This window comes from Dendrobates tinctorius, unplaced genomic scaffold (assembly GCF_039654945.1).
Source record: "Dendrobates tinctorius isolate UK_male_01 unplaced genomic scaffold, ASM3965494v1 ptg000117l, whole genome shotgun sequence".
In the NCBI taxonomy this organism is placed as follows: domain Eukaryota; kingdom Metazoa; phylum Chordata; class Amphibia; order Anura; family Dendrobatidae; genus Dendrobates; species Dendrobates tinctorius.
In genome coordinates, this window is record NW_027361785.1 from 6,729,608 (window position 1) to 7,017,965 (window position 288,358).

Here is a 288,358-nt window from a genome sequence, read left to right on the forward strand (position 1 = left end):
CTCCACCGCTGCCTTCTCCCCAGCATTTGGACGCATTTTTCCTCCCAAATTTGGTGGGAGTGGGGGGGGGGGGGTAAGCAAGTCTTATGGGCCTAAAAATACGTTACTTTTGAGCCGCTGAAATAAGGAGGCTTTGTAGAAAAATGGTTGAGATTCCTAAATTTCACAGGATATTTGTGTTCAAATTTTGAAAATTTTGCAATGTTCAAACTTTTAATTTTTATGCCCTTAAATAAGATTTCCCTAATGTCTGCTTTACATCTGCACAATTTTTGAAACATAATATTTTTTGTTAGGAGATATAATGGTTAAAAGTTGACCAGCAATTTCTCATTTTTCCAACAAAATTTACAAACCATTTTTTAGGGGCCACATCACATTTGAACTGCCTATATGACAGAAAATACCTAAGAGACACCGTTCTAAAAACTGCACCCCTCAAGGTGTTTAGAGCCACGTTCAAGAAGTTTATTAACTCTAGACCCCTCAAGGAACTTATCTAGATGTGTGGTGAGTACCTTGAACCCCCCAGATGCTTCATAGAAGTTTATAACGTTGAGCCCAAATATTTTTATTTTCATAAGAATTTGTTTCCAAAATTTGTTGTGCCATTTCTTCTGAATACGCAGATACCACATATGTGGGGGGAAAGTACTGTTTGGGTGCATGGCAGGGCTCAAAAAGAATGAAGTGACGTTTTGGAACGCAGATTTTGATGAAATGTTCTGCAGGTGTTATGTCGTGTTTGGAGAGCCTTGATGTGCCTAAACAGTGGAAACTCCCCAAAGGTGACCCCATTTTGGAAACTGGACCCCTTTATCTAGATGTGTGAACGCCCAGGTGCTTTCATTGAGTATTGAAAATAAAAAAAATCACATTTTTCCTACAAAAATGTTTTAGCCCCAATTTTTTTACAGGGTTAACAGGAGAAAATGGACCCCAAAATTTGTTGTGCAGTTCTCCTGAGTACATCAATACACCATATGTGTCCGAACACTACTTTTGAGGCACAGTGCAAAGCTCTGAAGGGAAGAAGCACCATATTGGAGTTCAGATTTTGCTGGACTGGTTTGAGGGTGTCATGTCAAATTGGTGGAGCCCCTGAAGTGCCACAATAGCAGAACCCCACATAAGTGACCCCATTTTACAAACTACACCTCTCAATGAATTCAACTAGGGGGCAGTGATTATATAGACACCACAGGTGTGTAACATAATTTTATATCATTGGGCAGTGAATTAAAAATACTTACATTTTTATAACCAAAATGTTGTTTTAGCCCCAGATATTACATTTTTAAATTGGAAAATGGGTAAAAATGGCACCAAAATTGGTCCCACAATTTCTTTTATAATGCCTGGAGAAATACCCTATATATGGTTGTCCAGTACTGCTTAGCCATTCGACGAGACACAGGAGGGAAGGAGCGTTATTTGCCTCCCTTAGCGCAGATTAGGGTTTCTCTGAGACTGTAAGTGTGAAAAACCTGTTTTTAGCCATCCAGGGTATGGAGCACCGTAGGGCATGTCTGTTCCTGCCAAGTGCCGCGCATGCACCCCCCACATGACAGTTTTTTTCAGTCAAGATGGGGTGCAGAGTGTACATTAATAAGAAAAAAATGAACTGTTTTGAATTTACCAAATGGGTCTAAATATTTTCCTTACCCACTGTACGTAGCTGTATGCTTTATGGCTATTAGACAGATTGAACATATGCAGGGATTGCCTGCTTGTCAGGGAATCCCCACGTGTTCAAGCTGTCTACAATGGCAAATCATGCTGCCACAGAGACGCGAACATAATATACGAGCACGACTGAGATACTCGGATAACACCGAAGCATGTTCGAATAAGACGCTATCCAAGCACTTTCGCCCATGACTACATGTAAGGCTATGTTCACACGTGGCTTTTTTTTGCATTTTCACGGCGGTTTTAACCACGCGATTTTGCAGCGAAAACGCGAAAAATATGCATCCCATGCATTCCTATGGGATTCCGCAATGCTGTGCTAATGCTGCGTTTTTTACTGCGGCGGAATCGCTTTGCGGTAAAAAACGCATCATGCTCATCAATTTAGCGGAATCGCGCCGATCCCGCACCCATAGGAATGCATTGTTCTGCTTACTTTCCGCATGTGGCTGTGCACACCATGCGAAAAGTAACCAGAACATTTGTGGATGGTACCCACGGTCCGGAGGAGAGGAGACAGTCCTCCGGGCTTTGGATACCATATCCCTGTAAAAAATAGAATTTAAAATAAAAAATATTGTTATTCTCACTTTCCGACGTCCCGCGCAGCCTTCCCGCCTCTCTCCATGCTCCCGGTCCCAGTAATCCTTTGCGAGCGATGATGTCCGTTCTCACGGGATCGCGAAGTCTCGCGGTCATTCGCGCGACGTCATCGCGAATGACCGCGAGACGTCGAGATCCCGCGAGAACGGAATTCATTGCGGTAATTCTTGCAAAGGATTACTGGGACCGGGAGCGTTGAGAGAGGCGGGAAGGCTGCGCGGGACGCCGGAAGGTAAGAATAACAATATTTTTTTATTATTATTTTTTACATTCTATCTTTTACTATTGATGCCGCATAGGCAGCCTCAGTAGTAAAAAGTTGGTCACAGTTGTCAAACACTATGTTTGACGAGTGTGACCAACCTGTCAATCAGTTCTCCAAGCAATGCTATAGATCGCTTGGAAAACGCTAGCAATTCTGCAAGCTAATAATGCTTGCAAAATGCTAGTTTTTCCGTGGGAAAATCGCGGGAATTTAAAATGCGATTTTCCCGCGGAATGGAATTCGGAATTCTCGCGGTAATTTCCGTGAGAGTTTCGCTACGTGTGAACGTAGCCTAAAGCATAGCAAAGCAAGAGCTTTGCTATGCCTTACGAACTGTCAGCACTGCACTGACAGACAATCTTGCTACATCATGCTCTGAGTATGATCTAGCAACTTTGCTAGCTCTAGTGACCCGGATGTCGTCATGACGACATCAGTCACCGTGACAATGATTAGCCCCTCATGATGACGTCTCAGGGGCGCCAATTGGAGAGCAGTGGGGCTCCCTCACTCTGCTTGCCTGCTAAATACTGCGATCAATATCGATCACAGTATTTAGGGGGTTAAATTACCAGGAGTGGTGCCGGCTCCGCTCCTGCACTGAGTGCTGGGTATCAACTGACAGAATCGGCTGACACTCGGCGGTGATTGTGCGCCATTCAACAGCTGACCATGCCGTATGGATGCGTCCAATGTTGGGAAGGGGTTAAATGCACAAAAGTTTCATAGTTCTAATTATTAAATCCAGTGGACATCTATATCCTCTCAGGGGCACATGTTTCTATCCTTGGTTGTAATTTCAAAATGAATATACAGTCCTCAGCATAAATGAGTCACCTCAACAAATTTGTTAGAAAGCCTTTAATTTCCTTTCAGTGTCAACATTTTCTATGGGATACCATACTATAAATACTGTCACACTTGTGGGTCATTAATTGCAAACAAAATTAGTTATTTTGCACACCCCAAAAAAGTAATTTTCCTAACAAATTAATGTAAAACCATCTTGGAAAAATGAGTACATCCCAATGGAAGTCTAAGGGTACGTGCACACGCTGCGGAATCCGCTGCGGATTAATCCGCACGGATTTTGCAAAAACCGCAGATAATCCGCAGGTCCAAAGACCTGCGGATTATCTGCGGTTTTGCCTGCGGTTTGGTCCTGCGGATTCACTATCTCCACAATGGTGGAGATAGGAACCCGCAGCGGTTTCCGCAGAAAGAATTGACATGCAATTCTTTCTGCGGATTCAAAACCGCAGCAAATCCGCGCGGTTTTTTCCGCAGCATCGGCACAGCGTTTTTTTTTTTGCCATTCAAATGAATGGTACTGTACACCGCAGCTAAAACTGCTGCGTGTCCGCAGCGGCCAAAACCGCTGCGGAAACGCAGCGGAATCCGCAGCGTGTGCACACAGCCTTAGGTGCAAGGCTCGATTACAAAATTCTATCACAGGTAAGTCTAATTATTAATTAGACAGTTGTCCAGCAGACAGTTGGATAAAAGGGCGTTACTTAAAGAAAACCCCTTCCTTCCCCTTTCAACAATGGCACCACGTAGAAGAGAAATGTCACACAAGAGACCTGAGAAAGATAATTATTTATTTACACAAGAAAGGTGAAGGCTACAACATCAGCAAAGCTTTTCTAATTAGTCAGAATACTGTAGCAAAAGTGATGCAAAAAATTTTTTCAGCCAAGATGGGGGGCAGAGTGTACATTAATGAGAAAAAAATGAAATTTTTTGAATTTAAAAATGGCTGCAATGAAACAGAGTGAAAAATTTAAAGGGGTCTGAATACTTTCCGTACCCACTGTATATTTGATCATTCTTATTGTTATCAAATAGTCAAGATAATGAATGGACGTGCTTACCTTCTACAAGCATTCACTTTGGTTGGGAAATTTTGTCACAAATCAATCTTTATTAAACATGTATTTTCCAGCTTCCTGTTTAGATTTTGGTTAATTAACCAGTTTGTTCCATTATGCTTACGGTCTGTTTCCATTAACCAACTCATTAAATTCATCATGGTTATAGATTTACCACATTTTGTACATTATTTGTGTTAGGAATATAATTTTTCCATTATGCTTTTTTTGCTTAGCGCATGTTTGCAATATCGTGGACGCTTGCACGTCACCCCGTTAATATTGCTTACTCCTTTTTCCCTTTATATGTGTCATTGGGATTGTGCATCACACATATAGGATTTTTTCAGTTCATGGATACTTACCCTTTAATATACATAAACCACTATTTCACTCACTATTCTCCATTATATACACATATTCCTTTATTTTTTTATTTTTAATTTTTATTTATTCGCAATCATTTATTTGAATAATCCTGTTCTTCATAAATGATAGTCCTTTTCTTTTCTGCCTGGCAATCAGTCAACCAATTCTCTATTTCGACATGTTTATCAGTCCTCTTTTAGCATCTCACCCTTCAAGTCCATTATACGTAGTTACAGATTTACTATATACTCACATAATGACTTTGTTGGGAGTACAGTTTTTTGTTGTTGTTTTTGTTTGATTTTTTCTTTTTTTTTATAATTCATTGCTGCATTTGTAGCGCATGCGTAGAATATCATTGTGGTCCTTGAATTAAGTGTGCGCATACTTCACCGCATTAATACCTTTTTCATTTTTGACAATAAGATTCTTTATTGTGCATGCTGGGTATGCTTCAGTTATTGTAAGCGCTGTGCATTGACCTTGCATGCGCTCACTCTTCTTTTCTCTAACCTGTGAACGCTAGAGTCCGCATTACACATACGGGACTCCACTTCATTCATGGAAGTTCTATATACTTACAGCGCAAGCGCGGTCTTTTCCTGTATCATGCTACTGCGCATGTGGGATGCCAGTTAGGTCATGGAAGCAACATGCCTGTACTGCGCACGCGCGCAGTCTTTTCCTGTTATTCCATCTCCATGACAGCATCGGTGGTTACGGCGCCCAGGTTTCTGTCTATAGCGCATGCGCGACTACTGCTTCCGCTTCCGGACGCTGTCTCTCAGGATGGACACACTAACTCATGTCTGAGCAATCTATGTCTACTTATTGTGCATATAAAAGATACACAATTGGACATTGAGTCTACTTTCACTTCCCCTGAGGAAGCCACGCTGCAAGGTGACGATACGCGTGGGGCCCTCTTTCCCCGTACCATTATGCTAGCAGCAGGTCTTATTTCTGCCTTGATCTTTTTATGATGTGATTCACCTTCCAGACTGGTGTGTTGTCCTCTGACTCCTTATTATTTGGGTCAGAGCACTTTCTTGCACTTTCCATTTTGTCTCGTGAGGGCACTCTTTATTCCTTGGGGTATTGTTATTTCATCATTGTATTTGCCCCTACAGTGCAAACTTTTCATTGCCTATAGGTTTATAATTTATTATTTTTCAGCTCATACATATTCCTTGATCCCTATGGTTTCATTTGTTGGGTCATTATGTATTGTCATCTGGTCAGCTGTTTATGAGACACAAAAGGTTTGTTGCTTATTTAATGCTTTTCATTCCATCTATTATTATTTTTTTGCTTGTATATTTGATTCTGACCTTGGTCTTGTTATCTTACATCTCAGAGTGGGTCATGATCACCAGCTTTACATTCTATTCTAATTAAGATGTATGATACCTCAACATCAGGTATTAATATGTGTTTAGATCTCAACATTAACTGCATTTGCAATTAACATATTTGAGGTGTTAATCTGTGTTTGGATTTTTATATCACGTGCATTTTTCTGCTAGCATATTGGAGGAGGTTAGCTTTAGGTCCTTACACGGATCCTGAGTGGTTTTTCTTTTGGCTGTGTTTTGGCCTTTTTAATTGTTTTTAATTCATTGTCTTTGCTGTGTGTTTATTTGCATTAATAAAAAATGTTATATTTTTTTAATTATTGTGGTTATCATTGTGTGGTTGATTATGGCATACACACTTCTTCTACTTAGTTTCATGCTTGTTTAATTTGGTGTGTGATCAGTGATCCCCTTTAATATTTGGTAGTGCTCTCAAGTTCTCATTTTCCAATTTATGACCCCATAAAGTCAGAAGATCATGCCTTCTGGTTGCATGCTCAGCCCTGATCTCTGCACCTACTGTGCAGTATAGAGCAGAGTTTGAGTGTCATTCCAAACACTTCCAGGTTTAATTGTATTGCAGTCAGTGGGAAAAGAGAGGGATACAGCAGAGCAAAGTGTGATTAAACCTTCATCTTTCATCCCAATGCAGTCAGTGCGGAAAGAGAGGGATACAGCTGAGCTGACAGCACTGTGAGAGGTGAGTTGCAGCTACCTAGGTGTTTTTAACCATACTTAGCTCAGCGCTACTCCCCTCCCCCCATACTGACTGAAAGTGAAATCACAAATAGCTCTGCTGTACTCTAAACAGTAGCTGTAGAGATCAGGGCTATGTATTATTACATGTCTCACAGGACAAAGCATGTTCTGACCTTCTAGGATTGTTTCCTTTTTTCCAACTATTTGACCCATCCTGCTTATGATTGGACAAAGTCATGCAGCGTAAAAAGTATACACCCCCAGAGTAAAATCTCGGCTAATGCTCCCTTGGACTTATCATTAAATTTATATAACCTAAAGTTTACAAGCTAATATCTCCGCAATGAAAAAGAGAAATTAAAAATGTATATTTTATTCAGCAAATGTGTGCAGCCACTATTCCATGATGTGGCCAGTTTAACATGCTAAATCTGGTGAAAGATCCTCTTTAAAAGACAACAAACTGCAATTTGATGAGTCTGCTCTTGTTGCTCTTCTGCACAGGGAAATATGACCTTTGTGCATACTGTGACTTAAGGGCCCTTTACACATAGTGATATCATTAGCGATATCGCTAAAGCGTCACCGATTTTTGTGACGCAACAGCGATATTGCTAGCGATATCGCTATGTGTGATACTTACCTCCGACCGGCTCCCCCGCTGTCTGTCGCTGATCGCGCGAGATTGTGCAGCTCCATTTCTCGTCGGGCGCGTCCTGCTGGCGCCGACGAGCGTCACGTGGACGCGGGCGGGAGGACGTCAGGATTGCCGCGTCTGAAAGGTAAGTAATGACCGCTGTATCGCTGCTGCATCGCTGTGAGATCTGCCTGTGTGGCAGCTCACTAGCGACCATTTAGCGATGCACCAGCGATCCTGACCGCGTCATATCGTGGTCGGGATCGCTGGTGCATCGCTAAATGTAAAGGGGCCTTTACTCATAAAATGGAAATGATCCCCAATTGTTTCTGCTGTATCATAATATTCCACCCCATAGTATATAACTTACTTGATCTGAGCCTCATCCTGTTACCAGTGTTTGTCCTCACTGTGCCTGTATCATGCGATGAGCTGATTGAACATAAAGATGAAAGCAAACCACAGCTAAACATCACAAAGAGAGAAATTTGACTTAATATGTTACCTTAAACGTAGCAGATGCATGCATAATATTCTTCTTTTATTATTTTCTGTACTTAAAGGCTGCTTATATTAAAAATAGGAAAGTTCCTGGCTTTCTTGATAATGTGAAGACACATCTGGTCCAATTTTAAAATATTTTTATATACTGCAAAAGATTCACCATTGAACCTGAAACGTGGAAAATTAGCTCCAAATCCTGTTTCGTTCCTTGCCAAAAAAATAAGTTATAATTTAACAATATCCAATTAGTAAAACCCTGTGATTTCTATAATAGGATTTTTCACATAGTTAAGCTAGTTTCACACTAGCGTTCGGCAGAGCTGCGTAGTTCCTCCGTGAAGCTCCGCCCACTGCCGCACCTCCTCCGGTCAGCTCCGCCTACATCTACATGCGGCCTGCGTACATATTACCTATCTTTAACATTGGGTACGCAGGCAGTGCGGATGTATACGGATGCGTCCGCATGCATCGTTTTGACGATGCAGCGACTGCAACAAATTGCAACACGTTGCGTTCGACGTGGGTCGCTGCCTTGTCAAAACGACGCATGAGGATGTATCCGCATACATCCGCACGGCCTGCGTACCCAATGTTAAAGATAGAGTACATAGGCCTCATGCAGACATAGGCGGAGCTGACCGGAGGAGGTGTGGCGGTGGGCGGGGCTTCACGGAGGAACTACGCAGCCCTCCACAGCTCTGCCAAATGCTAGTGTGAAACTAGCCTTACATAGGTTGAAAAAAGACCCTTGCGGTTAATTTTATATAGACAAAACAATTTGTCCTTTATTATTAGTTTCAGGGAACATTTACACTCACTTGTTATTAAGGTTAATTGAGCATGTAGTGGAACAGCACAAAGCTGATCCAAACACCTTGCAGTTTGCAGGCATTGAACAGGTTAATTGTCCAGTGAGAGGTGGAAATCATAATAAGTACCTCTTACAAAGAGAAGCAGAATGGATCATTAAAATAAATGCCAATGGCCCATTGGGGCTAAATGACAGGTCTGATTTGTCTGTTTTTTGTTTTTTTTAATTTATGTTATGTCTTTATGTCAGCTGATTGCATTATGACTTCTACCACATGTACACCTGGTGTAAGGGAGGTGATTGTTTGTCTCAGTATGTTTGAACCCGCAGAAGTGCTGGGATAGGGGCGAAACGACTGTTGTCCTCCCTCACTTCCCTGCTCCCCCTGCATGTTAAAGGATTGTCCTGCCACATGAAACAAAGGACATTAACCTTTTTTTAAGAAGCAATTGTGAGTGCGGTTTCCTTTTTTCAATATTGAATACACTTGGACTTCATGCACCAACTAGCTCACTATCGGGTGGTACACTCTACATTAAGGACAGATTCAGACTGCAGTCAACAGTTTGGTGCCGTTTCTTCTGCTTTTCCACTTTTTGCTTTATGCCACATGGGAACATACCTTTAATGCTGGTTTTCCGTATTAACTTAATTAGAGGAAAGCACAGCATTGAAATCCATATTTGAAATATGTTTTTTACCTAATTTAACTTATCACAGCTTGCTGTACGCACAGTTATAGGTAAACATTCCTAGAAATGTGCATTTTTCACAAAATCATGACCAAGGCATACTGCAGCAGCTCACTACTTCTACTTATTTAACTAATGTTATATTACAACTTCTGCCACATATATGTGCAGACAAAAAGGCAATAGGCAAATAGCTGAATCAATAAAATCAATCATTCATATAATTTCATAAAATTGTAACAAGGAAATTGCTAAAAAATACACCAGGTACACACAGAAATAAGTTAAAAAATGATCATGAGTTGTGTCTAATTTAACTATAATTATATAAATGTGTTGCACTCCATGATGGAGTTGGTTGATTCTATTCACTTTATAATTTGATAATAACAACTATTTATTTATTTTGTTAAAATATTATTGATTCATAGGAGTATTTATTTATATTGGTGTGATGCTGTTGAGGTCAAACTCTCTAGTATAAGATATTCAAGATAATTTGCACCACATTTATTGATATACTTTTTTGCCCAATATAGTCTGATCTCGGCACCTGGCCAGCGCATGCGCGGTTAGGGACAACCCACGGCTTCCAAGTATGCTCAATGAAGGTGACGCATAGCGAATTCCGCTTGCTTTCCATGAGCAGTAACTTAGGAAACCTCATTTATAATGGGAGAAGTCCTTGGTAATCACGCATGCGCAATTACAAAGCCGGGTGGACCGACATGAGTTACAGCTGTAACCAGTACTATTTATAGACGGGCCTTCTAATGACACACATATACGCCCCCTGTTGAGGAAGCCAGCACGGTGAAACGGCGCTGTTGGGGTAGCCGGGCACATGAGTGAAAGAGCCACAGAAGTATATTGATGTAAGTTGCAAATAATCCTGAGTCTTCTTTTGCACTGTGCATTGTTCCACTTTAGATTAGTTTCCTCTGCTCCCAGCCACTACGGCAGGTGTATTTTGCAGGGAGTATAATGAAGTTGTCATTGACATCTAGCACTATGCACTTCATGTTGTGTAAAAGGGGATCATATAGAGTGGAAGAGTTATAGTGATTGCATTCATGCAGGTCATTAATAATCTTGACCCCCTTTTTTGTACTGTGCATTGTTCTATTAAAGATTAGTTTCTTTGCTCCCGGCCACTACAGCAGATATTTTATACAGGGAGTATAACGAAGCTTATAACAACAGTCTAGGAAGCGCTGATTTTTCTATCATGGAGTGCAACACATTTATATAATTATAGTTAAATTAGACACAACTCATGATCATTTTTTAACTTATTTCTGTGTGTGTACCTGGTGTATTTTTCTGAACAATTTCCTTGTTACAATTTTATGAAATTATATGAATATATGATTGATTTTATTGATTCAGCTATTTGCCTATTGCCTTTTTGTCAGCACATATAGGTGGCAGAAGTTGTAATATAATGTATTGAATGAAGGTGGCTATTATTTTGGGACTAATTTTGCTATGTATATATTATTTAACTAATGGTTGAAGTCACCAACACAGATCATTTAACCCAGACAAAGGCAAAGGGCCATCCGCAGGCCACAATGGCCTTTTGACAGTTCCTATCCGGCACCCAGACTGAGCTGAAGTGCTAGAAACTGTTGCTCATAGGCCACGAGATGCAAGCACCCCCTGCCAATGTGTCTCAATTTCACCGGTATCTACATTTCATCGGTATCTACTTACCTGGGATGTAGATACTGGTGAACACAATGGTGGATAAGGGTGCCATCTGCTCTGCCTTCCACCATTCCTCCTGTGCATCTTAGACTCAGTGAAGCAGGTTTGATGACATTACCAGATCATGCCTAATGTGTGGAGTCTTATTCCACACAGTGCACAGACCAGAGTAGAGCAGCGGGGGAACGCAGCCAGGTGAGAAGTTCCCTTTTTTTAATTGTCAGTCAGTTCAATGTGTTGCGAACTATGGAGGATATCATATTGTGCTTGTGTAGACTGTGGGGTTCATCAGACTGTGTGTCAGGGCAATCATACTGTGTTTGGGGGCCATGATACTGTATGTGCTGTGGGGGTACCATAATGTGTGTGAAGGGATTATGATACTGTCTTGCGGCATCATACTAGTTAGAGGCCATAATAATGTGTGTGGATGGCTTGTGCAAGCCGCATGGGGACCCAAAAGATAAGGAGTTCTGTCACAGGGTTACCGCGACAGTGTGGAGCCACAGGATTGCAGCGTCTGATTGCTCTTACTCCAGCGCTGAGAAGAAGCACTTCTCTGTCATTTTAAATGTGTTTATTTCTTCTGACAGAACAGGGGTTAATCGTCCATGTTGGGAATCCCTGTACTTACAGCTGTGCTCGGTTAGCCACTCCTTTTCCCTTTATGATCTGGGCTCTGTTACTATTCCTCGTCAGAACTAGCATTTGCTGCATGGCTAACGAGCTAGCATTTGCTGCATGGCTAACGGTGGGAGAAGAGCACATATGAGAAGCAGAGTTGAAGAAGTTATTAGTGACTGTTGCTTGGTTTGTATATGTGGTAATTCCTTATCCTCTGCTTTTGTTTATTCCCCTACCTCCATGCCCCGGTGCATTCCTCTGTTACACGTGAGTGAATATTTTGTATGCCTGGAGTTTTATGTTAACCCTTGTCCGTGTTACCTGGTTTGTTAGGTTGGTGTACTGCCATGCACAGTGGCGCCCCCTCTTCCCTGGGTGGGTGAGGAGAACAGACGGAGGGCTAACGTAGGAGATAAGGCAAGGGCGGAGGCCCCGGCATCTTTGCCATCTGAAGTATCCCGAGGAGCATGGCGAGCTAGTGCGTCCCCTAGTGTTAGGGACAGGGAAGGAGCCCCTGGTCCCGGGTCACCCGACAGCTGTGTCGTGACAGGTTCCCTTGCACCTCCAAATGAGATGGATGTAAGGTGCCAGACAGCCGTAGTAGTGAATGAGTTGCAGCTCTATTTTGCCTTTGCACGTTAAAGAGAATTTGTGTCCCCAATTAAATGTGCTCTGATGTGTGGGACATGTTGCACTCACTTGTAGGCAGAAGGCCTCAGCTGTCTCCAGGTCTTCAGTTTCAGGAGACACTGCACATGGATCAAGGGACACCCAGTTTATTTCATCACAAAGATCTTTACGCAACATTTCATATACAACATATTACAACTCGTAGTACCGAGCACAACATGTTCCATTCCTCGTATCCACAGCATAATACACCTCCATATTTTCTTTCCGTTTTACCTGGACTATCTACTCCATAGTACGTACGAGGTCCATTACTTCTCCCTCACGCATCTCCACGTCAATCTTCCTCTGTATGGAAGGGGTTAAAGTGCTTGCCATAACACTAGAATTGAGCCTTGAGCTCCAGGTTTGCAGGAGTATATTTGCCCAGGAAATAATAGTAAGGCCTGTACAGCCCAGAACACAGTGTACTTTCCTTGCTGTCCAGCTCTTGCTTCCTACAGGAATTTGACCTTGGCTTTATCTCAATATCAGGAAGTTCCCCACTGCCTTCTATCTAGCCCCTCCAGCTGTGGGCTAGTCTCGAACATTAACTCTTACCTTTCCCTAACGTCACTGTATCTACTGTAAACTACATTGCAATTCACATAATATCACATAACTACACAATATATACCAAAAACTGCAGGACATAGTTTACACTACAATACCACATGATTCAAGTCTTCAGGGGTAGGAACGGGATAGTACAGTTCAACACCTTTCCATGGAATTGTACATTATGATGAGCCATTGAAATGTAAAGGGCCCATATACTGTTCTTGCACAAGGGCTTTTTTTCTGCCCGTGTCTGCCCCTGAATCATACAATTTGGTGGGATCTACCGTATTTATCAAGGTACATGGGCTGAATAAAACAAGCAGTATGATTTACTTTTTATAAGCTTTACAAAAAGCAGTAAATTATATGATTTTGATTAGCTGCTACAAGTTACAATAATTGAAACATGTATTATAAGTAGCAGTTATTCTACATACTTACCGTACTTTCAGACTATAAAATGCACCTGTCATGCTGGCTTCTGACTCTGATCACATTGGAGAGTCTGATGTGCAGTCTTAGACGTTCCTGTTGCTCAGCCTGAGTTTGGGTGTCGGCGGTGGTTTGTTCTCTGATATTCAGCTTTGCAGGAGTTAACTTTTTGTTTAGTTTCAATTGAAGGCTGAGGCTGCTGGGAACGCCTCATCCCTTTAAGTATGGCTCAGAATGTTCCTGGTTGCCAACTATAGCATTTGCATGTCTCTTGCGCACCGGTCCTGTGTTGGAGTAGCTGTTGATACTCAATCCTTATTAAGGAGTTTGTTAAAGTATACTTTGTTGTTCATTCATTTCCCTATTTGTATTGTGTTCCCCTCACACGCATATTGTGTCATCCTGATAGTTTGCTTTGTGGTGCAGTTTTTTTTATTCCCTGTCGGTCTTTATCTGTGGTTTCCATTACGGTTCACCTCCTGGGGAAGGAGTTGGGGGTTTAGCTCAGGGCTGGACAGGAGATAGGGACAGGTCGGTGACTCAGGCCTCCCTACCATCAAGGGTACCCCTGAGTTAAGGAAATACAGGGCTCCCCCTAGTCTGAGGGGCAGTTCAGGGGCTCAGGTTCCTCATCTCCTGTTTTCCCATTGCTTCCCTTGACATTATAGTCTGCCCAAAAACTTTTCCTTTCATGGACCCCATTATTTCCCTGACTAGACAGTTGGAGGCTCTGTCTATCCAGGTTACAGGGCATAAAGGGGCTGTTCAGCAACAGGTCTTGTCAGCATCTGCAGTGCAGTCAGAGGCATCGACCAGGGCATCTGACCAAAATTGGCCTTTCCAGAGAGGTTTGCAGGAGATCGCAGTAAGTTTGTGAATGGGTCACCGAGGAGGAAAAACCTAAAACAAGCTAAGCCCCAGAAAAACCAGAGAGGTTGGTAACTATGCAGATTGCAGATCCCTGATCATAACCACACAACTAGCAGCAGCCGTGGAGCATACCTACCATGAACCTAGAAGCCTCGTCACGGCTGGAGGACTAAATAAGCCTAAAGCAAGAAAAGGGGAAAACTAACTGCCCCAGAGCAGACCCCAAAGGAATAGACAGCCCCCACACATGTATTGATGGTGAAACAAGATGAAAACACAAACACAGGCAGGAAAATAGGCTGAGCAACGATGGGGCCCAAACTAAATAGAAAGGAGAGGAAAGGAAAGACACTGACTGCAATCTGCCCAAAACCCTACAAAATAATGTCCAACACTTCTGATAACAAAATTAACCCTGAAGTCACTAGACTTCTCCCACTACATCAGCACTCTGAAATTTACTGAGACAGAGCAAAAAGAGGCCAATCTAATAAGGGACAAAAAGCAAATTGGCAAATACCGATAAATAAGAGTGGAAATTCAGCACAGCCCCAGCCGGGGCTTGCTGACCACACAAAAAACTGAATAGAACAACAAAATCAAGTGTGAACATTAGCAGAAAAACTTAGCTTGAGCTGACTGGAACAGAGCTGAGAACCAAGACCTGTTAAGCAGAAGGAATCACCAGCACCAGAGTAGGGCGTCGGCTGTCTTAAATCCAATCTGAGATTCCTGAGGTCCAATCGTCATCCTCATTATCAGGTGGCAGATCTCTACTGATTAAATCAGCCTCACTACCTCCTGTTATCACCAGAGGGAGCCTGGAAGGAGAACTCACAACTGGTAGACCAGAAAATGAACTCACAACAGTTTGCTTTCCGTGAATCCTGCAAGCTATATTTCCATCTGCGTCCTCTTTCTTCTGGGGTGAGGCTCAGTGTGTGGGTATAGTGGTCTCATTGTTAAGTGTGGACCGTGGGCTTTTTCTCTACCCTCCGATTCCCCTGTTTTTGAATCGGTGGAATTGTTTTTTCAGCACTCGGTCTAATCTATGACGATCCAGGTAAACTGGCTTGTCTGAGTCCAAGATTCGTTCTCTTGTTCAGGGGAATCGGCCTGGTTGGAAATGAGCAATAAACACCAACCCTGAGTAAAGGAAGGAACTACAGAGAGGAGTTCCTGGCAGCTCAGGGGAGCTCTGGTGTAATAGCTTCAGGCGTAAGCTGAATTCAGGTGTCGAGCTTCAGGGGTGAAGCTGAACTTTGATGTCGTACTCTGTTGCTGGGAGGAATAGCAACAGAGCAAAACTAAGTGGTGTTTTTCCCTGTTTGTTACTTTCCTTGTGTGTGTATTAGTGCAGTGGTAGGATTAATTTCTGCACCATCCAATTCACTAGAAAGGGATAGGTGCAGGGCGAGCGGGGGATTTGAGGTATCCAGCTCGTCGCCAGGTGTGGAACCTGCCTAGGGATCGTCAGGAGTGTAGGGACACTGACTCAGGGGAGTGCAGGAGGTCTCCACGTCCCCGTTCCCTATTGCAGGGCCCTCCATTGTAACTGTTTCCCCGGTGTTTCCCTTAACTCTGTTTAAATTCGCCCTGCTGGAGGCGGTGTACCCAGTGTCACGGGTGTTATAGAAATTTGCCCGTCTGGAGGCGGTGTATCCAGTCACACGTGACATCACATTATCACCAACCACAGTGTAATGACCCTAATGGCCACCGGGGGCAAAACTAACTTTAAGCAAACAGCTTAAAGGGAAAAAAAAGGTTACTTTTGCAAAATCTGTCATAATCCAACCTGGATCATGACATTATTAATCTTCTGCAATATTAATAAATTGCGTTATCAGCATGGACTTATGGTCGGCTCTGGTTTTTGCTTATTTTGTTGACCTTCACTTTGTTCAGACACGTCGATTTGGCCTTATGTTTTGGATCATTGTCATGTTGGTATGTCCAAGTACGTCCCATGCGCAGCTTCCGGGCTGATGATTGCAAATTTGTCTCCAGTATTTGCTGATAACATGCTGCATTCATCTTTCCTTCAACTTTGACCAAGTTTCCTGTGCCTTTGTAGCTCACACATCCCCAAATCATCAAAATCCACCTCTGTACTTTACAGTAGAAATGGTGTTCCTTTCATCATGGGCCTTGTTGACCTCTCTCCAAATGTAACATTTATGATTGTGGCCAAAAAGTTCAATTTTGGTCTCATCACTCCAAATTACTTTGTTCCAGAAGTTTTGAGGCTTGTCTCTGTGCTGTTTTGCGTATTGTAGGAGAGATACTTTGTGGCATTTGCGCAGTATTGGTTTTCTTCTGGGGATTGGACCATGCAGCCCATTTACAGTGCCTTGCAAAAGTATTCGGCCCCCTGGAACTTTTCAACCTTTTTCCACATATCATGCTTCAAACAACAAGTGGGACACATTTGTGAAGTTGAACGAAATTTATTGGTTATTTTAAATTTTTGTGGAAATACAAAAACTGAAAAGTGGGGCGTGCAATATTATTCGGCCCCTTTACTTTCAGAGCAGCAAGCTCACTCCAGAATTTCATAGTGGATCTCTGAATGATCCAATGTTGTCCTAAATGACTAATGATGATAAATATAATCCCCCTGTGTGTAATCAAATCTCCGTATAAATGCACCTGCTCTGTGATAGTCTCAGGGCTCTGTTTGAAGCACAGAGAGCATTATGAAGACCAAGGAACACAACAGGCAGGTCCATGATACTGTTGTGGAGAAGTTTAAAGCCAGATTTGGATGCAAAATGATTTCCCAAACTTTAAACATCCCAAGGAGCACTGTGAAAGGATCATGTTGAAATGGAAGGAGTATCATACCACTGCAAATCTACCCGGCCGTCCCTCTAATCTTTCATCTCAAACAAGGAGAAGACTGATCAGAGATGCAGCCAAGAGGCCCATGATCACTCTGGATGAACTGCAGAGATCTACAGCTGAGGTGGGACAGTCTGTCCATAAGACAACAATCACTGCACAAATCCTTTATGGAAGAGTGGCAAGAAGAAAGCCATTTCTCAAAGATAACCATAAAGAGTGTCATTTAAAGGGAATCTGTCACCCCTTTTTTCAAATATGAGCTGCCGGCACCGACATGAGAGGATTATCTACAGCATTCTGTAATGCTGTAGATAAGCCCCCGATGTAACCTGAAAGCGAAGAAAAAAGAGTTAGATTATACTCACCGGGGAAAGCGGTCCGGTCCGATGGATGTCGCGGTCCGGTACCTCCCATCTTCCTGCAGGCGCCGGGAGAGGTCTGGCGCCTGCACACTGCAGTATTCTGCTCTGCCCTCAACAGGGCAGAGCAGTGCGCTGCGCCGGAGCCACGACAGGAAGGAAAGAAGAGGACGGCATCGTAACAATATGGGAGGCACCGGATCGGACCGCGACACCCATCGGACCGGACCGCCCCCCGGTGAGTATAATCTAACTCTTTTTTCTTATCTTTCAGGTTGCATCGGGGGCTTATCTACACCATTACTGAATGCTGTAGATAAGCCCCTGATGATGGTGCCGGCAGCTCATATTCGAAAAAAGGGGTGACAGATTCCCTTTAAAGTTTGCAACAAGCCACCTGGGAGACACACCAAACATGTGGAAGAAGGTAATCTGGTCAAATGAAAACCAAAATCAAACTTTTTGGCAACAATGCCAAACGATGTTTGGCGTAAAGGCAACACAGCTCATCACCCTGAACACACATCCCCACTGTCAAACATGGTGGTGGCAGCATCATGGTTTGGTCCTGCTTTTCTTCAGCAGGGACAGGGAAGATGATTAAAATTGATGGGAAGATACAGTAGGTGGAGCCAAATACAGGACCATTCTTGAAGAAAACCTGTTGGAGTCTGCAAAAGACCTGAGACTGGGATGGAGATTTGTCTTCCAACAAGACAATGATCCCAAACATAAAGCAAAATCTACAATAGAATGGTTCACAAATAAACATCCATGTGGTAGAATAGCCAAGTCAAAGTCCAGACCTGAATCCAATTGAGAATCAGTGGAAAGAGCTGAAAACTGCTGTTCACAAACGATCTCCATCAAACCTCACTGAGCTCGAGCTGCTTGCCAAGGAAGAATGGGCAAGAATTTCAGTCTCTCGATGTACAAAACTGATAGAGACATACCCCAAGCGACTTGCAGCTTTAATCGCTTCAAAAGGTGGAGCAACAAAGTATTAAGTTAAAGGGGCAGAATAATATTGCACGACCAACTTTTCAGTTTTTGTATTTTCACAAAAATTTTAAATGACCAATAAATTTCGTTCAACTTTACAATTGTGTCCCACTTGTTGATTCTTCACCAAAAATTTAGATTTGGTATATTTATGCTTGAAGCATGATATGTGGGAAAAGGTTGAAAAGTTCCAGGGGGTCAAATACTTTTGCAAGGCACTATATCTTCAAGTGCCTCTTTATTGTGCATCTTGAAACAGCCCCACCACTAGTTTTCAGAGAGTCTAGTATTTCAGCTGGTGTTATTTGTGGGTTTTTCTTTGCATCTCAAGCTATTTTCCTGGCAGATGTGGACGAAGTTTTTGTTGGTCTACCTGACCGTGGTTTTGTTTTTACAGAGCCCCTGATTTTCCATTTGTTAATCACAGTTTGAATGCTGCTGACTGGCATTATCAATTCCTTGGATATCTTTTTGTATCCCTTTCCTGTTTTATACAGTTCAACTACCTTTTCCTGTAGATCCATTGACAATTCTTTTGCTTTTCCCATGATTCACAATCCAGAAATGTCAGTGGCTGGATGAAAGATGCAAGAGTCTGTCTGGATCCCAGAAACTCACTCAGCTTTTATGCACACACACTGATTACAAGCAAACAGGTCACAGGTGAGGATGTTACCTTTAGTAGCCATTCAAACCCATTTGTGTCAAGTTCTGCACATGTTATCAGACCAAAATCATGAACTTTTGATCAGGGTAATTTGGATGTTTTGGGTTGTCATTATGATTTAAAAAGAGAAAACACAATAATTCAACAAGAAATGACTTCACTCAACCACTTTCCATGAGTGGAGAAAAAGTTTTGGTGTTATCATTCTTATTTTCTGAAAAAAGGCCAAGAAAGCAAAAAATTATGCCAGGGTATGTCAACGTTTGAGCACAACTGTCTATTGTTTAATGGCAAAACAGATAGTTAGAGTTTAAGAAAGCCCCAGTAGCCAGTGTGAGAATTGCAACATTTATTTATTTTTATTGCAGATTGTGATGCAGAAAAAAACATTGCCAAAAATGAAAACAACAATAATAAAAAAAATACATTTAACACAAAATTCTCATAGGTCATTTTCTGATGACAGCTTCCTTTTAAACTCAAAGGGAACATTTGCCCCCAAGGGAAGAAATAACATAAAATAATGGTGATCTTGTGCCATCTTCTCAGCATCACCTATTAAGCCAGTGCTTGGGTGCAGTAGGCAGGTAGCAGATTGAATGTGATGGTTGCAAGGAAGTAAACAGAGGATAGCAGGGAGCACCAAAGTGGCAGGATAAATAGTTAATCATTGGTTCTTGCGTTTATTTTTTTATGCTATTTCCTTCATTTTGTCATTTTTTTTTGAGAGCTACATTTACACCATATCCGTTCTACTGTTTATTGTTGGTAGAAAGGAAATAATTGGTAAATTTGTTTAAAAATATTCATATCTATTGAATTGAGGTTATTAAAACTGTAAATGTGACCATCATTTGGTCAAACCAAAAAGGCCATTAGTTGAACACAGTGAACCATGGCAAGGGAGAAAATAAGTTTCGGTCAGCACAATCATTTTTGCCTACAAATATATTATGTGATCTACTCACATTATACTAAAAATGTATGTAAAATTTTAAAATGTAGATGAACACACACATATTTTAATTTAATAGATTAAAACAAATATTTAATGGATAAAATCAATTATTTCAGTCAAAGATCTACAGACGCAAGTGTTTCTCGTTCCATAGTTACAGTGGGGCAAAAAAGTATTTAGTCAGTCAGAAATAGTGCAAGTTCCACCACTTAAAAAGATGAGAGGCGTCTGTAATTTACATCATAGGTAGACCTCAACTATGGGAGACAAACTGAGAAAAAAAAATCCAGAAAATCACATTGTCTGTTTTTTTTTTCATTTTATTTGCATATTATGGTGGAAAATAAGTATTTGGTCAGAAACAAGCAATCAAGATTTCTGGCTCTCACAGACCTGTAACTTCTTCTTTAAGAGTCTCCTCTTTCCTCCGCTCATTACCTGTAGTAATGGCACCTGTTTAAACTTGTTATCAGTATAAAAAGACACCTGTGCACACCCTCAAACAGTCTGACTCCAAACTCCACTATGGTGAAGACCAAAGAGCTGTCAAAGGACACCAGAAACAAAATTGTAGCCCTGCACCAGGCTGGGAAGACTGAATCTGCAATAGCCAACCAGCTTGGAGTGAAGAAATCAACTGTGGGAGCAATAATTAGAAAATGGAAGACATACAAGGCCACTGATAATCTCCCTCGATCTGGTGCTCCACACAAAATCCCACCCCGTGGGGTCAGAATAATCACAAGAACGGTGAGCAAAAATCCCAGAACCACGCGGGGGGACCTAGTGAATGAACTGCAGAGAGCTGGGACCAATGTAACAAGGCCTACCATAAGTAACACACTACGCCACCATGGACTCAGATCCTGCAGTGCCAGACGTGTCCCACTGCTTAAGCCTGTACATATCCGGGCCCGTCTGAAGTTTGCTAGAGAGCATTTGGATGATCCAGAGGAGTTTTGGGAGAATGTCCTATGGTCTGATGAAACCAAACTGGAGCTGTTTGGTAGAAACACAACTTGTCGTGTTTGGAGGAAAAAGAATACTGAGTTGCATCCATCAAACACCATACCTACTGTAAAGCATGGTGGTGGAAACATCATGCTTTGGGGCTGTTTCTCTGCAAAGGGGCCAGGACGACTGATCCGGGTACATGAAAAAATGAATGGGGCCATGTATCATGAGATTTTGAGTGCAAACCTCCTTCCATCAGCAAGGGCATTGAAGATGAAACATGGCTGGGTCTTTCAACATGACAATGATCCAAAGCACACCGCCAGGGCAACGAAGGAGTGGCTTCGTAAGAAGCATTTCAAGGTCCTGGAGTGGCCTAGCCAGTCTCCAGATCTCAACCCTATAGAAAACCTTTGGAGGGAGTTGAAAGTCCGTGTTGCCAAGCGAAAAGCCAAAAACATCACTGCTCTAGAGGAGATCTGCATGGAGGAATGGGCCAACATACCAACAACAGTGTGTGGCAACCTTGTGAAGACTTACAGAAAACGTTTGACCTCTGTCATTGCCAACAAAGGATATATCACAAAGTATTGAGATGAAATTTTGTTTCTGACCAAATACTTATTTTCCACCATAATATGCAAATAAAATGAAAAAAAAACAGACAATGTGATTTTCTGAATTTTTTTTCTCAGTTTGTCTCCCATAGTTGAGGTCTACCTATGATGTAAATTACAGACGCCTCTCATCTTTTTAAGTGGTGGAACTTGCACTATTGCTGACTGACTAAATACTTTTTTGCCCCACTGTAATTTTAAAATGCAATGATCTGTAGAAGGAATGTGTAGCTCAAAGAGGTAGTCTGAGTTTGGCTTGAAAGTCTGCAGTTACTCTATGTGACAGCAGGCAAGTGAAACCTCACATCATACGTAGTGTGCAATGTTAGGATTCTCTGCCGCTGGTGAGAATGGACAGTCGTGTGACTGCAAGTTTGTGATATGCATATGTCTGGCCACATCTCAACTAGACGTGCGCGGCCTTGCTCAATTCATTTGTATTGGCCATCCACATCTAGTTGAAATGTGGCTAGGACTGGGTATATCACATACTTGTGGTCATATGACCACCTGGTATCGGTGCCAGCACCTCAGTATCTTGACAACGTGCACTGAGTGCAATGTAAGGATTTGCATGTCTGCAGCCACATAGAGTGACTGCAGACTTTCATGCCAAACCTGGAAATCTCTTTAAAGGCAGCACTTGAATCAAGCCACTATATTTTCCAATGTCCACCTTCTAAAAATATATGGTAAGGTCTCTCAAAACAGATGGTGCTCTCCACATTTCTGTCTGCTTGTACTGGTGCATTTTTATACCACAGAAAATGGTTTCTGATACAAGAATAGGAAAATATATGTGATCAGTCTAATGACGATAGTGCTGAAAAAAACTAACACAATGGAATAGAGAAGGTAAGTATAGCTAAAAAATGGCTGGATCTGGATTAAGATTAGCAAAAACTCTTTGTGCCATCTTTGTGACCACCACCCCTAACTGAATCTCTTTGAGCAACCACAGATAGGAGATGTAGCTGCATGTCCCTGGGGCTCTATTCACTAGAATCAATGGGAGAGAGTGACTCCTTTAGATTTTAAAAGTGAGAACTAACCATCAGGCCTTTATAGGATCACTGACCCACCAAAGAGGGTGGTTGATGGACATCCCTGGATCCCTAATGTGGTGGAGGTCCCAGAGTATCTGACCCCTTGAGCTCCTCCTATAATTCGGATCTGAAGGTAACTGGCACTGTTATGGAGACACTATGCTAACTTAAAAGCTTGCTACAGCACACTGACTGTTTTACAGAATGCGAGATACTGTCTGTGTGGATTCACAGTTTTACTGAAACTAGTTCTAAAATACCTCATGTAAGAATGACATAAGCGTTGGTTGAGTTAACAGAATGCCACCCAAAATTATTGATTTTTTTAATAAACCTGAGTTAATCAATACCACAGTACAGTAATCTTTCAGTGCTGGGAGTAGGTTATATAGACGCGATGGAACAAATTTCTCCTCTTGAGACCCCTCTGTCTATATCAGAAGGAGACACTATTACTCCGGTAGACTCGTCTAAACCAGTAAATTGACCGGCATGTAATCCTACATTCCCTCTAAAAGACAGCTTTGAATGGATAATGTGTGATCGGCTATTGAATACATTCATGGCGTCAACTGCATGAGACAACCCCATCAAGTTGTATGTATTTATATCAACAGTTTTCCACAGGCTTGATTAAGCTTGGCACCAATCTCTGGTAAAACTCTGATAAAATGGAAAATAGTATGTGGATATAACAACAGAATCCTGTGCCGTATGTAACAGCGTAGCAGTACATAATAAATTCAAGAGCAGGATGCCAAGAATCTAGTAGTATAATAATTTCAATGGGTGACAAATAGTCATTGACACATTTGTAATAAAATAACAACAGTTCATGATCAATACCAAACATGTTGTAATTTATCATATTATTTTCTTAGCTGTCATTGTATGTAGGATGAAAAGTTATTTTAGGTTTAGGCACTGTAATAAACTTTTGAAAGATTTTTCATTTTTGGGTTCAGGTATTTTTTTGGAAAGAGTATCAAACTCAGTTATCCTATTTCTGGTGTCGAAAACATTGCATCTCTGACAGAAAGCTGATGGACTTCATTAAAAGTCAGTGGTCTTTCGGTATTCTGTCATGAACAGAAGCCACTTGTGTCATCAGATAGGTTTTCTAAGCACTGGATTTGATCATATTTTATATGAATGAGCTTCTATATCCACATGATGCCACTAACTGTAATATCCTGATTAGTGGCAAAACATGAAGCTTTAGGGCCTCAATGCAATTCAAAATCTCCAGTAGGGTCCATAACTATCTCCAGTCTTTAAGGGTCTTCCCATATGGCCAAAGCAAACTTTTTGGCCACTCTAGGCTCCAGGGCTTGGGTGCAACTGCAGTCATAATAGTTATGCCTCTTATCCCGGTTGAAAACCATTAGCTGGACTCCTGATCATAAGTCCTGCGATTGGACTGTCCAAGCTGAAACCTTTGGGCTCCTATTATTATTATTCAATAATGAAAGTAGAGGCCTAATCACATGACCAGAAATAAAATTACCTATAGTTATAAATAACTGAAAAAATTATTCAGAAATGTGTAGTTAAAGCCTAGATGAAAAAATAGTCATTATACTTGAAAATTCACAATATTTAGCTTGAGTTCCAACTGAAATAACCTATATAAATGTAAGTGGATTCTTTACGAAGTGTAACTTCTTGGTTCATCAGAAACTAGAAATTCAAGAAAAAATGTCCTTCTGAGTTTAGGTTTAATTTAAAGAAATTAAGTATTAAATATTGTTATTCAGTGGTCACTGTCCTCACATGTTCCCACTCTCCAATTTTATAATGTTATTCAGTGGTCACTGTCCTCACATGTTCCCATTCTCCAATTCCATAATGTTGTTCAGTGATCACTGTCCTCATTTGTTCCCACTCTCCAATACAGGTATTTATATTCTTTTGTCTTCTACAAAGTGAGATATGCTTCCTGATGCTACATATCATGGCATAAATGTCCTTTCTTGACCTACTGTAATGCCTAGCCAAGACTATGCATGGTGGCGGAGCACCATCATCAAAGGGAAGATCTTTCCTTCTACATTCATTCATAATGGTCCATCATAAGTCCAATGTCTCTTCATAAACTTTCATTGTTAGGCACTGTAGGTGTTGTGATAGTTGGAGTAGATTGTGCCCATTCCACAATGTCTGTGCAAAGAGATTCCACTGCGTCCAATCTCTCAATCTGCACCAACTTAGTGAGCAGGTCTGGGATGCTGTACCCAGCTGTACTGATCCGGTCAAAAAGCTGAAGTCCATCTGTCATTCCACCAATTTCATCTCTCTTCAAACCAAAACTCTCAGCTAGGTGGCGCCATGTTTTTACTATTGCCTTTTCTGTATTATAAGTAGAACTAAGCATCCTGCTAGTCTTCTCCAGACAGTCAAACGGCAGTTCTGTAGGACTCAGTCCTGAAAGATAACATGAATATCATCAGTAGCATTCTAAAGACCCTATGGTAACATATTAGGCCGCTCCCACTTCCCAACAAGCCACACCTTACATCAATGAAGCCACACCCAGGTTGAATGCATCAGAAAACTGTCTAAAACACACAATAAATGTGATGGAAGACTTAGAAATCACTTTTTGTCTTCTATATGCTGCCATTTTTATTCAAAATACGATCTGACTGAAGCTCTGGATAATCAAATCTGGATTTCTTTTTGGATAATAGATTCATCTTGATAAATGCTAAAGCTTGCACACTCAAACGTGGTCAAGCACACCTCAATAGTCATTAAAAGTATAAATAATCAGGGGGTCCGTATGTCTTATAGGGTTCCTTCAATCACTACTGTATATAGCATTATATGTTGCAATTCATATAAATAGACATGAAGGGGCAGAGTCATCAAAAGTTTTATGCCACTTTTGTGGTGTAAAAGCTTGAAAAGTTGCCAATTTTTCCACAATGTAGAGATACTCAAAAATCAGCTTTTGTTTTCTCACGTCACTTTGGATCAGCTCCACCAAAATGGTAAGAGATGGGGCAGAGTCGTGGCAGACTGGGCCTGGTCATGCCTTCTGTCCAACTCATGAAAAGTGGTGGCGTTTATTATGCCAGAAATGTTATTCCAATCACTGAATAGAGTAACATTTCAGATGCAGCGCATGTCACTTACTAAAGGCAACAAATTCAAGTCAGTTGCGCCTCTTAAAAAATTCAGCACTTCTTCTACTCATTGAAAACTGGTGGAGAGCACGCTCACCAGTCTTAGGCTAGTTTCACACTTGCTTTTTTTTGCAGCGCGTTTTTCCCGCAAAAAAACGCATTGAAAAAACGCATACAAAAGCATACAACTGCTGCGTTTTTTTCAAGCATTTTTATGAGCATGCATGAAAAAAACGCAGCGTTTTTATGCGTTTGTATGCGTTTTTAGTGCGTTTTTACCGCGTTTGCATTTTTTTCCAACATTAGGTGGCCCCTCACACTAACCCAAACCATGACTTTAATAACCCTAACCCTGACCCTAACCCTAACCCTAACCCTGACCCTAACCCTAACCCTGACCCTAACCCTTAACCAAACCATACTTAACCCTAACCCAAACCCTAAACCCTAACTAACCCTAACCCTAACCCTAACCCTGACCCTAACCCTTAACCAAACCATACTTAACCCTAACCCAAACCCTAAACCCTAACTAACCCTAACCCTGACCTTAACCCTGACCCTAACCCTAACCCTGACCCTAACCCTGACCCTAACCCTAACCCTAACCCTGACCTTAACCCTTAACCAAACCATACTTAACCCTAACCCTGACCCTAACCCTTAACCAAACCATACTTAACCCTAACCCTGACCCTAACCCCAACCCTAACCCTGACCCTGACCCTAACCCTAACCCTAAACCCCCTTAACTAACCCTAACTCTAACCCAAACCCCTAAATTCCATGGTTAACAAAAAAAAACGCATGTGCAAAAAAACGCATACATGAGCATGCCAGTGCGCACGTATGCGCATCCATAGGCTATAATGGCCATTTTTAGCGCAAAACGTGCGCATACGTGCGCATGCGCTTTTTTGCAGGGCCAAAAAATGCAACATGCTGCGTCTGGAAAATACAAACGCACACCCCAAAAAAACGCAGCGCATGAAAATCGCATACATGCGCTTACCAGCGCGCAGGTATGCGCACCCATGTTAAATATAGGGGAAAAAACGCATGCGCACGTATGCGTTTTTTTACAGCGCAAAAAAACGCAAATGTGAAACCAGCCTTAATGCATCGGTCCCATAAAGAACAAGTATGTGAGTTCTGCCAGAGCTGCTTTTTGTGTTCAATCATAAAGGGAATCCTGATAGATGTATTCCCCCTCCAAAAAGTTCACTTCACATATTCTAATAAGGGAGGGAAGTATTTCTGGGTTTCTTCCTGTTGTGCACCTGATAAAAGCTACATGACTTTATAATGCTATGTAATACTATTTACTTACCCTCTGCAACATTGCATACGTTTGCATAAAGGTCTAGAATCTTTTTCCTACGACTTTGAATCTGTAGAGACAAGAAACAATGCTGTAAATATTAACCCCTTCGTGACCGGGCCAATTTTTAAAATTCTGACCAATGTCACTTTATGTGGTCATAACTCTGGAATGCTTCAACAAATCCCAGTGATTTTGAGAATGTTTGTTTTTTCGTGGCACATTATAATTTATGATAGTGGTAAATTTAGATTGATGTGTTTTGTGTTTATTTATAAAAAAATATCAGAAACTTGACAAAAATGTAAAAAAATTGCAATTTTCAAACTTTGATTATCCCTTTAATCCAGATAGTCATACCACACAAAAACATGAATAAATAACATTTCCCTCATGTCGGCTTTACATCAGCATCAGCACCATTTTTAAAATGCTAATTTATTTTGTTAGGCTTTTAGGAGGTTTAAAAGTGTAGCAGTAATTTTTAATTTTGTCAAGGAAAGTTACAAAATGTATTATTTTGAGGGACCTATCCAAGTTTGAAGTGACTTTAGGGGTGCTATATATTGGAAAACCCCAAACGTGATACCATTTTAAAAACAGTACCCCCTGACATATTGAAAACTGCTGTCGGGAAGTTTATTAACCCTTCAGGTGATTTTCAGGAATTAATGCAAAGTGGTATAGCCGGAATGAAAAAGTGTTTGTTTACCTCCTAAATGTCACTAACTTCTGAACTGGCCGCCATAGCCGGGAGACTCAAAGGCCGCTATTTGGCTATGACAAACACCAGGACCACATAATCATGATCTCGGTGTGTCAATTAGATTAAAGTGCAAGCCCCCACAATCTATTAACCATTTATTTGATGTAGTCACTTGACAGCAGCAACTAAGGGGTTAAACAGATATGGATGGTGCCAACACCGATCATTTGTGATACAGCAAGTTGTCAGATATAGTGTACAGCTGACAGCTGCTGGATTGTCACCTGTGTGGGGATGATATTCCCTTATATCTCAGGTCAGTAAATATACATATTGGCTGTCATGAAGGGGATAAGGAATATTAAGGAACCGTGAAATCACTTGTTGTCTTGGTAATGAAGCCTAAATTATGCTACTGTTACTTTGATTTTAATTAGAATGTCATGACCTTGGAGGAGATAATCTGTACATATTTCTGCATCAGCACATTTTACCCATGTAACATAATTCAAAAATTGGTTCTACATGTACCAGTCCAAGGTAAGCTGTGCTGAGCCATACCATTACTTTTCATCTCAAATGATTGGGGTAAAGTCAGCTATAAAAAAGTCTTATCTACTAAATGTATGGCTATAACTTTATGACATGCTCTTTAGCTTAGCATAATGTGTATATTTGTGTCTTTGATCCCAAACAACCTCTATTCTCTTCCACAAAGGAATGCCCATATAGAATGAATGAAAGGACACATGCTGAGGATAAAAGCAAGACTAACCCTCGAATTGCTCCAATTTGACATGCACCCGATCCGCACAAGCTTTTAGCTCCACTCAATAAGGTGAATCCAGGGGGCGGACATATCATTGGCGCATTCTGTGTGGCCACACAGGGGCCCAAAAGGTAAGGGGGCCCATTTCTACCATCAAAGAAGGTGCAATTTTGCATTTTTAGAAGCTCTTGGGCTGCAAAGGGCTCATATATTGTTCTTGCCTTTTTCTCTGTCTGTGCCCCCCAGTGAATGAATCCCATGTGTGACTATCAGATGTAGTTTCTGCACAGAATCCACATCAAGGATGTAGACACTTGGTCAAAATTGTTGGTACCCCTCGTTTAATGACAGAAAAACCCACAATGGTCACAGAAATAACTTGAATCTGACAAAAGTAATAATAAATCAAAAATCTATGAAAATGAACAAATGAAAGTCAGACATTGTTTTTCAGCCATGCTTCCACAGAATTTAAAAAAAGTAAAACTCATGAAAAAGGCCTGGACAGAAAAGATGGTACCCTAAACTTAATATTTTGTTGCACAACCTTTTGAGGCAATCACTGCAATCAAATGATTCCTGTAACTGTCAATGAGACTTCTGCACCTCTCCACAGTATTTTTGCCCACTACTCAAGAGCAAACTGCTCCAGTTGTCTCGTGTTTGTAGGTTGCCTTTTCCAGACGGCATGTTTCAGCTCTTTCCAAAGATGCTCAATAGGATTTAGGTCAGGGCTCATAGAAGGCCACTTCAGAATAGTCCAATGTTTTCCTCTTAGCCATTCTTGGGTGTTTTTAGCTGGGTGTTTTGAGTCATTATCCTGTTGCAAGACCCATGAGCTGCGACTGAGACCAAGCTTTCTGACACTGGGCAGCACATTTCTCTCTAGAATCCCTTGATAGTCTTGAGATTTCATTTTACCCCACACAGATTCTAGATACCCTGTGTGCAGATGCAGCAAAGCAGCCCCAGAACATAACGGAGCCTCCTCCATGTTTCACAGTAGTGACAATGATCTTTTCTTGATATGCTTCATTTCTCCATCTGTGAACATAGAGCTGATATGCCTTGCCAAAAAGTTCCATTTTTGTCTCATCTGTCCATAGGACATTCTCCCAGAAGCTTTGTGGCTTGTCAACATGTAGTTTGGCAAATTCCATTCTGGCTTTTTTATGATTTTTTTTAAAACAATGGTGTCCTCCTTTGGTAATCTCTCCCATGAAGTCCACTTTGGCTCATACAACGACGGATGGTGCGATCTGACACTGATGTTCCTTGAGCTCGAAGTTCACGTTTAGGGTATGTGCACACGCTGCGGATTCTACTGCGGATCCGCAGCGGATTTGGCCTCTGCGGATCCGCAGCAGTTCCGCAGAGAGTGTACAATACCATGTAAGTCTATGCGATTTACAATCCGCAGTGCACATGCTGTGGTTTTTTCACTGCAGAAAAGCTGCGATTTTAAATCCGCAGAAAGCATTGACATGTCAATTCTTTCTGTGGATTCCGCTGCGGTTTGACACCTATTCCATTGTCCGGGTGTCAAACCGCAGGGGAAAACCGCTGGACAAACCGCAGGTAAAACCGCAGGTCAATTTACCTGCGGATCCACACAGAAAAATCCACTGGTGAATCCACAGCGTGTGCACATAGCCTTAATCTGTTTATAAGTTTTTCTAGGCTCTTTTGCTAACATTTGTATTATCCATCGCTTTGAGTTGTCATCAATTTTCCTCTTGCGACCACGTCCAGGGAGGTTGGCTAGAGTCCCATGGAGCTTAAATTTCTGAATAATATGTGCAACTGTAGTCACAGGAACATCAAGCTGCTTGGAGATGGTCTTATAACTTTTACCTTTAACATGTTTGTCTATAATTTTCTTTCTAATCTCCTGAGACAACTCTTTCCTTTGCTTCCTCTGGTCCATGTTAAGTGTGATACACACCATGTCACCAAACAGCACAGTGAGTATCTGTAGCCCTCTATACAGACCCACTCACTGATTCCAAGATTGTAGACACCTGTAATGCTAATTAGTGGACACACCTTGAAATAAACATGTCCTTGTGGTCACATTATTTTCAGGGCTACCATCATTTCTGTCTAGACCTAGTTCATGAGTTTTATTTAGAAAAAAAAATTCTGTGGAAGCATGGTTGAAAAGCAATGTCTGACTTTCATTTGTTCATTTTCATAGATTTTTGATTTATTACTTTTGTCAGATTCAAGTTATTTCTGTGACCATTGTGGGTTTTTCTGTCATCAAACGAGGGGTACCAACAATTTTGACCACGTGTGTAATTTTTATTTGAACAATGCATCTGCGGAAATCCAAACCATGTATTCTACTCTATGGTGCAGATTCCCATTGAAATCAATTGTAGGACATTTGATTGTAAAATTCATGTATTGTGAACATGACTTTATGGAAAATAACTGATAGAATTTGGAAAAATTGCAGACCAAATTTAAAAGCAAAGATTACATTAATTTTGGGTATAAAATGCCCCTTCTAGCTGGTAGCAGTCACCAATAGAAGAAGCTCAGGTGACTATCATATGAAGTCTGTATAATCCATCTTCAGTACGCTCACCCTTGTGGAGACTGCAAGCACCCTTATTTCATTCCCTTACTCCATGGCATGAAGTAAAGCTTGGCTTGAAACTTCAGCCCATATAAAGATTTAGACTTGGATTCTTCAAGACTGGCATTTTGTATACCCGTCTTGTTGAAGTGTATGCTGTAGTAAGATATACCAGTTTCATTAATAGTGGTGTGCCTTCTGCAAGATGTACTAGAGTCGGAGACTGAAGAATATTTCTTACATAATATACACCCTTTTTTGCCTAAGTTATGTCAAATTTGTTGCCTGCGCTCATCCACACTCATCAAAGTGTAGTAATCGCAGGTACGTGGGATGCAGTGACGAGACGGGAGACGGGATGAACCTTAAGATGTAACTTAAAGGCTGGTGTGAAGCGGCGGCAGCCGCGGACTAGAGTCGGGCGGTGGCTGCCGTGGGCGGGAGCGGACCGGCCACACCCACGGGGTGGAGTCTGGCATCGGCTGCCGCGGACGGGAGCGGTCGGGACGCACCCATGGGGTGGAGTCGAGCGGTGGTGACAGCAGACAGGCCACACCTGTGGGACGGACCAGGGCGGTGTCTCTCCGTTGGACGGCTCGGTGCCGTCTCCCTTCTGTTAGAGGTGAGTCTCCCTTCAGTCTCTCCCGTCGCTGCTCTGCTCTCCTTGCCCTGGTTCTGGCTCTCGTTCTGGCTCTCTGGCGCCCTCTAGCTTCCTCGCTTCTCCTCTCCTGCTGCGTCGACTGACTCCTGCTGGCGTCCCCAGCCCATTTTATAGTAGCTCCTCCCCCAACCTTTCTAGAAGTCTCTGCGGTCCGTCCCCCAATTTTGTCCCCCGGAAACAGTCTCCCTAGGAACCTTGGTGACGGCCCCCTTGGTTCCGGCCTGGATACACAGCGGGGACTCCTCCTACATAAGGTCTGCCCACTTTTCAAAAAGTTGGCGGAGCTGTCTGTGACTGATTTAAAACCACCAAAAGTTGGAAATACAGTGTGTCCGTAAAGTCATGGTGCACTTTTATAGTTTACATTTTGGCGCCCTTTCTCTGGCCAAATCATATCAGACCTGTTCATGCAATTGTTCTTTACCGTAATTGAAAGGTTGCAGCAAAGTGGTTCATGCAAAATAGCAAAGTAATGCGTGTATACTGTATGTAAAAGTTATTTAATCAAAGCATTTCCAGCCACGGTGTGAAAAAGCTGTAAAAATGTTGCTGTATACCACCGTTGTATATTATTATATAAAGAGAATTCTTGTAAGAATTTATATACATTAGGAGGGTTTGACAACAGAGAGGGCTCATAGAGTTCATATCCTTGGGCTTCCAACACATCGGCGACCTGACTCCATCCCACACTTTTCCTGACAGCCATTTACTAATCCTATCCAGGCACACGTATGGCTATTTTGAAGTTTAAAGGGAGCTGGTGTATCTTATAGTTCAAAGGAAAATGCCATAGGAATGTGTGACCACCTCTATGTGGCTACTGGAGGTAAAGTGGGGTTGAGGTCCCAGAATTGTGTTTAGGGGCCTTCTCACATTTTAAAATTTTCAAATGCATTGGGCTGTATTAAGGTGGGTGATTTACGAATCCAAGGGAAAAATTGGCAGAATTTTCAAGGTCATTAGGAATTAGAAATAAATATCTGATCAGTGGTAAAGCTACAACCATAGTAGCCATAGAGGCTGTTACATGGTCCATGGTCTCATGCAGCCGGGGTCACTTAACACCATTATAACAGTATGCTCAATACATAGGTACAGCTAAATATAATAAGGGTGCAGGGATCCAAAAGCTCTGTGCTCCACCATTCACTCTATGACCTCTACTAGACTAGGCCACTGTGATGCAATGACTGCATCATGCCTGCATGCACCAAGCTGCCATCAGCTTAGGCCAGTAGAGCCTTGCTTCACTTGTTGCATGAATGGGTTTTGATGAGCATTAGTTTAATTAACTTAAGAGGCCCTATTTCCTTGTGGGCAGGCACTAATTGGAAATCATAATGGGTTGGTGAACCAATCCTGTCTGGGACAACAATGGAAGGGAGAAGTGTTATGCAGTGGGACACTATGGAACATTCCTACTTAGTAGAGGTATTTTTGGGGCATAAAGGGCACTATCACTGTATGGGGCTGAGGAGATTGTGCATTAGTATAGTGTGAGGAAAGGACTATATTACAGCGTGGAGCACGGTCTGACAATTTTATTTTTAAGTACATTATCTCTGCGGCACTATTAATTTTATGTGCACAGTCTGTGAGGCAGTATCATTTTTGGAGGCACTACCTGTGTGGCACTGATGTTTCAGCAATAAAACTCTACTGAAAAGGGCAGCAGGATGGTAGGTTTGTGTAGAAAGTAGGGAAAGTGTTAGGAAAGAGCTAAAATTATCATGGTAGTCTGGGAAAGGCCTGGGTCACACTTGCAACTGCAATGCGAGACACTTGCCCATTAATGCCCGGCACTGCCACCATTACTCGGGACCGGAGAGCTCAGCTGCATAGAAATACTGTACACGCAGCCGCACACTCCGGTCCCGAGTGTCGGCGGCAGTGCTGGGTATTGAGGCGAATTTCTCGCATTGCAGTTGCGAGTGTGACCCCGGCCTAAGATGGAGAGAGGTAAAAAAAATGTAAAAAAACCCCTCTATCAGTATGTAGCTGTTTGTTACGTTTCGTTATATTTCTAAAGCTGTAAAGACAAAGTCAGACTTGGCTTATCTGTGTTTTTATTTTTTTAACACGACTTGTCAAAAAAGTGTGTACTTGCCTAAATTTCATATGGAATTGGTAAATGTTAATTCTTGGGTGAGAACATCCAAAAAAATTTGCTATGGGGTCTATTTTTTTCAGTTACCTCCCTGTCTCTGATCCTTATCTTCCTAATCTTTTTGATATTCAATATACTGTACAACAAGGTTTGTCGGCTTGTTCACTATGTTCACTTAGTTTTGCTCATCCACAACGTGTTTGATCCCTGAGCTTAAACGGTATATTACTGTTTCAACACAAGTGCTGGAGTGGTGTTACTAATCTAAGTTCCCTGACCTTAGTATTATACTTACCAGTCACCGTCTTCATCTCTTCCCAGTGTCAATATGGTCCTGCGCCGCTATCTTGTGATCGCAACTTCTCATTGATCGGAAGCCAGAGGTAATGGTCACAAGATCTCAATGTAAGTCTATGAAAGCCCTGTTGTGGCTTACATTGAGTTGTGACTTCTGGGTCGCCCAGCAAACACTGGAGCTATCCAGCAGGTCACAACTTGTAGAAAACCGACCGGAGTGGCGGTGATAAAAGATGAAGACAGCAGCTGGTACGTATGAGAACTGAGTGTAGGGAACTTAGATTAGCAACACCACTCCAGCGTCGCAATCAAATAAATGCTGGAGTGGTGCGTTAATCTAACAATAAACTGCAATAGGGATGTATCAGAAGGTAATAATAAAACCAGGGTTATAAAGTTTTACAATATCATGTTTACTTTGAGAACTAAGAATTCTATTGATTTTATATAGATATTGTTATTAAGGGCAGTAAGTGGTTAATAAGGACAAATACTGAATGATTGCCCTGGTTACTCAAACTCTACGGGTGATTCACTAAAGAGAAGTAGGTAGTAAGCAGTTCAGATTCGCCGTGTTGATATATTATCAATACAGGAATCTCTCGAGAACATTATGGAATATGCTTTGGGAATCTTAAAATATTAAAGTTGCCGATATAATGTGTCTAAGGCTACATTCACACATCCATTGTACATGCCTGTGTGCTGTCCATTTTTTTAAATGGACAGCACAAAGACTCATAGAGTTTCATTGATCCGTACACACATCCTTTTTGAAAATGGATCCAATTTGTCGAATCCATGAGGCTCGTAGAATCTTCTATTCTCATCCCTTGTATGGATCAGACTTGCCCATTAACCACTTCTTGAATGATGTACTGGTACTTCCAATGCCGGATCGCCTGGTATGATGTAGGCACAGGAGCAGATGCTGCACTATTTCAGGCAGATGCTGGCTGTGCTACGTAGATAGCATTAACCCCTAAACGAAAGGCTGTGCGCCGCTTGCTGTTGTTAACCCTTTAAATGGCGCAGTCAATCTCTGACAAAGGCAATTAAACCACATAGTCACGAAAGGGTGTTTACTGTTCGTCGTGCTCACTGCCCCACCACAATGTAATTGCGGGGTGCCAGTGGGTTGTCATGACAGCTAGGAGCCTGCGGCAAAGCCCTGTGCTTGTCATTAGGATGGTCCTATAAAGATCAGCCTGACCTGTACAGTAACATCCGTAAAAAGAAGAAAAAATTGAAAAGCCAGAATTATGGGGGGTTTTTGGGTGCCACAACTCCGAGAAAAAAATCCAACTTCTACACAAATCTACCATCATGCTGCCCCTCTTAACAGTGTCCCACTGCTGATAGGTTGTCAATAGATTAGTGCCGGACAACCTGTCATGTTGTGTATCTACAAAAAATGCTATGTACCTGCAGATATGGCATTAATCTGCAAATTAATAGCATTCTAAATCTGTGCGGCCATTATACTGAAAGCCCCACTACCCAGGAAATTAACTTTATTTGTCCTGGCAGGCTCCAGCTTTCAGTCATAGAGGCGCTGCCGGCTTGGCTTTAGTCACTGCTCAGTACATAGCGAGCAGTTGCTTTATCAAGGCCCCAACACTGATGCAATACTGAGCAGTCTGTCAGTCAGTTCTAGAGCGTGGTTACAGCCACCGCTCACTGTGTACTGAGCGGTGGCTGAAACTTGCTGGCCACGCCTCTCTGACTGAAAGCAAGAGGATGCCGGAAAGAATAAAGTTAATTTCATCTTTAGACATCACAGGTTGCCTTTAAGTTGACATCTTATTTATTTCTGGTTTATTTATTTCTTATTATAGATCAATATAACTTCTGAACTCAGTAAACAAAGATAGAAGCTCTTTGAGGCTGTTTAAAGGAAATTTGTCATCAGAAAATTACCTATAATGTAAATCATGTATTTTTTTAATTTTGGACAATGATTTTTCCACCATACCACAATCTTTATAAAAATATAAATTAGAAATCTTGCAATTTTCACTCTGGTCACCAGGGCTTTTTTAGACTATAACTTTCTATGGTTTCAGGAAACAATGCAAATACATTGGCTACAGTAAACAGACTCTAAACATTTCTTTCTTCATTATGAAAAGAAGGGGAGCAGGTGTGACATTGCCTATTGTGATTGTGGATATTGTACCATCAGCTGTGTATAGAGGTGTTACCTGTCATTAAACTCCTGCCCTTGATAATATAAAGCCTTCTGAAAACTGTTCCTGAAAGGACAGTAAGGGTCCTGTTTCACTTAGTGACATACCAGCAATTCCGACAACGATACGACCTGTAAGGATCGCTGGTGCTTCGCTAAATGGTCGCTAGTAAGCTGCCAAACAGGCAGATCTCTTCAGCGACGCAGCAACGATCCGGCGATCCATGTAACGACCTCGCCGGCCATTGGTACCTTGTCACACAGCAGCTTTTCAAATGATTCCCGCCTGCGTCCTGAGTTCTGCGTCGCCAACAAGGTTGCTCGTTGGCGTCAAACACGGCGATGCACGCTGGCCAGCGGGACGCTGACAATGAAAAACTGAAGGAGATCAATTTCCGAAACGCGCGTCGGGGCACGTTCTAGCACTCTTTTCATAGCGTATTCAGGCTTACACGTATATTTAATATTATTTTTCTACACAGCACTTGTTATTTTGTGGTAATGTCACATTAATAATTTTATGTGGTCTTATATGTGCACTAATTTCACTATGATATATTAAGCACCATATATATATTTTCTATTTTTCACGTTGTTTTGTATGTTATTTTATGATTTTTTACCTGGTTTATTAACTAAGCCTTATTATGGATAGGATTCTTTCCTTTTTTCCATATTTAAATCGCTATAGTAATTGTGTATTTTATGCACTATATGTCATGCCAATATTGCAATAAAGGCATTTTATTAATAAATATTGTGTTTATATTTTTTATTTATTATTTAATATTTTTTATATAAATTTTTTTTTAACTATATACATATTTTTTTATTGTCTCTCCCTACGGGATTTTGTTCCAACCATCTGTGAGTTATATCTCTTTTATGTACACCGGATGGACTGCCATCCTTTTTTCTTTGAGGGGATCGGTTCAAACATATTTTGTGAATGTATACATGATTTTATTAACTCACGTTATTTATTTCAAATTTGATAGGTTTGAATTTTGATTTTCTCTATTTTATTTTCTGCATGTCACATGTAGCGAGATCCCTGGCGAGGCCGCTGTTGCGTTACAAAATCAGTGACGCTTCAGTGATCTCGCTATGTGAGAAGGGGGCTTAAGTATAAAGGCCCCTTCTCTCATAGTGAGATTGTTAGCGAGATCGCTGAAGCGTCACCGATTTTGTGACGCGCCAGCGATCTCGTTACGTGTGACACTTAGCAGCGACCAGGCCCCCACTGCGATGTCACTGATCGTGCTCGAATGTCCTGGGCCATTTTTTGATCGCTGATGTCTCGCTGGCCAGCGCGCATTGCTGTGTTTGACACCAACGAGCGACCTCAGCGACTCAGAAATCATGGATGCAGTTGGGAGTCATCAGAATCGCTGTTGCGTGACAAGGTCCCAATGACCGCCGAGGTCGTTATACGGATCGCTGGATCGTTGCTGCGTCGATGGGTAAATCTGACTGTTTGGTAGCTTACTAGCGACCATTTAGCGACGCGCCAGCGATCCTTACCAGGTTGTATTGTTGTTAGGATCGCTGGTGCGTCGCTAAGTGTATCTGTACCCTAAGACTAAAACATCCCCGGGTGGCCAGTGTGAAGATTGCAAGATTACGAAAATAGCTTTTTTACTATAGATGTTGATATGAAAAAAAAATTGTCAAAATGTTGAAAACAATATATAACGCAAAAACCTCACTTAAAAATAGGTCATTTTCTGCTGGCACAATCCCATTAATGTTTTGAAGTGTTAAACATTTCATTATGCAGTATATATATATGGGTCTTCAGCAGAATCTATAGTGAGTAATCAGATTGTTAGTTAGGTTGATGAAAGCTACATTTTCTATTCTGGTACTATATCTGTACAGACGGCAAAGTGTAGCTATGGTTTACAAAGTGCTCAGAAGCAAGCGACATCAGTCAGTGGCAGCCAAAGTTAACAAACTAAACAGAGGGTAAGACTCACGTGAGTAAAGTACAGTCTTGCCTCTATATAAGTCCATGGTAAGACATCCTCAGGAATACATGGTGCAATTCTGGTCACTGACTTTTAGAAAGGACATATAAAAGTATTTAGGTTTAGGCATTCAATTGTTTCTAATGTATTCAGCTGTTTTAGAACTCATGTATAAATTTTAATATCAGTATTTGTAATAGTCACGCAATTTCAGAATTCCTTGATTTTTTTTTTTTAAATTTAAAGAATAAAGGTCTCCTCGTGCTTTTCTAATTGTCTATAGTGTTATAAATTCTTTTGTTTCTGGAGTCTGGATTACTAGGCCGAAATGTGACATAAACTTTTGGCAAGCAATGAGATTCTAGGGTAATAAAAAAATTATACTCAATTAAAAACCTTCAAATCACACTACGATTCTTCTGGTGCCGAAATAAATATGTCTCTTTTATCTACCAACAGGATTGCAGGAACATGGTTCTTCTTTAAACTAATCATAAACACATCTGACACTGCCCCTCTCCCAGGTTGCCAACATCAGCCCTTAGCATCCCCAGAAATGGCGCATCCTTTATTTGAAATAAACACTCCATCCCCTCTTTTACCAAAGCCTATTACCCCACTTACCACCACCACATGGCAAGTGGGAAAAGCGAGGCTAAGTGGCAGATTTGGCGCATCTTATGGATGTGCCATGTCTTAGGCAGCTGAGGGCTGATGTTGGTAGCCTGGGAGCATGGGCAATATCCCTGGTCCCTTCACACGCTATTATTGAGAACTACAGCTGTGTGTTTAGCCTTTGTTGGTTTGAATTTATAGGTGTACCCCAAGTCATTTTTTTTGGGGTGCCCCTGTAAAATAACCAGTAAAGGCTAAGCAAACAGCTGTGAGCTGTTATTAATATCCTGGGAACCTTTTGTGATATGGTCCTTTTTCCCAGATTATTAACATCAGCCCCCAGCCATGGACTTTCCCTATGCTAGTTGAGAAAATTACTCAGGAGTCCTTCACATTTTTCTTAGTTTAATTCTTAATTTTACACTCGATATACACAGCGGGGGCTGAATACAACTCCCATCATTGTCGCCTGGTCGCGCTAATCTCAGGGAGACCAAGCGACAATGAGGAGAGCTGTCTTCAGCACCCGGAGCCTGGGATCAGTAACTATACTGCTTTTCCCAGACACCCATACGTGTCACTCGGGCACACGGACAGCACACAGATGCTACACGGATGTGACATACGGACAGCAAATGGTCACGCGGATGTCACATACGTACATACGGATTGCACATGGACACGGATCTCACAAGTACTGTTTTTTTCCAGTACAGGAATCACCAGGACAAGTTAAGGGGGCCTAACACATTGTACTAACAGACTTTTCAATCATCTTAGCAATTTGTGATCAGATTGTTTGTTTTTTTCAGAAAATTTTAATGCAAAGGACTTGGCACTCATTTAGCAGAAATAGAATGAGATTTATTTTTATGCAATCCTTACATAGGAAGAGGCGCCTTCTCCATAGCATTAAACAGCCATTAACAGTACTTCTTTCATGTTTATGTTAGACACCAGTGCAGTCCTTCTATCTGTGGAAGGTTAAAATTTTCAACAGAAATGTCATACATAAATTTGGATTTCTTAAAAATAATTTTCGTTCTATATCTGTAAGACAAGTGCCAACCTCTTTGCTTTATACTGGAAGGGAAAAAACTTTACTTGTGCACCATCTAATGAGAAGTGCATGTTCTGTACATATGGACTTTTTACAGGACGCTGGCTCAAACTGATGATGTCGCTTTCAGAGGTAACGTCATCCTTCTGTGACTGAAAAGCGTGATGCGCCATGTATTCCATAATGCCCTCAGCTTCCTCCTTAATAATACCCCTGCCAGAGACAAATAAGACCAATTGTGGCCTGAATTTGGTAGTACTATTGCCTGGACGTATGGTGCCAGTTCTTCTAGTTCCACATTCTTAGACTTGGCATGATTTTTTTCTGTTTACACCACCCCATCCAATACCACTGCCACTTTCTCTTACCATTCATATTGTAGGACATTATAATTAAAGGGAATCTATCAGCAAGTTTTTGATACATAATCTGAAGACAGCATGCTTTAGGGGTTAAAACACAGATTTCAGCAATGCCTCTCTTATGAGCTCCATGGTTTTGCAATGATTGTTTTAGTACCAGGATCTTGTGGTTGCTTGGACATAACAGTGCAGCAGACTCTTCCCCCTTCTATGATAAGCTCGCTGTCTATATCTATGTACATAAAGAGCCTGGCTGGGCTAACATTCTTAACTCTACTTCATGTTAAATCGAAAAACTTCGATTGTGTCATTATGGCTGCACCCAGTAAACTAAATGATACATTGTTGGATTCAGGGTCTCTTTCCCTACATCATGCTGCTCTAGGATGATGCAGCAGAAACCTGATGACAGATTCCCTTTAACTTTTGACAATCTTTTCAATGCCAGTTTGAACCATTGTCAAAAGGGATGTAACAAGGAAAGTATAGAAAACAAAATACCGCAGTAGGCCACAGTATAAATAGGTGTACTGTCAAACTGCAATAGTAAAACAGTTGTGCAAAAAGTTGTGCAAAAAGTAGACATGCACAGTTAAATGTCTATATTTTATTACATTTTTTATTTTTACATCGTTAAAAAAATTAAACCCACTTCCCAAATATGACGTGATCACAAATGCTAGGTACTGTAGGTACATGTCCAAAATGCCAGCTTCTGCAACAGTGCGATGTATTGGTGGATTGTACAGATATGAAATTTAACTAGTAAAATATGTGCAAAATAAATTGCACATGTTTTACTAGTTAAATTTCACACATGCATAATCCACCAGTACAGAAAATTCCCCAAAATCCAATATTTGCCAAACTCCATTCCTTACAGACCCCCCCTCCCAGATCATGTTTCCTGGATTTCCATAGTGTTGCACAGATGAGAGAATTCCTGACGACTTGATGAAACTTCCATCACCTGTGCTATTCTAAGGGAATGCTGAAAACTTAACTTGTGAGGGGTCATGAGGACTGGAGTTTGGGAAACATTCGTCTACCTCAACCACACATTCTGAGTTACAAAGTTGCAGTTAAATAATTGAATTTTGGGGAATTCTCTTTTTTTCTCTCTCTTCACAAAAAATATTGCCCAATAAATGCAAAAATTTTGTGCAGTCACTTGTGTCCAACAAGCTCTCCGACTGACACTGATTTCAGATTTTTTTCCTGAAAAAAATAATGTGCTACCTTACTTCTGCTTTCTAGTGCATTTTGAATGAAGAAAACAATGTGTAATTGCAAGTCAAATGTTGTAAGACAAATGCCAGCTAAACCATATAATTGATCAATCACAATGAGTCTGGCACTGTTGCTAGGACCTCTATTATCTCTGTCTCGCTGTCAATTGAATCTTTATATTTATTGCAGACTACTATTCTCACTGCTGCAATTGTACAACAGACACTGGATGTAGTATTTGTACAATGTTTTATTGGTTTCTCGTTGTATCTGTTTTGCTGATCTGTTAGCATCACGTTCTCTCACTATTCTAAAATCAACCCAAAATGTCTGCTACATTTCCTGCTTAGAATTTTATACAGGCTATGACAGAACCTCCTGTTTGGCTGTGCTATACTATGTAACGTTATAGCTACCAGTCATTAGGGGGATGTCTGCGCTGTCATGAACATGTTAGCTTTATGTGGCTGATGCAATCTTCTGCAATGTGAAAAAAATTGACTCTCATTTTTCTATGCAATTTGCGCAAATCAAATAAAAAAATGTTCAAATACACCAGTAATGTAACATTTTATACAATTTGACTCAAATTTAAATTGCATTGAATAGATTCACACATCTCTACATGGCAGCCATCACCACTATTGAAAGAGGGCAGGAGGAGGCGAGGAGCTGTTTTTTCTGCTATCTGGTGTGTTAGTACACCAGTCCTGTTCCTTATAATATGCAGCCTGAAACAGGATATTATACCGACAGATCTACTTGCAGAACATATCCATGTAAATGAGCTGTCTCCTTAGCACACCTCTTTCCATGTGCCCCATTAGAACAAAGGACATCACAAAGGGGGATCCTTTGCAAAACCAAACTTATATTACCTAGCAGGGCTAGGAATGGCCATTTAATATGCTATAGTTCCCCGACAGTAAAATATGCATCTGACTACAAGTTCCAGAAAAGCCAGACGTGTTGAGACATCCCTCATAACTCAGGTTTTATACGTTTTGAAAGTATACCATCACTACAACAATATATTGTTTTCTCTACATGCCATTTATTTTAAGCTTTTAGGTGTAGGTTTAGTAAGAAAAAACATTCAAAAAAAAATATTTAAGGGCCAGCGTCTAACTTTGAAACACTGGCTTCTTTTTCTAGTAGCTAGCTGATTTCAAAAGTGCAGTACAAATAACTAATTGTTATAATAAGAATTTACTTTGCTTAGGAAAACATGGCAGGCATGTATGCTGGGTTTTATGCGTGTTATGGGTTTGGGTACCATCCAATTGCAATGCACCAACAAAGGGTAATTTGTTCTGAGTAGTCTTGGTAAAAACTGTCAGACTTAAAATATGATAAATGGGGTAGTCTATTATTCTGTGGTTGAGATACTTCTATCCAAAATAAGAGCCAACAATGCCATTGCTCACAGCATGTATAAAAAGGGCAGTTGATTTAAAACTATTTGCCCAGATGTAGAGTGCAAATAACACGGGAAGTATGAAAGAAATTTCTAGCAATGCACATCATCAGGGCTATATTCAGAGATAATTTTGCCTTAAGCATTAAATACTGTACACGCCCCAAAAGACTATCCCGCTGCGGTCTTTTCACCGTTCCCATGCGCGTTCACTGCATTTTGCAGGGAAACAGCTGTGACATTGTCCATGTGGTCTTGAAAGTGAAAAAACTGTTTCCCTACAAAATGTAGTGATTATGCAGAGGAAAAGTGAAAAGCTGTAGTGGGCTTTCACAGTCCTGCCGCTGCATGTGATTGCAACCTTAAAATCACAATTATATTTGACAATTAGAATAGTTTGTCTATTTCTGAGCAATTTTTTGAGAGCTGAATAAGCAATTGTAATAATTGTAATAATAATTGACCAATTTAAGAGAAGGGTTAAATGTAGCAGTCGATGCACATCTAAGATCTGACTACTTTCTGATAACATTTCTCCTTGTGGAGAGAGACATGCCAAGCCTGGTATGCCAATGTGAGATTTTTAAGACTTGCAATGTTACTGTGGGAAATTAGATATGCAAATTGTATCTTCAGATAGGAAGGGGACTATAAGGCCGGGATCACACTAACCGACGCAAATTACGGTCAGTATTTTACATGCGTAATACGGATGAATGGCCCCTAAACAGTGCTCCGTATGTCATCCGTAAGCAAGGTGTGGTCGCGCATATAAGCATCCGTATGTAATCCATATGGCATCCGTATGGCGAGATTTTCTCGCAGGCTTGCAAAATGGACATATAATGGAGCCCTATGACAGGGTTTCTAACACAAACCAAAGAATAGATATAGACACATAGAATGCATATATATAGATATATATATATATGCATATATATATGTATTCTATGTGTATATATCTATTCTTTCTTTCTTTATTAAACCTGTCAGTGTGAGTTTACTGTATAGCGCACTGAATTGCCGGCTTTGCTAAAAGACACCGGGTGCGTATTTCTCGCAAGTCACACGTGTGGTCCGTGTGTAATCCGTATTTTTTGCGCACCCATAGACTTGCATTGGCGTACTACGGCCGTAGTACGCTGACAATCGCAGCATGCTGCGATTGGCACGGACCATAGAATACGGATGAGAAATATATGGCTGGTGCGAGGGACCCCATAGAGAATCATTGGTCCGTGTCTAATGTGTGCTTTTAGCGCTTCTCACTCGGCCGTATTCTTCGCCAGTGTGACCCCGGCCTAACTCTACTGCTACTTATTGGAAGTAGAAATTCTAAAAGTCAATATCGACTCTTTAATGAGCCTTGGCAAATGACTTAGGTTAAAAGCCAAACCAGAATCTCAGTTTGTTGACACCGTGTTCTGTGGTGCTGCCCCTCATCAGTGCAAAGTGTGAAATCTGGTTTGGCTGAGTGACAGGCGTCTGACCGGGATCAAAGGGGTGATGTTTCTCCCTGTGGAGAGTAACATGACAAGCAAGGGGGTGAGAAAAAAAATCACTGGCAGAAAATGTTCAGACAGGTCTCACCACAACCTGCTGCCCTAGGCACTGAACCTCCATTTTATGCACATTATTGCACATGGAAGAAATATTGAGCTCATTGCACTGCTTTATAATGTTGCAAGACTCCACAGCTAGACCATCACTCATCTACTATAATGTACCCTTTCCACTGTGGATAGATAATGCAATGGATTTTGCTATTGATGAAGCCCGTAGATACACACATTGATAGCAAAGTATCCAAAAAATGTTATTGCTAATGGGTATCATGCTCCCACTTTACCATAAAGGCTCATGCATATGTTGGCACACAGATGTATATGAACTGAATAAAAATGTTATATGTCTCTATATACAAGATATATAGAGATTTAAAAGGACTACTACAGACTTATGACTGCTGTATTATTGCTCCGAATATAAAATAACATTATTTAATCCATATGGTAACTGCTACAAAAATAACAGAATATAACAAAATCAAAAACTTGTATGTACCCTGAAATGATATAATTAAAAACTAATCACATTACAAAACTCTATCACTAAGAATGAAAAATTAATTATATTGTAAATATAAACTGAGAGCAGTATATATAAAATGTTTTTGTATAGTACATCTACTCAACAAGTTCTTTGCTTTGATCATTTTCCTTGATATGATCATAGACAAATATGCCTTTAAAGGAATGCGATCCATGTGAAGTCGTGCTATGAGTACATAATGAATCAGTCCGAATCACCACGTCCCTCCAAATAGGGAGGGGTCAAAGGTGATCGGAAGAAGCGCAAAATAATGGTAATAGAGAAAATTACTTGACAATCTTTATTGTTACAAAAAATGAACATAAAAAATATGATAAAAAAGATGCCTCTAATGCAAAAGACGCATCAGGCTAAGGACCCTGTTAAACATCTATGGCTGAGATAATGATTAATCTAAACAATAAAATGCATCCTACAGAAATAGGGGTAGTAGTATTGATTGCACATGCTCATGAAATAACCATCTCAAAATGGGGATTGATCAATTATCAATTATAAAGTGCAAGTGAGGGTATGTATAACAAATATAAGCAGACAATTTACTACTATAAAATCTTGACGTATGGTTTGGGAGCTAAATACTGATTACCCCTTGTGAGATATAGCGCCCTGTTTGGCATCAAAATTCAAACAAGTGGGAGGACTGAGGACCATACCAGCCTAATGCATCAGATGGACTTTATCAGGGAGTGAAATGTACTCAGACCAACACGGACTATGGCTTATGGTAAGCATAGGCAAGAGCCCTAAATATGTAACTTACTCAGGTAAGATGCAGGGTCTGTGTTGTGTCCTGAAGAAGTGTGGACGAAACGCGTGTCCGGGTTGCACTTTATTATGACCCACTAACTTCAGGTTATCTGAGTTTACTACTTTAACTATGATACTAGAGGTGGTGCAATCTAACAGTAATTCATAGACATATCATTTTGCATGATATTCTGGTGTGATCATTTCGGCATCATGTAGTGCACAATTGATGCTTCCAGTATTGAATCTCCTTAGGTCCTGTGCTTTCTCACATCCTTAAATATAAGAGTGCTCCTCTAGCAGACTGCCCGCCTGCCCGTCTTGACAAACCCTTTGGCCTATATATTATGGTTCTTGGCAGTGCAAGTTTGGAACAATGACTAAATAAACTCCAGATAATAACATATGCTGATCTTTTTCATATGTGAAAGGATTCTTACCCCAGTCAGTTTATTATTTGCAGTTGATTTATCCCTTGCCAAGTGAACTAAGGATAGGAGACAGAGTTCGGGTGTCCCTTGTTTGTCAAGTGCTGCTTCTTCGTCGCTATCCATGCTGCGGCTCAGAAGATGTTCATTTTCAGAGGAGGCATCATTTTCACTGGGCAAAGATGATAAAACAATTTACTTTTACATTCTGCATATCCCGAAATCACCTATCGCTTCATACAAGGAAATGTGAATTAGAGAAGAGGCAACAGGTATCATTCTAGAAAATGGAGGCATGTTCTTACTGCTAAGTTGGGGAGCAAACTTTGAGAAAGTACTTTTATCTTTTAATGAAATCTATGATAGATATAATAGATAGATAGATTAAAAAATCTCACGGTGCGAGCCTCCTGGATCAACAATCCCATAACTGGTTAGATATATAAAGATAAGAGGCAGAACTCCATTAATAGACAAAAAATGTGGTGTTTACTAGCCCATGTGGCAATGTTTCAGTTCTATCACAGAACCTTTCTCTTGCTAGAGGACCAGGAACGTCGTTTTGGCCGTCAACAACATTTTGGTCCTTGGTCCTCAAGCAAGAGAAAGGTTCTGTGATAGAACTGAAACATTGCCACATGGGCTAGTAAGCTCCACACTTTTTGCCTATTAATGGAGTTCTGTCTCTTCTTATCTTTAGATAGATAGATAGATAGATAGATAGGTAGATAAGGACATAATCCTCTCACCTTTTTTCAGTTTTTGTCTGTGTTTCCGAGAGTTTTTCAAATTCATCTTTTTCGGCATAAATTACAACATTTTCAGCTGCAAAACATTATTCAATGCTAGGTTATAGTACAAATTCAGTTGTTTTATGACTAAGGCTAGTTTCACACTTGCTTTTTTTTGCAGCGCGTTTTTCCCGCAAAAAAACGCATTGAAAAAACGCATACATAAGCATACAACTGCTGCGTTTTTTTCAAGCATTTTTATGAGCATGCATGAAAAAAACGCAGCGTTTTTATGCGTTTGTATGCGTTTTTAGCGCGTTTTTACCGCGTTTGCGTTTTTTTCCAACATTTTTAGGTGGCCCCTCACACTACCCAAACCATGACTTTACTAACCCTAACCCTGACCCTAACCCTAACCCTAACCCTGACCCTAACCCTTAACCAAATCATACTTAACCCTAACCCAAACCCTAAACCCTAACTAACCCTAACCCTAACCCTAACCCTGACCCTAACCCTAACCCTGACCCTAACCCTGACCCTAACCCTAACCCTAACCCTAACCCTGACCCTAACCCTAACCCTGACCCTAACCCTTAACAAAACCATACTTAACCCTAACCCTGACCCTGACCCTAACCCTAACCCTGACCCTAACCCTAACCCTAACCCTGACCCTAACCCTAACCCTAACCCTAACCCTGACCCTAACCCTTAACAAAACCATACTTAACCCTAATCCTGACCCTAACCCTGACCCTAATCCTTAACAAAACCATACTTAACCCTAACCCTGACCCTAACCCTAACCCTGACCCTAACCCTAACCCTAACCCTGACCCTAACCCTAACCCTAACCCTGACCCTAACCCCTAACAAAACCATACTTAACCCTAATCCTGACCCTAACCCTGACCCTAACCCTTAACCAAACCATACTAAACCCTAACCCTGACCCAAAACCCAACCCTAACCCTGACCCTGACCCTAACCCTAACCCTAAACCCCCTTAACTAACCCTAACTCTAACTCAAACCCCTAAATTCCATGGTTAAAAAAAAAAACGCATATGCAAAAAAACGCTTACATGAGCATGCCAGTGCGCATATATGCGCATCCATAGGCTATAATGGCCATTTTTAGCGCAAAACGTGCGCATATGTGCGCATGCGCTTTTTTGCAGGGCCAAAAAATGCAACATGATGCGTCTGGAAAATCCAATCGCACACCCCAAAAAAACGCAGCGCATGAAAATCGCATACATGCGCTTACAAGCGCGCAGGTATGCGCACCCATGTTAAATATAGGGGAAAAAACGCATGCGCAGGTTAGCGTTTTTTTCCAGCGCTAAAAAACGCAAATGTGAAACCAGCCTTAATCACTCAATAACTCATGAACCCTATTACACATTTGGCTAGAAGTACTGGCCATATTTATGTGAGTATTCATAATTTTGGTATGCAGTTTCCAATATGGCAAATAGGTCAAACAATTATTATGTTTTCCAGGAATAGAATGGCAACCTAGCCAAATGTAACTTACAGGCAAAATTTATTATGGACAAACTGGAAATCCAGAAACAATCACTAAAATTGAACACGTCAGCGGATTTTGCTAAAAATGATAATTACAGCCATAATAACCTACACAGCTCCTTCACCTTATTAAATTTAGATATTATGTAATATTATCATCTCATTTTAACTGGTTGGTTTCCATAATGTGCAGCATCCCAAATAGCTATCCTTCTTGTGAATATTATAGAATCCATTTTTTACTTATAGGCTCTATCTACCTGCAAGAACACTATTTTTAAATTATTGTTCTTAAAGTGGTTGTCCACTTAGCCTCAGACGTTTTTAATTGCAACAGGATCTTACCCCTCCATAGTGATGTAGACTTCAGTCTAAGAGAGGACTGGCGCTAGGACCTGGCAATGAGAATCGCCTTATCGTGGCTGCCAGGTATACATAACTTGGCCAATTTATGCACTAAGCATTCTCAATTTTTCATATTTCTAGTGCAGTAATGCAATTCAATTTTCATATTTCATGTTTGCATGCTATAGCACTACAGAGTGCTGCCTTAGTTGTTTGATTTTATATGAGTTGGCGACTCTAGGTAAGCACCTGTTCAGACCCAATCTATGTTTGGATGTGACAGTTTTTTTTTATATTGAAGCCACGTCATGTCTCTGTGGCTGAAACCTATAGTTCCTTCCTTCTGGGCTTTCTTTGAGTGCACCGGGAAGCTTCTGAACACTATTGGCTTGCAGACTAAACCTCATATCTGCAGGTTAATAGCGTTTTTCACATGACAGGTTCCCTGTAATGCTAATATAAATATGGTGGGTTAGCGATGAGTGAAAGACAGATGGAAACGAATATGGCTGCAGGGTCAGACTATACCAGGGTTGTTTGCTGTTTGTTACCATGGTGACAAATAAGCCTGTACGGGAGCTGTCAAAAAATGAGAGAAAATCATACAATTGTGACCGCGGCTGTTTAGACTTTGAATGAAATGGTTGCTTCTAAATCTATTCATGCTAAAAGACATTTTATTTTAGGAATCTGTAAAAGTTATCGATGAAGTGTTTTTTAATGCTTGTACACATACTGTACTAACCTGGAACTTCCTTTTTTTCTTCTTCTGGAATGTCTTGAGCTTCTACATTCTTGGAATGTATTGTACAGCACGCTGATGGACAGACAGAGTGATCATTAGAAATCTAAGAAATGGTACATCTAAGTGTTTGTTGCTTTGCTTATATGTCCGGAACATGAGATAGTATGGTAACACTGTATAGTATAAAATAATGTAAAAGTGTGGAGCATAACATCCATAAGTATACTACTATTACGTTCTTTAAGGGACAAGTTTCCTTATCACCCTTTGTACCAGTCACTACTAATATGTACAAATCTGTAACTCAAGATACATAACTCACTTATAATGCACATAGCTTACAAGCACCTACGTACACTCCATGTTTGTTATTTATCAGGCACTGTTCACATCTGTGCTGGATGCTCCTCCACTGCAGATTTATGGGGAAAATAAGGCTGCATACAGCACTACTTTTCCTTACAAATTGCAGGATATATCTGAGGAACTCAATGGATCCATTTACAAGTCCATGGGATATTTTAATATGCAAATTGCCTCTTCAGAGAGAAAGAGGACTTGAACTCTATAGCGCCACCTGTTGGTAGTAGCGATCCTACAAGTCACAAACAACCCTTTAACGAGTCTTGTAATATGACTTAGGATAAAAGCCAAATCAGAATCTCAATTTGCAGACACGGTGTTTCAGGCTATTGGCCCTCGTCAGTGCAAAGTATGAGAACTGATTTGGCTAGGTGGCGCTATAGAGTTCAAGTCCTCCTCTCTGAAGAGGCAATTTGCATATTAAATTTCCCACGGCGAATAAGCCTCCTTACCTTGACAAGCCAGAGCGGGTATGTCATTCTCCACAAGGAGAAACCTTATCCCTTAGACCTGGGATATTTTAAGCACAGCAATGCATCCAGCAGAGCGTTGGGGTTTCCATTATAAACAAGCAACAATGTAGATGTGAATAGAGACTAAAATATACCTGGTGATACATCAGTTTTAGGGTTTATATGTACCTTAAAATTCAACTGTACCCAGAGATATCCACTGTAACCAAAAATTATAATATACTAGTGACACAACTATAGTACTTCTCCAACTATGCATTTTCTTCTAATTCATATAAATTATTTAATGCTCCTACCTCGAGATGAAGGCTTGGTCTTCACAATGTAGAACATGATAATGAGGACAATAGCAATGGCCATGATGAATATGGTTGACATTGCGATAATAAGTGCAGTTGCCAAATGTCCCTGTCCTTGGATGTCAACTAAAAGATAAGAAATTTTTTTTTTTATTACACATGGTAGAGTGGATGCATCTTTGAGATGTTAAACTATGATGATCAATGATCAAAAATAAAGGAAGGTATCAAAATCTATTCTATGTATCTATCAGCTATCTATCTATCTATCTATCTATCTATTATGTATCTATCTATTTATCTAGAGTAAAAAAAAAGTTAAAACAGCACTCTATGTAGCAATTATAAGGTGCTCTTTATTGGCCCATGTGGTGACGTTTCGGTCCTGGATGCAGACCTTTCTCTATTATCTCTCCCATATCTAGCTATCTATCTATTATCTATCTCTATCTATCTATCTCATATCGATGTATCTATCTATCTATCTATCTATCTATCTATCTATCATCTATCTATCTATTATGTATCTATCTATATATCTCATATCCATGTATCTATCTATCTATCATCTACTGTATCTATGTATCTATCTACTTATCCCATATCTATCTATCTATCTATCTATCTATCTATCTATTTATCTATCTATCTATCTATATATTCCATATCTATCTATCTATCTATCCATCTATCCATTTATCTATCATCTATCTAGCTAATATCTATCTATCTATCTATCTATCTATCTATCTATCATGTATCTATATATCTCATATCCATGTATCTATCTATCATCTATCTATGTATCTATCTATCTACTTATCCCATATCTATCTATATATTCCATATCTATCTATCTATCTATCTACAGTATCTTATGTTGGGGTCTGGTTTGGTTTGGCCGAACATAAAAAAAAGTTGGGTTCGGGTACTAGAACAGTACCCAAACCCAAACCTTGACTCCATTCAGATGAATGGGGCGGACCAAACATCCATTGCTTGCCACGTTGTCATCTGCATGACAGCACGGCAAACACTTCATCTGATTGGCGGTAAACATTATTACTAGCAGTCAGAGACCTGTGGTTCCCATGCTTTCAGATGATAGAGAGAGCCAACAGCTGTGACCGGCACTAAAAACTTTACCTCTGGTCACAGAGGTGTCGGTTGATGAGAGAGTACTACTCCCATCAGCTTATGTCTGCTGCCGCTAATAACAGCGAGAGAAGGTGCTGCTGATGGGAGTATACATCAGCCGGTGCCTGTGCTATAAATAAATAAATAGAAAAAAATATGTGGAATCTTTCTATTTTTGATAACTACTGTAGCATGGTAAAACTGACAAAATAAATTTTCTCACGGTGAACTGCAGTGAACTCACTGAGCTCAGCACTGAATCGCGAGACTTTTTCTCACGGTGCTAGCAGTCATCTCACTGAGGTCACCGCAGTCCACCGGCCCGACTCACACTGTAGTAAGCTGGGAACGCAGTATCGGTGACCTGCGGTAACCTTGATGCTTTTGACGCTAATCACTGACAATGCTCTCACAGCAGCTCATTCTCCCATGGTTTTCAGCCAGGAAGGTTGCATCTTGGTGACATCAACCCCACTTGCCACCGCCATAGGGCAAGCGGGAATAGCCAGGCAAAGTGCTAGAATTGGTGCATCTAAAATATATGCACCTTTTCTGGGGTGGTGCAGCCTGCTATTCTTAGACTGAGGGGGCCAATATCCATGGCCCTTTACTAGCCTGTGAATACAAGCCGGCAGCTGTTTGCTTTAACTTGGCTGGTTGTCAAAAACGGTGGTGACCCCATGCCATTTTTTTAAATTATTTATTTAATTTAAAAAACTGGCATGTTTATAACCAATAACCAGCCATGACAAAGCTGATGGGTGGGGGTTGCAGCCTGCAGCTATCAGTTTTGCCATGCTGGTTATCAAAAATAGAAAAACCCCATGTTATTTTTTTTTATTATAGCGCAGGCACTGGCTGATGAATACTCCCATCAGCCACGCTTGCTCTTGCTGTTATTAGCAGCAGCAGACGTAGACTGATGGGAGTGAACCGACGCTTCTGTGACTGGAGGTAAACTTTTTAACGATCTTACTTATGATGCAGATGACAGCGTGGGAAACACCTGATGTTTGGGATGCCGAACCCAAACGGTAACATGGACTTCCTGGAGAAGTCTGTGTTTGGGGTCTGTGCCCGAATAGTAGGTGCTCGGTACGGACTCCAAACTTTACTGTTCATGTTCGCACATCACTAATAGGGACTAGAAAAGGATCTGAATAATGGAGGATGATTGAGATGCCACATGTAAAGGAAAATGATGAAGAGTAATGACATAATGGACTTACTGTGGCTCCATTTAATACTTTAATATGGACCCCTTGGTCAATTCCTTGTCACAGCAACAGGAGAGTGTGCTGGTCTTGCGACTAACACCCACTGATTATTACTAACCACTAGTGCTGTAGTGATTTAGGGAGGTGTATCTCTATGCCATATGTGCACCATCTGTATGTAATACTCTGCTGTGAGTTAATAAGACAATATGGTGCACAACCAGCTAAATAATGTAATATGTGACTCATTTTTATTTCTCTTATCCTACCTTTATGGGCATGTTGAAAGGGAGAGGTAGTGCTAGAGTCCATAACTCTTGTGGAACTCCCAGGTAAATAGGTTTGAGTACCTGAAAAAAAATCGTAAAAGTATTTAAAAGATTTTTCTCACCAACAAATACAGCACATAATCATAGTGTAGTAATTAATATGTCACAAATTATCTTCTATTGACTTATAGAACTAATGTAGGATGTTCAGACATCTTGACTGCCAAGAGTAGGGTTCACATTCCTGTAACACAAACTAATATACAACTACTGGGTTCTAGAAGATGAGAGTAAATTGTTCCATAGATTCATTTTTAAAGTCAACGTCAACTAAAAGAAATCCAAAGTTAATCTGATTGTAGTTGGCGGTGTCTTTTTTTCCTATACAGTGATGAATTCTCTCCATGTATAAAGGTAGATTTTGGATAATGCCCAAAATAAGCACAAGACTTATTATTGAGTCTCTTCACAAATGTGTCATTAGCGATTGTCATCCACATAAAGGGTATCTATAAAACAATGAAATGCAGACACAGCATTCAACATACCTATAAAATCCCAAGAAAAGCCATAACGTGCCAAAACAGAATGTGTAGCGGCAATTAGCACTCTCCATTCACAAAGTAACAATGGTATAATAGCCTACAACATGTTCACAACACGGGATGACACAAACAAGTGGCAACACATCATTTGAATATAGACTTTAGGTTTACTTATTTGCAAACCAGAGCTGATGTCAACATTGTCTGAGGAGGTAGTAGGACAGGTTGTATGAAATGTGTGTCTGACATGCTGTGCTTTGTGTATCTCTGATACATTTTTGAATCATCAAACTGCAATATGGTCTTAAATACTAAATATTAGCCAAATGGAACTCCAGTAAACAAGTAAGGCTCTGTTCACACTGCCTATTCAATCCTTTTTGGCAGAAACTAAAATACAGAACAGTGCCTAATGGAGTTTTACTTGTAGACCAAAGAGATGCCTCCATCAGGTTATGGTAGTCTCTTATAAAGTCTAACATTAAATGATGGAATGCAGTGGGGGGAAATTAAGATCATATAATGGCTCTTTATGAATCTCCTGTTTGCCTTTCTATTCAATTTTGCTAAAAAATCTGATTATTTCTTTTTAAGATTTGGGCTACAAGCACAGGTAACACGTGCCTATATTATGTTGCTCTAAAGGTGTTCCGGAAAAAAAAGTCCAATCTATGATAGATAAAATAACAAAATAAACTATACTTGACTTTTCTTTTCCCTGGAGATCCAGTGCAGTGATCACTTTATTGTATTACTACAACCATGGCTCCTATCACTGAGCTATTCCCCCAATATATCCATACACTTTGACATGTGGTTCGGCAAAGCAGTAAAGAGAGGGGAGTAAGACAAAAAGAACTGGGCAATGAAATTCAGCATGTCGGATCCTTCATTCCCGAGACTCAGGTGGCCCCCATAAACATAAGGCACTTGGCCCCTGAAACTGTCAGGTTGAGCACAACCTGCCCTACTTTTGTATGGGCCCCTAAATTATGGCCATATGCATAATAACTGAGGCCATTTTTATATATTTGCTGTGCTGAGAGGAAACTAATTTTCTGGAATAAGAAAATGCTTTTAAAGGCTGCCAGTCCTGTAATTGTCCCCGTTGTATTTATTTTGGAGTGGGGGAACATAGCAGTTGGCAAAACAATTATTAAAATATGCAAAAAAAAATATAAAGGGTGGTTTCACATTTGCGTTTAAGGCCACAGTGTCGGCCTGCGCATGGCCGCCGCTAAGCCCTGCCCCTGCCGTGCCTCCGCCAGTAGCTCCACCTATGGGCGCATGAAGCTGCATGCGTCATGCATCCCCTATCTTTAGCACTGGGGATGCAGGCCGTGCGCAGGTATGCGTTTGGCGGTGCATGCATCCTTTTGACGCTGCACCAAGCGCACCAAATTGCAACAGGTTGCGTTTGGCACTGGTCGGCGCAGCGTCAAAAGGACGCATGCCTGCGCACGGCCTGCGTCCCCAGTGGTAATGATAGGGGAAGCATGATGCATGCAGCAACATGCGCCCATAGGCGGAGCTACTGGCGGAGGCACGGCAGGGGGTGGGGCTTAGCGGCGGCTGTGCGCAGGCAGACGCTGCGGCCTTAAACGCAAATGTGAAACCACCCTAAGAAGAAATAAGTCCCAAATATAAGCATAGAAACTGTCTAAAGCAATGATACTGTGATGGAAAACACATTCTCTGTACAAAGGAGAAAAACTCAATTTTCACCAGACATGGGGATTTACATTGCTCACAGGTTACATGAAAGCTGTATTGTGTTAAGCAGGTGCCATCCAATATGTGATCATGCTGTTGATGAGATCAGCGGGAAGACAGAGTCATCACGAGTGGTCGTGTAATGTAATGTATGTTTGATCTCAGCTGGAACGCCAGTGAACTGCATTGAAAAGCCTGTTAAAAGTGATAGCAAGTCAAAGCATGCTGGTAATATGAGAATCAGACAAAACATCAATTCATTTGAGCCTGATAATTAAAGGAAATACGAGGAGATAGTGATGGCTTGCTGTGGCCTGAACGACTTGGTTGGCAATTTTAGATTTCTGAGACTTGGCATGGTATAACCTAGTAACATTTTTGTGGAGAGTGCAATGACGGCTGAAAGCCAAAGATTTCGTATACCTGGCTGGCTTATAAAATGTGAAAACAATGAGCTAATCAGTCAGAGAGATGATACTCTGGCCATTGGGGGGAGGAATGACCATAGCTGACCAAGGAGTACCAACATAAATAAGGGAGTTATACCCCCCGTTACAGTATTACCTAAGAGTAAGAGGGGACATCGAGGACTATTTTATTTTTTTACTAGTTGCTATCTACCTGCCTGTTGTTCCATGTGCCGATCTCTTCCGACACAGAGCCTTCACTCCTAGAGACGATTCTGCTGCTTCACATCAACAGATCAGTTCTTCCTTTTCCAAGTTGCTCTGATCTCTTATCCCAACGCTGTAAAAGCATAAAATGGTGCTCTTTGGCCCGACTTTATTTTTTATACTGGCTTTGATAGCCCCCCCGATTGGCCGCACTACAACCATGTGATGCCATAGCTACAGGTCATTAAGGGGTATCCCACATGACAGCGCAAAATGTCAGTAGCCCATTCGCTGATGCTTCAGCAGTGTGTGAAATGGCACCAAGCTTTTTTTTTTGCGATCCCCGCTAATCGAATCGCAAAGTGTCCGAATTCACGGGGACCTGCGAATTTCAAGACATGCGACTCAAAATTGATTCGCTGTGGACTGATCCGATCACTTGTAGCTACAACATATCAAAGATTATTTCAAAGTTTATTCCATTAAATGAAATACAATACTATTAATATATACTAAAACTACCAAAATACAGCAAAATATATATACTTTTATAGCAGCAAAATAATATATAGTAAATGAAAAAGAATAATAATTTGTGGATATTTAACTACACATTGCTGTGCCAGACGCCTCTGTTTTCATAATTTGGTTTAGATTAGGTTGCATAATGTGTTTTTCCTAAAGAAAACCGATTTTCCTCTACAATTTGTTTTTATAAGTTTGTATAAAATGTTTTTATTGAGAAATTCCCAGCTGGATTTCTGCTTAAACATGGTCAATATGCAGTAAAATAAGTCTTTTTATGGAGGATACATCACCTTCTGCTTTTATTACACAAGGCTGTAGGTAATGCCAATGAAAATTAAAAGATTAAAATACAGTGGGGGAAATAAGTGTTTGATTCCTTGCTGATTTTGAAAGCTTGCCCACTGATAAAGACATGAACAGTCTATAATTTTAAGGGTAGGTTAATTTAAACATTGAGAGACAGAATATCAAAAATAAAATCCAGAAAATCACATTTGCAGTGAGGAATAAGTATTTGATCCCTACCAACCACTAAGAGTTCTGGCTCCTACAGACCAGTTCCATGCTCCTAATCAACTTGCTATCTGCATTAAAGACAGCTGACTTACATAGTCACCTTTATAAAAGACTCCTTCCCACAGACTCTAATAATCAGTCAGACTCTAACCCTTACAACATGGGCAGGACCAAAGAGCTTTATAAGGATGTAACTGACAAGATCATAGCCCTGTACTTTGGGGCTCCAAAACCATAAGTAAGACGCTGGGTGTGAAGGAGACAACTGTTGGTTCAATAGTAAGAAAATGGAAGAAATACAAAATGACTGTCAATCAACATCGATCCGGGGCAACATGCAAAATCTCACCTTGTGGGGTATCCTTCATTATGAGGAAGGTGAGAGATCAGCCTACAACTACACGGGGGGAACTTATTAATGATCTCAAGGCAGCTGGGACCACAGTCACCAAGAAAACCACTGGTAACACATTACGCCGTAAAGGTTTAAAATCCTGCAGCGCCCGCAAGGTCCCCCTGCTCAAGAAGACACATGTGCATGCCCATCTGAAGTTTGTCAATGAACATCTGGATGATTCTGTGAGTGATTGGGAGAAGGTGCTGTGGTCAGATGAGACAAAAATTGAGGTCTTCGGCACTAGCTCAACTCGCCATGTTTGGAGGAAGAGAAATGCTGCAAGTGACCCAATGAACACCGTCCCCACTGTCAAGCAAGGAGGTGGAAATATTGTTTTGGGGGTGTTTCTCTGCTAAGGGCACAGAACTACTTCACCGCATCAATGGGAGAATGGATGGAGCCATGTGCCATAAAATCCTGAGTGATAACCTCTTTCCCGCCGCCAAGACATTAAAAATGGGTCGTGGCTGGGTCTTCTAGCAAGACAATGACCCAAAACATGCAGCGAAGGCAACAAAGGAGTGGCTCAAAAAGAAGCACATTAAGGTCATGGAGTGGCCAAGCCAGTCTCCAGACCTTAATCCCATAGAAAACTTACAGTTAGGTCCATATATATTTGGACAGAGACAACATTTTTCTAATTTTAGTTCTAGACATTACCACAATTAATTTTAAACAAAACAATTCAGATGCAGTTGAAGTTCAGACTTTCAGCTTTCATTTGAGGGTATGCACATTAAAACTGGATGAAGGGTTTAGGAGTTTCAGCTCCTTAACATGTGCCACCCTGTTTTTAAAGGGACTAAAAGTAATTGGACAGATTAAATGATTGTAAATAAAATGTTCATTTCTAGTACTTGGTTGAAAACCCTTTGTAGGCAATGACTGCCTGAAGTCTTGAACTCATGGACATCACTAGACGCTTTGTTTCCTCCTTTTTGATGCTCTGCCAGGCCTTCACTGTGGTGGTTTTCAGTTGCTGTTTGTTTGTAGGCCTTTCTGTCTGAAGTTTAGTCTTTAACAAGTGAAATGCATGCTCAATTGGGTTGAGATCAGGTGACTGACTTGGCCATTCAAGAATATTCCACTTCTTTGCTTTAATAAACTCCTGGGTTGCTTCGGCTTTATGCTTTGGGTCATTGTCCATCTGTAGTATGAAACGACGACCAATCAGTTTGGCTGCATTTGGCTGGATCTGAGCACAAAGTATGGCTCTGAATACCTCAGAATTCATTTGGCTGCTTCTGTCCTGTGTCACATCATCAATAAACACTAGTGACCCAGTGCCACTGGCAGCCATGCATGCCCCAGCCATCACACTGCCTCCGCTGTATTTTACAGATGATGTGGTATGCTTTGGATCATGAGATGTACCATGCCTTCACCATACTTTTCTCTTTCCATCATTCTGGTAGAGGTTGATCTTGGTTTCATCTGTCCAAAGAATGTTCTTCCAGAACTGTGCTGGCTTTTTTAGATGTTTTTTAGCAAAGTCCAGTCTAGCCTTTTTATTCTTGATGCTTAAGAGTGGCTTGCACCGTGCAGTGAACCCTCTGTATTTACTTTCATGCAGTCTTCTCTTTATGGTAGATTGGATATTGACACGCCTACCTCCTGGAGAGTGTTGTTCACTTGGTTGGCTGTTGTGAAGGGGTTTTTCTTCACCATGGAGATTATTCTGCGATCATCCACCACTGTTGTCTTCCGTGGGCACCCAGGTCTTTTTGCATTGATGAGTTCATCAGTGCTTTCTTTCTCAGGATGTACCAAACTGTAGATTTTGCTACTCCTAATGTTGTAGCAATTTCTTGAATGGGTTTTTTCTGTTTTTGCAGCTTAGGGCCCCGTCACACATAGCAACTCACCAGCGATCCCGACAATGATATCAACTTGTCAGGATCGCTGGTGTGTCACTATATGATCGCTGGTGAGCTGACAAACAGGCAGCTTCACCAGCAATCAGCACCAGCGACACCGAGCGCGTGGCATCGCTGTGTACGTTAGTTACCAGTGCGCTGATGCAGGGAGCTGGTAACTAAGGTACACATCGGGTTTCTAAGTGACGCGTGCTGCTTAGAAACCCTGCACTTTCCTTAGTTACCAGCGCGCTGATCGCTGGTCTCCTGCCTGTCACACACAGCGATGCGTGCTGGACAGCGGGAGACCACCGATCAAAAAAATGTCCTGGCTATTCCAGGATGATCAGCGATAACCGGAAGGGGGGCTGGTCGCTGGTTAGTGTCACATACAGCAATCTCGCTGGTGAGATCGCTGTTGTGTCACAAAAATTGTGACTCAGCAGCGATCTCACTAGCGAGATCGCTATGTGTGACGGGGCTTTAAAGATGGCTTGTTTCACCTGCATGGAGAGCTCCTTTGACCCTGTGTTTCCTTCACAGCAAAACCTTCCAAATGCAAGCACCACACCTTAAATCAACTCCAGGCCTTTTATCTGCTTAGTTGAGAATGACATAACAAAGGGATTGCCCACACCTGTCCATGAAATAGCCTTGGAGTCAATTGTCCAATTACTTTTGGTCCCTTTAAAAACAGGGTGGCACATATTAAGGAGCTGAAACTCCTAAACCCTTCATCCAATTTTAATGTGGATACCCTCAAATGAAAGCTGAAAGTCTGAATGTCAACTGCATCTGAATTGTTTTGTTTAAAATTCATTGTGGTAATGTCTAGAACCAAAATTAGAAAAATGTTGTCTCTGTCCAAATATATATGGACCTAACTGTATGGAGGGAGTTGAAGCTCCGAGTTGCCAAGCGACAGCCTCAAAATCTTAATGATTTAGAGATGATCTGAAAGAGGAGTGTACCAAAATTCCTCCTGACATTTGCGCAAAGCTCATCATCAACTACAAAAAACGTCTGACTGCTGTGCTTGCCAACAAGGATTTTGCCACTAAGTATTAAGTCTTGTTTGCCAGAGGTATCCAATACTTATTTTGCACTGCAAAATGCAAATACATTTATATAATTTATACAATGTGATTTTCTGTATTTTGTTTTTGATATTCTATCTCTCAATGTGTAAATTAACCTACCCATAAAATTATATTCTGTTCATGTCTTTGTCAGTGGGCAAACTTACAAAATCAGCAATTGATCAAATACTTATTTCTCCCACTGTATGTATGTGTTTGGCATATGTTTATAGAAGTGGATAAAAATATATGAATCTATAATTATATCAAAATTAGACCGGTGCAGGAAATAAAAAGAAGAAAAAGATATACAATAATAATTTAAAGTACATTTTCACTTATTGTATCACGTACAGTAATATACAGTGGATATAAAAGTCTACACATCCCTGTTAAAATGCTAGGTTTTTGGTATGTAAAAAAATAAACAAAAAATAATCACTTCTGATCTTTTCCCAGCTTTAATGCCACCCATAATCTGTACAAATCCATTGGGAAAAATACTAGAATGATTTTGAGGGGGAAATAAAAATTATTACACAAAAATAATGTGGCTGCATAAGTGTGAACACTCTCTTATATTTGGGGATGTGGTTGTTTTCAGAATTATCCAATCACATTTAAACTCATGTTAAATAGTACATGAAAGATATATATCTTTGTACCGTGTTAGCCAGTAGATACAAAAAATATTTGGAATTGAGAGTCCTCGGTGGTTGATACCTTTTAATGGCTAACTGAAAAGATGGTATCAAAGTGCAAACTTTAGAGACTACTCAGGTCTCTTCATCAGATTAGTATTGCCTGATGAAGAGACTTGAGTAGTCTCGAAAGCTTGCAATTTGTTACCATCTTTTCAGTTAGCCATTAAAAGGTATCAACCACTGAGGACTCTCAATTCTAAATATTGTTAAATAGTAGTCAGTACACAGATACACAGCTGCCATCATTTACGGTGATTCTAATTAACACCATATAGCTTAACTGTTCTAGCAGGATTTTCCTGACAATTTCTTAGTTGCATTTTACAGCAACAGCCATGGTCCGTAAAAAGCTTACATCACTGCAAAGGAATCTCGTTGTTGAAAATTATTAGTCAGGGGAACGGTTCAAAAAAATCCCAATGCATTAGATATACTATGGAACATTGTGAAGACAGTCACCAAGTAGTGGCTTAAATTTGGTAAGACAGTAATATTACCTAGAGCTGGACATCATTAACAATTTAATGAAAAGAAAAGAACATTTTTTCTGGGAGGCTGTGTAGATGTTTACAGCAACATTAAAGAAGCTGCAGGAATTTCTGACAGGTACTGCTTAAGTACTACATTGTGTGTTGCAGCAGTGATCTTGGCCGGGATCACCCAACTGTGTGTGATGCTATTAACTCCATGGAGTTTCTATCATCACACACAGTTGGATGATCACAGCCTCCAGTGCATAGTCTTACTTTTTTTCTTTTTTTTTTTTTTCCACCACAGTGAACAAAGTCAGAACCCGTTGGCGCTCGATGAAGGACCGCTTCAACAGGGATATCCGTCAGGAGAATAAGGTTCGCAGTGGTGCTGCGGCAAGGACCGGCACGAAGTACAGATACCATCGTGCCTTGGCATTTTTAAGACCGGTCCTTGCCTCCCGAACGTAAGTATTTTCTAGTTGTATTGTGTTTTATTCTGTGCTTTTCTATTCCACAGGAGTTGGCGATTGTTAATTTATGGTAGTAATTTCTTTCTTTTCTTTTCACAGCACCTGGAGCAGCACCCTGCAACCTGGGCCCGAAGCGGTCCTTCATCAAGCTGCCCCGGACCCCTCCCAGCCATCCATCAGCGAGGAAGCACCTTGCAGGTCTGCACCACAGTCATCTGGAGACCAGGAAGCTGGTCGCTCAGGTGTTCCCCTGTCCCAGGTCTCTGCCACTGGTTTTGCGGGCACTTCCCGCCAGCAGCGGCAGAGGACCTCGGACAGGCCTCTCATGCCCGAGTTCGTTGAATTGAGCTCGGTCTTTCAGAGTAGCCTCAAGGCACTCTCCGATAGACTTGAGAGTGGTTTCCTCCTTTTGGACCAACGGTACAAGTCTATCGAGGGTCGCCTTGAGCGCCTGGAAGTCGACCTCGCCAGACCAGCGCATCATTTTTACACCCAAATAGCTCGGGACACGGCGGAACACCTTACCCCTGACCTCCAGTTGACTGTCATGCAGGCCTGCAACAATGCTTTTATGCAGGCTATGCAGCAGAGTAGGATTATGCAGCAGTCAGCGGTGGCATTTCCACCGGTGCCACCCCTGACTCGTTTTACAGCATTACCTACTTCTGCTGCATATCACTGCACAGCCACCACACTTCCAAGCCTCGCCGGACACCAATATACCGCCCCAAGTCCGAGTGCAGCTGGACACTTACCCGCCAACACCATGCCAAGCGCTGCTCCTGCCTGGCCCACCACTGCTGCCGCCACCACCACTGGATGGCCCGTCGTCACCACCCCTGCCTGTAACGCCGCCACCACCACCACCAGCGGGATGACCACCCCGGTATGGACCGCCACAGCCACCACGCCTGCATGGACCGCCACCACCACCAGCACCACCACCTCGGAGCAGCATCAGCTGGGGGACCCGCATTCAATATTTACGGCCCCTGCCAGGACATCCACCACCACCAGCATGCCACAGCAGGTACAAGATCCTGGCAGGCGGTCCACAAGCGCCAGGCGGTCCCCCAGCTCCAGCCAGTCCACAGCCTCCAGGCGTTCCAGAGGCTCAAGGCGGTCCAGAGGCTCAAGGCGGTCCAGAGGCTCAAGGCGGTCCCCGGGGTCTAGCCAGTCCTCAGGCTCAAGCGAGGACAGCAGCAAGACGACGGGCCACCGTCATAAAAAAACAAAGAGGAGGACTCTTACCCTCCCTCCTCCCTCACCTCCCACTTCACAACTTTCCTTGCCTCGGCTCCCTTCCCCCACTTCTTTGGTTCCTCCTTCCCCTAGAACCCCTTACTCCACCCAAAGCCGTTCCTCATTCCTCCACACCCCCCAGTTTCCAACAACTAATAAGTAAAATAAATGTTAAATTTATATTTCAAAATAATGTTTGGTTATTGTGTCTTTCGCCGCCTGCACACACTGCGCCGTACACTATATATATATTTATATATATATATATTTATTTATATATATATATATATTTTTTATGGTGGTTTCCCTTTCTTCACTTTAACCTGGGCAGGTGAGTAGTGGAGTTTATTAAGACACAGTACACTAGGTATAAAAAAACATGTATTTTATTTTTAACAAACAACAAAACTATTAAACCATTTGATCCTGCCATGCTACACGACCAACATCGGATAAAAAGTAGTCCGCAAATTGGTCCCTCATTTGGGCAACTTCGACTGAGGACCGAAGAGGGTGCTGAGTAAAATCTGGCAAAGGGTTGGCAGCAGGCTCATCCATGTCAAAGTTCGGCCGCTCCTTTGCCATAACAAAATTGTGCAGAACCACGCATGCCTTCACCACCTCATCCACTGTTTCCATTTTGAGATTGATGGCGGTGCTGAGAATTCGCCATCTGGCCACTAGAATGCCAAAGGCGCACTCTACAGTCCTGCGAGCCCTCGTAAGCCTGTAGTTGAAAATTTTCTTGCGGTGGTCCAAGTCACGGCTGGAGTACGGCTTCAGCAGGTTTGGGCACATCTGAAATGCCTCATCCCCAACCACTACAAATGGCAGTGGTGGAGTTTGGGTTTGGGGAAGAGGCCGTGCCAGTGGAAAATTGAAATGGTTGCCGTACAACCTCCAGCCCATATCAGAGTTCTTAAAAGTCTGTGAATCGTTGCCCCGTCCGAATGCCCCTATGTCCACCGCCACAAACCGGCAGTCTGCATCCGCAATGGCCATTAGGACTGTGGAAAAGTACTTCTTGTAGTTGTAGTACTCGGAGCCACTTCTTGCGGGTTTTGTGATGCGGATGTGCTTCCTGTCCACCGCTCCTAGGCAGTTCGGGAAATTGCAGACTGCCCAGAATTTCTCCGATATTTGAAGCCACTTTTCGGCAGTGGGCAATGGCAGAAACTCCGGACACAGAACATCCCACAGAGCCCTGCAGGTGTCGGCAACAATCCCGGATAAAGTAGAGATTCCCAGCCGGTACTGGAAATGCAGGGATGAAAGACTCTCTCCAGTTGCCAGGAACCTGCCAAACATAAAAAGAAAAAATAATTATATTTCTGTCTTGGGTATTAATAAAAACACTGAAAATAAAAAAGTACATGGCCTAACTATTTTGCATGTTTTTTTAATACAACATAGCAAAAAAACATTTTATAAAGGCTTGGGATTAGTACATGCCAGAAGAAAAACCATTATGCAAAAAAGCAATTTCCCAAAAATAATGTTAAAATTCAATAGCCAAAAAAAAACCTAATTTTTTGGACCAAAAAAAAAAAAAAAAAAAAAGGGAAAAAGCCAAAAAAATTATGCAAACATAACAACATACATACCGTAAGGTGACAAGGAGCCTTTCTTCGGGAGGAATGGCACGCCGGAGCTGAGTGTCCCTTCTCCGGATGTTTCCTTCAACCATACCCAGCAAGTCAAGGAAGCTTTCCTGGGACATCCGTGTATAGTCAGCAAATTTCTCCGGGTTTTCCTGTAGCTCGCTGTACAGCGTGTGATATGCTCCACGGCTTGCCCGGAGTTCGATGATTGGATGCCTCCAAAACCGACGCCGCTGCCGTCTCTGCTGTCTCTCCCTCTCCCTTTCTTGCTGGCAACAAAAGGCATACGCCTGAGACAGCGCAATGTCAAGATCCAGCTTGAAGCGGAAATTATCCAGACGCAGGTCCATCTTGACACCGGAAACAGCAGCAAAATCTGATGAATTCAGCAGTACAGGGTCTATAAAACATTCCAATGACACACGCCCACTGGTGACCCATTGGTGGTCAAGGATTTTTCTATTGTGAAATGTCACACCTAAAAACGCATGCGCATAAAAAACGCAACCGCATGCAAAAACGCATGTAAAACACAAGTAACACTGCGTTATTTTGACGCATCAGCGTGCGCATGAAGAAAAAAAAACGCACATTTGTTTTGCGTTTTTCTTTGCGTTTTTTATGCGCACGATGCGCTGCGCAAAAAAACGCTAATGTGAAACTAGCCTAAGGCTCTTCTCCCACGATTGCTCAGTTTGGCTGGGCAGCCGGGTCTAGGAAGACTTCTGGTGGTCCCAAACTTCTTCCATTTAAGGATTATGGAGGCCACTGTGCTCTTAGGAACCTTGAGTACTGCAGAAATTCTATTGTAACCTTGGCTAGATGTGTGCCTTGGCACAATTCTGTTTCTGAGCTCCTTTGCCAGTTCCTTTGACCTCATGATTCTCATTTGGTCTGATATGCACTGTGAGCTGTGAGGTCTTATACAGACAGGTGTCTGCCTTTACAAATCAAGTCCTATCAGTTTAACTAAACACAGATGGACTCCAATGAAGGAGTAGAACCATCTCAAGGACGATCATAAGGAAATGGACAACATGTGACTTAAATATGAGTGTCTGAGCAAAAGGGTCTGAATACTTATGACCATTTGATATTTCAATTTTTCCTTTTTAATAAATTTGCAAAAATTTCTACATTTCTGTTTTTTTCAGTCAAGATAGGATGCAGAGTGTACATTAATGAGAAAAAAAAAAGAACTTTTTTGAATTTACCAAATGGCTACAATGAAACAAAGTGAAAAATTGAAAGGGATCTGAATGCTTTTCTTTTGAAAGTCTTATACAGTCATATGTAAAAGTTTGGGCACCCCTATTAATGTTAACCTTTTTTCTTTATAACAATTTTGGTTTTTGCAACAGCTATTTCAGTTTCATATATCTAATAACTGATGGACTCAGTTATATTTCTGGATTCAAATGAGGTTTATTGTACTAACAGAAAATGTGCAATCTGCATTTAAACAAAATTTGACCGGTGCAAAAGTATGGGCATCCTTATCATTTTCTTGATTTGAACACTCCTAACTACTTTTTACTGACTTCCTGAAGCACTAAATTGGTTTTGTAACCTCATTGAGCTTTGAACTTCATAGCCAGGTGTATCAAATCATGAGAAAAGGTATTTATGGTGGCCACTTGCAAGTAGTTCTCCTATTTGATTCTCCTATGAAGAGTGGCATCATGGGCTCCTCAAAACAACTCTCAAATGATCTGAAAACAAAGATTACTCAACATAGCTTTTCAGGGGAAGGATACAAAAAGTTGTCTCAGAGATTTAACCTGTCAGTTTCCACTGTGAGGAACATAGTAAGGAAATGGAAGAACACAGGTACAGTTCTTGTTAAGCCCAGAAGTGGCAGGCCAAGAAAAATATCAGAAAGGCAGAGAAGAAGAATGGTGAGAACAGTCAAGGACAATCCACAGACCACCTCCAAAGACCTGCAGCATCATCTTGCTGCAGATGGTGTCACTGTGAATCGGTCAACAATACAGCGCACTTTGCACAAGGAGAAGCTGTATGGGAGAGTGATGCGAAAGAAGCCGTTTCTGCAAGCACGCCACAAACAGAGTCGCCTGAGGTATGCAAAAGCACATTTGGACAAGCCAGTTACATTTTGGAAGAAGGTCCTGTGGACTGATGAAACAAGGATTGAGTTGTTTGGTCATACAAAAAGGCGTTATGCATGCGCTGTATTGTTGACCGATGCACAGTGACACCATCTGCAGCAAGATGATGCTGCAGGTCTTTGGAGGTGGTCTGTGGATTGCCCTTGACTGTTCTCACCATTCTTCTTCTCTGCCTTTCTGATATTTTTCTTGGCCTGCCACTTCTGGGCTTAACAAGAACTGTACCTGTGTTCTTCCATTTTCTTACTATGTTCCTCACAGTGGAAACTGACAGGATAAATCTCTGAGACAACTTTTTGTATCCTTCCCCTGAAAAGCTATGTTGAATAATCTTTGTTTTCAGATCATTTGAGAGTTGTTTTGAGGAGCCCATGATGCCACTCTTCATAGGAGAATCAAATAGGAGAACTACTTGCAAGTGGCCACTTTAAATACCTTTTCTCATGATTTGATACACCTGGCTATGAAGTTCAAAGCTCAATGAGGTTACAAAACCAATTTAGTGCTTCAGGAAGTCAGTAAAAAGTAGTTAGGAGTGTTGAAATCAAGAAAACGATAAGGGTGCCCATACTTTTGCACCGGTCAAATTTTGTTTAAATGCAGATTGCACATTTTCTGTTAGTACAATAAACCTCATTTGAATCCAGAAATATAACTGAGTCCATCAGTTATTAGATATATGAAACTGAAATAGCTGTTGCAAAAACCAAAATTGTTATAAAGAAAAAAGGTTAACATTAATAGGGGTGCCCAAACTTTTACATATGACTGTATTTGTGTAGTAACAAACAAAAAGAGAGATGGATTGTCAGGAGGGGAAGGTGTGTGTGTGTGGGGGGGGAGCACAGTGTGTTACAGCCTGGTAGCTCTTAATAGTGATTCCATGGACACTTTGCCACTCCATCTACCAAACCCCAAAGGTTGCCCTGACCTTCACCATTTACCTTCTGTATAGGGAACTGGACTTACCCTGGGCTTCTTGGGTTACGTCTACAGAGTATCTGCTGGCTGGTGAAGTGGGCTGACAGATGATAAACTGGAAGCTACGTCAATATAAAGAGGTCCAGAACACAAGCAGAAATGTCTTGCAGAAGAATGATTAAAATACAGGCCAAGGTCAAACAGCAAGAATCAACTAATCAGGGCATAGGCTGAAAATCACATGTAAACCAGCTCAAGCAGAGCTTATAACTTGCAAAGGATATATGGATTTAGGACAACAAATAGGTATCAGTCCTCTCCAGGACAAATAGCTGGAAACTAATAACCGGACACAAAAGTTAACCTTTAGCCCCCTACCTTGCTTGTAAGCATAAGTTCCAGCAAATACACAGAACTATCATGTTGTCAGCCTGCACTCACCAGATTGAAGGCATGGCTCTGCCTGGAGATAGAAGGGGCACACAATGAGACAGATGTCATATACATAGATACGAGTATCTATATAATGTAGTGCAGCAGGGTTTGTTCATTGTGACAGATAGTGACCACAGGAAAAGTTCACAGCAAACGTGTTTAATGTCCACATTCACACAGTGTAAAGCACATGGTATCCTCTAGATCGCAGCCGGGAAACAAAACAGTCCATGGGGTCCGGTTGCCAAGGGTGACTGCACCACCGTATCACGCTGCCAAGAGTTTGCTCTGCTGGCTCTGTGTTAAAATACACAGGCTGCGTTTCTGCAGATCCGTCTGCTCCACAAGTTGCAAACTCTAAACCCTGGCTGCAGGGTTTTTTAAACTGGAATCTGTGGCCATGGGCCACTTGCAAGACCCGGCCTGGAGGAATTGGACCGCCCCACTACCTTCCTGTAGTCTGTTTCAAAAATAAAAGTCCATAATGAGTATTCCAGAACAATGCCTTGGCCAAATAGCTTGACCAGGCACCCCGTAGAATGTAAGTCCGCAAGGACAGGGTCCCCTCTGTACCAGTCTGTCATTGTACATTTGTTTACTGTTAAAGATATCTATAACTTTGTATGTAACCCCCTTCTCATGTACAGGACATGGAATTAATGGCGCTATATAAATAAATTATAATAATAATAATAACCAGGTCCATGTTTACTTTTATTTTGCCTTGTGACTCACAGGCGTTCTGCTGTGAACACAAGGCACTCCAGCCGGTCTAATAGGACTCCGTCTGTATCCTGAGGGATACATATTGACTCTCACATATGATCTCCCCTCCCTGCCTCACAATATTTATAGATTATTCTAAGTAAAGGAAAGGTCTTCTCAAAGAAATAGACTTTTTACCGTAGATACCCAAATTAATTAAATTACTATTACTGGAAATCTTATTCTGAAATAAAAACAGGACAATTGAGACTGAAAAGGTGTGAACAAAAATATGCAACAAGGGCCAAAAACAAATACTTCTGCTAAAAAATTAGAGGGAACAGATTGCACTGTGTATTTGAGGAGACATTTGGCCCCTGAGCAGCATTTAAATACCATCACAATGTGGTCTGGCATCTATCCATGGCTTGGTCAATAACGTACATAAGGCTTTCAGTATTCATTGTTGGCACCCACTGGTAATAGCAAGCATTTGCCCAAACCACAATACTCATTCTTTAGGAAAACAGTAGTAAATTAATCAGTAACAATTGTGTAATGAGGCAAGGGAGCAAGAAAAAGGATCATCAATAATTAAAGGCGCAAGGTCCTGACAATCTGTATCAGGGGTCTGACGGGGTATTTGTAGCTATCTATGCATATTCCATATAACAGGTTTATTTGAAACAAATAGGACATTATGTTTTTTACTGACACGATGTTTAAATCCTAAGAGTTATAGCAAAGTTGTATGAGCAGGGAATTGCTGTGACAACATGTCATCGTATGCCTTTTGATTTTCTATCAAACTAACTAAACTGTGTATTCTTGCCCCATTGAATGTAATCATCTCACAGTATCAAATTAACAATGAATTTCAAAGCAAGGAGTAAAATAAATTAGTGATCAAAGCAAGCGGAGAAAGATATTAAGAAACCATAATAAGGTCCACATGAAACATGTGTAATACATGAGGATGGAACAAGCAGAGGAAATATCGTACTGGTGTATTACTTGTACTATAGCAACATCTGCACATCCAGATTCTACAGACCTGACAGTCTGATCCCATCATGAGTGAAGAAAGAATTGTGGAAAATTACTTAATATTTTAACAATTTCTGAGTTTCTACTCAGAAAAAAAGCTACAAATCTTTACAGCATTTCTATTTTTCTCCCCCTTCTGCACCAGATGAAAGCAATTGACCAGAAAAGAGGAAATGAAAGTCTAGAAAGAACAGAAAACACATGCCTACAAGAAAGACATCGGCCGGGACTAGGCCTTACAATTTAAGATGCAGGATTAGTGACGAAAAGCTTTCTCCATATGATCGGATTAAATTCTCTTTTGTCTACTTTTCTCAGCCACATATTTCTGTGAACAAGATCTACCTCTTAATAAGACGTTCATTCAGCCTAACTACAAAATAACCTTCAAGAACAATTATATGGTATTGAACAGTGGCGTAACTAGAGTCTGATGGGCCCCAGTACAAGATTTGGACTTTGGTAACCCCCATCCTGGTACTGTGCGTTTATACCGCATATAGATAGATAGATAGATAGATAGATAGATAGATAGATAGATAGATAGATAGATAGATAGATAGAGAGATACAGTGCTGTGGAAATTAATTGGGACAAAGCATTTTTTTAACTAAAATCGTAAGTTGGTTACCAGTCAGTGATTCAAACCAGTTTTAACTGCTTTGAACAGGCACTCACACCTGTTCAAAGCAGTTAAAACTGGTTTGAATCACTGCCTGGTAACCAACTTACGATTTTACTTAAAAAAATGCTTTGTCCCAATTAATTTGCACAGCACTGTAGATATATATATATATATATATATATATATATATATATACATACACAGTGGGTACTTAAAGTATTCAGACCCCTTAACATTTTTCACTCTTTGTTTAATTGCAGCCATTTGGTAAATTCAAAAAAGTTCATTTTTTTCTCATTAATGTACACTCTGCACCCCATTTTGACTGAAAATAACAGAAATGTAGAAATTTTTGCAAATTTATTAAAAAAGAAAAACTGAAATATCATATGGTTATAAGTATTCAGACCCTTTGCTCAGTATTGAGTAGAAGCACCCTTTTGAGCTTGTACAGCCATGAGTCTTCTTGGGAATGATGCAACAAGTTTTTCATACCTGGATTTGGGGATCCTCTGCTATTCTTCCTTGCATTCTTCCTCTCCATTTCCATCAGGTTGGTTGGTGAACGTTGGTGGACAGCCATTTTCAGGCCTCCCCAGAGATGCTCAAATGGGTTTAGGTCAGGGCTCTGGCTGGGCCAGTCAAGAACGGTCACAGAGTTGTTCTGAAGCCACTCCTTTGTTATTTTAATTGTGTACTTAGGATCATTGTCTTGCTGGAAGGTTGAACCTTTGGTCAAGTCTGAGGTCCAGAGCACTCTGGAAGAGGTTTTCATCCAGAATATCTCTGTACTTGGCCGCATTCATGTTTCCTTTTATTGCAACCAGTCATCCTGTCCCTGTTTTTTTAGCAAACACTATGCAGGCTTTCATGTGTCTGGAACTGAGGAGAGGCTTCCGTCAGGCCACTCTGCCATAAAGGCCCGACTGGTGGAGGGCTGCTGAGATAGTTGACTTTGTGGAACTTTCTCCCTACTGCATCTGTGGAGCTCAGCCACAGTGATCTTGGGGTTCTTCTTTACATCTCTCACCAAGGCTCTTCTCCCACGATTGCTCAGTTTGGCTGGATGGCCAGGTCTAGGAAGATTTCTGGTGGTCCCAAACTTCTTCCATCTAAGGATTATGGAGGCCACTGTGCCCTTAGGAACCTTGAGTACTGCAGAAATTCTTTTGTAACCTTGGCCAGATGTGTGCCTTGCCACAATTTTGTCTCTGAGCTCCTTGGCCAGTTCCTTTGACCTCATGATTCTCATTTGGTCTGACATGGACTGTGAGCTGTGAGGTCTTATATAGACAGTTGTGTGCCTTTACAAATCAAGTCCTATCAGTTTAATTAAACACAGATGGACTCCAATGAAGGAGTAGAACCATCTTAAGGAGGATCACAAGGAAATGGACAGCATGTGACTTAAATATGAGTGTCTGAGCAAGGGTCTGATTCTTATGACCATGTGATATTTCGGTTTCTCTTTTTTAATAAATTTGCAAAAATTTCTACATTTCAGTTTTTTTCAGTGAAGATGGGGTGCAGAGAGTACAGTAATGAGAAAAAATGAACTTTTTTGAATTTACCAAATGACTGCAATGAAACAAAGAGTGAAACATTTTAAGGGGTCTGAATACTTTCCATACCCACTTACCCACTGTATTTGCATCCTGCATCTTAGTATATATGATGCTTATCCTGGTTGATATGTCCTTCATCTTGGTATATATTTCACCTTCCTGGCCCCATCCTGGTATATATCCCCCATCCTGGTGTATGTCCCTTATTCTGGGCCCCATCCTGATATATATTCTCTATTTTGGTTTATGACTCTTATCCTGGGCCCCTTCCTGGTATATATATCCTCCATCCTGGTATATGTTCATTATTCTGGGCCCATCCTGATATATATAGCCTCCATTTTGGTATATGACTCTTATCCTGGGCCCCTTCATGGTATATATATCCCGCATCCTTGTATATGTGCCCCGTTCTGCCACTCTTCTTTAATGTATAGAAAAAAAATTAACCATTATACTATAGTATAATGCATCCAATAGTCCTCCATCTACGGTAAAGCTTGTAGTCCTCCATAAAGTATAATGCACCTCATAGTCACCCATAAAGTATAATGTACAGTCCACAGTCATTCATAAAGTATAATGCATAGAACATTTTCATCTATATAGTAGTATTGATACCTCCCATCTGATCCCCCGCCACACGACATGCTCTTGTGAATGTGGCAGCTGACTTCAGCGTGCAAGCAACGGGAGCACATGACGTCATTGCCATGTGCATGACGTCACCTGCCAGCCTCTGACTGTCCGGTAACGTGTATTGCTGCACATGGGCCTGATAGGTTTGTGTGCCACAATACACTTCATCTGAATGTGCATCAGAGGAAACCCAAAGAGAACATACAAACTCCTTGCAAATGTTGTCCTTTATGGGATATGATCCCTGGACCCCAGCTCTGCAAAGCTAAAGTGCTAACCGCTGAAACACTGTGCTGTTCAAAGAAGAGAAATACATGATTTGAAGACAACATTTAATACACCTGAGGGACACAATGAGTATCATATGATGCTTTTGAATAGCACAGCAACAGTGCTAACCACTGAGCCACCAAACTAGGAAAGTTGTTTGCAGTTTTGGGCATCAATTGATAGGTAGGAAACAGCAGATCTGGAGCAGTAAAGAGGAAGAATGGTCAAGGTGATTAAGAGAATGGATGGACTGCAGTACAGCAAGATTATAAAACTATTATTCAGTATGGTGATCTGTCCAATAATCTTTCACTCAAGGAGTTTTTCAGATTTTCTTGCAATCAGGAAAAGCACTTTCTCTGTTCTAATATAGTTAGCAGCTGCCTCTTGTGGTTTTTGCCTTCTAGAAACCACTGGAGCCATAGGCGGAGGAGGACGTGACTTGGGGATGGGTGGACCTTTACTCCTGCAGCTTTTTTGGTATAATGGTGTAGATTTTAAGCAAGAGTGATGTTGCTTTCAGAGTAAGAAGCACAGTATGTCTGTGCCAGGTGGGTTCCTGTGAGGAGGGTGGGGCTTATATAGAACAGGAAATCTGTGTCTCTCCCTCTTTGATGCACAGGATGAACAGGAGGAAGCATTTTCCGCCCTCCCGCCCTGTTTATAATCATTGTCCCAAAACGTTTTAATTATTGCTTGTATGATGAATGCTTTATTGTATTTTTGAAATTACCATTGTATATTTTGTTCCAGGTTCAATTTTATCATGGCTATAAAGAGTTAACAGCATTAACCTTCTAAGCCCAAGGGAAGGGCCATCCTTCAGTCATGGTTCCCTAGAGGTTTCCTCCACAGGGGTTTTTCCTCTCCTGAGCGCTGTAGGATGACTCTTTGTGAGTCGGAGGTTTTCCAAGTTAGTCCCCTTAATGCTTTTACAGGGACTTCTAGTTTATAGGTTTACTAAAGTGATTTATTAAAAAAAAAAAAAAAAAGAGGTGTGAAATGTGAATTTATAACCCGTCAAAGCTTTGCGGTTTAGGAGTCAGGTGGAAATTGCAGACAAGTTAAGGTGGACTCATTTTAACTAATAGAGGATGTAAAACCTCATGGTGGTGAACAGGCTCGGCTTTGGTGGCCAGCCTCAAGGACGTTGTAATGGTAACGTCAATCAGGGGCGGGCACAGTGGTTAAGCACAGGAGTGAGGATAATAGGGTCATTGGTGCCCTGAAAGTTTACTGGCTCTGCTTGAATGGCAAGCCAGTGCGTGCCGCCCCTTTATGGCTGTCTGTCCTGGTTCTGTATGTCAGACAGCTGGGGATATCACAGTACTTGTGAATCCCAATGTACTTGCACTTCACCTGACTCCTACTGTGATTATTTAAATCACAGGATTAAAACAAAGCTGTGGCCATTTTGACAACCAAAATAATGTGTTATGTATTTATTCTAGTGCCTAGGCTTACTGTAGTTATGGTGGTTTTAAGATGGAGTAGGGGTCCGTCCCATATCCATAAGTCATCTGAATCACCGTGGTAAGGTTTTGGGCTGAACATGATGGGCCTGTCTGCTATACCTTTCTAAGTGTGTTACTATGTTACAGTGAGAAACTGTAGGTTGCAAAAATTCTCTAATAAATAATAAAAATAAAGGTAGTAACCCTGACCAAAATTAATGTCCCAGAAGCACCAATCAAACGCAAAACCAAGAAAAAAGAAAGTGCGAGGACTGAAGTAAATGGATGAATAAATGATCTAGAAAATTTATTGAATAATTATTAAAAGAAAATAAATATCCAACATGACAAACACATAAAAGAAGGGGTTTGGGTGAATCAATGAGGATAAATTACACCCAAAGGAACAAAGCAATGCAAAGTGACACCTGAACAATAAATTAGTTACACCTTAGTGATTTTCACAATATTAATAGATACCAAGTAAAGGATGGTTCCAGAAGAAAAGTTGCATAAATATAATAAGGTGCAGTTAATAGTAAAAAAAAGATATTGTTAATTCAAATGTATAAAGGGTAAAAAAGGTACATGACAAGCAAAAGGGTACCAATGTTTTGAATTTTTGACTTTCAAGCTCTATATCTCAACATCCACTAATGCTTCGAACGTGAGACTAAGATCATTTTATAGGCAATCGTCTTGGCTATATTATACTTACATTTGACTTGCAACTGTTTGGCATATGATTAGTTTTGCAGATTCTTGTAGTGTCATTGCATTGTTACTGTTTTGCCCCTAAAAATCTAAATTTTATTTTTTATTATTCCCCCTTTGGCTTTCAAAACTTCCTGAATCCTTCTGTGCATGCTCTTGATCACATTCAAACATGTCTCAACTGAAATCTGATCCCAGATCTTTTCTACACATTCCGAAAGTTGGTACATACTGGTCAACTCACTTGGGTATGTATGCAGTTTTTTTTTCAACTCTACCAACAAGTGTGTGGGTTGAGGTCTGGGGACTGTGGAGGCCAATCCAGAACCCCTACTTCATTGCCATTGAACCATGTATTCACCAATCTCAACACATGCTTCAGGCCATTGTCCTGCTGGAACACTAGGTTATACTCGTTCTTGTCGTGTCACTGCATTTACTGTTTTGCTCCACGTGGTGGAAAAATCATTTTCCTCCTGTATACTGCATATTACAGCCAGTTCTCACATTTCCTAATAGCTCAGTGTGTCACTATGTTGATTCCCAAGTGAAAGGGCACTGGTTTGAATTGTGGAGCAGCCATGAAGATTTCACAAGAGAAGAGAAACAGCATCATCCAGCTCATCGATAACTGTTTCTTGGCCAAGAAAATTGCCAAACTGCTTAATGTGAGTGCCATGACAGTTGGAAGATTACGAAATGAAGTCTGTCTATCCACTCGAAAGACAAGAGGTGGACGTTCAGGCAAAATATCAAAGTCAACAAGTTGGCTCATCACGTCTATCAGTTCTGGTGCGACAAACACAACAGTGGAGGTGACTCGTATGCTTCATAATAGTGAGGTCACAGATGTCCATGAAAGCACTGCACGTTACACAAATCAGGAATGGTGGCTCGAAAAAGGTGAAGAAGCCTCTACTTCAATATCGTCATAAGAAGTGTAGGCTTGAGTTTGTTAAAATGTATGAAAAGTGGACATTGGAAAACTGTAAGCGGGTCATTTCAAGCGATGAGATGAAAGTCAATCTCTGATTGGCTCTGATGAGTGCAAATCAATGTGGTAGAAAAAAAGGGAAAAAGGGGCTAACGGATCTAGAAATTGAACAAACTGTCAAGTTTGGTGGTGGAAGCTGCCTGATGATATGGGGTTGTTGCACAGCCAAAGGCATTGGATGCTTGACCAGGACAGATGTTGTTTCAATGCTGAGCTATATGTGAATATGCTGCAAGACGAATTACTTTGTACCCTTGAGTACTGTGGGTATGAAAAGGATGACATAGTGTTTCAGTAGGACACGGAAGGGAAGCATGTGTCGAGATTGGCGAATGGTTCAATGACAATGAAGCAGAGGTGCTGGATTGGCCTCCACAGTCCCCAGACCTCAACCAAATCAAACACTTGTGAGGAGAGTTGAAAAAAAACTGTATACATACCCAAGTGAGTTGACCAGTATGTACCAACTTTCGGAATGTGTAGAAAAGACCAGGGATCATATTTCAGTTGAGACGTGTGAATCTGATAGAGCACATTCCCAAATGGATTCAGGCAGTTTTGAATGCCAAAGGTGGAATAATAAAAATTCAAATTTTGATTTTTAGGGGCAAAGCAGTAACAATGCAGTGACATTACAAGAATATGCAACTAGTTATATGCAAAATAGTTTCAAGTCAAATGTATGTATGATATAGCCAAGATGATTGTCTACAAAATGATGGTAGGCTCACATTCGAAGCAATAGTGGATATTGAGATATGGAGCCTGAAATTTAAAAGCTCAAAACATTGTTATCTTTTTGTTTGTCAGTGTATAAGTAGAGGTTGCCAACAATGTTGAAGCCCTATGCAAAAAATAATGTAAAGTGCAAATAGAGCATATGATGATATGGACATTTAAGGGCTCACTCATCAAACACTCAACTCACGTTTCAACAATGCTTTGTCAGGGTTTTTTTCTGTGTATGCTATTTGGCTATTTATTTTCTTTGAATAATTATTCAAAGATTTCTTGATCATATTTTACAAAAAATCTCTTTGTAACGTCCAATCAGTCTATAATTGAGATGCACTTTTAAGATTTACTACGACTGCCTTTTTTTGCATTTGGATTTCCAATTGGCGTAATGGCTCCTGAAGTTGCATTAGAGGGTTATGTATAACTTTCCTCAAAATCCACACAAGTTTATATTATCAAATCAAAAGTTATGGTCCCTGTTAAATAAACTTTTCACACAATTTATGGTAAAACTTTCATTTCTGTTTTGAAGACTATGTTGAAATTCTACTCAATGTGTACTTTTGGAGCACTTAATGGAGACATAAGGGATGAACTTTAAATATAAGCTTTAATTTATATGTATTTTTCATTTATTTTACTTATTGATAGGAAAAACGGAGCAATTTTCATTAATATGATTTTTCCTTATCTTGTACTTAAAAATACTAAACCACTAAATTACTAAAACCACTTCTGAAGAAACGTGCACAAATGGACAGCGACATTTTTTTCTTATCTAAATATCAGCCACTGAGGACTCTCAATTCTGAATATTTTTCCTTATCTTGTAAAAACTTTTTTTTTTTACGAAGCCTTAAAGAGGAGGGTGAACACTCTGTCTTTATGACAGAATACTTTCCGATGACATGTATTTGTCTCACTTTTTTTGTTTTTTAAATCAAGGTCACTGTTCTAATTAATTACTGGGACATGCAGAGCTTTTGTTTTAGGTATCTATGCAGGTTCTGACTGTGTGTGCGGTTTTGCACTAGGTGCCAAGCAAAGCACCTGCATGAGGAGGTAAACACACAGCTGCTACCTCCTAACATTCTTCTGTGAATGGCCCTGTGTTCCTCAGATGTGAAAAAAACAAAACCTAAGGTTTTAATGAATGCAGAAAATAAGTTAAGATGTGTGGCTGAATTCTTCCCAGAACAATGTGTGCCTTGAAGATGAGAGGAGGGGTCAGGCCTCAATAAATTCCACACTGAATGTGCATGCTAATTACAAGTTCCAGGAACATTATGTGGGAGCAGAATTTGTTGTGAGGTAGACTTAGGCAAATTCCAAACAGAAGGTGAAGATGTTCTAAACGGGAAATGTTCCTTTCAAGCCACAAACCAATGCAAATATACAGCAGGTTGCAATGAATATGAGCTCCCACACACACACACATTTTTTTTTAGCCACCGTTCACTTAAATATACTTCTGGATTCTAATATGAGAGTGTTTTACGGTATAATGTATATTTAGCATATATTTAAATATCAGAAAACACTTTGGTGATCTCCTATTCCAATGACCTATGGAACATTTAGCATTGTTTTAGTCGGTGCTGTGTAGTTTTACTAGAGATGTTCAAGAGTAATGAGATGATTTAATTGTGTAACTCTCCAGCGAAATCGGTAGCTCTCCAGCTATAGTGAGGGCTTGTGCACATGACCGACGTTCTCATACTAGTGCTATCCATGGCTTTCATGGATGGCACTTGTACTTAAGACTGTTTTATAGGGCTGTGCACATGTCTGACTTTTTCCTCAGACTGAGTGGTCTGTGTGAAAAAAATGGTGAAATATCCAATTTTGATCCTGGTGTTGGATCAAAACCTGCAACGCAAGACTATGGTTCAATCGGACCGGTCATCGGAGTGCAGTCCGATTTTCACAAAGTGACAGAATGGAGAGAGTAGAGATACTTTTTTTTTTTCTCCATGTCTGAGAAAAACATATGCCAATCTGACTAAACTGATCATAGTCTGATCAGAATAATCAGATTGATTTTGTCATATGTCGAGAAAATGGGCGTGTGACCTGACCAACGTTGCAATGTTGAATGACCACCAAGTGGTGAGTATTTACTGATTGAGAGTTGACTAAAAGCCCGTACACGGGAATACCGTCCTTCAGATGCACACTGAGTGATCAGTAATAGATTGTTCAGTTCGCTGTTCTCAGCTGCCTAGAACAATGATCTTTTGTGCAAATCAAAAGATCATTTCACCCCATGAAGAAATGAAAGTTTTGCTTGATAATTGGGTTATCAGCAGCCTATATGGGCTGCACAATTATCATGAAACAAGCTTTCTTAGGAATGCTTGTTCCTGAAAATCATGCAGTGTAAATTCACCCTATCTTCTAGTAAGATGCTTCAAAATCTGACTCTAGATAATTTGTTGCATCTCCTGAATGTCATGCCTACATTCATGATGCATACTGTAAATCTGCACCTGTGTGTACTTCTGAGCCCAGAGCTAGAAATGTACTGTATTTCGATTACAATGGCCCTCCCGGCTATCAACATACCGTATGTGTGGGAACACTTATGGAAGAAGAAGCACTGCTTTTAGCGAACAGTCGTTCTGCTGAAAATTAAGCTAAATGAAAATTGTGTGTCACCAGGACCTTGAAGGGATTGTCCAGGAGTAATATAAGATCAGCCAGGGTCCGACATCCAGCATCCCTCAAATCAGCTGATATCTGCTATGGCAGTGGTTGGATGCAACCAATGTATGGAACAGCTCACCGCAGGCCTGTACATTTTTTAGCTGTCTGATTAGGACTGCACTTTTTTTTCCATTCACTTGTTCAACTTATGTGTTGTACTGTTTCTGGAGTAGAAATCAGCTGATTCGGGGGGAGAGGGGTGCTGGTGTTAGACCCCCACCATTTTCATGTTTATGACCTATGATTAGGTCATAAAATTCCAGATAAACTCTTTGAATCTACTTTTTATGTTGTGTAGCTGTTTTTCCACAACCATGATCTGTTTTAGGATGGCCATGGGTGTTTGATTGAAAACAAATATCCCCCAGTAGATAAGTTTACCAGGATTGTCTACCGTGGAGTGTAGTGGACCACAAGCTTTTTTATGTGTATGGTCAGTGTTTGGGCATATATGACTGCTGATATATCATTGGTGTGACACCGTTACAGTTTGCAACCACAATTAGCTGACATAGAGATGAGTGGGTTGCTTTATATCTGGTAACAGTTAGTTCGCTCTCCTACGGAAGGAAAAAATCTGAGCTAGTATGAGATACTTTCTTCCTTCTCTAGGACAGGTGTTTTGCATATTTATTTCCCATGGAACATTAGCTGCAAGTAAGGCCTGGTTCACACTGCATTTATGCAGTGTGTCCATCGGTTGCATCTGAATCCCCCCCAAAAATGTATTTCAGACAAGATCTTCACCAGAGCTAGAGCACAAACAAAGTTCCATTAGACTCGGAATGTGCTCCCCCCCCAAATAATATACCTCTTTTCAGACGGACACAACAACATTTTGTGCTCCTCTAAAAAGATAGACATCATTGGAAAAAATCACAGACAGAATTCATTTGATCTCCATTTGAGTCATGATGGTCTATGGATTCATCAAGGGGTCAAAATGATGTTTTTTAGGGATTCTGAGCCCCCGGGCACACTGCATAAACACACTGTGAACAGGTCCTAAAGGCCCCGTCACACTAAGCGAGATCGCTAGCGATATCGCTAAAGCGTCACCGATTTTGTGACGCAGCAGCGATATTGCTAGCGATATCGCTATGTGTGATACTTACCTCCGACCGACTCCCCCGCTGGTTATCGCTGATCACGCGAAAACGTCCTGGGCCGTTTCTTGTTGGCCGCTTCCTGCTGGCGCCGACGAGCGAGGCGTGAACGCGGGCGGGAGGATGTCTTCATCGCCGCGTCTGACAGGTAAGTAACGACCGCCGACCGCTGATATGTCACTGGTGAGATCTGCCTGTTTGGCAGCTCATTAGCGACCACTTATCGATGCACCAGCGATCCTGACCTGGTCGTATCGTTGTCGGGATCGCTGGTGCATCTCTAAATGTGACGGTACCTTAAGTCTCCATACAATAGTAAAGTCCTTTCAATGAAAACCAGGGTTTTCCTAAATGACTGAAAGTCAAGTGCTGTGCAAATTAATTGGGACAAAGCATTTTTTTAAGTAAAATCGTAAGTTGGTTACCAGTCAGTGATTCAAACCAGTTTTAACTGCTTGGAACAGGTGTGAGTGCCTGTTCAAAGCAGTTAAAACTGGTTTGAATCACTGACTGGTAACCAACTTACAATTTTACTTAAAAAAATGCTGTGTCCCAATTAATTTGCTCAGCACTGTAGCTTATATTATGAATACTCTCCAGACCCAATTCTAGTTGTTATATTACTGATTGCTAATTATGAAGCTGTAACCTTAGAAAGAATCTACAGTCTTGAAAGACATAGCACGTAATAATGGCCTATGTTAAACGGAATCTGTCACCAGGTTATTGCCCTCTAATCTGAGAGTAGCATAATGTACAGACAGAGACCCTGATTCCAGCAATGTTTCTCTTACTGTTATTTTGTTAAAACCACACTTTTCTGTGATGCAGATCTAGTAGTTATCTGCATGTTGAGTTCTGTATAACTCGACCCACACCACTTATTGTCAGTTTTCTACCCATGTACAGGGCACACAGAAATCAGTGATGGAGGGGTGATGAGGCAGGGTTATACTAAGCGCATGAATATGTTTGACTACATGACAGCCAGTTTGCTAGTCCTCAAATAAGAATATTCTGCTGATAAAACAATGATTTTATTAAAACTACACTAAGCAGCCCAGTAAGTGACACATCACTGGACTCACGGTCTCTGTCTCTATATTATGCTGCTCTCATATTAGGTTACAAAAATCTAGAGACAGATTCCCTTAAAAGGAAAAAATAAGAGGCCATAAAAAGGATGTAACTACCTTTGAATTCTGCCACTGTTGAATCCAATGTTGATCATGTGTACATTAACTTTTGTAATGCAAGGCCGACAGTGGCTCTGTTTCTTAAAGAAAGCAGTGATGTTTTTCTAATCAGATACAACTCTTTTAAAGGCAACTTATCAGCTTGAAAACAGTGATTTACTTACAGATATACTGTAGTGCTAATCTGCAGGTAAATAATGTTACAATGCTTTCTGGTCACTTTTCTGAAAGTGCAGCTACAGAGAGAAAATAAATTTATTTCTTCCCGGGAGCTGTTAGCTTTCAGCCTTTGGGGGCGTGCACAGAGAGATGACAGTCATCACTCACAGCACTGTTCACTGGGACGGTTGTAAGCACACCGCAGCACTTGGACAGCTTACTGTGCATAAATGCACTGTCAATCCAAGAACTGGGGTGGTCTTAAAGCCGTTGCTCACAGTACTGTGAGTGGTATAGTAAGTAATAAATGTAGCTGATCTGTACTTGCCCTATGACTGAAAGTCGATGGCTCCCGGGAGGAAATAAGTTCATTTTCTCTTGGCATCTGCACATTCAGTAAGGTGGCCAGGAGGAATTATAGCATTATTTACCTGCAGATTAACCCTACATCTGCAGGTAAATAGCATTTCCCAAGGTGACAGGTTGCCTTTAATGAGATCACTATATGCGAAAATGTTTTGCCTCTATATCATTTTATAGAGTAGGGATATTTACGCCTGTGGTCTCTACGGAGAACACTGGATAATTCTTGCTGTAATATTATACTAATCACTTATTAAGTAGAAGACTGCGCTGTGATTTGTTATGACATTTATTGATTGCATACATTGACATATTAAGAAGATAATAGATGCTGAGATGATTAGCTGTTAGGGGTTAGTATTGTTAATGTTCTGGTGTTCTGGCATGGTACAAGATGTGACCGACAGTCTATGAGTTATGGATTGTGACACAAGGACAAACAACAGTGACGATCTGATTTTCAGTTTCTCTTAATACACTTTGGACGTTTGTGTGGTCTTTTTTTCTTCTTGAAACCTGAGAAGAAAACAAAATACATGCAGTGAGGAAGTGTGGGGTCTGTTAAGAAGTGGGTTATTTTAGGAAGTGACGCCGTGTACCTGGGAGATTTTCCCGTGCTTTTCTGCACTTTCAGGAAAAGATCAATTAGGATGGAAATTTTTAGTCAATAGGGAAAAACTTGTAAAAGTTACGACTCAAAAAGTAAGTCCTGAGTAGAGTTCAACACTGAGGACATTCCAAGCATGCAAGAGCAAAGGCAGAGTCACAACCATACACTTCCTGAATCTGTTATTAAGTGATCGCTAATTTGTCTAATTCTGTTCTCCTGAATTTTTTTTTTTAAATATTCTTGATTCAAATCTGTAAAATGAATGTTTTAGCTGTAATCCAGCCTCCCTGGAGCACCATAGAACAAGGCCAAGTGGCTATGGCTCGTGATGTATTATATATCATAAATGTAGCACGTCACTCCTTAGTTTTCATTTGGTGCTCGGATGAGGGTTACCAATACCTTGTACAAATAAATGCAAAATATCCGGCACTCAAAAGATCAGATGCTCAATAAAGTTTTATTGTAATATATAATCCAAAAAATAACATTTCGGTCTTTTCCTTGACCTTCATCAGACGGATTATGATGATTGAATAAGACCCAAAGAGCAAACAAGGTCCTAGGAGAATCACATATATTTTGTTGCGGATGTCCAGAGATAGAAGCGCTTATGTGAAAGCAGGGTGAAGCCAGTGGGAAATGCGCTCTTCCCAATTCTTGTTTGCTCTTTGGGTCTTATTCAATTATCATAATCCGTCTGATGAAGGTCAAGGAAAGGACCGAAATGTTATTTTTTGGATTATATATTACAATAAAACATTTTTTGAGCATCTGATCTTTTTAGTGCCGGATATTTTGCATTTATTTACGTGCTGTATCATAGTCCTTTATTCTACTTTTATTTTTATTTTAAGTGAAGACTTTAAACATTTCTTAATACCACCAAACCCCTACTGCCTCACCACACAAAGAAAAGTCCCCAATTTCAGAACAGATTTTATAAAGTGCATGGTCACAGTAGAATGTGTATGCAAACAGAAGAAAGAGCAATGAGACAAATGGACAAATCTGTAGCAAAGCGCAATTCCTCTTTAATCCCCAAAACATTTAATAAGTTCCAAAGGAGACAAAGAGCACAGGTATTATTGCATTACATCTTCCTCCGCCTCCAATGGAAAATCAACATGTCCTATTAACATACTGCGTTTCCCTGTCCATCAGCTACAGCAAATCTGGATTTGTATATATTTACTTTGATTTTTGCTCTAATAATTGCTCCTTCTTTTTGCCCACTTTTAGCACTTTATGTACATTTTTTTCGCTATGTAATCTAGTTTGAGCCATTTGGATGGCTTGAAGTACAAGTACATCTGTCCAGGATTTATCTTGAAGAAACATTTAGACCTTGATTTCAATGCACAGTCATGTCAGAGATAAAAAGATTTCTAAACCACAGACAGTTTGTAAACTTGTATTTAAGCAATAAAAAGGAGAATACTATTTAATAGAGATAATGTGACCTTGGGCTACAACGCAGATTTATTTTTATTGGTGTTGCGAATACAATAATCAAAAATGTGGAAGATATCAATGTGCTACATGTGACCCACCACACCCATGATGCATCAAGAAATGAACTCCGGATATTATTCTGACATAACAGTATGATCTCAGAACATGAAATTTAGTCTACAAGCTATAAAGAAAAATATTTAATTTGACCAAGGATTAGCCTAGTTGTTCTGTGCCAGGCGAACAAATGAAACACTTTAAGCTTATTAGACTGCTGCATCAATCCTTTGTGTTACCCATCTAATGACATCCAGATTAGAATGAACCACGTCCTTCCATCTGATGATGGACCATATTGCATGCAATCATTGAGTGATTAGTGTAAGCTTAAATGAAAACATCAGAAAGTAGGTTGGCATTCCATATGCTGAATTCTTGATATGCCTGTATCTCATCATCAGTGAAGACCATTAAGTTGACCGCATGCTTTAGAAAAGAATGGTTTTGAAGTTCTAAAGCCAAAGGAGTGTAGAACTAAACACTGATGAATGAAAATCATGTTCTGTTCTCTCCATACAAATCATCTACTCTCCATACATGTCATCTCCAAGTGTCAGCTGTGTTGTCCTTTATGGCATGCAGGCCCATAGGTTTATAGGGTTCCAATTCTAATCTTGCTAAAATAAAGCTCTTCTCACATCTACAGCCCCTTACTAAATTCTTACTCCATTAAAGTTCCACATGTGCACCACACATATAACTACCCCACCTCCATTTTATCCAAATGATTTTAGTTTTAATGTAAAACTGTGATACTTTCCATATATTTTTAGATTTTTACATTTGAATCCACTGCTTTTTCTGAAAGTATAATCATCACATGCAAAGCGTATACCATGTACTTGTTCTTATGCACTTTCAAGAATGAACACTTAAGACACATATTCAGACATCACTGTGCATTCTGTGCGGATGTAATGATGTATGTGACTTACAATTACATAAGAATCTGCTGAGCACATTATTCTTCATTGTATACTATGTATTCCTCAGATTTGGTAGTAACAATATTGTACAGTAACATGTAATACAAAACGTATCCTAACTTTCACCAATTGGGCAAACCCTGCAATGTGGTAAGTTCAGTCCAATATGCTAAGGTAATTTTGCACACTGTGGGGTTAGTCAAGCAAAACATATATTACATTAGGACAAAAGGTCCAATACATATACAGAGAGTAGAAAAATAGAGAAAAACATCTGATGTACAACCTCTTGAAAAGCTTGATATGAGTTCCTGGTCAACCAACCTTCTAGAAGCTTGAGGCCAAAAATAATCATTCTGATACCATACTAATATACATGCCATTCTTGCACATATCAACCAATGTTGGGACCAATTTACATTTCAGGAGAAACAGGTACAGGTGACGACATCCAAAGTTCAATAGCTATATCAGCTGTGAGGTGATAAGTACTGGCATCTGAAAGACTAGCATGTTTTAGGCTTCCGTTTACCAAGAGCGGAGACAGATAGAAGAGGTCCCCTTACGAGAACAATATATGGGCCCTTTACAGCTCAATAGCTCATCATAATGGACAATTCCACCTGCTTTAGAAGTTGTAGGCCCCCTTACCTCCTAGGCCACTGTGCTGCACAGGTTACATCAATGATGTGTCTTCTCCTGCCATTTACTTTACACATTCTCTAGAACTTAGCTACAGGTATAGTACATACATATACAAATAGGACATATCACTACAAAGGGCTTGGCGGACAATCTAATGGCTATAGTGGGCTGTCCTCTCATGATTGACATCAGGGAAAAGAAGGGTGGATAATACTGGATTTGAACAGATTTAAGGGTATGTACACATGTTGAGTATTTGAAGTAGATTTTTTTGCTGCAAAAACCATAGTGTTGGCATGGAAAACATTGCTTAAAATACGTGCATTTTTGTCGAGTTTGGGAGTGCATTTGTGTTATATGTTTTTACTTGCATTTTTTTCCCCAATTCATTTGATTGGTTGAAAAATGCTGCAAAAACGCTGAAAGAATTGACATGCTGCAGATATTGAAAAAATGCTTTGAAAGCAGCAAATAAGCAGCACTTGCATACGATTTCCGAAATCTTATTCACTTTGCTAGCCCTGCAGATCTAGACAAAAAGGAGTAGAAAAAAGGAGCAAAAACGCAAAGTGTGAACAAGTCCATAATCTCTGTTTTTTTTTTGCATTGGATCACATGTTACCTGACACATATGGAAACTGCTTATTCCCATGTCCCTAAAGAAAGAGGATACAGAAGACACGCTGTGTAGAGTAGAAATATACATTTTTGATTAGCAAGAAATTTGGGCTCCGTACTAAAAGCAATGCAGAAAGACATTAAAAATACCTATATTTAATAAAAGATTGAGCCAAACCTATGATGACAATGTTGACATGCATGAATATAGGGCAGTGTTTCTCAACTCCAGTCCTCAAGACCCACCAACAGGTCAAGTTTTCAGGATTTCCTTAGTATTGCACAGGTGATGGAATTAATGCTTGAGCAGGTGTTCAAATCACCTGTGCAATGCTAAGGATATCCTGAAAACTTGACTTGTTGGTGGGTCTTGAGGACTGGAGTTGAGAAACACTGATATAGGGTAATTACGATATTTGCCTTACGGTATGTATTAAAATAAACTAATAAGATAATAAAACGTACATATATCAGATTATTCTTAAACCCTTATCATTCGGTAAATGTTTTTGAAGCATAGTGCGTAGTATACTGTAATCTTACCTGCTCTAGATATAAGTAAAATCTGATGCTTCATATTTGGATGAGATATATTATACTTCAAATAACCATTAACATTGTACATTCATATCAATATATACTTGTTCAAACTACTGATAATTTATATTTATTATATGAGAACTATATAGTATATTTTGAATTCAGTCTTTTACACATTGACCATCTTCTGAGCCTACATACGGTCACCACCACACTCTACTACTGTATGTGACATCATCTAATATGCAGCTTTCAAGGCTCTTTATTAGATCTCATTTATTTCCAGCAGTGCTCTCCATACACATCCTAAATAACTAAATTTTGTACTCTGAAAGTTAGAGAAACTCTCTATTTCAGTGTTGGAGACTTTGGATGCCCACTGATTTTCTGAGAAGTGTTGGTGCCATGCTGGTGTAGAGAAGAGGTGGCTCTAGAATAATGGATCTTAAGTGTTCATGTTTTTTTCTCAGACACTCTTGGAAAAACTAATTAGTTTCCATGTTTGTTTTTGGAAATACAGTATTACTTTTACTTTAGAATAACATGAAAAGCAATATTGGTTTACTTACATTCCTTGACACTCGGAGGGGCTGCGGTGCAAGGTTGACAAACCATTTCATGAATGCTTTTAGGGCGGCTCTCTAACAAGTAGAATCTGGTTTGAGGATCAAAATTTTAACATGCTTAAAATATTTGATCAAAAAAATTGAATGCATTATATATATTTGATTTTGTGGAAAACTTTCATTGTATGCCTCATAACATTAAAGGGGCTCTCAACTGAACAAGAGTAAGCTGCAGAGCCAGGCATAGCTCCTGTGCTAAGTGTGTTCACATCATAATGCTCATCAGTGGAGTACTAGATCCACTAAATATTGAAGACTTACAGGTGCATCTCACAAAATTAGAATATCATCAAAAAGTAAATTTAATTCAGTTCTTCAATACAAAAAGTGAAACTCGTATATTATATAGAGCCATTACAAACAGAGTGATGTATTTCAAGTGTTTATTTATGTTAATGGTGATGATTATGGCTTACAGCCAATGAAAACCCAAACGTCATTATCTCAGAAAATTAGAATACTTTATAACACCTGCTTGAAAAATGATTTTAAAATCTGAAATATTGGCCTACTGAAATGTAGATTCAGTAAATGCACTCAATACTTGGTCAGGGCTCCTTTGGCATCAATTACTGCATCAATGTGGCGTGGCATGGAGGCGATCACCCTGTGGCACTGCTGAGGTGTTATGGAAGCACAGGTTGCTTTGATAGCAGCCTTCAGCTCGTCTGTATTGTTGGGTCTGGTGTCTCTCATCTTCTTCTTGACAATACACCATAATAAATTCTCTATGGGGTTAAGGTCAGGTGAGTTTGCTGGCCAATCAAGCACAGTGATACTGTTGTTTTTAAACCAGGTATTGGTACTTTTGGCTGTGTGGACAGGTGCCAAGTCCTGCTGGAGAATGACATTTCCATCTCCAAAAAGTTTGTCGGCAGAGGGAAGCATGAAGTGCTCTAAAATTTAGTGGTAGACGGCTGTGCTGACTTTGGTCTCGATAAAACACAGTGGACCTACACCAGCAGATGACATGGCTCCCCAAACCATCACTGATTGTGGAAACTTCACACTACACCTCAAGCAGCTTGGATTGTGTGCCTCTCCACTCTTCATCCAGACTCTGGGACCTTGGTTTCCAAATGAAATGCAAAACTTATTTTCATCTGAGAACAACACCTTGGACCACTGAGGAACAGTCCAGTTGTTTTCCTTCTTGGCCCAGGTAAGATGCTTCTGGAGTCTATTGGTCATGAGTGGCTTGACACAAGGAATGCGACACTTGTAGCCCATGTCCTGGGTATGTCTATGTGTGGTGGCTCTTGAAGCAATGACTACACTCCTTGTGAATCTCCTCCAAATTTTTGAATGTCCTTTTCTTAAGAATCCTTTCAAGGCTGTGGTTATCCCGGTTGCTTGTGCACCTTTTTCTTCCACACTTTTTCCTTCCACTCAACTTTCCATTAATATGCTTGGAAACAGAACTCTGTGAACATCCAGCTTCTTTAGCAATGACCTTTTGTGGCTTATCCTCCTTGTGGAGTGTGTCAATGACTGTCTTCTGGACATCTGTCAAGTCAGCAGTCTTCCCCATAATTGTGGAGCCTATTGAAACAGACTAAGGGACCTTTTAAAAGCTTAAGAAGCCTTTTTCAGGTGTTTTTAGTTAAGCCATAATCATCAACATTAACAGAAATAAACTCGTGAAATAGATCACTCTGTTTGTAATGACTCTATATAATATATGAGTTTCACTTTTTGTATTGAAAAACTGAAATAAATTAACTTTTTGATGATAGTCTAATTTTGTGAGAAGCACCTGTATCCTTAGGGCAAGTGCACACGATGGTATATTCTCTCATTTGAGAGAATCGAGTTAATTATGCAAACATAGTGTGATCTGATTCTCTCAAATGAGACGACGGAAAAAAAAAATGTCTCCATCTAATCCGTTCTGTCAGTCTGTGGAGATCGGACTGCACTCAGATATCATCAGTGCGTAGACTGATGGTTTCCACGACTCATTAACTTGCATGGCCAGGTGCGATCTAAACATCAGATCGAACTTAGGCACGCAGCAATTTTTTCCGTCGAGAGGCACAGAAAAAAAATCTGACATGTATACGGCCCCATAGAATAACATGGTCTGAGTGCGATATTTTGTCGGCTTGCACTCAGACCGAAAATATGCTCATCTGCTCTTAGCATAGGCTGTTAATGTCTAGTATAAGGAGCCAGTCTAATATCCATAGCACAATCCATTAAAGTATACTAAAATCAATAATATAAGAAAATCCTGCCAATAAATATAGTTCAAAAATGGATTTTTATATTAATCTTGTTATGCCTGGAAATGCCTCATTACAAGTACCCGTAAGAGGGCTGACGTTAAAAGCAAGAAGGGAAGCATGTTTCCTCCTGCATATTCCAATGTCATTGTGCTTTTATAGCATGTATCATATTTTTTTTTACCAGACAATATATCCATAAATATAGTACACATGTTCTTACCCTGGAAGGCATGGTCCACACTCAGCGTCATTCTTAGAGTCCCCTGGAGTTAGCACTGTGGCTCGGAAGAATATCTCGCAGTCCTTGTGTCGCCTGCATATTTGGTAGCCTCCTTTAGAATACTTGTCGGGTGGACAGGGGGTACAACAATAGTCTTCATCCTTAGTTCCATAGCCACAGGACTAAATGACAAAGAATAATTAAATACCAGGAAAGCTGCAGAAAACCAACATTTTGTTTGCTCCAATGAAGAGTCAGTTACCGTCGTAAAGTAATCTCCTATGTGCCTCTCTTTGGAGGCAGCATAGGAAAGAAGACAAAATTAAATATAGGTCTCTATTGATTCAGTATTTTCATGCAGAATGCTGCTTATCTCCAGCCAGGACTCCTACAGAAAGCCAATGAGTCCTGCTTCTCTCTTCAGAGAGGTTGACTATTCACTCTGCAGGCAAACTCATAGAGGAAGAAGAGCTGTCAGTCATTGTGGGGGGGAAGGGCGAAGTAAGACTGGTTGGCTTTCTTTTTGAGTAAATGTTCATGCTATTTCCTGTACAATTCATTATATCTGCCTATCCCTATGCAACCTTCACATACACTAATATTTGTGCTCAACAGGAACATATATAATAGTTCTAGTCAACAGTCGAGAAATGTCAGTCCCATGTAAGGTCACTAGATATAATAGTTGGACATAATAGTATGTGGGATACTGCTTTGGTAGTGGAAGTCCAACCAAAAAGAAATTATCCATGGTCTGATGGAAGGGACATAGTACAATCTTTAAAATAAACAAAACCCGCCCACTTGTACATTATATATGTGTAGAATGCCATTATAAAAGAAAGGCGTTGTTCTGACTAGCCCAGGTACTTACATAATTTGGCTCTTCCCCTGGTTCGCACATTGGACAGCTATGGCACAGACCTGTTGTCAGGTTATAATACTCATTTTCACCACAATTCGAGTACTCAGCAAGAGCTGAATACACCAAAGACACCTGCGGAGGGAAGAGGAAACAATAAGGTCAGACAGGGAGACGGAATCATGTCTAGATTCTGCCACTGACATCTGTGTGCTCTTAGATATGGATTTCGTTTCTAATATCAAACTTTTCGGAAAACAGTATGAGCCAAACTTTCTGCAGAACCGGATGACTTTCTTGTAGGGGTCCTCTTATCCCTCTCCCATCAAATAATGTTGGAGGAAAGAAGGTATAGGCATATTAAAGTGCAACACCCACATTCCTTGTAGTTATGAAGACATTGACACCAGACTTGTTTGGAAACAGTTCATTCCCTATTCCCCATTGAAAATACATGAACACACAGCTCATCCAAGTGTGTGTGTGTGTGTGTGTGTGTGTGTGTGTTTGGGATTGGGAAAAGTAACTGTTGGTCTAATAGCAAAAGAAGATTAAATCCCTCTAAAATGAATTTGTCAGCAGGTTTTTTCTGTTCAATCTCTGCTTAATATAGTATAAGGGCAGAGAGTCTGACTACCAGGATGTGTCACTTATTAAGCTGTGTGCTATGGTTTCACTACAATGAGGGTTTATCAGCAGGAGATTATACCTACAGGAGTAGATCGCGTGCAAGCCAGTCCAGCTAACCCTGCATCCACCATGATTGGTAGCTTGCTGACAATGTACACTGTATACAGGAAGCTGCCAATCAGTGATGTGGGCAGGGTTATACACAGCTCAGCATTCTGACCACTGCTACAGCAAAGAAAACAGGGATTATATCAAAATGACACCAAGTAGTCCAGTAAGTTATACATCACTGGAATCAGGCTCTCTGCCCCTACATCACGCTGCTCCCAGATTGCATGACAAAACCTGCTGACATATTCCCTTTAAATTAGAGAATCCTGTTGACACAATTCTACACAATTCTACACAATTGTGTAACCTATTAATGTTGATTATTCAATAACTCGGAACCAGTACTGGATTAGTTCATAAATGTTCAGAGAGTAAGATAAGTAATGCCCACATCTATTTGCTACATAGTGTCTCAAACTATTTAGTAGATGGAAATTAAATTAAGAGGTTATCCAGTACAATGATATTAATTCAATCAGTTCCCACTGATGGGAAGTGGAAGTTGAGCTGCAGTATGTACAAATGGCCACTACGCAGAGTACAGAGGCTCCATCTCCATATACTGTGTAGAACCGGTGGCTGCAGGAGCTGGGAATAGCTGATTTTTGTGCCTCCACTGATCACATAATGATAATCTATTAACCAATCTCATATTGTTGACGTATTAATTCTTTACTTCCTTCTTATTTTATTTTTCTGTTTTTATACTATATCTATATACTATATAATGCTTCCTTACGCTTCCTGTGACCTAATTTGTATGACAAATATGTAAACAATTAATGCAGTAGATATTACTTTCTGCTGTCATTTTCACGAATGTAATTAGCCGGATTAATATTGCGGTCACCAAGAGAATGAAGTTAAGTAGTTGATGGTCACTCGCATGTGCAGAATGCAGTCAACCATTTATAGCCACCTAGACTATTACTTTATCTATACAGTTTGGCCACAGGGTCCTGTCCGCCAAGCTGGAGCTCCCAACCACAGACCAACCATCCAGGAGGATGGAAGGGTGGCAGTGACAAACAAACCAAACAGGGAAGTTTCCAGCTTCTGGTAAAATTCCAAAGTTTATTGAAGTATTCAAAAATCAATTTCAAAAATTGGCATAGTGGAAAGAAATAAAGCTACGCGATTTGAAAGCTACCTGGCGTTCTTTGTCAAAGCTTGGGTTCGAAATGCGTAGCTTTATTTTTTTTCCTCACCATTCCAGTTTTTGGAAATTATTTTTTAATACTTCAATGAACTTTGGAATTTTACCCAGAAGCTGGAACCTTCCCTTTTTCGTTTGTTACTTCCTGCGCTTGATCAGATCGTTATGAGTGAGATGTCAACAACTTTCCTCTTTGTATGCGCAGTGAGAAACTCCAGAAAAGGCATGTTGGGAATAACCCATTAAGGTGCTCATACAGGTTATGCATTAGCCAGCAGTCTTATGTGTATGGGGCGTAACGGACCGCAGATGTCGAAGGAAAGAATGGTCCGCCATATTGGATTTTAAAATACTTGATTCTTGTTTTCTGATTGGAGAAGTCTGACAGCAGCACTACGTTTCTTGCTAATGCTGGTAGAACAAATTGATAACAGAGAGAATGCGCATATAACAACCGAATGTGCCAAGTAGGCCAATAATTATTTTGTGTGGAAGGGCAGTTTCAATGTGGCTGCAAGAAGACCATACTATGTATATACAACTGCCTCCAAAATATGAATGTTCTCGAAACATTGTATACATACCATTAAAAATGGGAATATATGAATCCATTTTCTGTCACCTTGTTTGCTCATATTACCGCTGCGATGTGTCACACCTGTAAAAAAAATACATTTTATTACCCAATGATAAGATTTAGAAATCATATTTTTATTTCAAATAACATTTTCAAATTCGCCAATTGGCTATAATGGATTCCACATATGGAGTTAAATCCGAACATTTCCACATCACATTATTCTTCGGAGCTCCCTTTCATGTGGGATCAACTTGCACTTTGACTATAGTTTGACTTTAACTGACACTTTGCTAGAACGATCAGAGATTATCTTTTAATACATATACTTTTCCTGCTATCTTGCTTTGAGCTATACAACTAGTTACGACAAGCATCGCAGGTAACACATTAAGCCGCTCCGTAAGCCAACTTGTTGAAAAGAAATTACTCTTGGATCGACACGGAGTGATAAGTGCCAATTCCAAACTTCCTATCAATGTTTTTACTTTAATTTTTTTTTCCATCATGATAATGTAATTTGTGCACTTATTTGATAGAAGTGTGTTTAATCGGGATAATGTCTGTACCCACCTTAGGTTGATTACATTGAGGCAGTGCCAAAGGTGTATAATTAATAGATATTTGTTTAACCCATGCACTACAGACAAAGAAAATGCATTTGTGATACAGTGTTGTGTAAGATTACCAACTGCCTAAATTCGCCCCTCAGCAAGTCCTGATCCTATTGTGTAGTACTATGCATAAAACATATTGTTTTGGCACTAATATACTTGTGCATGATATATAGCAATATGTATTGCCTTTAAGCCAATCAGTCAGGCATTGCCTATGCAGTAGCCGTCAGTGATGCCATAATATCGGATTTGTGTAGACTAAGAAAAGTCCAGGGTAAATGTAAGTTATTTCTCTGTATCTATCCACACTAATAGACTAAACGAATAACGTAGGAAGTTGTGGTGAAAAAAAGAACATCCTCAGGGAATAAGGTTAATAATTCCAGGTGTGTATCATTAATACTTTTGGGGTAGGGACTGCCCACGCGTCTAGCCGCGAAGAACGCCTGCTCACTGTGCCTGCAGGCATTTGATAATCTGATAAGACAACCGCAATTTTAAATAAAAATAGATCATAATCAATTGACTTTTCATCATGCCATCACTGCCTGTATGTGTTTTTACTACATACATTGCTATACTAATCGTCCACATGTAGTTTATTAACCCATCATTATATGACATTTATGCTGACATTGCATCCTGTCAAATATTTTTTTTTTGGCCATGCACATCTCTTACCAGTTGGTGTTGCAGAACTTGATTTATGGCACAGATTAAATGATGCTGAGTACAAGTTTGGGATCTGAGGAGCCAGAGTCCTTAGCGCAAATTTGTGGATGGGCCTGAGCTGTTTACAAGATGGGACCACTGCTTAGAGTCTTCTCTCCTCATCACCACCAATATTCATTACATTCATTACCAAGCTGTAATATCAGTTACATAGACATGTGGGTAAGTGGCCTCCAATTATTGAGTATAAAGTATATTACCAAGTGCGGCCAAATAGGGCAGGCACTCCCCTTCATGTCTTTGCAGCCTACATTCACATAGTAGCTTGGTCATCATGAAAAATCACACAAACTATTAAAGCAGTTGTCCATTACTTTTATATTGATGATCTATCCTCGGGATAGGTCATAAATGTCTGATTGGTGAGGTTATGACACCCGGCACCCCACTGATCATCTGTTTCCGCCACCGGTGGTGGACCGATGTGCTCACTGAGGAGTTGACTAGGTAGTACACATCTGCCCTGAGAACAGCAGATCAATGGTGGTGCCGGGTGTCGCACCAACCAATGATTTGATATTGATGACCTATCCTAAAAATAGGTCATCAATATAAAAGTATGGGACCACCCCTTTAACTGTTATCATGAATGATCTCCAACAAGACAGTAGAAAAAGAGGCAATTAACACTGGCAAATCCAATGTTATCTTTTAATCATCATATATGGTTGAGAGATAAAACGCAAGAAGAAAAGCTATTGATCTAAATGACTGCAACAATTTCAGTCTTTTTCTATAAAAGCTACCAATGATTAAAGGTTTTGGTGGTATATTAATGATAGAACAATATTGTCCTTAGATATTACTATTTAAGACATAATTAAGGTGAGATTTATGAAGGCAGTTACGATGAGATACATTGTGGCCAGAACAATCGGGAGTACATGTGAAATCTTTTTTTCTTTTTTTAGCAACAGATCATTTTTCTAATCTTACACAATCAATTTAAGAATGTGAAGTGCATCCTGTTATACGTTTGATGATAATTTGCTGAAAATTGTATAATTAAAAATTGATAGACTGCAAACACTTATGTCCAAATGTGTTTTCCCAACCTACAAGAAGTTTCTGTGTTCTTCTGAAAATCTGTGAAATTGTGCTCTGCTTTGTATCATATGTGACATTGACTTAATCATGAACAAATTGCTACTCGTGAAAGGAAGCTAAATAAGAGCACATTATTGCAATAATTCATTAATTTATGAATAGGCATAATAAAATATTGCGCAGTTAGTGCCTACTGCATGTCAGCTATAAGCTCCCCTACTTTATGACTGTGTAGTAAGTCTGTGCCCAGAAGGGTGTGTGCAAAAGAAGCACTGCTCTGTGCCTAAGTGCTCCCTCCTTTGTGCCTTGGGTTATCTTTCTCAGAACGTTTTGAGACAAATGTCAAGAATAATAAGAGATCAGAGCATATACACTGCAGGTAAATTGACTTGGCAGATGAGAGTCTGTGGGAATATTTATCTAGAATCCTTTGAAGAGTACTGGTTTTACCTGAGATTATGCTTCATGAAATAGGACCTAAAAACTCCAGTGTAGCACCGTGTTAATGGTCTGGATCAATATGTAGGGATAGCCCGCCCCTCACTAGTAAAGGCAGAAGCTCCACTTAAAATATGGAAGTAGCAGCTTGTGATTCATATTAGGAAACATCCTAAATGGTAATCTCATAATATAGTTTTATTTTCTCCCTTTTGAAAAGGTGGAGGATTTTTTTTTTATTTTTTACCTGCCAAAGAAATCCATACAATAAAGGCAGACCTCTTTTATGACATCATTTTTCTCTACAAAGTCTGTATCTACAGTACAAAAAGAGGAAAATAATAATAATGATATTAACCTGCATTAGTGTATAACTAATTTTATAGGGAAAGAAATGACAATATAAAAAGTAAACTACTAAAGCATAGCTTTTTTTCTTCAAGAATATTTGTTTAATACTTTTTATGTAATAATAATTTTAATACTAAATATGTATTGCAATTTATAATTTCATATTTTTCTGTACATTAATCTCCATTTAAGAGTTGATTTGACTCCTAAATGGCCAGTTGCTTCTTTTTTTATTTCTTCATCATAGACTAGGTTATAATTTGTATAACGCAAGGGTGAACTGTAGAAATAAAAGTTGAAAACTTTCAGTCGTACATTATTCCAATATTGTGGCCAATATTTCACCATAAGTGAGAATAATCATTACTTTAGGCATACAAGCTCATGATCAAACATATGCACTGTGTTCTTAGCATGCACTCTGTAAATTAGGGACTAAATATCCTGTCTGATCAAGGATTCTGATGAAAAACAGATTACCATACCTTTTCTGTATAAAGAGAAGAGCTGCTTGTCAGATCATTGTGCCTCCCTCCCAATGCCAAGCTGTCAGTCATAAATTACATCTACATGCAAAGCAAAGCTGCCTCATATAGTGAATTGAAAAGAGCCTCTTTGTTTATGCAAATACATACTCACTTAATCATATTTTGTGGTATTATTAATCCAAAGATATATCTAGTGTATATGATGTGTATATATATATATATATATATATATATATATATTAGCATAAATTACAAATTTCCATGTCCTGCTGCTCAGAAATACTTACACAAGCAATTTATAGAGAGAAGACGCAAATCCTGGATAGCAGGCAGTGTAGGCATTTATCCAGCCAAGACAATAGTATTTTGGGGTTTGAGCATAGGCATTTTTTCCTTTTATTCTCTCTCACTGGTGAGGTGAGGGATCTGGCAGCCCTGCCTCTTTTCCACCCACATGAAAAAAATTAGCAATGAAATACACAAAGGTCTTTGAGAAACTGTTACTTAATTCTTAGAACCTGCAATTAACCAAGCGTTTAGGAAACCATGCGTCCTTTAATGTCTGACACTGGTGATAAGTGTTGCTCTAGGCCAGGGTTGGAGAACCTTTTTTTTTTCTCCCTCCCAAGGGCCATTTGGATATTTGTACCATTCTTGGGCGGGCCGTACAAAATGATCAACTTGAAAAGTACCCTGCTATATTTGGTCAAACATTTTATTAACTCACCCCTAATATGATGGCTGGAACTGCTTCTCTTTGGTGGAGCTGAAATGTTAGATGGTATGGATAATGTTGCTACTTGTAACTGCTTTTAAAAATTTGCATGGGTCTGGAGCACAAGCAACTCTTTGCGATGATAAGTTTTATAAAGAACTAGCAGCAGTAATTCGTACTGAATACAAATGTATAATACACTGCAGGTCTCCATACGGGGAATTTCATCATTGCTCATGTTACACTTATAGAATTCAAGTAGTGGGAGATTTGCAGTATACATCATATAGGAGACTCTGGGACTGCTCTCTATTCATCACATAGGAGACCCCAAGACTGCTTTATATTCATCACATAGAAGGGTCAGAGACTGCTGTCTATTCATCCCATGGGAAACACCGAGACTGCAGCATACATCACATAGGGGACACTGAAACTGCTGTAGAGACATCACAGGAGACATGGGGCAGCAGCACAGACATCACAGGACATGCCGGTGGTGAGGCTTAGATATCACAGGAGACATGGGGATGCTGGACAGATAATCACAGGAGACATGGAGCTGCATTATATTCATCACAGGAGACACGGAGCTGCGGCATAGACATCACAGAGCATACCAGAACTGAAGCATAGATATGCCTGGCACAGACATCCCAAGAGATTCCAAGGCTAATGCACAGGCATCATAGGAGACACCGGGGCAGCAACATAGACCTCACAGGAGACACTTTGGGACTGCGTCATATACATCATAGGAGATATGGGGCTGCGGTATATACAGTTGTGGCCAAAAGTATTGACACCCCTGGAATTTTGTCAGATATTACTCAGTTTCTTCCTGAAAATGATTGCAATCACAAATTCTTTGCTATTATTATCTTCATTTAATTTGTCTTAAATGAAAAAACACAAAAGAGAATGAAGCAAAAAGCAAAACATTGATCATTTCACACAAAACTCCAAAAATGGGCCAGACAAAAGTATTGACACCCTCAGCCTAATACTTGGTTGCACAACCTTCAGCCAAAATAACTGCGACCAACCGCTTCCGGTAACCATCAATGAGTTTCTTACAATGCTCTGCTGGAATTTTAGGCCATTCTTCTTTGGCAAACTGCTCCAGGTCCCTGATATTAGAAGGGTGCCTTCTCCAAACTGCCATTTTTAGATCTCACCACAGGTGATCTATGGGATTCAGGTCTGGACTCATTGCTGGCCACCTAAGAAGTCTCCAGTGCTTTCTCTCAAACCATTTTCTAGTGCTTTTTGAAGTGTGTTTTGGGTCATTGTCCTGCTGGAAGACCCATGACCTCTGAGGGAGACCCAGCTTTCTCACACTGGGCCCTACATTATGCTGCAAAATTTGTTGGTAGTCTTCAGACTTCATAATGCCATGCACATGGTCAAGCAGTCCAGTGCCAGAGGCAGCAAAGCAACCCCAAAACATCAGGGAACCTCCGCCATGTTTGACTGTAGGGACCGTGTTTTTTTCTTTGAATGCTCTTTTTTTCTCCTGTAAACTCTATGTTGATGTCTTTGCCCAAAAAGCTCTACTTTTGTCTCATCTGACCAGAGAAAATTCTTCCAAAACGTTTTAGGCTTTTTCAGGTAAGTTTTGGCAAACTCCAGCTTGGCTTTTTTATGTCTCGGGGTAAGAAGTGGGGTCTTCCTGGGTCTCCTTCCATACAGTCCGTTTTCATTCAGACGCCGACGGATAGTACGGGTTGACACTGTTGTACCCTCGGACTGCAGGGCAGCTTGAACTTGTTTGGATGTTAGTCGAGGTTCTTTATCCAACATCCGCACAATCTTGTGTTGAAATCTCTTGTCAATTTTTCTTTTCCATCCACATCTATGGAGGTTAGCCACAGTGAAATGGGTTTTAAACTTCTTGATGACACTGCGCACGGTAGACACAGGAACATTCAGGTCTTTGGAGATGGACTTGTAGCCTTGAGATTGCTCATGCTTCCTCACAATTTGGTTTCTCAAGTCCTCAGACAGTTCTTTGGTCTTCTTTCTTTTCTCCATGCTCAATGTGGTACACACAAGGACACAGGACAGAGGTTGAGTCAACTTTAATCCATGTCAACTGGCTGCAAGTGTGATTTAGTTATTGCCAACACCTGTTAGGTGCCACAGGTAAGTTACAGGTGCTGTTAATTACACAAATTAGAGAAGCATCACATGATTTTTCGAACAGTGCCAATACTTTTGTCCACCCTCTATGTTTGGTGTGGAATTATATCCAATTTGGCTTTAGGACAATTCTTTTTGTGTTTTTTCATTTAAGACAAATTAAATGAAGATAATAATAACAAAGAATTTGTGTTTGCAATAATTTTCAGGAAGAAACTGAGTATTATCTGACAAAATTGCAGGGGTGTCAATACTTTTGGCCACAACTGTACATGACAGAAGACATGAGGCTGCAGTATATAACATCACAGAAGATATGGGGCTGCGGTATAGGCATCACAGGAGGCACTTTGGATTGTGGCATATACACCACAGTAAACATGGGGCTGCAGCATAGACATCACAGGAGACATGGGGCTGCATCATATAAATCACATGAGATGGGGGCAGCAGCATATACATCATAGGAGACATGGGGCTGCGGTATATACATGACAGAAGATATGGGGCTGCAGTATATATCATCACAGAAGATATGGGGCTGCAGTATATATCATCACAGAAGATATGGGGCTGCGATATAGTCATCACAGGAGGCACTTTGGGATTGTGAAATATAAATCACAGGAAACATGGGGCTGCAGCATAGACATCACAGGAGACATGGGGCTGCGGCATATAAATCACATGAGATATGGGGCTGCAGCATATACATCATAGGAGACATGGGGCTGCGGTATATACATCACAGGTGACATAGGACTGTGGTATTTACATCACAGGAGACATGGGGCTGAGGTATTTAAATCACATGTGACAAGGAGCTGCGGTATAGACATCACTAGATACATGAGGCTGCAGCATCTACATCACAGGAGACAAGGGGCTGAGGCATAGACATCACAGAAGGCAAGGGGCTGTGGCATAGACATCACAGGAGACATTTTGGGGCTGTGGCTTAAACATCACAGGAGACATGAGTCAGTGGTGGAGACATCACAGGAGACATGGGGCTGCAGTACAGACACCAAAGGAGACATGGGACTGCAGCATAGACATCATAGGAGACATGGTGCTGAGGCATATATATATCACAGGAGATGCTGCCGCTGCTGTGTTTTACTGTGCGATAGGAGCCCAACGCATCCTAACTCTGCCCAAAAGGCATGTCCTCAAGCGGGTACTGGCCAGTGTGAGGAAATAATCTTTAATTGCACACACCACAGTGTTCAGTAGTAAATGAAATTTAAGGGACCAGCAGCAATCAAAAATCAGCTGCCATTCCGAGCACTGCCGCCACCGGGAAACTGCCTGGAGCGCCGGAGAAAAGGCCATCATGGGCGATAAACTGCGCATGGACCTGAGGTTCCCCACCCCTGTTCTAGGCTGAGAGGTTGGCATTCTGAGAAAATCATTACAGCCTCCAGAAGCTTAAGAAATGTGCTGCATTGCAAGAATATTTGATATATGTTTTTATTTTTTTAAGCATAATCCTCAACTATACACAATGTGAAGAGATATGCCAGCCATTACCAAGTCAACATAGATGACTAGCATTAAGAAAGAACAGTGGGAATAACCAGACAAAAATATGCCACAATCTTCCAATACGCAAATTCTTAATAATGTAAAATAGAACAGGCACCAATAAGGTGGGTACTTACTAGCATAAAGGATGGGGTTCCAAGTGGCAGATGTTGTAGCAAGATTGATGCTGAGGTGAGTAACATTCTAGCTCGGCTCATCCTCAGTTAAGTATTAGAATAAGTTTAGAAAAGTGAGCTGAAACCACTACATTTATAGTCAGGCACTCACTATCATTGGCTCATCATGCAAGTTTATTTGCGCAATCAGCTCATAGCACCACAGAAAGACCATATGGTCATTGATCTTAATACATGTCAGCAACATGAGACGAAGCGAGTCTGAAAGAGCGAAATAAAGCCGTGGGAGATTTTATCATGAACTAACCCCGACAAACAAAAACGAGATGCTTCAGTGTCCAACATCTTTCAACTTGCACTTGGAGAGGTGTTACTTCTACTAAGCTATTGAGCCTCATAATTCGGGACCAGATTTCTTCTTGTTTCAATGGACTGAAGTTACAAATGTTTCTGATGTAAAACATAGTGTTTTATCACTTGTGTAACTCCACCCTGAAGACAACATCCATGCTGCATTCATTTCACTGTACATGAGCAACTGTTTCCAATTTTAATCCCACAATGAAATCTAATATGTTTCACACTCCAGGAATACTAGAGTTACCGCTTTTCTCATTTATTAGAACACCATCCTCCTTTTCATAAAACACATTTCATAAAACATCACGCTGACTCAAAAGTCGTTACTATTCAAGTAAGGCTAAGTTCACATTAGCGTTTGAGTGCGCAGCGTATCATCCGCATCCGCAAACGCATGCAAAAACGCATGCAAAACACATGTTTTTGCAGCGGTTTTTATGCGCATTATCTTACACATGACAGAAAAACACTGCTTGTGCATGCGTTTTTTGCATGCGTTTGCGTTGTTTATGCGCATGCGTTCGATATTACACCAGACAAAAATGGGCATTTCTCATGGCATTTCAGTTTACACTTTGAAGAACGCATGCATGTCTTTGCATACCAATGCGTTCCCATAGACAGTAATGCATTTTTTGACGCACTCATCTGCATGCGCATGCCTTCTCATATTTGACGGATTTTTAGCACCTCAAAAAATGCAACATGTTGCGTTTGCTTGCAGATGCATGTCCCTGCGTACACCATGTTAAATATATGTACGCATGACGCATGCAGATCTATGCGGATCAAACACACAGACGCAAATGTGAAACCAGCCTAATATAGAGATCTATTAAAGCGAGTCTGTTGGCATAAAATGACTATTCAAACCAAGCACATCATCTCATAGCCCTAATTAATAACGAGGTGTCAGGGCGACCTTGTCGTGGCACATTCACACTTATTTGTTCTGCATCTATTCCTTCTTTCCTGATTGACAGCTGTGGCTTTACAGAAGCCAGAGGAAAGCAGAGGTAGACAGAAAACAAGTAAGTGCACTGATCTGCTTGGCCACACCAAAGTGCACCGAACACACCTCATTAGCATATTTGAACTATTTCTGACAAATGCAGCAATGGATTTAGATGCCAAAGGTAAAATTTTTCTTTTAATCCCCACTGCTAATTTGTTCCAGAGCCCACCCAAAAATGTATCCCCAAGACTAATGCTGGACTTTAATTTTAATGTAACTTTCCCAGAGGAACTTTTCCCTGCCTGAGTCACAGTCCAACAGAAGAGTGTAGGAAAAGTGGCATGTCAGTCCCAAGATTGCCTTGGAGCCCTTACTTCTATTGCAGCATGAGCCAAAATACATCATGCTACAAAATGCAACATATGCAAATATCCTGAATTTAAAGTATGGCACAAAGGATTCTTAAAATGTGTGGCAAAATTATCCTATTATGATATAGACAGAAAACCTACAAATACAGTAATTATATAATGTGGCACCATGTACTGAGGCATCATTCACGATTACAAAGTAACATAGGTTTAGGCTGTGTGCACACTTTCAGAATTCCCGCTGATTTTATGCGCTTTTGCCATGTTTTTTCACTGCGAAACGCTGCAAAAACGCATAAAATAAGCAACCCATTGAATGCAATGGCATTCCGCACATGCTGTGCTAATGCTGCATATATTTTCTGCGGCGGAATCGCATCGCGGAAAAATACACAGCTTGCTCATTTTTTTTCCAGAATCGTGGGAATTCCACACACATAGGAATGCATTGTTCCACCTACTTTCCGCATGTGGCCATGCCAACCATGCGCAAAGTAAGCGGAAAATGTGCGGATGGTACCCAGGGTCTGGAGGAGAGGAGATTCTCCTCCAGACTCTGTACCATATCCCTGTAAAAACTAAAATTAAAATAAAAAAATCGTGATATTGTCACCTTCCGGCATCCCACGCAGCGTCCCCAGGCCTCAGCGATGCTCCCGCCAACTCCCGTTCCCAGCGATGCCTTGCGACAATGACTTTTGATGACGTGGGATGCCGGAAGGTGAGAATAACACGATTTTTTTTATTATTTTAAACTATAGATCTTTTTACTACTGAAGCTCCATAGGCAGCCTCAAAGTAAAAAGTTGGTCACACTAGTCAAACGCTATGTTTGACATGTTTGACCAACCTGTCAATCAGTTTTCCAAGCGATGCTACAGATCGCTTGCAAAATGCTAGTTTTTCACGGGAAATACACAGGAATTACGCATGCGGAATTCACGCATATTTCCCGCGGCAGGGAGTTGCAAAATTGCAGCGGAAATTCCCGCGGGAATTCCGGACGTGGGAACGTAGCCTTAGTGTCGGACTGACCTGGAAAGAGCCCACCAGCAACATTAACTCTGGGGACCCCCTGTTCTGCTGCATGCAAATATTACCCTGTGTAACAAACATACTTATGCTTCTATATAACACTAAACTGGCCAATTTGTTGAATGAATGATGAGATGCTGCTCTTTTGTTTGTATATAGTTAATCAAATGTATTGGACCAGCTCATGTTGGGGGGGTAAGTGGTTTACTCCTGTACAGGGGCCTGCTTGGAGATTCACCTGTTTCCCGGTGGGACAGTCCGAACCTGCATTGGTTGAAAAAAGCCATAGGTCTACCAAGTTCATCCTTTCTCCCAGTTATACAGTACATTCTCTATCACTAGATTATTTATTATCCACAATGCCATTTGTATCTGCCATTACTACCTCTTGTGGTTGGCATTCCACAGTCCGACTGCTCTAACTGTAAAGAATCATTTCCAATTTAACTGCCGGAATCGCCTTTCTCCACACATAAGGAATAAATCATGTGCCAGTCATTTCTTTTAATTTATCAATGATATATATTTGAGAAAAGGTTAAGAATCTATTGTTAAATTTTTGTTTTTCTTATAACCTATAGGACCGCTTTAAAGCACATACCAACCGAAAATCAAAATATCTATGTCTGATTGGATTTAAAGAGATTGTATGCAATAAAAAAGTTCTGCTTTTTTTCTTCTTAACGATATTACTTTTGTCTCAATCTGTTTTTGGCCTCAGTCACTTAAATGGACAACACAAATTGACCTTGTAGAGCGGTTAAACTATGCAGTGAATAAAACCTGACTCTGTTGTTTATACATGGACAGCGTTCAAGTGTACATTTAACATGCAGCAGACCGGATGTCATCTTTTTGGACCCCTGTGATTATGACTTGGGGAAAGTGGAAAACTGGGGTCAAATGTAGTCAATAAATAAGACTAAATATATATATATATTGTTTTACAGAACTCAACACTGGGGCTCACAATATGAATTCCCTACCAGTATTTTTTTGGAGTGTGGGAGGAAACTCACGGGAAGAACATACAAACTCATTACAGACGTTATTCGATCCCAGGACTCCAGCACTGTAAATCAATACTGCTAACCACTGAGCCACCATGCCGCTCTGTAGTATATTATTTGCACATTTAGTGGGAGGTCAATGTCACAGAAAATGGAAAAATACAGAAATTTTTTTATTTAGCTGCATCTTGAAAAGGTAATCGTGTGTTAATAAAAACTGACAAATCCTGGACTTGGGATGTTGTGTAATTGATGGCGCAGGAAGGCATATTATATCTGGAGGAATATTAGATTTTATGACCAGATAAAGTAGACTAGTAAATTAAATAGCTCTACTGACATCCTATAAAACGCATACATGCCAGATGTTAGGATGCACTTGGGACCTCAGAATTTTAAGCCATTGTCATTGCTCATTTACAAAATCCTTTTAATTGAATTTCTCTTTACAGCGAGCAACAAGGGACGAGCTTAGTGAAATGACATTAATATAGTCAAAGAAATGAGTGTGGTATGATTGCATAGATAGAATTAACATAAAAATATTTCTACCTATTTTAAGTTTTTCTACATAATCCATGGAGAGTTGTTATTGAAGTGAACAGAGAACTGATTTTGCTTTTACTGGATAGTTAGTGTTATAATTTTATAGTTTTCAAGGTTCAAGTTAGACATAAGTCTATCACATTCAACCTGCTCTTGTTGGTTTACAGTTCTCAGAATAATGTGGAATCTTGCTTTTGTTGGCTTACAGTTCTCAGAGTAATGGGGAAGAGACAGTAGGTTGGGGGGATTGCGGCAGCTCCAGTGGTGGTGAAGTGGCAGAATGGTCATTGAAGGCTGTAAGCTTTATTGAGGAGATGCGTTTTCAAGTTCCGTTTGAAAGTTCTAAATGTGGTTGATAATCAGATATGTTGGGGTACAGAATTCCAGAGGATGGGGATATTTGGGAGAAGTTTGGTAGGCGATTGGGTGAGGAATGTATAAGTGTGTAGGAGGACTAGAGAGGACTGAAGATTAGGTGTTGGAAGATATATCGGGAGATTAGTTTGGAGATATATGGAGGAGACAGAATATGGACATCTTTGAAGGTCAATGCGAGTAGTTTGAACTGGAGAGATTGGAGCATTGGGAGATAGTGAAGGGATTTTCACAGGGGAGGAATAATGAGGCGAGAGATGGATTAGCAACGGCAGCAGAGTTAAGGATGGATTGGAGGGGGCAAGAGTATTAGTTGGGAGGTCACAGTTCAGGATATTGCAGTGGTTAAGGTGTGAGATGATGAGGGCTTGCAATAACATTTTAGTAGATTCAGGGTTGAGGAAATGACAGATATTGGAAATATTTTTGAGTTGGAGGCGGCAAGAGGTGAAAAGAGCTTGGATGTGCGGTTTGTAGGACGGGGCAGAGTCAAGGGTTACTTCAAGGTAGCAGACTTGCAGTACAGTGGAAAGTGTGATATAATTTATTGTGATAGATAGATCGGATAGTGGAATTAGGCGGAAAGATGATGAGTTCAGTTTTGCCCTCATTGAGCGTTAGGAAGCGTGATGAAAAGGAGGATATGGCTGGTAGACACTCTGGGATTCTGGAAAGCAATGAGACGACATCAAGGCTGGAGAGGTAAATTTGAGTGTCATCAGCTTATAGGTGGTACTGGAAGCCAGGGGATTTTATGAGTTGTCCTACCCAAAAGTATAGCTTGAAAAGAGTAGGGGGTACTTGGACAGAGCCTTAAATGACACCAACAGAGAGAGGGAGGGATGAGGAGGTAGTGTGGAAGTGGGAAATGCTAAATGTGCGGTTGGAAAAGTATGAAGAGTTCCATGAGAGGGCAATGTCTTTGACGCCAAGGGAAGAGAGGATTTGTAGTAGGAAAGAGTGGTTGACTGTGTTGAAGGCAGAGTACAGGTCTAGAAATGGGAGTATAGATAATTGTCTGTTAGTGTTGACATTAAGTAGGTTGTTAGTAATTAGGGTGGTTTCGGTGGAATGGTGGGGGTGGCCGGATTGTAGGTCAACAAAAATGGAGGTAGATGAGAGATAGAAGTAAATTTCAGCATGGTATTGCTGTTTGAGAAGTTTCCAGGCAAATGGGAGCAGCAATATGGTGCTGGACATAAGAGGTCGGGTCGAGAGATGGCTTCTTCAGGATACGTGTGATTGTGGCATATTGTAAGGCAGAAGGGAAGATACCATAAGTTAGTGATAGGTTGAAGAGATGGGTTATGGCCAGGATAAGCATTGTGGTGAGGTTGGGGAGGAGATGGGATGGGATGGGGGTTAAGTGCAAAGAGGTGAGGTGCAATTTGGAGAGGAGATGAGTAAGCTCTCCTTCAGTGATGGTGGGGAGTAAAGTTATGGGGGATGGGCAGTGATCTTTTATACATAGGGGTTGAGGTGGTTGGGCAGTAAAGACTTTCCTTTTTTGATTAAACTTATTTTTTAAATGTGTGGCAAAGTGTTTTGCAGAGATGAGGGAGGTTGAAGGGGCAGTGGAGGGCAGAGGAGGGAGTTAAAAGTGTTGAATAGATTTTTGGGGTTATTGGATTGAGAAGATACAAGGGTAGTGAAATAGACCTATTTAGCAAAGATAAAGACTGATTTGAATGTGAGAGTTGCTGTTTTGAAGACGGTGAAATCTTCATGTGAGTGTGTGGTGCCCCTGAGGGTTCAGTCACCACAGAGGTGTGGTACTCCATTCTCAGGTAAGGAGGGAGCACCACACAGGACTCTAACACCTGCACCCAATGCACACCCTATAGCAGCAGGGTACTGAGGATGTACCCTACGGGAGGAGGATCTCAACCCTGCCTGGGTAGTAAAGGATGCTGGGAGGTGGGTGGAGCTAGTAGGATGAGAGTGGGAGAAGAGAGTTAGTCAGGAGGGAGACTGAAGGGGAAGTGAAGGGGAGCAGACGTGCTGACAAGCAGCTCCCTGGAAAGACTGAAGGAAAGAAACAAAAGGAAGCTCCTGGAGAGGAGAAGGGATCCTAGAGGCATGGTGCAGCGACCATACTGCCCGTGAGGCTCGTTCCACGCTAACAGGTGGAGGGATCAGGTCGCAGTGGGATACCGGCCCCCTAGCCTAGTGGAGATATCATCAGACTCAACTAGCAAGCCGGAGGTAGAGGCACCTATAGGTACCTCAGCCAGAAGCCACAGTTATCTTCTCCGGAAAAGCAGCCATAAGGGAGCAAGGGGACGCAGAGAGGACGTTGCCTGACAAGGTCCACGGCTGCTGGCCTGGGACTCTGACTGTGAGGTGTTGGGCAGGAAGAGGAGTAGCAACCAGAACAGGGAGACGGTCAGGAAAGGCACACACTGAAGGGAGTCCTGGGAAGGTGGATCTTGATCTACCTGGGAGTTTGCTGGACCCCGCACCTGGAGGACACAGTAACAAGCGGTATCTGTGTGCACCAGAACTGTGAGTAAACCTTTGGAACTGCACCCAGCTGTGACCTCTAATTATTCCTGCATCACCTATCCAACTCTGCTACATCTATCATCATTACCTCTAACAGCTTCATATTCCAACTGTCCTTGGAAAAAGCTCTGCCTGTGGAGAGCTGTACCAACTCTGCTGCATCACCATCAGTCCCAGAGGATCTGCTCTGCAGTGCTGGTCACCTATGACCAGAAACCACAAGTGGCGTCACAAACACTTTATTATTAGCTTTATCCCTTGTAAATATCCCCTTTTATTGGCGCCCAGGGCCATGGACCGGGTTACAGCTGCCGTGACACATCCCTTTAAGAACCAGCCCAGTATCGAGTATTCCCCACTGCCCTGGCAGGTGATCCAAGTGCATTTTCTTCCATTGCTGCTCTGCAACGATGGACAGTTGCCAAAGCTTTTTAGTGCGGTTATTGTGCCAGAGTTGCCTATTAATTTGTTGCGCCCTGTCATGCACGAGAGGGGGCAACCGAATGAATAGCTGATGCCAGTGTGGCACTGTTGAAAACAGTGGCAGTGTGGCATTGTTGAAAACATATCAGGCAGATTGTCAGGAAGATCTATGCCCATAGATCTTAACAGCTCATTTATAGAATTAGAAAAACATGGAGTTCTCTGGAATAAGACATCGGATCGCTGATATCAAGGTATCATTTTATTTATCTTCCTATGACCTACATGGCCATATAGACAGCATAGGATGGTTGACACCACTGACAGATTCCCTTTACGTTATCAAATAATACTATTCAGAGTCTAGCATCACCAATTGTAAAGTCTCATGTATGCGTGTGACATGCTCTTTTGACTTTCTAAAACCAATACGTAAAAGAAAAAGTGAATATGCAGCAATATCCTATTTTAAACAACCTCTACCTTTCAAGAGAACCTGTTGATAGAGTTGAGCGACTTTGGTCGGATCGGGTTTCATGAAACAAAATTTGTTTCAGATGAAACTGGTCCGACTAGAGCAAAAAAAAAGTCGGACTTTCGTCCGAAACCCGACCCCAATGCAAGTCAATGGGGAATAAAAGTCGGCAATGAGCGGATGAATGTCATCCGCTCAATGCCGACTTTTATTTCCCATTGACTTGCATTGGAGTCGGGTTTCAGACGAAACTCCGACTTTTTTTTGCCCTAGTCGGACCAGTTTCATCTGAAACAAATTTTGTTTCATGAAACTTGATCCGACCAAAGTCGCTCAACTCTATCTGTTGAGTCCACAAACTTCTTTGAACAACTTCTATAGCAGTATTTCTTTATTCCAATATGGTTTTGATGGTCCATACTAATGCTGCAAATTGCACAATGAATTTTTAATCTGCACAGTGTAATATGCAGATACGCAGATTATAAATCTTCTAATCACACCTCACTGGGCATGATAGAGAGCCTGTATTCAATTCTCGTTATGGCAGAACCATTGTGCAAGCTTTCAATCAAGTTCAGGGATGCGTGATTAGAAGCTCCAAGGCAGGACTAGTCTGGGGGAAGAGATGTCCTGCCAGACTGTTTCTGCCTCATCACCATATGCGACACTGCGGTATAAAAGTTCAGTATTCAAAGATTAGTGTGGAATTTTAAACACCTTATTGGAATAAGAAATCTGAATCCATACATATGCTAGTAGTTTACAACAGTCAAGGGACCTGACAAGATCACTTTAACTCAAGCATTTTATCTCACCCAATAAGGTCTAGCTAACAGTCTCTCCCAACACATTATATCATAGGTCAATTAAGATGGTCAAGGTCAAAATAACATTATCATTATTTTACATTACTCTGTAGTATAATATACTATACTGCCAAGAAGCTAACTTATACATAACACCTACTAGGAGTTTGTATGTTCTCCCCGTGTTTGCATGGGTCTCCTCCAGGTTCTCCGGTTTCTTCCCACACTCCAAAGACATACTGATAGGGAATTTAGATTGTGAACCCCAATGGGGACAGTGATAACTACATCTGTAAAGCGCTGTGGAATATGATGGCTGTGAATAAAGATAAATATATAAACTGGATGTAGTTGAGACATTGCTAAGCTGCCATTGTCACAGCACTTCATCCACTTGTGAAACTGATGTCACACGTTATGATGATGACCACATTCTTGTTACATGATCACATATCTCTTACATAAGTCATGATGTTTTATCACAGAATTAGGATTTTATATAGCAAAAAAATAAAGATGTGAATATGAACTGAGACACACGTGGGCATTGCCATCGACTTCAGTAGACAATGCATTCTTTACCCCATCATTGGTCACAGAGCAACAGCCACAGCTTCTACAGTTAAAAACTGTTAGCCCAATGAATAGCATTCAGTAATTGCAGGGATTAATGGAGTGTGTGGAATAGGTTTACCATAAAAAAATGAATGAAACTCATTATGTGAACAGATGTACGGATGTGCAATTTCCATATCCGACTATAAATGATTTTATGTCAATTACTTACCCTGTCAAATGAGCCTTTGTTCACCTTTGCAGGAGTCATGGCAGATGTGATTATTTCTAGGGCTCAGGTGGGCATGTCTGGAAATGCTATAACTGTAAAGGTAGAGTGTGACATAAAAGAGGGCTCTTATCAGCCCACTCTCTCTGCGGTACCTTATCTGTGACTATGGCTGCCATTCACGGCCTATCTGTACGTCACTTAGATTGTATAGTTTTGCTTCATATGTTTATAGTTAATAGAACCGTTATACCAGCTTTGTTATCTATGCAATGCTACATGTTACATGTATCTATATGCAAGTTGTTTTTTTCTCTAACTCTCTATACATATAAAATATTGAAGAGATTTTCTTGGGAGGAGAATGTCTCTTGGGGAACATAAGTCCAACTGAGTAGATTATGCAAAAATATTCAAGCATTCGAAATAGAAGGAGGCGTAAATTAGTCTTATGTTAGAAAAAAGAGGGGTTTCTGAGAAGGCTCCTGTATTCCTCACTCGCATGGAAAGTCATGCTGGGATGGGGTTGTGTTCTATACGGAAGAAATCTTCTATGATCATAATATCATTCATTTTGGAGAACTAAAGAAAGAAAGAGCCATAAAACCCCTTTACTTCCACAAGAGAGATATGCAGGCTCACTCTGCCATTATTCCGGTAAGTATCGAAAGTGAGACCACATCTATACCTAGAGAGGAATCACAAAATGATGAAGCAGGAACCACATATTTTGATATATGATTTCTTCCTTATCAAAACTGATTGAAGAACAATTTTTTATTTTGTAGATATAATAAAATGTATGAATATGACCTTAATGAACACCTGTCACTTGCTTAAAAATCCAATCTCCCCTGATTCTGCTGCTCTTGTCCATTCTGCATTGCATCACCCCAATGCAGAGATATTCACATTTGTTGCATTTGGAGAGAAGTATGTGAAATCTCTGCTTTGCAGACCAACTGAGCGCTTCTTTATGGTGTTCTTTGGAGGCCTGAGCTTTCACTGGTCCTCTCTGACACTGCCATTCACAACTCAGCAGCTAAACTAGTAGTCTATTAGTCTCAGACGCTTCTGAGCAGTGATTGGCAACATCTGGGAGGGAGGTGTGAAAGTGTACACCACAGAGAAGACTGTGAAGAAATGCCCAGTTGAACTGCAAAGCAGAGACTACACATAGTGCGCTCCAGAAGATACAAATGTGAATATCTCGGCAATGGAATCAAAAAGGAAAAGGATGGTAAAATTAGGGGAGCTCAGGAATTATTTTTACAAGATATTTCATTACGGTACATTTTTTGAGCAAGCGGCCTTTTAAAGCTAGTTTTGCAGCATTCTTTTTTGTTAATAAGCCTGCTCTACGTTCAGTGACAAACTTTTTTTTGTGAGATGCCCAATTCTGCTCCAAATGATGTTGGACTGCATAAAATAAGTTTTTTTCTAAGGTTAATAAATGGTAGTCTTCTGGTGGCATTAGACTTTCACTTTAGTTAATATACGTGTGTAATGAATAATTATTTATTTGGTAAGCTAAGCTGTGTTGTGCGCTGTAAATTATTGGTAGGTCATTAAATTATGTTTGCATGATAAACAGGGTCAAATAAGAGCGCCACTCTGTGCATACAGCTCAGTGCCACATAATAGTACCATACAGTGTTCACCCAGCAGAGCTATCGTGTACAAGTTGGAGGCCTGCTCTGCCTATGCTGAAATCTGGGCCTTACAACAGGAACAAGGCATTTCTCCAAATGACATAATCATCTTAGTGGTTCAAAGAATAATCTGATATAATGCAATAACTTCTTTCCTGCTTTCTAAAGTAATAAAAGATGTATAAATCTTAGCAGTCGACAGCACAGGTTATGTTGATGCATCTGCATGTCTTGTTTGCGCCAAACATTTAAGTAAATTGCACAATGATTCATGGAAATATTCCCTTTTATAAAATTCCCCCATAAATAACCAACTCTGCTGGAGGACGTTCTTTTGGACAGTGTTTTCACCTTCCCAACAGAAACACAACTTCTCAGACTCCATCGACTCATAGATGATAAAACAAGCACAATGATTTATGTAAAGAACTGCCATGTTTTAAATCAATCTCATAGGAAAGAAACATCACTTAGATTAATAGTAGAAAATCTACAATTCTTTAGATAAGTCAGGCTGGCCATATACATTAGATAGATGTCAGCCAAACCCTCGAGCTGTGCTATCTCTGAGAACAAAGGGATCGGGCAGATGAAATCCAACTGTTTGATGCTTAAAGGGATTGTCCGGTCCAAATCAATAAGTCTGCAGTTACTCTGTGTGACTGAGACTTATGAACACCTCCAGTGCACGCACTGTGGGCTTTGGGGATTTGCCGGTTTCTGACCCGGGACTGGAGGGTATGTATAATTAGTCCTGTAAAGTATTATATGGTCCCTACAGAGTCTTGGTCTCAACATCATCAAGTCTATGCGGGATTGCTTGAAGACACAGAAGGAATTAAGTCTACATCCATAGAATATTGGTGGTTAGTTCTCCAAGATGTTTGGAACAACTCTCCTACCGAGGTCCTATAAAAACTGTGTAACTGTATCTAAAAGAATTGTTGCTTTGATGGTATTTTGAAAGCAAAGGGTGGTTACACCAAATATGGATTTTCCTCTTTTGAAAAATGCAACTTTCTTGTGCAGCTTTACACATCTCTCCTATTCTCAGAAAGGCAGATGACGGAGGGGCATATGACCAGACCTATCCATCGGCTTCATCATCATCCAACTGAAAAAACTCTTTTCCATTGGAGGAGGCCAATGGACAGCAACTGCTATTTTGGGAACATGATTGGTATGAAATCCATGAGCATAGATGCCTTAAAAAGTGGACAGTACATCACAACGAAGGAGATCCAGTAATATAATGTATATTAGCAAGCACCACAGAAGCTAATCCCCAATATATTTGTTAAGATAAAGTGAACAACCCCTTTAACTACTTAAACCTATCATATTTTGAGTATTGTTCAGTATTTAATCTAGGGACAGTTCTACTTTAGGACAGCATGAAGGCCACAGATCTTGGCTAGCCTAGAAGTCAAATGACATTATTGTCTTTGCCACAAAAATTTGAGTGTCTAGAGATGTAGAAAAGGTGAGTTTCCATCTGTATATTTATTTAGGCGCTTCTGTAAATGTAAGAATTCTTGTTTTCAAGAGGATTTACACAAATCTACATCCACAGAAGATAAACATCACTTTGATTTGTATTCCATAAATCAATCAATACATAAGAAATTAAGAAACTTTGTAATATATCTTATAAGAGAAATCTGCTTCTTTCTCTGCCAGGACTGATCATTAGTTTTTAAAAATATTAATTCCCTCTTAAAATCAGTATTCGGTGAAGACAGATTTTTACATTACTGAGATGGCAGTTGGTGCTCATAAAGTTCCATGTAGTGGGGAAGTTAGAGGAGGAGGGAGGAGCTAGTAGCTAAACTCCCCCCTCTTCATAGAATCTTATCAGAACTAACTGTCCTCTCCTCTTAGTAATGGAAAAATCTGTCTTCACTGAATTGAGAATTTTGAAAATGATTAATCAGTCCTTGCGGAGAAAAAAATACAGTATATCAGATAAGATATATTACAATGTTGATCATTTTCAATTGTTCTATTGATTTATGAAATAAAAAATAAAATGGCAGTTACAATGAGTGTATATTCCATGGATATTCAGTCTCCATTCATGCTTTATTGAAGCAAAACAGATAACTTGTTTTCTCAACAAGCGTCTGATTTTACAGACTTCAAAGGTAAAACTTCATAATTTACCTTTCCTTCAGTAATAACAGTTGTCAAGTAGGAACATGTTGTCTTTCATCAGCATTATTTCGCCGTGTTACGCTTTATGTCGTGTGTCAGTGACTTCTAGTGGGAAAACATGTAACTACACCTATAGTATTTTACACACTTAGCTTTCAGATCCCACGCAGCGAATCCTACTCTGTCACAACACAAGTAATGGTTCAGACAGGTCCGAGAAAAAACTGCTTTATTTCCATTATAACTTCCCAAGTATCATTCACATCACATCCATGTAAGACACATGTCAGGGGAAGAACAGACAAAACTTCTTTTTTTTTTTCAGAATCCCAGGATTTGGTATAATTTAGAATTTTCTCAAGTATGGAGGCTATTCTGGATATTCTTAGAGCTAGAAGTTTCCAGATTACTGTTATGGTTGTTGATACCCAGTAATGCATGAAGGATTATTGTACAAAGGCATAACTTGGGAAACAGGCCACAAGGGCTGTTGGCCCAGGCTCCAAATTCTATGGGGGTGCAACATTTTGCCCCTGCAGCAAGCTAGACGGGTAGGCTGTGCTTTGACATCTCGTTTGGTGCTGCAGGGTCCTATGCAGAGCACAGCAGTCAAGATGAGTTTGTTATTGGCTGCTGCGCTCTGCATAGGTAGCAACTGAGAGGACAGAGCTCTCATTATGACAAAGTGAACGTTGTCATCTTGGTTGCTGCCTATGCAGAGCACAGCAGGCATAGACAAATGTATCCTGACTGCTGCACTCTGCATTGGCAGCTACTAAAATGACAAAGGCTACACTGCACACTCTCACAGCTTGTTGCCTTGCCTCTCACTTGTAATTTTGTGAAAGGAGAGATAGACACCTGCTGGAGGATCTGTCTCAAATTTAAGTTACCCCTGTGACAAATAAAAAAAAAATCCACTACCATAATAAACTTTAAATGTTTACATACTGGACCTTTTCCAACCATAACTAAGAGTTAACTTAGGACTAGGATTAGGGCTAGGACTAGGGTTAGGGGTAGGATTAGGGTTAATGTTAGGACTAGGCTTAGCGTTAGGACTAGGGTTTAAGATAAGGTTAGGTTTACAGCTGGAGTAATAACATAGTTACATAAAAAAGTAATTTGAAATAAAAAGTAAAAAAATACGATATGTTTCTATTTTTATATACTTACGGTGAATTTCAGCAAAAGCAGAGAATGGCTATAGGGTCAAAGGGCAAACTATAACTACATCCGTATTTTCTTCAAATACAATACATGTGCTTGGTGATGCGGGGTTCAGTGCTCGACAGTGAAAGGGGATCAGGCAGTGCTGCAGTCCACTGGTTAGAGGTGCAGAACACTTGCCTTGCCTCAGGTGCTGACAATCCATGCTGCCTACTATTAGATGTCTGTTGTGTGAATACTGCCAGAGAAATGTGTATTATTGATTTATTCCTCATTCTCCCTTTCTTTAGGCGGTGAAGTAGTAGCGACAAAGGGATATCTTTGGCCAATGTTGCTGTGGAGCCCCGGCCCTAACTCCATTATTATCTGCCACCAAATAATCGAACCCAGTAAGGATTATGGGGTTGTCCACTGAAAACCTACTTGCTGGATAGATGATAACGTACCGATCGGCGGGTGTCTGACAGCTAGAACACACACTGATCTGAGAATTTTTATGGTGTGGCACCTTGGACGTACGACTGCCACTCCATTCATTCTATATGGAGCTGCTGGAAAAGCTGATCCCAGCCCCATAGGGAATGGAGCAGCGATCAAGCATGGGCTCTGCCGCCCCATCCCATTCTATCAGGGGATACAAGTTCCCCATGCTCCCAATCGGTGCAGGTCCCAACAGCCGGATCCCGACCAATCGGTGATTCCATGACTAGGGGATAACGTGATTTCACCAGACAACCCCTTTAGTGCATTGAAACCAATATCCCTCACACTGGTAACTGCCCTAGATAGAAGTATTAGATACAACAGTTCCTTTTTTACTACCATAGAAAGTGTCAGCTCTCACAAATGAGATCAATAGCAATATAGTGCTGCATATTTCCTTTATTCATTTTTTTTGTAATATTTTTAATATGATTTTTATGACTTAGATTAGATCAACCGCCTCCAGATATTATGCTGCACAGCAAAAAAAGCGCTTCTAATATGCTTCGTTGTACAGGTTTCCTCTGCAGACAATGCTTTACTATTATTGACACAAAGTAAGCAGAAAAGGAAGGCGGCTGTGTACAAAAAGCCTTTTTACGACACTCGATGAAGATCTATTTCAACCACTAGGTGGCAGTGTTAGTGCACAGGCAGGTGTTGATATCCATTATTGTGATCATAGTTCACACTGAATCTTCTGTTTCTTTTTTTTTTGTCTAAATGGCAAAACCATTTTTTGGCAAAGGGGGGTAAATTACCTATACAGCTTAAAGATAAATGGAGCATGCAGACCTTCATTAGTTTGCTGTGATGAAAGGCGCGGGGATCTTCGATTGTTTATCACAAACAGTGGGAGTTAGGAAAATCAGCATGTGGATGCATATTATTCAAGAGTCTGTTGAGTGGTCTGGCTGTGAATCAACCCCGAGATTTAGTGCACCATTGGCAGTAGATGCAATAGGAATAAGGCAGATGCTTTTTCTAATCATGACCACCCCTTTAAGCCTTATACAGTGCATTTTTACTATTTTGCTCAGTTTCAGATTCTGATACCGTGATACGGTCCTGCTGTCGAGGCTCAGCTTACAATTAGAGAGAACACAGGCATTTTAATTGCATGCAAAACTCGGTTGTTAAATGTTAAAGATTGGTAGGTTATTAATTAACCAGCCCAAAAGTAAGCAGTGCACTGCGAAGTCATGAGAAGTGTTTGCTGTTGGGGATTATGGGAATTTTAGTTACCCATACCAGTAATAGGTCTGGTGAACTATATATTGTGTATGGGGAAGCCAAAATTCTCCCCAATTACAGACATTCAATTAAAGAAGGATCAGGCATGTTGGGCTTCAACATCCCAATCATTTGCTTCCTCTAGAGCCTTCTGTGGCGCCCCTGAGGCTTCAGTCGCCACAGAGGTACTGCACCTTCTCCTAAGGTGTGGTACCCCACCATCCAGGTAGGCTGGGAACTCCTTTCCACATTCCAACAGCTGCACCCCACACACAGGATAGTTCAGTAGGGACCCATCCATGCTTTATGCTGGAAAGGTCATAGGGTGCCTTTTGTGGTCCCTGGCTTCGTAACACGAGAGGTGCTGGGGAGGCGGGTGGAGTTAGATATAAAAGAGAGGTAAGGTGTAGGATTTCAGGTCAGTCTGGGGTGAGTCCCAGAGAAGGAGAGAGCAGGCTGACAGCAGGTCAGCCTGAGAGGCGCTCAAGGCGGAGGAAGGCAGTCAGTCAGGAGAGGCTGAGGACTGGTCTTAGTGGAACGAGCTCCCTAGGAGAGGAAGAGAAGGAGAAAGAGACATAGACTGAAGACTACAGATTCTATAAGAGAGATAGAACAGATCGTAACGAAGGAGAATAGAAGGACGGTGGGAAGCAGGTTGAGAAAGAGAGAGAACCCTTCCAATCCAGAGAGCGCAAAGGCCGGGGCCCGGTCCCCAAGGTTGATTGGATCTTTATGTCCGGCAACAGACACCGGAGGAGTAGTGAGCCTCTAACGCCTTGCTCCCATCATAGACTTGGGACACAACAGCAACTGAATAGAGAGCCGGGACGCAGAGGGGAGTCCCCGAAGCAGGCTACAGCTGTCTGTCATACAAGTAAAGTCTAAGAACACCTAGAGAGAGGCATTCCAGGGTAACTAAGTACTGGAGTGCTTTGCACCTAAAGGCGCATTGGAGGAGTCATTCAGTAAGGTACATGTTGGCGGAGTGTGGAAGGGAGAATCCTATCCTGCCTGGAGGTTGGCTGGAGCCCTGACCTGGAGAACACAGTACGGAGGCAGGCAGTTGTGTGAACTGCAAACAGTGAGTAAAGCTTTGGAACCGCATACTCTGGTGTCCTCCAGTTATTCCAGCACTACTACACCTGGGTACCAGCCTCCATACATTCTGCACCTCTCCTCATCCATTGCACCTACACTGCCCTGGGACTACAGCTCCACCTGTGGGGAGCTATACCATCCCTGCTGCACCACACCATCAGTCCCAGCAGATCTGTATGCAGCGTTGGCTTACCATCTTACTTGCCAAACACCACGGGTGGCGTCACGAACTACCTAATAAACTTTGACACCATTAACATCACCGCCATTGATATTGGGCGCCCAGGGCCACGGACCGGGTCACCGCTGCTGTGACTCATTCCCGCCTTGACACCGGCCCGGTACCAAGTACCCCACTGCCCTGGGTGTGCGAGGGCGACCCACTTCTGCCAGAGGTGTCTAGCTGCATACTGTCCCCCTCTCCTCATTGAGATCCGAAGATGCACCAGATATCAGCAGTTATGGACTGAATGAGTGTTTAGTGTTAAGCCCACCTGGGCCTGGAGCTTAGAGGTTCCCCTTCATAGAGTGAACCTCACACATTTTATGGTGAATGAACCCATTTAATCCATTACAACTGTCTACTCAGACACATGGCTATGTCTTAAACAGTTAGGTCCAGATATTCTTGGTCATTGACAGAATCTTCATGATTTGGCCTCTGAATGCCACTATTTTGGATCTGCAATGAAACAACTGAGATGCAATTGTAGACTTTCAGGTTTAATTAAAGTGGTTGAACCAAAATATCCTGTGAAACATGTTGGAATTGCAGCCATTTTTCTAAAAAGCCTTCTCATTTCAGGAGCTCAGAAGTCATTGGACAAATTAACTTCACCAGAAACAAAATGTTCAGTTGTGATACTTTGTACAAATCCTTTGCAGACAATTACTGCCTGAAGTCCGGAAGCCATGGAACTCACCACAGTGGGTTTCTTTCTTTGTGATACTTTGCCAGACCGTTTCTGCAGTTGAATTCAATTGTTGCTTGTTGTGGGTCTTTCTGCCTTAAGTTTTGTTTTAGAGGGAATCTGTCACCACATTTGGCCAACCTAAACTATTATTATGGACATACAGGTTATAGAAGATAACTCTGCCTCCAGAGCTTTTTATAAATAAAAGGAGAGTTACCAGTGGGTGTAATGGCTGCTCTCTGCTCTCCTGATCTCACTGCAGAGCTGTGTGTGATTGTACCTGACACATCTGCAGGTTCCTCTCAGCTTCAGTTTCCATTTCACAGGTGAACAGGGTTGCAATATTGTTACAATAAAGCAGAGCTCAAAGCTGCAAAAAGTGTTTGCAAGAAAACACTGTAAATGTCTCCTGTTCAGTGCTAGTTACTTGTCTCACACTGGTAATTTCCCCCTTTTATTTAAAATAATGTTTGGAGGCAGAGTTCTCTTCCAAGCAACATTCACCTCATAGCCTGTAAGAGGTCACTTACATAAAGTGATAAAAGATGATTTCTTAACAACAATGCATCTGATATGTGACACACATCTATAACCTGCATGCTTTTTTAATCGTTTAGATAGGTCAAATGAATCGACAGATTCCCTTTAAACAAGCGAAATGCATGCTCGATGGAGTCGAGATCTGGTGATTGACTCGGCCATTGCAGAATATTGCACTTCTTTGGCCTCAAAAACTCCTGGGTTGCTTTTGCAGTATGTTCTGGGTCATTGTGCATCTGTACTGTGAAGTGAAGCACTGTCAGATCAACCTTTCTGCATTTGGTTGAATCTGAGCAGAAATTATAGCCCTGTTCACTTCAGAATTCATCTGACTGCATCTGTCTTCAGTCACATCATCAATAAACACTAGTGATCCGATGCCATTGGAAGTCATGCATGTCCATGCCATCACCCTGCCTCCACCATGTTTTACATAGGATGTGTTGTGCTTTGGATCATTGACTATTCCAATCCCTCTACATACTTTCTTCTTCCCATCATTCTGGTACAGGTTGATCTTAGTTTCACCTGTCCAAAGAATTATTTTCCAGATCTGAGCTGGCTTCTTTAGATGCTTTCTTGGCAAAGTCTAATTTGAATTTTCTATTTTTAATGCTGATGAATGGTTAGCACCTTGTAGTGAACCTGTATTTGTATCTGTATTTGCTCTTGTGAACTTTTCTCCTTATGGTCAACTTAGATATGAAAACACATACTTTCTGGAGAGTGTTATTCATTTGGGTGGATGTTGTGAAGGAGTTTTTCTTCACCTTGGAAGGATTCTGCAATCATCCACCACTGTTGTCTTCCGTGGACATTCAAACCTTTTTGATTTCACAAACCCACCTCTTTGCTCTTTTTTTCAGAATTTACCAAGCTTTTGATTTGACCATCTTTCTGATGGATTTCTTATTTTTTTCTTGCACCGAGAGTGCTTTTGACCGCATGTTGGTGGTTCACAGCAAAATCTTCCAAATGCAAATGTCACACCTGGAATCAGCTCCAGACCTTTAACCTGCTTAGTTGATTATGGATTAATGATAGAATAGCCCATGCAGCCCATTAAAGAGTTTTTGAGATAATTGTCCAATTACCTTTGGTCCCTTTGAAAACAGGCAGCTACGTATTAAAGAGCTGTAATTCCTAAACCCTTACTCAAATTAGGATGTGAATACCCTCAAGCTGAGAAAATGCACTTTAAGCTCTTATTGATTAGATAATTGTATATTGAATATGTTTTGGCAAACAGCTAAAATACCAAAACGTGTCACTGTCCAAATCTTTTTGGACCTGACTGTAGCTCTTATACTTTGGTGTGATAGGAAACCATCGATCAGATTGTTACTGAAGGCAGTTTGTCATTAGCTAAAATACCCCATAAACAGACACACCATGTTTTTAACTTTGACATATTGGATAGATGATCACATTAGCGTAGTTATTGGCATTTGGACATCATTCTGAAAAATTTCACATAGTAAAACATGGTAGATGCCAAAAAGCTAGAATTATATTTGATAACTTACAGTGTTCAAAAGTTGTATTTGATGAAAAACATTTTCATGTGTCTACCAGCATTAAATGCCTAAGAATCTTGAATTATGGGCACCAGAAGTCTCCTGAAATGTATTAATCCCCAACACATATGGAAAATTTCTATACATGTGTTACTACCACTGAACCGTAAAACAACGCCTCACACTGCAAGTTATTACAGCCACTAATTGGATTCATACAGCTTCTAGTATTTTATATATTCCTTTCTACTAAACCAATGTGAAATGACTATAATGTTTTCAATTAAAAGATAGAAATTACTACATGAAAATACCTTGTGCTACGAGTCTAAATAGCTGCCATTGCTTTGAAGACCACAGTGTAATAGTTATAATAGAAAGCATTCCCTCTACATTTATTGAAAGCCTGGCCAAGTCTGTATGAAGGTTACGGCATGTGGGGAGGATTGTATACTACCTAGATCAGAGACATTTATGTGTGGGCTAATGACTAGTATACCCAAATATACTGGAACATGAATATGGCTCTTTGTAATATTTCTATCTGCACAGGGTCCTATGGAAATAAAAAGAGAAGCTGTTGCTCACAGAAACTTATCTAATTCCAGCTTTAATTTTCACTAAACGGGTTGTATAGTATTAAAGGGAATCTGTCACCAGGTTTTTCCACATATACTGAGAGCAGCATACATTATCATAGACCCTGATTCCAGTTATTTATCACATACTGGGCTGCTTGCTGTGGTTTTGATGAAAGCACTTATTTATCAGCAGGAGACAATTAATAGTAGACCAGTACATCTGCTGCCAGGTAGTCAAGCATATTCATGAGCTCTGTATGACCCCCGCCCCCACCATTGATTGGCCGCTTCCTGCCTATGCACACTGATAGCTGTCAATCAGGGGCGTGGGTGGGATTATATAGAGATCAGTGTTCAGAGAACTAGTAGATCTGCAGCAGATAAAACAGTGATTTTATCAAAACTGCAGAATGTAGCCTAGTATGAGATACATTGCATGTATCAGTGTCTCTGCCCCTACACCATGCACTGAGATGGGATAGAAAAATCTGGTAATAATGTCAATTTTTTCATAGGATGTGCTTCCATGTGAGTAGGGCTGAGCTGTAATAACAGATACAAGTCTAAATAGCTGCAAAACCTTCAAAAAGAGCCTGAAGACCCACCTCTTCCGACAAGCCTACAACCTGCAGTAACCACCGATCCACCAAACTGCTGTACGACCAGCTCTACCCTCGCCTACTGTATCTTCACCCATCCCTTGTAGACTGTGAGCCCTCGCGGGCAGGGTCCTCTCTCATCCTGTACCAGTCGTGACTTGTATTGTTTAAGATTACTGCACTTGTATGTATTATATATACCCCTCCTGACATGGAATAAATGGTGCTATAATAATAAATAATAATAATACAACTCATGGACAACAGTGGCAGCCTTTCTGGAAAAATAGTGGACCATTTTTTGTAATCCTGGAAACCTCTGATCAATTTTACCCTTCAAAGGTGTTCCCACCACCACTCTAGGGCCTGTAGGTCACATTAAGATCTTTCCAAATGTTCTCCCAGTTGCACAGCCTACCTTACAAAAAGATATTTTAAAATTACCTGTGCCATGTATAAATGTGGCATATGATCAGCTCAGCTCCGATCCTTACTCAAAATAGACAGCTGCTTATCCTGTCTTCTTCAAATCAGGACCAGCACAATCGGGGCAGATGAGATGGGTTAGAAATAGAAATGTTTCCATTAAATAGCAGCCTGATTAATTGCTGTCAGCTACTTTGCCGTGATTTTTATACCTATACATTCATAATCTAGCTTTGAATAAGATGTGGTAAGACAAAAAAAAAAGATAAATTACAAAAATGGACAAATGGGATCAATGTTTTTTGTTTTATTCTTTCAGATTTTTCTTGATGACACTTTTCATCTTATCATTACGAGTGTACTACTCCCCTGCCTTTTGGCTTCCTACTTGCCAGGGGGCCATGCAGTCTGAATTAAATGATGGTTCAGGTCAACAGCATGGCCTAAATTGTGAGCTCTCCCATTTATGCAAGCAGAGAAGCTTTTCCTTGCAGCATTGGTGGAGCACAGGGATGAAGCGATGGCCGGGGGCCACCACAATGCAGGGAGACTACGGTACACAAGAAGAGGTGCAAACAACAAAGGGTTAATTTAGACAAGGAATGCAGTGTTAGGAAAGTGTAAACAGGGGTATGCAATGACATAAAACAATTTACAAAAGTGATATTCTCTGGCTGGGCCGTACAAATGACACGGTGCACCAACTATTACAGATCAGTGTATTCTTTCAAAAGGCAAAACAATGCAATAAAGTACAGTATGCTGCTACTCTAACTGTAGCCTGACTGGCCGCTGCTACTTCGGCTGCACGGCTACCGAGCTCTGTCTATTGCAGCCTATCCTAAGCCCTAAACATGTGCGCACACGGGGTTAGCACTCACGGTAAAGTTGGTGTCTCAGTTCCTTCCTGGGGGCCCCCTGCAGTTCTTTGCAAGATGATGCGATGTCCTCCCTGGAAGCTCTGTGCAACCTGGTCTTGTCCTTGTGTGACAATTCCGAACCGGTTCCTAGAAATGGTGAACTCCCTCTTCTGAATTCCTTCCTTGTAGATCTTCGTGGCTCCTCGCAGTAACACAGGAAAACCACCTTCGTTATCCCCATAAGGGTATAAACAATCCCACAGGTTCAGTCAGTTCTAAGCTGCACGTTTTTCTCCTCACGTCAGTCTCCTGCAGACTCCCAGCTCCAAACACTCACTGGGAAAACATCCCCTCCCCTCTCCATAGCTGGAAGAGCAAACCAAAGCAGTCTTTTGAAGGGTAGAATCGAATGTACCATCGCATCAACCAAGGGGGTGCTGTCTTTTAAAGGGGCAGCGTGTCTCTGCTGTCCATAGCAATGTCAGCCCCTTACAGGGACACTGAAGCTTACAAGATCTATAGAAAAAAGAGCTTGTAAGAGCTGCGCTCCCTACTTACGAAACAGGCCACTGTTGGTATACTGCAGTGGTGGCTGGTAACCTAGGTAGCAAACAATAAAAATAAAATAAAAGCCCATCTGTATTTGAGAATAGACAGGATTTTTAATAACCAGTAAATTGCAAAGTTGCTGGTTTTTACATCCACTTTGCAATTTTACTCATTTATGATGATGACTCAACCCCTTTAAGAGTTATTATCTCAGCTTTTCATAGCTATAGAGAAAATGTGAATTACGGAAATAGTGTAGCTTCAGGCAGTTTGACTTTCCGCAGCCCTACCCGCAGTAGTCGGTGCCTAGCTGCAGTTATTCTTGTGTCAGACATGAATGCCCTTTGCATTGTGAATCAATTCCTTTTCTGCAGCTGGTTGTAGATACAATGCTGCAGAGCTACAATATTATTGTGTGTAAGAATAGGTGATTAAGGCCAAGCTAATACTTTACATTGTGGTGGCGCAGAATGATTTGTGCTGGGGAAGTATGGACCAGGGACAAACGCCCTCAGTGCAGAAATATGTTTTACTCTGAAATGGCTCAGAGAATATATCATTTAAACAGGTCGAGTTTTGTAGCGTATCTGAGGAGACACTGGGCCCAATTCCTCCAATAGAATTCTCGCATAAAACTGTTGTGCAACCGGTAATTTTCATGTTTTTTTGCCAGCCAAAGATACTTTTCCAAAATTTGACAGAGCATCACAGGGAGAGGGTGCAATAGAGAAAATGTATTATGCTTTGCTTTTATAGCACCAGCATATTCCACAGCGCTTTACATACATTATCAGCACTGTCCCCATTGGGGCTCACCATCTAATTCCCTCTCTTTGGAGTGTGGGAGGAAACCGGAGAACCCGGAGGAAACTGACGTAAACACAGGGAGAACATACAAACACTTTACAGATGTTGTTCTTGGTGGGATTTGATCCTAGGACCCCAGCTCTACAAATTAACATGGTTAACCACTGAGCCACCATGCAGGGCTCAAGAGTGGTGTAAATCAGGGTTTCCCAACTCAAGTCCTCAAGGCCCACCAACAGATCATATTTTCAGGATTCCCTTAGTATTGCTCAGGTGATAATTGCTTCACCTGTGCAACACAAAGGAAATCCTGAAAACATGATCAGTTGGTGGGCCTTGAGGACTGGAGTTGGGGAACCCTGGTGTAAATTACAACAGAAATGTGCTCCAGTCCTTGACTAGTGTACAATTGTTGCAGTTGCACACGACAGCTGTAAAATGCACCAATTGAATTAATAGCCACATGTGTATGCTTACTAATGAATTTAGCGCATCTTACTTCTGTAAAACAGAAAATAAAACATCAGTCGAGATAAATCAGGGCCTATACGTATATAAAGAACATCTGGGGTACGTGCATATGAAGGCCCCAATTCATGACTGCCTTTGCGCCTCTTTTTTCCTGGTTCGTTTTGGGTGATTTGTTCCCATGTTTTGTTTGCACCAAATTAATTATTTTCTTTGCACTTTTTTAAGTCTGTTCCAACTGTTTTCTTTTTTTACTTTTGTCGCTATGTGGGCAGAGACTAGCAATTCCAGATATTTTCATCTGATTCATCATTTGCGACTTTTTAAAAAGTAGCAAAATTTGGCACTTCTCTAATACTGTTCACCCTGGAGAGATTTTCTTTGCTTAAAGCAAAGTCACATCTTTTTATGACATTATAACAAAAGTCGCAAGAATGATAAAAGTCGGGGATAAAGGCTATTATTGGATTTGCGACAAACTGATGAACCGCTTGAACCTTTTCTTTTAATTTTTTTCAACAAGGGAAAAAAAGAAAAAATGGCTTAAAGAATGCAAAAGATGAATGTCGGTTGTAGTCTTTTGCAGAGCTTTCGGAGCAGAATATAGCTAAGTGCACACAAGATCTTTTAGGCACTGGTGCATCCGCTGGAGTTTCCGCTTACAGGAAAAAATTGTAATTTTCTTTTACTTGAAAAACTTGAAATTTTTTACTACTACAAGATTTTTTGCTGAATTTTTGGAGTGGAAAATTGAGCAGAACCTCCAAGTTATTGAGAAGGATTTGGAGAGATGCTGAGTGTACACAAAGTCTTTCTTTTTTAGGCAGATTACCCCTAGAGCACTAAAAAAATGCAACAATGGATGAGCATAATGCAAGGCAATGTCCAAAATTACTTGCGCATATGTTCAATCTTTTGGAGCTTCTTTTACCCGCTTCAGGCTTTCATGCCTTCAAATCAATGAGGAAAAAATGCAAGTAAAAATGCATCAAAAATGCATCAGCAATGCGTATATTTTTGCTGCCAGCACTGTTTTTTGCTGAAGAAAAATCTGTAAACGCTAAATGTGTACACATACGTTTAGGCCCCGCGTGCATGTTGAGTATTTGGTGAGTTTTTTACCCCAGTATTTATAAGCCAAAACCAGGAGAGGAACAATCAGAGGAAAAGTATAATAGAAACACGTCACCACTTCTGGATTTATCACCCACTCCTGGTTTTGACTTACAAATACTGAGGTAAAACACTGACCAAATACTGAATGTGTGACCGTGGCTTTAGGGTTTAAGGTATGGTTTGATATTGCTGTTAATTTTGCTCATTTTATGGGAGACTTTTACTGGTGACATCACTCAGAAGAGGAGCAGAACAGAGCTTGGCACCGGATAAGACAGCATAGTATATTAAGGCAATGACAGTACAATTGAAGGAAAAGACCACTGAAACGGACTATACTAGACATTTTATGACATGTCCTGCTTCTTAAAAAGTTGAACAACGGCTTTAAAAGGGTATTCTTGTAAGGAGGTGGCGGAGAGCCTCATTGCTTACCCTCTCTCCCGTGTGCTGGCTTCGTGCACTTTATGCGGTACACGTGTGGTGTACCTGTATGTTATGTACCATTTATGCACTCTTATTAACATGTATTGTAATATGCTGTGTTTGCAATGTTTCCCATGTGTGTTAATGTAACATGTAATGTCTCTTTTAGTCTGTAATGTATCACTGTTGAACTGTATTGTGTTGCCCTGTACATGTTAGAGGCAGGGACAGGAAGGGTTAACATGTGGGCTGGACTAGCAGCCAGAAAAGGAGGCAGGAAGCTCCTGCTTCCAGTCATTTGCCTGGGCACGTTTGCCCTGGGCAGGTGCTCAGGACTGTGAGGATGAAAAGGCTTCCACTGGAGGGGAGAGGAGTGCTGCCCCAGACCCATGGGCAGTGAAGAGGGCAACAGGACTTTGTGAGGACTTTGCTCCGCCGAAGAGACTATAAGCGTCCAGATACGGCCACTGAAGCAACTCCACTTCTGCTGCTGTTACATTCTCAAGTTTGGAAGTTTTTCCCTAACCATAGAAAAAGCAATACCTTCCTGATCAATGGAGTCTGACTGCTAGCACCAGCACTGATCCAGAATACAATACTGTAGTTCTGAAGAGCCACATGTGATGGAGCAGTGGTCAATCTTGTGCACTGCCGTTCCATTCTTTTATATCAGGTTGACAAAGACAAGCCAAGCACAGTTCTTGACTATTTTCGGGGGTACAATTGGCAATAAATAGAGCAGCAGTGTGCAGATCAAGAACAGCTCTATTCACAAGGGGTTCTTAAGAGCCCCAGTTCACGGGATCCATGGGGTCCCAGCAGTCAGACCCCAGCAATTGGTCAGCTATCCCCTACTGTATCTCATGGAAAGGGATAGCTGCCAAATATGGAAATACCTTTTTAAGGGTCCCAATTATTAGACCTCTTTAGAGATCAGCAAACAAATTCATAGGACCCTGGTCTAGTGGCCAGGTCAGTATTCCGCAGATCTGCACTGGAGCCCTATGTAATCTCTTGCATTTGCTGGCATCGCAAACTTCTCTTTTGATTACCTAGCTTGTCACGGCATCATGCATGCAGCAAGCTATAAGGACAACTTATCAAGCATGGATCGAGGAATGCCGGCAGATAGGAGGCGAATTGTAGGGTTTCCGTCCAGCAGTCATGGAATATCCATCTCTAGGCACCATACAGTTGTGGCCAAAAGTATTGACACCCCTGCAATTCTGTCAGATAATACTCAGTTTCTTCCTGAAGATGATTGCAAACACAAATTCTTTGGTATTATTATCTTCATTTAATTTGTCTTAAATGAAAAAACACAAAAAGAATTGTCCTAAAGTCAAATTGGATATAATTCCACACCAAACATAAAAAAGAGGGTGGACAAAAGTATTGGCACTGTTCGAAAAATCATGTGATGCTTCTCTAATTTGTGTAATTAACAGCACCTGTAACTTACCTGTGGCACCTAACAGGTGTTGGCAATAACTAAATCACACTTGCAGCCAGTTGACATGGATTAAAGTTGACTCAACCTCTGTCCTGTGTCCTTGTGTGTACCACATTGAGCATGGAGAAAAGAAAGAAGACCAAAGAACTGTCTGAGGACTTGAGAAACCAAATTGTAAGGAAACATGAGCAATCTCAAGGCTACAAGTCCATCTCCAAAGACCTGAATGTTCCTGTGTCTACCGTGCGCAGTGTCATCAAGAAGTTTAAAGCCCATGGCACTGTGGCTATCCTCCCTAGATGTGGACGGAAAAGAAAAATTGACAAGAGATTTCAATGCAAGGTTGTGTGGATGTTGGATAAAGAACCTCGACTAACATCCAAACAAGTTCAAGCTGCCCTGCAGTTCGAGGGTACAACAGTGTCAACCCGTACTATCCGTCGGCGTCTGAATGAAAAGGGACTGTATGGTAGGAGACCCAGGAAGACCCCACTTCTTACCCCGAGACATAAAAAAGCCAGGCTGGAGTTTGCCAAAACTTACCTGAAAAAGCCTAAAACGTTTTGGAAGAATGTTCTCTTGTCAGATGAGACAAAAGTAGAGATTTTTGGGAAAAGGCATCAACATAGAGTTTACAGGAGAAAAAAAGAGGCATTCAAAGAAAAAAACACGGTCCCTACAGTCAAACATGGTGGAGGTTCCCTGATGTTTTGGCGTTGCTTTGTTGCCTCTGGCACTGGACTGCTTGACCGTGTGCATGGCTTATGAAGTCTGAAGACTACCAACAAATTTTGCAGCATAATGTAGGGCCCAGTGTGAGAAAGCTGGGTCTCCCTCAGAGGTCATGGGTCTTCCAGCAGGACAATGACCCAATGCACACTTCAAAAAGCACTAGAAAATGGTTTGAGAGAAAGCACTGGAGACTTCTTAGGTGGCCAGCAATGAGTCCAGACCTGAATCCCATAGAACACCTGTGGAGAGATCTAAAAATGGCAGTTTGGAGAAGGCACCCTTCAAATATCAGGGACCTGGAGCAGTTTGCCAAAGAAGAATGGTCTAAAATTCCAGCAGAGCATTGTAGGAAACTCATTGATGATTACCGGAAGAGGTTGGTTGCAGTTATTTTGGCTAAAGGTTGTGCAACCAAGTATTAGGCTGAGGGTGCCAATACTTTTTGTCTGGCCCATTTTTGGAGTTTTGTGTGAAATGATCAATGTTTTGCTTTTTGCTTCATTCTCTTTTGTGTTTTTTCATTTTTAAGACAAATTAAATGAAGATAATAATACCAAAGAATTTGTGTTTGCAATCATTTTCAGGAAGAAACAGAGAATTATCTGACAGAATTGCAGGGGTGTCAATACTTTTGGCCACAACTGTAGATTTTACTCCGATGACATGTGTGAGTGACATGACAGAAAATTTAATTATAGGAACTGTTTTCAGGATAATTAATTGTTTCATTTATTATTTTTCTGCTACTATTATGCGGCTCTCGATTGTTACAGTATAATACTGCTGTTTAGTATGTTTTGTGATGTTAGTCAATGTTGACGTCTTCTGTGAGAGGAAATCAATTGAAAAGCTGATGGCATGGGGCCAATAATTAGATTTTTGCCCCCTGCACATTAACACTGGTTTAGTTAGAGGATCCAATTATAAAGGGAAATAATCTCAGTAGGAATTAAGTCTTCAGATGAATATTTTTATAAATAAGTTGACTGTATGCTGTACTATATAATTTGTCTGGTATCCTGACAGAAAATATAAGAACGTAATCATAGCATTCTTGGTTTAATCCCCTTAGCCTTAGATATGCAGTGAGTTCCTGTTTACATAAAAATGATTAATAGGAAGGGTCTCACACTGCCAACCCACCCGCAGCTTTATGCATGAGGTGTGTGTGTAAACACTATGTGCTAGTAAAACTACTAATGGATAAAGGAAGTGTGGGAACCCACGATTAGTGCCCTGGAGTGTCCTCCCCTTATCTGAAGGAGGCATGTACACCCCGACACTTTTATCCTATTCCAGACTGAAAGCAGGAAAAAAAAAGACAAGAAGCTTTACACAAAGCCTCATCTTTAACTCTGGAATGCATCTCGACTGTTTGAAGCCATGACTTAGACCTGACACCTTATTATACACTGTCGAGACTCGTCTATCATTAACCGCAGACTCTGTGCCTCAGGCATCGGTATATAACGACCTTCACCGTCTAAAGTTTTTCCTTGGAGATATATTAGTTATTGTTATCTCATATTATCCTATGGTCCAGGGGCGGACATCCATGCAGCCTCACATGAACCTAAGGTTAGGGGGCCCACTGCCACCTTCAAAGTAGCATGCAGCTTCTATCACGGACACATTATTGAACGTCAAAGGGCTTATATACTATTCTTACAAAGGAGTGCGTCTTCTGTCTTTTTCCATCCTTGGTATTTTTCAATTTATATAACCCAGTTAACCCCTTACCGATGTATGACATACCTGTACATCATATCACAGCTCCCTGTGCGAGCCCACATCTTTCCCAGCACATGATAGCTGATTTAGTCGGCCAGCACATGCCTTTAACAGCCACGGGTAGAGTGGAGACCTGCTCACAGCTGTTAAACTGTTAAATCCTGCAGTCAATCTCAGACAATAATTTAAAGGGATCCTGTTACCCCCACCAGGGCATTTTTAACTAAAAGAACCACCTTCAGCAGCACAGGCTGCATTCTGTGAAGGTGGCTCTTCTGTTTCTGACCCCCATTAACGGCAAAATATTGACTTTTATAACTAGGTCCTCATACCTGGATTCCGTCACAGAGGTATGGTGTGTCCCTTCGTTTAAGCCGCCTCCCAGCTTTCCATCATCGCTGTGTTGTGTCCCTACCCCGCCTCCTCCTGTATTGTTGTTTGCTTTACATGCTGGAGAGCACCTGAGTTGTTTCAAAAGTTCTCGGGCATGCGCAGTGCACGATGCCCGGGAACTGACATCAGGCTATGAAGCCTGCGTGTTTTGGAGTCCCCTGATCCCACCCCGCAGTGTGTTATGAAGTATTCACACTGCGGGGCTGGGAATCGGGGGACTCCAAAACACGCAGAGTTCCCGGGCAGCATGCACTGCGCATGCCCGAGAACTTTTAAAACAACGCAGGCGCTCTCCGTCATGTAAAGCAAACAACAATACAGGAGGAGGTGGGGCAGGGACACAACACAGCGATGATGGACAGCTGGGAGGCGGCTTAAACGGAGGGACACACCATCCCTTTGTGACAGAATCCAGGTATAAGGACCTAGTTATAAAAGTCAATATTTCGCAGTTAATGGGGGTCAGAAACAGAAGAGCCACCTTCACAGAATGCAGCCTTAGGGCTGCTGAAGGTGGCTCTTTTAGTTAAAAATGCCCTGGGGGGTGACAGGCTCCCTTTAATAAGTGCAGGCAGATTGGGCACGTAATTCCTCACTCCCATCGGCGTACCCATGATGTGATCAAGGGTTGCCAATGTGTTGTCATGATGACCCTCATACCTGTCATTACAATCATCTTGTGATAGTCAGCCTGTAGCTGGTGTTTGTGTTCATAGAAGACTAAGGGTTTTTTTCTATGTATAGCAGCTTCAAGTCCCCTAAGTGTACTACCAAATACAATGTAAAGTGAATATAAAAAAATGAAAATAATAAAAAAAATATAAAAGTTAAAATCACTCCCGTTTTGCCGTATTTCAAAATAAAACTATTAAAAAAGTAAAAAATACGCATATTTGGTATAGCTGCATTCGTAATAGTCTGATCTACCAAAATATAAAATAAAATACCGTAAAAAAAAAATAAAAGCAAAAACTACATGTGTGGTATGTGCGTTATCTTACTCACGTGGAGAATCATATTGCCTGGTCAGCTTTACTGTATAGTGAACATGGTAAATAAAAAAAGCAAAAAACTATTGTCGAATTGCACTTTTTAAAAAAATTTCCATGCGCTTTAATTGTTTTCACTGCTTTCCAGTACATCAAATGATAAAATGAATGATGCAATTCAAAAGTACAACTCGCCCCACAAAAAAAACACATCCTCACGTGGCTGTGGATGGAAAAAGAAAAATGTTATGCTTTTTGGAAAAAGGGGAGTAAAAAATAATAATAATAAGAAAAAATAGCACAGTCAGAAAGTAGTTAAAATGAATTCAAGCTTTAAAGATGTATTTATTTTCAATTTTTTTAACTGGGACACAGCACAATTCCACAATTCTAATAAGACAATATAAAGTCTTACTAAGTAACTGAGTACACTTATTAACCAAATGCATAATAATATATTTTCTAGGAAGCAGAAAACCTGATTCAGGCCATGTAAACACGGAGCGGATTCTGCTGCGGATCCGCAGCGTTTCAGGCTCTGCGGGTCCGCAGCAGATTTAGGTGCATTGTACAGTACCATTGTTTTCAATGGTAAACTGAAAAACGCTGTGCACATGCTGCAGATTTTTCCATGCGGATTTGCTGCGGGTTCAAATCCGAAGCATGTCAATTCTTTGTGCGGATTCCACTGTGGTTTCATACCTTCTCCAATGTGGAGGTATGAAACCGCAGGGCTAAACCGCAGGCTAATCCACAGGTAAACCGCAGGTCTTTTGACCTGAGAATTTACCTGCGGATTTTTCCAAATCCGCGCGGAAAAATCCACAGGACCAAAATCTACGTGTGCACATAGCCTCAGGGGCGCAGAGGTGCTGAGGTAGCAGTTGATCTGGGCCTACCTGACAGAGAGGGGCCTCAGATTCCACTGCCACCGAGGAAGACACCAGTATTATAAATGATAGCTTGGGACTCAGACTGGAGCGCTCAGCTGCATAGAAATACATGCAGACGCACAGTTCGGTCCTGAGTGTGCCGGGTATTGAGACGGGAGACTCGTACAAGTTTCTCGCAAGTGTGACCCCGGCCTATTACAGATTTTCCACTCAAGACCAGGAGGTGCAAGTTACACCTATAATCTATCCACTGACAGATTGCTCCACTTAAGGTCTCGTTCACATTACTGTATTTTCAATGCGAGTGCTATTCCTGTGAAAAACGGACAACACTTGGACCAGTATTATTCAATGGGGCAGGGCAGATAAGCAATTCTTTTTACTGACCAAATATGAGTGTGAAAAAAATGTCAGCATGCGCTAGTTTCTTTCGTAAATCAAATGAGACTCCCCCATTCAAGTCTATGGCTGCGCAAAAAAAACCCTAGCCACACAGAGCCACAGTATAGCATCCTTTTTTTTACGGATACATTGTAATTCTGTAAGATAAGAAATTATAAATGGTCCTGTAACTGGTTAATTGGTGCTGTAAATAATCGGACTGGACAAGTGGGAAAAAATTGTCTTAGTATTCCGGATTAACAATTTTTTATACGCTTGTGTAAATCTACCCTAGTGAATATTCTTTTGTGAAGGTCAAAGATTAACTAAGTGTGAAATTACTGAATTCATTAATAGAAAGAGCATTTTGTAGAAAGGTAAATGTTGTGTAACAATTTCTAATGATCATATACTAAATATGACAAAATGTTCTAATTATTGACACTGAATTCACACACACTACTGTATACAAACATAGAAAAATGGATTGGGATGAGTAGATAAGGCTAAGGTCATATGTTCAAAAATCATCAATTTGAAACGGATCTAGTAAGCAAACAAACAGATCTGACTCAAAAGGAAGAAAAATGGATGACTGATGGATCAGTTTTCCATACACTTTAGTGCTGAAAACAAAAACAGATCCACTTGCGCTCCTTTTTCCTTGCCAGACAAAAAAGTTGGGCCTGCACAATGTTTTATCTTGTCAAGAAAACGTATTGTTGCTGCATCCATTTTACACAGATGATTGTTGGACATGTGGACTCAAATTAAATTGAAATATAGAAAAAATCCTGATTACCGATGCATAGAGATAAGTTACTTAAAGGAGTGTCTACTACTTGGATAACGCCTTCTCAATCACTGTTTCCCCCAGATAAAATATTAACCGCTATACTCACTTCTAGTCAGGTTCCGTTTCAGCACTGGCTCTCCCAAAGCTCGAGTGACATTGTTATGTCACCTGATCCTTGCGGCCAATCAGCGCCCACTTCACTGTCCACTCTGGTGACGAACCATACTGTAGAGTGTAGACTGTTTGGATAGATTTTTTTCCCAGTGACTTCTCCCCGCCCGCTGCCCTGTCTTGAACAGCTGACGTGTACCTCTAACAGCAGCGGGTGGAATCGTGATCCACCCGCGGCTGTTAACTAGTTGTTGAATGCCACTGTCAAACTCTGACTCCGGTGGTCGGCGCTCATAGCAAAGACAGCAATTCTGCTACCTACAGGCGATCTGATCATCGCCTGTATTTAGAAGAGCGGATCTGATTATGGCAGCTTCTAGTCTCCCATGGAGACTATTGAAGCTTGCCAAAATGAAAAAAAGGGTTTTAAAATATTAAAAAAATAAAAAAATATATCTCCTCTCTTTTACCCTATTCAAAATAAAATAAAAAAAATCAAACATACACATATTTGGTATCGCTGTGTTCAAAATCGCCCAATATAAATAAATATATCAATATAAAAAAAAATTAACCCCATCGTTAAATGACATAATGAGAAAAAAAGTCAAAAGGCCAGAATTATGTCTTTTTGGTTGCTGCATCTTTGCATTAAAATGCAATAACTGGCGATCAAAAGATCGTATCTGCACCAACATGGTATAATTAAAAACATCAACTCGGCACACAAGAAATAAGCTCTCACGCAACCCGAGATCATGAAAAATGGAGATGCTATGGGTATTGGAAAATGGCACATAACGAATTTTGCAATTTTTTTTCACCACTAAAATAAAAAAGAACCTAGACATGTTTGGTGTCTATGAACTCATAATGACCTGGAGAATCATAATGGCAGGTCAGTTTTAGCATTTAGTGAGTATGGTAAAAAAAAAAAAACAACATCTGTGATATTGCACTTGTTTTGCAATTTCACAGCACTTGGAATTTTTTTCCCGTTTTCGAGTACGCGACATGGTAAAACCAATGGTGTCGTTCAAAAGTACAATTCTTTCCGCAAAAGGGAAGCCATCACATGGCCAGTTTGACCAAAAAATAAAAAAAAGTTATGGCTCTGGGAAGCAAAAAATAAAAATGCAAAACCAAAAATATCTCTGGTCATTAAGGGGTTAATCCAGGGAATTAGTCTTATTTCCGTATGGAGTTGGGAAGGAATTTTTTCCTTAATATGGGGTATTAATATCTGCCTCATGGGGTTTTTACCTTCCTCTGGGTCAACATGTTAGGTTTTGGTTGAATTTGATGGACTTATGTCAACTTTCAATCTTATAAACTATTAAGCTCTTAGACACAAACAAACACATAAATCATAGCATTGGATAGCTGATTAAGGAGGGAAGGAGATCGATGTACTGGGGAACCAAATTTGCCCAACTCTTTCTCACAAATTGTGTATATTTAATCATCATCACCTATATACATTAATAAAAAGTATACATTTTTCAACAAACTGGCTATTGTACCATACTGGTTCTTGAAGCAAGTGTTTCATGCTGAATGGGACAGCATGGATTCTGTAAATTGTATTCTCACAAGGGCTATCCTAATGCAGCCAAGGTAATCCAATTATTAGTATTATGCATAGAATACACAGTGCTGTAAATATCACATTTATGTTAATGTACTGTCACACTAAGCGACTTGTGACGTTATAGCGATATTGCTAGCGACATCGCTGTGTCTGATACCTACGACTCGCTCCCCCGCTGGTTATCGCTGATCGCGCGAGAACGTCCAGGACCGCTTCTCGTCGTCAGCTTCCTGCGGCGCTTCCTGTGGAGAGACGAGCGTGGAGCCGGGCGGGAGGACGTCAGGATCGCCTAGTGTGACAGGTAAGTAGCGACCCCCAACCCCAGCGATGTCGCTGGTGAGATCTGCCTGTGTGGCAGCACACTAGCGACCACTTAGCGATGTACCAGCGATCCTGACCGCGTCATATCGCTGGTTGGGATCGCTGGTACATCGCTAAGTGTGACAGTACCTTTAGGGAAGAAGAATACGATCGGCAGCACTCGATTGGAGTTTCATGTTAACAATTCAACCATCCATTTCACTAAAATGCAAAAATGACACTTTTCAGATCCAGTAACGTACATCTATGTAAATGTGCACCTGGCTCATGTATTTCTAAAGAAATCTGGCTCAGCTAACAAGACTGAATAGAAACCTTTGTGTATTATTATTTGGGATACCATCATCTAAGAAAACTTAAACTTCCTCCAAAATCTATGGGCAAATGTATGTTCCACTCACTTACTTTATCAAACAACTGTATATGTAAGATACAAATCTGCAAAGGAAACCAGTTCCTGGGTGAAGAAAGGAGCGACAGTGTGCTATCTGGAAGCTTTATCTGTTTGTACTTTCAGATGAAATACCATGTGCACACGTTGCGGATTCTGCTGAGGATCCGCAGCATTTTTGGCTCTGCGGATCCGCAGCAGTTTTCGCTGCGTTGTACAGTACCTTTATTTTCAATGGAAAATGAAAACCGCAGTGCACATGCTGCGGATTTTTCTGCGCGGATTTCCTGCTGTTTTAAATCCGCAAAATGTCACTTCTTTGTGCGGAATCCGCAGCAGTTTTACACCTGCTCCATTGTACAGGTGTCAAACCGCAGGCTAATCCGCAGGTCTTTTGACCTGTGGATTTTGCAAAATCCGTGCAGAAAATTCCGCAGCAGAATCCGCAACGTTTGCACACACCCTCAATGTTCAACATGCAGGTAAGTTTCCATTGTCTTCTTCTAAGCCCATGATGCATGTATTTTCATCGATCTCTGTGCTGCTGTTCCAGGTGGTGACAACATTGTTGTGTCAGTTGCTGGCTGCAGCTGATCAGAGTCCACTCTTTGGCTGCAGCTCATCAATACCCTTTCAGGGCAGATATCCATTATGATGAAAACATAAAGGCTGCAGATGATGAGCGGCTGATGATTGGGTGCAACCAGCACGTGACACATCACCTTCTAGGAACAGCGGCGCTGACATTGCTGGATTGGTGCTGCTGTAGGAGATGAATATCCACTCTTTGTGTTATATTTCGGGCCCAGAATTGATTTATCTGGAGTTGTGCAATAGTGGCCAACCCCCTTGATGGCACATAAATTGGAGGTCTACAGAGGTAGTTAGTCTACATGGTCCTCTTTTAGAGTGTCATCACGACAATGTGCATAATAGAGCCTTAATTTAACCGAATAGTGATGATGCACAGTAGATTTAAGTGCACTAAAGTGAATTTAATCTGTGTACCCAATGGAGAAATGTCTCCCACTTTAATTGCAGGGATTACAGAGTTCCCATATCAGTCTAACTCTGGGATAATTCATAGCTGCTTCTCGTTTTACCATAATGTTCCTGTATACATCCACTTAATCTTAATTATAAAAGTCAGTGGTGCCAGTTATGTCTTGTTGAGCAGCCAGGAGACCAGAAATCTTACTCATCTACCTTTTCGGGCAGTGACAGCTATTTAGTCAGCATTGTTGGTAGGATCTCCACTGTCAGGCCTATGGAAGCACTAAAATAACCATTGTGCAACAGAAGACGGCTGGGGGAATTCTGAACATGTTGACAACTGATATGACTACAGAGCAACAATTAAGTAAGGTTCAGGGACTCGGGTCAACAGTTCATTAAACTTTACATAGCAACATCCGTTTTAAGGAACATGCCTTAAAATAAGAACCTGTCAGAGAACACATACCAAACTTGTGAACATGGATTACTGGCACTTCTGATTAAATGACTGTGTTAATATCCGGAAATATTTACAATACCTCTGCAGATATTGGTGCTCTGGCTGTGAACCGCTTTATGCATAATGTGGCAATTGCAGGAATTACTTATCCATCTGCCGCTCTGCTTGCTTGTGTGGTTTGATGAGTGGCAGATGAACACTATAGGAGCTTTGGGAAGCACTGGAGTCATGAACCCCTCCCTTTATAAGTACATTAGTGCTGTCTATTAGAATCATCTAGGCTTTGTCTTAGCCTGAGCACATTCTCCATTTCTCTTTTTAATACCCAACTAGAGCAGACTAGATTGAGTTTTAGACACATATTTAAAGCTCAAAGTCATGAACAACACTCTGAATCCCACTCCCGGCCTTCAGCAGGATTGCAGGCCTAAATAGTGGCCATTAAAGGTTATATTCACATCTGCTCATCCGCTGATCCATGTGCTATTAGCACCAATGGGGCAATAAAAGGAAAACAACATTACACTTCTTGTCTTATTGTCTCCACCTGTTCTGTAAATGTCTTTATAGAAACGAAACAGGGAAATTAAACTGTCAACTGTTCGATGCATATTTCTACCTCTAGAAACAGGTTGTCAATTTTAAGCCCAAATAGCCACAGGTTCAACATTCTACATTTCCGTTTTCTTACTTTGTTATCATCATGAAGATCACATTGCTCTATAGAAACAGCAAAAAAGAGTGTTTGAGGTAAAGAACGTGATTTATTTTGTTATTTTACACCTGGTTACATGAACAGTAGGAAGAAATACACACTTACAAAGTTATGAAAGTAATAAAAACCCACAATGGTCACTGAAATAACTTGAAACTGACAAAAGTAATTTTCAATTTAAATTTATTGAATATCGACTAAAGGAAATCAGACTGATAAAAAAAATGATGGTACCCCTAAAAAAGATGTAAAATAATTTGACAATAGGGACATGTTAAATTAAGGTGTGTCCTGTAATAAGCATCACAGGTGTCTACAACCTTGTAACCAGTCAGTCTGCCTCTGCCATATTTTAGTAGTGAAAAGTAGTCACTGTGATGTTTGGTATCATGGTGTGGACCTCTCTGAAGATGGACCAAATAAAGTTAAGAAGAGTGTTGTCTCAGGAGATTAGAAAGAATATTATAGACAAACACGGTAAAAGCTATCAGACGATCTCCAAACAGTTTCTTGTTCCTGTCACTTCATTTGCACATATTATTCAGATGTTTGAGCACTGTGGGACTGTAGCTAACCTCCCTTGATGTTGCGCAAATGGAAAACTGATGACAAATTGAAGAGACGGATAATACGAAAAATAACTGAAGAGTCCAGAACAACTTCCAAAATGATTAAATATGAATTCCAAGGTCAATGTACAACCAGTTTTATATCGCACCATCTGTCACTGTCTTGGCCAATGTGGACTTCATAGAAGACAACAAAGGAGGATACCACTGCTGAAAGCAAATCATAAAAAATGAAACTTGAATTTGCCAAAATGCATATTGACAAGCCACTAAGATTCTAGGGGAATGTCATTTGGACAGATGAAACAAAAGTATGGCTTTTTGGCAAGTCACATCAGCTCTATATTCACAGACGCAAAAAAATGGAATACATAGAAAAGAACATTGTGCTTACTGTGAATAATGGAGGAGGCTTGGTTATGTTTTTTGTTTTCGGGCTACTTTTCTGTGTTTGTATCTTGAATCTGTGCAGAATACAATGAAATCTCAAGACTATCAAGGCATTCTGGAGTGAAATGTGCTGCCCAGGGTCAAAAAGCTTGGTCTGAGTATCATGCCATTTGTTCCACAATAGGGTAATAACCAAAACACCCAGCTGGAAACATCAAAAATGGCTAGTAGAAAAATATTGGACTATTCAGAAGTGGCCTTTTATGAGCCCTGAATTAAATCCTATTGAACATCTGTGAAAGGATCTGAAACTTGCAGTTTAGTGAAGGCAACATTCAAATCTGAGAAAGGTGGAGCAGTTTTCTCATGAGGAGTGGAACCAAAATACCTGTAGACAGGTGCAGAAGTTTCATTGAAAGTTACAGAAATTGTTTCTTTGCAGTGATTGCCTTAAAAGGCTGTGCAACAAAATATTAAGCTAAGGGTACCATCTTTTTTTCCAAGCCATTATCATTAGTTTTTTTTTTTAAATGTTTCTGTGTAACCACCATACAAAATAAAGGTCTGATCTTCATTAGTTGATATGTAATAACTTTAAATTAATTTTTAAGCTATTTCAGTGACCATTGCAGGTTTTTCTTACTTTAACAGAAAGGTGCCAACGATTTTGTCCATGTGTGTAATTTTTTTCACTTTAACAATAATATTTATATTTTTAAACAACGATAATTAAGTATTATCATCCAGACTACATGTGTAATAGTGTCAGCCCTAATGGATATATATTTTGGCCAGCTATTATTCATGTTGGCTCCATGTAAAAATGCACATGTAAGATGAATATACATGTTAAATTGCACCACATGAGTAACAGCCAAGGCATTGCTGGCAGAATTTAGAAAACGATTTGCAGGACTTTGGTTTGACGTTCACAACGGTATTCTGTGGCAGCTGGACAAGAGCATTGTGAACTTCCTCGGCCTGCACTTGAATGTTGAGATCCTCAGGGCCTATTTTGATTTCAAATCTCCCACAATGTCATGACATTCCGGCATGAAGTATGTCATGATGTCACGTGAGGCCGAGTGACTAGTTCCACACTTCATTATGACTTTGTGGGACCTAGTAGTCAAAAGAGGAATCCAGAGTGATTCAAGTGTTGACTGAGTAAGTTAACATTGCCTTGGTCTTTCAGTGCAGAGAGTAACACCATACAGTAGATGCTGAATAAGGGTCCTGCAAATTTTTTGGTCACCTATAATTGCTGGAATTCACATCCTTTATAAAAAAATGTAGCAAAAAAATGGAAAGGAACAAAAAAGTTAATATGTGCATGGGATGTAGAAAATTGAACTAGTGAGTCTCCTATGGACAAGATAAGCCCCTGAACAAGAGTTCATGGACACATATCCTGTTTACATCTTCCCGTTACAATTTCTGTCCACAATCAATCAGATTTAGAAGGCTTATTTACAGACAAATGTCATCTGCTTCCTGAGAATATTAGATAAAAAAATAGTTTATTAGCAGGGCCACTTGACCAACAGTTCCCCAGCTGTTTGTAGGTTGTGTGCAACTTAGAAAAAAAAAAGACAAGTTTTGTTGAGCCACATTAACTATTTTAAGATTGTAAAAGATAGCAGTGCTACCCGCCAGTGATGTAGTATTGCCTCTGGGACACGATTGTAGTAATTCAAGGCATCTATATATATAGTAATGTCCTCTGAACCTACCAATGGTGGTGGGATTGGCTGACAGTCTAATGTGTGTGGGTGCTTCCGGCTCTTCACTGACAGATGACGTTGAGGACAGAAGAATATTGCAGATCTGATTGCGGACTGTTGATCATGGTTTGCCAGTGGCTCTCTTATAGAGAACATAGAAACGTTTGGCTTAGAGATAGCTGTTGGCTGAACGATCATCCAAACTATTGATCCATCAACAGTTATCTATTTTGTATGAGTAGCTTAACCCCTTCATAACCTTTGACTTATTGGTTCGTCAAAAATCGTGTACATGCATTTGATGCGATTTCGCAAACCGAGCCTGCATCTTTCTCCGCACATGGTGGCTGATTTAATTAGCCATTATGTGTCTCTAACAGCTGCAAGTGCTCCTCCTGTTTATATTAACCTGTAAAATCCCACTGACAGATGTATTTAACAGGCAACGGCAGAGGGTCAAGTCATTCCACGTGTCCATCACCGCGCCTGTGACACAGATGGGTTGTCATGACAACCACCCCTTGCCTGTCATTACAATCCTTCTGACCTTCTTAACCTCTCTCTCTTCTGGTATTTTTCCCTCCTCATTTAAGCATGCCATCATACATCCACTACTTAAAAAACCATCCCTCGACCAAAACTGTGCCGCTAACTATAGACCTGTCTCTAATCTTCCCTTCATCTCTAAACTCCTGGAACGCCTGGTCCACTCCCGTCTTATCCGCCATCTCTCAGAAAACTCTGTTCTCGACCCTCTCCAATCCGGTTTCCGCTCTTTACACTCCACTGAAACTGCCCTCACTAAAGTCTCTAATGATCTGCTAACAGCTAAATCAAATGGTCATTACTCCATGCTAATTCTCTTGGATCTCTCTGCAGCATTCGACACTGTGGATCATCAGCTCCTCCTCACTATGCTCCATTCCATTGGCCTCAAGGACACCGTTCTCTCCTGGTTCTCCTCCTATCTCTCCGACCGCTCCTTTACCGTTTCTTTTGCCGGTTCCTCCTCCTCTCACCTTCCCCTTACTGTTGGGGTTCCTCAAGGATCGGTTCTAGGCCCCCTCCTCTTCTCCTTGTACTCTGCCCCTATTGGTCAAACAATCAGTAGATTTGGTTTCCAGTACCATCTCTATGCTGATGACACCCAATTATACGCTTCTTCTCCTGACATCACGCCAGCCTTTCTAGAAAACACTGGCGATTGTCTAAACGCTGTGTCTAATATCATGTCCTCACTATATCTGAAACTGAACCTGTCAAAGACTGAACTCCTGGTGTTTCCTCCTGCTACTAATGTACCTATACCCGACATTGCTATTTCTGTGTGTGGTTCCACTATTACTCCCCAGCAACATGCCCGCTGTCTTGGGGTCATACTTGATTCCGAGCTTTCCTTTGCCCCCCACATTCGATCACTGGCTCGCTCTTGTCATCTGCACCTCAAAAACATTTCTAGAATTCGACCTTTTCTTACTTTTGACTCTGCAAAAACTCTTACTGTTTCTCTTATTCATTCTCGTCTCGACTATTGTAACTCTCTTCTAATCAGTCTCCCTCTTACCAAACTCTCCCCTCTCCAATCTGTCTTGAATGCTGCAGCCAGGATCATATTCCTCGCCAATCGTTACACCGATGCCTCTACCTTGTGCCAGTCATTACACTGGCTACCCATCCACTCCAGAATTCAGTATAAACTTATTACCCTCACCCACAAAGCCCTCCATAGCTCAGCACCACCCTACATCTCCTCCCTTGTTTCAGTATACCACCCTACCCGCGCCCTCCGTTCTGCTGATGACCTGAGGTTAGTATCCTCAATAGTCAGAACCTCCCACTCCCGTCTCCAAGACTTTACACGTGCGGCGCCAATTCTTTGGAATGCACTTCCCAGGTCAATACGATTAGTCCCCAATCCCCACAATTTTAAGCGTGTCCTGAAAACGCATTTATTCAGACTAGCCTATCGCCTCAACACATTAACCTAACCTATCCCTGTGTGGCAGAGCCAAAAGTTTTACCATAACCAGGTTCCCAGCATCATGTTCCCACATGCTTTATGCATCCATTAGCCCTCGGTGTCTGTACTGTTACACACTTAACATTATGGCTGGTCCATACAATCAGAGCAACTGTTACCACCCACCTTTCGTGTCTCCCTCTTTCCTCATAGACTGTAAGCTTGCGAGCAGGGCCCTCACTCCTCTTGTTATTTGTTATAATCTACTGTATGTGATTATTGTTATGCTGTAATGTCTATTGTCTGTACAAATCCCCTCTGAAATGTAAAGTGCTGCGGAATATGTCGGCGCTATAAAAATAAAATTTATTATTATATTATTATTATTCTGAGAAATCCAGTCCATGGATGCTATGTATAGCACAAGTGATTGGAAGATCACAGCTTCAAGTTCCCTAAGGGGACTAGCAAATATAGAAAAAAGTGAGAAAAAAATTTAGAAAACCCACAAAAGTTCAAATCACCCCTTTTTTGGCCCATTAAAAATAAACAATAAAAAAAATTTGGCATTGCTGCATTCATAAAAGTGCACTCTATCAAAATACAGAATAAATTAATCTGATTGGTAAACAGCGTAACAAGAAAAAAATCAAACCAAAATAATTACTTTTTTTGGCTGCCACATCATTACAATAAAATGCAATAAGAAGCCATCAAAACATGGCATCTACCCAAAAATTGTATCAGTAAAAACGCCTGCCCCGGGAACTAAAATTAAGCCCTCACACACCCCCATATCCCGAAAACTGAAAGCCTTACGGATCTCAGGAAATGGCAACACAAGCAAATTTTTTTTCACCACTTACATAAAAAAATATACAATACATGTTTGGTATCTGCATCTGCATTCTCGTACTGACCTGGAGAATCATATTGGCAGGTCAGTTTAACCATATAGTGAACTTGGTAGATAAAAAACCCAAAAAACAATTTTGGAATTGCACTTGCTTTGCAATTTCAATGCACCTATGATTTTGTGCCTACTTTCCAGTGCATCACATGATAAAATGAATGATGTCGTTCAAAAACACAACTTGTACCTCAAAAAACAAGCACTCATACGGCTATGTGGATGAAAAAATAAAAAAGTTATGGCTCTTGGAAGAAGGGGAGGAAAAAGCAAAAATGAAAAAGCAAAAAACGAAAAATCACAATGTCGTTAAGGGTTTAAGGTACAATGGGATCTGAAGCTGTCAGTTGTTAGAAATCTTAGGGTACCGTCACACTTGGCGACGCACCAGCGATCCTGACAACGATGCGACCTGGTAGGGATCGCTGGTGCGTCGCTATAAGGTTGCTGGTGAGATGTCAAACAGTCAGATCTCAACAGCGACGCAGCAACGACACGGAATGATACGACGGTCGTTGGGATCCTGTCAATTTGGTAAAACTGTACAGTATGTATGTATGGGAACATTAGATGGGGACACAAAGCTATACCAGCGCTCTGTTTTCTTCTCACACAGGATCAGTGATTTTACGAGTAGTGGAACGCCTAACACTTTTCTTTGTACTTTTCCTCTAAAATAAAAACAAACTTTAATGTTTAGATCTGAAACTGAATAAGGCTGGTTTCACATTAGCGCTTTTTAAGCGCACGCACGGCCAGGGGTAGCTCCGCCCCCGAGCCGGCTCTCTGCCCGGCGTGCCCGCCCCTTGCTTGTAGCGCCGCCTCCTAGCGGACAGCGGCGCCTGCGATCGGCGCACCCTATCTTTAGCATAGGGTGCGCAGATCGTGCGCAGGCCGTGCGCTAGTTGCGCTTTGACCTGCGCTGCGCACTTTTGACGGTGCGCCGTGCGCGCCAAAATCCGAAAAGTTCGATTTTGGCGTGCACGGCGCACCGTCAAAAGTGCGCAGCGCAGGTCAAAGCGCAACTAGCGCACGGCCTGCGCACGATCTGCGCACCCTATGCTAAAGATAGGGTGCGCCGATCGCAGGCGCCGCTGTCCGCTAGGAGGCGGCGCTACAAGCAAGGGGCGGGCACGCCGGGCAGAGAGCCGGCTCGGGGGCGGAGCTACCCCCGGCCGTGCGTGCGCTTAAAAAGCGCTAATGTGAAACCAGCCTAAGAACATTTTTTTACTAAAAATATGCAACGTTTTAATTAATAGACCATAACACAGAGACTGATTATATCCAGTCGAAAATAATACACAAGTGAAGAAAAAAATGTGATTTATCTATTTTCATTCTTTTTTTAAAAAAAAAATCTATCGCTCAAAACAAACCAAACTATTCTAGTGCGCAATATTTTCTCATTGCCTGCAGGTAATGTTCCAAATGTTGTCTAGATGTTTGGCTGGTTCATCAAAAAGAATGCTAAATTAGGTACATAGAACATATATTTTAAACAATTCTATATGTAATGTTTGAATAAAATAAATACATAGAAATAAATTAATAAAGCCAACCTGTTTTTATTTTATATGTTTAAATATGTTGTGTTATAAATTCACATTCAAACAATATGCATTTTAGAAACCAGACTGTGATTTTTTTTTCAAATGGAAACAAATGTAAGGGTTGGTTTACAAAGTCTGATGATTATGTTTTATGCTCATCATGTATTCTACTAGGGGCAGAAGTATCATTGGTGCAACTTTGGGGCCGCACAGGGGCCAAGAGGTCAGTGGGCCCATTTGCACCTTCAAACCATGTGGAATTGTGCATAACTCCTGGTGTTTCCTCCCTCTACTAATGTACCTTTACCCGACATTGCTATTTCTGTGTGTGGTTCCACTATTACTCCCCAGCAACAGGCCCGCTGTCTTGGGGTCATACTTGACTCCGAGCTTTCCTTTGCCCCCCACATTCAATCACTGGCTCGCTCTTGTCATCTGCACCTCAAAAACATTTCTAGAATTCGACCTTTTCTTACTTTTGACTCTGCAAAAACTCTTACTGTTTCTCTTATTCATTCTCGTCTCGACTATTGTAACTCTCTTCTAATCGGTCTCCCTCTTACCAAACTCTCCCCTCTCCAATCTGTCTTGAATGCTGCAGCCAGGATCATATTCCTCACCAATCGTTACACCGATGCCTCTACCTTGTGCCAGTCATTACACTGGCTACCCATCCACTCCAGAATTCAGTATAAACTTATTACCCTCACCCACAAAGCCCTCCATGGCTCAGCACCACCCTACATCTCCTCCCTTGTTTCAGTATACCACCCTACCCGCGCCCTCCGTTCTGCTGATGACCTGAGGTTGGTATCCTCAATAGTCAGAACCTCCCACTCCCGTCTCCAAGACTTTACACGTGCGGCGCCAATTCTTTGGAATGCACTTCCCAGGTCAATACAATTAGTCCCCAATCCCCACAATTTTAAGCGTGCCCTAAAAACGCATTTATTCAGACTGGCCTATCGCCTCAACACATTAACCTAATCTATCCCTGTGTGGCACAGCCAAAAGTTTTACCATAACCAGATTTTCCGCATCATGTTCCCACATGCTTTATGCATCCATTAGCCCTCTGTGTCTGTACTGTCACACACTTAACATTATGGCTAGTCCATACAATCAGGGCAACTGTTACCACCCACCTTTCGTGTCTACCTCTTTCCTCATAGACTGTAAGCTTGCGAGCAGGGCCCTCTTTCCTCTTGGTATTTGTTATAATCTACTGTATGTGATTATTGTTATGCTGTAATGTCTATTGTCTGTACAAATCCCCTCTGAAATGTAAAGTGCTGCGGAATATGTCGGCGCTATAGAAATAAAATTTATTATTATTATTATTATTAATAAGATGTATATTGAACTACAAAGGACCCATATATTGTTCTTACAGAGGGACCCACTCCTTTCTGTGTCCACTAGTGTATTCTACTGTCTACTTGTAAAATGAGACGTTATTCTCCCAAAATGTAATGTCCCTTATTATGCTTTAGAGTCTCTCCCGATCCCAGAACTCAATAATCGTAATATAAAAAAATAAATAAGAATCTTTATACTCCCCTTACAGCTCACCACTCCAGCCCCTCAGCTCCTCACCACCACTTGTCAGGTCCTCGTTGCATCTTTGGATCGGTTTCGGAAACACTGAAATTTCTGGGGCCTTGACTGATAGACCAAGGTTTCCAGGTTTGCTAGGCCTTGAATCGTTTCTACTTATGAGCCTGCAAAATGCGTGCTGTGATGTCAAGGGCTGTGACCTTTGCGGGCACATACGCAATAACCTGGAGGCCTTGCTGGATTTCAGCACCGCTGAAGCCAATCCATCCAGAAATGCGACAATGACCGGGCGGGTGAGGGTAAGTAGGGGAGGTGAGTAAAAGGTTTTTTTATTCTCTAATATTTTGGTGTCCTTTTATGGTTCAGAAAAATAGCTGAATCTGCATGGAGACTAATTACAAGAAATCTCTACTTTGGTGAATTCAGATGATTGTAAAATTCAAGTAGAATTCAATTCCACTTAAATATATTTGCTCATCTCTACTGTAAAGTGATATTCATCAGCTACTGACAACCATTAAAAATGTGTACTGCTTAACATTTGTCTCTTTTTTTTTTCAAGGAAATAGTTGTAGAATGTTACAATATTACTACACAGAACAAAAAAATTCATAGTCTATAAGAAACAAACCACAGCAAACAAATAAAGAAAGGCTTAACCAGAATTAAAAAAAAAAATTCTAATAGTAGGAAATGCTACGTATAACAATTCTCAACTATTAATTTACCAGTGCACCTCCACTCTGGTGGTTCCCACTAGTTTCTGTTAACTGTGCAGCTGTGATCACTGCCTTCTTCATAGTTGGCACCTTGGCCTGACAAACCAGGCCACCTAGGCCAAAATTATGTGGGGTTAAATTATACCTCACACAAAAATGGGCGTCGTGAGAAATAATGGGGTGTTGCTAGGTGCAATACCAGATGGGCTGGCAATCAAATCTCTACAGAAATATTGGTTACTATGGTGTATCTGTGCTGTAAGGCTGCTGCAGCCAGTGAATGGTTGCAGTGGTCATCTGGATGTATGGCCATATGATTTGTGAAGCAAAGTAAGCAGAGACTGTCGGGGCTCTCTAAATTTATAACGCCAGAGTAATGAGAAAATTAAGAAGTGTTTTGACTATTTATATATATGATATATTTCACAGCTCTGTCAAAAGTTAAGAGACCACCACATCAAAACCCTGTCATGGGCAGCCCATTCTCTGGACCTGAACCCCATAGAAAACCTCTGGAATGTAATCAAGAAGATGATGGATTGTCACAAGCCATCAAACGAAGAACTGCTTAAATTTTTGCATCAGAAGCAGTGTGAAAGACTGGGCAAGCATGCCAAGACGCATAAAAGCTGTGATTAAAAATCATGGTTATTTCACAAAATATTGAATTCTGATCTCTTCCTGAGTTAAAACATTAGTATTGTTGTTTCTAAATGATTATGAACTTGTTTTCTTTGCATTATTTGAGGTCTGAAAGCACTGTTTTTTAAATTTTGAGCATTTCTCCTTTTCAGAAAAAAACCCCTAAATTTATTGCTTGGAAATTCAGAGACATGTTGTCAGAAGCTTGTAGACTAAAAGAACAATTTACATTTTACTCAAAAATATACCTGTAATGAGAAAAATCAGACAAACTGAACATTTGGAAGCGGTCTCTTAATTTTTGCCAGAGCTGAATATATACTGTATATATAACTACCTTTTCCCATAGATCCATTGACAATTTTTTTGCTTTCCCCATGACTCACAATCCAGAAACGTCTGTGGCTGGATGAAGGATGCAAGAGTCTGTCTGGATCCCAGACACTCACTCAGCTTTTATGCACACACACTGATTACAGGCAAACAGGTCACAGGTGAGGATGTTACCTTTAATAGCCATTCTAACCCATTTGTGTCAACTTCTGTGCATGTTATCAGGCCAAAATCACCAGAGTATATAAACTTTTGAGCAGGGAAATTTGGATGTTTTGGGCTGTCATTATGATTTAAAAAGAGAAAAAACACAGTAGTTTGACAATAAATGGCATCACCCAACCACTAACCATGAATGGATAAAAAGTTTTTGTTATCATTTCTATTCCCTGAAAAAAGGCCAAGAAAGCATTAAAATGTTATCTTCTTTCTGGACAATCCCTTTAATATAGAAAAACAAAGTTGATCTAGTATCTTTTGTCATATATTTAATGAGTTTTTCAAATATATTACACATTCCAGGGAAAACATTACTATAGAGAAATTTTAGCTTATTCTTTCGGTAGGGGTTAACTCAAAATAAGATGCCTTTATCACAGGCTGTCATCTAGTAAGGAGAGTGCTGGATAATTGCAGCCTTGGACACAACACCTGCTGAATGTCCTTGTGAAAGAAAATCAAAGCTGTGGAATGAAAATCCCCCTGGCAAATTTGTAGAACAACCATGGACATGCTTCATTAATGCACACCAATCTCTACAATGGCATTCCTCATGCAGTTGTTACGGTGTCAGCGAGCAGGAAATTTTATAAGATGGCTCAGTATAACATTGTTTTAGTATTTTAAGCAATCTGTGAAAACTCAGAAATGATCATTAAAATTCTTAACAGGAATGTATAGACAATAAATAACGTGTTTGGGATGACGACGTAATCGGGGCGAATTCAAATGTTTGAGAATGATCACAATGATTGGACTTGCTACAAGTCTCCTGAACTCAGCAGCCTCATATTTGCTGATCCTGACATCCCAATCCATACATGTGCATCTGAATTCAAGTAAAGAGGTGATGGAAAATGCCCGGGGTACATTGTTCACCGAGTAACACAATTTCAGTTTACATATAATTTTTACAACAAAATGCGCTATGTTTATTGTACTGATTGTACGAGTATTGGATCCACATTCAGAACTCTGCAGGCTTCAGAGCTGAAATCTCCTAGAATCCCTTGCTCATCCTATATTTGTATATTGCTTGCTTCAATAATAATCTCAAAATGGAAGAGTCACCAGGTAAAATGTGTTTATTTCTGCTCTTACTTTATCCTAGATACTCCACTAAAAAGTATTCCCTTTTTTAATTTTTAATACAGTTATATTGTGCTAGTTTTTATGTTTTTACCAAGGGGGTGTGGTCACAAGTTCTCTGGGGGCGTGTCTTTAGCCAGCTCTACATTATTACCTTATGAGCCACACCCCCTTAGCAAAGTGTTCAGAATTAGCACCAAATTAAAAGGCCCATATTTCAGGAACCGTTTGGCATATTTTAAAAAATCCATAAGCGGAATATTCTGGGGAGCAGTGGGCATAAAATGAAATCACAAAACTGGTCACTTTTGACCTTGTCATAGGTCCTCCTTAAGCCTCCCACCAAATTCTAGGAACTTAGCTACGTTTGCTCACAATTTATAATACAAACCCAGTTACTTGTTATTTCTCAATGATCTGAAAATTCAATTAGAAGCTTGTAAAAGAAGATACGAGATACGTGCATAATAAGATGAGTACATAATAAGATATGTACATAATAGCAATACATTCCTAGAGATATATGTCAACTAGAAGCTTTTTCACCAATTTGCACATTAAAAATAACATCATATAGCGATTAATTTAATCTATAACATTACTAGTAAACCAAATTTTTCTATTTGGAACACTCATTTGATGGTTCTTTCAACATGCTCATCCCATATCTAACTCTAAAAATGAAGTCATCTTTGATACTTATTATATAAACCATCTTATCCATTCATGATATGTAAACATAAACTTTTCCAAAAAGCGAGTGATGCACGGGGCATCATTATGTTAGTTTCTATGTTCTTAATGCACGTTTATTGTAAGAAAAATGAATCTTATTATTATGACCAGTAAATGATAATATGGAAGTGGCAGTATTACGGGAGTTGACTATGTTCAAACATGAAGCTTCACACGTCTACCCTACATACTACAGAGAAGTCTGATGTCTGAACATGCAGTAAATTGCTATTTAATTTTACAATGCTTTAAAACTTCAGGTTATTTAAGTAAGACAATGTGGGGAAGGATGTGTAGTTAAAAGGGGTGGGGATGGAGGCTATAAACATAATTATTATTAAGCTTAAAGATCTTCAACGTTTTCTCCGGCATGTTCTTGTTGTAGAAAACATTCACATGGAAACAATACTATAACATAACAACCTGTTCTTCTATAATGTATTATCTATCTATTTATCCCATATAATATCTATCTATCTATCTTTATATCTACATCATATCTATCTATCCCATATAATATCTATCTATCTACAGTGGGGAAAAAGTATTTAGTCAGCCACCAATTGTGCAAGTTCTCCCACTTAAAAAGATGAGAGAGGCCTGTAATTGACATCATAGGTAGATCACAACTATGAGAGTCAAAATGAGAAAACAAATCCATGAAATCACCTTGTCTGATTTGGCAAGATTTATTTTGCAAATTATGGTGGAAAAGTATTTGGTCACCTAAATTGGATATTTAATGGATATTTAATATTAAGTTAGAATTCCTATTCAGTATGACATCATTTTATGAAGTCTCAAATTTGTCTATCAAACATATTCGGGCCAAACATACTATAGGCAAATATGTTATAAAAACACTTCTTGCAAATATCCTCTAGGACTAGATCTGGGATCCCCCCTTACCTGCAGGTTAATAGCATTTTTTCCAAATGACATGTTCTCTTTTAAGTGAACCTGTCAATAGGTTTAGCCGATATAAGATGCAGCCATCATCTTTCAGGGCTTATCTACAACATTCTATAATGCTGTAGATAAGCCCCCGATCCGACCTGCAAGATAAGAAAAATAAGTTTTATTATACTCAACTGCAGGGCGGTCCGGTCCGATGGGTGTCGCAGGTACTGGGCCGGCGCCTCTTATCTTCTTATGCTTGCCGCCCTCCTATTTGCTTCATGACCACCCGGCATTGTGCTCCTGCGCAGGGGTACTTATCTGCCCTGTTGAGGGCAGAGCAAAGTACTACATTTTGCAGTTGCCGGGAAAGTTCAGAGAGGCCCAGCGCCTGCGCACTGCAGTACTTAGGGCAGAGAAGTACGCCTGCGAAGGCGCGATGCCGGGGAGCCTGTGAAGCAAGCAGGAGGACAGCGTTGCAAGAAGAAGGGAGGCGCCGGACCAGGACCTGCAGCACCCATCGGACCATTATAGAATGCTGTAGATAAGCCCTGAAAGAGAGTGTCCGCATCTTATATCGGCCAAACCTGGTGACAGGTTCCCTTTAAGGTAAGTTCAAACAAACTTATTTTCGGCCTGTGTACTGCAAAAATGTCTGGCTATGTGCTGGGAAAAAAATTGCTGCATGCTGTAGTCTGGTTTGTCTGGTTTGCATATAATAGCAGAGAGTACCTGCACCCATCCGCTATGTAGACAGGCACAGCGGTTCACAGAGCCAATTTCTAAATTTGCAGACATGACTGGCTTTTTTATAATGGCTACTGTGTATAAAAATTACATAAAAAGAATTGTAGATAGACTTGTCCTTTGACCCAAGAATAAAACTTTAATAACTAATTATTGGTCGCAATATGACTTCTATAATTTTTTCGTACAGATTGTGGCTTGCGGTCGTGTCTCAGAGCGAAATGTGGCTCTCAAGGTAAAAAAGCTGGGGACCTCTGGCCTAGATTCTAGAAGGAAGGAAAACTGTCTATGCAGAGTCACCTATTGGACGTAAATACTCTGCTATGAGTACTCACAATCTCCCGATCATCACCCTTGTGGGTTGATGCCACTTATGCTGAGCTACATGACAACCCCATGAAAATAAAGCTGTACACTGGTCAGGGTCCTGCTGCAACCTATTACTTTTAACAGTTATGAAGATGGGAAATCCCTTCTGCCCTTTGGGTCCTTGTGCAGCTGCACAGGCTATATATGCTCCCCGGGGCACTATTTTAAAAGATTGAAAGTGATAGTGAGACATCGAGTAACGGAAAATTGGAAGGCTGAGAGGGGTTCTACTTCGAGTTAGTACAATATTATACCACATCCCATTCCATAAACCACAACAGTGATCTGTGTTCACTGGATGAAAAAGGGAGAACCACTTTTTACATCTGCAGCACTTCTTTTGATTAGCCAGCAATGACGATGTTGCGCCAGGCCAGTTAATAAAATAGTGCCACGGACACTGGCTGTTGAGAGGCAGTACTCCTCGCCATAAAGGACCTATGAACATCACAGTAAAGTCAGCCATAATTCCTAACACCAGGTTACAAAACTAATGCATTACAGGATGCAAAATACCTATGAAACAACCACTCACCCAACTACCGTATATAGAGGGGGTGGATTCCTTGATTATAAATGCACATATATAAGGCTTATATAGGGCGCCAGTCACAAAAATAAGTGTGATGCACATTGCCTGGCTTACAGCCTATTACTGATGCTCATGCTAGTGCAAACCCACAAGGACAGACAATTCCCACTGTCAACACTAAAGGGCCCAGCTGCACCTTGCAAAAGATGAAAAAAATGTGCATAATAAAAGAGGAACAAGATGTAAAAAAATATCAGATATTGGTCGATATTTTGGCCAAAATATGCAAGCGGGCAACCTATGTCAAGTCCCTACACTAAAATTAAAAGCAGCTCATGGAAAAGGATATACCATTCATAAAACATCACAAAAAAAGCAGATTTATTTAGCAACAAGAAGACACAATATTAATTAACTGCCAGATGCCACAGGTCCCCATGTGCATTTATAATTCTAGGCAAAAGCCCTGTCCATGAATGGTAGGTGTGTGAGTGGATGTTTAATCAGTATTTTGCCCCTGTACTGCCTAAGCCTTTATCATGGGGGTCTGATGTACTCTGTAATGCATCAGTATTGTGACGTGTTGTTAGTAAATATGGCTGGCTTTTTATGTGATTTTTTTTAAATTTATTGTCCTTTTCTGTGACTTTTTTTCATTTTAGCATCGGGGCCTGCAAGACAATGAGGACCCATGACATGGATTGCCAGCTTGTGTATTTTTGCCAAAATATTGATCAATACTTCATGCACTTTTTACTTCCTTTAATGTTGTCTGGGGACACTGAAATGTCTTTTCTTGTCGGGTGCACTTACATAATGTTGGGCAGCTCTCCTGATCTAATAGTAGGAGCATCACTAATTTTTTTTTATCATTTCCTGTTTCTTTATTCATCCCATTCCTAATTGTCTAAGCTGAAACCCCAATGACACCTGCCAGTCGACAGCCTCCAAACTCCTGACGCTGGTTTCATCCTTTGGTCTTATCCAGTGGCTCTCCGCAGCCATCCACACGGATGGACATACATTAGACCTCAACTTCACTCCCCTCTGCTCTGTCTAACCTCACAGCCTCACCTCTCTCCCATGTGAACACCATCTACTCACTTTCACATCTTTGTCCTCTTCACCTCCTAAGTCCAGCAACTAGCACACCCCTGCAGAAACCTTGTACATCTATACATTCGCACACTCCCTGACTTTATTCAACCACTGGCCTCCATATGTTCACTCCTTGACACAGACAGTTCCACTGTTTTCTTCAACGCCACACTGGCATCAGCTATTGACTTGGTCGCCCCTCTCGTGCATGGGAGAGTGTGACGAATCAATAGATAGCCCTGGCACAATAGCCTCACTAAAAAGCTTTAGCAAGTGTCCAAGGTTACGGAGCAGCACTGGAAAAAAACATTCTCGAGAAGACTTGACTGCATTCAAAAAAGCAACTTTCACTTTCAAGTCAAAACTCATCTTTGCTAAACAGCTCTACTTCAGAACCCTTGTATCTTTGTTATTTCACAACTCTAAACAGTTATTCAATACTTTTAACTACCTTCTCTGCCCACCACCGCCCCCTCTGACCTTCCTTCTCTCTGCAGAAGACTGCTGCATATTTCAAAAATAAGATCGACCAACTAAGACAAGTCTTTACTGCACAACCACCATAACTCCTACATATAAACAGTCTACTGACCCTCCCACAAAACCTTTCTTCCCACCGTCACAGAAGTAAAGCTTCTCATCTCCTCTTCAAATCCCACTTCAGCACTTGTGTCCTTTATCCCATGCCATCCCACTTCCTTCCCAACCTCACCACCACACTTGTCCTAGCCCTAACCAATCTCTTCAGTCTATTGCTAACTTCTGGTACTTTCCCTTTTGCTTTCAAACAAGCCATGATCACACCTATCCTGAAGAAAGTAGCCCTTGAACCCTACCTCTACATTCAGCTATCATCCAATATCACTGCTCCCATTCACTTCCAAACTTCTCGAATGACATATCTGTGCCGAACCTTCCTCCCACTTTGCATTTTTCTCACTTTTTGATAACCTACAGTTAAGCTTCTGTGCACACAACTCCACTGAAAATGCTCTGACCAAAATTACTAACAACTTTCCACCAAAACTAGTAGACAATTCTCTATACTCCTTTTCCTATAGTTAATCTCTGCTTTCAAACATAGTTGACCACTCCCTCTTACAATATATACTTTATTCCCTTACTGTCAAAGACTTTGCACTCTTCTGTATCTCCTCATACCTTTCTAACTGCACATTTTGTGTCTTCCATTCCCATTCTACCTCCTCACCCTACCCTCTCTCTGCTGCTGTCCCTCAAGGCTCTGTTCTGGGACCCCTATTCTTTTCAATCTATACCTTTGGCCTGGAACAGCTCATAAAGTATCATAACTTCCAATAGCATCTACACGCAGATGACACTCAGATCTTCATCTGTGGCCCAGACATCATCTCTCTGCTGTCCAGATCTGAGAGTGTCTGTCAGCCATATCCTCCTTCTTCTACTCTTTCATCTTAAAATTCAGTGTGGACAAAACTGAACTCTTCATCTTTCCTCCATCTCACCTAACCCCCGTACTCGATCTGTCTATCACAATTCAAGACTCCATGCTTTCCGTAGCAGCGGAGTAACCCCTGACTCCTGATTTCCAGAATTGTCCTTTCATCAAACCTTAATCTATTAGAATGTTAGTGCATGTCCTTGTCAACTAATGGCTCGACTACTGCAATATCCTCCTCTGTGGCATTCCTGCTAACTCTGGTGCTTCTCTAGTATGTCACCTCTGCTGTCCGAATAATCCACTTCTCTCTATGCTACTTCTCTGCTTCTTCCTTCTGTAAATCCCTTCCTTGGTTCCCAATTCCCCAACGTATCAAGTTTAAACTGCTAACACTGACCTACAAAGCCGTCCATAATCTCTCTCCTGCATATATCTCTGAACTAATCTCCCAATATCATTCAAGACACAACCTCTGGTCCTCCCAAGACCTCCTTCTCTCCTACACACTTATACGTTCCTCACACAATTGCCTCCAAAACTTCCTCCATCCTCTGGAATTCTGTGCCTCAACACATCTGATTATCTTTGAACCTTCAGACGGAACTTGAAAACCCACCTCTTCAAGAAAACTTACAGCCTGATCCTGATGCCACCTCATCACTACTGGAGCGTGACCACACCCTGCCATACTGAATCCTTCCCCATTATCCTGTAGACTGTATGACTGTACCAGTCAGTCATTGTTAGTTTCTTCAATGTATTTTATATTTGTATCTTGTATGTAACCCCTTCTCATGTACAGCACCATAGAATCAATGGTGCTCTAAAAATAAATAATAATAGTAATAGGCTGTAAGCCAGGCAATGTGCAGTACACATTTCTGTGTGATTGGTGCCCTATACAAGCTTTATCTGTGTGCATTTACAATATCAGAAACCTACCGCCTCTATGAATAGTAAGTGAGTGGTTGTTTCATCAGTATGTTACACCTCTGTTGCCTCCACTTTCATCATGAGGGTCTGCTGCACCATGAGGCGCATTAGTATTGTAACCTGGTGTTGATAAATACAGCTGTCTTTTTTCTTTGGTATAATCTCACCTGTCCAGTGACCACAGACCCCTGTCATTGCTGATGGAATGGCAGGTGCAAATCAATTTGAACGAACACTACTTGGACCCAATAAATTGTCAGTCATACTGGAGACACAAAAGCCTACATTTTTATAGCTGTAGAAACTAGGGCTGGAGGAGCAAGTATTCAATCAATCTGAGTGTAGCACACAAGCCCCCCAATGTAATAAAGACCACTCAAGATAATGTGATGTAGGACCATTTACACAAACTTTTTTTGCATTATAAGTCTTGCCTAGGTTGAGGACACTTGTCTTGGTGTTGATTCACCCTTTTTTATATACAGTACTCACATTCACATATACTGTACGCACGCAGTATATTACATTTGAATAGATTTCATCAGACAGTAATCTTCTTCTAAAATCTGCCAAAAAATTAATTCATCAGTGAAATATCTTTGGCAACTTATAGGTGGGATGAATTGATAGTTGGAATAGAACTGGCATTCAATTTAAACCATTTGAATCCAATAAATGATATGATGAGCCTTAATAATGTCACCAATGAGGTCATCGTTAAAGAGGCTTTATAGAGCAATGGACAAAGCTACTTTAGAAATAAAGATTTTGCCAGAAAACTATATAATGTAGTGATTACAAATTTTTCATAAAATACGAAAACATTTCCCAACCATCATTGTATCATAGAAGACATAAAGAAAATTTCATTTTATGTAGTGTACAGATGCTTGGCAGTGCTCCAGACGATACAATATTGCTATATATGGATGAATTAGTATAATATAGGTCAGTTCTATGAAATGACTGCTAAGGCAATCAATAGTACCAATTGTCTGGGAGTCTTTCCACTAGCACCGCACCTTGATTCAATGTTCTTAAAAAGGTCATTAAAAATAAAATAGACAGACTGCTATTACTTTTTACAACTGAAATTGTGCAAAGTGGCTGGTATACAAAAGACAAAAGACCTTTTGAAACCAATGTCCAATCTCCTCCACCCCATTCCATCCTAGTTCACTCCTTTCCAGACTCATCTAATCAGATATCAATAACAGTTACCACATGTCCGATCTCTTTGTTTTTATAAAATTAGATATTCAGTCTTTTCTGTTCTGATCTAGACTATGCTTGATTGGCTGCAGTGGTCATATCTGTGCTGAAGATGGGGTGTGACCACGGCTGCTTGTAAACCACGATCAGATGGGAGTAGTAAAAAGGCGGCAATGGAGCTGCAAGGGCTTCAATAGTTAAATGGATCATTCACTTCTATGATACTGATGACCTATCTTTAGGATAAGTCATCAACATGAGATCAGTTGGTGGTCCGAAAGTCAACAGGAGCTATCTGCAGTACCATAGAGCTGCTACTAAACTGTGTGGTTTGGCTGTGATGATCTGCTTGGTACACTTCGTAGATCCTCCTGCTGCTAGAGCTGCTAAGAAAGGATTGGTTGGAGTGTCAGGTGCTAGACCGCAACTGTCTGATCTAAAATTGATGACCTAAAGGGACAGCTCATCAATAACATAGTAGTGGAAACCTCTTTAAGTAATGCTTATTTTGGTATTTTACAGCGTGGCCTTTGACTAACAGCATTTAACCCCTTTAACAATGGCCATACACTGTAAGGTCACTTTCACACTATTGTATTTTGGTCATTTTTTGGAAGCCAAAATCCATAATGAGACATAAATTTAGATATACTATAATAGAAAAGTCTCCGCAATGTTTTGGACTCACCTATGCAAAATATTGCTTGATGGGAATCGGTCTCCAGGTTTTTGTTATATAATCTGAAATTAGCATGATGTAGGGACAGGGACCTTGATTCTAAGGATATATCACTTAATGGTCTGAATGCAGTAATTTTGATACAATCACTGTTTGCTCTGCTGCAGACCTAGCAGTGCTCACAATGCTGAGCCTTGCATAACCCCACCTCCATTACTGATTGGCAGCTTTCTGTGAGCACTTCTACAATGACAGAAAGCTGACAAGTAGTGGTGTGGCGGGGTCACACAGACACACAGAGCAGTTGACTAGGAGGCCAAAGCAGATAGTCCTGTAAAGATAATCATTAGCTGATAAAACACTGATTTTAGTGAAGCAACAACACCCAGCCTAGTAAGGGACACATCATTGGAATCGGGGTCTCAGCACATACATCATGCTGCTCTCAGATTACACAGCAAAAATTGTTGTTAGATATCCATGAGATTTTGAGATAGCCTTTGAGATCTCAAATTTGGATTTCAAATTCTGCAGTGGGGATTTGTGGGACCCCAGTAAGCAAACAGAGATCCCACAACCCAGAAGTTTGAATCCGACTCCTGCTGATGATTTAGATTCTAGTTGTCATTATTAATCACTTTTTAATCAAACTCTTTTTCTATTAATTTTGGGGGTGACTATTGATTTTTTTAATCAACACGAGGCACATTCCATGACAGCTACACATTAAGGTATTTTCAGCGGGCTCCACACATTGGTACCAATGAGGAAGGGGTTAAAGAATATTTTGTAAAAAATGATTGTCAAATAGTTATCATTTTTTTAATTGCTACCTTGATCTTCTTCTTTACACTGCATTATCAGTTTGGATTAAAAGGGGAACAAAGCAATCCTAAGTAAATATGAAATTTGCAAGGCGTGAGCTAATTATTAATCAGAAATTAGGGAAATTTATAATATTTAAAGTGGTTTATCTCTCACGGAGCTAAGAGTGAAGTATAGACAAGGTTTCCAGTTCATGATCAGTACTGGTAAGTAAGGGAGTGTGAAGTAGATATTTCATAATCAGTGGAATTTCCCAGAGAACAGAAATTGTCATCGACAGCTGCACGTGTCCCAATATTCCTTTTCCTGATTAACTTGTTGACTAGCTTCTCAGCTTCTGCTCTATACAGGCCTAGCTTTACATAGACAGCAAGATGGAAAATTCATGGAATTATGGATAACGCAGGATCAATAGACATGTTAATAATATGCATATTATGAAAAAATGGAAACAAAATTTTCAAAATATCTTGATTTGTACAGTGTCAAGTATGAGCAGAAAGACATACTGAAACACCTCGGTATGCTATCAGTAGGGTTAATAATGGTTGTCTGAGCACTTGTGCATGCAAATCATCAAGATCCACTGCTGGCAGCTCTCTATGCAATTGCCTGCCAACAAAACCCCAGATCTGCTCAATGGGAGACAATTCTTGACATGTTGCAAGCCATGGAATCAAGTTTAGGCCACGTAGGCTGCTCACAGTAGCATGAATAACATGCAACCTGTTGAAAAATGGCTCCTGAGACACTTTGGAAAATACCAAACCAGCTATACCACTGGTTCCACAATAAAATCAATGTAATGCCAAGCTGTTTGTGTACCTCTAACGAAGACTAGAAGGGTCCAGCTACAGTACATTATGCCACCCCACAGCATAATCCTAGAAGTAGGACTGGTGTAATGTTCCCTCATATAGGTCTCTTCATGAGGTTTCCCATGAGGTCTCCACATCAATCTTCGGCTATAAGACCAAAACAAAAGTGGCACTCAATTTAGAAAGTTAATAGACCTCCATTTCAGCCTCCATTGCTGCCTTGCTTTACACCATGATAGCCTTTGTAAGCAGTGGCTTGTAGTCAGCAGAATACTGCACATCTGGTTCTTAGCCCAATGTCATGCAAATGCCTTCTGGTGGTTGTATAGACACTCTGTGACACCTTAGGCTTGATATGTGATGTCCAATTTCACTTGCTCCGCAGAATGGATCAATCATGAAACCTGTGGTATGGCCATTTCTCCAAAGTATTTTGGACAATATCAGGTTGTATATTGCTTGTGCTACTGTGAGCAGCCTGCATGGTCTATATGTGCTATCATGACCTGCAGCATCTCCAGACTTTTTTCCCATTGAGAACATCAGAAATGTCATTGGCAAAGGGAACTGCCAGTAGTGGATTGTAATAATTTGGTACATTCAATATGGTAGAACATTCTTTAGCCAACCATTAATAACCTCATTGACAGCATGCCAAGGCATATACCATATATGCATGCATTTTTGCTCATGGTTCTTATATTCGATATTGAATAAATTGAGATATTTTGAAAATGTCCTTTTCCATTTCCTTTTTCATTTGCATATCATTAAAGGGGTTGTATGGCCTTAGGCTACAAGTCTGCAGACACTGTATGTGGCTGCAGACTTGTGAATCCTCACAGCACGTAGTGTGCACACTGTCAGGATTTTGTGGGCGGGAAGATGACTACAAGTATGCAATTTGCATGCATGCGGTCACATACCGTCAAGGCATGCACGGCCTCACTCTATACAAGTAAACTGAGAGAGGCTGGACATGTCTAGTCGGAATGTGGCTGGGAGTATGCATATTACATACTTGCGGTCACATGAGCATTGAGCGCTCTATAAAGATTCAACAAGTCTGTAGTCACATAAAGGGAGTGCAGACTTGTACCCCAAGACCATAACATGTCTATCGATTCTGTGATTTCCGTAGTTCTATGACATTTCTTTCTTGGTGCTGCAATTTCAATTTTGAAGAGTGTATTTCATGGTATGACTGAGGTTAGGATTGATCTCAGACTTTCTTATTTATGACATCATGATTATACAACATTTTCTGTGGTCATTTATCTTTGCATTATAAAGGTTGGAGTCTAACATAGGAGAAAGTGGGCCTTGTGTAAAGGACATTTGTATTGAATTTATGGAACATTGCACCATAACTTTTCTTTCTTCATCCTAGCCTATGTTTTGTAAGCTTTACACAATATTGTTTGTCCATTCAAAATAATTGCAAGAAGCGTTTAGCCTCATTTTCCTAAATCATTACCGTCCCTTCCTAATGCATTTTGTCTTCTAACTGTTGGTCTTCATTTCCTCCTGCTCAATTTAGGATGTTATGACTGGATATTGTGTGTAATAGGGAAGCATGTGCCTACATGCTAGCTTACTTATAGGCAATGCATTCAAGGGTATCATCCCATGGAGAGACTCAGGCTGGAATTTAAGCGAATAATTGTATGAAGCACATAAAGGACATGGTTAAGCTTGAATCAAGGGATCATTTTTTTTTACGGTGCTGGAAAAAAAGTATAATAATGCAAGAAAGCTTGACAAAGAAGGTCCCTGAAGCCATTGTCTGTGTTGTTCTTCAAGAATAAACCTGTCAGAAGCCTCACAGTCCTATATTCAGTAGCTGTGAAGTTGAATTGTGTACATACTATTGAGGCAAAGCATAGAAAGGAAACTCAAAAGAGTAGGAGAAATGTAATACAAATGTGTCTGTTGATCTTATACAATTTTAGCACAATAAAGGAATAAATATAAGCTAAATATTTAAGCTGCATTTTATATTTTGAAGCTTAATTACTACTGAGCATAAAAATTATAATACATAATCTTTTTACCAATAGTGAAAAAGGCAACTAGTAGCAGGGTGTGTTAACTTTTTAAAGATTAATAGGCTGCCGTCAGATTGGATGACCTGGGAATACCAAATTTTGCCAGGCAAAAACCTGTGGATTGTTAGGGTCCCGTTTCACTTAGCGACGCACCAGCGATCCCGACAACGATACGACCTGGTAAGGATCGCTGGTGCATCGCTAAATGGTCGCTATTAAGCTGCCAAACAGGCAGATCTCACTAGCGATGCAGCAATGATCCGGCGATCCATATAACGACCTCGGCGGTCGTTGGTATCTTGTCACACAGCAGCTTTTCTGAATGATTCCAGCCTGCGCCCCTGAGTTCTGCATCGCCAACGAGGTCGCTCGTCGGGTCAAACACAGCGATGTGCGCTGGACAGCGGGATGCCAACGATGAAAAAATGGCCCAGGACATTCGAGCACGATCAGCGATATCCATCGGGGGGGGGGGGCGATCGCTGCTGCGTGTCACATGTAGCAAGATCGCTGGCGAGATCGCTGGTGTGTCACAAAATCGGTGACGCATCAACAATCTCGCTAGCGATCTCGCTATGTGAGACGGGGTTTTAATGTAGTTAATATCTAGTTTTAAAGGGTTACTAATAGGGGGTACTAGATATGCCTACAAAACAGCCACTGGTCCCAAACCAGACTTGTTGAACACAACACAACACTTGTTGAGTTACAATTAGCTTGTACAGACAGAGATATCCTTTCATCCACCATGAGTTTAAAAGGGGTTTTAGAATATTATCTTAATGGCCATCTTTAATGGAGTATTCCCATCTCCAAGATCCTATCCCAATATGTAGTAGGTGCAATAATAAAAAATCAGCAAATACCTCCAATTACAAATGTAGTATAGTTCTCCTGATAAGCTATGTCACTTAGATATCCATCAGAAGAATCAGAAGAATTCTACTACATTTGCTAATATTATTATTATTACTGCACCTACTATATATTGAAATAGGATCTTGGAGATAGGAATACCCCTTTAATGTATTTGAGTTTCACTGCAGAACCTTACATGGTGTAATTGTAGTCTCAGCAATGATCCATCCACTAAAAACTCGTTTGTAACTTTGCTTTCAGTTAATCTTGTTATAATATAATTTGAGAGTAAAAGTTTCAAAATACTGACTAGTAAATGCTTTTCTTTCTAGACCACTTAGCTTAGAGAGAATGGTCTTATTTTACCACTTCCATCTTTGTTTTTTGTCCAAGTCTGCACTGTTGCATAGTTTTTTAAATGGGGTTGTCTACTTGGACACCCCCTTCTCAATCAGCCTGTTTACTCAGTAAAATAACAGCACATATTCATCTCCGGGGTTGCTGCCATTCCAGCAGTGTCGGCACTCGTTTTTCCAGGGATTGTGTGACATTGTTATGTCACTCAATCCCTGCACCCAATCAACGCTGGCTTTACTCTCCCTGCCTTCAGACGAATCAATCATCAAGAGGAAGTGAGCGCCAACTAGAGGCAAACATGCTGATTGAGACGGAGTGTCTGGGGTGTCCGAATAACTGACAACACCTTTAACGCAAAATATAGAACACAACTTGGGACAGAAAACAAGGGAAAATAAACCGTGGCTTTGGGTATTTTGCCATGTTTCCTTTGTTCCACTTTTCCTAAACTGTTCCCAATCTATTATCCACAGGATGCAATAAAGAATCAGCATAAAGAAAAATCCAGAGCAATGAAATAACATTTTCTTTATTAGCAAATTATTTCAGACAGGTAGTGAAATTAAAACCATGTCAAGATATTGACTGGACGGTCAGATACTGCCGGGTTGGTCTGTGACCGCCCAGCCATAGACTGTGCATATGTCGTTATCTTGACATGGATTTAATTTCACTACCTGTATGAAATAATGGGCTAATAAAGAAGTTTTTATTCCCCTTTATGCTGCTTCTACTGCGTCCAGGCAAAGACATTTTCCGGTGCTTTGAACACGTGGGACATAGTTGACGGTGAACTGGATTTTCTCTATTTGGTGTAATAAAGAATGCTCTGGTTTCTGAGTGGGCCCTTGTGTCTATTTGCCACATAGAAAGATGCCAGTATTAATCCCTTCCCTCATTTTAAAAGGCTCATGTATTGGGTACAGAAGTTGAGCTCAGTCCATGTAGGGCGGATGCTGGCTGTGTTATACCACTGACACTCAACAGCCATGAAAATGAAAAAAGCTGAAGGTTTCAGCATATGGTTTTTAAAAACTTTGCCATTGTTTTAAAGTAGTAAAACTTAAAATGAAATACTTTTATAAAGTTAATGTCATAGCTAGCATACAATGAACATAAAAATAAAACCCAAAAAACAAAAGGTCAAATTGCTATTATTTACTATTCCACCAAACAAAAACTAAATCCACAAAAAACAATCCCTAATAAGACTATGTCAAGCTTCAGGTTGTTCCTTTGAATAGCCAAGCACAGACTGTGAGATAGAACTAACGCTCCTTCAAAAATACAATTTTGTCAAGAGTAGATACTTGTAATCAGCAGTTTTTGGCTTTAAAGAGTTGAGTTTTCCAATACTGGAAAGGAGATATTTGTACCTGGCAGTAAATTTGGGGTATCGTGCCCAGTAATTATACTTTTAGATATCTAGGCAAGCTGTCTGTGCACATGTAGCGGTTTTTATTAACCATTATAGTTATTATACAGATTGCGGTATGGCAAACTTCCTGTTTTTCAAACATATCAAGGTTTCAACTTACTTTAAATGTAAAAAACATGCTAACAAAAGTAACCCTTTAGTAATGATAGGTGTGTTAGTTCATAAATCATGTTTCTTTTTCATAATAAATGTTCCAAATTCTTATTCCAGAATAAACTCATCATATGCAAAAAAAAGAAAAATGAGTCTGTGTCACATAATTTGTTTTATAAATGTTGTGCTGGTACCCATGTCTGTTTCTTGTCTAAAATGATCTAAAACAAGTGTTGAAACTTAAAAGTTCAGAGACTGAATATTATACAACCCAAGGAGTATGAGCCAACTCTGAAGTAGTGCATTACTGGTCTCTATCATGAAAACAATTGTTCATTACCTATTCCATCAATTTTCTTCCCAAAACTGATATAGAACATGGCTGTCTGTGATGATAATGAGACTGCTGAAAAGTTTCTGTACTTAACAGAAAGTGTGAGTTCACTATAAGCCCTTGTGTCCAGCGTGAAGATTGCGTACATACATCTGATTTTTTTTCTATAGATAGTCATATGGAAATATGGAAAATTATGAAAAGCTTATTTTTTTTAATAAAATGCACTTAACATGAAAACTTGATTGAAATAGTAGATCACTTTCCCTTCAATGCTTTTTCTCTGTCTAATACTCCTCAGTGTGTTTGACTAGTACTGTATAGGAACACAATTAATTTGTGCAGCACAAAAGCGGGCACTAATATTGTGTGAGGTACAAGGAGGGCTTTATTACTGGGTAGGTGGCACTGAAAGGGGTATTTTGGGTAGTTTAGTGAGCATAGAAGTATAGGGAGGGCATGCAGAGACGATTTGTGGACTAATGAAGTCTTCATAGTGGTCTGGGCTATATAGAAAAAGGAAATGTGAACAACTTCAGTCATACAAAGTGTAACCTGCCAGTCAATCAATTTAAAGAGTTTGTCCACTGCTTTAGTACTGATGACCTATCCTTAATGTTTTATCGGTCAGGGTCCGACACCCGGCACCCCCAACAATCAGCCGTTTACGGTGGCAGCGGCTGCTAGTCGTACGTTCTCCCTTGCGGAGCTGCTCCATCTTCTGGCAATGGCCAAGGCTTGGTACCACACATCCGCCTCCTATTCAAATCAATAGGAGGTGGATGTGTAGTACCCTGTGGCAGCCATAAGACAGTCAGCTCTGCAAGTGAGTACTGCTGGCCAGTGGCCGCCACCACCATTAACAGCTCATCTAAGACTTAGATATCCTAAGGATAGGTCATCAATGTTAAAGTAGTGGACAAACTCTTTAATTGTACTATATTTACATGTAGAACTGTTATCTGGCCATAATTTGGAGATTATCTAATGTTTTGCTTTGGTATAAAGCATAGAGCTGAACAATTGTATCTACACCTGTTGTCTTATAAAAGTTGTCTTATAGATATGATGTCTCCAACATTTATATTTTTTAGGTGGCAAAACACATTTCTTAGGATATGTGCCTCTAAACTTTTAAAATCTTTGTGCAATGACCAGGCCGAACGTTCCCTGCTATCCACACCCACACGGTGTCCGCAGCTGAAGGAATTATGACACACACCGATCTCAGGGATAACAGTTGCTTTTACTTCAGCAGGAATGAGAATTATAACTTGGAACAAATAAGGAACAGTCTCTTATGGGTAGTCCACAGCAATTGCAGTTCTCACTTAGATGCTGAGATGTGATTGGGGTCTGAAGCTTTAACCCCTTCACGACCAATGACGCCACATAGGCGTCATGAAACCTGGTTCAAATCTGACCAGTGACGCCTATGTGGCGTCATGACTTCAAAGCCCCCCTGCGGGTCGGGTGACCGGGGTCACTGAAAGGTCACCCGACCCGCAGATACAGGGGGCTTTGTAATTCACCACAGGGGGCGTGGCTTCGCCCCCACGTGGCTACGATCGCTCTGATTGGCTGTTAAAAGTGAAACAGCCAATCAGAGCGATAGTAATATTTCATCAATGAAAATTGATGAAATATTACAATCCAGCCATGTCCGACGCTGCTGTAGCATCGGACATGGCTGGAGACACCGATTCCACCCCCCCACCGGCGATCGCCCCCCCGCAACTGAATGACAGCAGCGATCTGCCGCCGCTGTCATCATCTGCCCCCCTCCCATTCCCTCTGCTCCCCGCCAGCCTCCGATCCCCCCCTCACCCCCCCGGTACCTCCGGTGTCCCCCCCATCCCTCCCGGTGTCCCTCGGGTCCGGATGATGGGCGCCTCCATCTTTGAAAATGGCAGGCGCATGCGCAGTGCGCCCGCCCGAATCTGCCGGCTGTAGATTCCATTCTTTCATTTTGATCACTCTCACAGTGATCAAAATGAAAGAAAAAGTAAATAAACCCCCCGATTATCACCCCCATAGGTAGGCAGATCTAATAAAATAAAGATAATATTTTTTTTTTTTTTTTTCCATTAGGGTTAGGGTTAGGGTTGAAAAGAGGGTTAGGGTTAGGGTTGAAAAGAGGGTTAGGGTTAGGGTTAAAAAGAGGGTTAGGGTTGAAAAGAGGGTTAGGGTTGAAAAGAGGGTTAGGGTTAGGGTTGGAAAGAGGGTTAGGGTTGGAAAGAGGGTTAGGGTTAGGATTGGAAAGAGGGTTAGGGTTGGAAAGAGGGTTAGGGTTGGAAAGAGGGTTAGGGTTGGAAAGAGGGTTAGGGTTGGAAAGGGTTAGGGTTGGAAAGAGGGTTAGGGTTGGAATTAGGGTTAGGGTTGGAATTAGGGTTAGGGTTGGAATTAGGGTTAGGCTTGTGGTTAGGGTTATGGTTAGGGTTGGGATTAGGGTTCGGGGTCTGTTGGGGTTAGGGTTATGGTTAGGGTTGGAATTAGGGTTAGGGATGTGTTGGGGTTAGGGCTGTGGTTAGGGGTGTGTTGGGGTTAGGGCTGGAGTTAGAATTGAGGGGTTTCCACTGTTTAGGCACATCAGAGGGTCACCAGCCAATTTTGCGTTCAAAAAGTTAAACGGTGCTTCCTCCCTTCCAAGCCCCGACGTGTGCCCAAACAGTGGTTTACCCCAACATATGGGGCATCAGCGTACTCAGGAAAAATTGCACAACAACATTGGGGGTCTAATTTCTCCTGGTACCCTTGGGAAAATAAAAAATTGGGGGCTAAAAAAATATTTTTGTGGAAAAATTTTTTTTTTTAATTTTCACGTCTCTGCGTTATAAACTTCTGTGAAGCACTTGGGGGTCCAAAGTGCTCACCAGGCATCTAGATAAGTTACTTGGGAGGTCTAGTTTCCAAAATGGGGTCACTTGTGGGGGGTTTCTATTGTTTAGGCACATCAGGGGCTCTGCAAACGTAATGACGACCGCAGACCATTCCATCAAAGTCTGCATTTCAAAACGCCACTACTTCCATTCCGAGCCCTTACGTGTGCCCAAACAATAGTTCCCCCTCATATATGGGGCACCAGCGTACTCAGGACAAACTGTACAACAACTTTTGGGGTCCAATTTATCCTGCTACCCTTGTGAAAAAAAAAATTGCTGGCTAAAAATCATTTTTTTGGAGGAAAAAAAAATATTTTTTATTTTCACGTCTCTGCGTTATAAACTTCTGTGAAGCACTTGGGGGTTCAAGGTGCTTACCACACATCTAGATAAGTTCCTTAGGGGGTCTAGTTTCCAAAATGGGGTCACTTGTGGGGGGGTTCCACAGTTTAGGTACATCAGGGGTTCTGCAAATGTAACATGATGCCCGCAGACCATTCCATCAAAGTCAGCATTTCATAATGTCACTACTTCCCTTCCGAGCCCCGACGTGTACCCAAACAGTGGTCATCCCCCACATATGGGGTATCAGCGTACTCAGGACAAACTGGATAACAACTTTTGGGGTCCAATTTATCCTGCTACCCTTGTGAAAAAAAAAATTGCTAGCTAAAAATCATTTTTTTTGAGGAAAAAAAAATATTTTTTATTTTCACGGCTCTGCGTTATAAACTTCTGTGAAGCACTTGGGGGTTCAAGGTGCTCACCACACATCTAGATAAGTTCCTTGGGGGGTCTAGTCTCCAAAATGGGGTCACTTGTGGGGGGTTCCACAGTTTAGGTACATCAGGGGCTCTGCAAATGTAACATGACACCCGCAGACCATTCCATCAAAGTCAGCATTTCAAAATGTCACTACTTCCCTTCCTAGCCCCGACGTGTGCCCAAACAGTGGTTCCCCCCCACATGTGGGGTACCAGCGTACTCAGGACAAACTGGACAACAAATTTTGGGGTCTAATTTATCCTGGTACCCTTGTGAAAATAAAAAATTGCGCACTAAAAAATAATTTTGTGAGGGAAAAAATTTTTTTTTTTATTTTCACGGCTCTGCGTCATAAACTTTTGTGAAGCACTTGAGGGTTCAAGGTGCTCACTACACATCTAGATAAGTTCCTTAGGGGGTCTAGTTTCCAAAATGGGGTCATTTGTGGGGGAGCTCCAATGTTTAGGCACACAGGGGCTCTCCAAACACAACATGGTGTCCGCTAACGATTGGAAGTAATTTGCATTTCAAAAAGTCAAATGGCGCTCCTTCCCTTCTGAGCCCTGCCGTGTGCCCAAACAGTGGTTCCCCCCCACATATGGGGTACCAGCGTGCTCAGGACAAACTGGACAACAAGATTTGTGGTCCAATTTCTCCTGTTAGCCTTGTGAAAATTAAAAATAGTGTGCTAAAAATCATTTTTGAGGAAAAAAAATTATTTTTTATTTTCACTGCTCTGTGTTATAAACTTTTGTGAAGCACTTGGGGGTTCAAAGTGCTCCCTACATGTCTAGATAAGTTCCTTAGGGGGTCTAGTTTCCAAAATGGGGTCACTTGTGGGGGAGCTCCAATGTTTAGGTGCACAGGGGCTCTCCAAATGCGACATGGTGTCCGATAACGATTGGAGCTAATTTTCCATTCAAAAAGTCAAATGGTGCTCCTTGCCTTCCGGGCCATGCCGTGCACCCAAACAGTGGTTTATGACCACATATGAGGTATCTGTGCACTCAGGAGAAATTGCTCAACAAATTTTAGGATCCATTTTATCCTGTTGCCCATGTGAAAATGAAAAAACTGAGGCTAAAAGAAAATTTTTGTGAAAAAAAAGTATTTTTTTTTTTTTTACAGATCAATTTGTGAAGTACCTGGGGGTTCAAAGTGATCACTATGCATCTAGATAAGTTCCTTGGGGGGTCTAGTTTCCAAAATGGGGTCACTTGTGGAGGAGCTCCAATGTTTATGCACACAGGGGCTCTCCAAACACGACATGGTAACCGCTAAATATTCCAGCATATTTTCCATTCAAAAAGTCAAATGGCGCTCCTTCCCTTCTGAGCCGTGCCGTGCGCCCAAACAGTGGTTTATGACCACATATGAGGTATCGTTGTACTCCGGAGAAATTGCCCAACAAATTTTAGCATCCATTTTATCCTGTTTCCCATGTGAAAATGAAAAAATTGATGCTAAAAGAAAATTTTTGTTGGAAAAATTAAAATGTCCATTTTTTCTTTCCACATTGCTTTAGTTCCTGTGAAACACCTGAAGGGTTAATAATCTTCTTGAATGTAGTTTTGAGTAGCTTGAGGGGTGCAGTTTTTAGAATGGTGTAACTTTTGGGTATTTTCTGCCATATAGACCCCTCAAAGTGACTTCAAATGTGAGGTGGTCCCTAAAAAAATGGTTTTGTAAATTTTATTGTAAAAATGAGAAATCGCTGGTCAACTTTTAACCCTTATAACTTCCTAACAAAAAAATATTTTGTTTCCAAAATTGTGCTGATGTAAAGTAGACATATGGGAAATGTTATTTATTAACTATTTTGTGTCACATAACTCTCTGGTTTAACAGAATAAAAATTCAAAATTTGAAAATTGCAAAATGTTCTAAATTTTCACCAAATTTCTGATTTTTTGACAAATAAACGCAAAAATTATCAACCTAAATTTACCACTAACATGAAGCCCAATATGTCACGAAAAAACAATCTCAGAATCGCTAGGATCCGTTGAAGCGTTCCTGAGTTATTACCTCATAAAGGGACACTGGTCAGAATTGCAAAAAATGGCCTGGTCATTAAGGTCAAAATAGGCTTGGTCATGAAGGGGTTAAGAGCACTGGACAATGTCTTTGGTATTTTACAGAGGGAGGTAGATGCTGCAATTAGAGGTTACAAACCTGTACTTGGGGTTAGCTCCACAGTGTGTCACGGCACGTGCACAAGTACTTATAGGTGAACATAGAAACTGTGGTGAATCCAGTCAGAAATACTTTACATGTGGTGAATCCTGTCAGCAATACTTTAGATGTGGTGAATCCTGTCAGCAACACTCTAGATGTGGTGAATCCCATCAGCAATACTTTAGATGTGGCGAATCCTGTCAGAAATAGAATGATGTCCGCACAGGTTAGAGGGAACTCAGGCTTTTATGCCTGCAGGAGATCTTGAGGTAAAAACCTCCTCCACGTGTGTTCTGCTCTCCCTGAAGGCATCCCTCAAACTAAAGCACATTCTAGACTTGCCTGGAAAACAGCTCCTCCTATTGACCATGTGACTACGAGCTGGCCAATAGGAGACCGAATTCACATCTCAGATCCTTACAAAACAATAATTCAGTCATTGTACACTTTCACCATTAGATGGCGACAGAACACAGCAAACGAGAAATGCATTCCTTCTAAAATGAAGGTGACTACAGCTCACAAATAATGTAGAGGGCCAGTTAGAGAGTGAGTAGTAGTGTACAGAAGCTACTCACAATTCAGTATTACTGAAAGGGACAGACACACTCTGGACTGGGTCACTACATTTGCAATCCTTCTAGTATTTCCCATCATAATAGGTGACTTTACAACAGTAGGCACCCAGGAGAGAAATTAGGTCCCAGGGTATTGCCTAGGGAATGTCAATCTTTAAAGTCTCATTCCACTCGTAAAAACTCTTTATGGTGACCAAATACGTATTCCACCCCCCCCAAAAAAAAAATACAGATGTGTTCTCCATTACGCGCATTGGTTGTAGCGTAGACTGCCAGGTTTCAAACCGTAAAAATACAGATTGATAGGGAATAGAATACTTGTATGACAAAATGTCTATGAATTCAACTTAATTTTCACATGAGAGATCCCGAATGTTCAATCATATAGTAAAACAAAATTCTAGTGTTTTAGAACGTGGGTGCATTGTGCTCATTTCTCATATTATAAAAAATAATGATTGCTGCTTTTATGGCACCTTGTGCCCACTCTGCTGAACAACAAGTTTCTTTGCACCAGCTGTCACTGCCTATTTACATTATGTTTTGTTCCTTCGGTATCTGACACTATCATCTGTTATTTTATCAGCAAACTGATGAAATCTGCTGCAATTTTTTGCATTTTGTATTTCATTAATCCAGTTGATGTCCTTTTATAATGCAGATTAGCTTTAACAACATTAATGCTAGCCAATGGTTATATATCACAGAACTTGGTATTAAAGACTGTGTCTAACTGACAAGTTTACTAAAATCTTATTACTGCATTGAGGTTTTTATGCAGTCTTGTATACATTTAGGATCCTAAACACAGGGATAGTATGGATAAAATCAGTGAGTCATAATTCAAACAGTAAAAAAACTGCATTGTGTAAACCTGAGCTGAGCACTTGAGGGACCTGTCTCAATGCCCCATACACATTAGATAGCTGCTAGCAGACAGTTATTTCCCATCTCGCCCAAACACATAGGCTCAACTGGACACTCCCGTGAACTCTGAGAGAGATGCTGCCAAAGTCCTCTTTTGGAAATCCAATAGGCCTGATCTTTCTCACAACCAAACATCATCTGTTGGGGGGAGAGTTGGGAGGCCCACATATAGATTACACTACTGGTTGATCTGGTCATTAATTTAATAAACATAAGTATTTGAAGTTTCATCTTTGCTCTAACAGTGGCATTACTACTTTATAAACATGGCATGTGCACGTTTTCAGTAAGAATTATGGACAAGGCAATTAGCTGTACATTGGGCAGAGTTGTGCCAAGGAGCTTTTAGCTTGTGGACACACATAATAGGGAATGTGTACTTTATCTAGACCCTTCAAAAATGTTAGCACATTTTAGTGTAGTTTCAGGAAGTCCTGTACTTCTCCCCTGTATTTCTTGCTACCAGGTCACAACTGGGCAGTTTTTTCTCTTATTCCGTTCCCACTGCTCCCGAGTATTCTGTCTTTTTTTTTTCAAATCTGTTGGTTTTTACTAGAATTGGGCAGATCGATGTGCAGAACTTCAGTCCATTGACCAAGTCAGTAGTCTCTGACTGGTGTATGAAAGGCTTGCAAATCTCTTGCTCTCCGGGATAACTGGCAAATCTTTTGGTTGGCAAGACATCATCATTGTGGTGTGACAATTAAAACCCATATAGGGAAGATCTGAGAGTCTCCAGTGGCCAGAGACTACAAACCTGGCCAGTGAAAGGAGTCCCACAAATGAATCCGCCCAACTTTAGTCTTTACCAAGGGAGAGTTGCCCCCCAGAATAAAAATGCAGAGCACACTGAAGACAAGAAATCCTGTGAACAACGCAACCTTGATGAAGACGCTAAAAATTAACACTAAATAAAATGGCCCATAACTCTAGAATCATAAGGCGGGTTTAAAGGGAATCTGTCACCCTATTTTTCGCCTATCAGCTGCGGCCACCGTCATCAGGGGCTTACATACAGCATTCTGTAATGCTGTAGATAAGTCCCCGATGTACCCTGAAAGAGAAGAAAAAGGAGTTAGATTACACTAACCCAGGGGTGGTCTGGGTCCGGTTCGGGTCCGGAGGGAGTCGCAGTCCAGTCCGGCGCCTCCCATCTTGCAGCGATGACGTCCTCTGCATTCTTGCCTGTCGCGGCTCCGGCGCACTGCTCTGCTCTGTAGAGGGCAGAGCAGAGTACTGCAGTGCGCAGGCGCTGGACCTCTTCTGGCGCCTGCGCACTGCAGTAATCTGCTCTGCCCTCAACAGGGCAGAGCAGTGCGCCTGCGCCGGAGCTGCGACAGGCAGGAATGAAGAGGACGTCATCGATGCAAGATGGGAGGCGCCGGACCGCGACTACCTCCGGACCCGAACCAGACCCGGACCGCCCCTGGGTGAGTATAATCTATCTCCTTTTTCTTCTCTTTCAGGGTACATCGTGGCTTATCTACAGCATTACAGAATGCTGTAGATAAGCCCCTGATGGGCGGTGGCCGCAGCAGATAGGTGAAAAATAGGGTGACAGATTCCCTTTAAAAGCAAAAAAAATAATTCTTGGGAGCAGTGGTAACAAAATAAAAGTAAAAAATGGAAACTTTTGTCCCGTGATAGGTTTTCTTTTAAAATACAAATTGCAGCCCCATCTAGCTCAACCCTGCATTGGAGATAACCCAATGTTTTTATTGGGTACCAGATACTTACCATGATTAAGGACAGCTCTATGTTCAAAGCATGGAGGTTTTGGCCTTCATGCAATATTTAAAATTTTTCTATATAAATAGAACCTGCAATATGCTTTTTTGTGCAGACTTTATTGCAATATTCTAACTCCTATACCTCGTAAAATGATGATCAAAATATAGCATCAAATTTACAAACACTATCTCTGCGAATATTCCATTTACCAGATTCATGTATGGACACAAAACTGGGGCCAAAACAAGATTCTTTGTAAATGTGCCCCATAGGATGAGTGTACAAATAATGGATTCACCAGCGGCCAGGCATTGATGGATCTGACATTTTGTATATTAAGTATCTAACCAGTGTTAAATATGTGACACAGAAATAAAACATGAACCGAAAAAAATACTATAAAGTTAGCTCTCACTGTTCAGAGAACACAATTCTCAAAAATTTCCCCAAACTCCATGGACATATATCATGTGTCAGTGCTTTCTTTTCAAGTCACTTCGCCAAACCTGTTTTAGATATAGTATTATGAGTTTATCAACTGCATCAGATTTTATGTGAAACAAGGCCATGCATTGCAACTGCAGCATTTTTCCCTAACTTATCATAGCCACATTGCTTATCAAGAAGGCAACTGATGCAACCTGCCAAAAAGTATGATATCATTATGGACTTTCTCTCCTAGCTGTCTTGCAATTTATCTGGCTTTCAGCACAAGGCTCTGGCACCCCTGATAAGAAAGTTTGTCTGAATCATAGAGCAGAGGAAACAAAACATGAATTCTAACATAACAACACAAGACATTACTCTGCCCCATTTGTGCAACCCAAATAAGGTTGGTGCAAATAGATGTGCAGAACCCGATCCTGAGGCCACATCAGAAATCTATGGGTGATAAACATAAGCCGTGAAATCCACAACCTATCTCATAGCATCCCGGCTCTTTTTCCGATTGGCCGGCCTGACGCGAAGTCTTTGTTGTGTCATGACGCTCATGCGAATTCTCGCCAAGACGGCTAATCGAAAGAAGATGCGCGGATGCCGGGAGGTAGGAGGTGGATTTCAGGGCTCCCATCCAACGGTCAGAGATTATTGACATTGTCCTGGGAATCGATTCACACCACCTCTATATATAATCTTTAGTAAATGTACATAAAATGTATATATGTTAGGAATATTCATGTGAGTTTTATATGTATTAATACTTTTAAACATAGGATCTGCACTAATTGGTCCCTAAGAATAAATCTCAAGGGCTGCATCTACCGGAACAGTCTGTGAATACGGTCCATGCACATACAGCGCTCATTTCAATCACTATTATTTCTAAAACGCAGAAGAACCCCTTTTACCCATTGAGTAATGTGCATGCGTATGTATACACTGTAACAGCCCATCTGTGCAGTACTGTTAGGTTTGCTTACTTTATATTATATATATATCTGTATACATATGTCAGCATCAAGATTATGCTTCCACTGACTTTTTGTTTCTAGAGAACATACATGGATACAGATATAAGATCAGACGTGTGCTATCTATTTAGTTAAGCTGTATTTGTATATAGAAGAGGATTAGACGAGAGCTTTATCTTTCTGTGCAGAATATACATAAACTGTCTATATACACAGAAGCTCCAGAGACATTGAAGCCACTGCTGCAGGGCTTGTATTTGCAGGCTGTAATTCCCCACATTCATTCAACCTCAGCCAAAGAGCGGATGAGCACCTCCTTGCCTGGATAGGAAACTAAACTGTGAAGTAGATCTCTGGCTCCTTTATTGAGAAAGCTTTAAAGAAAACAGCGATATTATCTCTAGATGGGGAGAAAACCCAATGTTCTGAACGTCTAAAGTTGTGCAAACTTGTAAAATGATAATACCAATAAACCACACAGCTTCTATATCTTCTATATATTCTTACCGTTTATAGATTACTATATATATATAATTATTATGTTTACAGTGATATTTTTAACATATTAGTTATCTCTCTATCTTATATGCAGGTGACAAAATATAAAAACGAAATATAGAATTCCTCAATCCTTACAATGAGTTGTGACGAGTGGGAATTCAATCTTGAGCCTTGACATATTTAACAAATGATTATTATATCAAAACGGTTAAAAAAAAAAAACAATCTCCAAAATATTTTTGGCATCTCTGGTTCTAGAAGATTTCATATATAATCATGTTTACTTCCAAACCCCAAATGCTAAAAATGAAAGGTCTGCAAGCGTCATACCACTGATAAAATATTCAAGAATTATTCCAAATGTAATGTATAAATGACCCTTTTCTCATACGAGACCCCCTTTCGTCATTCTCACAATGCAGGTACACTGATCACATACCTGGTATATTCTTCTATGTTGCTCACAAAAAGTCTTGGGCATCGAACGTTCTCATAGGTGCTGCCTTTTGCCAGATGCCTGGCTCACTCCAAGTCCTTGGGACACCCTTAACATCTGAAGGCCAGTGACAGTCCAGCCAAGTCTTTACAGCTACTTCGTTCTCTCTGTCTTTCTGTAGAGCACATGCTTTTGAAAAAGTCCAGGAGAGATTAGAGTTAGGTTGTTAAGAGCAGAGGAGTCCCCCTCCCATTTAATGTATATATGTAAACTCACTGTCACCACCTAGAGGCATACCTCATGCTTCTTCTTCCAGATTACTTTTCGCAAAAAAAAAAAAAAAGAAATACCGGTTTGCTTCAAGGGATGTACTGTATCATTAATAGCTGTCTGTATAATTGTAGCCTAGAGAGTTAGGAAGCTTTGGCACAATCAAAAGGGGTTTTCCACTACATATTGAACCTAAGTGATCAGGCGGCTTTCCTTTCAAGTATGCCCACTTTCTGAAGTCATTAGCATACGACATTCACAAGAAGAGCACCTTGAGGATGTGTGCATCTGCGCCACCAGCTATGAATGCTAGTTTTTTCATGAATAAAAACTGTTTTGTGTGGAAATTACTGGACACAGGTGGGTGTCTCTCCCAGACAGCAGGAAATACACTTAGGTCTGTATCAGATTTCAGATTCTACATTTTCTCACTTTTAACAAATAGTCCTTCTTATGGCGGAGAGCTGCGAAACCTTTACATAGTCGTGTACTGTATGATGAGTAACACAATGCTAATTGTGTCTATAAGCTACATTAAATAACTTAATCCTCTGGCTATAAAAAGTTGTCTGACAGATGCAAGATTTTCCTTTTATGGCACCAAAATATATTATTATAACTATATACTATATGTACACACACACACAAGCACACATACACACATGCAAACACACACACATGCACACATACATACATGCACACATACACACACATAAACGCACACATGCACAGACCCATACACACACACATACTTGCAAACACACATCCATACACACATGCACACATACATACATGCACACATATACACACACACATGCACACATACATACATGCACACATACACACACATAAACGCACACATCCATACACACACACATACTTGCAAACACATATCCATACACACATACACACACATGCACACATATACACACACATGCACGCACACATATATGCACATACATACAATACATGCACACATACACAAACACATGCACACACACATACACACACTTGCACACATACACACACACACACATACACATGCACACATACTCCCAGGCATGCACACATACATACACACACACAAGCACACATACTACTTTGCAAAAGTTTTAGGCAGGTATGAAAAAGCCACTACAAACTAGGAATATTTGCACAAATAGAAGTGGTAATAGGCTATTTTTAATATTTTTAACAAATAACAAAATACAAACTTAATTAACAAAAAATAATTCTAAATCAAAATTTGACATGAACACACTTTGCCTTCTACACACCATCACTTCTAGGTACCCTTGCTCAAAGTCAGGGATTTTGTAGTATTGTAGTCAGGTTTATGAGTAAGGCAATTATACCAAACAGGTAATAATGATGGTCTTTTCATATGCAGGTTGAAACAAAGGCAGTAACTGAAACGGAACCTGCAGTGTAGAAAGCTTAAAACTAGGTGAGCAACAGCCAAACTTTGCTACAAAGATGACGTTATGGAAGACAGTTTCAGGACACAGGTCATAAACTTTGACAAGACTGAGCAGAGCAATGTGACATAAGATAGTTAAGTTATACTGCATCAGCAAGGTAAAGATTGCAAAGTAGACTATGGTTTCATAATTTACTGTTCAATCTCTTTTGGAGAAGCACTAGTAATGGGCATTATTGAGGACCATAGACACAAAGGTTGGCCAAATAAACTTAATGCAGCAAATGAAAGACGCAATATACTTACTTCCCTTAGAAATTGGAACAGTGCCATCAGCTCAAAAGTGGCAGCAACTAGTGATGCCAACTACAACCAAGCACTGTGTGGAGAAGCCTGGTTAGAAGTGGTCTTCATGGAATAATTACAGCCAAAAAGCCATTCCTTCAACATGGAAGCAAGACCATAAAAAAGATAGGAACTTTGGAGAAGAAAAATGGCAGCAGGTGCTCTACACTGATGAGTCAAAATTTGAAATATATTGTTTTACCAGAGGGCAGTTACAGTTGTGGCCAAAAGTATTGACACCCCTGCAATTCTGTCAGATAATACTCAGTTTCTTCCTGAAAAGGATTGCAAACACAAATTCTTTGGTATTATTATCTTCATTTAATTTGTCTTAAATGAAAAAACACAAAAAGAATTGTCCTAAAGCCAAATCGGATATAATTCCACACCAAACATAAAAAATAGGGTGGACAAAAGTATTGGCACTGTTCGAAAAATCATGTGATGCTTCTCTAATTTGTGTAATTAACAGCACCTGTAACTTACCTGTGGCACCGAACAGGTGTTGGCAATAACTAAATCACACTTGCAGCCAGTTGACATGGATTAAAGTTGACTCAACCTCTGTCCTGTGTCCTTGTGTGTACCACATTGAGCATGGAGAAAAGAAAGAAGACCAAAGAACTGTCTGAGGACTTGAGAAACCAAATTGTGAGGAAACATGAGCAATCTCAAGGCTACAAGTCCATCTCCAAAGACCTGAATGTTCCTGTGTCTACCATGCGCAGTGTCATCAAGACGTTTAAAGCCCATGGCACTGTGGCTAACCTCCCTAGATGTGGACGGAAAAGAAAAATTGACAAGAGATTTCAACGCAAGATTGTGCGGATGTTGAATAAAGAACCTCGACTAACATCCAAACAAGTTCAAGCTGCCCTGCAGTCCGAGGGTACAACAGTGTCAACCCATACTATCGGTCGGCATCTGAATGAAAAGGGACTGTATGGTAGGAGACCCAGGAAGACCCCAGTTCTTACCCCGAGACATAAAAAAGCCAGGCTGGAGTTTGCCAAAACTTATCTGAAAAAGCCTAAAACGTTTTGGAAGAATGTTCTCTGGTCAGATGAGACAAAAGTAGAGCTTTATGGGCAAAGGCATCAACATAGAGTTTACAGGAGAAAAAAAGAGGCATTCAAAGAAAAGAACACGGTCCCTACAGTCAAACATGGCGGAGGTTCCCTGATGTTTTGGGGTTGCTTTGCTGCCTCTGGCACTGGACTGCTTGACCGTGTGCATGGCGCTAAGAAGTCTGAAGACTACCAACAAATTTTGCAGCATAATGTAGGGCCCCGTGTGAGAAAGCTGGGTCTCCCTCAGAGGTCACGGGTCTTCCAGCAGGACGATGACCCAAAACACACTTCAAAAAGCACTAGAAAATGGTTTGAGAGAAAGCACTGGAGACTTCTAAGGTGGCTAGCAATGAGTCCAGACCTGAATCCCATAGAACACCTGTGGAGAGATCTAAAAATGGCAGTTTGGAGAAGGCACCCTTCTAATATCAGGGACCTGGAGCAGTTTGCCAAAGAAGAATGGTCTAAAATTCCAGCAGAGCATTGTAAGAAACTCATTGATGGTTACCGGAAGCGGTTGGTCGCAGTTATTTTGGCTAAAGGTTGTGCAACCAAGTATTAGGCTGAGGGTGCCAATACTTTTGTCTGGCCCATTTTTGGAGTTTTGTGTGAAATGATCAATGTTTTGCTTTTTGCTTCATTCTCTTTTGTGTTTTTTCATTTAAGACAAATTAAATGAAGATAATAATGCCAAAGAATTTGTGTTTGCAATCATTTTCAGGAAGAAACTGAGTATTATCTGACAGAATTGCAGTGGTGTCAATACTTTTGGCCACAACTGTAGGTTGCAGGAGAAAATCAAAACAATAATGAGTTCCTGTAGACAACAGTGAAGGGTGATGAAGGTTCCTTGCACGTTTGGAGCTGCATTTTAGCTAAAGTAATTGGGAATTTGGTCAGGATTACTGACATCCTTGATGCTGAGCGATACAGTAAGATATTTATTTATCAGGTACTGTAATATAATCAGAGAGGCATTTGATTAGCTCCAAAGTATTCTGCAACACGACAATAATTCAAAACATACAGCCAATGTAATTTTGAACTATCATTGTAAAGAAAAACAAGGAATTATGGAAGTGATGATATGGTCCCAACAGAGCCCTGATGTTAACATCATCGAGTCTGTGTGGGATTGCATGAAGAGACAGGTTTTTCTCAAACCTACATTCACACTCTCACAGATGATCTGTGGTTAAGTATCCGATACATTTCAAACAACCTCCTTGCTGTCCTTTCAAAAACCGTATACAAGAATATCTAAAAGAGTTGATGCGGTTTTGAAAACAAAGGATACATCAAATAATAACTTCTATTTCTCTTTTGCTCATTCACTTTGAATTTTGTTAATTGATAGAAATAAACTATTAACACTTCTGTATTTGACAGAATTTTTACTTTGCAGCATTTTGTTGACAGCTACCTAAAATACAAGATACTGGTGAAGAGCTTAGACACCCCTGTTCATGTTATGGTTTTCCTTGTTTTTTTTGGAATGTGCACATTGTAGTTTCAGACTGAAGGCAGCAAAACCACAAAAGGAATACATATGATAAACAGGAGTAAATGAACAAGTGTGAAACAAACCAGAATATGTGTTAAACCTTAGATCCTAAAAGTGCTCCCTTTGCTACTCTGATGATTACACGCATTTGGCATTATCTAAAGTAGCATTGTCGGAATTCACCTAGTATGGTTTCCCAGCAGCTTTGAAAAATCTTCCAGAGGTGCTGCGCACTTGATGGCTGCCTTGGTTTCACTCTTTGGTCCAACTCATCCCAAACCATCTCAATTGGGTTGAGATCAGGGGATTTTGTAAGCCATCTTCACTCTGCTCCTTGGCCACATAGTCAAGAGGTGTATTTAGGTCATTGTCCTGTTGCAACACAAATGATGATTGCATAAAGTGCAAACTAGTTGGGATAATTTGGTATCGCAGTACCCATGCTACTGCTGCTTAATGAGACAGTTGTTGTGTGGCAGTAGATTTGTTCCAGTGTGTCAGGATTAGTTTGGGCACTGCGTTTGGAGATTTAATACATTGCATTGTATACCGACGATTCATAAATGTGCTTTGCTGCAATCTACTGGCCAATGTGTGTGTATGAAAGTTAAATGATTATTCTTCTCACAACAAGCTGCCATAAAAACGGCTGGGAGGAACCTCCCACCTCAGGTCTCTCACACTTCCTGAGGTAACTTCCAGTTCTGGGCTGTTCAAGCTGCCTGAGGAAGCAGACACTACTGCTCCCAGCATAATTTCCATACCAGAGACGAACTACACCTCAACAGACCTGGGCAGCACACATTCGCCAGAAAACTCGCTACACTCATCAGGAGGGTGTTAAACTAGAAGAAGAGGTGACGGGAAGAAAAAAGTTGGACACGAGCATGAAGCCAGTAAATATACTGATGAAGGATATGAGATGCAGCAAAGAATACTCAAGACAACATACTCAGAAGGGAGGTAATAAAATTTCTAAAACAATCCACAGGGAGGAGATTGGAACAAAACAAAATCCTCTAAACTGCATCCTCGCAAAAACCAAAATCCTGACAAACAAGATGGAAGACATAGAAGCAGGAATATCTACAGGTAACTATAACATAGTGGGAATAACCGAGACATGGTTAGATCTAAGTTATGACTGGGCAGTTAACTTACATGGTTACAGTCTGTTTAGAAAGGATTGTAAAAATCGGAGAGGAAGAGGGGTTTGTCTTTATGTAAAGTCTTGTCTAAAGCCCACTATAAGGGAGGATATTAGTGAAGGGAATGAGGATGTCAAGTCCATATGGGTCGAAATACACGGAGGGAAAAATAGTAACAAAAATTCTCATTGGGGTCTGTTACAAACCCCCAAATATAACAGAAATCATGGAAAATCTACTACTAAGGCAGATAGATGAAGCTTCAACCCATAATGAGTTCCTTGCTATGGGGGACTTTAACTACCCGGATATTAACTGGGAAACAGAGACCTGCGAAACCCATAAAGTCAACAGTTTTCTGCTAATAACCAAGAAAAATTATCTTTCACAATGGGTGCAGAATCCAACCAGAGGAGCAGCACTTTTAGACCTAATACTATCTAATAGACCTGACAGAATAACAAATTTGCTGGTCATCGAGCGTGTAGGAAATAGCGACCACAATATTGTACATTTTCACTTGTCTTTCGCTAGGAGGACTTGTCAGGGAGTCCCAAAAACACTGAACTTTAGGAAGGTAAAGTTTGACCAGCTTGCTAGTTTCACACTAGCGTTTTTTAGCTCTGCGCTTCGTACGCAATAGATTCGCATGCAAAAAACGCATCATGCATTTTGTATGCCTTTGCTTTTTTAGGCACATGCGTTTTAACCTGTTTCTAGCCATGTTAACTCTTAAAACACATGCGATTTTAAATGCAGGTGTGCGCATCTCCATGCGCACGCCTACGTTCCCATAGGCTGTAATGTGTTATTTTGTCGCATTCCGTGCACAAGCGTGCACATGTGTTTTTTTGAGACACGTCGGACGGACCAAAAATGCATCCGGTTGTGTCCGGCGCGCCTAGGCGCACACTACAAAAAACGCATGCGCACGAAAGCGCATACGAACGCGTGCAAACGCTAGACCATGTGCCCCCATGTTAAAGATAGGGGCGCAGGATGCATGCGCATAATGCGTTGCGCTAAAACACGCTAGTGTGAAACCAAGAGATGCTCTTAATCTGGTTGACTGGGACAATGTCCTCAGAAATAAGAATACAAATAATAAATGGGAAATGTTTAAGAACATCCTAAATAAGCATGCGGTTTGTACCTTGCGGGAATAAAAGGACAAGAAATAGAAAAAGCCCAATGTGGCTAAACAAAGAAGTAAGAGGGGCAATTAACAGTAAAAAGAAAGCATTTATACTACTAAAGCAGGCTGGCACTGTTGAAGCTATAAAAAATTATACGGAGAAAAAGTCTTGATCTAAAAAAAACTAATTAAAGCTGCCAAAAAGGAAACAGAGAAGCACATTGCTTAGGAGAGTACTTCAACTGTACTTCAACTATATCACTAGTAAAAGAATCATAAGTGAAAGCGAGGTCACTTAAAAAATTGTGACTAAAGAATGGTTGTAGATGACAAGGAAAAAGCTAATATATTAAACACCTTCTTCTCCACGGTATTCACGGTGGAAAATAAAATGCTTCGTGAAATGCCGAGAGACAAAAAAACCCCTATATTAAAAGTCACCAATCTAAACCAAGAAGAGGTGCGAAACCGGCTAAATAAGATTAAAATAGATAAATCTCCGGGTCCGGACGGCATACACCCATGAGTACTAAGAGAGCAAAGTAATGTAATAGACAAACCATTATTTCTTATATTTAGGGACTCTATAGCGACAGGGTCTGTTAAACAGAACTGGCGCATAGCAAATGTGGTACCAATATTCAAAAAGGGCTCTAAAAGTGAACCTGGAAATTATAGGCCAGTGAGTCTAACCTCTTTTGTTGGTAAAATATTTAAAGGGGATCTGTCACCCTTTTTATCCCCTATTAGCTGCCGCCATAGACATCGGGGGCTTATCTACAGAATTCTGTAATGCTGTAGATAAGCCCCCCGATGTAACCTGAAAGAGAAGAAAAACACGTTATATTATACTACGGTCTGATGGGTGTTGCGGTCCGGTCCGGCGCCTCCCTTCTTCATGTGCTGACGTCCTCTTCTCTCATCCTGAAATGGCTCCGACTCAGGCGCATTGCTCTGCCCTGTTGAGGGCAGAGCAGAATTCTGCAGTGCGCAGGCGCCAGACCTCTCCCGACGCCTGCGCAGTGCAGGACTCTGCTCTGCCCTCAACAGGGCAGAGCAGTGCGCCTGCGCCGGAGCCATTACAGGATGGGAGAAGAGGACGTCAGCGCATGAAGAAGGGAGGCGCCGGACGGGACGGCGACACCCATCGGACCGGACCGCCCACCTCGGTGAGTATAATATAACGTGTTTTTCTTCTCTGTCAGGTTACATCGGAGGCTTATCTACAGCATTACAGAATGCTGTAGATAAGCCCCCGATGTCTATGCCAGCAGCTGCAAAGTCAAAAAAAGGGTGACAGATTCCCTTTAAAGGGTTTCTGAGGGATGTTATTCTGGATTATCTCAATGAGAATAACTGCTTAACTCCATATCAGCAGGGGTTTATGAGGAATCGCTCCTGTCAAACCAATCTGATCAGTTTTTATGAAGAGGTAAGCTATAGACTGGACCAAGGTAAGTCATTGGATGTGGTATATCTTGATTTTTCCAAAGCATTTGATACCGTGCCACACAAGAAGTTAGTATACAAAATGAGAATGCTGGGCTTGGGGGAAAATGTGTGTAAATGGGTAAGTAACTGGCTTAGTGATAGAAAGCAGAGGGTGGTTATAAATGGTATATTCTCTAACTGGGTCACTGTGACCAGTGGGGTACCGCATGGGTCAGTGTTGGGAACTATTCTCTTCAACATATTTATTAATGATCTAGTAGAAGGTTTATACAGTAAAATATTGATATTTGCAGATAATACAAAACTCTGTAAAGCAGTGAATACAAGAGAAGATAGTATTCTGCTACAGATGGATTTGGATAAGTTGGAAACTTGGGCAGAAATGTGTTAGATGCAGTTTAACAATGATAAATGTAAGGTTATACACATGGGAAGAAGGATTCAATATCATCATTACACACTGAACGGGAAACCGCTGGGTAAATCTGACATGGAGAAGGACTTGGGGATCCTAGATAATGATAAACTTACCTGGAGCAGCCATAGCCAGGCAGCGGCTGCCAAGGCTAACAGGATCATGGGGTGCATTAAAAGAGGTCAGTATACTGCCTCTGTACAAATCCCTGGTTAGACCGCACATGGAGTACTGTGTACAGTTTTGAGCACCGGTGCTCAGCAAGGATATAATGGAACTAGAGTGAGTACAAAGGAGGGCAACAAAATTAATAAAGGGGATGGGAGAACTACAATACCCAGAGAGATTAGCAAAATTATTTAATCTAGAAAAAAAGATGACTGAGGGGCGATCTAATGTATAAGTATATAAGGGGACAATACAAATATCTCTCCGAGGATCTGTTTATACCAAGGAAGATGATGGTCACAAGGGGGCATTCTCTGCGTCTGGAGGAGAGAAGGTTTTTCCACCAAAATAAAATAGTATTCTTCTCTTACTGTTAGGGCAGTGAAAATCTGGAATTCTTTGCCTGAGGAGATGGTGATGGCGAACTCAGTCGAGGAGTTCAAGAGAGGCCTGGATGTCTTCTTGGAGCGTTACAATATTGTATCTTACAGCTATCAGGTTCTTTAGAAGGACATAGATCTGGGGATTTATTCTGACGGAATATAGGCTAAACAGGATGGACAAATGTCTTTTTTCGGCCTTGCTAAATATGTTACTATATTACCAGTCCACGCTGGGGGGGACATTTTTCTCCACATAATCTCCTCCACAAAGGAATGAAGCCTCTTCCAGTCAGGAGAGATAAAAGATGCACATGTGCTCTCCTGCATGCTGGTTATTATGCTTGCTTCCAGCCAGGACCGGATCCACGTGGCTGCCACGTCACCGACTTTTTTTTTAACCTACCCCCAGTGAAAGGGAACACTAGGCTCAAAACTGTGAGTACTTCCACACTTTAGTGTGTTTTCATGGAGAGCCAATCTGTGAAGGTCCCTCCATCAGTGTAATATTTCTTGGACTTCCTCTAACAGCAAGTGAAGAGAACTCTGCTCCAGCCACCCTACAAGGCCATAACCTCGCTTGTCTAATGAGGAGAGAATCATTACTTCCATAAGCACAATAAACTGTGAACGTTGTCTTTAAGAGAGAGACTGTACCCCGTTACCTCTTTCAGTAAAACTGTTATGTTTATAAATTCACCTGCATGTCTGGCTGCTTGAGATTGCACAAACACCATGAGCGCTCCAAAACCTGCACCCAGACACCACCGCTATAGGAATGCCCCCGGTGGATGTCCTGTACCATCCACAAGTGCCACCTCCCGCTATTGACAATTGTTGTGGACACAAGGGAAGTGTCCATAACCCACTTCAGCTATCGTGACATCATTATCTGCTGCCAGTGGGGACTGCATACCTCAGCTGGCCCTTCTGCAACATCTGGCGCCTCCCCAGTGGCCCACCACAATAACATGTTGTTACAGAATAATATGGTAGCTATAATGGGGTTTTGTACCTTGAATTTGTAATAAATCACCAACAGTATCACAAGCTAAGCACACCCTCACCCAGGGCCGGACTGGCCATCTGGCAATTCTGGCAAATGCCAGAAGGGCCAGTCTGGTCGTGGGCTGCCTTGTCTGCTATGTTGTTAACAGAATTGGTGTTCTCAACACACTCATACTGTTAAGAGTTGTGATGAAGCACAAAGTAGCGGACTCCATCACTTACCCCCGCAGGCCTCTGGTATTATTAGAAATATTGGTCTTGTAGTAAATCTTGCTTTCCTCTGTCCAGGGTAATAAAAGTAATATATCCCATCTGGTGCTTGGGGACTGGGACAGCATGGGCCTGTGTGATTTCAAACGCTAGGGCTGAATTTCAGTCCCAGTCCGCACCTGCCCTCATCATCACACCTCCCCCATGCTTCACAGTGGTCATCACACATGTAGAATCCATCTGCTTTCATTTTCTGAGTCTCACACAGACATGGTGGATGGTACCTAAAATCTGCAATTTTAACTAATCAGACCAAAGCACATATTTTCAATGATCTAATATCCAGTCCTTGCGTTGCTTGGTCCAAATAAGTCACACACACACTGATTACAAGAAAACAGGTCACAGGTGAGAATGTTACCTTTAGTAGCCAATCAAATCCATTTTTGTAAACCTCTGTGCATGTTATCAGGCCAAAATCACCAGGATATGTGTACTTTTGATCAGGGTCATTTGGATGTTTTGGGTTGTCATTATGATTTAAAAAGAGAAAACACAGTAGTTTGACAATAAATGGCTTCACCCAACCACTAACCATGAGTGGAGAAAAAGTTTTGGTGTTATCATTCATATTCTCTGAAAAAAGGCCAAGAAAGCAAAAATTCTGCCGGGTATGTAAACTTGCGCCTTCATGTGACGTCAGGAGAGGGTCGGTTGTGGCACCGGAATCAGCGCATGCGCTGTCCGCGCTTACCGCTGACATTTTGTAGAAGACACACTGCAGTGTGTCCTCAAGAAAATGGCGGCAGAAAGCGAGTCCGGCACCACAACACGCCCATTGCAGACATGAATCGGCGCCTGCGCAGTCCACGCTTACCGCCGCCATTTTCCTAAAGACACACTGCAGTGTGTCTTCAAGAACATGGTGGCGGAAAACGAGGACTGCGCAGGCGCCCAGTCCTGCACCACGACACGCCCAGAACAGGACAGCACTGGACATGGGGAAGAAAGGTGAGTATAAATGGTTTTTTTTAATGTGTGCAGTTTAATAGGGGTGAGGGGGACCATTCATATCAGGATTGGGGGGTGAGGGGACCATGCATACCAGGAAAGGGGGGTGAGAGGACCATGCATACCAGGATTGGGGGGTGAGGGGACCATGCATACCAGGATAGGGGGGTGAGAGGACCATGCATACCAGGATTGGGGGATGAGGGGACCATGTGTACCAGGATAAGGGGTGAGAGGACCATGCATACCAGGATTGGGGGGTGAGGGGACCATATATACCAGAATTGGGGGTGAGGGGACCATGTATACCAGGAAAGGGGGGTGAGGGGACCATGCAAATTAGGATGGGGGGGTGAGGGGGCCATGCATACCAGGATTGGGGGGTGAGGGGACCCTGTATACCAGGAAAGGGGGTGAGAGGACCATGCATACCAGGATAGGGATGAGGGGGCCACGCATACAATAATATGGATGAGAGGGCCGTGCATACCAGGATGGGGGGGTCAGGGGACCATGCATATTAGGATAGGGGAGTGAGAGGACCATGCATACCAGGATAGGGGGGTAAGAGGACCATGCATACCAGGATTGGGGGGTGATAGGACCATGCATACCAGGATTGGGGGGTGATAGGACCATGCATACCAGGATTGGGGGGTGATGGGACCATGCATACCAGGATAGGGGGGTGAGAGGACCATGCATGCCAGGATAGGTGGGTGAGGGGACTATGCATTCCAGGATTGGGTCGTGAGAGGACCATGCATACCAGGATAGGGGGGTGAGAGGACCATGGATACCAGGATAGGGGGGTGAGGGGACCATGCATACCAGGATAGATGGGTGAGGGCACCATGCATATCAGGATTGGGGGTGAGAGGATCATGCAGAACAGGGCAGCATGGTGGCTCAAATTGGGCAGCACGGTGGCTGAATGGATAGCACTGCAGCCTTGCAGTGCTGGAGTCCTGGGCTCGAATCTCACCAAGGACAACATCTGCAAGGAGTTTGTATGTTCTCCCCGTGTTTGCATGGGTTTCCTCCGGGTACTCCGGTTTCCTCCCACACTCCAAAGACATACGAATAGGGAATTTAGATTGTGAGCCCTATCGGGGACAATGATGAAAATATGTGTAAACTGTAAAGCGCTGCGGAATATGTTAGCGCTATATAAAAATAAAGATTATTATTAACAGGATAGGGGGGTGAGGGGACCATGCATACCAGGATAGGAGGGGTGAGAGGACCATGCATACCAGGATTGGGGGGTGATGGCACCATGTATACCATGATAGGGATGAGGGGGTACCATGCATACCACGATAGGGATGAGGGGGTGCCATGCATACCAGGAATGGGGGGTGAGGGAACCATGAATACCAGTATATGGATAAGGGGGTACCATGCATACCAGGATTGGGGGGTGAGGGTACCATACAGGGGGTACCATGAGGGGTGCAGCATATACCAGGATGGGAGACCATATACCAATAAAAATGCCCGCCACCCGGGCGTAGAACGGGTTCATAGCTAGTTTGACTATAAAGGCCTGTTTCTGTTTCACAGCCTGCTCTGGAAAATTCTGCTGAGATTTCTGTGTATCAGTTATAAGACTGTTATCTGAGGGGCTGTCAATTTGCGATCTGCGACCGGTCATTCAGATGATTTTATCCTCTGCAGCAGAGGTACCATAATTCTTAGTCTTTCTTTCCTGGCGAGGTTCTTAAGAAAGCCAGTTTCATCATGACAATTGAGGATTTTCATGACGCACTTGAAGATACCTTTAAGGTTCTAGAAATTTTCTGGACTGACTGACTTTCATTTCTTGAAGTTGTGATGGACTGTCATTTACCTTACTTAAGGTCAGACCCTTCTAGTTCAACTGTGATTTTTGTCAACCTTGGTATCTTTAGTCAACCAATTTTTGTCCCTTTTTTGTTGGTTTCTGTAGGATTCATCTTGAACCTTAATTTTAAAAACACAAATATGTGTGTGACAAGGCATTTTACTTGTGCATGTACAATGATGCTTACTTGAGTATTTACAGTTCCACCTACATAGTTAGCCTAAAACAATATTGGTGTGGGAGAAACAACACTTAAAATTTAGCTGGTTGAAGCAGTACACTTACTGATTGAGTTCCATGACTGGGCGCAGGAATTCTAAATTCCGGAAATACACATATTGACGCTTTCTAGTTACCCCAGATGTAGAGGGAAGGGGATTACCGCATTTTCCGCTTTGTAAGACGCACTTATTTTCCCCAAACTTGGGGGGAAAATGGGGGTGCGTCTTACAAAGAGGATATACCCGATATACCTTACCGGGTGTAGGCTGCAGGGGTGTCCTGGTGTCCGTCGGCGCTGTGGGTGTCTCCGTGTGCCCCCGTGTGCCCAGTGGTGTCTCCGGTTCCCATCCCGGGGCTCTGCCGACATCTTGCGACAGGCCAGAGCCCCGGGGCTCCCTCTCGCTTCCCTCTGTATTGGCTCCGGCAATATGGCGGCTGCCTCTGTGGGCGGCGCATGCGCTGATGGTAATCTCGGGTCTGAGATCTCAAGAGATGAGATCTCAGCGCTGAGATCTCATGGGAACCGAAGACACCGCTGGGCACCCGGAGACACGGCTGGCCACCCGGAGACACCCACAGCGCCGACGGACACCCGGACACCCTTGCGGCCTACACCCGGTAAATGTCGGCAGAGCCTTGGGCTGCTGCACAGACCCCCCTGGCAGCAGCACGAGCCCCCTGGTAGCAGCACGAGCCCCCCTGGTAGCAGCACGAGCCCCCCTGGCAGCAACACGAGCCCCCCTGGCAGCAGCACGAGCCCCCCTGGCAGCAGCACGAGCCCCTCTGGTAGCAGCACGAGCCCTCCTGGCAGCACGCTGCACATCGGAGCACCCACTCATCCCTTCCTTTCTGCCGGCCGTATCACCCCACTCCTGCCTCCTCCAGCAGCGACCCTGGGACCCCGCTTCACCGCAGCCACCACCCCGGGTAAGCAATAAGACGCCTGGATTATAAGAGGCACCACCATTTTATTAAAAAAAACATTTTTTCCTATTTTTCTCCTCAAAATTTGGGGTGCGTCTTATAATCCGGAGCGTCTCATAAAGCGAAAAATACGGTATATTCCCGGTGATAGTGGTCCCTTGATGAGCGCCAGCGTCGTTTCAACAAAGCCACTGTTGACAAAGTAAAAAAACATTCATAATCTGACAATTTACGCCTTTGTAATATACGCAAAGAGAATTAGTAAAAACATCATATGCCTTTAATGCTAACTTGCTCAGTATGTTCACAAAAGTAAACAGCAACTATGACCTTAGTATACATCTATTTCTTGGCATTTACATGCCTCCTGCCGTGCACAGAGTTTAAGGTACTGTCACACTTAACGATGTACCAGCGATCCCGACCAGCGATATGACGCGGTCAGGATCGCTGGTACATCGCTAAGTAGTAGCTAGTGAGCTGCCACACAGGCATATCTCACTATCGACATCGCTGGGGACGGGGATCGCTACTTACCTGTCACACCAGGCGATCCTGCGTCCTCCCGCCCGGCTCCACGCGTCGCTCGTCTTCACAGCAGGAAGCGCCACAGGAAGCTGACGACGAGAAACAGTCCAGAACGTTCTCGCGCGATCAGCGATATCCAGCGGGGGAGCCGGTCGTAGGTAAGTATCAGACACAGCGATATCGCTAGCAATATCGCTATAACGTCACTAGTTATAGCGATATTGCTAGCGATATCTCTTAGTGTGACATGCCCTTTACAACTGTACCCAGCACCATAACGTACACAGTACTAGGTATAGTAGCAGAAAAATTTCATTTCAAGATTTGAGTGTGTAGAGTAGTAAGTATACACAGCCTTTACAATGCCTCCCATACACCTGTATGGGCAGTATTGGTGGAAGATATTTGCTGGGGTTTTGCAAAATAAGCAACTATTGTTGAAATAAACAAGTGAAGAGGGAAAAAGTGCCGGCTCCACTAAAACTTGTGTATGACCAACACTGAACAGGGGAGACTATACTTTGGGAGCTTGCAGAAGCATGGTTGTCCAGACCAGGCCCAACAGTAATGTGTGATAACATTGTGAAAAAACAATTTTAACAAGATTTTTGTGGGTACTTAAAAACACTATTCCAATGTACATCCTGAAGGTTATGTTTGGCATTCAACAAGCACATTCACAAGTCTAGTGACTATGAAACTGATAAGGGCTTACAAATGACATGCTATTTTGATGGCCTAATAACTGAATCACTAACACATCAGCACTGTTAACACTATTTGAAATATGAATTAAGTAAGCACAGTTTGTTATGACATAGGAACATCCATGGGTGCACTCACCATACTTCGCTTGCTTGGATGGGGAATATGTTGACCAACCACTTCGTGCAAACAATGCTGCTGCTACTGCACACCATCCACGCTCTATATTCAGCCGGTCGTGGTATCCCTCCACACGAGTGTCCCAAAGTTCTGGGTGTTGTTCCACAAGAGACATTAGGCACTCAGTATCAACATGAGGTGCCATGATATCATGAAAATACAGGAGAACTACACACATGTGCCTCCACACACAACTAGTTCACCTCACCAAAGAAAAGGCCAGACAAAGTTGTTTTTTTTGTCTCAAATTCAGGACACCTGTCTCTAATAATGATACAATGTTTGCAAAAACGCACACGGACAGCCCGTGTGCACATGAGCTGTCCATATTGCGGTACGTGCTGCCGGAAAAAAACGGACATGTCTACGTTTTTTGCACAAGGACACGCGGTCCGTGTGAAAACGCACACATGTGTACAGACACATAGATTATAATGGGTCTGCGTGTGTACGTGTCTCCAGTGCGTGTGAAAACTGTCACCACACGTATCAGAGACACGGACGTGTGAAAGAGGTCTTATAGTACGAAAATTATGGTATATTTAGACTCCTATATAGGGACTCTATACTTAATTGTCATAAAGTTCCCCCCTGGTGTGCAGGACGACTTTTTCCTCGCAAATAATATTATTTATATAGTCTTATGCTAATCAATATGTCATTATGTGTCTGCTTGTTTGTCTTGTATTGTCATATATCTCAATAGATAGAGGGTCTTCTATTTTACAGAATTTAATAAAAGTTAAATTTTAATGTTTATACCTCTACCTTGCGTTTATCACTGTTCTTGGATTGGTAGCCTCATTTAATTCCTCTATGCAGTTATACATGCTTTTTCAGCTTAAAATATAATGACTTTTTTTCCCAATACCAGAGGATTGCAAACATGTGAAAAGAAACCTCCAAGGGCCATAAATGCAATTACAGTCAGAAAAAGCCAATCAGTATATATATATATATATATATATATATATATGTACTGTATATATACACACACACATGTGCATCCATTTGTAGTTATTATTATTATTATTTATTATTATAGCACCATTTAATCCATGGCACTTTACATGTGAGGAGGGGTATACATAATAAATACAAGTACAGTAATCTTAAACAATACAAGTCACGACTGGTACAGGATGAGAGAGGACCCTGCCCGAGAGGGCTCACAATCTACAAGGGATGGGTGAGGATACAGTAGGCGAGGGTAGAGCTGGTCAAACAGAGGTTTGGTGGATCGGTGGTTACTGCAGGTTGTAGGCTTGTTGGAAGAGGTAGGTCTTCAGGTTCTTTTTGAAGGTTTCCATGGTAGGCGAGAGTCTGATATGTTGTGGTAGAGAGTTCCAGAGAAAGGGGGATGCACGGGAGAAATCTTGTATGCGATTGTGGGAAGAGGAGATAAGAGGGGAGTACAGAAGGAGATCTTGTGAGGATCGGCGGATGCGTGCAGGTAAGTACCGGGAGATGAGGTCACAGATGTATGGAGGACTCAGGTTGTGGATGCCTTTGTATATCATGATTAGGGTTTTTAACTGGAGTCTTTGGGTAATGGGGAGCCAGTGCAGGGATTGACAGAGGGGAGAGGCTGGGGAATAGCAGGGGGACAGGTGGATTAGTCGGGCAGCAGAGGTTAGAATAGATTGGAGGGGTGCAAGAGTGTTAGAGGGGAGGCCACAGAGCAGGAGGTTGCAGTAGTCAAGGCGGGAGAAGATGAGGGCAGGGACTAGGGTTTTTGCAGATTCTTAGTTGAGGAATGTACGGATCCGTGAAATGGTTTTGAGTTGCAGTCGGCAGGAAGTGGAAAGAACTTGGATATGTGGTTTGAAGGAGAGATCAGTGTCAAGGATAACCCTGAGGCAGCAAGCTTGTGGGACTGGAAAGAGTGGGCAGCCGTTTACTTTAATGGATAGGTCCATTGGGGGGGTCGCGTGAGATGGGGGAAAGATGATGAATTCTGTTTTGTCTATATTAAGTTTTAGAAATCTAGCGGAGAAGAAGGATGAAATAGCCGACATACATTGAGGGATTCTGTTTAGTAGGGAGGTGATATCTGGTCCAGAGAGGTAGATCTGTCGGTCAACAGCATAGAGGTGATACTGAAAGCCATGAGATTCAATGAGCTGTCCGAGGCCAAAGGTGTAAACTGTGAATAGCAGGGGCCCTAGGACTGAACCTTGCGGTACTCCGACGGATAGGGGGCTCAGTGAGGAGGTGGTGTGCGAGTGTGAGATGCTGAATGTCCGGTCTGTTAGGTATGACACGATCCAAGATAGGACCAAGTCTGTTACCAAGAGATGAGAGGGTCTGTAGTAATAGGGAATGGTCCACTGTGTCAAAGGCAGCGGATAGGTCCAAGATGGGGAGGACAGAGTAGTGTCGCTTGGCCTTAGCAGTTAATAGGTCATTGGTGACCTTAGTTGGAGCAGTTTCAGTGGAGTGGTGTGGCCGGAAGCCAGATTGTAAGCGGTCAAGGAGTGAGCAAGAAGAGAGGTGGGAGGATAGTTCAAGATGGACATGTTGTTCCAGTAGTTTTGAGGCATAGAGGAGAAGTGATATAGGGCGATAGCTAGTTACAGAGGATGGGTCAAGAGAATGCTTTTTGAGGATAGGTGTGATTGGGGCATGTTTAAAGCTTGAGGGGAAAACACCAGTTGGGTTAGAGTTGGGATGAAGACTGTGGTGAGGTTTGGGATGAAGCGGGATGGGATCAGGTCAAGTGCACAGGTAGTGAGATGTGATCTTGAGAGTAGAGTGGAGAGTTGATCTTCTGTAATGGTGGAGAAGTTGGTTTTGGAGGATGAGGGCAGGGCAGTTAGGAGGAAGGGCTCTGGGGGTTGTCGACCAAAACTGTGTCTGATGTTATCAATCTAGTTGTACAAAGGTAATCCTCTTATATATCTACTAGATGGTGGCCTGATTCAAACGCATCGGGTATTCTAGAATATCTCTCGACTCTCACCTTCCGACGGCTCCCGATCTCCTCTCCACGCTCCCGGCATCTTCCGGTCCCAGTAATGCTTAGCGCGAAGGACCGGAGATGACATCACTCTCGCGAGAGCGCTATGTCATCAGCGGTCTTTCGCGCAAAGCATTACTGGGACCGGAAGATGCCGGGCACATTGTGAGAAGAGGGAAAGAATCCAGGGGCCGTCGGAAAGTGAGTATATCACTATTTTTTATTTTAATTCTATTTTTTACAGGTTTATGGTACCCAGGGCTTGGAGGAGAGTTTCCTCTCCTCCGGACCCTGGGTACCATCCGCACATTGAGCGCTGCGCCGGTCATCTCCTGGCTGCATTGCCGCTGACATCCATGTGGCAGGAGATGACCCACAGAAACCGTCGGGAGATCAGCGGCTAGCGCAGCAGGGCGCGGCCAATCAGAGACGCAGGATTTCCGTTACAGACAGAATTAGACGATTATATAGTAGATATAATCAAGGTTCACACCTCTAAGGAGCAATAATATGTATATAGAGTGTATATATATTTTTAACCTGTTTGGTAACACTAATCATGCACTAATACTGACTATGTGGCTAAACGTTCCCTTAAGGGGCACAATACCAATACATATACAGTTGAAACCAGAAGTTTACATACAGTGCTGTGCAAATTAATTGGGACAAAGCATTTTTTTAAGTAAAATCGTAAGTTGGTTACCAGTCAGTGATTCAAACCAGTTTGAACTGATTTGAACAGGTGTAAGTGCCTGTTCAAAGCAGTTAAAACTGGTTTGAATCACTGACTGGCAATCAACTTACGATTTTACTTAAAAAAATGCTTTGCCCCAATTAATTTGCACAGCACTGTACACTATATAAAAGACACATATGCATGTTTTTCTCAATATCTGGTATGAAATCAAAATAATATAAACCTTTCCTGTTTTAGGTCAATTAGGATTACCATACTTATTAATATTTGCTTAACAAAGTGTTAATGAAGGCATAAAACAGCTTCAGAATACTAAGTAAATGTAAAATTCAGTTAAAAATAAATGTTACAGAAATATGTCTTATGCTCAAATACTAACACATACAAAATTGTATTATATACTGTATATGTACAGTATATACCATATATTTTATCACATATTTTATATATGTATATTATATTACGAGGAAGTGCATATGTAGGGGTACAGTTTTAATATCTATTATATAAAGCTCAAGTGTGTGTATGTATGTATGTATGTATGTATGTATGTCCGGGATTGGCATCCGCACCGTCGCAGCTACAGCCACAAAATTTGGCACAGTCACACGTCTGGACCCCGAGAGCGTCCTAGGCTATCTTGTGAGGCGAAATTATAACCCCGCGCGTTCCAATTCACCAAACAATTTTGCCCCTATCTACATAATGGGGAAAAAGTGTGTGTGGATCAAGCCCCGCCCCTCATTATGATGTCATAATGGTTGACTATGGGATGGAGGATGTGTGATGGGTATATGGGCACTGGACTATGGGTTGGAGGATATGTATGACGGGTATATGGGCACGGGACTATGGGATGGAGGATGTGTGATGGGTATATGGGCACTGGACTATGGGATGGAGGATATGTATGACGGGTATATGGGCACGGGACTATGGGATGGCGGATATGTATGATGGGTATATGGGCAGAGGACTATGGGATGGAGGATATGTATGATGGGTATGTGGGCATGGGACTATGGGATGAAGGATGTGGGATGGGTATATGGGCACTCGACTATGGGATGGCAAATATGTGTGATGGGTATATGGGCATGGGATTATGGGATGGAGGATGTGTGATGGGTATATGGGCATGGGACTATGGGATGGAGGATGTGTGATGGTATATGGGCACTCGACTATGGTATGGAGGATATGTATGATGGGTATATGGGCACGGGCCTATGGGATGGTGGATATGTATGATGGGTATATGGGCATGGGACTATGAGATGAAGGATGTGAGATGGGTATATGGGCACTCGACTATGGGATGGCAAATATGTATGATGGGTATATGGGAATGGGACTATGGGATGGAGAATATGTATGATGGGTATATGGGCATGGGACTATGGGATGGAGGATGTGTGATGGGTATATGGGCACTCAACTATGGGATGGAGGATAGGTATGTTGGGTATATGGGCACGGGACTATGGGATGGAGGATAATTATAATTTGTTATAACTATCCACAGTTAGTTACTATGCCTGGGCAGCGCTGGGCTCTTCAGCTAGTTATACTATATAAGTGGTTAGGTTGACGTGGCCTGGTTGAATGGCCACAATGGTCACCAGAATCCAGATATACTTTTTAATTTGGGGAGATATGAAAGAATAAATGTCTTCAAGAAAACCATGCACAGTTGATATCATGATTATAGTTGAACTTCTATTTAAATTATATTCCTACATGTGCACTCCCGGTATATCAATCCATAAAGTTAACATATTATTCATATCAAATGGTAAATGTCATAAAAAAAAGCTCAGAAAACAGTGGTGATGTAAGTGGGTGGTCCTATATGAATGTATAATAGTGTTAATAATAATAATAATAATAATAATAATAATTTTTAGTTTTGTAATGTATTATTATAATGTATTTTATTGTCCTATGCAGAAGACAGACATTGCTCCCTTTATTTCCCATTGCTAAGATTAGATGAACTGTTATGTGCAAAAACATTAACAGTAGTTAGTAGTTCCTATTCTTTTCCAGCAAGGAAAGTGGACTTTCCTTTGGCCCCAAATTACTTTCATGACAACACCTTAAAGGAATTATCTCATGTTCTAACTTCAGGAGCGCACTGCTCCCATTCCTCTCACCTTCCTGCTAGCTGGAGATTGGTGTGTAACGGGTTGTAAAGTCTCGTTAACCCCTTAAGTTACATTCCAGTTGCTGTATGTATAAAGGTTGTATAACTATGTAATATATATATGTTTATGTGTGTATGTTATTGTATTGGTAGGGTGAGTGTAGTTCCCAGGATTGGCTACAAGATGGGGGTATATTTTAGTGGTAGGAATAGTAGTGTAAATAGTTAAGACAGGAGGGGCATGCTGGATAATGTAGTAAGGACTTCCTTATAGAAGTCAGTTGTGGCCAGGGCGCCTGTGCAGCTCACTTGGGCTAACTAGCCCCGGGGAACACCGTGTAACGCAACGTTGCCAAAGATTAATGTCCAGCCATATAGTGTTTGTGGCAGGATTTTCACCAGAAGTAGCTACAGCATCAGTGCTAGTGATGCAGTATTAGTGGGACTGCAGTTGCCGGTGAAGACTAAGCAGTACGGGCTGGTCTTTCAATATGTGGCAGCTTATCGCGTGGGCTGATGCCCTCAGGACAGGGGTAAAAGGGCTGAGGGAGTCCCCTAACAAAGTAAGGCTGAACAGTGAGGACGCTGTAGGATCGAAAGGCACCGTCCATCCCAGAAGCAAGCTTAGTACAGGGAAAGAGAAGGAATTGCACGTCGTGAAGCCTGATGTGGATGCTGGAAAGAATATGAATATGCTGTGTACCAGAATCAGTAAAGTTACCAGTTTGAAATTTGAATTGGACTGTGGCTCATTTTGTATATAACCGGACCATGGAGACCTATAGAAACGGACAGAGGAGCCTGACGGTGCTGGGGAAGAAGCCACAGGTATGCAGTGTTATTGCCAGTACGTGTATCTGACGGGAGGGCAGGGCGCGCTAACGCAAATGCTATCAGCCACGACTACCGCCCTGTACCTCCCTCACAGGTGCACTCCTGAAGAATGACAGTTTGGACCACTGGTATATTTGTGCAGTTGGCTTGAATTGTGCACTCTCCCATGCTGTAATCAGAAGTGACTTTTTCATGTTTTTTTATTGAAATAGTGGACCATAAATTATCCTACTTAATAATTTGTGATCAGGCAGACCATTCTGTGCAGAAATTTGACTCAAATTGATGGTCTCATTTCAAATGTAAAATCAATCCAGCTTCCAAATCGCCGTGACTATTAAAAAAATATACTTTATATTTCAAATCTTTAATAGTGTTGAGCGAGTATGCTCGTTACTCAAGATTTCCAAGCATGCTCGGGAGTTCGCCGAGTATTTTGGGCGTGCTCAGAGATTTAGTTTGTGTCGCCGCAGCTGCATGATTTGCAGCTGCTAGACAGCCTGAATACATGTGAGGATTGCCTGTTTGTTAGGAAATCCCCACATGTATTCAGGCTGTCTAGCAGCTGCAAATAATGCAGCTGCGGCAACACAAGCTAAATCTCCGAGAATGCCCAAAATACTCGGTAACGAGCACACTCGCTCATCACCAATCCTTAATACTTCATACACACTGAAAAATCATAATCTGTTAGGGTAAGGGGGGAGAATGCCATAAAAACCAACATGTTTTGAGTGCTAACCATGTTTTAATCCTAATATGAAAAGAAAAAACACTTTGTGGTTGTAAACCTAAAATGTTCAATTATGAGGGCAGCACCATTGTTAGTAAGTTAAACATTCCCTCTATTATGAGTACAACTAGATACATGAATATACAATGTCTTGAAGTGTCTACGGCACCATACCAGTTGTAATTAAAGGGAAATATCACCCTCTTGCGAACTATCACGGCTTAAAAAGGTTATGGTGGTGCTCAGCCGTAATAACAGACAAATTCTCTCCAAAGAAATTGAAAAATGCGGCACTCACCATTCCTTTAAAATCAGTCCTTTATTCCTTGGTACAGGACATACATATGACTGGCAGGGGGTGCGGGGAAAGAAAAGAGGACAACGACTGTTTTGCGCTTGACAGAACGCTTCTACGGGTCCAAGCATATGGTGACGTAGATCTACTTTCTTTATCAGGTAATCAGGTAACATACGTCACAATAATAAAAACTGAATGTACAAATACACATCATAAAAACATAGATAAATCCGTTCTATCATTTACAGCTAATGGGTCATTAGCTTGTGTGTCCCCTCACTATTTTAAATTCTGCACTGGCAAAAGTGAGGGTGTTTTCACTAAATGATTTATTAAAAGAAAAACATTGTAAGAAGGTAGGAGATTCCTTACTTACGTGGAGATTTGTTTTTTTATTTCAAACATGGCCCTATGGATAATATAATAGGCCTGACAATAAATAGAAATTGGTATTTAATAGAAAGTGACCAGGATCTGAATAACATAGCAACTCACAAACCACTTTTCTCAAACAGGCATAGTAAAAATATAGGTCACATTTTAGTTAAGCACATAGTAACTTCAAAGCCAAAAAATTGGATAAATAGGAATATCCCTAAGGGTAATTTTCAGTGCTGAAACTGCTCTTTTTGTCAGTATCATCATGTCCAGAATCCTCTTAGAATAGGTTCTATGACTTGTTTTGTAACGGATTTTATTTCTTGCAGGACTAAATATGTTGTCTATGTAATTTTCTGCCCCTGTAAATTTTATTACATAGTCAAAACAATTTGTCACGTATGTGTACGTTTCCATGAGCATTTTAACTCTATAGAAACAAGAAAAGGTTCCCCTAAATTGATTAAGCACATACTAGATTGTCATGGCGCTGATCCAATAGCACTGAGCTTTGCTGGACTAGAACAATTTAATTATCCCAGAACTGGTGGAGAGTGAGACCACAACAAGATATTTCTAAAAAGAGAGACAAAATGGATCCTCAACACAAGAGCTAATGGCCCAATAGGTCTAAATGATAGGACTGATTTTAATGTAACGGTGAGTGCTGCATTTTTCAATTTCTTTGGAGAGAACACAGGAATATGCATTGAATGTCATAGAAACAACGAATGTAATAAAAAAGGAAACAATTATATACAGAGAAAATCAAGGAAAAAAAATAAAAAAATAAATAGCAACAGCAAAGAGAAAATCAATATTAATAATGTAGCAAAATTTCCCTTCCAAGAAGCCTCTTTGTTGTGCAGAGCTCGTTCACGATCACCGGCGCAGAAACAATTAAGTACTGTATATGTTTGTTTCTGTCATGCATTGTTATAAAGTGTTTTATAATATTATGATTTGATGGTTGTGTAACACCATGTAAGTGTTCTCCGATTCTTTACTTTAATCAAGACTTTTCTAATAGTGGAACCAACGTTTTTCATATTGGTTTTCCCTGTGTTCAATAATGTATATTCCATAGTCTGAACTACAGTTTAAAAATTCTTTGATGGAAAACACTGTGCTATTGTTGTGATTTGAAAATGGCTGCGTTTTATTTCTATGTGAACATGTCCTACAAAGGAAAGGAACTGACAGCACTTATAGAAACCCTTCACAAATAACCAAATTCCCCGACAGTCAGTTATTTTGTGTGTGCTACACAGGCTGGATGATAAAACATTACGGGGGACAACTCTGATGCCGTCTTCAAAGATCGTATTGTTTTATTCCATATTACCAGATCATCTAAAACCTATAATCACACTACAAATATGTGAAGTGACAACGTTTGCTAATGAGTTCATGTTTCAGCTGATGAGTGGCACGCTTGTACAAACTTGCAGACAAAAAGAAGAGCGCTTGGCACAGTAAAGTTTCTCTGCAAGGGAATGAGAAAATGTATTCACTTGTTTGCATATGTATTTAAAGGTTTTCTGCACCTATCACTTAAAATTCTACTTATTGTTCTGCAATAATAGTTTAAAAGGGCCAGGCTGCATTATAATTATGGATTGTACATGTAGCTTAAAGCGTTTATATTCCTACAAATAAACAATATGACCTAAAGGGCCCTTTAAACCGGAAGATTTTGGCCCATATATGAATCACTCCTTGTGCTTTTTTTCCGCTCAGATGTTCCTTTAGCCACAATTTTTCTTCATTTTTCCAGGGGTAACAGGAGAAAGTGGACCCCACAATTTGTTGTGAAATGTCTATGAGTGCGTCCTCAGAATTGAAGAAGTGCCATTTTGAAGTGCAAACTTTGGTAGAATGGATTGTGGATGCCACATTAGCAGAACCCCTGATGGGTCTGAGAAGCAGAACTATTTTCCCCCAAGTGACCCCAATTATCAAACTACACACCTCAGTGAATTCATCCAGTGGTGTATTAGTATATACATTTCACGGCTAGCTGAGTTCTGCATCATTGTTGCCTCCTTGGGCATGCACATTTTACATGGCGTGGGTTGGTAGCCATGGGTGAGGTATTTTCCTCTTGTGCCCTGGCATGTTACATGAAGGTGGGGGTCCTTGCTGGATGTGTGAACTTGTGTTGTAAGGGCGCTACACTTGTGCAAGCCACATGTAACCAATGTTGTTGGTTTGCCAGGACCAAATGTTTTAATGTTAAATGAAGAAGACCACCAATTAACAGTAAACTTTTTACTGAATGGGAACTTGGTAGAGAATATATACAAGAGCTAGGGAGTACACAGTTTTATGAATGTTTCCTTCACAACTCAGAGCATTTTCAATACAGTTTCAATTAATTTCTGTTTACTTTCTTTACTTGTTTTTTGCATTCACTGTTCCTCACTGCTTCACCACAACCCAGCTCGAAAATACAGTTCTGTTTAGCAAATGTCCTATACTCAACCTGTGGTTCAGTGTTCTTTTTCCCCTTAGGGAAGCTATGGTGCCAGTATGGCCGGTACTTATCTTCACTAATGCTGACATTCTGGAATGCCCGCCCAGGGCATTCTGTTCATCTTGCATACTCAGTCCTGTCTAGGCCTCTTACCTCTTGGAGTTATAAACTCTGGGCCCTACTGCTAGGCGTTCTCTCCCAAGACTTGTCTCTGGAAAATCACTCAGTCCCTCAGTCACGTATTGCTATCTCTTCCTTTTGTTATCCCTCTCACTTAGGGGCACCTGTTATGAATGGGTCACCGAGGAGGAGAGCGCAATAGGCTATGCCACCAGTACACCAGAGAGGTTGGTCGCTCAGCGGATTGCAGACCCCTGATCTTAACAACACAACTAGCAGTAGCCGTGGAGCGTTCCTACGTTGCCCTAGACGCCTCGTCACAGCCGGAGGACTAACTAAGCCTAAAGACAGAAAGGTGAAATCTAAACTGCCCCGGAGCAGATCCCCAAAGGAATAGGCAGCCCCCAAACATATATTGTCAGTGAGACAAGATGAAGCACAAACACAGACAGAAAATAGATAGAGCAAATGATGGGGCCCACACTGACTAGATAGGACAGGACAGAAATGCACTGTCTGCAATCACGCAAAAACCCCAATAATTCCAACACGACTGATGTACAAAAATACTGAGGTTCAAACAACCTCGCCCCCACTATATCAGCACTCAGGTGTGAACTGGTGGCTAGCAACAGGCTAATACAGCAGGGGACTGAGCAAACAAACTCAAGATACAAAAATACAGGGCAGGAGCCAGCAGCCCCAGGGGGAGCAAGCTGACCCCTGACAGCAAGGCAAAAACAGATGCAAAGGGTTTAGCAAATGACACTTAGCTGAAAAAATGCAGGATCAGGCAGCAGACAGAAATCCTCAGTAAGCAAAGAAAGGAGTATCACCGGCAGTCACTGAGAGAAGTCTGCTCGCTTATGTAGTCCTAGTCACTACCACCACTCTTCCAATTATCTTCTGCAGCTGTTGGGTTAACATCATGTTGACCAGCACCACTACCAGCAGTATCCACCAGAGAGAGCCTTGCCTCAAAAGTGGGATCAAGAGAGCTCACAACAGGCACCCAAGAATGCAGCACTGTTCATATTGGACCTTAGGTTCTTTCTCTATGCACTCCAGGCTCTATAAGACTCACTAAGAGGAAACTATCACTTTCCCTTCAATTTACGTCCTCCCACACTGAGCTAGTCCCAAACGTTAACTCTCACTTTCCTACCATAATGTCAAACTTCACACATTATCACCATCATTAACACAACTCATAAATCACATTAAACATCACAGATCACATTACGCATTACAACAATTTACATATTTCCCAGGAAGGTAAGCAATATGTCTATCTCCTTACATGCAGTGCACCCATTAAGCTGGGAAGGGTCCACCCAAATTCACTGCAAATTGCCCGGAAGGCAGAGATTTGCAAAGAGCTGGCAGTGATGTGACTGTTTCAAACCATGCTACTCACATGGGCGTGATAACATGATTAGAGGGCCGACTAGGTAAACAAAATCCTCATGACTAGTCACTCACTAATTAGCATATAAAAAACAGGTATAAAATTGATTCAGGAATCAATAAGGCGCAAAAATAAATTTGTTAGAAAGTGCATAAAGGGATCAATAAATACATAGTGGCAATTAGGGGGTCCAGGGGAAGCTGACAGGTTCCCTTTAAAGGGATTGTCCAGGGTTATAAAAACATGATTTTTTCTTTCATAAATATGTCACACCTGTCTATGGTTTGACTCTGGTATTGAAGCTCAACAGCTGCCATGTTTTTCTTATGTTAAACAATCCCTTTAAAAATCATATACAGCTCTTTCCCAATTCTATTTAGCAAAAACACAGGTGCAATTTAAATCCCTTTTGTGTCCTATATATGAAGAAGTTACTATTAACAACCATAAATCAGCTGGCTGCGCTAAATTTCAGCTTAAGGAATCATGTACATGAAAAAGCGGTGTGTATGGCGCTTAGATAGTGCAACAAGGTCTTACTGTATGTGCCTTGGTACTGTATTTTACAGAGATTTTCTCCTTTAGGCTATGTGCACACGTTGTGGATTTTGATGCGTTTCCGCAGCGTTTTTGGACGTGCGGAATTGCATCAAATCCGCAGTGTAGTGCACCACCAATGTTAATCTATGGGAAATTGAGAATTGGTGTGCACATGCTGCAGAAAAATACGCGCGGATTTGCAACATTTTATTTTCCGCAGCATGTCATGAGCCAGGCAAATCCACAACAAAACCATAGGTTTGAAAAGATCTGCGGTTTTGCTGCAGAGTTGCATGCGCAAAATGCTGCAGATCGGGAGGAGGAAGAGTGTGTGGGCGGAGACTATGTATGTACGGAGAAGATGTGCGAGCCTGTGTGCCGGTGTCTGTCTGTATGTGTGTGTGTGTGTGTGTGTGTGCGGGGGTCTGCGGGGCTGTGTGTGTGTATGTGTGTGCGGGTCTGTCTGTAGCAGGCATTGTCCGATGAGACTACTAGTCCCATCCGGCTATGTCTGCTACAGAGACAGCTAGCCGATGATGGGACAGTAGTAGTCCCATCATCCGGCTACTGTGTTCATGTGTAAAAAAAATGCACACACATACAGTACATACTCGCTATACAGCTAATCACCGACGCCCTCGATCCCCTGTAAAAAAATAACATAATAAAGCAATAGTATACTCCCTGTTCCGACGTAATCCATTTAATATTGATTGTCCCATGACGTTCTCCCGTGGAGAGCTGTTGCTCTCCTAGGCTATTAATATCAGCCCTCAGCTGTCTGCATAGACTTTTCTGGCTATTAATTATAAGGGGACTCCACGTTGTTTTCTTTGGGGGTTTCCCCTATTTTAATAGCCAGTAAAGGCTAAATATACAGCTGCGGACTGATATTCATAGACTGGGACGATCCATGGGTATTAACCCCGTCCTAAGCTATAAACATCGGCCCCCAGTCGCTGACTTTCCCTCTCTGGCCAGAAAATTGCCATTTTTTTTTTAAATTAAACAGATATTGCGTTTAAGGCAGGGGTCACACTTGTGATAAACTCGCAAGAGTTTTGCACCTCAATACCTGGCACTGCCGCCGGCACTCGGGACCGGAATGTGTGGCTGGATGTATTTCTATGCAGCTGAACGCTTCGGTCCAAGTGTTGGCGGCAGTGCCGGGTACTTAGGTGCAAAACTCGTGCGAGTTTCTTGCAAGTGTGACCCCAGCCTTACGCAGATTTTGTGTGTGTGTCTTTATTTAACTCTTTATGTACCATTTTATGTTTATTACTATACATCGGGCTTGGTATTATCTATCTATCTATTTATAGCTATAAATCCAAAAAATGACGAAGGCAGCACACCTTTAGAAATATCACGTGCAGTTTATTGGCCCTTGTGCAACATTTCGGTCCCAAGTGTGGACCTTTCTCACACTTGGGACTGAAACGTTGCACATGAGCCAATAAACTGCATGTGATATTTCTAAAGGTGTGCTGCCTTCATCATTTTTTGTATTTATTGTAAAGGTTTGGTACATGCCTGGAAGGCTTTTTGCACCCTATTATTATATTTTTGTGCTGCTTTTTATTTATATATTTTTTTATCTATAGATATACAGTATCTATCCATCTATAGATTTATCTATAGATAGATAGCTCTATCTATAGATTGAAATATCTATAGATAGATAGATAGCTATATCTATAGATAGATACATAGATCTATAGATATATCTATTTATCTATAGATATATATATACAGATCTATCTATAGATAGATCATAGATAGATCATAGATAGATCTATAGATAGATCCATAGATAGATCTATAGATAGATAGATCTATAGATCTTTCTATCTATAGATTTATCTATCTATCTATGGATATATCTATCTATAGATCTATCTATCTATAGATCTATCTATCTATCTGTGTGTGCAAACATTATTCTTCAATGGAGTATGTAAAATAAGAGGTTGACAAGGAAATGACATCATAGCTCTTTTATTTGTTAAATATTATATCTTTATTTAGCTTACAAAAACGCTTACAAATCCACATGAAAATCCGCATAAAAACGCATCAAAAACACGCGGATTTTTAACTGCGTTTTCTGCCAAGAGATGCAGAATCTAAGCAGAAAATTCCACAAGCAAATCCGCAACGTGTGCACATACCCTTAGAAGCAATACATTTGTAACCTAGCTATATATATGGCATCTGCTCAGCCATGCCACATTATTCTCTACAGTATGGCCTTGCATGGGTGCGGTAATATGGAAACTGTACATAGTGGCAATATGGCCACATGCAAGAGACCTAAAAGTCTAAACTGTTCTAGAATCACACACAAAGACATAATTGTGTATTCATAATGGATAAAACCTGACAAATTATTTGCTGAGAAAAACAGTAAATACAGTTGTTTAGCCCGTGGCCATTCTTATCCATCTACAAGGCTGTCCTAGTCTATCATTTTACAATGCCTTTTATTGAAACAATATAGACTTTTTATATAGCTAGGAGGAAGTGAACGACTGGCCTCCAGAATCTATGAATCCATGCCTGCAGTCTCTTAATAATCTTTCTTTGTGATAATGTTAACCAAATGACAAATAGTTCTCCATCCCCACATTATTTTGTGTTGTAAGCAATATTTTACTTGCCTACAGGCATTACTAGCTAAGTTCAAATACTGTAACTTTAATAAGTATAAGGCCCTTTGTATTCTCTACAGCAGGTGTGCCTTCAGGAAAGCGTTAAATCCTGGAGTCTCCCAAATGTTAGTAATAATGCCTAGACTGTTGAAATCTACAGCTCCAAGAGTCCTTTTCTGAGTGAAACTTATTGCTAATAAATGATTGTTCTAAAACATATAACATGGTATCTGCCTATGATATATATAGAGTTATGTTTTGATTACGGCATATTGGATGTCACTTTTCCAAAAGCTCCTTGAAATGACTGCGTCTGAAGGCAGTTTTTTTTAAAAGAAGAAATAGGTACCCTAAGGCCAGGGTCACACTTGCGTGAAACTCGCAGAAGTCTCGCATCTCAATACCCGGCACTGCCGCCGGAACTCGGGACTGGAGTATGTGGCTGCATGTATTTCTATGCAGCTGGGCGCTCCGGTCTTGAGTGCCGGCGGCAGTGTCAGGTATTGAGATGCGAGACTCGTGTGAGTTTCTCGCAAGTGTGACCCCGGCCTAATGCTCAAATCTGTATGATTCCCAACAGTCAGCTGTTCAGTACTAAGTTATGTATAATATATATCTTATATATGTATGTCATGTATTAGAAATGAGTGATTCTTGTGAAATCTGAATTTGCCAACTTTGTGCTCACATATTGCACAAGAAACATTTTGGTTGCATTTATATGCGATGAGTTCAGGCCGTTAAACGAGCGCGATCAATAATATTCATGTCGCTGATTTCTGGACTCTTCACTAGAGATGAGCGAACCTTTCAGGGTTCAGTTTGGTTTTGATCGGCGAACGTCCCAATGTTTTCTGAACATGTTCGCTGTACGGTTCGAAGAACATACCCAAACCCCGTTGACTTCATTGTGAAGCAAAATCAAACGCATAGATAACACCTACAGGGCTGCCAAAAAGTTGCCACAACAGCTAAAATTAGTTGCAGACACAAGGAAACATGGCATCAATTGTGCTATATGTATTGTCCGGTGACATCAAGCCCACGGGTTAGTAATGGAGAAGCGTCTATGAGACGCCTATACATTACTATACTATAGTTATATTGCAAATAAACACACAAACAGAATAAAGTACTTTAGTTGAATAAAATGACACAGAGTCCTTTAATGAATCTAAATTAAACCATACTCATGTCATCACCCAGTCCACAGAAGCCAATGTGTCCTGTAACAGAATTAAAGCAATAAACCACAATATTCCTTACCTGTCTGCCGAGAAGATAATACTCTATCTAGATGGAAGGCTGCATTGTTGCATGATGCAACTATACAGCCTGCTATCCAGCAGAGACACTGAGCAGGGTATGCTACCGCTGCTTAGTATCTCGCTGTGAATGCCTATGTCCTGACTGACATCACCACGAGCGTGAGGAAGTTCTTTTGCTCACTGTGCTGTCAGAAAGGTCCTGGGAGATCACAGCCAATGAACTCAGTTAAACTGACTGACGTCAGCGCGAGTGCTGTGGAAAAAGTTGTAAAGGTTGTTTGTTATTTTTGTTTTATTACAGGAGACCATGGCTTCAGTGGAATGGGTGATGACACGAGTATGATTTCATTTGGATTCATTAACCCCTTAACACCTAATGACGGGCAGAGTCCATCATTGGACTCCTCCCCCTGTTTGGTGCGGGCTCCAGCAATGAACCCGCACCTTTTCTGGCAGATGACAGCTGATTTGACCAGCTGACATGTGCCCCTAACAGCCGCGGGTGGAATCAAACTGACAGTGGCATTTAACATGCCCGCGCAGGAAGCACATCATTACCTCCTCCCATTGGTGCCCGTGTCACATGACCACGGATCGCTGATGGGTTGGCATTACAACCTGGGGTCAGCAGGAGACAACTGTGGTTGTCATAGCCGGATAGCTATGAGCGCCGCCCAGCGGTCGGTGCTCATACCAAGTGAGCATATCTGCTACATAGAGCAGGGCTACAGCCCTGCTCTATGTAGCACAAGCAATCGGATGATTGCAGCTTCTAGTCTCCCATTGGGCCTATTGAAACAAGAAAAAATAAAAAAAAATGTTTTTAAAAATATAAAAAAATAAAAAAATAAAAGTTCAAATCACCCCCCTTTCACCTCATTCAAAATAAAACAATAAAAAAAATCAAATATATACATATTTGGCATCCCCGCGTTCAGAATTGGCTGATCTATTAATATATAAAAATAATTAATCCGATGGTAAACAGCGTAGTGAGAAAAAAAATTGAAATGCTAAAATAACTTTTTTGGTCGCTGCAACATTGTGATAAAATGAAATAACAAGCGATCAAAAGATCACATGCACACCAAGATAGTATCAATAAAAAGTCAGATCGGCGTGCAAAAAATAAGCTCTCACCTGGCCCCATATCCCAAAAAATGGAGACGCTACAGGTCTTGGAAAATGGCAACTTAATTTTTTTTTTTTTTTACTAATTTTGGATTTTTTTTTCACCACTTAAATAAAAAAGAACCTAGACATGTTTGGTGTCTCCGAACTAGTAATGACCTGGAGAATCATAATGGCCAGCCAGTTTTAGTATTTACTGAACATGGTAAAACAAAAATCCAAAAAACAATTGTGGAATTGCACGTTTTTTGCAATTTCACCACATTTTAATTTTTTTTCCTGTATTGCAGTACAGGATATGGTAAAATCAATGGTATCATTCATATGTACAACTCGTTCTGCAAAAAAAAGTCCTCACATGGCTATCTTGACAGAAAAATAAAAAAGTTATTGCCGTAGGAATAAGGGGAGCTAAAAATGGAAACGCAAAAACGGAAATACCCCTGTTCCTTAAGGTGTTAAAGGGGCCTGTGTCATTTTTTCAATTAAAGGACTTTATTCTGGGTGTGTGTTTGTTTACAATATAACTATAGGATTTGTAATGGATAGGTATCTTATAGACGTCTCTCCATTACTAAGCCGTGGGTTTGATGTCATCAGACAATACAAAGGTGATATCAACTCCACAAATATGAACTCCACTTTCCACTGCCACAGGGCAAGTGACAAGAACCGAGCAAAGTGCCAGAATTGGTGCACCCAATTGATGCGCCTTTTCTGGGGCGGCTGCTGGCTGCTATTATTAGCCTGGGGGCCTAATATCTTTGGCCACGTTCCAGCCTGAGACTACAAGCCTCCAGCTGTCTGCTTTAGCTTGGCTGATTGTGAAACATGGGGGGGGCACACGCCATTTTTTTAAAATTATTTAATTAATTAAAAAATATGGCATGGGGACCCCTCTATTCTTGATAACCAGCCTTGCTGAAATGACAGCTGAGGGTTGCAGCCCCAAGCTGTCAGTTTTGCCCGGCTGATTATGTGTCATCAGTGTGCATGTGTGCGGGATGTTTTGCGGCACATGCTGCTACCAGAAACACTGACATCTGAAAGAACACTTAGTGAGCTCAGTCGTTTACCGAACTTAGGCTGACGTTTGCTGATTTTTAGGAAAAAAGCTTGGGGATCCAAACACGAATACAAATGTGCAAAGTTCTTGCCGAATTTGAGATTGGTGAATGTTTTCCTTAACAAGTTCACTCATCTCTACTCTTCATACTGGCTGAGGAAGAATGATGGGCACAGAATGAACACTAGTAGAACAATCGGTTCTCATGCAGTATCATGTTAGCAGCAGCTTATATCTGCAGTTTATCGGGCAATGTGCTGCTGATTTTCTTTCCGGCATAAACAACCCAATCACCCAATGAATAAGCAGCATTTTGCTCATCTGTTGAGCAATTGCTGATCTGTATACACCTATGAACTCTAGTCTGCATTGTTGGGATTTATAAATGCGGATACTACACACACAGTATGTGACGCACACATTGACACATTGTATGTTCCCCACACACATACATATATATATACACGTAGCGCACACACATGTATACACCTACTACATACACACATATGTATACATAGGGCAGCACGGTGGCTCAGTGGTTAGCATTGCAGCGCTGGGGTACGGGGTTCCAATCCCACCAAGGGCAACATATGCAAGGAGTTTCTATGTTCTCCCCGTGTTTGTGTGGGTTTCCTCCGGGTACTCCAGTTTCCTCCCACATTCCAAAGACATACTGATAGGGAATTTAGATTGTGAGCCCCATCGGGGACAGTGATGATAATGTGTGCAAACTGTAAAGCGCTGCAGAATAGGTTAGCGCTATATAAAAATAAAGATTATTATTATTATAGAGCAGATACATGCATACACAAAGCACATCAATATAGACACATGCATGGAGTACTTACATACCCATACAATGGGGGAAATAAGTTTTTGATCCCTTGCTGATTTTGTAAGTTTGCCCACTCACAAATACGTGAACAGTCTATAATTTTAAGGGTAGGTTAATTTAACAGTGAAAGATAGAACATCAAAAATCCAGAAAATCACATTTCAATGTAAGGATAAGTTCACACAGGGTGTTTTTGCTGCTTTTTTTTCTGCAGGAAAACCTGATCTTCTTAGCAGGAAAGAAGCTGCGGCAAAAACACAGGTTTAGGTGCTGAAAATAATGATACCTGCGTTTTTGCAGCGTTTTTGCAACACCCATTCAAGCCAATGGGTGAAAAATGCTGAAAAAACGATGAAAGAAGTGACATGCTCTATGCCCAAAAAACGCAGCAAAGCACAAAATCTTGATGACACAAAAAACCAATGAGTGTGCATGAGATTTCTGAAATCTCATAGGCTTTGCTGATACTGTAAAAAGCAGCTGAAAATTAGCATAAAAAAGCAGCAAAAACACCCAGTGTGAACATACCCTAATTCTAAAGAGCTGTGCACGTTTGATTTTTTCCGTGGACCGAATCTGTCCAATGAAAAAAATCGTAGCATGCACGATTTGCATCGGATTTTCATATTGCAGTTGGCCATACAAGCCAATGAGTCCATGGAAAAAAATTGGAACGCACTTCGAAGACATCCGATTTCGTTCCAATTTTCATGGCCAGACATAATGGGGAAGATGGAGTATTTTTTTTTCCCTATTCTCCTTATCAGAGAAAATTGGTTCACACACTGATCAAACTCTGATCACAGTATGATTATCATAATCTGACTTATTTTCTTGGATGAAAGAAAATGCAATGCAATGTGATTTTTTGATGCTGCACATTTTCGTTTTAAAAAAAATGCAGGGTCTTATAGTTCCAGCAAAGTGGATGGGAGATATATAAATGCCATGTCCACTGTGCTTTTTTTATACTGCATAAACTGATGTGTGGTATGAGCTTGCAATACGCAACATGTAAATTTCGCTTAGGGTACATACCCATATGCGAGAAAAAAAAGGTCCGATTTCCGGACTGAAAAAACTGACGAGTGCCATGCTAGTCTCCCCCTGACGAAGGAAGTCAAAACCGAAACGCGCATCGGGGCACTTGTGTACACACGGGACTTTAACCCTTCGAGGTATCTTGTATATTGCGGTATATACTCTGGTTTGCTCTCATCGGCACCTTCTGCTTTGCACATACTGTTTTATATTTGTCTGATTATTGGCACTTTGCACTTTTATACTAATATATTTTACTGCAGTGTTTTGCACATGGAGTACTTATGTACCTATTTATCTTAGCACTTTAGTCACTTGCACCTGTTGTTTTGTATCAGGGTTACATGATTTTATACCAATTTCTGTACTACCTTGTGGGTCTCTATTCAACCTACCGTATATTATACATATTATCTTTTATTGATCCTGTTTTGTACACATTGTGTTTTTAATTTTCTTTTATCTCTATGATTTGCCTTATTATTATATATGAAATTCAAATAATAAAATATTCTATTATATTGATCTCCTGTCTGGTTTTCCCTCACTTTAATCAGTGTCTTGGTTTTGGGTTTATTTATTTGCCATTTTTGTATAAATTATTGATTTACATACAATCAAGTAATGAAGTAACATAAGGAAGAGAATTATACTTAAAATTTTTAGCAAGTTGCTCGAAATTATAACAACATTTTTTTGGTAAATTCCTTACTTTTTCCTGAGTTCAAAGTGTATGCATCTCATGACATTATTGATAAATCTATCAGAGAACCAAGGTAAGTTCTGCCTTACACACCATGTTATAAATGTGTACATGTAGGATAGTTTAATCAGCATTTCCAGACTACTCTCTGCACTCTCATCTTTTATATTGTCATCATAAAAGTCATCACCTGGTGTGCACAAAATGTAATTCTGAATTTTGCTTACTGTAAATTCTGTCTCTCAGACTGACAAAGCGCCATTTACATCACACTCAAACTTTCCTTTTGGTAAGAGGTTTACTACAATATATAATTTTCAAGCCAACATATCATTTCTATATGACACTTATTTAATTAAGTTATAAATTCTTTCCCTCAATATTATTCTGACGAAACAGGAGATATAACAATGAGTCTACATACATCTGTAAGAAATTTGACTTTTCCATTAATTTAGCTTATTTTATGAGAATTGTGATGATCAATATTTTTTTTCAAGAATCAACTTGCATAACCAGTGTTTACAGGGTAACAAAACTTTAATTTTTTTAAAATAATTTTGTCCAGCATTGAAAATTATGAAACTTTTCAAATCACTTTATTATTGTATTTCTCTTCATTTATGTAAAAAAAAATTCTTGTTATTGGTTTCCATACATCCACTTTCCCCAATCTATTTGTCAGTCTTTAGCTGCATTGATATCAGAATATATTATTTTTTAAATTATACAGGTATTGTGCAAACGTTTTAGACAATTGGAGAAAAAATGCAAAAAAGTAAGAATGCTTTCAAAAATAGTGCCAATAGTTTATTTTTATCACTTAACAAAATGCAAAGTGAGTGAACAAAAGAAAAATCTAAATCAAATTAATATTTGGTGTGACCACCCTTTGCATTCAAAACTGCATCAAAGCCTCAAAGTGTTCACTTGCAAACAGTTTTTGCAGGAACTTATCAGGAAGGTTGTTCCAAACAACTTGGAGAACTAACCAGAAATCTTCTGTAGATGTAGACTTGAGCAAATTCTTCTGTCTTTTAAGGTCATTCCAAACAGACTCGATGATGAGGAGATGAAGGCTCTGTGTGCGCCATGTCATCACTCCCTTGACTCTTTGTTCTTTTTTAAGCTCAATAGGTCTTAATAATAATATTGGCTACATGTGTGGGATCGTTGTGCTGCTGCAAAATACATTTGTAGTCAATTAGATGCTTCTCTAATAGTACTGCATAATGAATAAGTATCTATCCATACCTCTCAACATTGAGGACACCAAAACATGGACAATCTTGAGAATCATAGACACAGTGACGGACCACGGAAACTTAGAAGCTGAAAGAGACATTATGCTTACTTTTCCTTCAAAAACGGAAGATCAGGAGATTTCCAGCAGTGCTGTTAGATTAGAACTGGCAGCAACCACTTGGACACAGCTACACACATCTACAGTTTGGAGATTGTCCAAAGGGGTCATCATGAAAGAACTGCTGCCAAAAGCAATACGTCTGACTTAGAACAAAGGCTAAAAAGGCTAAGACACTTAACTATGCATTAAAGCATAGGAATTAGGGTCCAGAAAAATGTCAGGTGCTCTGGACTGACGAGTCAAAATTTAAAATATTTGACTGTATCAGAAGGAAGTTTGTTATCCGAATGGATGGAGAGCCTTCCTTTCAAGTTTGTGACTGCATTTCAGAAAATGGATTTGGCATTTTGGTATGGATTAATGGTGTCCTCAATGCTGAGAAATGTAGGCAGATACTCATCCATTATGCAGTACCAACAAGCAGACATCCGATTGGTTCAAATTTGTTCTGCAGGGGGCGTGGCCTGAGCTGGCGATGGTGTAACACCATTTAGCATCTCCTAAAGCGACAAATAAAGCAAAAGAAAATCGCTCTCTTCGATAACCCATGGAAGGATTGTTTTCTTGTTACTCAGAGGTACATTCTGATATCCCTTGTCTGAGCTTTGGACATTAAAAAAGACATTTTTGAAATCTGAGGCCTTTTCCCGCCATTTTACTGCAAGGTGACACCATTTTGAACCGTGAGTGAAAAAATCCTTTCCCTGCTCCCTCCATTACCCACCGGCTGTCCTTGTCCTCAGAAAAAGTATCTCCACGCTTGTCTACCACATTTTAAAGATTTTTATTGTGTTTTGGAGATATTTTTTTACAAAAATCCTGTCATATACCAGCTGATTGGCGGAAGGATACAAAATAGTCCCCACCCTGTGCCTAATCTGACAGGATTTCTCTCGTTGCATAATTAAAAGACATTGACTTTTTTTTTGGAATCTCCTTTTATCTGTTTTAGACCCTTTGGAAGTCCCAGGGTGTCCTAATTTAGCTATATTCCCCTGCTTTGTGCGAGGCTGCGGGAGCTATAATGGCTGCGGAGGGATCTCTTTCATCTCAACGTCCTATCTCAAGTACGCCATTTTCCTGTCATAACAGATCTGTGAGGCGGAAGGACACAAAATAGTCTGTGATTTGTGCCGATTTCTATGTTACCTCTGCTCCCCACCGCTCCTGTGTGGCTCCACTGGGGTGATCTGCCTTTCTTCAGCGGTGTCGTGTATCAGCTGCCGGCTCCCTTGTTGCATATTTTATGAGCAGGGACGGATGTCACTGAGCCCTTTGTGAAGACTAGCCGCCTGTCACGGCTGCATTTAAAGTCACAGGGAGCGCGTCTATATCGGCACGCAGTTGATAAAGGATTTTACTGTATGCATCATACAATATTAAAAGTGCCATCTGATTCTGTGGTGTATCTCATTCCTCACGGTCCCTTTTATAAAAAGGCATAGGAAGACACAAGAATTTTCTATATTTTTAACGTTTATTCAGTATAAACATCACCCATAATATCAATTCTCTCTAATATAATCCCTGCAAGGCAGGATTCAAGAAAGGGCACAAGATGAGTCACAAGGCTACTCCAGTGTCCAAATCAACGAAAGTGTCTAATACGACTCCTCAAAAAGCACAAAAATTTCAGGATTCTTACAATCCTCACTTTAAAGATCAAGTGGATATCGTTAACCCATTTAAGGCCAGATCTCCTCATAAAGAGGTCATGGATACATCGCTCTCATGAAAAAGGAAAAATCCTGGTAAAACTTCTGAAAAATTCACATCGCCAGCCGACGCTTCAAGTCCTGAGTCTGGAGATAATTCACCAAACTTTTCGCCGGAAAGGTCAAAATTTAAGATGGATAACACCAATCCTTCTCCTTCCCAAAATCTGGATGCTATATCAATACACTCTTACATGGATACTCTCGCCCAGAAAATCACGTCCAGTATGTCTCTATCATTTGAAAACCAAAATAAAATTTTACAGTCCACCTTGGATAAATTTAGCAGCAGGTTAGGCCTCTTTCACACTTCAGTTTTTTGCATCAGTCAAAATCCGCCAAAAGGACGGATGGCAGATCCGTTTTAGTACTGATGACAACGGATGCCACCCGTCCGTTTTTTTGACGGATCCGACAAATGAAGAATTTTAAAGGAATCGCAGCTCTGGAAAAGGAGAGAGAGAGAGAGAGAGAGAGAATATTTTTTTTTTTGTCCGGCACCCAGAAAGAATTTCGGGTTAACTCAGTGTCTGGAGGATCCGCCAGAGAAAAAAACGTTGCAAGCTCCGTTTTGAAATCTTTGAGGATGGTGACGGACAGCAACTTTTTGCAGATCCGCAAAAAAACCGGATGCAACAGATGGCAATCCGTCACAATCCGCCAATAATGGAAGTCAATGGGGAAAAAAATGGATCCTCAAAAGAAAATTGCGGATCCGTTTTTTTAAAAACCTGGCGGATTGTGACTGATTGTAAAAAACTGAAGTGTGAAAGAGGCCTTAGACAACCAAGAAAAAAAGAAAAACGGCTAATAGTAGTGGAAGAACACACTGATGATTTATCAAAAGACACCCATGACCTCAAATCTGAATTTCACAGACTTAAAACTAAAATTGTGGATATAGAAGACAGTAACAGATGAAACAACTTGAAAATAAGAGGAATACAAGAATCTATCTCACCGAATAAACTAGAAGACTTCGTCAAGACAATTTTCAAAAAATTACTACCGACACTTACAGACTAAGATCTCATCATAGATAGGATCCACAGACTTGACAAACCACGGAATATCGATAAAGATCTACCTAGAGATACCATCTTAAGGGTACACTTCTTCAAGATTAAGGAAAGAATTCAACAATCGGTTAAAGATCTAGGAGGTTTTCCAGAACCCTATGCTCACCTTCAGCTATTTACGGATCTTTCAAAGGAAACGATTGAAGGAAGAAAGTCTTTTAAGCCAGTCACTTCCACCTTGAGGGAAAATAATATCCCCTATAAATGGGGCTTCCCACTTAAACTTTTGATAATCTACAAAGGAAAGACAACCGTCCTATTCTCACCTAAAGAAGGAAGAGTTTTCCTGTCCTACTACAGGATACCTGACCACCATAGAATCTCCAACTCTCAAGACCCTGGGCCCTCGTAAGAGAAGGGATGATCCAACGGAGAGACCTGGCCAATATATTTACTCACCTTGTTATAAGGCCTCTCTACACTTCTTGATTATTTGGTCAATGTATTGCACTGTACTGCTTATTATTCTTCTTTCCACCAGTTTTCTCACTTCTCTACTACTTTATGGACTCATATATCACATGAGATTATTTTCCTCCTGGGAATAGCGTTGTTATGCCAAGGGATGCCTCCAATGGGATCCATACACAAACTTTCCCCACTAAGGAATTAGAGCCTTCCGGATCGGCTCTTCCTGAAGGACAATTTTGTTCTTATTTTTTTTGTGTCTCTTTTGTTTTTGGTTTCAAATAGGTATATAGTTTGAGGTTTTTGGACAACTAAGTTCTACAAAGGTAGGTGCACTCTTGTTTCTGCATTTCCTCTACCCCACTTCATACAAATCCAGCCATTCTTGTAACATGAAAATAAAATTCATATCATACAATGTTAGGGGGCTAAATAGCCCTTTGAAGAGATTTTCCATTGGTAGGGAGATTAACGGGATGCATCCTGAGGTTGTATGCCTTCAAGAAACCAAGTTAAAAAAAGACAACCACCCTTCTATAAATCTCAAAAATTTCCCATTTGTATTTGAATCTTGCAGCCCACGAAAGAAAGCTGAGGTTTTAACTCTGATTAGTAACTCAATTTCCTTTGAATTGCTTTCTGAAGTAAAAGATGAAAAAGGACATTATCATATTCTCCTATGCAAATTGAACAGCCAAACCTTCACAATAGTTAATACTTATGCTCCCACCATCAGACAAATTAGCTTCCTAAATAAGCTAATGAAAAAATTAATCACCTTACGATCAGGAACCCTACTTTTGTTAGGGGACTTTAATATGGTGCCAGATGGTGTACTAGACTCCACCTCTCCCAGCAGACAAAAAACACAATCCTTGAACAGCTGGATTTATAATCACGAGCTATTCGACTCATTCCGTTGTTTGAACACCACATCTAGAGAATTTACTCATTTTTCTGATCGCCATCAGTCGGCATCCACAGTAGAATAGATCTGATACTCACAGATGTCTTCTCCTTGCCAAGGTTCTCCTCCAGCTCCATACTTAATAAATCTATTTCAGATCATTCCCCGATAACTGCAGAACTGATAATAGGGTCCCCAATTCATCCCCAATTCATGTGGAAATTCAGCTCCTCTCTGCTTCATAACCTCACCATCAAATCTGAAATCAGCTCAGCCTTACAAAATTATTTTAGTGAAAACGAATCAAACCTCCTCAATCCGTTTACCTATTGGAATGCTCACAAGGCAATGTTGAGGGGAGTCATGATTCAAATTTCCTCCAGACAAAAAAAAAAATTAATAGGGATAAAATCCTTACCCTACAACAGTTTATTAAATCTAAAGAAGAGGAACTATGTCGATCCTCTGTTTCCTCTAACAAACAAGCTGTATTATCAGAACTTACTGATCTCAGGCTGCAGTTAAGGTACTGTCACACTTAGCGATGCACCAGCGATCCCGACCAGCGATATGACGCGGTCAGGATCTCTGGTGCATCGCTAAGTGGTCGCTAGTGAGCTGCCACACAGGCAGATCTCACCAGTGACATAGCAGTGTTCGGGGGTCGCTACTTACCTGTCAGACGAGGCGATCCTGATGTCCTCCCGCCCGTGTCCACATGTCGCTCGTCGGCGCCACAGGAAGCCCAGTAGGAAGCTGATGACGAGAAACGGCCCAGGCCGTTCTTGCGCAATCAGCGATAGCCAACGGGGGAGCTAGTTGGAGGTAAGTATCAGACATAGCGATATCGCTACCATTATCGCTATAATGTCACAAAACCAGTGATGTTATAGCGATATTGCTAGCGATATCGCTTAGTGTGACATTCCCTTTAAGGAAAATCATATTCAATTTTTACGACTCAGCTATTAGATCAGCAAAATGCAAACATTAATAAATCGCCCTTCAAAATACATGCCAAACAGAATTAAGAATATACGGAAACGGAATAGAATTGACAGTATAACTTCCTCTAATGGTACATCCCTGGTCCACCCTAAAGATATTGTAGGAGCTTTTGCCGATTATTACAAAAATCTGTACAATATCAACCAAGAAAACCACAATATGCAGCCATCTACCTCAGAGATTGGATCATTTCTTTCCATCATGAACCTTCCAAAGCTTAACCCTGAAGACTTATCATTTTGTCTTCTCCCTTCAATGAACAAGAAGTCCTAGATACCATAAACAAACTTAAAACATTCAAATCACCCGGCCCAGACGGGTTTAGTAATGATTATTTCAAGTCTTTTAGTAATATATTAACCCCCCACCTTGTCAAAGTATTTAACTCAGCTTTCCAAGCAGGTCAATTTCCTAAAGAGATGCTGGAAACGACAATTATCGTAATCCCAAAACCAAATTCTGACACTAGCCAAATTTTTAATTATAGACCTATAGCCCTCATCAATACAGACGTAAAAATTTATGCAAAGATCCTGGCCAATAGATTAAATCAATTCCTCCCGAGTTTAATTTCCAATGATCAGACAGGCTTCAACAAAGGAAGACAATCCATAGATGGTAAGAGAGGACTCATTAACATAATTAAGCTTATTTCCTCGAACAAACTCAGGGCCATTGTTATCTCTCTTGATGCTGAGAAAGCGTTCGACCGCCTTAATTGGTCATATCTCGAAGCAACTCTCAAAAAATTTGGAATGGCTTCTCAGATCACGAGAAGTATTATGACTTTGTACTCCGGCCCTGGTGCGAGGGTTTATTCCAACAATCATCTTTCCTCTACGTTTAATATAGCTAATAGGACCAGACAGGGTTGCCCATTGTCACCATTGCTTTTTGCATTAGCTATTGAACCTCTGGCCCAACTAATCAGTAACAGTACAAAGATCTCGGGAATCAAAACTTTGCACAGAGATTTTAAAATAGCATTGTATGCAGATGATATTATTCTTACCCTCACAGATCCAAGCAACTCTATCTCTGCCTTACAAACCTTAATCCAGACTTTTGCTAAAATCTCTTATTTTAAAATAAACGACTCAAAATCCAAAATACTTGGCTTTAACCTAGGATCAGACCAAGAGAAAATTGAGGGCCTCTCACCTTGGGGGTGGGCCACTGATGGGCTGACATATCTAGGCCTAAAATTCGTCAAAAACGTAAACGCTCTAATAAAAATAAACTTAGAGCTGCTTACTAAAATGCTTTTTAATGAATTCCGTACATCTAGAGATGATGGGCTTTCTTGGTGGGGAAGAATCATGATGGTCAAGTCGTATATTTTCCCAAAAATCCTATACCTACTTCGCTCACTGCCTTTAAAAATACCCACTTCCTCTCTCACAAACCTTCAAGCCTCATTAAACTCCTTTATATGGAATAACAAAAGACCCAGAATAGCAAAAAATATTCTATACAACCATAAATCTTATGGTGGAGCTGGTTCCCCAAATATTACGGCCTATTACATTGCAAATTTAGTCAAACAAAGCTCATACTGGTGGCCTCATGATATGACACCAGCTTGGCATGAACTAGAACTGTTCTTAATTATAAACCTCTTCACCTACTAATTCTGAACCAACTCCTTCATAAAAAATTAATTACAAATTCTCATCCGATTTTTCAAACTATTTCTGAAGCTTGGAAAAAATTTTCTGCTCTAACAAAGAAGTCACAATAAAAAATCTGGCTCTATCAGTTACCTTTCAAGCGTCTAATCAGACCATTGACCCCATTTGGTCTGAACTTGGACTTAAAAAAATTAAAGATTTATACGATGGCGTTACTTGTACACCTTACAATCAACTCAAGGAAAGATTTCAATCTACTACCCCTGCTTTCTTACAATATGTTATCCTCAAAGACATAATCCATGAGTTCCTTACTATCTACCCGAGAATCTCTGAACCAGCAGTTAACCTTATTTGTAATATAGATCATAATATTTTTTGGAGTTTTGAATACACGTACAAATGGTGTAACAATAGCTTTGAAGCGGTAAAGACTCAAAATATTGTCAAATGGGAAACCGAATTGCACACGACAATTGACAATTCTGACCTTGAACAGACATGTACCCTCTCGTATGCCTCTTCCATTTCCATATCACTACAAGAGACCCACTTCAAGCTTTTAACAAGATGGTATTATACCCCCGTTAGACTTCATAGTATCAACCCTGACAATTCTCCGCTCTGTTGGAGGGGTTGTGGAAGGCCAGGAATTATCTTGCATATATTTTGGCAAAGTCCCAAAATTGTTCCCTTTTGGAGAAAGATTTCTAACCTTATCGATTTTATCCTAGGAACACGACTTATTTTGTCTCCTCGTCTGGCCCTTCTTTCTCTGGCCGCAGACAAAATTGATACATCTAACAGGCTACTGATTATGCACATTTTACTAGTCTCCAAACATAGTATTGTCTTTCTTTGGAAAAACCTAAAACCCCCACAAATTAATGAAATTATAGATAAACTTAGCTTTCATCATTCTTTTGAATTGAAATTTGCGAATGTGCTTGATCAATTTGCTAAATATTCTAGGAAATGGGCTAGATGGCTGGAGTTGTTCTCTTAAGTCTTCACCCAGAGTGCACCTCCCTAAGGCCCCTTGTGTTTGGGTCTTTGGAACATATATATTAATATATTATATGCTTAAATACCTACCTTTGTAATAATTCACTGCATAATATGCTTCTGCATTAACTTGTTTCATTTTGTCTTCTATATATTTGGACTTTATTGTCCTTCCTTTTTCCTTCTTTTCCTTTACATTTTTCCCTCCCCTCCTTTTTTTCCCCATCTTTCCTCCCCCATCTCCCCATTTATTGAAACTCAAATAAAACATTTGGAAAACAAATTTGTTCTGCAGCAGGACAACGACCCATATACTACCAAAGTCATTAAGACCTATCTCAAGTGTGAAGAGGAACAAAGAGTCCCTAAAGTAATTATTTGACCATCACAGTTGGATGAGCGCAGCATTATATTTAATGAGTACTTGTCTCCAGGTCAAAATTGGTAGTTTTGGCTCTTATTTTATTTTAGCTGATCCTCCAAGTATTCCACTTTTTCTTTTTTAATTCCACCCTATGGGTCCAGAGATATTAGCCTTTTGATGTGGTGGTAATATATATTGTCTTTAACAAGAACACAAAAATTGATACCAATTGAATTGTCAGAAGAAGAAAAGAGACAGTCAGCTCACCGACTTGTGGAGGAAGCACAGAGCACCATCCTGGTATGGCTTGATCCTATGCGAAAAACAAAGAAAGCCCAGCTCCTCACGATAAAACTTGAATTTTATTCCAGCTTTGATAAAGATCGCGCAAGCAGTCGAAACACATCGTTCATGTCTCTGTCTGATGAGCAGATGTAGTCCAAAGGAGCTGTACATTTTTTCCTGTACCTATTATGGAATAAAATTCAAGTTTTATCGTAAGGAGCTGGGATTTCTTCATTTTTTTTCGCACCAATTGAATTGGTCAATATGTTCCTGCTGTAGAGATCCACCAAATGAGTGGATGGGGATTTACTTGCTTAGCCGGTCTTTGAGGCATATGCGGGAACACTCCGGGTTAAACAGTTCATCTGGTTTATTAATTGTTAGGCGTCGGGTTCCTGCAGCGGCTCAACAGGAATCCAGAGCCTCACATTCTACGGTCTCCCATTATCTATCGACCGCAGAGGAGGTTGTTCAGCAGTCCCGGTGTCCCAGACGCTCTGCCCAGTCCTGCTCTGTGGTTCTGGCAGTTGCTGCCACCTTTGGGTCAGCAATAGCAATGCAGGCTGCTCAGCAGCAAATCGCTCCAGAGGCTAAGTACCTCTGTCGCTCTACTGGGCATGCTCACGAGATGATCTCCCATTGGAGATCGGGAGTCACATGCCCAGGTGCTTCTCGTGATCTGATTGGTCCATCTCAGGGATCTGGAAGCTTCCGGAAGGTCCCGGCTAAAATAGTTTCGCATGGCCGCTCGGCCATGCGCTAGTATAGTCTCTAGTTGCTTACTGTGTGAATGATGATGGATGCATGACCCTGCGAATGACTCATTAAGATCCCCTTCCTCTGATATTACAAGTGTGTATAGGGACTTAGGTTTAGAGTCAGCGCCAGCCAGTGGCAAGCTACTAGCCACATTAGCATCCTCCACAGTGCTAGCGTCCGACAGTGCGCCTGCTACCGGGCATTGTCAATTAGCAGCAGTGTCTGTCGCCGCGCTGCAGTCTGCAGCTCCTCTTGGCGTCCGCAGTTGCGACACCGCACGCACAGTAGGTCTAGACGGACTTTGACAATCTGCCTAGGGCCCAGGTCCTGTGACCATATACCGTGCATGCACTCCTCTGAGACCTGTGACGTTAACAGGCTCAGCCTTTTGTGTTTAACACTTAGGCATCTCAGTGAATAAACAGAGATTTGCCCAGAGCAAATACTCTCCATGGAAGTCTTCTTAAGAGTTGCTAAAACATCACATACAGTCCCGTACCAGGTATATGAAACATAGCTTTTAGTAAATTTCCCTCATAGTGCTCAGTGTGAAAATTATTGCTGCCTGCAGTCGACACTAGGGGGAGCTGAGGAAACATACAGGACATTATTTCAGGGTTTACCATGTATAAATAATATACAATAAGCTCCTAACCCTTCCTTGTATAATTGCTATTTTCTTGCATTCTGCCCTGTAAAACGTGAATTAAACTTAATTAATAAATTATATGTATCCTAAAATGGTACCATTAAAATTACAATTAAGAAAAATGAAATCCATAGTGCTATATTAATGGGAAAATTAAAAATAAAGTTAAGGCTCTTGAAATGTAAGAATAAAAATTAAAAATAATGCTTTGGTATTCAAGTGGGATCAAAGAGCTAAGAACTTAAATGTGAGCGATTAAAGATGAGCTAACTGAATTCGTCATTAGGACACTGGACTAATGGCTTCAGAAAATGGCTGCCATCAGAGGAGTAAATTATTAATGAATCATTTCAAGCAGGAAAAGTGATTTGTAAGATAAGCAATGACTGTATCCTAAGTGAATTTAATGTTGTACTGAAAAAATGCATTTTTTTGTTGATGATTGGTCAAAAACTAACGATGCTTCAGAGTTTTTAGCTAAAGCCCCCGTTACATACTGCGATATTGCTAGCTATATTGCTGTAAAGTCACCGATTTTGTGACGTTATAGCGATATTGCTAGCGATATCGCTGCATGTGATACTTACCTCCGACCGGCTCCCCCGTTGATTATCGCTGATTGCGCGAGAAGCTCCTGGACCATTTGACGCGTGGAGCCGGGCGGGAGGACGCAGGATCGCCACGTCTGACAGGTAAGTAGCGATCCCCGTCCCCAGCGATGTCGCTGGTGAGATCTGCCAGTGTGGCAGCTCACTAGTGACCACCTAGCGATGCACCAGCGATCCTGACCACGTCATATCGCTAGTCGGGATCGCTGGTGCATCACTAGGTGTAACGGTACCCTAAGACACATTTATTATTTTGCTTGAAAGGGTTGTTTTACCCTTTCCTGCTGGCCCAATCTTCATATTTGCATTTTCGATTTTGCCTCCAAGAGTTATACCTTTTTATATTTTCACCATTGCCATATAAGGACTTTTTTCTATTGATGGAGACTTGTGAGAACATATTTGTTTAAATTGCGAGATATCATTTTTATTAGTATAATTTAGAGTCTATATGCAATACTGTTTCCTCTTTTTATGGAGTCGCTGGCAGCAGCAACATCTCCACCATTACTGGTACTAGTAGTTCTACCAAATGCAGGTAACAAATGGCCTCCCTTGCCTAGCGCAAGCAGACTAGTCGGGAAGAAGTGGGGGCATTATGGAATATATACAAAATCACACATCACAATCACAGAGGGTTGATGTTACCTCTGACAGAGACACTGTATTTGAGTCAGAGTTCTGCACAGTCCTCCTCCATTGCCATGGTAATAGTTAATCTTAACATTGCAGATTTTTAAATAGGTCAATGACACCTCTATTTGTTCTATCCCTTAGTGCCCTAATCCACAGCATTCTGGGGAATAAGGAAGATATTTCACAACATCAACTACTTACAGTTGATGTATTGAATGAGATAAGAAGTCAGTCTTTGTACTTGGATGAGATGAGACCAGAGGAGAAAGAGGACACAATTCAAATTCCAAACTGTGTTAGTGGCTCAGTCAGCTGTGACAGTAGGGGCATTGGTAATGGCAGCTGAGGTGGTATGGAAAAATCTACAGATGGGAATCAGGCAAGAAGCTCAGGATGTTTCCCACACTAAGCAAACCATCAGTGGAAATGAGATTTAGAGAAATCCCATACATTTTGCTAGAACTGTAATAATAGTTATTTTTTAAAGACACAAACATATGTAGCATCAAAAACACACCATATACTCATTGTGAGAGTTTAGCATTGAGGTGTTCACATTGCGTCATTTCGCCATGTCAAGCAGAAGATTCTTCAGGAAACTCTCCTTTTCTTTGGAGTTTTGTAAACTTGAAGCGTCTTTTTTTTCTACTTCTTTTAGCTATTTCCTGAGCATTTTTCAGCATTTCTTTCAATCAAAGATTTTTTTTTTTACTTTTGATTCAAGGGAGATTAGGTTGTTTTTAAAGGTTTTTCCAGTAGTTTTTTAGCCTCAATAGCCAATAAAGAAAATGTTCGCATTTTGTTCAGAAATGCTAAAAAAAAAGCACAGAAAAACACCCAGGCTTCTTCAGTGCATTTTTTAGCCTTTCCATTGAGTTATATTATTGAGTTAATTCCTGTTACTTAGTTTTGTTAAAACTATGCTGAAAAAGTCATGTGCTGGTTACAGAAATACAAACATGCATTAAAACTGCATAAGTGGTTTTTATCTGCAGATTGTTATCATTTTTTACAATTCTGTGAGGAAGATCTGCAAATTTATTTTTTTTAATCCGTCTTTATTGAGTGTAATACAAAGTATATATAATGTCCAATAACATAACAGAAGAACATTTATGCAATATTATTAACATTAGACAACATTTTTTCAACTATAACCCCCCCGCTCCCTCCTCCCCCCACTCCCCCGGGCAGACTCCATAACTTTGTAACACAATTTCAATCCAGTCTAACAGGGATATTACCAGCAAGCTGCTCTCTCATATACCATTGGTGAGCTGGAAACAACTATGTATCGCCTGGCGTGTGAAAAATGTATGAGTATTGATAAAAAAGGACCATGTGAGAAAAAAGCATTCAGTGTCTTTTTCTTTATTAAGTAAGGCCTCTATCCAATCCATTTTGAAGAGATATGTTACTTTTGTAGTAATTAAGCTTAAAGAAGGTGTTATATCTTGTGCCCACAAATGTAGACTGCTTTTACCTGTGGCTGCCCCCCATATGACCAAGACGCGGCGCTGCTGGACAGAAAGCCTCACCAACTGGTCCTGTGCGAGAATATTAAATATGGCCCACTCCGGGGAGAGAGAGATTGATATGCCAAAAGTGTTGATGAGATGTTGCAGAAGTGTATCCCACACCTCCCTTATTTTTGAGCAGTCCCAAAGGCAATGGAAAATATCAGCTGGAGAGTGTAAGCATTTAGGGCAGGGATAGTCCCCTGAGGGGGACATTTTAGACTTGACCTCCGGGGAGATGTATGCTCTATGAAATATCATAAGAGACATGGTTATGTAACTGTCATATGGTAATACAGAGTTAATATGCAGAGTGGCTTTCAAAAGGTCATTTACCCGACAGTTCGTTAATTGAGCAACCCATTTTCCTGGGCCTGGTGAAGAGTCTGACCAATGTATAGAGGCTTAAATGAATTATATATAAGACTCATAGAATAAGATTCCATTTGGGCTTTAATGGATATTAAATTTAGAGGGTGTGTTCTAGCATCATCCGGTAAGTCTCGCAATATTGAGCTTACGTAATGCCTAATTTGAGAGGTAGTAAAATTGTCTTCTGTAAGGATTGGGTATTTGAAAACCATGTCCTCTAAGGTAAGAAGGCATTGATTATTTGTTAACCTATCTCGGACCAGTGTACACCCATTGTTTCCAAGCACCTTGTAAATGGGAGGTGGCTTGCCTTGTAGAAAAGAGGGGTTACCTTGAAAGGGATGAAACATCGAGATGTGTGGGTCAAGACCGCTAACTCGTCTAGCTTGATGCCATCCTAAGATTACCGACCATAATAGAGGATTATCTTTAACCTCCATTGGAATTTCAGCATTTCGTAGGTGAAGCAATGCTGGGAGGCTGAAGGGTCTGCACATGGCCTCATCTATTGGGGTATTAGTGAAGCGATTAAAGGCGTATATCCAATCAAGGGAATGGAAAAAAGCAGCCGCTATACTGTAGAGGCGTAAATTTGGGAGATTAAGTCCATCCAAAGATTTGGTTTGCTGTAGCTTAAAAACACTAATTATAGAGCCCCCTTCTGAGCCCCAAATAAATTGGCAGAAGTCTTGTGTCAGTAGCCTATCATCAGCTTTAGAAAGTAGAACCGGGAGCGTCCGTAAAGGAAAGAGTATTTTAGGGAAAGAGATCATTTTAATTAGATGGGCTTTACCTGCAAAGGATAATTTAAGGGATTTCCAGGATTGAATTTCTTGTATAACTACAGAAATAAGAGGCTGAACATTTGATTTATAGATATTATGAGGATTTGATTGTAAGTCAACGCCAAGATAATGTAAAGAATTTCTCCTCCACTGAAAGGGAAAAGGGAACGGCCACCGTTTCTGAGAAGTTTTAAAAATAGCTAAAGCATGAGATTTATTAAAGTTTATACAAAATCCCGAAACTGCTCCAAATTCATTAATTAAAGGCGTCCATTATAGAGGAAATGGATTCCTTAGGATTGGATATCATGAGTAAGATATCATCAGCAAATGCCAACGTTTTAAGTGTATGGTGACCGACCCCTACGCCCCTAAAGGAAGGGATCATCTCCAGATATCTTAGTAAGGGATCAAGGGCAATATTAAACAACAAAGGTGACAGAGGACAGCCCTGTCTCGTCCCCCTGAAGATGGAAAAAGGGGTTGACTGGATACCATTAAGCCAAATCGGATATTGGGAGTTAGTGTAAATTGTGCGTATAAAATTAAAAAAGGTAAAGCCAAACAGTCTATACTTCAAAGTTCTGATAAGATGAGACCAGTACACATGGTCAAAAGCCTTATCAGCGTCGAGGCTGACCAGTTTATTCTGCTTCGCCCTAGCCTGATAACTTTGTGTGATGGCCGCTAACGCCGTCCTGATATTGTAAGTTATAGACCGACCATGGACAAAGCCCATTTGACATGAGGTAAGAATATCAGAAGCATAGACTGTAATCTGTTAGCCATGATTTTGGTGAGCAATTTAAAATCAACATTTAAAAGGGAAATCGGGCGGTATGAGGCAGGGAGAAGCAGATCTTTGCCCGGTTTTAGTAGTAATGACAGGCAGGCTTCATTAAATCGATCTGGCAGAGAGTCCAAAATATGGTTAAAAAGAGAGGTGAGGTGTGGAGTAATTAAGGGTTGTAACAGTTTATAAAACCCTACCGAGAACCCATTCGGGCCAGGGGCTTTATGCAGTTTTGAAGATTTAATGACTGATCTTACCTCCTCAAAAGAAATTGGTTGATTTAGGATCTTCTGCTGAGAGTCAGAAAGCTTTGGTGGACAAGCCTTGCGTAGGAATGCATATCCATCATCCTGAGAGTCCAGAGATGGGCCATAGAGATCTGCATAAAAGTCTCTAAAAACCGCACAAATTTGGGTTGGGTCACGAGTGATAGAGCCATCGGGTAAGGCAATATTGGGAACCCTAGTAGCCGCTTTGAATGGCTCGTTAAAGATGCCAGGAGACGGCCTGGTTTGTTACCCCGACGAAAATAACAGTTATGTTGATGAGCTAATTGGTTGTGTGCCTGCTCATGTAAAAGGGTATTTAAATTTTGTTTAGCTGTCAGGTAGGCCTCTCTGGAGGAGGGAGTATTATGTAATTTAAAGACTATACGACTAACTGAGCTGGTCTAGGTGAGGCCGCAAGGAGGACAACAACTTCCTTTTTTTCTGGGACACATAAGAGATAACATGTCCCCAAGTACTATTTAAGCAGTGGCCCAAAATAGATTGATATCGTCCAAGTGTTCCAAGTTGTCCTCCACGAAAATCTCCCACCAGCCTGTCATATAGCACTTGAAATCATCTGAAGTTTAGAAATAAGAGGGGAAGCGCCAGCGCAAAGACACAGATCTATTAGTGGGGAGTTCCAGAGTAAGTAAGACCGGGGAGTGGTCTGAGATAATTGAAGGGAGAATGTCAACTGTTTTTAGAAGGGAAAGAAGAGAGGCAGAAGTTAGTCAATAATCAATTCGAGTGTGAACATCATGTACCCTAGAATAGAAGGTATATTCTCTTTCCGTAGGGTGGCAGCACCTCCAGGCATCAACCAAGTCAAGCCTGTTTAACAAGGTAAAAATTGCTCTGGATGGAGGGTGAGATGCAGGCAGGGGGGTGGATCTGTCCAAAAAAGCATCATGAAGGGCGTTTAAATCTCCACCCAATAAAATGTTGGTAGGATGCCAGCTGTGAACCATCTCTTCAAGTTTAGCAAAGAAGGAGGGGCTAGTAGTATTGGGTGCGTAAACATTTATAAGGCATTATTCCCGCTGTTCAATAGTAGCTCTGACTAATATATATCGCCCTGCCTGGTCCCTCATCACATCCTGTATAGAATAATCGAGATCCTTATGAAACAAAATGGCCACACCACGTTTTTTCTGTGTAAAGGAAGCCTCCAAACACTCCACATAATATCTGTTATGGAGCGCTGGGTGACCCCTGCATAGCCAATGGGTTTCTTGTAAAAAGACAATATGGGGGTGTAGATGAGTAATGTGATCTAGTACTTTTCTGCGCTTGACCGGTGAATTAAGGCCAGCCACATTCCATGATAGAAGTTCAATGGAGCGCCTATGAATGTGAGAAGCTATGGTATTAGGGGCCGCCATGTTAAACTATCCCACATTGGGGCCAGAACGTAGAAATGGGAAAAAAAGAGTAGTTGGGCAAAGGTCTGTCCCAGCGAACAAACCTACCAACCCAAGTTAGCCAAAAAGACCAGACATAGAGCGTGCCCAAGAAGAGGGAACCCATCCCCCACCTCCAAACCCCAACTGAACTGAGAAGCAACATATAAACCAAAAAGTTAAACATCGGGTTAAGTTATCTTACCTAATGGTATCCCCTAGAAGGAAAAACATGAAATAAGAACAAAAGTTCAATATAGATCATGCCATAAGCTCAAAATCAAATCTTAAAGGTAAACTAACACATGGCTACAAATCAGAGTCAAGTGACCGGAGAGGAAGCCTGGGAAGAGCGCTCATCTTCCTCTAATGCTTTATCTGGATCATCAAAACACACCGGTTTTCCTTGAAGCACCACCCGAAGGCATGCAGAGTACAGAAGAGCAAAACGATTGCCTTTGTCATGTAATAGTTTACATACTGAAGAAAAAGCACGGCGCTTGGTCATCACCAAGGAGGAGAAATCTTGACATACAAGGAGGGAATGGCCCTCGTATTTCAATGAGGAGGTGGCTTGGTACGCCCGGAGCAAATGAAGTTTGTCCTGGTAATTGAGTAACTTGAAAATTACCGGCCGTGGACGGGCTTTCGGATCAGAACGCTGAGGTCCAACTCTGTACGCTCACTCCACCACCATAGAGCCAGGCATGTCAGGCAAACTGAGTGCTTGTGGGAGCCATGAGGAAGTAAGGTGGTGTAGGTCCTTTACAGATTCAGGAACACCGATGATCTGTAGATTGTTACAATAACTCCGGTTTTCCAGGTCATCAAATTTTTTCCCAAAGCTGCTCTATCTCATGGTCTCCGTCCTTTATCTGGGTAAAATTGTACTGTGTCCTCCAAGTCAGAAATCCGCTGTTCTGCCACTGAAATTTTACTGGTGTGTTCAGTTAGCTGTGATGTGATTGATTCCAGTGATGATTGAAAAGACTGAAGTCTGGCATCAATCACCGGCATGAGCTTCATTGTAATAGAAGCAGCAATTGCTTACAGGGATTTCTCAGACATGGTGGTGTTAGAGTCAGATGTTTTAGGAGGAGACCTGGCAACCTGAGCTCTGGTCTTGACCGATTTGGATTTGGAGCTATCCTGATTCACAAATGTATCCATGGATGGTGGAGCAGAGTATGCAGCAATGAGGTATACACAGAGAGAGAGAGGGAGGGATACCACAGCCAAGATTTGACTAAAGAAGCTTACATAGTCTTGTTAGGGTTAGATCGAAGGTATATCCCAAATTGGGCCGGGGTCAACCGCAATACGGAAGGCAAGCCATGACAGAAGGGGGCTTTATCCGTTATTTATCCAAACACGTGTAGGTGTAAGCAGGCGTCATTATAAAAAAAAGTAGTAGTCGCTGCTCAGCGCTGACCTCTGGAAGTTTATCTCAATAACTGGCTATGTAGTTGTAGACAAATTTTCAGTTTTCATCCCTTGGTGTTATGATAAAGAGGATATGTAGTGTACAAACACCAAATATAAATTTATAGTGTGTTTTCGTCTCTTGGCCACAAGATGCCGCCAAAGTTCCAGCTTGTGCTGGGGATTTTCCAGCCTGTGTGTGTCTGCCAGCACTCCCTGGCCTCCTGCCTCTCACCCCTCAGCGTTTATGGCCTCACTGGCTCTGCACTGCTCTCTCTCTCCCTAGTGTCTGCACCTACCAGTCAAGTGCTGCTGTGGATCCACTGCCAGGCTGGGTGAGCCAGATTCCCTCAGGAAAGATGGAGAGGAAGATGTTTCTAGTCCCATCTGCTGTAGGGTTCATCTGGTGGGATCATTGTCCAGGCTTTGTGCACCCAGTGGTGGGTCTGTGTGAGCTCACCCCGGGGACTCCTTTCTACTGTCCGGCTTCTGTAGTGGCTGCAGGGATTCTCAATATCTGCAAATTTAATGTATATTTACTGCAAAAAAAATTGGCACATTGCATTTTCAAAATTGCACATACACTTTGCTGGAGCTGTGATTAACTACGTTTTTTGTACACTAAAATATGCACAGGAAAAAGTGCCCAAAATAGTGGGAAGTTAGTCCGAAACTACCAATTTGCTAAACTAATTTGCTTCTGCTTTTTCATGGCGTTTTTGAGTGCATTTTATACATGCCTTTTTAAGGCAATTTTGATGCTGTGGTTTTTGTCTCTTTTTGGTATGTCATGCTTTAAATTTGGCTGCTTTGTTTTTACTTCTTTCTAAATGCATGGAATCAAATGGTAGGTGAGACATAACATCTTGTGAAGCAAAAAATGCCAGACAGAAAACGGAGATATAAATGCTTATTTTACATATAACACACATATTTTAAAATCAGAAAACAATCATACATAACAATAACAATACACTCATGACCATGTAGGAAGATGACTAATATTGGAGAATCAAATTCTGTATCAAATTTAACCCATTTGGAGATCTAGTTTCCAACATAAAAATCCAAAATTACTCTCTATTGAGTATTTTTTGTTCATAATTTCACCCTTGTAGGGGTCTGAAAACTTATATGGGAATAAGGAACGTTTACAAACCTCTTCGAGGGGTAGTCAAGGGGATCACAGGAAAAATCTCAACCGGGTAGGGACTCTATGTTTAGAAAACCCAGGCTGGTCCAGAAATGGAGATGTTGGGAGTTTGGTCACGTTATAGCTCAGTACCCGTTAGGACCAGAGCCTAATGAATGTGGCGCCGGACAGCGCCAGTCCATGTTTGCAGCTCTCTCCTCCTGTATGGCCACACCTGAACTAGAGATTGAGCCACAAGTGTGTAAAATCAGGTTGAATGGTTGTCTTGTCATCGCCCTACTAGATTCAGGTAGTCTCGTGACACTAGTGCATGACAGCCTCATACCCAGGGGTCATACGCCTGATAGGTTCATAAGGGTGGGGTGTATCCATGGTGACACTAGAATGTATCCTGTGGCTCTTGCGAAAATAGAGACATTATATGAGATAGTGGACTACAAAGTGGGGATAATAAAAGCCCTTGTGCATAACGTAATGTTGGTCCGCGATTTTCCCCTGTTTTGGAAGTTGTAGGGGAAAGGTACGAATGCTGAGGGTAGTCTCAGTACGGGCTCAGGAGAAGAGGGTGAGAATCTCCATTGCAGGTCTTCACTGGAAAAGATTAAATTCTCCTTGATTCCCCAGTGATACTGGCAGGCGCGGTACCGCATAGGGAACGGGCCTCGGACTGCGCAGCCCCTATGGCAAAGCTAGGAGGAAACATCGGGTAGTGTCAATTCCCTCCTCTCACTACTCCCCCAGGTGATGTTTAGGTGGGACGCCCAGCTGACCAACAGGAAGGAAGAGGAAGGGGCGTCCGACCACGCCCACAAGGGTTAAACCCAGTCGCCGGGGTCTGTATCTTCCTCATTCTCCCCGGCTGACCCCCTTGGAAGCAGTTGTCATCCCGGACCTCCTTACAACCATGTCCGAAGCTATGATCGCGGTCCTGCGACAGAGAGCAGCACAGGAAGGTGAGCAATGGGTTATAGACTTCTTATCTGGCCTGGATGCTCACCCTCCTGTGCCCTCTCGTGACCCCCTAGCCTCCCCCGGGCCTCCCCGCCGTCCTCCTGGGCTCCCTCCTCTCCCATCCTTATTTCTGGGCACACGGGCAGCGTCTCCATTGCTCCCACCGCCCCCTCTCCTGGACTGCCAGTCCTCCCTCCCCCGGCCAGGTACTCACCACTATCCACCGCCGAGGTGATGGGCAACCGATCCTCCGCCGCCGTGCAGGGGCCCCCATCCTCGGCCACCGATGCGCCTACTGCCGGTGGCGCAGTGTTACCGCCAGGCAGATGCTCAGTGCGCTCCTCCCACCCTCCCGAGCGCCTACGTGTCAGCGGGGGCCGGCGCTCCCAAGTCGCCACACTCCTTCTGCCGCCCACCACACCACTCTGGGGGGCGTGGCGGGCGCCACAGGGTCTACGCTGGACGCCGCTACCGGCCGTCGGGAAAGCCCCGCCCACTTCTGGTATTCAGGCCCGCACCGTCACCCAGAGCTCAGTGCGAGCCTGGGAGGCCCCACCCACTTCTGGCCCGCAGGCACACGCTGTCACCCAGAGCACAGCGTGAGCCAGGGATGCCCTGCCCACTTCCACTCTATTACCTCAGACCCCACACAGACCGCGCTATCAAGCCCCTTTCCCCGGCCCATCATCTTACGGCCCACTCCCCCAGGCCAGAGCATCCAACTTTGGGGCACAGTGCGCCGGCGGGGCTCCGCCCTTCCCACCCAGCGTGGCGCAGCACAGGCCATGTCCCACAACCCCCTCAACCATCTCCCGCAAGTCTCAGGTCCAGCTCACCCAGCTTCCACCCCAGCTCAGGCCGCTAGCCGTCCACGACTTGGCCTGCAACGTCCCCCCTGCGGACGTGTCCACAGAGCCCGCACGGGGGCAGCGGGGGTCAAGCCATACATCCACCAACATGGTCGCAGAGCACAACGACTGGTCCAATCTGATCGGCCATCGCGCTCCACAACCAATATAGTACGAAGCAAGCACGCACACTGTCGCACGCAACAGAAACACCCCAATAATAAATGGCGCTCCGCCAATACCCCTAAACACCAAGTCTCAAATCGACTACACGTTTACGCCCTCCCCAGTCCCCTCCGTCGCATACCACACGGCTGGCCCCCTGTTATGAATGGGTCACTGAGTCGAAAAAAAGCAAAACAAGCTAAGTCACAGAAAACCAGAGAGGTTAGTAACTATGCAGATTGCAGATCCCTGATCCTACCACACAACTAGCAGCAGCCATGGAGCGTACCTACGATGTTCCTAGACGCTTCGTCACAGCCGGAGGACTAAATAAGCCTGCAGCATGAAAAGGGGAAAACTAACTGCCACAGAGCAGACCCCAAAGGAATAGATAGCCCCCACACATATATTGATGGTGAAACAAGATGAAGGCACAAACACAGGCAGGAAAATAGGCTGAGCAAACGATGGGGCCCAAACTAACTAGAAAGGAAAGGAAAGACACTGTCTGCAATCTGCAAAAAACCCTACAAAAATAATGTCCAACACTTCTGATAGCAAAATTAACCCTGAAGTCCCTAGACTTCTTCCAGTATATCAGCACTCTGAAATATTCTGAGACAGAGCAAAAAGAGACCAAACTAGTAAGGGACAAAAAGCAAATTGGCAAAATACTGATAAATAAGAGTGGAAATTCAGCACAGCCCCCAGCCGGGGCTGGCTGACCACACAAAAAACTGAATAGACTAACAAAATCAAGTGTGAACATTAGCAGAAAAACTTAGCTTTAGATGACTGGAACAGAGCTGAAAACCAAGAGCTGACAAGCCAGAAGGAATCACCAGCAACTGAATAGGGCGTCGGCTGTCTTAAATCCAATCTGAGACTCCTGAGGCCCAATCGTCATCCTCATTCTCAGGTGGCAGATCTCCACCGATCAAGTCAGCCTCACTACCTCCTGTTACCACCAGAGGGAGTCTGGAAGGAGAACTCACAACTGGTGAACCAGAGAATGAACTCACAACAGCCCCCCTGCTCCAGCACCAACATCGCCATCACGCCCCACAGCCCCAGTCACACACCACGACCAGCGGAACGCCCCCCTTAGCCCCGAAATAACCACCCCCGACACATTCCCTAACCACGACAGTCGCAGGCATATACGCCGCAGACCGTCCCCATCCTCCTCTGAAGACTCCCGAAACCATGTTTGCCGTCCCTCTAATTCCCGATATTCCCCCCAGCGACGCAGACGCGGCACACATAGGTACCACCACAGGTCTCGGTCCGCCAGGTGGCATTCACCGTCCATGTCAGGATGGTCTGACAGCTCCGAGAGCCATGATAGGAAGTACCATAGAAGACGGCAGTCATCCCGAGGACCCATAGTCGGGGTCGGAGCGACACCATCTGCGGTAACCTCTCAGGCACGCGTCGAGCCCCCCGCTGTCACGTGCCCCATCCGCGGCTGCTGGCAGGGGATACCCACCCTCATCTCCCCGGGCTACCGGCCAACAACATCAACCCACAGCAACGGGAGCCCATGCGCACGGCTGCCTACAACCATGCGCTGCGTCAGTGGCTACCTGCCAGGGAACCCCATCTCCACCTCCCTGGGCTTCCTGCACACAACAAGTCGCCGCAACGACGGGAGTCGGAGTCCCTCCACCACGGGGAGACACTCAGCCTGCCTCAGACAGCGGTAAGTGTTCCGAACTCAGCGAGCACCACGCCACACACATCGCAGGAGAAGGCAATTTAGCATCCACCATCAGGGTGCTAGTCCACCAGCTGACTCGCCCTGCCGGATCAACCGACGCAAGGACAACCCAATCAGCTAGCCTCCACAAAGATGCTTTTTCTTCGGTATTAGGCTAGTTTCACACTAGCTTATTTTCCACGCAGCGCTCGGTGCCGCTAAGCCCCGCCCCCTGCAGGCTCCCTGACCACCCCATCCGGTCATCACCGCCTACTATCGCACATGGCTGCATGCGATCTGCGCACCTTATCTTTAGCATAGGGTGTGCAGACCATGCGCTAGTAGGATTTTAGCGTGCGCTGCGCACTTTTGAAGGTGTGTCGTGTGCGCCGAATGCACCATGTTGCATTTTGGCGCACCTGCAAAAGTGCGCAGCGCACGCTGATATCCTACTAGTGCACGGCCAGCGCACGGTCTGCGCACCCTATGCTAAAGATAGGGTGCACAGATCGCATGCTGCCGTGTGCGATAGTAGGCGGCGATGACCGGATGGGGCAGGCAGGGAGCCAGCAGGGGGCAGGGCTTAGCGGCACCGAGCGCTGCGTGTAGAATAAGCTAGTGTGAAACTAGCCTTAGCCCCCTAGGCACTCACGTAGATCTTGAGATAAAACAGAAAATATGGGATAACGATTATGTGGATATATGGTCGCTATTATCGGCAGACCAACGGTCTGTAGATAAGGAGAGGGGGACAGGGTACGAAAGAAACAGACCAAAAGTAGCCCAAACAATGAACAACTGGCTGGCTCCAGGCCTTCGCAGTCCTAGGCTGCATTATGGGTCAGAAACACCCGGAACGCTGTTCCGAGCTATTCATCTACGAGGACCTAGTATATAACTCATATAAGTCTCATGGTGGTTCAGCTTGGAAGCGGTACGACGAAGAATTCCGCAGGCAGTTGGCCATGCAACCTGACCTCGGATGGGGCGTAAAAGTGATGTTTGGTTAAGACTCATGCTATCCCAAAAACAGCCCCCCTTTTCGTTGTTGGCCACTAATAACCCAGCCACCGCAGGCAAGAATTCAGTGGTCGTACGGAGACCAAGGGCCTGCTTGCTGTACAATGAGGGGTACTGCCACTTTCACGGGGCCTGTAAATATAAGCACGACTGCTCCGCCTGCGGAGGCGGACACCCTGCAGCAAGATGTACACGCCAAGCACCTACAAGGCATAACCCCGGTGAACGTAACCGCAATGGCCCCCTGGCTAAGCCTCTACCCCGATAGAGAGGCAGCGCAGCACCTTGATCACAATTTCAAATTCGGCTTCTTTATCCCTTTTAATTTTAGTCGCGCTTCAACATCGGCGAATAACCTGAAATCCGCTCACGAATTCCCCGAGATTTTACGGCAAAAAATTGAGAAGGAAGTAGAACTAGGCAGGATGTCGGGCCCACTTACATCACTGCCATTCAAAAATTTCAGAATCTCACCCCTAGGCATCGTCCCCAAGAAAGAACCGGGAAAATATCGATTAATACATTACCTCTCATACCCCAATGGGCAACTCGGTTAACAACGCAATGCTTCATTCACCAGGGCAGTCGAACTTGTGCGATCAGCTGGGCCGGGTGTCATGCTGGCAAAATCGGACATAGAGTCAGCATTCCGCCTACTACCCGCTCACCCCGAGTGCTTCCACCTTTTAGGTTGTAAGGTGGACCAGCTCTTTTACTTTGACAGGTGCCTACCGATGGGCTGCTCCATCTCCTGTCACTATTTCAAGCTTTTCAGTACCTTCCTGGACTGGTTAGTACGTTACGAAACCAGCAGCAATTCCATGGTTCACTACCTTGACGATTTTTTGTTCGTCGGACCAAAAGACTCCAAACTTTGCTCCTTCCTCCTCCAAAAATGTAAGTTCCTAACCAGTCATTTCGGCGTACCGCTCTCTACCGAAAAAACAGTCAGCCCGTGCAATGCGCTGCCTTTCCTCGGCATCGAAATAGATACCAACGCAATGGCTTTTAGATTGCCAGAGAATAAATTGAAAAGAACGCGGCAAATGGTAGTAGATTTCTACGGCGTTAAAAAAGTCACCCTCCATCAGATGCAGTCCATGCTAGGTTTACTCAATTTCGCTTGCTGCGTAATGCCGGCGGGCAGAGCCTTTCCACGCTGTTTATCGCTGGCAACGAAAGGCATCTCCCAGACTGGCCATAGAATTAGGCTCACTCGCACACTGAAGGAAGACTTGCTAGTCTGGAAAACATTCCTAGATTCTTACAACGGCCATACCTGCCTCATGGCTCGAGAAACGCTAAGCAAAGACTTAGGACTAGCAGCAGGAGGAACTCTCAGAGACGGTTTTGTGGCAATCTACCAAGACCAGTGGTGCAAAGGCAGCTGGCCAGCACTATGGATTACAGCCGGCTGGGGCCGCGACCCGGCCCTGCTAGAAGTCTTCGCAATAGTTGCAGCAGTCGAGCTCTGGGGCGCACAACTAGAGAACAGAAACATCAGATTCCTAACAAAACACCTCGGCACAGCAAAGAGCTTAAACAGCATGTCTTCTGCATCCCCACCTTTACTCGCTCTCCTGCGCCGCCTAGCATTGCTATGCTTAAAACACAACATCTGGTGTTGCGCCACAGTAACGTTGGCGGTCGATGATAACCTTGTTAACTCTTTGTTATTTTCCGATTGGCAGGCCTTCAAAGCTCTCCTACCCAACGCGCAACCATCGGGTGTCCAGTGTCCAGCACTCCTTTTGGACACAGTAGCCAATCAATGATGCCAATGATCCGTGTATCGGTTACTCCAGCTACCTGGCAGGGTTACCGTAAGGCGTGGTGCGAGTGGTGCTCTTTATTTTACGGAAGACTAGTCGATAGGTGCAATCGGGCAAGATGCGAGGTGCTGGTCGACCTCTTGAATCTGCTCAGACAAAGAGGCGCATCAGGAACGTCGGCGCAGCGTCATCTTTCGGGAATAGCCTTTTTCTTCCAGCTAATTGGGAGGGCGGACGTGACAAAATATTTTTTCATCAGACAAGCCGTTAAAGGCTGGAAGAGACTCCAACCTAGTCAGGAGTGTCGTCGTCCCATTTCTTTGAGGCTTTTGCACGATATTATCGCAATTTCCCCATCGGTTTGCAAATCCCAATACGAGTCTTTCCTATTATCAGCTGCGTTCGCCATCGCCTTTTTTGGAGCACTTTGTATTAGCGAGCTCGTGCCGCGGTCTAAAACTTCGTCGGAAGGCGGCCTAATCAACGAAGACCTCGTCGTATGCAGCGACGCACTGCGCATTAGGGTGCGCAAATCCAAATGCGACCCCACGGGTAGAGGGACGTGGGTCCTCGTTAAGTCGGAGGTTGGTTCCGTATGCCCACTTAACATAGTAAAATGTTACATGGCAGTAAGACACGCAAGTAGATTCTTTTTGTTACATACAGACGGGTCCCCCCTTACTAAATACCAGTTTCACACAATTTTCAATCGATCTCTCGAGGCAGTTGGCGTCGACCCGTCGGAATACGGCACTCATTCCTTCCGAATAGGGGCCGCTACCGAAGCAGCTAAGGCCGGGATTCCAGAGGCTGAAGTGCAGTGATTGAGCAGATGGAAATCCGCATGCTTCGCCAGATACATAAGACCCGACTTGCTCAAGTAACATATCGTGTCTCTTTCAGGCATCCAAAAGCCAGTAGTTTGGGTGGTCGGACACTCGTACGTCCACTGGGCTAAGAAAAGGGCCGAACATCGGCCAGGTGGCGTGAATTTAGGCTTCCGGAACATAGAGATCAACTGGTGAGGGATAAGAGGGCTACAATGGCAAAAGTTCTTCCCAGAAGTAGTCGGCATCGCTAAGAGGGCTAAAACGCCAGTGATACTAGTCCTGCATGCCGGCGGAAACGACCTGGGTAAACGGAGATGTGTCGAGCTCAGTTCAACGATGACGGCTGACATCGAGCGTCTTTTCTATCTGCTACCGGATATGATATTGGTATGGTCGGAGACAGTGCCACGAGCTGTCTGGCACGGAGCCAAGGACCCAAGCCATAGAACAATCAAGAAAAAAGGTCAACCTGAGAGTGGCAAGATTCGTAAAGGGAAAATATGGCATCGTAGTTCGCCACCACCAACTGGAAGGCGACAACTCAGGGTTACTTAGATCCAATGGCATTCACCTCACGGACATCGGGCTCGACATATTTTTGTCAGGTCTGCAGGACGGAATCGAACAGGCCCTGATGCTGATGGGTGGGGGTTGGAGTCATGAGTAGGTAGTACACCTGATCCTCCATGGCGGAATTTGAGGGGGGGCAAAGGTTCGTAGCCGCTCATTGGCTGCCCGCCTGTCCATTGCAGACTGGGCCCCCGGTGATGAGCATGTTGCGAGATGTAATTGCCCCTCCCCGCTTATCAAATTAATAAACTGTGACCGACCTGTTTTAACCCATCTAGGCCTGTATTGCTTTGTCATTTCAGGATTGGTGGGAGGGGGGAGGGCACTGTTTACGACACACGGGTCTCCGCAATCTGGCAAGCATGGTACCGCATAGGGAACGGGCCTCGGACTGCGGAGCCCCTATGGCAAAGCTAGGAGGAAACATCGGGTAGTGCCAATTCCCTCCTCCCACTACTCCCCCAGGTGATGTTTAGGTGGGACGCCCTGCTGACCAACAGGAAGGAAGAGGAAGGGGCGTCCGGCCACGCCCACAAGGGTTAAACCCAGTCGCCGGAGACTGTATCTTCCTCATTCTCCCCGGCTGACCCCCTTGGAAGCAGTCGTCCCACCCTCCCTCCCTTACATATTTCATTGATGTTTTTGTGCTCGTTAGGATAATGAGAAATGTTGTTTGCTTTTGTTTTTGTTTTTCCTTTTGTGTTAATACTTGAAATTTAAAACCGATGATAATAATACTGCTATTGCTTAGTCACAGCGGAATTTGAGGGAGGGGCAAAAAGGTTCGTAGCCGCTCATTGGCTGCCCACCTGTCCGTCGCAGACTGGGTCCCCGGGGCTGAGCACGTTGCGAGATGTAATTGCCCCTCCCCTCTTATCAAATTAATAAACTGTAACCGACCTGTTTCAACCCATCTAGGCCTGTTTAGCATTGTCATTTCGGGATTGGTGGAAGGGGGGATGGCACCGTTTACGACACACGGGTCTTCGCAGTCTTGAATTAGAGGAAACACAAGATAAGTTTGGCACTGCTCAATTGAAGAATGACACCATTAGATATGAAAGGGAGAATGTAATCGTTAATGGAGTTTCCCAATATCCAGGAGCTGATCAACAGTTTCCCACTTTGCTATGAATAACGAAAGATCTGGAAATCATTGAGCAATTGCTGGTCCATAATGCAAATCAGTGCAGGGTGCTTGATATGACTCATAGTCATGTTCTGGGGAATGAGAGGACCCAGGAGAGGGTTCTCCAGAGGTTCTTCTGGATGGGGATGTACCGTATAAAGAAATTGAGGATTGTTTTAAGCCCTCCCCGAGCACCAAATAATTGCTCCTGTGACCCATTTTAGCAGCCCACTAGTACTTATCCCCAAGATTGAATTACCCTTTGAGAAGATTGGGTTGGATTTGGTGGGGCCCATTGTAAAATCAGCTCAGGGGCATCAGTATATCCTTGTCGTAGTAGATTATGCCAGGTGCTATCCTGAAGCGGTTCCTCTAAGAAATACCACATCCAAAAGTATCGTCCATGAGTTATTTTTTATGTTTTATCCTACATACCAAGGCACACCCTTCATGTCAAAGGTAATGAAGGAGCTGTGCTGCATGCTGAAGATGGTACACTTACGTACCTTGGTACATCATTCACAAACGGGTGGGCTAGTCAAGAGGTTCAATAAGACGTTGAAGCACATGTTAAAAAATGTAGTGGAAAAAGATGGACGCGATTGAGATTGTTTTTTGTCATATTTAATACTCTCTGTGAGGGAAGTAGTGCAGGTTTCTACTTGCTTCTTGCTTTTTTTTTTTCTTTTTTTGCTTGATGCCTTGCAGTTTAGTGTATGGGAGGTACCCAAGAGGTCTGCTAGACATAGTGAAAGAAACATGGGAAGCTGAGGTCACCTCATATAGAAGTGTTATTGAACACGTAGCTGTTATTAGCAACAGCAGGTGTGGTAGGGGCCCAGGATTGGGGGTGGTCCACTGCTTACCACGACCGGACGATGCAAAGACGAGACGGAGGCAGAATTCAGTTGTAACAGATCCGGGTTTATTGGCCGTCCTCCTGGCGACCTTAGCCATGCACCGCAGTTCCTTTATAGCTCTCTGTTTCCAGGCCCGGGTACCTTTCACCTTTCCTTTAGTCGTGATGACGTCCCTCTCGGATCAATCGCTGAGGCTGACCTAGACCAATCTACCGCCAGCGCTTCACCTGCCCGAGGTCGTCGTCCAATCGGTACCCCCGGGGCCTCGTCTGTCCTGCTGTACGTCGTGTCAGGGCCACCCCCCTGACTGTCCTCTCCTGTCAGTCCCCTGGTCGAGCTCTTCACCGTTCTCCGTCTTCTGTCCTGAGTCTTCCTCTGCTGAGGCTCCTCCCGGGACTAACCTCTCTGGAACCCCAACCAGTTCTATTTATCCCCTCTCTCACTGTGAATTTCCCTTCTAGGTTCCTATCTCCCCGCCCCCCATAACTAAGCAGTTTCTATAGCCGTAAGCTGATGTTAAGTCCTGAACTACACTCCCCCCTGCCATCTTGTGGTCAAATTTCGGTACTGCACTCCATTTTCTGTCTTTCCCTGCTGTTACCTTTCTGTCATTGCCAATCTCCGTCTGTAGTGCACAAATCGTCCCCTCCTACTTGCAGTCAAGTCTGTCCGTCAAGTCACCTTCCCACACTGGCATAGGCTCGTGATAGGAGTAGTAGTCCCATCACCCAACGCCAGTGACCGAAGGTAAACTTTTTACCTCTTATCACAGCTGTGGGCTCACGCTGTCATTTGACAGCATGGGAACTGCAGCTGTCTGACTGGCAGTAATGATTTTACCACCAATCAGAGGCAGTGTTTGCCACACTGTCATGCACATGACAGTGCTACAATCACCCAGTGTTCGGGTTGCTGAATATAAACAGTAACATGGACTTCCTGGTGAAGTCTGTGCTCGAACAGTAGGTGTTCGGTACAGACCTCAAACTTTACTGTTTGGGATTGCCTATCTCTACTCACAATAAATCTGGAAAAATGTGCCTTAGTGCTAAAGGAGGCCAATTACCCAGGGATTGTTATTGGCAGGGGCTTGATCAAACCTCAAAGTAATAAAGTAGAGTTGGCCTAGGACGGTAACTAAGAAGCAAGTGTAGCTTTTTTAGGCTTCACCGGCTACTGTCAGGGGTTCATACCAAATTTTCACTCAAGTGTATTGAAGGACCTCACAAGAGGATGGAAATATGCAATGGTGTCACGGTCTCCCGAAGCGAAACAAACCTTTTATTGTATTAAGTCAGCGCTTTGTGAGCAAACTGTGTTAATTACACCATTGATTCTGAGGATATTTTTTTCGTGACACATTGTAATTTATGGTAGTGGTAAATTTATGTGAATATTTTGTTTTTATTTGTGAAAATATTGGAATTTTGAAGAAAATTTAGCAATTTTCAAATTTACAATTTTTATACCCTTAAACCAGATAGTTATATCACATAAAATAGTTAATAAATAACATTTACCATATGTTTACTTTATATCAGCATAATTTTTGAAACATAATTTTTGTTTGTTAGGCTAGTTTCACACTAGCGCTTTTGAGCGCAGCGACGGCCTGCGCACGGCCGCCGCTAAGCCCCGCCCCCTGCCGCGCCTCCGCCGGTAGCTCCGCCTACCGGCGCATGACGCTGCATGCGTCCTGCGTCCCCTATCTTTATCACTGGGGGCGCAGGCCGTGCGCAGTATGCGTTTGGCGGCGCATGCGTCCTTTTGACGATGCGCCGACCTGCGCCAAACGCAACCTGCTGCAGTTTGGTTGCGCCGGCGCACCGTCAAAAAGGCGCATGCGCCGCCAAACGCATACTGCGCACGGCCTGCGCCCCCAGTGATAAAGATAGGGGACGCAGGACGCATGCAGCATCATGCGCCGGCAGGCGGAGCTACCGGCGGAGGCGTGGCAGGGGGCGGGGCTTAACGGCGGCTGTGCGCAGGCCGTCGCTGCGCTCAAAAGCGCTAGTGTGAAACTAGCCTTAGGAAGATAGAAGGGTTAAAAGTTTATCAGCAATTTCTCATTTTTCCAATAAAATGTACAAAACAAATTTTTCTTTAGAGACCACATCACATTTGAAGTGAGTTTGAGGGGCCTATATGCCAGAAAATGCCAAAAAGTGGAACTATTTTGAAAACCAGACCTCTCAAAGTGCTCAAAATCAATTTATTGACCCTTCAGGTGCTTCATGGGAATTAAAGCAATGTGGAAGAAAAAGATGAAAACTTTACTTTTTCCCCCACAAAAATGTTGCTTTAGCCCTAAATTTGGCATTTTCACAAGGGAAACAGGAGAAAATAGACCTTACAGTTTGTTGTGCAATTTATCTTGAGCTTGTTAATAGCCCATATGTGGTTGTAAAACAATCGTCTGGGCACACGGCAGGGATTGGAAGGGAAGAAATGCCAATTCACTTTTGGAGTGCAAAATTTACTGGAATATATAGCAGACACCATATCATGTTTGCAGAGCCTCTGCTGTGACTAAACAGTGGAAACTCCTTGCAAGTGACCCAATTTTGGAAACTGCACGCCTCAAGGAACTTATCTAGAAGAACCTTAAAACCACAAGGGCTTCACAGCATTTTATAACGTTGAGCCGTGAAAATGAAAAAAAAAAAATTATTCCCTAAAAAAATGTTTATTTTTCAGACGGGTAACAGAAGAAAATGGACTATACAATTTGTTGTGCAATTTCTCCTGACTACACCGATACTTCATATGTGGTATTAAACTACCCCATATATGGCTGTACAATACTGCTTAGCCACATGGTGTGTCACGGGAGGGAGCGTTATTTGACTCCTGGAGCACAGATTTTCCTAGAATAGTTTGTGGACTCCATATACAGAGCCTGTTAGTGCTAGAAGAGCAGAATCCAACTCAAGTTATCCTATTTTGCAAATGTTACCTTTTTGGCAATTTATCTACAGATGTACTTTTATTTTATTTTATTTTACTCCGTGTTTTCCAGAAACATGCAGTGGTGGATGTTGCTGAGTGAAAATTGAAAATCTGCCATTGTATCGTTTGTACATTGCAATGCCCAGTACGCTGTAGTGCCCAGTACATTGTAGTTCCTGTACATTATGCCCAGCTCATGCTTCTGCAGACATGAAGCTGTAAATTAATAGCGCTCTCATCGCTACAAAAAAGCAGAACATGTGTACGCTAAATGTGTTTTAGGCACACTGGGGCTCAGAAGGGAGGTGGGTAATAGGATACGCATAATTTGCTGAATTTCTTTTGGGGGGAGCCATTTCACTTTTCCAGAGACTTTGTGTTACCAGTAACATGGAAGACCCCTATATTTCCATTAACAGATGACGTACCTGAGTGGGGACTTGCTTTTATTGTGGAGAGGTTTGAACCTTTCTTTGAGAACATTTTACACAATACTTATGATTACATTTATCCTGTGCTCTGTTTTGAGCACTTATATTGAGGTTTTCATCTAAATCTCCAAAATGACATTATTCAGATGAAACCCCAACGGATACTATCACTATAATGAGCAAGATTTATATCTTTTATTTTTAGCTGCTCTCACACATTCAAAGACCCTTTTTTTTTGCAAAAACAAGTTTTTGCATCACCATATTTTGAGAGCTATGATTTTTCTATGTTTCTTCCGACAGTCATGTTGTGGCAGAAGAAGTTGATGTTTTTATCAGTACCATTTTCAGGTACATAACATTTTTGATTGTTTTCTATTGTCATTTTTGGGAGCCAGAATGATCAAAAGCAGCACTTCAGGTATTGTTTTTTGGGATTTTTTTATGCCGTTCCATGAGCAGTAAAATTGATATAATATTTTTATTCTTTGGAGCAGTATGATTACAGCAATACTACATTTGTATATATTTTTTATGCTTTGATACTTTTACATAATAAAACTATTTTACAGAAAAAAGAATTGTTTTTGCATTGCTGTAATCTGAGAGCTATAGCCTTTCTCCCCACTTTTTGTTCGGTGGTATGATAAAAAAGCAGTTTTTTGTGTCTTTTTTTTTTTGGTGTTCACTGAAGGTGTTAATTATATGTGACAGTTTTATAGATCTGGTTGTTCCAGACACTACAATACCAAAAAATCTCTACTTTTTTTGTTTTTATATAAAAATACACATTTATGTGTATAATATTGTTCTCATTTTTTTCCTTATTTTGTGATAAAAAAAAATATTTTTACATTTTTTTTTTACTTTGTTTTTCCTTTTTCACTTATTCCCACAATGGGACTTTTTCACTCTGATTTCAGGTATAATGCATTGCAATGCACCAGTGTTACACTGACAGAAGCTTCTTAGATAGTAATGGGTGAGCCTGAACCATAAAGTTCGGGATCTGTACCAAGCACCTAGGGCCTGTGCATGGACCCCGAACACGAACTTCTCCCTGAAGTCCGTGTTACTGTTCATGTTTGGCAGGCCAAACATCTAGTGTTTCCCACACTGTCATCTTTGTCACAGCGCAAGAAACACAGACTCTGATCTTCGACAAGTTTGTTAACGCCAGTCAGACCTCTGGTGTTGCCATGCTGCCAATATCCATGGTTCCTTCCCAGTCTGAAAATAACAGCCCATAGAAGTCTGCTATAGCTTGGATGATTGTCAAAGAAGGGGGTTGACCCCACGCCATTTTTAAAATTATTTATTTAAATAATTTTTAAAAATGGCATGGGGACCCATCTACTTTTGATAATTAGTCACGTTAACGCTAACAGCTGAGGGCTGCAACCCCCAGCTGTTGGTTTTGTCTGTGCTGCTTAGCAAAAATAAAGGGGAACCCATGCCAATTTTTTTAATTTATTTATTTATTTATTGCACAGGCACTGGCTAATGAATACTCTCATCATCGTATGCCTGCTCTCGCTATCAGTGAGACCGGGTGTACGGTGATGAAAGTAGTACTCTTATCAGCTGAAGCCTGTGACCGGCGGTAACCTTTTTACTGCCTGTCACAGCTGCTAGCTTACACACTGTCATCTCTTTTTTTTTTAAACCAGTTATTTTTATTTAGGTTTCAAAAGATTTTAAACATTAAACAGTGGATATCAATATACATGTAACAATTCACATATCTTGTAGTAATACAATCAAAGCCATCCCCCCCCCTCCCCCAATACTCCTTATGCCGGGTATACTTGAGAGTCTTAGCAATCATATCACCGCCATCCAGGCGGACCATATTTTTTCAAAAGTGCTTTCACCATGCCTTCGCCTGTAAATGCTTTCCTCTAAATGCATTACCGTACGTGTCTGAGCAATAAATTCCCTCCTAGTGGGGGGTTCCGAATCCTTCCATTTTCGTGCTATTAGTTTGCGTGCCACATACAGCAACCTCGCTATTGCCACTTTGTAATGTTCTGAGACAGGTATCCCATCCACCTCCCCCAAAACACACAGCACTGGATTCCTGTCGAGCGTACATGCATAAGCTCTCTCAATTTTATTGATAACGACCAGCCAGTATGCCACCGGCCGCGGACACGACCATAACATATGTAACAGTCCGGCCTGGTCTGTGCCACATCTAGGGCAGCTAGAGTCTCCCCTCAAGCCCGCCTTGAATAGGACCAGCGGTCTTTTGTATGTTCTATGTATTACATATAATTGGGAGAGCCGTGCCTGCCCGCTTAGAGAGATCTTCGGGACATATTCAAGAATAGTCTCCCATTGTTCTGTTGTGAGGGTACCCACCTCCCTTTCCCATTTACTCTTTGCAGTGAGGTGATTGTCCCCCAGATAGGAGAGTAGTAGATCATGATATATGCTCGATATAACTCCCCTCGTCCCTCCCTTCATACACACAAAGTCTAGTACAATGTCGCCCTGAACCGTCATGGCTCCCAATCTACACTGTGCCCTCCAAGCATGTCGAAGCATATAGTATTGAAACCCCCATACCGAAGGCAAATCAAATTCCTTTCTCAATGTCTCAGAGGTCTTCAGGTCCGTTCCACTCTGCAGCTGGCACATATATCTTACTCCTTTCGCCTTCCAATTGCCCATTTGACGCAGCTCATTAAGTTCCGGCAGATGCTCATTGTCCCACACCGGTGAGTACCTAGTCAGCTCATCCACCCCTCTGATCCTTTTAATGGTGTCCCATACCTTCTGAATCATGCCTATGGTAGGATATGGTGCTCCCAGTTTCTTAAAGGTACCATCCTCTAGACCCTGGATAAGTGGGCGTCTCCCCGTCACATGTACCAGCACCCGGTGAGCTGCTCCTCCACAATCGAGCTCTCTCCATCCCCTGACATGCTGGCCCTGTACTGCCAAGAAATAGACCCATGGATTTGGTGCGGCCAGTCCTCCCTCTTCCTTTCCTTTTTGCAGAGTTCCAAATTTAATCCGTGCCTGCTTCTTGCCCCATATCAAGGATCTGAAGATAGAATCAATGCCCCAAAACCGTTTTTTTGGTAGCCATATCGGCGAATTGTGCAAAACGTACATTAGTTGTGGCATAAGGACCATCTTAATCAGGTTAGTTCTACCCGTTACCGTTAAAGCCAATTTGCACCATGCACCTATTTTCCCTTTAAATTTCTCTAGCAGAGGAACCAAATTCAGACCCGTGAATCGGGACAGTGGAAGAGCTACCCATATCCCTAGGTATTTAAACTGTGAAACTAGCTGGAGTTGTTTCCCCCTCTCATCTATCTCCTCCGCTTCTATTGCTCTATCCACAGCCATGACATAAGACTTGTGCCAATTTATCTCCAGTCCCGAAATGCTCCCAAATTGTTTAATTACATCCATCGCGCACCCCAGTGTCTCTCCTGCACTTTCCAAAAACAACAGGATGTCGTCGGCATACAATGATATTTTTTCTTCCAGCTTCCCAAATTTAAATCCGACCACTCCCCTCTCAGCTCTGATCTTGGCCGCCAGGGGCTCCACTGCCACCGCGAACAATAGCGGGGACAGCGGACACCCCTGCCTTGTGCCCCTATGCAAGTCAAACATCCCGGACTGTTCTCCATTCACCTTAACTACCGCCTTTGGGGATGAGTACAATAACTTCACCTAGGCCATGAACGCGGGGCCGAATCCCATCAGTTCCATGATTTTCCATAAGTATTGCCATTCCACGCTATCAAATGCTTTCCTAGCGTCCAATGACATCACTATTCTCCTGCCACCATTATCAGCAGGCAGTTGCATATTAAGAAATAATCTTCTTAAGTTAACAGCCGTGGAGCGGTTAGGCATAAAGCCCGACTGGTCCTCGTGTATAATGGTATGCGCAACCCCGGTGAGCCGGGTGGCCAGGATCTTAGCGAGTATTTTGACATCCGTTGTCAACAACGAAATGGGCCTGTACGACTCCGCATCCATGGGATCTTTTCCCTCCTTCGGCAGAACTACTATCACCGCTTCCTCCATTGATCTCGGCAGTGCCCCCGTCACTAAAGCCTCATCAAGCACAGATTTCAATTTCGGAGCCAGCAGTTCCACTAACTCCCTGTACACCTCCCCAGGTAGACCATCAGCTCCCGGTGATTTGTTATTGGGCATAGACAGTATTGCACATTCCACCTCCTCCACACTCACAGGTTCTTCCAACCTCAACCTATCTTCCTCAGACAATTTAGGTAGTGAAATGCCTTCCAAAAATTTCTCCACATCCCCCTCTGTGTCCCGTGCTCTCGAAGTGTACAGTGCCATGTAATATGCCTTGAAGACCTCCAGTATGTCCTTTGTGTCTGTCAGAGTCGCCCCTGTTTGGTCTCTCAGTTTATACACCCTGGAAGACTTCCTTTGTGCCGCAGATATCACCGCCAACAAGTGACCTACTCTCTCTCCTTCTTCAAAGAATTGAGCTTGCTGAAATGCCCTTTTCCTCTCAGCTTGCATCATGTGCAGTTTATCAACTGCCTCCTGAGCCAATTTTAGTCTATTGTGAGCTTCACTCGTTGGCGCCAAAATCATGTCTGCCTCCGCTCTTGTCAGGTCATCCTTTATTTGTTGATCTGCCAATTTAGTTTTGGTCTTACACCTCGCAATCTCACTTATAAAAAGTCCCCTCGTAAACGCCTTCATGGCATCCCATACCGTTGTGGCCTCAGTACTCCCTTCGTTCATTTGGAAGAAGTGCTCTAGCTCTTTGGTTATGCCACCCATGTCCACCACTTTAAGCCACGTCGGGTGAAGACGCACACTGTCATCTCTATGAAAGCGTGGGAACGGTATTGCACTGACTGGTGGTAATGAATTTACCACTGATCAGAGCTGGTGTTTTTCACGCTGTCACACAGATGACAGCATGGAAAACACTGGATATTCAGGCCCACCATTTATTTGAATGGGGTCTTTGTTCGGATACCATTCTGGTACCTGAACCAAACTTTTTTAAATGTTAGGCTGAACCCGACAGACCTGAACATCCACGGCTCTGCCCATCACTAGTCTTAGACCCTGCTCCTCGCATGGTGTAAGCAGGCCACCATCGCTAGCAGACCCAGAAGTCATCATGATGACCTCGTGTTGCCATGATGTCTATCAGGTCCTCGCGATGACGTCGTGGAGGACGCAGATCAAATGGGAGAGGAAGCCCCATCCCTCTTGCAGCCTCCTATATGTTGCAATCTATATCGATCGCAGCATTTAGGGAATTAAATAGTTAGAGGCAGTGTGGTCACTGCTCCTGGCTTTAAGAGCCAGGACTTGGCTATAATGTAAGCCAATCTAACTGCGTTAATCATGCTAGTACGGCTCCTGTGCTGCACATGATCGCAATGACATACCTACACATCATTGGTCAGGAAACCCCATCTGAACATGATATATAGGTACGTCAAATGTCGTGAAGGGGTTTAAGACATCAGTCTGAATTGCATTTGCCTGTAATTCCCGTTTACCGGACTTGTGACCTTTTAATATTTTTTCAACAAAGAGTGTTTTATGAATATCTTGGATGCTGGAATTTTCCTCCAACTTCATTGCATAGTCTTGTGTGAATCATTACATTTTTCATATCACGAGCCAATATTGTGGGCTTAGAGGTTGGAAAAGATCTTTAACCTGCATCATTATGTATGTCAATGTTTCAGAAATTTTTTTTTTCTATTTTATGGAGGTTTGCCTTGTACAATTACTTCATGTGAAGGAACAAAGTCCAGCTCACTAGTAATGCCCAATTCCTGTCCAGTCCAGAGCATGGATAGTGTTACTGCCAAAAACACCAAAACTGGAATCAAGATTAATAAATTACAAGTTATACTGACTCCTTTCTTTGACACTGTGTATCAGTATGTTCCTGTTGCCCTACTATGTATTATGGTGCTTGCAGATCGAACATCGCATTTAACATGACAGTTTCCCATTTAGGTAGACATCTCCTATACGAACCTTTTCAGCATAATATAAACAATGTATACCTGAGGATATCTGATGTGAGGGTAATAACGTATGTGAATGAAATAGTTGTAATTGTTTATGTTTCAGAGTTTTTCATAAGATTTAGGCTTACATGCTATTGAGATTTTGTGCATACAAGTTGCTGGGTAGGATTTAACCTCACAATGAATAGTGTAGAATATAATCTACTAGCTGAAGAGCCCGGCTTTGCCTGGGCATAGTAACCAACTGTGGTTAGTTATAACAAATTATAATGATTATATTGCACATAAAAACATTTCACATCATATATTCAACACTACAGATTTGCAGCGCAAATTAACTAAATGATTACCCAAGTATTGATAGTATTTTATTTTCAACTCATTCAAGAGCCTTTTGATAAACAACATTTTTGGTTTTTCCTTTCGGTGCAAAGATGAACAGATTTTTGGCAGTTCCAACTCTTGAACAGACCACATAAAGTTGACCATGAGAAAAGCATGGAGATTGCAAATCGATCCCTAATACTTTCAAGGACTGTCCCTGAGCATTGTTAATGGACATTGCAAATAGCAGTTGAACTGGAAACTGGAGGAGTTTAAAATCAAAAAACAAATCAGATGGAATGATTGGAATTCTTGGAATGAAAATGTCCTCTCCTTTGGCACATACTGTTTCTGAGCTGTGTATCTAACCCTATCCTGTGTGATGTCTGCTGAGCTGTGTACCTAATCCTCTCCTGTGTGATACTTTCTGCTGAGCAGTGTATCTAATCCTATCCTGTGTGATACCATCTGCTGAGCCGTGTATCTAACCCTATCCTGTATGATACTGACTGCTGAGCCGTGTACCTAATCCTATCATTTGTGTTACTGACTGCTCAGCCGTGTATATAATCCTATCCTGTGTGATACTGACTGCTGAGTCGTGTATCTAATCCTATCCTGTGTGATACTGACTGCTGAGCCGTGTATCTAATCCTATTCTGTGTGATACTGTCTGCTAAGCCGTCTATCTAATACTATTCTGTGTAATACTGTGTGCTGAGCTGTGTATCTAATCCTATCCTGTGTGATACTGTCTGCTGAGCCGTGCATCTATTCCTATCCTGTGTGATATTGACTGCTGAGCTGTGTATCTAATCCTATTCTGTGTGATAGTGACTGCTGAGCTGTGTATCTAATCCTATCCTGTGTCATACTGACTGCTGAGCCATGTGTCTAATCCTCTCCTGTGTGATACTGACTGCTGAGCTGTGTATCTAATCTTATCCTGTGTGATACTGACTGCTGAGCCATGTATCTAATCCTATCCTGTGTGATACTGGGCTCCCCCTGCAGTCTGTGTCAGAGGGTGGTCTGTGTTGGCACGGTAATAAATTGTGTTATTTCCAGCTTTACAGAAGGACGATAACACCATAGAAATGATAAGAATAATAGGCAAAATTGTTTGGTGAATTGGAACATGCGGGGTTAAAATTTCACCTCACAACATAACCTATGATGCTCTCGGGGTCCAGAAGTGTGACTGTGCAAAATTTTGTGGCTGTAGCTGCGACGGTGCAGATGCCAATCCCGGACATACACACACACATACATACAAACATAAACACACACATTGAGTTTTATAGATTAGATATAAATTATCTGTCACTGACAACTGATGCAGTTTTGATTTGTATCATGATACATTCCAGATAAATAGTATAATAATGTTTATTTATCCATAGGTGGAGAAGTTTTCTTTGTGATACACCTCTAGAATATACAGTATGCAGAAAAAGGATTTAATGGTAAGCAGCATATCTAAGTGGGACAAGTGTCATGAATTTCCTTTCTTAAATCGTAAAATATATTAAGCCCTTGAGGATTTGACACACCTTTCGTAAAATTTATGATCTAACGCTCAGTGATTGTGCCAATTTGGCTTCAGATGAAAATGTTCGCCTTAAAGATTGTATACAAAGTAGATGTACGGACAATGCAAGGTCTAGTTATAACAGCACTTTTACTGCCACCAAGAGGCAATGTAAAGAATGGATCTATACATAAATAACACATATATTTAATATATCGGAGAGGGAGGCATTGAAAAGGTTTGCTCTATAGGAGAATATATTTATTTTGCAACTACAACCAATAATTTTATATTTCTTTAAATATTTATAGTCCTATTTCTAAATAAATCATTTGAGATTTTAAGTAGATAATTATTGTCTCTGTGATAAAGAATTAAGCAATTTTATAATGTACTGTATTTTTCGGACTATAAGATGCACCGGACCATAAGACGCACCCCAAATTTTCAGAAGGAAAATAGGGAAAAAAATAATAATGTGTCAAATGGGGGTCCGTCTTACAGTCCGAATTCAGCTTACCTGGGAAGGGATCCAGCACATGTGGAGGAGTGGTCACAGGGGTCATTCAGTGGTCCAGGCTGGTGCGGTGGCGGCAGCTGGGCTGTGCTGGGGCAGCTGGGCTGTGCTGGGGAAGCTGTGCTGTGCTGGGGCAGCTGGGCTGTGCTTGGGCAGGTGTGCTGTGCTGGGGCAGGTGGGCTGTGCTGGGGCAGCTGGACTGGGGCAGCTGTGCTGGGCTGGGGCATCTGTGTTGGTGCAGGTGGGCTGTGCTGGGGCAGCTGTGCTGGACTGGGGCAGCTGTGCTGGGCTGGGGCAGGTGGGCTGTGCTGGGGCAGCTGTGCTGGGCTGGGGCAGCTGTGCTGGGCTGGGGCAGGTTGGCTGTGCTGGGACAGCAGTGCTGGGCTGGGGCAGCTGTGCTTCGCTGGGGTAGGTGGGCTGTGCTGGGCTGGGGCAACTGTGCTGGGCTGGGGCAGGTGGGCTCTGTGGTGTGGTGGTGGCGACGGGCTGTGCTCCGATGCAGGGACGTCGGCTCCGCTGCAGGTACAGCGGCTCCGCCGGCATTTCTTCGAAGCCCGGAGGCCCCCCGCACATCCGTTGCTGGCTGCCGCCATGTTGCGGTGGCCTCCGGGAACATGGACACCGGGAAGATGGCCGCCGATCCGGGGACTGCACATGCTCAGGTTCAGATCTCGTCCCGAGATCTCGGGAGACGAGATTCAAATCTCGGCAACGAGATCTCGTCCCAAGAAAAGAAAACAAATGCAGCCACTGAGGGAATGAATGGATCAGTGATCAAGTCAGACATGCCACTCCAGTCTAATGGGGATAAAAGCTCCACATTCTGCCGATTGGGTCCAAGTAGTTAGACCCCCACCAGTCAATACGTTATCACTTATCCTGTGGATAGGTGATCATACTTTATTCCACAGGAAACCCCCTGTAAGTGCATCTCTGCCGCTGTGTACAAAGTATTTAATCTCTAATGGAAATAAAGAATCCTCTCCTAATATCAGAGAGAACAAATGACTGCCATACACAACACAAACCCCTATACCAAGACCAATACTACCACATACAGGGAAGAAATACCACCACACCATGACCAGACCACATTGTGACCGAATAATACTACATACAAGGGACAAATACCTCCACACCATCACCAGATGACATAGTGACTGAATAAAACTATATACAAGTGACCAATACCGCCACACCATGACCTGACCACATAGTGACCGAATAATACTATATACAAGGGACAAATACCACCACACCATTACTAGACCACATAGTGACTGAGTAATAATACATCATAGGGACAAATACCACCATACCACGAACAGATCACATAGTGACCGAATAATACCACATACAAAGGACAAATACTGCCACAGAATGACCAGACCACATATTACCACCACAGTGACCGAATAACATAACATATTACCAGCATATAGGGACCAAATAATACCACATACAAGGAGAAATACTGCCACACCGTGACCAGACCTCAAATTACCACGACATAGTGACCGAATACTACAATTCTAATTATGAATACAAACCACAATACTAACAACACTGTTATTACCACCAGTGACATTATACACAGGAGCTCTCTATATAGTGTCAGTGTACAGGTAATACAGTGATCACCAGTGACCTTATACACAGGAAATCTATACACAGTATAAAATATATAGTGTAAGTGTACAAGTAACACACTGACTCACCGGTGACGTCTGTAGTTGAAGTCTTTCATCTTCATCCAGTGCAGACCATCATCACTTCTTCCAGCAAGAACTCGTCTCTGCAGAAAATAACAGTTATCTATAGCTGATCGCTTCCAGAGCACATTTCCCACTATTTTCTCTGATTTCCACACTAAGTCAAATGAAGAAAAAAAGACAGTGCCGCCCTGCAAAGTAGCAGGACCCCTTTTGTTCTCCCCATGACAGTAACCTGAAAAGTAAAGTACAGCAGTAATAATGTCCCCTGATTGGCCCCTACAGTAATTATGTTCCCACTTGCCACCATAAACCAATCATGTATGTTCCTCATCCTGACCTCCATACAGTAATTATGTCACACCTTTATTTAATGTCCCCATCCTGGACCCCATTGTCCACTTTAATAAGGTCCCTATCCTGGCTCCTTCCAGTAATAATGTCCTCATTCTGGGCCCGTGTCCACTTTAAAAAAGTCCCCTCTCTGGGCCCCTATGTCCGCCTTTATGGCCACTACCTATCCCAATCACAGAGGGGGATTCTTCTCACCTTCTTGCGCTCCCCAGCATCCTCTTTTGGCTTCATATTCACTCTGGTTGTTAAAATGACTGCCGACTGGAGCTGTGACAGGGTGCTATGCTATGTGACAGGCCGTGTGCTGACGTCACATACCTGTAACATTGAAAGGCTGCCGGCCTATCAAAGGTTGCAGGAGTCATTTAACAAAACTGCTATGTGACATCGACGAATGGCTTGTCACAGAGCAGAGCACCCTGTCACAGCTGCAGCCGTGCATCTTGATGTGCGTTGTCACCAGGGTCAGCTGTAGGTTTTCGTGGGCCTTGGGTGACAGCGTATCAAAGGGATCTTTTAACACATGCCACGATTCCTGATGCACAGATAAAAAAATACAGATATTGTACAATATATGCGCACATCGTCGTCCATTCAGTCTTATAAGCAACCACATAGTCCACCATACAGTATTATGGGCAACCACATAGTCCGCCATACAGTATTATGGGCAACCACATAGTCCACCATACAGTATTATGGGCACCACATAGTCCGCCTTATGGTATTATGAGCACCACATAGTCCACCATACGGTATTATGAGCACCACATAGTCCGCCATTCAGTATTATGGGCACCACATAGTCCGCTATACAGTATTATGGGCACCACATAGTCCGCCATACAGTATTTTGAGCACCACATAGTCCGCCTGTTAGGAATCTGGTTTCTACTATGCCTATGCAGGAATCCAGACTCTCACATCTATCTCCGGAGGCTAAGTCCTTTGTACCATCTTCTAAGCGTGCTCACGGGACGAGCTCCCATTGGAATTCGGGAGTCAGGTGCTCAGGTCCTGCTCCGGATTCTATTGGCTCCTTTTGGAGACCTAGTCATTTCCGACAGGTCCCGCTTGCTATAAGAAGTGTGCATGGCCGTTCCGCCATGTGCTAGTATTTTCATATTGCTGCTATATGTATGGTGATGGATGCTAGGACTGGTGACTGACTTATTATGAAACCCCTTCCCTCTGATAATACGATTGTGCGAGTGTTTGGGCATCAGCCAGTATTAGCGCTAGCGCCAGCGCGCTCAAGCTCCATCTGTTCCAGCAGCTAGCGTCCTGCATCGCGCTTGCAGCTTAGCGGTGCTTTCTCTGCGGCTCAGTTCTCGCCGCGCTGCGGTTGCAGTCTGTCGGACGTTTGCAGTTGCGACGTTCCGCATCTTTTGTTACAGTAGGTCTAGACGGAGTAGTCCTGCGGTTTAAGGCTACTCCTGTGACCTTAAATACCGTATCTTTTTTGCTGTCAGTCTGTGACATAGAACAGACTCAGCGTTATTGTATACTCTGTGCTTGCAGCTCTGTGTGTGAACAGAGCTTGCCTTAGTGCATACTGGGTGCAGTTAAACCCAGTGCACATTACCGCCATAGTGCTCTGCCTCTGTTAGCAGCGGTTTTTCATCTGCCGCACGGTGGACCCCGAGTGGCGAAGGCACTTTATTTACATTTTTATTTAGTGTCTTCCGCCACTCCTAACATAATACTAGCGCCAGGGTCTGGCTAAGAGATGGCAGATCAGCAGCAATTGCTACAGTGTGCGTCAGCTCGAGACTCGCTTGGTCACCCTTGAGAGGTCTCTCACAGCTGCGCAGGCCACAGACGCTGCTGTTCAGGCACTCACAGATGCGGTAGGGCGTATGTCCATGGCCTCAGCTGCGCCGACAGTTACCCGCTTCCCGTTACCTGATAAATTATTTGGGGATGGCGCCTCCAGCAGGGGTTTTATCAGCCAGTGCTCAATACACCTGGAGCTGCTGGCTGCGCAATTCCCTACAGAGCAGGCTAAGGTGGCTTTTGTTATCTCCCTACTGTCGGGCAAGGCCTTAGAATGGGCTACGCCTTTATGGGAGCGTGGTGACCCCGAGATTTGGAGCGCTGTTAACTTGCTAACTGCCATCAGGCAAGTATTTCTTGGTCCGCGGGTTACGCATGACACGTCTCTGCAACTACTCGCCCTTACTCAGGGGTCACTCTCGGTAAGCCAGTATGCCGTCCAGTTTCGGACACTGACGTCCGAGTTGGAATGGTCCGACAGGGCTCTTATCCCCATTTTTTGGCGAGGTTTAGCGGAGCACGTGAAGGATGCTCTCTCCACTAGAGAGATCCCCACCAGCTTGGAGAAGTTAATTTCCGTCTCCTCGCGTATCGACCTCCGTTTTTTGGAGCGCGGTATGGAGAGGGCCCACTCCAAGCGGAGAGCCGTTTTGGCTCCTAAATTTTTTGAGCCTCTGGAGCTGCCTGAACCAGAGGTTCTTACCCCTGAGCCCATGGAGGTGTCTCGTACTAATCTTAATGCAGACTCGGACCAAGAATCCAATTGCGGTTGTCACCATGTATGTGCGGTTTCTCCGGAAGCCAGCTCCCCGTAATGGTCAGAGTCTGAGCTGGTTGACGAGACCTTTGTCCCTCCTCATTTGAGGCCTAAGGTTCTCGCGTGGGCGCACGCGTCCAATGCGCACAGCCATCGTGGCTATATGCAGACCATGAAACTGTTGGTTGGTGCGTATTGGTGGCCGCACAGGGCTCGGGACGTCAAAAGATTCATTCAGGCCTGCACCTCTTGTGCTCAGCTTAGCCTCCCTAGGCGGAGTGTGGCGACGACCGCCGACGCATGGCGGCGCCCTACTGTAACTCCCGCTCCTGCTATCTCCCAGGTGTCCCTTCTGAAACCTGGCGACCTTGCCTCCGCTGAGGCCCTCCACGTGTCCCGGGTCACTGTGTCATCTCCCAGGACACCAGGCTTGCTTCCTGTCGAGGCCAAGTCCTGTGCCATTGTTGGGCACAGTCCGGTGTTTCGGAGGGCTAAGGGAGGGGGGGGTCTTAGGAAGGGGGTAATGTTAGGAATCTGGTTTCTCCTATGCCTATGCAGGAATCCAGAGTCTCACATCTATCTCCGGAGGCCTAGTCCTTTGTACCATCTTCTGAGCGTGCTCACGGGATGAGCTCCCATTGGAGTTCGGGAGTCAGGTGCTCAGGTCCTGCTCCGGATTCTATTGGCTCCTTTTGGAGACCTAGTCATTTCTGACAGGTCCCGCTTGCTATAAGAAGTGCGCATGGCCGTTCCGCCATGCGCTAGTATTTTCATATTGCTGCTATATGTATGGTGATGGATGCTTAGACTGGTGACTGACTTATTATGAAACCCCTTCCCTCTGATAATACAATTGTGTGAGTGTTTGGGCATCAGCCAGTATTAGCGCTAACGCCAGCACGCTCAAGCTCCATCTGTTCCAGCAGCTAGCGTCCTGCATTGCACTTGCAGCTTAGCGGTGCTTTCTCTGCAGCTCAGTTCTCGCCGCGCTGCGGTTGCAGTCTGTCGGACGTTCGCAGTTGCGACGTTCCGCATCTTTTGTTATAGTAGGTCTAGACGGAGTAGTCCTGCGGTTTAAGGCTACTCCTGTGACCTTAAATACCGTATCTGTTTTGCTGTCAGTCTGTGACATAGAACAGACTCAGCGTTATTGTATACTCTGTGCTTGCAGCTCTGTGTGTGAACAGAGCTTGCCTTAGTGCATATTGGGTGCAGTTAAACCCAGTGCACATTACCGCCATAGTGCTCTGCCTCTGTTAGCAGCGGTTTTTCCATCTGCCGCACGGTGACCCCGAGTGGCGAAGGCACTTTATTTACATTTTTATTTAGTGTCTTCCGCCACTCCTAACACCGCCATAGAGTATTATGGGCACCACATTGTCCACCATACAGTATTATGGGCACCACATAGTCCGCCATACAGTATTATAGGCACCACATAGTCCGCCATGCAGTATTATGGGCACCACATAGTCCGCCGTACAGTATTATGGGCACCACATAGTCCACCATACAGTATTATGGGCACCACATAGTCCGCCATACAGTATTATGGGCACCACATAGTCCGCTATACAGTATTATGGGCAACCACATAATGCAACACATTATGGCCTCCCCTGTTCCTCCATGCAGCATACTATGGCCTCCCCTGCTCCTCCATGCAGCACATTATGGGTCAGTGGCCCCCCAAGATCCTCCATGCAGGATACTATGGCCCCTCTGCTCCTCTATGCAGCATACTATGGGCCCCCCGCAGCATATTATGGCCTCCCCTGCTCCTCCATGCAGCATACTGTGGCCTCCCCTGCTCTTCCATGCAGCATACTATGGCCCCCCCTGCAGCATACTATGGCCTCCCCTGCTCCTCCATGCAGCACATTATGGGCCCCCGCACCCCTGCTCCTCCATGCAGCATACTATGGCCACCCTGCTCCTCTATGCAGCACATTATGGGCCCCCCGCAGCATATTATGGCCTCCCCTGCTCCTCCATGCAGCATACTGTGGCCTCCCCTGCTCTTCCATGCAGCATACTATGGCCCCCCTGCAGCATACTATGGCCTCCCCTGCTCCTCCATGCAGCAGATTATGGGCCCCCGCCCCCCCTGCTCCTCCATGCAGCATACTATGGCCACCCTGCTCCTCTATGCAGCACATTATGGGCCCCCGTCCCCCCTGTTCCTCCATGCAGCATACTGTGGTCCCCCTGCTCCTCTATGCAGCACATTATGGCCTCACTTGCTCCTCCATGCAGCATACTGTGGCCTCCCCTGCTCCTCCATGCAGCATACTATGGCCCCCCCTGCAGCATACTATAGCCTCCCCTGCTCCTCCATGCAGCATACTATGGCCTCCCCTGTTCCTCCATGCAGCACATTATGGGCCCCTGCCCCCCTGCTCCTCCATGCAGCATACTATGGCCACCCTGCTCCTCTATGCAGCACATTATGGGCCCCTAGCCCCCCTGTTCCTCCATGCAGCATACTATGGCCTCCCCTGCTCCTCCATGCAGCACATTATGGGTCAGTGGCCCCCCAAGATCCTCCATGCAGGATACTATGGCCCCTCTGCTCCTCTATGCAGCATACTATGGCCCCCCCGCAGCATATTATGGCCTCCCCTGCTCCTCCATGCAGCATACTGTGGCCTCCCCTGCTCCTCCATGCAGCATACTATGGCCCCCCTGCAGCATACTATAGCCTCCCCTGCTCCTCCATGCAGCATACTATGGCCCCCCTGCTCCTCCATACAGCATACTATGGCCACCCTGCTCCTCTATGCAGCACATTATGGGCCCCCGGCCCCCACTGTTCCTCCATGCAGCATACTGTGGTCCCCCTGCTCCTCTATGCAGCACATTATGGCCTCACTTGCTCCTCCATGCAGCATACTGTGGCCTCCCCTGCTCCTCCATGCAGCATACTATGGCCCCCCCTGCAGCATACTATAGCCTCCCCTGCTCCTCCATGCAGCATACTATGGCCTCCCCTGCTCCTCCATGCAGCACATTATGGGCCCCTGCCCCCCTGCTCCTCCATGCAGCATACTATGGCCACCCTGCTCCTCTATGCAGCACATTATGGGCCCCTGGCCCCCCCTGTTCCTCCATGCAGCATACTGTGGCCCCCCTGCTCCTCTATGCAGCACATTATGGCCTCACTTGCTCCTTCATGCAGCATACTAAGGCCCCCCTGCAGCATACTATGGCCTCCCCTGCTCCTCCATGCAGCACATTATGGGACCCCGGCCACCCCTGATCCACCATGCAGCATACTGTGGCCCCCCTGCTCCTCTATGCAGCACATTATGGCATTATGGGCCCCTGGGCCGTCCTGCTCCTCCATGCAGTTCACCATACAGTATTATGGGCAATCACATAGTCCGCCATACAGTATTATGGGCACCCACATAGTCCGCCATACAGTATTATGGGCAACCACATAGTCCACCATACAGTATTATTGGCACCACATAGTCCGCCATACAGTATTATGGGCAACCACATAGTCCGCCATACAGTATTATGAGCACCACATAGTCCGCCATACAGTATTATGAGCACCACATAGTCCGCCATACAGTATTATGGGCACCACATAGTCCACCATGCAGTATTTTTGGCACCACATAGTCTGCCATACGGTATTATGGGCCCCATATAATGCACCTCCATACAGTATTATGGGGCACCTGCTCCTTCATACAGTATATTATGGGCCCCCTGTTCCTCCATACAGCACATTATGGCCCCCCTGCCCCTCCATGCAGCACATTATGGCCCCCCTGCTCCTCCATGCAGCACATTATGGCCCCCCTGCTCCTCCATGCAGCACATTATGGCCTCTCCTGCTCCTCCATGCAGCACATTATGGCCTCTGTTATGATTGGGTCACCAAGGAGGAGAGCAAGACCAAGCTAAGCCACAGAAAACCAGAGAGATTGGTAACTAAGCGGATTGCAGACGCTTGATCCTATCCACACAACTAGCAGTAGCCGTGGAGCGTACATACGGTGATCCTAGACGCCTCGACACAGCTGGAGAACTAAATAAGCCTAAAGCAAGAAAGGGGAAATCTAAACTGCCCCAGAGCAGACCCCAAAGGAATAGATAGCCCCCAAACATATATTGTCAGTGAGACAAGAAGAAAACACAAATGAAGGTAGGAAAATAGACTGAGCAAACGATGGGGCCCACACTAACTAGACAGGACAGGAAAGGAAAGACACTGTCTGCAATCACGCAAAAAACCCTGAAAAAAATGTCCAACACGTCTGATAGAAAAATACTGAAGTCATTCGACTTCGCCCATTATATCAGCACTCTGGTATATTCTGAAAGCAGAGCAAAAAGAGGCCAATCTAATAAGGGACAAAAACAAACTGGCACAAACAGTAACATAAGGATGGAAATTCAACACAGCCCCAGCCTGAGCTGGCTGAACACACAAAACTGAAATAGACAAAGCAAGATCAAATGTGAACAATAGCAAAAGAACACTTAGCTTGAGCATGCAGGGACTGAGCTGGAAACTAAGACCTCAGGAGGTAGGAAAAAATCACCAGCAGGGATAGAGGGAGTCGGCTGTCTTAAATCCAGTCAAAAACTCCAGATGTCCAATCGTCCTCCTCATTATCAGGTGGCAGGCCTCTGTTAATTAGATCATCTCCATTACCTCCTGTAACCACCAGAGGGAGTCGGGAAAGAGAACTCGCGACCCCTCTGTCAATATAACCAGCTCCACTACCTTCACTAGAAACCAGAGGTAGGCCAGAAAGTGAATTCACAACAGTACCCCCCCTTGAGGAGGGGTCACTGAACCCTCATCCACGCCACCAGGCCGATCAGGATGGGCCCGGTGAAAAGCACGAACCAATCTATCGGCATGAATGTCAGAAGCCGAGACCCAAGAATTATCCTCCTGGCCATAACCCATCCATTTGACCAAGTACTGGAGTCTCTGTTTAGCCAAACGAGAATCCAATATTTTCTCTACCTCATATTCCGCATTGCCTTTAACCAATACAGGGTCAGGAGGTGCCGCCATAGGAACTACTGGCTCCACAAACCTCTTCAAAAGAGATTTATGAAACACGTTATGGATCTTAAAAGTAACTGGAAGAGCCAATCGAAAAGAAACAGGATTAAGAATCTCCAAAATCTTATAAGGTCCAATGAATCTTGGCTTGAACTTTGGAGACGCAACCTCCATAGGAATATTCTTTGACGATAACCAAACCATATCACCCACTTTAAACCGGGGACCAATGGTCCTATGCCGGTTGGAAAACCGTTGGGCTTTTTCCTGAGAGAGGGACAACTTATCCACCTCTTGGTCCCAAATCTGCTGCATTCTCTCTACCAAAGTGTCCACACTTGGGCAGGTCGAAGATTCCACTTGCCCTGAAGAAAATCGAGGATGAAACCCAAAGTTACCAAAGTTACAGAAAAAGGGTGACATCAAAGTGGCAGAACTAGCTCTATTGTTTAGCGCGAATTCGGCCAAGGGCAAAAATGAGACCCAGTCATCCTGATCAGCAGATATAAAACATCTCAAATAGGACTCCAAAGTCTGGTTTGTTCTCTCAGTCTGCCCATTGGTCTGAGGATGAAACGCAGAGGAGAAAGATAACTGAATTCCCAGATTGGAACAAAAAGTTCTCCAAAATCTGGAAACAAACTGGACTCCTCTGTCCGACACAATGTTCTCAGGAATCCCAAGCAACCGAAACACCTGTTGTAAAAACAAGGGCACCAACTCTGAAGAAGATGGCAACTTTGGGAGTGGTACAAGATGGACCATCTTCGAAAATCTATCACAAATCACCCAGATAACAGTCATTCTCTGAGAGACAGGAAGATCAGAAATAAAATCCATTGAGATATGGGTCCATGGCCTCTTAGGCACCGGCAGGGGCATCAGCAACCCACTAGAACGAGAACAGGGTTTAGACCGAGAACAAGTCCCACAGGACTGCACAAAATTCCTGACATCACCAGATAAGGCAGGCCACCAAAAAGACCGACCCACCAAATCTCTGGTACCAAAAATACCTGGATGACCAGCCAACGCGGAGCAATGAATTTTAGACATCACTCTCTTCCTCCACTGGTCAGGAACATACAATTTTCCCATAGGGCAATGTTCAGGTTTGTACTCCTGAAATTCCTCCAGAGCACTTCTTAAATCGGGCGAGATGGCGGAAAGAACTACCCCCTCACCTAGAATGGCAGTAGGCTCAGTCACATCAAGAGAATCCTGTTGTGAGTTCATTTTCCCCTTCACCACTGAGGCCCGAGGAACTCCCTCTTCTGGTGAAGAAAGGTAGTGAGACTGATTGTCAAACACCTGGGGCTGATGATGATGATTGGCTGAGTGGAGTTAATGACTGGATATAAGGCTGCCGACGCCCTTCTGGCCTGCGGGTGATTTCTCTGTGGACTTCTAGGAAACCAGTCTGATTCCTGCTCATCTAAAGCTAAGATTTCTGCTTTGCCTTTTTGCATTAGTGTTTTGTTTTCCTTGTTTTTCTGGATTCTGCTATTCCCTGCTGGGGTGAGCTGAATCTCCTTTTGCCTGTTGCTCTGTCTTCAGAATATTCCTGAGTACTGACATAGCTTTTTTGAAGCCTAGCGTCTTCAGGGCCTTTTTTACTGTCAGTTTGTTGGCTCTTATTTTCATAGGGTTTTTCACGGATTGCAGACAGCAGCCTTCCTGTCCTTTCCTATCTAAGCTAGCGTGGGCCCCATCTTTGCTCAGTCTATCTTTCTGTCTGTGCTTTGTTCTTTCTTCTTGCTTCACCGTCATTATATGTGGGGGGCTGCCTTTTACTTTGGGGTCTGCTCTGGGGCAGTTTAGATTTCCCTTTCTGTCTTTAGGCTATGTAGTCCTCCGGCTGTGATCGAGGGGCCTAGGGCATCGTAGGAACCCCCCACAGCTACTGCTAGTTGTGTTGATAGGTTCAGGGGTCTGCAATCCGATAGCTGCCAACTTCTCTGGTTTTCTGGACTTAGCTAGCATTTCTATTTTTGCCTCCTACGGTGACTCAATCATAACAGAATCACCCGCCATACCGCAGATTCTAGGGTACTCAATAGCAGGAAAGAATTGTAAAAAAAAAAAAAAAAAAAAAAAAGTGTGTATATTTTTTCCTCTATATCTCTGAGGCCGTAGGGGGAATTTTTTTTTCTCTCAATGGAGATAAAGCAATTGTCTGATCGTGTGGAGCAGCTCGCTGCGGAAGTGCGGGGAATTTCCGCCTACCTTGCTCATTCACATGCTGCTGAACCAAAGATTCCTACACCTGATGTATTTTTTGGGGATCGGTCTAAATTTTTGAATTTCAAAAATAAGTGTAAATTATTTTTTGCCTTGAAGCCAACTCGTCAGGGAGCTCCGCGCAGCAGGTTAAAATTGTCATCTCTTTGCTGCGTGGCGATCCCCAGGATTGTGCGTTTTCTTTGAAACCAGATGATCCTATTCTGACTAATGTGAACGCATTTTTTCAGGCCTTGGGGTTGTTGTATGACGAACCTAATGCCATTGATCAGGCTGAAAAGACCCTGCTGGCATTGAACCAGGGTCGTGATTCTGCAGAATTGTACTGTCAAAAATTCCGAAAGTGGGCAGTACTTACTACCTAGAATGATAATGCCTTGGCTGCTCTCTTTCGGAAGGGGTTGTCAGAAGCCGTAAAAGATACTATGGTGGGATTTCCTGTTCCCCCTGGTCTTGACGATTCTATGTCTTTAGCCATTCAGGTTGATCGGCGTTTACGCGAACGCAGAGCTGCACGAGAGGTGTTGCCACCTGTTGAACAGATGTCTGAACCTATGCAATGTGATAGAGTTTTTTCCAGAGAGCAGCGCCAGGAGTTCAGAAGGCGTAATAAGTTGTGTTTTTTCTGTGGAGATGCCTCGCATATTTTTTCTGTCTGTCCTAAACGCGAGAAACGCTTTGCACACACATTTTCTGTTGGCGGTGTTCAACCTAAGTTTATTCTGGCTATTACTCTGATCTGCTCCCTCTCCACATTTTCCGCCAAGGCTTTTGTGGATTCGGGAGCAGCTCTAAACCTAATGGACTTGGATTTTGCTAAACATTGTGGATTTCCGATGACACCTCTGCAGACGCCTATCCCTTTGAGGGGGATTGATGCTACTCCTTTGGCTAAAAATAAACCTCAGTTTTGGACCCAGCTGGTAATGCGGGTCGCCCCAGACCATCAAGAAAATTGCAGGTTTTTGGTGTTACATAATCTGCATGATACTATTGTTCTGGGGTTTCCCTGGTTACAAATTCATAATCCAGTTTTGGATTGGAAATCTGTGTCTGTGGTGAGTTGGGGTTGTCGGTGTGCCTTTAGTGAGGCTCCGGTGTTTTCCACCTCTCCTCAGTCGCACGATGTTCCTGATTATTTGGCGGACTTTTATGATGTATTTAGTGAGAATGAGTCTGCGTCTCTGCCTCCTCATAGGAGTTATGACTGTGCTATTGAACTGAGCCCAGGGTGTAAATTTCCCAAGGGTCGGCTCTTCAATTTATCTGTACCCGAGCACGAGGCTATGCGATCCTATATTAAGGAGGCGTTGGAGAAGGGTCATATTAGACCATCCTCGTCACCCTTAGGTGCCGTTTTTTTTTTTGTAGCCAAAAAGGATGGATCATTAAGACCTTGTATTGATTATCTTGCTCTCAACAAAATTACTGTTAAATATCAGTATCCGTTACCCCTGATTTCTGATCTATTCTCCAGAGTTAAAGGTGCTTGCTGGTTTACCAAGCTTGACCTCAGGGGGGCGTATAATCTTATTCGCATTAAGCATGGGGATGAATGGAAGACGGCGTTTAATACTCCGGAGGGACATTTTGAGTACCTGGTGATGCCTTTTGGGCTCACTAATGCCCCTTCTGTCTTCCAGTGCTTCATGAACGATATTTTCCGAGATTTTGTCGATAAATTTTTGATTATCTATCTGGATGATATTTTGATCTTCTCCAAGGATTGGGATTCTCATGTGGAACATATTCGGACTGTGTTCCGGATCTTGAGGGAGAATTCCCTGTATGTCAAAGGATCTAAATGCCTTTTTGGAGTACAGAGGATTTCTTTTTTGGGATTTATTTTGTCCCCGTCAACTATTGAAATGGACCCGGCCAAGGTACAGGCCATTTACGATTGGGTTCAGCCCACTTCTTTGAAGGCCCTCCAGAAGTTTTTGGGTTTTGCTAATTTTTATCGGAAATTTATAGCAAAATTTTCTAGTATTGCCAAGCCATTGACTGATTTGACTAAGAAGGGTGCTGATGTGTTAAATTGGTCTCCGGAGGCTGTTTCTTCCTTTCAGGAGCTGAAGCGAAGATTCACCTCCGCCCCGGTTTTGCGGCAACCTGATGTCTCACTTCCGTTCCAGGTAGAGGTGGATGCTTCTGAGATTGGTGCAGGAGCTGTTTTGTCCCAAAAGGATCCTGTAACATCTAAAATGAATCCCTGTGCTTTCTTTTCCCAAAAGTTCTCTCTATCTGAACGTAACTATGATGTGGGGAATCGGGAACTGTTAGCCATGAAATGGGCATTTGAGGAGTGGAGACATTGGTTGGAGGGAGCTAAGCATCAAGTCGTGGTCCTCACTGACCACAAGAATTTGATTTACCTAGAGTCGGCTAAGCGCTTGAACCCTAGACAGGCTAAGTGGGCCTTGTTTTTTACACGTTTTGATTTTGTGGTTTCTTTTCTTCCTGGAACTAAGAATGTCAAGGCTGACGCCCTCTCTAGGAGCTTCTTTGCTGATTCTCCTGTGGTGACCAAGCCTGCTACCATCTTAGGCGAAGGGGTAGTTCTTTCTGCCATCTCGCCCGATTTGAGACGTGCTCTGGAAGAGTTCCAGGAGGACAAACCTGAGCGTTGTCCCAGTGGAAAGTTGTATGTTCCTGACCAGTGGAAGAAGAGAGTGATGTCTGAAGTTCATTGCTCTGCTTTGGCTGGTCATCCAGGTATTTTTGGTACTAGAGATCTGGGGAGTCGGTCTTTTTGGTGGCCCTCCTTGTCTCGTGATGTCAGGAATTTTGTGCAGTCCTGTGGGACGTGCTCCCGGTCTAAATCGTGTTCTCGCTCTAGTGGGTTGTTGATGCCTTTGCCTGTCCCCAAGAGGCCATGGACCCATATTTCAATGGATTTCATCTCTGATATGCCTGTCTCTCAAAGGATGACTGTTATTTGGGTGATTTGTGATAGGTTCTCTAAGATGGTTCATCTTGTACCACTCCCTAAGTTGCCGTCTTCCTCTGAATTGGTGCCCCTGTTTTTACAACAGGTGGTTCGCTTGCACGGGATTCCTGAGAACATTGTATCTGACAGAGGAGTCCAGTTTGTGTCTAGATTTTGGAGAACTTTCTGTTCCAAGCTGGGAATTCAGTTGTCCTTCTCCTCTGCTTTTCACCCTCAGACCAATGGGCAGACAGAGAGAACAAACCAGACCTTGGAGTCATATTTGAGATGTTTTATTTCTGCTGATCAGGATGATTGGGTTTCATTTTTGCCCTTGGCCGAATTTGCTTTAAATAATAGAGCTAGTTCTGCCACTTTGATGTCTCCTTTTTTTTGTAACTTTGGGTTTCATCCTCGATTTTCTTCAGGGCAGGTGGAGCCCTCTGCCTGCCCAGGGGTTGACACTGTGGTGGAGAGAATGCACCAGATCTGGGACCAAGTGGTGGATAAGTTATCTCTCTCCCAGGAAAAGGCCCAGTGGTTTTCCAACCGACATAGGACCATTGGTCCCCAATTTAAGGTTGGTGATATGGTGTGGTTATCATCAAAAAATATTGCTATGAAGGTGGCTTCTCCTAAGTTTAAGCCTAGATTTATTGGACCTTACAAGATTTTGGAGATTATTAATCCGGTCTCTTTCCGTTTGGCTCTTCCTGTCACATTTAAAATCCATAATGTGTTCCCTAAATCTTTGTTGAAGAGGTTTGTTGAACCTGTTGTTCCGGGGGTTGCACCTCCAGACCCTGTATTGGTTTAAGGTAACATGGAATATGAGGTAGAGAAAGTGCTGGATTCCCGTCTGGCTAGACGGAGACTCCAGTATTTGGTTAAGTGGAAGGGTTATGGTCAGGAGGATAATTCCTGGGTCTCTGCCTCTGATATTCATGCCAAAAGATTGGTGCGTGCCTTTCATCGGGCTCACCCTGATCGCCCTGGTGGCATGGTTGAGGGTTCGGTGACCCCTCCTCAAGGGGGAGGTACTGTTGTGAGTTCATTTTCCCCTTCACTACTGAGGCCCGAGGAACTCCCTCTTCTGGTGAAGAAAGGTAGTGAGCCTGATTGTCAAACACCTGGGGCTGATGATGATGATTGGCTGAGTGGAGTTAATGACTGGATATAAGGCTGCCGATGCCCTTCTGGCCTGCGGGTGATTTCTCTGTGGACTTCTAGGAAACCAGTCTGATTCCTGCTCATCTAAAGCTAAGATTTCTGCTTTGCCTTTTTGCATTAGTGTTTTGTTTTCCTTGTTTTTCTGGATTCTGCCATTCCCTGCTGGGGTGAGCTGAATCTCCTTTTGCCTGTTGCTCTGTCTTCAGAATATTCCTGAGTACTGACATAGCTTTTTTGAAGCCTAGCGTATTCAGGGCCTTTTTTACTGTCAGTTTGTTGGCTCTTATTTTCATAGGGTTTTTCACGGATTGCAGACAGCAGCCTTCCTGTCCTTTCCTATTCAAGCTAGCGTGGGCCCCATCTTTTCTCAGTCTATCTTTCTGTCTGTGTTTTGTTCTTTCTTCTTGCTTCACCGTCATTATATGTGGGGGGCTGCCTTTTACTTTGGGGTCTGCTCTGGGGCAGTTTAGATTTCCCTTTCTGTCTTTAGGCTATGTAGTCCTCCGGCTGTGATCGAGGGGCCTAGGGCATCGTAGGAGCCCCCCACGGCTACTGCTAGTTGTGTTGATAGGTTCAGGGGTCTGCAATCCGATAGCTGCCAACTTCTCTGGTTTTCTGGACTTAGCTAGCATTTCTATTTTTGCCTCCTACGGTGACTCAATCATAACAGAATCCGCAAAGAAACTCCTAGAAAGGGCGTCTGCCTTAACATTCTTAGTGCCCTGAAGAAAAGAGACCACAAAGTTAAAACGCGTGAAAAACAAGGCCCACCTAGCCTGTCTAGGATTCAAGCGTTTGGCTGATTCAAAATAAATCAAATTCTTGTGGTCGGGGAGGGCCACAACTTGATGTCTAGCTCCCTCCAACCAATGTCTCCACTCTTCAAATGCCCATTTCATGGCCAACAATTCCCGATTCCCCACGTCATAGTTACGTTCAGATGGGGAGAATTTTTGAGAAAAGAAGGCACAAGGATTCATTTTAGAAGTCACCGGATCTTTTTGGGACAAAACAGCTCCTGCACCAATCTCAGAAGCATCTACCTTCACCTGAAATGGAAGTGAGACATCAGGTTGCCGTAGAACCGGAGCAAAAGTGAATCTCCGCTTAAGCTCCTGAAATGCCGAGACTGCCTTTGGAGACCAATTCACCACATCAGCGCCCTTTTTGGTCAGATCAGTCAGTGGTTTGACAATACCAGAAAAATTACCTAGAAATTTACGATAGAAAATAGCAAAACCCAAAACCTTCTGGAGAGCCTTCAAAGAAGTGGGCTGAACCCAATCATAAATGGCCTGTACTTTGGCCGGGTGCTTTTCAATAGCCGACGGAGACAAAATAAATCCCAAAAATGAAATCCTCTGTACACCAAAGAGGCATTTCGATCCCTTAACATTCAGGGAATTTTCCCTCAAAATCTGGAACACAGTCTGGACATGTTCCACATGAGAATCCCAATCACTGGAAAAGATCAAAATATCATCCAGATAAATGATCAAAAATGTATTCATAAAGTCCCGGAAAATATCGTTCATAAAGGATTGGAAGACAGAAGGGGCATTAGTGAGCTCAAAAGGCATCACCAGGTACTCAAAATGTCCCTCCGGAGTATTAAGAATCATAGAATCGTAGAGTTGGAAGGGACCTCCTGGGCCATCTGGTCCAACCCCCTGCTCAAAGCAGGATTTGCTAAATCATCCCAGTCAGATGTCTGTCCAGCCTCTGTTTGAAGACTTCCATTGAAGGAGAACTCACCACTTCTCGTGGCAGCCTGTTCCACTCATTGATCACTCTAACTGTCAAAAAGTTTTTTCTAATATCTAATCTGTGTCTCCTCCCATTCAGTTTCATCCATTGCTTCTAGTCTTTCCTTGTGCAAATGAGAATAAAGTTGATCCTTCTACAATGTGACAGCCCTTTAGATATTTGTAGACAGCTATTAAGTCTCCTCTCAGTCTTCTCTTTTGCAAACTAAACATTCCCAAATCCTGCAACCTTTCCTCATAAGACAGGGTTTGCAGACCGGTCACCATTCTGGTCGCTCTTTTCTGAACTTGCTCCAGTTTGTTGATGTCTTTTTTAAAATGTGGTGCCCAAAACTGGACACAATATTCCAGATGAGGTCTGACCAAAGAGGAGTAGAGGGAAATAATGACTTCACGTGATCTAGACTGTATGCTTCTGTTAATACATCCTAGAATTGCATTTGCCTTTTTTGCTGCTGCATCACACTGTTGACTCATATTCAGTCTGTGATCTATTAGTATACCCAAGTCTTTTTCACATGTGCTGTCACTTAGCCCTATTCCTCCCACTCTATATATGCTTTTTTCATTTTTATTGCCCAGATGAAGTACTTTGCATTTCTCCCTGTTAAAAACCATTCTGTTAGTTGCTGCCCACTTCTCCAGTTTATTTAAATCTTTTTGAATCCTCTCTCTCTCTTCTCTAGTATTAGCTATCCCTCCTAGCTTTGTGTCATCAGCAAATTTAATCAGTTTACCCTCAATTCCTTCATCTAAATCGTTGATAAAGATGTTGAACAATACAGGGCCCAGGACAGAGCCCTGTGGTACCCCACTTGAGACATTCTTCCAACTGGATGTGCAGCCATTTACGACCACTCTTTGGGTCCGATCACTAAGCCAGTTATGAATCCACCTAACAGTTGCCTTGTCCATTCCATACTTAGTCATTTTTTCAATAAGGATTGTATGAGAGACTTTGTCAAATGCTTTGCTGAAGTCAAGATATACTATATCTACAGCATTTCCTTGATCCACCCAATCAGTGATACCGTCATAGAAGGAAATTAAGTTAGTCTGACATGACTTATTAGTGACAAACCCATGCTGACTCTGTTTAATCACTTCATTCTTATCCAGGTATTGACATACATGTTGTTTAATAATTTGTTCAAAGATCTTTCCTGGTATAGAAGTCAGACTCACCGGCCTATAGTTTCCTGGGTCCACCTTCTTCCCCTTTTTGAAGATAGGAACAACATTTGCTGTTCTCCAGTCTTCTGGCACTTCTCCTGTTCTCCAAGAATTTTCAAAGATTATGGAGAGGGGTTCAAAAATTTCTTCTGCTATCTCCTTCAGTACTCTGGGGTGTAATTCATCTGGACCTGGAGACTTGAATTCATTTAGGTTAGCTAAGTGTTTCCTCACTATCTTTCTGTTTATAGATATCCTGGATTCTTCTATTCCCTTAATAGGACAGTGGATAACAGTTGATGTTGCATTTCCTTTCTGAGAGAAAACAGATGCAAAATAGGAATTTAAAAGTTCAGCCTTCTCAACATCCTGTCTTACCATTTCATCATTTTCATCCTGTAAAAATCCTATAGCATCTTTGACTTTTCTTTTACTTTTGACATATCCCCAAAATCCTTTATTATTGCTTTTGACATCTCTTGCAAGCCTCAGTTCATTTTCAGCTTTAGCTAATCTGATTTGTGCCCTGCAGGTTCTGCAGACAGCATTATATTCTTCTTTAGATATGCCTCCCTCTTTCCATTTTATAAACATTTTTTTCTTCCTTTTTAGCATGTGCTTAAGTTCTGTGTTCATCCATCCTGGTTTCCTTAAATGCTTCCTATTCTTCCCTCTTTTCGGAATTGTTAACAACTGTGCTTTGAGAATTTCATTTTTCAAGATTTCCCATCCTTCCTGGACATTTTTGTCTTTAAGGATATCCAGCCATTGGATCCCTCCAATTCTCTTTCTGAATCCCTTAAAATCTGCCTTTCTGAAATCTAACCTTGACGTCTGAGTCTTCACAGGTCTTCCGCCTCTAGTTATCCAAAATTCTAAAATAGCATGGTCGCTACCTCCTAGGGTCCCAGCCACTTTTACCTCCTCAACCATTTCCTCCCTGTTTATAAGGATTAGATCCAAGGTAGCAGTTCCCCTTGTTTTCTCCCTTACCTTTTGGAAGATAAAGTTGTCAGCAAGAGAGGATAAGAATTTCCTTGACCTGTTAGTTTTGCCTGAGAGAGATTCCCAACAAATGTCTGGATAGTTGAAATCTCCCATGACAACTATGTCATATTTTTTGGAGAACTTGGCCATCTGATGCATAAAGAGTTCATCCATATCTTCGGCTTGCACAGGCGGCCTGTAGTAAATGCCTACAATGGTGTCCTTTCCATTGTTCTGTCCTTGTATTCTTACCCAAACAGTTTCCACAGAACTCCCAGTCTCTGAAGCTTCAATCTCTGTGTAGATATACGCGTTTCGAACATACAATGCGACACCCCCTCCTCGTTTATCAAGTCTGTTTCTTGCAAATAAGTTGTATCCTTCTAGTCTTGTATTCCAATCATGTGTATTGTCCCACCAAGTTTCAGTGATTCCAATGACATCATATTTCTTTTCCTGTGTTAGTAGTTCCAATTCTCCTTGTTTGTTGCCCATGCTTTGTGCATTAGTATAGAAACATTTTAGTTTGTGATTGGTTTCTCTTTCTCCAATATTTTTATTAATTAGATTCTTTCGTCTTTGTTCTTCCTTTCCACTTCTAATAGCAGAGTTCTCAATAGCATTTGTCAGGTGTATGGCTTTTTCTGGTCTTTTGCTTCCCTTCCCATGTTGTTCTAGTTTAAAGCTCTCCTTACAAGTGTAGCAAGGCGACTTCCAAATACATGCTTTCCAGTCTTCGTAAGGTGCACCCCATCTCTAGCAAGTAGTCCATCGTATAAGTAGTTCACTCCGTGATCCAGAAATCCAAATCGTTGCTGACGGCACCATCGACGTAGCCAGTTGTTCACCTGCAGAATCTTATTCCACCTCCTTGTTCCATGGCCATCCACGGGGAGGATGGAAGAGAAGACCACCTGCGCTCCCAGTTCTTTCACTTTCTTGCCTAAGTCTTCAAAGTCTCTGCAGATGGTTTCCAGGTCGTTTCTTGCGGTGTCATTTGTCCCCACATGTAGTAGCAGGAATGGGTCTTCCATTCATCCCCGCGCTTGATGCGAATATGATTATACGCCCCCTGAGGTCAAGCTTGGTAAACCAGCAGGCACTTTTAGGCTGGTTTCACATTCGCGCTTTTTAAGCGCACGCACGGCCGGGGGTAGCTCCGCCCCCGAGCCGGCTCTCTGCCCGGCGTGCCTGTCCCTTGCTTGTAGCGCCGCCTCCTAGCGGACAGCGGCACCTGCGATCGGCGCACCCTATCTTTAGCATAGGGTGCGCAGATCGTGCGCAGGCCGTGCGCTAGTTGCGCTTTGACCTGCGCTGCGCACTTTTGACGGTGCGCCGTGCGCGCCAAAATCCGAAAAGTTCGATTTTGGCGCGCACGGCGCACCGTCAAAAGTGCGCAGCGCAGGTCAAAGCGCAACTAGCGCACGGCCTGCGCATGATCTGCGCACCCTATGCTAAAGATAGGGTGCGCCGATCGCAGGCGCCGCTGTCCGCTAGGAGGCGGCGCTACAAGCAAGGGGCGGGCACGCCGGGCAGAGAGCCGGCTCGGGGGCGGAGCTACCCCCGGCCGCGCGTGCGCTTAAAAAGCGCGAATGTGAAACCAGCCTTAACTCTGGAAAATAAATCAGAAATCAGGGGTAACGGGTACTGATATTTAACAGTGATTTTGTTAAGGGAGCGATAGTCAATACAAGGCATTAATGAACCATTTTTCTTGGTCACAAAAAAAAACAGCACCTAAGGGTGAAGAGGATGGTCTAATATGACCCTTCTCCAACGACTCCTTGATATAAGATCGCATAGCATCACGTTCGGGTACCGATAAGTTGAAAAGCCGACCGTTGGGAAATTTACACCCGGGCATTAACTCAATTGCATAGTAATAACTCCTATGAGGAGGCAAAGATGCAGACTTACTCTCACTAAATACATCAGAAAAATCAGCCAAATAATCAGGAATATCATGAGTCTGGGGAGAGGTGGAGAAAACAGGAGTGTCACTAAGAACACACTGACAACCCCAACTCACCACAGACACAGATTTCCAATCCAAAACAGGATTATGAGTTTGCAACCAGGGAAAACCCAGAACAATAGTATCATGCAAATTGTGCAACACCAAAAATTTACCATTTTCTTGGTGGTCTGGGGCGACCCGCATTATCACCTGGGTCCAAAACTGGGGTTTATTCTCCACCAAAGGAGTAGCATCAATACCCCTCAATGGGATAGGAGGCCGCAGGGGTATAATGGGAAAACCACAACGTTTAGCAAAGTCCAAATCCATCAGATTCAAAGCTGCTCCTGAATCTACAAAAGCGTTAGCGGAAAATGTAGATAAGGAGCAGATCAGAGTAATTGCCAAACGGAACTTAGGTTGTATACTGCCCAGAGCAAATGTGTGCGCAAAACGTTTCTCTCGTTTAAGGCAGAAAGAAATAGTATGAGAGGCGTCTCCACAGAAAAAACACAGCTTATTAAGCCTTCTAAACTCCTGACGTTGCGCCCTAGAGAAAACCCTATCACATTGCATGGGTTCAGACGTTTGTTCAAAAGGCGGCAGCGCCTCTCGTGTAGTTTTACGTTCACGTAAACACCGATCAACTTGAATGGCTAATGACATAGAATCATCAAGACCAGAGGGAACAGGAAATCCCACCATAACATCTTTTACGGTTTCTGATAAACCCTTCCGAAAGAGAGCTGCTAAGGCACCGTCATTCCATGTAGTAACGACCGCCCACTTTTGGAATTTTTGACAGTATAACTCTGCAAAATCATGACCCTGGTTCAATGCCAATAGGGTTTTCTCAACTTGATCAATAGCATTAGGTTCATCATACAACAACCCCAAGGCTTGAAAAAATGCAGCCACATTAGTCAGACTGGGATTTCCAGGTGTCAGATGACAATTTTAACCTGCTGCACAGAGCTCCCCGATGAGTTAGGCTTCAAGGCAAGAAATAGTTTACAATTATTCTTAAAATTCAAAAATTTAGCCCGATCCCCAGAAAACACATCAGGAGTAGGGATTTTTGGTTCAACAGCAGGTGATTGAGCGAGATAGGAGGAAATTCCCCGCACTTCAGCAGCGAGCTGCTCAACACGATCAGACAATTGCTTAATCTCCATTAAAGAAAAAAAATCCTCCTATGGCCCCAGAGAAAAAGAGGAAAAAATATACAGTATATTAAAAAAAAAAATTCTGACACTTTTTTTTTTTTTTTACAATTCTCTCCTGCTTTTGAGTACTCTAGAATCTGCGGTTTAGGCTGGTGATTCTGTTATGATTGGGTCACCGAGGAGGAAAACAAGACCAAGCTAAGCCACAGAAAACCAGAGAGGTTGGTAACTAAGCGGATTGCAGACCCCTGATCCTATCAACACAACTATCAGTAGCCGTGGAGCGTACCTAGGATGATTCTAGATGCCTCGACACAGCCTGAGAACTAAATAAGCCTAAAGCAAGAAAGGGGAAATCTAAACTGCCCCAGAGCAGTCCCCAAAGGAATAAATAGCCCCCAAACATATATTGTCCGTGAGACAAGATGAAAACACAAATGCAGGTAGGAAAATAGGCTGAGCAAACGATGTAACCAGAGGTAGGCCAGAAAGTGAATTCACAACAGGCCCCCCAGTTGTGAACTCATTTTCTGCTCCTCCTTCCGTTCTCCCTCTGGTGGTGATAGGAGGTAGTGAGGTTGGTTTAATTAGTAGTGATCTGCCACCTGATGAGGAGGATAATGATTGGATCTCTGGAGTATCAGACTGGATATAAGACAGCCGACGCCCTATCCTGGTGCTGGTGATTCAGTCTGCTTCTCAGGTCTTGGACTTCACCTCTGTTCCAGTCTTCTCAAGTTAAGTTTGTTTTTGGTATTGTTCACACTTGCTCTTGTTGGTCAATTCAGTTTTTTTTTGGTCAGCCAGCCCCTGCTGGGGTTGTGCTGAATTTTCCACTCCTATTTATCTGTATTTGCCTTTTGGTCCCTTATTAGATTGGCCTCTTTTCGCTCTGTCTCAGAATATTTCAGAGTGCTGATATAGTGGGAGAAGTCTAGTGACTTCAGGGTTAATTTTGCTATCAGAAGTGTTGGACATTATTTTGGTAGGGTTTTTGGCAGATTGCAGACAGTGCCTATCCTTTCCTGTCCTTTCTCGTTTGTCGGGCCCCATTGTTTGCGCAGCCTATTTTTCTGCCTTTGTTTGTGTTTTCGTCTTGTTTCACCGTCAATACATGTGGGGGGCTGTCTTTCCTTTGGGGTCTGCTCTGGGGCAGTTAGTTTTCCTCTTTTCCTGCTTTAGTCTTATGTAGCTCTCCGGTTGTGACTAGGAACATCGTAGGTACGCTCCACGACTGATGCTAGTTGTGTGGTAAGATCAGGGATCTGCAATCTGCATAGTTACCAACCCCTCTGGTATTCTGAGACTTGGCTTGTGTTGTTTTTCCTCCTCGGTGACCCATTCATAACACCCCTCTGCTCTTCTATGCAGCACATTATGGGCCCCCGGCCCCCCCTGTTTCTCCATGCAGCATACTGTGGCCCCCCTGCTCCTATATGTAGCACATTATGGCCTCCCCTGCTCCTCCATGCAGCATACTATGGCCCCCCCGGCAGCAAACTAGGCCCCCCTGCAGCATACTGTGGCCTCCCCTGCTCCTCCATGCAGCATACTAAGGCCCCCCTGCAGCATACGATGGCCTCCCCTGCTACTCCATGCAGCACATTATGGGTCCCTGGCCCCCCTGCTCCTCTATGCAGCACATTATGGGCCCCTGGGCCCCCCTGCTTCTACATGTAGCAAACTATGCCCCCCTGCAGCATACTATGCCCCCCTGCAGCATACTATGGCCCCCTGCAGCATACTATGCCCCCCTGCAGCATACTATGGCCTCCCCTGCTCCTCCATGCAGCACATTATGGGCCCCCGGGCCCCCTGATCCTCCATGCAGCATACTGTGGCCCCCCTGATCCTCTATGCAGCACATTATGGGCCCCGGCCTCCCCTGATCCTCCATGCAGCATACTGTGGCACCCCTGCTCCTTTATGCAACACATTATGGGCCCCCGGACACCCTTGCTCCTCCATGCAGCATACTATGGCCCCCCTGCAGCATACTATGGCCTCCCTGCTCCTCCATGCAGCACATTATGGGCCCCTGCCCCCCGATCCTCCATGCAGCATACTGTGGCCCCCCTGCTCCTCCATGCAGCACATTATGGCCCCCCCTGATCCTCCATGCAGCATACTGTGGCCCCCTGCTTCTCTATGCAGCACATTATGGGCCCCCAGACCTCCTGATCCTCCATGCAGCATACTATGACCCCCCCCTGCAGCATACTATGGCCCCCTCGCAGCATACTATGAGCCCCCCCACAGCATACTATGCTGCCCCTGCAGCATACTATACCCCCCTGCAGCATAGTATGGCCCTCCCAGCAGCATACTATGGGCCCCCCCTGCAGCATACATGAAGAAAAAAAAAATCAAGTACTCACCTCTCCCGTTCCCACCGCAGGTCCTGTACACTCAGTGTCTCTATCGACTCTGCAACGCTCAGGACAGAGAGGCTGAGCATGCAGTGATGACATTATAGCTCCCCCTGCCTTGAGACGTCGCAGAGTCAGAGGGCACTGAAGACACTGCAGCTGCCGGAACGAGGAGAGGTGAGTATTAGAGCACTCACCGTTCACCCAGTCCGACCCTGGTATACGGTATAGAGTAGACTGTACTATGTGAGCTGAACATATTATTGCCACACATTTCTAATTATTGTGGCAACGCCTGGACAGCTTAGAGAAGTCTGGTGCACAAGAAAGTAAACTGGGTCCTCCTGTGTATATCTTCCCCCAAATTCCCATGTCTGCTTTAATTTATTGGCGAACCATAACCTTTTATGAAAAAGTGAGATATAGTTGCATGCCAGAGGCATAACAACCAGGCCTGGAGGGTGAGGGGCCTGCCGACACCAGCCCCTACTTCAGCTGGATGTGCATCCTCGGACGTACATTCAGCTGAAGTGTATTGTAGCGTACAGACCCATCAGGTCGCAGCTGCGGTCCAGTCAGAGGCCAGCATCTGACTTTTGAGTGCCCATGACTGGGGGTGCATAAAAGTGATGTAATTCGCTCTCATTGCACACTCAAGTCAACTGCTGGATTCAGGAGAGGACGTAGTGCGGCTCGGGAGTGTAAGGAAGGTGAGTATTTTTTTTTTTAAATCAGTGAGTACACGATGGCCATGCTACTATATGTACTACTATAAGAGTATGGTCTGTGCATTACACTACATATAGGACTGTGGACTATGCATTATACTGCATGGCTGACTATGGGCTGTGTGGTCTACTACATGGATGTGCATTATACTACATGTATGACTATGGGAGGGTGCATTATACTACAGTATATGGAGGACTATGGGGGCACATTATATTGTATGGAGGACTATGAAGGGTGCATTTTATTATAGCGACGACTATGGGGAGTGCATAATGCTATATGATGTTCTATGGGGAATGCATTATACTCCTGCTATGGGACCCCATAGCTTCTATGTGCGACCCTGATGAGTATACTGGTTTATTTCTTTTCTATACATTAAAGACCAGCTGCAGAACGGGGGACATATACCAGGATCGGGAATATATATACCAGAATGGGGCCAAGATTGTGGATAGAAATACCAGGATGGGATATATATATATATATATATAATCAAGATGGGGTGAGCTCTGGGAGGGCCCCCTCGATCCAAATATTGCACTGGGGCCCATCAGACTCTAGTTAAGCCACAGATGCATGCAGTTACAAAGTGAGAACAATAACATGTGAGAAGTAACAAATTTGTAATAATACAAAATGTATGTAATTTGGTACCCGTGGATAAAAAGATGACAGTTCTATGAGGGCATAGTAGAAACTTTCATGTAGAGATATTTGATCATTATAGCTCAGAAATAGTATTAGAAATTCTATTTAAGGTAATTGGTCCAATATGGAGGTAGACTATAGGAAATCGCTATAAAGCAAGGTGAAAATTTGAAGAACTAGAACGTACTGCGGATTTGGTGATTGAGTCTGAGTGGGGACATAAACAAGCCATTTTCCATGGCTAGAAAATTTAGATACAGCAATAGGACAGTTAATTGAACCTTTCTCACTAGGACGCTGTATACACACGTAAACAGGTTGTTTGGATTCAACAGCACAGACAGTGTGGAGGCAGTGGTATTTAATCAATACTATTTATTTGACAGGCAAAACAAAAATATATCCATAAATGCATTATACATACAGCTCTGGCAAAAATTAAGAGACCACTGCAAAATTTTCAGTTTGTCTGATTTTTCTCTTTATAGGTATAACTTTGAGTAAAATGTACTGACAACAGAGGTGTATCTAGGCTTTCTGGCACCGGGGGCAAGAATTCGGTTCAGCGCCCCCCCCCCCCCACCAGCACACGTGCAATTTGCACACTTAGGCCTCATACTCACTGGCGATTAAATCGGACGATTGCAATCCGATTTTTAATCGGATTGCAATCTGACCCATGTTAGTGAATGGGTGACATCTCACTTGCAATTTTTTTCTCAGCCAAAATCGGTCTGAGAAAAAAATCGCAGCATGCTGCGATTTGCAGCGATTTTCCACAATAGAAGTCAATGGGTGCGATTAAAAAAATGGACCAAAAACGGACCATGCATTTTCCATCCGTTTTTAACGGATCCATCACCATTCTGTGGTATAGAACACTGTAAATAGTCCTGTAAATGACTGTAGAAAAAGAGTGGCTGGGAAAAAAAAACGGATGAAAAACGGATGGAAAAATAAAAAAATCGCATAGAAATCGCATGACACTGGCATAACACTCCACCCTTTTTTCCAGTCCAGAAATCGGACCTTTTTTTAATCGCCAATGGGTATGAGGCCTTAGTCTTGTACCCACAAACTTCTCTTACTAATGCTCTCAATGTTCTGTGAAAAACTGAAAGAAGCAGAAAGAGAAGCTCGTTGTCACAAGACCATAAGTATGAAAATCGCATATGAGTGACGTGTCCATGTGATGACTACTGGAACCTGCAGAGCTGAATCCTGACATTGCAGGCTTCTGAATACTCACAACTAATGCACTGCACACATTTAGGATTCTCCCTTGCCGATGTACAGTCATGTCAGCACAAGTATGTGATTTGTATACTTCTGGCCACATTCCGACTAGACGTGCCCGGCCTCGCTCCGTTCATTTTCATTCTAGTCAGCATGGAACTGCATGTATGTACAGTTAGGTCAATATATATTTGGACAGAGACAACATTTTTCTAATTTTGGTTCTAGACATTACTACAATGAATTTTAAACAAAACAATTCAGATGCAGTTTCAGTTCAGACTTTCAGCTTTCATTTGAGGGTATCCACATTAAAATTGGATAAAGGGTTTAGGAGTTTCAGCTCCTTAACATGTGCCACCCTGTTTTTAAAGGGACCAAAAGTAATTGGACAGATTAAATAATTGTAAATAAAATGATCATTTCTAGTACTTGGTTGAAAACCCTTTGTTGGCAATGACAGCCTGAAGTCTTGAACTCATGGACATCACCAGATGCTGTGTTTCCTCCTTTTTGATACTCTGCCAGGCCTTCACTACGGTGGTTTTCAGTTGCTGTTTGTTTGTGGGCCTTTCTGTCTGAAGTTTAGTCTTTAACAAGTGAAATGCATGCTCAATTGAGTTGAGATCAGGTGACTGACTTGGCAATTCAAGAATATTCCACTTCTTTGCTTTAATAAACTCCTGGGTTGCTTTGGCTTTATGTTTTGGGTCATTGTCCATCTGTAGTATGAAACGACGACCAATCAGTTTGGCTGCATTTGGCTGGATCTGAGCACACAGTATGGCTCTGAGTACCTCAGAATTCATTCGGCTTGCAAAACGCCCATCTGCTTTAACATTTTTGCTCCCCGGCCTAAAAGTAACAAAAAAGTTAAACCTGGTAAAGAATAACGCCCATCTTGCCTGACGCGGTGTAAGACGTTTTGCTGACTCCAAGTAAACCAGATTCTTATGATCAGTGATCACCATCACAGGGTGAACCCCTCCCTCCAAAAAATGACGCCACTCCTCAAATGCCAATTTGATAGCCAATAGTTCTCTATTACTAATATGATAGTTTCTCTCAGCTGGCGAAAGTTTTTTAGAGAAGTATGCGCATGGTTGCCATTTACCATGAGACGCACCCTGCGACAAAACAGCCCCCACTCCCACCTCGGATGCATCCACCTCTACGATAAAAGGCTGAATGACATCAGGCTGAATAAGAATCGGCGCAGAAGCAAAACACCTCTTCAATGTGTCAAACGCCTCCCTGGCTGGACTGGGCCACTTGGAGTAGTCTGTCCCCTTTTTGGTCATATCAGTGAGTGGTTTGGCTACTACCGAAAAGTTTTTAATGAATTTTCGGTAGTAGTTGGCGAAACCTAAAAACTTTTGTAAGGCCTTCAAGTCCTCAGGACGATCCCATTCCAATACTGCCCGGACCTTCGCTGGATCCATGCGAAAACCGGTAGAGGATAATACATATCCAAGAAAAGGGATCTCTTCAACTGAGAACATACACTTCTCCGGTTTGACATACAACTTATTGTCACGTAGAATGTGGAGAACTTGCCTGACATGTTGCTGGTGTGATCCAAGGTCAGGTGAATATACAAGGATATCATCCAGGTAAATAACCACAAACCTGCCTGCTAGGTGACTGAAGATGTCATTAATAAAGTGCTGAAATACGGCGAGCGCGGTCACCAATCCAAAAGGCATCACTAGACACTCATAGTGCCCCTCTGGCGTATTGAACGCAGTCTTCCACTCATCCCTCTCCTTAACGCGGATGAGGTTGTATGCCCCCCTGAGGTCCATCTTAGAGAACCATTTTGCTCCTACAATTTGATTAAAAAGGTCGGGGATCAGAGGTAGCGGATACGGATCACGGATAGTGATAGCATTCAGTTCCCGGAAATCCAGGTAAGGACGTAACCCCCCATCCTTCTTCTTGACAAAAAAAAACCCTGCAGCAAGGGGAGAAGAGGATGGTCTGATATGACCCTTAGCCAGGCTTTCCTTAATATAGTCCTTTATGGCCTGTCTCTCTGGACCTGAGATGTTATAAAGTTTGCTCTTGGGCAGCTTGGCACCAGGGACCAGATTAATGGCACAGTCATAAGGACGATGA

At 42.1% G+C, this 288,358-nt stretch overlaps 2 protein-coding genes across 6 annotated transcripts; one reads left to right on the forward strand and one right to left on the reverse strand.

Annotated features, from left to right (window-relative positions):
- Window positions 1-21,928: 21,928 nt before the first annotated feature.
- Window positions 21,929-179,454, reverse strand: EDAR (ectodysplasin A receptor). Of its 5 annotated transcripts, XM_073590503.1 has the most exons (14): window positions 98,365-98,408; window positions 97,486-97,555; window positions 94,412-94,485; window positions 91,943-92,065; window positions 91,069-91,250; window positions 88,564-88,649; window positions 53,637-53,717; window positions 51,011-51,139; window positions 49,879-49,950; window positions 47,272-47,347; window positions 46,535-46,694; window positions 38,558-38,638; window positions 27,273-27,333; window positions 21,929-25,238 (listed from the first exon to the last, which is right to left on the reverse strand). In XM_073590503.1, exons 3-14 carry the CDS (start codon window positions 94,460-94,462, stop codon window positions 24,904-24,906), a joined length of 1,437 nt encoding a protein of 478 aa, XP_073446604.1. In that variant the 5' UTR covers window positions 94,463-94,485; window positions 97,486-97,555; window positions 98,365-98,408; the 3' UTR covers window positions 21,929-24,903. The 5 variants fall into 5 exon arrangements, with proteins under 5 accessions (XP_073446604.1, XP_073446603.1, XP_073446602.1 ...); XM_073590502.1 differs by lacking the exons at window positions 97,486-97,555; window positions 98,365-98,408 and adding an exon at window positions 179,261-179,454; XM_073590501.1 differs by lacking the exons at window positions 97,486-97,555; window positions 98,365-98,408 and adding an exon at window positions 102,599-102,699.
- LOC141101475 (uncharacterized) lies at window positions 62,096-85,130 on the forward strand. The gene is made up of 3 exons (XM_073590601.1): window positions 62,096-62,525; window positions 62,631-63,353; window positions 85,028-85,130. The coding sequence occupies exons 1-3, from the start codon at window positions 62,395-62,397 to the stop codon at window positions 85,128-85,130; spliced, it is 957 nt and encodes a 318-aa protein (XP_073446702.1). The 5' UTR covers window positions 62,096-62,394.
- Window positions 179,455-288,358: the final 108,904 nt, after the last annotated feature.

Bases quoted from the DNA above. Each gene is read 5' to 3' on its own strand.
- EDAR (XM_073590500.1), bottom strand. From the start codon at position 98,419: ATGCCTACACTGCCTGCTATCCAGGATTTGCGTCTTCTCTCTATAAAT. The intron at 51,140-53,636 runs GTAGGATAAGAG...CTTATCTTTTAG, and splicing joins CTTTCAACATGCCCATAAAG to TTGACATCCAAGGACAGGGA. The intron at 25,239-27,272 runs GTAAGTAAATAG...GTTATCTTTCAG, and splicing joins CGTATGCAATGTTGCAGAGG to GACTGAGTCCTACAGAACTG.
- LOC141101475 (XM_073590601.1), top strand. From the start codon at position 62,395: ATGAAGGACCGCTTCAACAGGGATATCCGTCAGGAGAATAAGGTTCGC. The intron at 62,526-62,630 runs GTAAGTATTTTC...TTCTTTTCACAG, and splicing joins CCGGTCCTTGCCTCCCGAAC to CACCTGGAGCAGCACCCTGC. The intron at 63,354-85,027 runs GCCCGTCGTCAC...TATGTAATCTAG, and splicing joins GCCGCCACCACCACTGGATG to TTTGAGCCATTTGGATGGCT.